The sequence below is a fragment of the Podarcis melisellensis genome (genome assembly GCF_964234715.1).
Source record: "Podarcis melisellensis genome assembly, chromosome: 4".
Classification (NCBI taxonomy): domain Eukaryota; kingdom Metazoa; phylum Chordata; class Lepidosauria; order Squamata; family Lacertidae; genus Podarcis; species Podarcis melisellensis.
This window is the reverse complement of record NC_138531.1, coordinates 21679300-21967657: the sequence shown is the minus strand read 5'-3', so window position 1 is coordinate 21967657 and position 288358 is coordinate 21679300. Positions and strand designations below refer to the sequence as shown.

Genomic DNA, 288358 nt, shown 5'->3' with positions numbered 1-288358 from the left:
GGCACTTCAGTTAAATTAGTGCCTTTCACTGATCCTCTACATATTTAGGTACGAGACGTTGGAATTAACAGGAAATGTGTGTTCTCCAGTCAGTCTCATTAGCTGGTTGTGCCACACACATCTTCACACATATGTTTTCAATGCTTTCCCAAGGAACCAAAAATGCACCCGAGCTTAAAAGGCAGCAGTAGAATATTGGTGCCACCTTGCTTGCGGAAAACGCAAGACAATCCGTTCTCAGGACTTCACAAACTGCACAAACATTTCTACCTCGGATACTGCAATTCTAGTAGTAGTAGTAGTAGTAGTAATTTATTATTTCTACCCCACCCATCTGGCTGGGCTCCCCAGCCACTCTGCGCGGCTTCCAACAAAAGATTAAAAATACATTAAAACATCAATTATTGAAAATTTCCCTAAACAGGGCTGCCTTCAGATGTCTTCTAAACATCAGATAGTTGTTTATTTCTTTGACATTCTAGAACTTTGACACTGGTTTGTATCACTGTCCTTGCATACCTACAAAATCTGTCTTACTCAATATTCAGAGAAAGTGGCAGTTGCACTTATGTATGTGTACTAAATGTATGAACTCTTACTGCATCTTCCTGTAAGCATACTATGGACCCTATGACTGTCCAGCGGTTGTGGGTGTTATGAAAAATCATGTCTTTGTGGTGAATTGGGGGACATGCTATAATAAGGGAGTGGCTGTATTTTTAAGAGACCACTCCCTGATTGTGAGTTCAGCATACCCTCCAACATCTCTCCAATAAAAATAGGGACGTCCTAAGGAAAAGCAGGACATTCCAGAATCAAATCAGAAACCGGGCCAGCTTCTGTAAATCCAGGACAGTCCTTGGAAAATAGAGAGACTTGGAGCATATGCGTTCTGGATATATTAGCTGTGTGGTAGCATGTGGTGAGAGGTGCTGGCTTGCTTGCGGCAAGTATTCTTTGATCTATTTGGGTATTTTTGATTTGTATTTTGGTGGTCTCTAGCTAAAATGAGTCTGAGACCTACAGATTTTGTTGTGTGAATCCTATACACTATAAACTTGATTACTGGTTCCTCAATGAGACCATGGACATGTGTACTTGTTGGAATTCGCATGTGCCTGCACACACATCCTGCAGCCCCTGGATTGGCGGATTGCACTGGCAACCAGTGATCTATCTACTTCCGCTTTCTGCCTTCCAAAACTAGGCAAGCCAAGTGTCTTGTAAAGGTTCAGAAGCAGAGCATGCTGCAAATGTCCACCCCCCGTTGTGAATCGCTGGCATCTGAGACTCACAAGGCATATTGGCTGTGTTCACACCTAATGATAAGCCAAGAAACACTACTTAAACCACACTCTACAGAAGCTATGTACTAGTGCATGTAGCCCAATTGTTCCCACTTTGCTCTTTGGGCACGCAGGTAAGAAAACCAGAAAAGGGGTAGCTTAGTATTGTGTCCAAACCCGGGATCATGGCTTGTTTCTCCTTAACAAAGATTTGTAATGCATAATCAATTGCATATTGTTTGCAGATTGAAAACAACAACAGTATACACCTATCATATTCACTGGATTAATTTCTGTTCTGGACATGAGATAAATAATTTCAGACATCCCTACATGAGGGATGAGTGAAGGAAAAGCCAAGCTCTGAAGTATTTTATTCTTCAGTTGCAATGTAGACCCCTACGAAGTTGTATCCAACACTGTGCATGAGTGGAACAGACCCCCACATATAACAAGATTTACTTCTCCTCTGCCCTGCAACCCTCTGCACAACCTCATACTTCAGAGGGTTGGAAGACTCTCCAGGGCAGATATTGGGCACGGTGTAGGGAGGCTGTAGGGGATGAGCAGAGGAAACTGATGTCGCATTGCGCAAGTAGAAGTTCACTCACGAAACATTAGATTCCAACCTTTCTCTGCAATTCAATTAGCTTCTTTACCTGTACCATCTAGTAAAACATCACCGAAGTCGGCTGAGCTATTCAGATGAATGAAGTCAACTGTGGGAAACCACTTATTATTTTTTCTTGAAGCATTTTTTTATTAAATATTTTCTTGATTTACAAAAGTATATGCAATGTCTCTCTCTCGTGTATATATATATATTTCCCATGTAACATTTTTACAAGTTTGGGAAACCACTTATAAAGTAATAAAGAACAACATACACCATCACTTCTTCCTACGAACAAGGCATAGCTGCAAGTACACACCTAGGCCTGATTCAATCGGATCTTAGCTTAATAAACCAAGATCAGCATTAGCCTTCTACCTGTCCAAACAATTCCTTATCTCCTCTCTTCTCAGCATGTCATAAGAGTTCAGTTAACTATAGTTTCCTCTTACACTCAAACAAGGAGACTATGGTTATCATGTACATATCAAGACAGGACCTTAAATAAACTCTGAACCATAGTTTAAGATCTCAGTTAGTTCCTAACCTAGTAGATATATGTTTTCCAATCTGGATGTAAATGCAAACTATGGTTAACCAAAGACTTACCAGCTTTTCACAGCACACCAAGAAGAAATAAAGATTATTTGTTAATTATCAGGTGATACACAACAGAACAAATAACTTGATCCCACATTTAAGACACAGCAATACGTGACTGATTTTGCTTCCTCTCTCTCAGTCATATAAGACAGAAGACCTACTGTAAAAACCTCATTTGGGAAGAGTTTCCCTAAAGGATTTCTGCACTCCTGGAGGCTGAAGTACAGACTCATCTGTGTTTATAGAATCAAAGAGAGGAAACCAAATAAGAAACGTAATAAGGTGAGATGTGATCATCATAGGTGCAGCAGCATTCTATGAAAGTCAAGTGGTTTAGGTCTACAGGTCTTCACTATGTGGAGTCAGTTGCTTTCCTCTTATAATATTGCACATTAAGGGTGGCAACTCCAAACACCCCCTAGCAGCTCCAAACAGAAGATGGACTAAATGCTAGCTCGGAAGTATCTGCCAGGAAAGATGTGCAAGAAGCCACTCCAGATGTTCTCTGGAAGCGATGAAAGAGGACATGCAAGTCACCTGAGCATCCTCTTTGTAGCATTTCTGGGTAACAACTAAAGCAGCCTTAGGTGTGTGCTGATTTGCACTAATGTAACTGAAAATATATATATCATTTTGTCACGCATGACACCCTGGATCTACTCATTGCTGTACAGTGGTCACTACTCTCTCATGTTATTTACTCATGTTATTTGCTGCTACAACAACCCACAGGATCAGGTCCTAAAATTAGATGTCAACATTGGGAATTAACAACATAAATGTCTCTTGGTTCCTACCCAAGAGCAACGACACTTGTACCTTCAGTGTAAATAAAGTAGTCAAGTTTTATTCTGACAGACTGATAGTGTATAATCAGAAACATATAGTGTATAAGCAGACATTAGTCCAGACGCCCTGAGGCACTAACAGTGAGGCAAGGATCAAAGCAACTCTGGAGAGGAGCTTCAGGGTTCCCTAAACAAAGTTCAGGGACTAAGACAGGGGCCCAGGATCAGAAGCTGCGATCTGAGACTGTACAGGAATGGGAAGATGCTCCAACAATTCAATGCAATGAGGCGGGGCAAGTCCAACTGCTCACCTGTCCTACTGAGAACTCCTGGCTTGAAGCAGGCCACTCCTTGTGGGCTCGGGCCCTTTCCTCCTCCCTAGCAGAGGAGGGGCCTCCCTGGCACTGGAAGGGCCCACCTTCTTCTGAGCTGAGGAAGTGGATATGTGAGACTCCAGAGGGAAAGTCTCAACAGGAAGGCCTAGGTCCAAGTCAGGGGCAGGTTCTCACCCATGACCTCCCCCTAGTTGTCCTCATCAGAGTCCTCAGGGAAGGCTATGACACAACCTTGTAAGTCATTCTTATGACACGCCCATCACATCAGGTACTACTTTTTTGGGGGGTTTTAAGGCTGACATTTTGAGGAGTAGAGAATATTTAAAAACACTTTTAGTACTATTAAATCCACACTGGACGAAAGCAATAATTGCGCTCTCGTGAAGCAAACCAAGTAGAGCTTCAACCTATAATAACAGCTTGTTAGTGTCCTTAGTTTCAAGGCTTTGGAATGGCATCTGTCTTGAATTATATCCAGCTGGGATCATGTTTCAATGACCAATATGGACAGATTACTGGAACTTTAAAACCTTGCCCTCTTTGTAATTGATGTTTAAACTGTTTGAAGTTTCTCATTAAGTCCATTTTACAAATTAGGTGCAGATGTATAAAGCTAAATGTACAGTACTAGGGGAAATTAGGTCACCTGAAAGCTCAATATAAAATGTCTCTGTTAACTGTTTAACTACAATGAGTACATTAAATTTTAGAAAATCGACTCGGCGTGTCCCAAATTCTTCAGAGTTTCATCACTTCCTTTTCATTGCGGAAGAGACTTCACAATGGCCAGCCACTGTGTAATGTCATTACAATAAAAAATATGAAAGCAAAGGCATTTAGTTGTATAATCACCAGCTGAGATGTTCTTTCACTGCAGTATAGTTATACTATAGAAACAGGAAGAAAAGAAGACCTCAATACCATGATAACAAGTAATTCAAATTTACACCTGAGTTCAAGTAGATATAGTCTTGTCATTATATATTTTTTAAGTTCCCCTAGGTTCTATTATACTGCTCCAACTCTGTCTGGGAAAAGAATATCAATACCTAGCATTCATAGGATTCTTCTATTTGAGTCGTTGCAGGAAGAACCAAAAACACTGGTATTACTTGCAACAGAACAGTTTTCAGTGATTTAGATGTTAGGGAAGCTTCCTAGCTATTCGGGGGAAATGCTAAATATATTTTCCATCAATTCTACAAAGTTTATCTGTTTTATGCCAGTTTAGTTATGTTTTCACCACCACAACCAAAACAAATACCATGGGAACTTTGGGTGAGGAATGCTGGAAATTCTGTTACAAATCCTGATCTCTAGCTTTCCACCCTTGAACTACACATCTAATGGTTCCTAGAGAGTAAGGGCTATTAAATCTGTTTTTAAGTCTGTGGCACAGGTTTGTAGCAAGCAAAGACTGCCTTGACTGATATACTTTAGACCCAGTAAATCTTTTCCAGCCCAGCAACCTTAAGCTCCAGTTCTATAGCTTGAGTATCAGCTACACCTGACAACATTACAAGCTGCATATGGGAACTGCACTTATCTGAGACTAGCAGAATCAGAGGGCATGGCACAGCCTCAAAGAACAACTGCTGTTCCTAAGCTACTCTCCCAATTATATTTCATCCTTCTTCTTTAATAATACTTTATTAAATACTTTATCCACCACCAGTGCAGTGACACACACGCCCTTCCTGTTTAGTCCCACATCACAAAACAGCTTGCAAAAACTGTCAAATTTAACACATTTCAGTAGCCAGTCCTGATTCTCAAGAATATCAATGACATAAATCACTGAGAAACAAACTTGTTCAAAACCTGAAAAACGAGCTGGTGCTTTCAAACGAACATTTTCCCAACAAGGTTGTAAACAACGAACTCAACACAATTTCATTTTCATCTCTTTCTGCTGCATAGTAATAAAATGAATTTAAGATTAATTTAAAATGAAACAGCACAACAAAGACATCCAAGGGATTTTACAAAGGCATGGGGAGGACCAGTCTTTGGAGCCAGAATCCTCAAAATGCACCAAAAGCGAAAGAGAGAGAGCTTTCACCCTTACAGAACAACTTTTAACAACTGTATAAAGCAACATTTCAATTGTTAAAGAAACAAAATAATAATAATTCCAGGTAAAAAAAGAGATACCTCATCTTCACAGAGATTTTTTTAAATTTTTATTTCCCTGTCAACGGAAATCTTGTATCTGTTCAAGATTTGTGTCTGCTAAAATGTTGCAAGACAGGGAGAAACTTTTCTGATTAACAAAGAAAACGTGTTTGGCTATATTTCAGCTTTTGTTGCATTAGCACCCTCCAGTGTCCAATTTATGAAAAAACAACAGCCTAAAAGAGCTCTAATTGTGACTTCCTAGTCAAACAGAAGAAGGTAACCGACTATGGAGGTTGAAAGGTTTACCCTGACTTATCAATTCATTGGCATATGCAGTGGCGTAGTGTGGGGGGTGCAGGGGGGGCCGGCCGCACCGGGCGCAACATCTGGGGGTGGGTGCGCTCGCACTCACAGCTCTCTGCCCCCTGCTAAAATCCACGGGTTAGGGGGCGCAAATTACTTGCCTTGCCCGAGGTGCTGACAACCCACGCTACGCCACTGGGCATATGCCACCACTAGGGACAATGATAAGAAGAGGCCACCCAATTAAAGCCGAGTTCTGTTCTTCTGCCCACAATGCTACCATATTATACAACGAAAAGGTTGAGCATGTTAACAAACTGTCCTAATTCCAGCTGCCAAGTCCAACCCACCATACAATGTGGACAGAGTTTCTGTTAAAAGCAGCTGTGTAAAAGGGCTTTGGGTGTTCAGGTAACCAAACCATGATGCTCAATGTAATTGTAAGGAAGCTATGAATCTGTCTTAACTTCTGCAATGCAAATCTAAGCATTCTTACTCAGAAGAAATAAGGCTCACTATACAGGCGATAACCATTTTGCACAGGGGTTCTGTTCCCACCCTCTGAATGTGTTGGCGGAGTGCAATTAAGTGTGCCCCACCATGTTACACCCCACCACATTATGGCCCTGATTTCCCCTCTTCCAGGTCCAAAAGGAACCATGCATTGGCAATCACACATCAACTTGGAGAAAGTCAGGGGAGGAATGTTTCCTTCCCACCCCCCAAAAAATTCATGCTACAGAGTCAGGGGGTCATCCTGAACCAGGTGTTCCTGGGAGAGCGACCAAAACTGGGTGGATCACAACCTGATTTTGGGAAATCTCCCCCTCTTCCAGCAACCCCCATGGTAGGCGGGGGAACAGGAAACTTTATTTTTGTCAGTTTATGATAGGATCCAAGTAGGGATGGGAGAGAGATTCAACAAAAAGTTCATTTTTAAAGGCAAACCTACCAAATCCACACTTCCTGAATCACGATGCAAACCGAAACACAGCCATTGTGCGCAAAATTGCATATTTTAAAGTGTGGGTGGAAATGCACACATTAGTGAAAACCACATACAAAAGTGCATTATATACAAAAGTGCATTAAATTAGGAGAATCTGCTTTACAAAAAAATGTGTATGCGACATATAAAAATGTGTACTTGCAAAAATTTGTACTAAATGCTGACAAATTTTCAGGAGGTATGTGTGTGTGTGTGTATGTGTATATATATATATATATATATATATATATATATATATATATATATATATATATGCAGGTTTTGGTGTCCTCGGGTGTCTTCCCGTGTAAAAGTTGGGGTGTCTAGGCGACGTTTCGACGAGGTCTCACTCGTCATCTTCAGGCTGGTGCTTTCGGCTTCTTGTTACTGGAACAGAGCAGGATCTCAGTGTTTGAGTTCCTATAAATACTGTTGAGGGGGTGTGGTGTATAGCCTTCAATGTTCTGGGCAGAGAGGAAGTTCCCAGGCTAGTGTGCCTTTTCTTCTTTTGTTCCTTAATTACTTGAGGGATATCTTGAGTGATTTCTTGAGTGATATCCTGAGTACCACTTAGGTGGGTCATTAGGTGTGGATTAGTTGCTAAAGTCTTTGTGTCTTGACCTCTTGAACTTTGTGAAGAGTTTTTCTGAGAAGATGGCTGTACTGCACTTAGTTGTGCTCTGGCTTGGCTTCGTGTATAGGGGCGAGCTGTGGTTTTGTGGCCTGTGTCAGCCAGATCTGTGTAGGGATTGCAGGGGGGTGCAGCATCCGGAGGTGCCACCATGGTTTGGCTACTGGATGGTGTCTGTAATTTATCTGTGGAGAGGGTCTGGGTTTGGGTCTGGTGTGGTTGATTGGTGATGGCGTTCTGTGTGCCTCTGGATCTGGTGTCAGTTTTTGTGGGGAGGGCTAATTTCCAGATGTCTGGCAAGCGGGATGTGTCGTCACGCTTGTTCATGTTGTGAGGGTGTTTCTCTATCTCGATGGCTTCCATGATTATTCTCTTGTGGTGATGTTCCATGTTAAAGAGCAATTTGGAATCTGCAAAATTAATTTCGTGTCCTGTTTCTTTCATGTGTTGGAAAAGAATGCCGTCAAAAAAGAAGAAAAAACTTCCTCTCTTTTCCAACACATCCCGCTTGCCAGACATCTGGAAATTAGCCCTCCCCACAAAAACTGACACCAGATCCAGAGGCACACAGAACGCCATCACCAATCAACCACACCAGACCCAAACCCAGACCCTCTCCACAGATAAATTACAGACACCATCCAGTAGCCAAACCATGGTGGCACCTCCGGATGCTGCACCCCCCTGCAATCCCTACACAGATCTGGCTGACACAGGCCACAAAACCACAGCTCGCCCCTATACACGAAGCCAAGCCAGAGCACAACTAAGTGCAGTACAGCCATCTTCTCAGAAAAACTCTTCACAAAGTTCAAGAGGTCAAGACACAAAGACTTTAGCAACTAATCCACACCTAATGACCCACCTAAGTGGTACTCAGGATATCACTCAAGAAATCACTCAAGATATCCCTCAAGTAATTAAGGAACAAAAGAAGAAAAGGCACACTAGCCTGGGAACTTCCTCTCTGCCCAGAACATTGGAGGCTATACACCACACCCCCTCAACAGTATTTATAGGAACTCAAACACTGAGATCCTGCTCTGTTCCAGTAACAAGAAGCCGAAAGCACCAGCCTGAAGATGACGAGTGAGACCTCGTCGAAACGTCGCCTAGACACCCCAACTTTTACACGGGAAGACACCCGAGGACACCAAAACCTGCATTCCTGTACCCGTGAAAATCTACGAAAGCAAATATATATATATATATATATATATCACAGGTTGGTCCAGAAATGTGGAGAATTAAACTTAAAACTGGAAGAAAGAGAAACTGTAAAGGTAAAGGTAAAGGTACCCCTGCCCATACGGGCCAGTCGTGTCCGACTCTAGGGTTGTGCGCCCATCTCGCTTAAGAGGCCGGGGGCCAGCGCTGTCCGCAGACACTTCCAGGTCACGTGGCCAGCGTGACAAGCTGCATCTGGCGAGCCAGCGCAGCACATGGAACGCCGTTTACCTTCCCGCTAGTAAGCGGTCCCTATTTATCTACTTGCACCCGGGGGTGCTTTCGAACTGCTAGGTTGGCAGGCGCTGGGACTGAACGACTGGCGCGCACCCCACCATGGGGATTCGAACCGCCGACCATGCGATCGGCAAGTCCTAGGCGCTGAGGTTTTACCCACAGCGCCACCCGTGTCCCCTGACACGGGAAACTGAGAGAACCTAAATTGACAAAACCACCCACCTTTAGATCCATGCCAGAGTGTTATGCCCTGGCAACCAGTGAGTGCTATTTTTCTAGATAAGGAGGTGCTGGAACTCACTATGAACACCTCCCTCATTCTCACACAATGGCAATGAATGGGGAAAAAAGCCCTACAGGAAACCACATGTGGGATTAAAGCCTTCATTAAGCTTGCTCCACTAGCTCTTTTTCTGTCTTCTGACATTGTAGGTGAAGAATTTGTCAATAATAAGAATCCAGCCTTTACCTTCAACCACATTTCAAAATATTGAATGAATTATAAACCCAAAATTCCAACACAATTTTCTGTCTCATCAAACTCCTCCCTTTTATAAGCATGGAATTCAGAACGGCATCATAGTATGACAATGACCATCTGTACAGGTAAGGCCTACAACGTTACAGGTGCTGGGGGTCAAAGCACTTGTCTCAGTGATACTGGTTTTAATGGACTTCCTTTTATCAGAGTAAGATGTGCTTGTTTTTAATGTTTGGTGTTCGTTAGCACCATTGTCCAACAGGTCAATCGGGATCGACTTGTAGAACATGTAATTGTTTTTCCTCAATCTCTTATCTCTCTCTTTATCTCCAAACAGCCCTTTCTCTTGAGGAGCCAGTATGCAGGGCTTCTCTCTCGCTCTCTCAGAAGGAGAAGCAAACAGGCGCAAGGCGTACACAGATGGAGATGCTGGCGAGAGACAGAAGCGCTGGCTCCTCGACAGAAAGGACCGAATTTAGCTGGAAGACTGAGGGAGCCCCGTTCGCATCCTGAAGTAAACGCAACCCATGTTTGCGCGTCGTGATTCGCCACTTCTGCGCATGCGTGTGACGTCACCTTGACCATCTGCGCATGCGCGAGTGGCGAAACCCAGAAGTAATGCGTTCCACTACTTCCGGGTCACCACGGAGTGCAACCCGAAAGTTCTCAACCTGAAGCAACTTCAACCCGAGGTATGACTGTACTTGGGGATCAAGCTAGTCTGGAGGGGAGAGACTCTTCTGAAGAAAGACGAGACTCCCAAAACCCAGTGAAGGAAGCAGTGTGTGGTGAGCCCTTAAGAAAGTACCTCAGAGGCTGGGATTGTTGAGATGCCGCAACCCCAGAGTCGTCTGCGACTGGACCTAATGGTCAGGGGTACTTTTACCTTTACCTGAAAGAAAGTGCTACCTCAGAAAAGAACCAAACTATCAAGCAAGCCAAAATACCTGATAACTAATTAAAACACAATTAACATTGTCTGTGTGAAGAAACCTAAGTGTGTTATTTGCAACCTTGGTTTTAAAAATAAATTTTGTTATTTATTTAAAGTGAACCTGTTTGAGACTCCAACTTATTGGTTATCCCCTCATAAAGGTCCCCCACAGATTCTCTGGGATAGTTAGCATTTGTTTTCAACCTTTGGGTTTTAATGGACTTCCTTTTATCAGAGTAAGATGTGCTTATTTTTAATGTTTGGTGTTATTCAGGGTAGTTCAGGGAGGTGGGGGCAACATAACTGAGAGCGGGTGTGAGAGTGAAACAGTGACATCGAGCCCGCCGTCACCGCCCCCCCAAAAAACTTGCCCATACTGTATATCAAGATCCTAACCAGAGGTATTCTGCATGTCCCCACACCTACTGAGGCCAAGGGTGCCTTGTGATAGCCTTCAGAACTCACTTCCTAAGGAAGTTGGCCTTTTCAATGCTCACTACAGTAAATACCTTGGTCCTGGACTTTTAATTTGACAAATGAGTTTTTCTGGACGTTGTATTTACCTTTATCACTACTGTTACCAGCTCAACATTTCGTAAACTGCTTTCAGAGGTTACATACTCAAAAGAGTAGCGTAGAAGTCCTCAAAACATACATACTAAATTAAATCCTGTTAATTTAGCACTTTGGGATAAATCCCACTTAAATGGCTATGAAATAATCCCAACAGCCCTACCTTGAAGAAGACTGTAATGTTTTGAACTCTGGTGGATTTACTTAGTAAGCTCAGGCTGCTGTTATTCCTTGCAGGGGTTGACGGTCCTTCTTTGAAAGCAGGGATGAGGAGCCTGTGGCGCTTGCAGATGTTGTTACGGGACTCACGGCGCCCCTTTCCCCTTCAGTGCCCTTAATGAAGGTTGAAGAGAGGGCTGTGGGGGTTTTGTTTTGTTTGTCTGTTTCCCTCTCTAAGAGACAGCCCAACTTTCGAACGCTGACCAGACCACGTAGCTATTCGGAACTTGGCAACACAAGAGACGCGTGTGCGTGTGTGCACGTGTGAATGTGTTTTACAGTAAAAAGCGGGGAGGAGAGCAAGTGCTCTGCGAACTTCTTCCCAACCCCGTCAATTCCCCCCACCCCAATCTTCAGGGAGCAATGCCTCCCCCCCACGCGCGCGAGCGCGTTCCCGCCTCCCTACGTCGCCGTCACTCACATTCCCCGCCTGCTCAGGCTCTGACCAGCCGCCAGGAGACGCCGCAGCCCGAACGCCGCCGCCATCGTCGCCGCACTTCGCCTCTTCCGGGCTCCGCCCACGTCCGCCTCCCATTGGCGGAGGACTTGAGCGGAGGGAAGCCGCTTCTCTGTCGCCTCGCGTTTGGATAAGTTACCCGCGTTCTAAAGGGGCGGGGCGTGGAGCGCTGGGTCGTCGGAAAGCTCTACTCACGTGTTACACGCGCGTGAGGGCCCGTCCCGACATTCGAAAGGGGCGGGGCCTGGGGCGCCTAGTCGTCGGAAAGGTCTTCGGGGGCGGGAAAGGAGTAGCTCAGTTCGGAGGTCGTCTGCTATGCTCCGAGTGGAGGGAGGTCTTGCGAGAACAGCTCCTCCTCGGTTATGGAAATTTGAAAGTGCCTTCAGCATGTAGCAGTTGGTAAAAAGAGGCAATGCGTATCATATGGGCTTCTGAAAACAAATGACTGCGTTCAGGTGGGGAACAAATTGAAATACAGTACAGGTGTATTTGAGGCCATCTACTGAAGCATCTAGTGATGTATGGAAGTGAGAGCTGGACCATAAAGAAGGCTGATCGCCGAAAAATGGATGCTTTTGAATTATGGTGCTGGAGGAGACTCTTGAGAGTCCCATGGATTGCAAGAAGATCAAACCTCTCCATTCTTAAGGAAATCAGCCCTGAGTGCTCACTGGAAGGACAGATCCTGAAGCTGAGGCTCCAATACTTTGGCCACCTCATGAGAAGAGAAGACTCCCTGGAAAAGACCCTGATGTTGGGAAAGATGGAGGGCACAAGGAGAAGGGGACGACAGAGAACGAGATGGTTGGACAGTGTTCTTGAAGCTACCAGCATGAGTTTGACCAAACTGCGGGAGGCAGTGGAAGACAGGAGTTGCTGGCGTGCTCTGGTCCATGGGGTCACGAAGAGTCGGACACAACTAAACGGCTAAACAACAACAACAACAACAACTGAAGCATCAGTACAGATGTGGCAAACCACCAACTTCGAAAAGTACAATATCAAGCTTCCATACTACTACTGCCTGCAGATGTGTAATGGATTTTTAAAAACCTATTTCGTGGATTTTTTCGCTGTATGAGGAAATCCATTTTAAATTGGGGGAGTGGAGTGTAGGCTGCCATTTTTTTATGATACCTGCATAAAAACCTGTGCAGCAATAAACCTCCATCTGGAAACACCACTAGAATCATTGTAAAGTCTTGCATTCCTAACGTAACATCAAGTTTAAGTTGTTTTTGAGCATGTAGAATACAAATAATTTAAGGTACATACTTTTATGTGTCCAAAGGATATCGATTCATAAAATTAACTTCCACTTAGCCCAATGGGACTTATTTTATTAATATTGTTAGCCACCTTTCAACCTGCAGTATTTTCTCAATGTGGCATACAATGTACAGCGAATTAAAAATCAGTTTAAAATATCTAGAACACTCAAATTCAACAATAAAATAACAGTTCTATTTCTGTCAGCCTCTCCACAAAAAGGCCACCTAATCTACCCCCTCAGTTAAAAGAAATCTGAAAGAAAAAACCCTTTTAGAGCCATCCAAACAAACAATAAGGGAGCTGATCATAAGTGAATAGCGGATTGGATCCTTCATGGTTTATACCATTTTAAGCTAAAAGGACTGGTTTACATGTTTGTTTGTAAGAACAATCAGGGGGTCAAGCAATAAAATAATAATCTATTTCCCCGTTATTCAAATGAGATTATCAGGAAGCAAGCAGAGAACTCGTATATACAGTCATACCTCATGTTAAGTTTGCTTCAGGTTGCGCATTTTCAGGTTACGTCCTGAGGCGACCCAGAAGTACCAGAAAGGGTTACTTCCGGGTTTCACCGCTCGCACATGCGCAGACGTGCAAAATGATGTCACGCTCATGCGCAGAAGCGGCAAATCACAACCCATGCGTGCGCAGACGCGGGTTGCGTTATTTTCAGGTTGCGAATGGGCCTCCGGAACGGATCCCATTCACAACCAGAGGTACCACTGTATTCATATTTTTAGAAATGTTTGCAAAATTGCAAATAGATGCAGTTAGTCTTGCATAAACAAAAGAAGAGTGCAGGGAATATTAATAGGGAATTTATTAATGAACCTCGAAGGTAAAGATTAACACAAATCATAACATTGGGCTTTGAATATAATATGAAATGACCTCCTGTTCTGCCTCAGGTTGGCTTAAGACAGCTTCATATTAACATTTCTTTGATGTTTATTAATTCTGAATCATGAAAGAGAAATGAGCATCTTGGCAGTCAAAGAATGACGTACACCTGACTATCTGTAAGTGGATATTTTATTTGGCGGGTTTTTTTGGGGGGGGGGGTTCCAAATCAGGAAACAAACAGCTGCCAAGGTCAATCTTGAAAATATTTTTGACATTTTGAGTTGAAAAGTGACTTTGGAAACAGCTCCAATACAGAACCTTCAAAGGAGAAACATTTTCCTGTTCCTGTCCAGCTTTACCTTGTGCATTGGTAGTACATAGAAGCACCAGTAATATTACCTCAAAACTTAGAAAGTATTTAAAATAATGGAATGGCAAAGCAAGGTGCTTCTGCGCTCACCTTTTTCAACAGTGAATTAGCTGTGTTACAAACATAAAGTCATATTAGCAGCCTGGTGCTTCTTGTTCCGTCAGAACAGACTGATACACAGAAATCAGCAAGCGAAGCTTTTCACACCATGGAGATATTCACCACCTATTGATATCTGGACAAGAAAGGCAGAACAGCCTTTGTAAAAAGTTTGCATGGGATACATAGTTGCAGTCTGATCCTACGCGTGTTTACTGCGAAACAAGTTGCATTTTGTTCAAGGAGGCTTTGTCCCAAGTAAGCATGTGTAGGATTGTGGCAATCAAGTCTAGTACTCTGGGTGAAGTAGTTTGCCGATGGAAACATCAGCATGTAGCTTGAAAGTATTCCTCAACTCGGCACAATTCCTGGAATCCCAGGTAGCAAAGGAGGGCCTGTTTTCAGCTTATTTGAGCTCTAGTTTTGGGATGCGGGTGGCGCTGTGGGTTAAACCACAGAGCCTAGGTCTTTCCGATCAGAAGGTCGGCGGTTCGAATTCCCGCGACGGGGTGAGCTCCTGTTGCTCGGTCCCTGCTCCTGCCAACCTAGCAGTTCAAAAGCACGTCAAAGTGCAAGTAGATAAATAGGTACTGCTTCGCCAGAAGTGGCTTAGTCATGCTGGCAACATGACCCGGAAGCTGTACGCTGGCTCCCTCGGCCAATAAAGCGAAATGAGCGTCACAACCCAGAGTTGGTCACGACTGGACCTAATGGTTAGGGGTCCCTTTACCTTTACTTTAACCTCATGTTTAGATTACTGTAATGCTCTCTGCAAGAGGCTGCTTGTGAAGATAAGCTGAGAGCAGGATGTGGCCAAAAGGGTTGTAAGCAGTGCTTCTCTTGGGGACCATGTTGATGTAATATAGGAATATAAGCAGTTGATGTCATATATGAATATAAGCTGAGTCAGACTATTCACCCATCTAGCTCACTACAGTGAATGGCAGAGGCTCTGCAGAGCTTTAGACATGGGTCTCTCTTGGTCCTACCTGAAGATGCCAGAAATTAAACCTCAGGCTTTCTGCATGCAAAGCCAGATCCTCTAACCGAGCTAAAACGCTTCCCCAAGAATGTTTCTGTTCAGACGGCTACTTACAAAACCCAGAACAACTTGGGTCCCAAATATTTGTAGGGCTGCCTCGCCCATTACTGTATTAATGTACTTACTTGCGGGATTTATTGCATCCCCTTCTTCAAAATGGCCACCAGGTGAGTCACAAGTTTGTAACTGTCCATTCTGTCAGAAAATGGAATACTTGGGCTGCATGCACAACATACAGTTAAAGTACACCTCCCCCTCCTAAGAATCCTGGGGCAGTTTACCCCTCACAGAGCTACAACTTCCAGCATCCTTAAACTACAGCTGGGTGGACTATTTTTAATTTTCTCTCACCCATTCTCAGACTGTTCTTGGTCTTTTTTTGGGGGGGGGCACTTAAAATTCCATTGCACCTCACCTATTTCTATGCCTAACTTAGCTTCCCATACATATTTCAGACTTTCTGTATTATCTGTGTCTAATCACAGAAACCTGCCCTTTGTTGAGTCTGACTCTTCCGTTATTCGTTATTCAAATGGTGTCAGTTTCCTGTACTACAGTATTTTATTATTTGGTATAAAAGCACACATGTAGTGTGCCATTGTAGCAGGAAGATACGGATTCTGTGCAATTTTTTCCAAAATTGTTATCATATTGAAATGTAAGTCACGTCATTTAATCTAAACAAATGCCATAAAAAAACCTCTCAATCCTTGTATTTTTATTTACTATGAAATTATGGAAGGAATAGAAAAGCAGCTGATGCTAATGTTGTTCTCTTTTCTTTGTATATTAAGCTTCCATTTCCCATCTCCAGCTTTTCCATATTATCTATTTATTTTCCCTGGCCAGTGTGTTAATTTTTTTCTGTCTCCTCTCTGCTTTTTGCTGCTCTCTGTGGAACACCATTTTGTTTTGGTCTCATCATTGTGCCCAAGCCTATTTAACTTTTAACCCTTGGGTTTAAAACTACTTTTAAAATCACCCTCTGCTACCTTGATGAAGACCAGGCACCAGGTCCTTCCTCTTGACTGCTAAACATGGGCTCCCACATATCTCATAATGGCAGGAAGGTTTAAGAGCAGCAGGTTGCAGAGCTCCAAAATCAGGGAGCATCTCCCTGCCCTCCCCACTGCATTGCTCTTGTAATATTGTGCTATGTCAAGCTACACGTGCCAAAATTCTCCGCAGCCTTGCGGGTCATCTTCAAGTGAAGAAAAGGCTAAGGAGAAAAGCCTACACAAATGTGGAGTGGAATCCCTAAGACTGTTGTATGTCTCTTTCCGGCAACTCCTGCAGCCAAGCTGGTGTTAAATGTAGTCATACCTCATGTTACGTTTCCTTCAGGTTGAGCGTTTTCAGGTTGCATCCCGCGGTGACCCGGAAGTACCGGAAAGGGTTACTTCTGGGTTTCGTCGCATGCGCAGAGGCACAAAATGACATCGCACACATGCGCAGAAGCGGCAAATCGCAACCCACGCATGTGCAGACGTGGGTTGCGTTCTGCTCATGTACCACTGTATTGCTCTGCTTTCCTCTGAATCACATCAGTGAGGATGGGGGCGAGGGGTCGTCTGGGCAGCCCAGGACCTCCATACTCACTGCCTAGGCTTACGCCCTGGAGAGGTCACTTCGGTGCTACTAATGTAGCAAAAACAACACAGCAAGCAGTAGTTACAAGTTACCGGTCCCTGCAGCCACAGCAGGCACTGTGAGTCTCCAGAGATCTGACCACCCCTTGAGGTGCACTCCATTGTCTCTCGGGCCAGACAGATACCAGGCTGTGTACACATTACCTGCTTAAAATGCAGTTAGGTCATTCTTTTGCTCATTTCAAACTGAAGCTTTGGGGGGGGGGGAGATGCATTTGAGTATAGCATTTTATAAGAAATGACAGGTACAGCAAATGGCTAATATGCATACACCGCTTCCCAAACTTGCGGGAACGCACTGGATGTAAACAGATACACACTTGAAAATAATTTTGGAAATCTGTAATCTTAGAATGCCTGATTAAAAAGAACTATTTTTCTCCTAAGAATTTCTTAGTAAAATATAACATGAACTTTTTGCCTTTTGATTTTCATGCTTGTTCTGGTGGGAACTGCAGAATGCAAAAAATAAGACTGGTAAATGTGACTGACGCAATCTCTATTTTGATGTTGATCTGTAACCAAAATCAGAATCAGGTTTACTGTTCACATATACATGCCACAGATCAGCCTGATGGCTTAGCAGTAAAGTGATTTCCTGATAAGAAAGGCTTTATGTGTCATTTTCACATGAAATACTTTTTCCCCAGCAGACTAAGCACAATTTTGGTATCAAATGTTTTGTTTTCACCTGATGAGTGCTTTTATATATCCTGTCAAATCAACAGGCTGAACACCCAGAAGTAATTGTGCCTATTCCCCTCATGATATTCTTTTTATATGCACATTTCTGAAGTTCCTGAAAATGTTTAATGTATGCTAGGAACATAGCTGTTTTAGATTTAATGCATTTAAGACTCCTTCAAACGTTTCTTTCATTTCCCCCTTGTTACAAAGTCAGTGTTTCACATTGTATTTGATGCAAATAGAATTAAATTAAAAGGCTTTTAGAAGAGGAGGAAAAAAGTAATGTCACACTTTAAGTTTCAGAAACACTTCTAAAATGTCAATCCCTGGTGACAGTTGGTAGGGTGAAAACTTTTCTTTAATTCTTAAAAGCTTTTTCATCAAATATTTTTGTTCAGGCCTCTGATATATATAGCTGGGTTCTTACAACAGAACTTCTGTGGCTGAAAAGATCTCAAAACGATCCGCAGAATTTTCAAAGGTCTCCCCTCATTTCCATCTCTCCTACGAACTCAGGTTATACCTTTTAAAGGAGATGTAACTCACCTCCCAGAGTGCACCTAAGTCATATTCTGGAAAAGAAGAATTTACCTCAGAAAACCTGATTTGTGAAGTACGCAAAGCTTAGTTTCTCACTTGTGACACAGCTCTATCTCCAACTTATAAAACTGGCAACTTGATGGTAATGCTGACTTTACATGACTCTAATGCATATGAGAAAAACATGTTTCCAAGGTTTCCAAGGAAGACACAAGAGGCAAAGGGAGCCCAGGGGTCGGGAGGTTTCTTCAGACAGGATAGGATAAAGACCTGAAATGAAAATGATGGCTGGAACAAGACAAACAGAAGGAGCAGAAGGACAGAAATGGGGAAAGGATGCGGCTATGAAATGGATAGAATTTTAAGTATAGCAAGATATTGATAGAACAGAACAATTGGTTGGGGGCAGCAACAGAGAAGCCTGGTATTCTTTTGGAATACATTCCCTAGGGTAGCCCACCAGGTCTTCTCATTGCATTCATGAACATGGTCAAATTATGTTCGGTTAGGTCAGGCTTCCTCAAACTTGGCCCTCCAGATGTTTTTTGGCCTACAACTCCCATGATCCCTAGCTAGTAGGAGCAGGAGTCAGGGATGATGAGAATTGTAGTCTCAAAACATCTGGAGGGCCGAGTCTGAGGAAGCCTGGATTAGGTTTTAGGACAGACTTTTGGTATTTGACCGAAGTTTGATACTGCTTGGCCAGTGGGATTTTTTGGTGGTTTGAGTTTAACTTGTGTACTATTTTTTACCAGTTTGGTCGAAACCAAAAAGCAAGATAAAAACAAACTGCCACATAGATGCAAAGGGAAACAGCTCCAGTAAGAAGCAGAGAGTGATTCACACTTTCCCCATCAATTAAGACTTAAAGGAAGGGAGGGAACCCTCCACAGCCGTCCTACACTATAGAGCAAAGTATGAGATTGGCTGTTCACTAAACCAGAATATACATTTGCTGCATGTTTTCTTTTTTGCTTTTTGTAACATACCTAGTTTAATTACAGAGTTGTAATGCTAGATTACAAGACCAAATTCAAAAGTTATTAACAAAAGATACTTTTATTGGATTTTAATATTCAAGCATTAGTTTATGATCTTTAGAAAGAATGTATTAGAAAAAACATAGGTTCTTTTCTCCAATCAGAATGTCAGAGCCCAAAACATGCAGTTTAACTTGGTTGCAGATATGCTCTTGTGGGAGACATGCAGGCATTAACGTAAACTCAAACCAACTCAACATGATAAACATGTTTCCATTGCTTTTTTCCAAGGATGCATATGGGTTAATGTCAATTCCACATCTACCAAATTGAACCGTTCTATTAATACAAGACAAATGGCATTTCTGCTTGTGTATGTCCAACCCCCCTAATCCATTCTACATAATATGAATCATTAAAATCTGTTGTGAGCACACTTGACAGTGCGTCTTCCTTCTCTGTATGCAGATCTTCTCAACATATTATCCAGTCTCAATCTAGTTACGCTAGCGGATTAGAACTGACAGTGTAGTGCAGTTATGAACAGTTACATCTATATAGGGTAGAGCAGATTAACAAACAAACAAAAAAGTTAAACCAACCTAGAATTTAACAAATATAATCTACATATTTTTAAAACATATCAATATATCTGTATTTACAAAATTTCATGGGTTTATTTATAATATGTGATGATCCACTGAAAATGTTGATAGTAATTATTACAATTATGAATGGATAGATTCCCAAGACTCAAGAGGCACATGGTTCCAAAGGCCAACAACACTGGAACCTAATGAAGTCACAGAAAAAGTGAGGTGGATTTATGGCCATAACTCCAATATATATAAAAAAAAAAATCAGGAAAAGAAAATCAAAAGCAACACACGAGTCAACTTTCCAAGTCATGATAGAAAGAAGTTATTTCAATGGGGCAGGGGGATAATTAACCCCACTCAACAAGCCTAGAAAACTGTATTTACACCCGTTATTTATTTAGAAGTATCATTAAAAATTCTGTAATGTACTCACTTCTAGCCAGTCATTTAGAATTTAAAAGTTCTACTATAAGCAACATTTACAAACGCATACAATATTTAACTTCAACCTTCAGTAAGAACACCCAAGTGAAAACAAATTGCAAAGTTATAATACAAATGTTTTGGGTGGGCAAAATGTATATTCAGTATCATTCACAAGGTACAGAAGTCAATACTTCAGATAAAGCTTAAATTCTTCTTCAGAAGCGTATCATTATATTAGGATGATGGCTCCTATATTTTACAGTTTCTTCAATCCACTTTTACAACGCTGTATATTTTGGTCACAAACCAGAAGCATGCGAAGAATCCAATTGTTCCTACAAAACAGAACGTGAATTTTAAATTGGCAAAATAAACATCAATGGATCTGTTACAGCAGGGGTCCTCAAACTATGGTACGTGGGCCAGATCCGGTGCACCAGGCTCCTCAATCCGGCCTGCAAGCGGGCGGCAAGGTCTTTGGGCGGGTGCTCCCATTGTTCCCATTCAGCGCCTCAAGCGGCGGCAGCTCTGCCTCAAGCTCCTCCATGCTCCTTTTCCGAGTACCCACCCAAAGACCTTGCCACCTGCTCAGTCAGTCCCGCACGCTGAGGTAAACCAGACACGGCGTAGGAAGGTGGGTGCGTGGGGAGCAGTGCCAGCCTAGGGGCGGGGTGACAAAATGGCGTGCGGCACAGGCTCCACACCATTAAGACATTGAAACAAGAAGCTTCTGTGCCTGAAAGAGAAGGTATTGTGTATTGCAAAATAGGGTTGTGTTGATGCAACACAGCTGTTTATGCAGGAAGCACAAGGATGCAAATGAGCAAAGGATCCACGTGGCCTGGAAAAAGTGTGAAAACCACATATACCAAGGATGAGTTTACATTTCTGTTAGATACTGTAACACAGGGGTCCTCAAACTTTTTAAACGGGGACCAGTTCACTGTCCCTCAGGCACTGTTGGGGGCCGGACTATGGTTCCCCAGAGTTATTGACCTTTCTTACAGAAGGCTGCCCTTTTATGGAAGGTTGCCTTTCAGGACAGGACTGGGTACCAGCACTTGGAGCACGTGGCGCCCGCAAAAAAAAAAGTCGCTAAAAAAACCAAGACGGGACACCAAGGCCCACGAAGGATCCCACTGCTCGCAAAAGGAGCCAGCGCTAAAAAAAAAAAGACGTGTTGTGCATCAACACAACCCTATTTTGCAATACACAATACCTTCTCTTTCAGGGACAGAAGCTTCTTGTTTCAATGTCTTAATGGGTAGCTGTAGAAGCTGGAGTGTCCTGACTTATTTTTAAAAGGAAGTCTGTACCAGTCAGATTTTTATTTTTTTTTAATATCCAGTTAACAACATCCTAAATTACCAGGAGATTAGTGTTAGTTAGCTCCCTCAATTAGCGTATGTTTGAGTCTATATGTAGACTGAATTCAAGACACTGTACCTACTCACAAATTATGATGAAATAGCTTGACCAGTTCTGAGTGAAAGGACATTCCTCTTTATGTCTCCACACAGTGAGAAGGCACACTGTAAAGCCTCCTTCTATATGAATTAGTGGGACAGAATTAAGTCCTACTAAATTCAAGCAAGAACATTTCCAAGGTAATGTATACAGGGTGGTGCAATGCAGCCTGAGTGTATTTTGTTATTTTGGTAAATGTATACATAGTTTTGATGCTGAAAAGCACAACCAAACAGACCATTTGACTTCATAATTTTTGGCTGATTTAGAATCCAGGGTAGCTGAAGGATATTGGAGAATGGAACATTTGATAAGTCTGTTCATGGCTGGGAAATAACCATGTGCTCCAATAAACCAACAGACTACTGCTTTTACAGCCCTTTGAATATTTAAATTCCTGAGCAGTCAAAACCTGCTTGACAATGGCACATTGATTTTATGCACCTGATTATTCACAAAAAGTATGTACAAATAGACTTTTTTTAAAAATGTCACTTGAAGTCTGTGTTTCATGTAACTGAGAATTAATGAGTGTGAATTTTTGCAACTTTAGACGACTGAAGATAGGTATTGTTCCTTTACATGTTGCAAAGCTTTTCTATGTTTATGCGTCAGGTTCTAATTCAAAGTTATGTATGTAATGTGTTTGTAGTAAAGAATGAAGATTTAGCAATGGTTCATTCATGATGGAAAAATTCAACAACTATGAATGATACTGTATTATTTTTTTCCATTGTAGCTAAGCCACTGATGTTTAACTGACTCATTTACTCCGATACAGTATTGTGGGCCCAGCTGTAAGTCAGATTTGTCACATAGCTCCCAGTATTTTGCCTGCTGTGTCTGATCAATGACCTGGAATGCAGTGTGAGAAGCAAGTGCCCCAAGCATGTGCTACACCGTCACAGCAGCAGGGCACCGTCAGAACCCTTCTTGAGGCTGACCATTTTTAACAGATGAGTAAGCAGCAATATAATAGTTTTGATGCAACAATTATGAGTTTCTCTTTTTAGCTTTTATATCATCTTGACACGGGAAGCCAGATGCCTTCGGGGCTTGTGTGTGTAATTTTGATCACTTGCTAGAATGATCTCATCCAAGCTTAATGAAATTTACTATGTACGTATCCCTTAATGCACAGCCTCTTTTTTCTTGTAAACAGCTACGTTTCGGGGGGGGGGAAGGGAGGGAGAAGAATCCCAATGCACAGTTATCGGCATATTAAACTGGAAAACGCTACAAAAAGTATTCCAGAAAGCAACAGGAACTTGTGCAAAAAAATTAAAAAATTGTTTAAGATACTAAAATGGTATCCAATTAACTTCTTATATTTTATAGCCATCAAGGTGTTGACGCCTTTTCTCTAAACCCTTACAAGTGGAGAAGAATGTTCTCCAAATAGTACAGCTCTCTCTGTATGAAACTTCTAACAGTCCTTAATAGGTAAACAAATGCAAGCATGCAACAATACAGATTAAAAAGCGGAAGGGTTTGTATTTTGCATTTTCAATCAAATTCTGAAATGGCCCCTAACTGTGTTTAGGAATTATACAGATGACTGCCAACGTTCAGCAGCCAGAGATGCAGGTAGAAAGCAGAGGAGCAGGGAAATGAACATAAAGATGTCCTGACTACAGTTAAACATCCCACCTTTATGTCACGACAACTTGAGGTCCATAGTCCACATTAAAATAGACAGGCACACAAGTTTGTTTGTTTTTTAAACAAGCAACCATAGGGATGTCCGTCAAACATTAGTATGAAAAAAGTTTGCACATGGCTTTAGAACTCTTAAACTGTATTGTGTGAAGCACCCCAGAAGAACTCTAACATAAAGTCTCAGTACCAAAAAATATATTCATATTTACCTGTGAAAAGGAAGAAGATCAGTACCATTATCATAGTGTAACCAAAGTATAAAATGGTGCTTGCTGTACCCGTAATTTGAAGTTTGGAAAAGAAGTAGTGTACTGCGTATATTAGAAAATAAACAGCGGTAAAGCCACTGGTGAGAAATGAGCGCCACTGCCAGTGATAATCCTAGAACAAAGAGAGAAATGGTTGAAAAACCGCTAAACACTTGTAGACCTTCTGGGCTTCAATCAATCAACTCACGTGCATGAGAATATTTGCAAACCAAAGCAACATAGACTATATATTTCGTATCTAATAATGATGACCCTTTATAAGGTTTTAATAATTTTCTAAGATGAGCTACTGGCAAATGATTGTGTAGAAAGAGACCATTTGCGAATCAATAACTTATTCAAATAAAATACTACAGGGATGCCCTTCCGAAGGGAGCAAACACATTCTAAGCTGACATTTGGAGCACCTGCATTTTGGAGCAGATGCCACAAATGTTCTAGGACAGTGCCAGGCATGTAAAGGTGGGGGTAGAGGATTTCCACCCCCACCTTCCTATCTCTAACACAGCAGGTATGTACTGCAGTCCAAGTACAGATTCACTTGAAATGTAAAATGGGATTAGCATTAAGAAAACCAATTGAAACCATGGAGCCTGTTTTTGGCAATATTCCACAGCTAGGTTCTTTTGGTGATCAGCAGCAAGGCTCCATTTACTGTATCTGTCAATCACACCATGGAAAGTTTTAGTGTCAGAGAGGACAAAGCTGTATTTAAAAAGAAAAAAAGAAGAGGCACTTGACCCCAGCAGCTGATACGATTTTAAAAACAACCTGTTGGGAAATTGATGGAGATCGTCACCTAATCGAGTTAAAACGATTCAAAATATTTGAAGGTACAAACATTTGATTTATTTAAAAAGATGCTTAGGTTGCCTCATAGGATGTCTTCTCTAAACAGCCAGCAATGAAAATGGCAAGTGTAAGCAAGCAATAAATACAGATTAGAATGCACAACCCATCTTAAAAGGGCCATATATTTCACATTTCTCTGCCCCAGCAAGTTTTAGCAGTTATTACACAATCTATTATATTTGAGTCAATACACAAATCTGGAGTATACCCTATGCTGTCCCTAAAACATGAAGTAAAAATTAAGGAACCTAAAAATAAGGTTGAGCAAAAAATGGGGGTGGATGATATGATGATGATGATTCCTATACAGTCGTACGTTGGATCCCAAACGTCTTGCAAGTTAAACGGTTTGGATCCCGAATGCGGCAAACCCGGAAGTGAGTGTTTCAGTTTGCAAACGTTCTTTAGAACCCAAACGTCTGACATGGCTGACCCAGCTTCTGATTGGCTGCAGGAGCTTCCTACAGCCAACAGGAAGCCTTGGCTTCCGAACACTTTAGAAGTCAAATGCACTCCCGGAACGAATTCTGTTCAACGTCCAAGGTACCACTGTATTTATATGGGTACCTACTCAAAGTGTTGGTTTTTTTTGGGGGGGGGGATTTTGGCCTCGCTCCGGGCACCATAATACCAAAGTCTGCCCCTGGTCCTCAATACAAACATAAGTGGACAGAGGCACTTTATGAAATCTCCCTCCACCGTTGTGTAAAAGGAATAGCAACTTAGGAGCCAAGTCATTGATTGAATCCTTTTTCCTAATAATTTAAATCCCCCCAAGACAGGACTGTTGCAAGAAAGAATTCTGTAGGCTTACCTCCGCACACAAGTGGAAATAGCAAAGTAGAATAGTAGCCTCAGAACACGTGATAACCAGAATAATGAACACCAGAAACAAGAAGCCAAACATGTAATACATCTGATGAGACCTAGAAAACAGAAGTTTAAGCATAACCAAAGTAGTCTTGGTGAAGTTTACCTGGCCATTCTAGCATACAAGTGGCAAATATTGTTGAACTCCAGCATCTGACGACTGCTCAACCAAATCCATTAAGAGTTTATGGCATAAAGCTACTCCCATGTTTAATTCATCTCACAGTTCCCCACGGACTTTAGGGCCATAAAGATTCCCCACCAATGAACTGTCTCACCTAAGACTGGTAAGACCTTCTGTGACATAAGAACACTAAAACCAATGTCAGACAGAGGTGTCATGACACTCCAAGACCTGCATCAGGCAACTTTTGGTTGGATGGTTTCAAAAGCCTATGGCCAGACAACTACATACTTGCAAGCGCAACACAGGCTTTATATGACATTAAAGCAGAACAGTCAAAAGCTTTGATAATGGAAGAAAGCAGAGAGAAGTGTAGAAAACAAATACAAGCTCTTTTTTAAAAAAAAAACCAGCAAGTTGAAAAAGTACTTTAGAAGGCATCAAACATTTTTCAAGAAGCATACTGGCTTACCATATGCTATTAAGAATGAAGAAAAGTTGTATGAAGATGCATCCGAAGGGCAGAATGCCTCCCATAATGATACCAGGTAATGGCTGCGTGTAAAATGACTGTTCAGGAATCTGACGAGGAATCTGATTAGTACGAACTGGATGTTCTATGGCCTTTAAAAGATATAAACAAGGGTGGGGAAGAGACTTTCTAAATAATCTAAATTACACTAAACACCACAAACAGAAGGAAGTACTTAGTCAAAAGAATTTACAATCCTATGGCTTTCTAGCACAATAAAGGAAATCCAAGCTAAATCTCATCTAACGAGGTCTACCACATTCAGAATGGTTTTCTTTGCTTTGAATCCTGTTGTTTGACCATGCTTTATATATACACAACTCAATCACTGAAGTCAGGCAAGACCCCAAAATCCACAGCCTTCTAAAGGACTTGACCCACCATTTGTTTTCAGGCAGTTCAAAAGGTACGAGATATGTGTGCAGAGAAGGTGAGTAAAACATCTTAAGATCAGAAAGACAAAGAACTTACATTCTTCTTGAAACCAAAGTAGGCCCCAATGAACGTCAGTGGTACAGATATGCAAAACCAGAGGGCTAGAACGGCAACCAAAGTACCAAATGGAATGGCTGCAGAGGAATGTTCTCCCCAGAGAATCAGATTCATGATGAAAAAATCGGCAAACACAATGCTAAGAGAGAAACGAGATTTAACAATTAACTCACACTTGATTAATTTCAATGTTATTGAAATCATATCACTATATGTCTAGCTTAACGTTGAGCCCAGGTGACATGTAGAAAATATCAGGCAAAGAGGTCAAGCAAGCCTTTCTTCCTTAATCTAACAGGACTGAGCTCCAGCAGGAGTTGACGTTTCAGTTAAATAGCTCCAAATATATGTCTGTCTTAGCTCCACTTCAGGGGATGACTGCTTGCTGTGATTAAGCAGAAAGATTTGACATAGGCATTGTATAGTATATGACACCACAGATGCAGCGTGGTCTGAGAAGCAGCCCAAGGAGTAAAATAAAGAATCAATGAAGAGAACCCCTGTCTTTTTAAAAAGTACTTCTGTCATGCTGGCACTGCTTAATCGACTTTTTTCATGTGGCAGAAGGAAACAAGGTTTACAAAAAAACCAAAAAAGGGCACGAACTGTGCATAGCTCTGACATGCAATGATGTTGCTGTGTTTTACTTATGTTGCTGAAGACTCACCAGTTTTAGCCAAGCTTCTCATATACCTATTTTAATAGTAATCATAGGAATTAACTTACCCAGGGCAAAGGAAGGCTGTCAAAAGAACATTTGTCTTCCATTTTTCACCCCCAAATGCTGTATGAAAAGAAACCCAAACAGCACCAATTAAATGACAGGTACTGTACAAACATAATTCCCTATTTATTAGAACAGTTTAGACAGGCACTTGAACTTAAAGTTCAGTTGTGTTATTTGTTTTTTCATCTTTATTACAACAAAATTTTGAAAAATTAGACTGATTCAACACACCGTACTGCATTATACTAAAAGTGAACACTGATTGAGAAGCTCAGTAAAGCAGTTATAGGTTTAACTTTTGTTTTATCTCCCTTTCAAATACATATAGACCAAAGCAGACAAAAGCTGGATCAAACTTCATATGTCAAACAAAATGCAATTTCAAAAGCCACTGACAGTCTGATTTCCATAACAGTATGTCAGTTACCTCTTCCCCTGCAAGCAGATCCAAGTAAGAACAATTGACGTTAGAGTTAATACAATAAAAGAATATCCAACTTGAAAGTTTGCTAGCTTGAGAACAATCTAAACCTGCATGTAGTCTCTCTTCAGTCTTAAAACATTTTTCCATCTTGCCCAGAGGGCAAACAGGATCAGAGGGGAAATCGCTGCTGTGATGATAATTTAGACTAATGAACTTAAGTGCTGTCACGTTAAATGAACTTTTGTACTTACATTTGTAGAATCTGGCAGCAACGTAACCTGCTGGGGTTCCAAGCAGCACCCACAGGACCACAGCACAGGTCATTAATGCCCCCCGATTTGCAGGTGACAAAAACCCAAGGCAAGCAAAAACTGAAAAAGGAAGTACACAATATTTAGAGGCCTCTTAAAGATATGTGTGCTTCTCATGTAGACTACCTTATTCACATCTGTTGTGCACAGTGCCTAGGAGTGGTGGAACAATAGTATATTTCCCCCTTTTTTCCAGAGGTTTCAGATTTATTACTTTGTGAAATTCAATATATTTAGGATTTGTGCAGACGTAATGCTCCCTGATCTCATCATCTATCCACAGTTCAAGTAGCCTGAAGAATACTGCAAATCACCTCTGTGAACTTCCTGCTGGCTCCTACAACATCCATTTTCACTTTTGGAACCCACTACAATAGCACTATCTGTATACTGGCATAAAATGTGTTAAAATGTGTTAGGGAGGGGGGATTATTGGGTTGTTTTTATTTTTATTTTGTTTTGTTTTGTGTTTTGATATTGTGATTTTATGTTGCAAACTGCCCTAAGACCTGTGGGTATATGGCGGCATTCAAATTTAATTTAATAATAATAATAATAACAACAACAACAACAATAACAACAACAACAATAATAGCAGTAGTAGTTACCAACCAGAATTCTTATTATTTTATTTTTACATTTAGATTCCATGTTTCCTACAAAGAGCTTAAGGTGGTATACGTGGTTTCCTCCACATTTTATTCTCATGTGATATGTATTAGGTCAAAACATGTGACTTGACTGATGGTCGGCCAAAGAGCTTCATAGCTGAGTGGGCATTTGCATGAACCCTAGTCTTCTGAGTCCTGATCAGTTCACCACTCTAGCTCTCAGCATCAAAGCAGTTTGAGAGTCAAATCTCCTATGTGTGTTCATGTATGTTTTGAGGACCTTATGAACATCCAGCACCAGCAAACATGCCTCAAACCAGGAAGGGTGAGGTAGATACATGCAAGGGAAGGACAAGGAGAGAACAAGCACATTGCGTGTTGTTGATCATCTAACCAAGGTTAGGCAGAAGAGCTTTTAGAATTAAGGGGCACTGCTTCACCCATGTATCCTGTATTACTTTATACTTACATAGAGTAACAAAAGTCATAATTAAAATCTGTGTTCCAGAGCCCAGAAACACTGAGAGTAGCATTCCTTTTCTTGGAGGCCTAAATATGTCACCATGAACCAGTTTCCAACCAAATTCTTCCTGAGCATCTTCCTGAAAATTAATAAGCCAGTTGAGGGGTTTATACACACAATTATATATATATCTCTAACTTCATCCCTCCAAATTTACAAACTCTGTGTATGGTTTAGATAAAATACTGAAATATCACACAACACCAAACATTCAAACTTTATAACTCGGAAACCAACGAGTAACATACAAATGAGACCTCAGAACTTTGTTCTTTCAACCTTTTGGGACATAGTAAAGTTGGACACTTAGTGTGAAGGTTCTTGTTGGGGGTGTCTATGATCTACGAGGCTTCTCCCCAGTTCTGTCCCTGGCCAAGCTGAAGCAAGAATGCCCTGAGTCATGCAATCATTTGTAGAAAAGTCACTCCCCAACAGGAAGAAATCCAGTGTGTGCTGGGATGACAATCTGAAAATCTCATTAGTCTTGGCAGGGTAATTCATGGGATACATCAGGCTTCCTCAACCTCAGCCCTCCAGATGTTTTGAGGCTATAATTCCCATCATCCCTGACCACTGGTCCTGCTAGCTAGGGATCATGGGAGTTGTAGGGCAAAAACATTTGGAGGGCCAAGGTTGAGGAAGCCTGGGATACATCATTCATCAAAAGAAGTAAGCAAAATCATGGTAATCACCCACCTCCCCTTGGTCTGTTCGGGGTAACCTTTGGGGGGATAGCATCTGTGCCCATCATTACCTTATGGAAAACATATAAGAAGGCTCACAATTCAGATCCCCTGTGGGCTGCAGTTATTGCAACTGGGAAGGCCTCTTATTAGTTAACTGTCTCAATGGTAAATCCTTCAGGTATTCAAGATGCCTGTGATATCCAAGATTAATCATACTCAGACTAGATCTAATGAAACCAATGGTCTTGTTATTTATGCCCATTGAGTTCAATGGATCTACTCTTGAGTATGACGTAAAAAGCATCCCTATTAATATGTATTATTTTCACAGAACAGACTGTGTTCCACCTTTCCTTTTGACAATATTATACGCTACGATGTCCTAACACAAAATTTTGTCAGTAACTATTGTTGCAAAAGGAGTATGTTTATATCAGTTAATACAGTTGCAAAATCAGCTGGGTTTTTTTTTCTGTAAGCCACAATGAATGGTGTATTTATACTTGAAGGGTAGCATATAAACATTCTAATAAAATGAATATACATAAAAGCTATTTGGGCATCATACAGATAAAGAGTTAGGTTGCCAATGTGCTTATCAGAACATGGCTGAGGCAAAGACATTCACAACATTTCTAAACATGAATATTTAGAAGGCATCACACAAAAATGATGTATTAGAGATCTGAAAAATTTAAAGCATTTATTTTCCAACTTGTTTTAAAAAAACTTATACTTACAGTAGAATCCATCTGATTATATCTTGCAATGTCTTTATGCAAAGTTCTTAGCATGATCATAGCAACCATCCCAGACAGGAAAAGGACAATCACAAGAGAATTCATAATGCTACAAGGAAACATGATGGCCAGTTGTCAAACCATTATCTTTTTTACCAAAAAAAGTGCTCCAATATGTTGAATTACAAAATGAAAACATTTCCCTTACCTAAACCATTGTATATGTGTGTGAGGCATGGATTCTAAAATGTAATCCCACCTGGAGGCCCACCTGATTTCATCATTTTTCTGAAGAGAAAATGGTTAATTTTTAGATGTCATACAACTGAAAGAAAATTATAACAGACTTGCCAAGTTTTTATACTGAGAATGGCAACATAACCACTAATATATATATATACTGCATAAATAATTATTGGGGATCATGAACAACTAATTTTCTTCTGATGTTATTTACATAGATACTAATGAGAATTTTATCACTATTTTCAGTGGAACCGAGAAATAACTAGGATTCCTGGCAACCAACATCGTTATGGTTTTCGTCATAATATTCAATATTTATAGAATACTTTTAAGTCTTCAAAGAGGCTCATAATATGCTCATTATCTTGTTATAATCCTTACAGCAAGCCCTGTAAGTTAAATCAGTATTATGACCCACCACATTGTTGAGGAAGCACAACTAAGGCTTTGAGTGCCTTACTTAAAAGTTTATCTAGTGAGTTCATGACAGACACAATATTTGAATGGTGGATTTCTAACTCACCATGCGACACCTCTCACGTTCAAGATCAGATGTCAAGAATGTCAGCTAAAACATATTCTTTTTGAGCAAGGAATTGCTTCACTAAAATATCAGACCTGATTATGAACAAATAAAAGGTGGCGAGCAGCTACCATTGCCTCTATACTTCTTGAAGGCTATATTCTGCATAGAGACTTCTTACTGAAGCTGCAATCCTCTACATAGAATCATAGAATTGTAGAGATGGAAGGGATCCTAAGGATCATCTAGTCCAAACCCCTGCAGTGCAGGAATATGCAGCTGTCCCATACAGGATTCGAACCTGCAACCTTGGCATTATCAGCAGTGTGTTCTAACCATCTGAGCTATGTGCTTGCCTAGAAGTAAGATTCACTGACCACAGTGGAACTCACTTCTTGAGTAAACATGTATAGCATTAAGCTGTAAGGTAAAGGGATCCCTGACCATTAGGTCCAGTCATGACCGACTCTGGGGTTGTGGCGCTCATCTCGCTTTATTGGCCTGAGGGAGCCGGCGTATAGCTTCCGGGTCATGTGGCCAGCAGGACTAAGCCGCTTCTGGAGACCCAGAGCAGCGCACGGAAACACCGTTTACCTTCCCGCCAGAGTGGTACCTATTTATCTACTTGCACTTGACATGCTTTCGAACTGATAGGTTGGCAGGAGCAGAGACCGAGCAACGGGAGCTCACCCCGTCGCGGGGATTCGAACTGCCGACCTTCTGATCGGCAAGTCCTAGGCTCTGTGGTTTAACCCACAGTGCCACCCGCGTCCCAAATACCATTTTAGTGTAGATCCAATACAGAGCAACCAGGGGCCTGCTCACCCAGTGGGACTTCTTCCTCTCCTACCACTATGGCTCCCTGGCACACTTGCAAAAGCTACTCCGGAAGGCAAGCAGATTTCTGTCGCTCAGGCAAGAGGCCATCATTGGCTGTCTTCCTTTGTTAGGATTCCAAAGAATGTTAACTGAGTAACATCTATGACATTTCCTACAAAAGTTATTTCCCTAGTTAGCCTAGAATAATGCAATAAACAAGTTTAGATGAATCGCCTTTCTTAAGATGTTTACTAGGATTTCATTAGTATTTCATAATGCCACTTTTTAAAATTAACCTAAGACAGCTCAGTCAGTAGAGCACAAGACTCTTAATCTCAGCCCCACGTTGGGAAAAAGATTCTTGCATGGCAGGGAATTGGATAGGATGACCCTCATGGTCCGTTCCAACTCTGCTATGAATTTCTGGTATAAGAATCACCAACAGAGTGTTATTTTAAAACCTCAGAAAGTACCGTATTTTTCGCTCTATAAGACGCACCAGACCACAAGACGCACCTAGTTTTTGGAGGAGGAAAACAAGAAAAAAAATATTCTGAATCTCAGAAGCCAGAACAGCAAGAGAGATCGCTGCACAGTGAAAACAGCAATCCCTCTTGCTGTTCTGGCTTCTGGGATAGCTGTGCAGCCTGCATTCGCTCCATAAGACGTACAGACATTTCCTCTTACTTTTTAGGAGGGAAAAAGTGAAGTCTTGTAGAGCAAAAAATACGGTACTTTCCAAATCATGCCCTCTCCAGGAAAAGAAATGGGAAAAGCCAACAAGAATACCAACCTCAAAAGTAACTGAATATGTGTAGGGAATTTTGACATTTCCAGAAGCAAGCTTGTTACTTAAATCCATAGGTGGTCCCGTGCAGTCTGGACTGTCAGGATTAGTGTGCTTGTAACTGTTTAAAAAACCAAAGACAATAGATTTGAGTGAAAAATGCAGTTGTTCTGGCAGCAGATTTTAAATAACCAAACTAGGAGGAGGGTATTTGGTGGCCTGAAAGGGACTAGCCCCCCTGCTTTAAATCATAGTTTGAATTAAGAAATGGCTTAAAGTGCACATTGCTCAAAGCTCCCCACAGTGCTCCTTCCCCACTTCTTCATTTAACAAATTAGGTCTGTACCAAACCAGAGACTGACTTGATGTTATGTGTGAACCAGCACTCACGGTTTGGCTTTCCCCCCTAACAAACCATGTTGGCAAGGCAAGGTCTGTTTTATAGGAGAGAAACAAACCTCAAGTGCTGGTTTGCACATAATGGCATGGTATCTCTTCTACTAGGAATAAGCAGGGGAGGAGTGACTCGTGAACTTTGGGGCAGCAAAGCCATGATTAAATTGTAACTACGGTGCAGTTTGTGTTATGTGTGAACTGGGCCTATATAAATGGGATCACAATGGTAGCAATGTTTACTAACTAGTATCGTATATACTTGTCCAGTATTATTTTTCCTATTAAGAATGAAAACTCTAAAGTGTTCTCTCCCTCCCACTCCTATATCTTCCACTTAACATGAAGTCCACTGTGAGGAGCATGTTAAATTCCCTTATACAGTGGTGCCCCGCAAGACGAATGCCTCGCAAGACGAAAAACCCGCAAGACGAAAGGGTTTTTCGGTTTTTGCGACGCTTCGCTAGACGATTTTCCCTATGGGCTTGCATCGCAAGACGGAAGCCCATAGGGAAATCTCGGGGACCATTTTTTAAATGCTGGCGGTGGGGAGCAAAGCCTTTTCCCCCCCTCCGGACTTCAGAAGAGGTCCAGGAAGGCCGGCGGGGGCGAAAGGCTTTGCTCCCCACCGCCAGCATTTTAAAAGCGGTCTGGGATAGCAGGGAAGCGCTTCCCGCTATCCCGGACCGCTTTTGAAGGCAGGCGGGGGTAGCAAAGACTTTTGCCCCCCGCCCGCCTTGGGAAGAGGTCCTGGACCTCTTCCCAAGGCGGGCGGGGGGCAAAAGTCTTTGTCCCCCTGCCTGCCTTCCCGGGGGCTTTTAAATCGCCCCGGGACAGCTGAGAATTCCTCCGCTGTTCCGGGGCGATTTTAAAATGCTGGCGGGCGGCAGCGCTGCCGCCCGCCAGCATTTTAAGATCGCCCAGGGACAGCGAAGGACTTTTCCGCTGTCCGTGGGCGATCTTAAAATGCTGGCGGGCGGCAGCGAAGGCTTCGCTGCCGCCCGCCAGCATTTTAAAAGCCCCCGGGACTGTCCCGGGAAGGCAGGCGGGGGGGGGGGGAAGCAAAGACTTTCGCCCCCGCTAGCCTTCAGAAGAGGTTGGGGGACAGACTGTCCCCAGACCTGGTCTGAAGGCGGTTCGGTTTCCATAGGAACGCATTAATTGATATTTAATGCATTCCTATGGGAAACCGTGCTTCGCAAGACGAAAAACTCGCAAGACGAAAAGACTTGCGGAACGAATTAATTTCGTCTTGCGAGGCACCACTGTATCTTTCAAACCAAGTTATAACATTGCCAAGATGCCACGCAGATCTAGTAATAAAACTAAAGGCTCACCTTTTTGGTTCAAGTTTAGCAGCTACTAGTCTTGCGCTGGGAGCTTCATTTTCTACCATGTGGTAGGCTATTTTGATGTCCACATGGTTGAATATGTAGAAGGTGTCATGTTCATGGAACTCAGACTACCGAAAAAAATATGTAGAAAAAACTTAATCAAATAGGTGGATGGAGCAGCGCACAACTGGCTATAATATAACTCCCCTCCCCTTCTTCTTCATCATCATCATCGTTATTATTAAAATTTATATGCCGCTTGTTTCAACAAACCACAGATAAGATTAACCACATTTTATTTTGGTTTGAAAATCACAACAAGCTGCACTTCATCTAAAATGGAAGTAAAAGCTTCCAAACTCCTTTTATAGTTCCACAGAAGGGGGAACACATCAGTCCACTGTTTGCTTCCTGCATTCTCATACTATACATAAAAATGAGGTAACTGTGAAAAGCCATTTCATAAGATTCCATTTTTACACAGTCCAAGCTTTAAAAATTGATCCCATTTCTCAGGTTTAAGAAATCCTTGCAGTACAATAAACAGCATTACAATTTACCATTAATGCTAATTTATGAACTAAGCTGACTTTTGTATACAGAATCATGGATGCTGGGAATATCCCAACAGCCAAACTTTCAGGAACAACAACAACAACTGGGAGCTGAAATCCAATTCCAAAGAAATATATTCTGTCTTTCAGAAACAAATTCTCCTCCACGCAGAGACTGCAAATTAGTTTGAAAATTCAAACTGGTTCACCAGAATCACTAACGGATAACATTACCTGTCATCCAATTTTTCTTTCATGCAACAATTCATTTCTATGTTCTTTTTATGCTGTTCTAACACCAACTGCTTTAATAAAAGGGGAAGGCATAAGGTGTGGAAATTAATGGTTTCATGGAGCAGACTTGGGATATGGGAGGAAGATGTCAGGCTGAGAAGCACAATATAAAGCAGATTAGCTGCCTATTGTTATTAGAAATAGCCTTTGTCCATCTACACCTCCTTCCTTCTACTCCTCCATTATAACTCAGTCATTGCAATGGTGTCAATGCAGGCTCCTCAAAAAAGTATACTTACACTGATAACAGCAAAAAATTAGGGGGAGGGGAATCAAGCAGCATAGTAATCTTGCACGCATTATTTAAAATTTATTTATACATACATTGATAACACAGGCGTCTTTGGGATGTCCATCTTCTGTTAAGTAACAACCAATGGGAAATCCAGGATTGCAGAACCTTTGGTTATCTTCCACATCATAACACCAAGTTACTGGCATATTATCCACAATCCTATAAAATGAATAAGTAATACAGTATTTTCAGATGAAGCCTGTATCATTAAAGATGTACCACAGCTATAAATTTTGAGAAGAACTTTATCTGTCAAGGCAAAATATAGATTCACTAACAATGTTAGTAATAGTAATGTTTGTTGTTGTTTAGTCGTTTAGTTGTGTCCGACTCTTCGTGACCCCCTGGACCAGAGCACGCCAGGCACTCCTGTCTTCCACTGCCTCCCGCAGTTTGGTCAAACTCATGCTGGTAGTAATGTTTAGGTGATAACTAATGGATACTGCTTGGGGAATAGATTCTGTTTCTCCTGAATGCCTCCCCAAATCGGCTCCAGATGATTCGCACTATCACCATTTGCCTCTATAGTTTTTAATGCACAAAAGGATATCTAATTGCTGTTCCAGTAGATCCATACTTTTATTTTTTAAACAGAAATAAGAAATTATAACTATGTTGTATTAAATGGAAGAAAACATTACATTTCTTTCCACGAATGTCCCATATTTCTCATCATAAGCTACCACAATTCTATATTTTCTACTAAAAGTAAGCAATTGGTTAAAAGTTAAACATGAACCTACCAATGATGCTGATAGTTCAGTAGCATACTCTTTTTCAGAAAATCTAGCTTTTGCTTGTGATCTGGGTTTTTCAAATCATATTCTTTTGTACAAACATGCTTGCAAGTCTCTGTTTTCTTAAAGGTAAACTAAAAAAATGAGAAAGAATTTAGACAAGTCTCCTTTTTACACATTGCTCACTCAAATTACTTAAAGATTTAATGGAAAAGTTCCCAAAATAATAACAGCAGAACATCAAAATGCACACATGCAAAGGTTCTCAAATTATTACATACAACAATTCAGTTAACTTACGTGATTTTACCACGTGCCTAATAGCAACTTTTTTCTCCACAACAGCAAACCCAAACTCTCAATCCAATTTTTATTTTGTTAAGAAGTCCAACTATACTGAAAACTATTTCAAACTATTCTCTATTTTACCTTAAACCAAAGGGAATTTTGATCCAAGTCTTTTAACAACCTGAACTGCAAAAAATATTTCAGGTGGCTAATTCAGAAGGATTTAATAAAAAAAAAACCTTACGGGTAGAATAGGCTAAACAACAGAATTTTCTACATGGCAGTAATACCACAAGCACATTTAAAATAATACCTGAGTGAATTTTTATACATACTGATCCTATACTAGGCTTCTCTGTCCTAAACTGCTTTAAGAGACTGCCTAATATGGTTGCGACGGGACGTAGGTGGCGCTGTGGGTTAAACCACAGAGCCTAGGACTTGCCAATCAGAAGGTCGGCGGTTCAAATCCCCGCGACAGGGTGAGCTCCCGTTTCTCAGTCCCTGCTCCTGCCAACCTAGCAGTTCAAAAGCACGTCAAAGTGCAAGTAGATAAATAGGTACCGCTCCGGCGGGAAGGTAAACGGCGTTTCCGTGTGCTGCTCTGGTTTGCCAGAAGCGGCTTAGTCATGCTGGCCACATGACCCAGAAGCTGTACGCCAGCTCCCTCAGCCAATAAAGCGAGATGAGTCCACGACTGGACCTAATGGTCAGGGGTCTCTTTACCTTTTTAATATGGTTGCATGATGTAACTGAAAACTATATAGTAAGATGAGGGTACAAAGAAGCAGGACCCATCTTAGTTTAGATTCTAGCAATACTGTAGCTGCAAACAAAGCATTACATTTGGTGCAAATGAATGAATGTGTGTTGGGACAAATGAAAAATATAGGATACCAAGGTGAGATGTTCCCAGTTTTTTTGGTGTGTTTTTTAAAAAAACAAACACATTCCTAATTTCATCAACTGGCAGCCAACATGTCCACAATTCCAATGCAGCACAACTGTTTCTAAGGTAGGAATATATTATCCAGGCAAGCCCTTTTCTTCTATAGCTTGGGGCCCTTGAATAGCCTAGGAACAGACTAAGGCTGTGTGCTTCTAGGGAGGTCTGGCCAGACATAGGGCATGCCTATGAGGAGCATAGCTAGACATGTTTCTAAGATGGCTAAGCTGACCAAGCTTCTGAAGCCCAACCAGATGGTAGGCGGGGGCTGGGGGAGCGAGCGTCACTCTTGTCAGCACTGCCAGAGCTATGCAACTGGACTCACCAGGTCAGATATTATTTTGCGCAATGCAACACCTGCGATATTGCCCAGTCTCAAATCTTCCATTTGGTGGGAGATTGAGAGGATGGTTGCTGAACAACTCCAAGCACGCCTGGAGGATGCAGACCATTTGGATCCCTTCCAATCAGGATCTAGACCTCATCATGGGACTGAAACTGCCTTGGTTGCACTGGTCGATGATCTCTGGCGGGCTAGGGACAAAGGTGAAAGCTGTTTCCTAGTTCTGCTGGATCTCTCAGCGGTCTATGATACCATCAACCATGACATCCTTCTGGACCGTCTAGAGGAGCTAGGAGCACTATTATACAGTGGTTCCGCTCCTTCCTTCTGGGCCGTGTCCAGAAAGTGGTGTTGGGGGATGAGTGTTCAGACACCTGGGCTCTCACTTGTGGGGGGCCTTGGGGTTCCATATTCTCCCCCATGTCTTTTAATATCCATATGAAGCTGCTCAGAGAGATCATCGGGGGTTTGGGCTGAGTATTCATCAGCATGCAGAAGACACCCAGCTTTACCTCTCTTTTAAATCAGAATCGGTAATGGTCCTGTGTGAGTGTCTGGAAGCAGTTGGAGGATGGATGGTGGCCAACAGACTGAGGCTGAATCCTGACAAGACAGAAGTGCTGTTTTGGGGGGACAGGGGGCAGGTGGGTGTAAGGGACTCCCTGGTCCAGAATGGGACAACTGTGCCCCTGAAGGAGCAGGTGCGCAGCCTGGGAGTCATTTTAGACTCACAGTTATCCATGGAGGTGCAGGTCAGTTCTGTGTCCAGGGGAGGTATCTACCAGCTCCATCTGGTACGCAGGCTGAGACCCTACCTACCCGCAGACTGTCTCACCAGAGTGGTGCATGCTCTAGTTATCTCCCGCTTGGACTACTGCAATGCGCTCTATGTGGGGCTACCTTTGAAGGTGGCCTGGAAACTACAACTAATCCAGAATGCAGTAGCTAGATTGGTGACAGGGAGTGACCGCCAAGACCACATAACAGTGGTCCTGAAAGACCTACACTGGCTCCCAATACGTTTCCGAGCTCAATTCAAAGTGTTGGTGTTGACCTTTAAAGCCCTAAACGGCCTTGGCCCTGTATACATGAAGGAGTGTCTCCACCCCCATCATTCAGCCCGGACACTGAGGTCCAGCAGAGAGGACCTTCTGGCGGTTCCCTCACTGTGAGAAGTAAGGTTACAGGGAACCAGGCAGAGAGCCTTCTCAGTAGCGGCACCTGCCCTGTGGAACACCCTCCCATCAGATGTCAAAGAAATAAACAAGTGACTTTTAGAAGACATTTGAAGGCAGCTCTGTTTATGGAAGATTTTAATGTTTGATGTTTTATCATGTTTTTAGTGTTCTGTTGGGAGCCGCCCAGAGTGGCTGGGGAAACCCAGCCAGATGAGTGTGGTATTATTGTTATTATCATTATTAATCATAACTCAAGCGGTGTGGGGCTGGTGCTCCTGTCAGAGTTGAAGCAGGCTGTCTCCTTGTTGCCAGGCAAACTGTCCAGTAGGCAGCTCAGCAGTAATGGGCCTGTGCAGCAGGACTCAACAATACCCACAATGGAATGCTGATGTTGCAGGAAGTGCAGTGTGGGAAAATGTAAATGGTCTAATTTACCCACTTAGGGCTCGGACCCCTGTGAGGAAAAGGTAAAGCAGGGGGAGCAACACCAGTGAGTCCTCTCCTGATCCTAATATTTCCTCAAGAATGTCATGTGCTAGGGCAGGCTTAACCAAAAGCCTAATGCGGTTTTAAAAACCTTCAGTCCATTTGTACAAATCAAAACATGCCAACAACTGGGATTCACTGCTTAGATTCTGCAAATTCTTTGATTTTTAAAACAATTAAAATACCTTATATGGCGAGGGCTCAATCCGTTCTCCAAACAACACCTGACCAAGATTTTCAGATGGACGTTTCCCTTCAGATGCTTCGCAAAAATCAAACCTAAAATCAAATTCAGCAAAACTTGAAGTCTGTCTTATATTCTATATCTAAAATGCATACCTATATAAAATCCAGGACAATTGAATGAATTTCACAGGAAACTCTTGAATCTTATTTAAGTTGCCTTATTTGAACACACTTCCCTGTTGACAATCATGTTCACTAAGTTGACTTTTAACCAAGTGTGCTTATGTCTGCATCACTGAGCAATATATTTGAGATAATGCTCCACACAAATTATTTGCTTGCTACAACTCCCTTCATTCCTGATCATTGGCCGTGCTTTCTGTAACAGATGAAAGTTGGAGTTCAACAGTACTGGTCTATATTAAGCACCCCCAAAGTAACATCTAATTAAGTTATTTGTGCATGCTATTTAAAGATGATTGACTAAAAACTTTCATTCTTTACAGGGATCCAAAAATGTTAGATTGGCTTAGTAGTGCAAATTGCAAAATTTGGGATTCTACGTTTTGAAACTTCTATAGCCAGCAAAAACCATTAGTTCAAAATTCTTCCCAAGTTTTTTGTTTAAAATATATAATATATAATTGAATGGAAAAACCAACTTCTAAAACAGAGCAAGAGAATCCTATCCTCTTGGCAAATATCAGGAGCAGGATTTAGCAAGCTAAACCTTGGTACAAAGCAACTAAACCAAAGACCAAGTAACACTGACACTGCGGCTTGGACAATCATAACCTTGTCTACGAAATCTATCCTATCCTAAATCAAAGAATAATATTTCATATACTTACGCAGTATATTCATATGGAAGGACTGATTCCACAGAGTCTAGTCTATTCACAAATAGCTCTATCACAGGCTGCAAAAACACAACAAGACATTATTTATAAATTTAACATGTATACACGTCATTGTAATAAAACCTTAAATTCTTTTTGTTACCCGCATCAGTAAATAACAGGTAAGAACAAGTGTTTCGGAATGTTAGTACTGTAGTGTTATACTGTATTAAGATATATACTTAATGTATCAGTCATCAAAGCTATACACACTGCAATTATAGAGTATTTTGACCATTATTCTAAATATGTATGCTCTGCCCTTCCTTACAAAAGATGAATTACATTATGCAATTAGCATTATGTAATCAAGCTTGCCTGTGTGACTTCTACAAGTAGCTATAAAGAATAGTTGTTTTGATTTAAAACCACTGTATATCAGGTCTCTGCATAGTTGCCATCTGCATAGTTGCTCAATCAAACAATAAAAGTAGTAAAAAAGAATTGAGATAGGACAGATTTAATAAACAGAAGACTACATGCATCTAAACTACTTAAAGTGACAGAAAGTCAATGAGGGAAACAGAGTATTTATGATTTTTTTAATTAAAAGAGTTTGTAATACAAATACACTGTAGGAAAACTATATCGGAAATGAAAATGGCAAATAGTGCAAAACAGTCTTCCCAATAGAAAAAATGATGTAAGTTACACTTACAATCCTGACTTGGGGCCAGGAGGAGCAGAGAGGCTGATCAACCACCATACCCCAAGTCCTGATGGCACATGCCAGGGCAAAAAGTGGTGGTAGGGGGCAGGTCTTCCTTCCACTTTGCTATACCAGCCCTAGGCTAAAGCTTCCATTGAAAACTTGCCTTTTCAAAAGGTGAAAGGATGCCAATAGCAAATGTATTAGGAAAGTGTGGCAATTTAAAGTTTTATTCAGGAAACTAAACATGCCAAATCAGCTTATTCTCTAGGACACCAACCTTTCAAGGCAAACTGCCCTAATTTGTGTAGAAAGGTTTTCCCATTGACAAATTTTCTGGGAAACCCACATCACGGACCTCCACAAAACTTAGAAAAATAGCATGAAGCCAATGCCTCTCTCTACCAAACTGCATCCAGTGTTGTGTTTTCCCGGAGGAAATGAATTAGAATTTTTCCCAGGTTTGAAATAGATTATTTTTAGAGGATACTCTCTTTTGGGTTATGTGATGGGACGATGAGCTGCTTGTGCGTAAAATGCAAGTCCCTCAGAGTTTGATCAGGTTTTCAAACCTCTGCCTGTGACGGAGCCCCTCCAGCATGGCTGCGTCAATCACTAGTAGAATCCGAAAGTGGCTGCTTTCGGAAACGTTTCCAACATAAAAGCTCCTTAACGGAAACACGTCGTCTGGCCTCTCGGCGTGACAGTTTCCGTCGAGGTGTGGGTGTCCCTATAGGAGGTCCTGAGACCTCCCCACTGGTTTCGCTTGAAGCATCTCTGAGCCATCCCTCCGACTCACTTTCCCTTGGAGTTCTTGCTCGCCCTCTACTGGTTCCCTCTTCCGCTGCTACTGCTCTCTCAACCTCAGGGAGCCTTTGCACCTGCGGCGCTTTAGATGTCAGTTCCCTGACATCCACCTCCCCTCCAGGGCCCCCTTCACCCCCTCCCGTCTCCTCTCCTACTGGCGGTGAGGAGGTAAAACCCCTGAAAGAACCTCCCTCATCTTCCGACGTCGCGAACACTTCCTTCCACTTGTTGCTGTTCCTACTCTCTAGGTACTCTTCGTCATCAGAGTCCACTCCATCTTCCAACTCCGACTCCGCGAACCCTTCCATTTCCTCTTCCTCATCGGTGGTGCCGAAATACTCCCTCCTAAACCTTGCTATAGGCTGAGGTTTCCTCGGGAACCTTTGGTGGAACGTTTCTGTTAAAACCTCGTCATTGACTTCCTCTGCACTTACCCAGGTGTTTTCTGACTCCGGTTCCCCTTCCCACGCCACCAAATACTCCACCTGATTACCCTTCCACCTGGAATCGAGGATTTCCGCTACATGGTTGCGGCGTTCCCTCTCTTCCAAGGCTGGTCCCCTGACGTGCTCCCCTTCACGTCCCCCCCTGTATGGTGACAGTAACGACCTGTGGAACACTGGGTGCAATTTCATGTGGTTGGGTAATCGGAGTTTGAAAGCTACCGGGTTGACCTGCTGAATCACCTCAAAGGGTCCCAATCTTCTGGGCCTCAGTTTCTTACAACCCCCTTTGAACGGCAACCCTTGGGTTGACAACCACACTTGATTCCCCACCCTTATGGTTTCACCTTCCCTTCTGTTCTTGTCTGCCTGCTTCTTATATTGTGCCTTGGCCCTTTCTAAGTTGAGCTGGAGCTGCTGATGGATGGCTTCCATCTCTTCTACAAAATGTTCAGCCGCTGGAACGCTCCATCTCTCCCCTCCTTCCCCTGGAAATGCCCTGGGGTGACACCCGTAATTAGCCAAAAAGGGACTCATCCCTGTGGACACATTCTCCGCATTATTGTAGGCAAATTCTGCCAACGCCAACTTTTCGACCCAATCGTTCTCTCTGTCATTGACATAACACCTAAGATATTGTTGAAGAATGCCATTTGCCCTTTCCGCCTGCCCGTTGGTTTCAGGGTGCCGGGCAGTTGAAAAATTAACTTCCACGTGTAGCAAGCTCATGAGCTTCCTCCAGAACCTGGAAGTAAATTGTTTGCCTCGATCTGAGATCACCCTCGAGGGAGCCCCGTGCAACCTAAATATATGTTCCACAAACAACTTCGCCGTTTCTTCCGCTGTGACTGCATGTGAGCATGCTACAAAATGGCACATCTTAGTTAACAGGTCTACTACTACCATGATGGCTGTTTTCCCCTTGGACCTTGGCAGATCCGTCATAAAATCTATTGATATCGCTTCCCAAGGCCGTTCTGGTGTGGGTAAAGGTTCTAATAACCCTGCCGGCGCCCTTCTTTCCCCTTTGGCTCGCTGACATTGGTCACACCCTCTTACATACTCCCTTACATCTTCCCTCACCTTAGGCCACCAAAATTCCCTGGTAACCAACCACATGGTTTTGTGTTGCCCAAAATGTCCCGCCGTGGGGCTATCATGCAACTGCTTGAGTACTCTCCCCCTCAATTCACCTTCGGGTATATACAGTGCCCCTTTGTAATACAATGCCCCATTTCTTTCCTCAAAACCTCCGGGGCTCTCGCCCTCCCCCCTGAGACCTCTGAGCTTATCCTGGGCATATTCATCATTTTCCGTTTCCTCCACCAGTTCCCGTTGCCCCACCAGCGCCGCCCCACACACCCAGCGGTCCTCCGGGATGACATGTCTCTCTTCGATCACCTCCTCCCCTTCCCAATATTCTGGTTTGCGTGAGAGCGCATCCGCCCTGACGTTTTCTGGGCCTGGCACATAACAAATCTCAAAGTTAAATTTGGAGAATTCCTGTGCCCATCTCACTTGTCGTTGGTTGAGCACTCGAGCTGTTCTCCAATACTCTAAATTTTTGTGGTCGGTGCACACTTGCACCTTGTGTTGTGCCCCAATTAATAAATGTCTCCACCTCCGGAATGCTTCGTGAATGGCAAGTAGTTCCCTGTCATACACCGTGTAATTCCTCTCGGACTTATTCAGTTTCCGCGAGAAGAATGCACACGGTCTCCACTCCGACGCACTCCTCCCCGGTTGAAGAAGGACCGCCCCTATAGCCCGGTCGGATGCATCTGTTTCCACTCTCATGGGTTTTTGTAAATCCACATGCAGAAGTTGTTCTTCCGAGGCGAAAGCCCTTTTCAGTTCTTCAAAGGCTCGATCCGCCTCCACCGTCCAAACAAATTTCTTCTTGCTGCTGAGGCAGTCGGTGATGGGCGCCGTCAAGTGGGCAAAGTTCTTGATGAACTTCCGATAAAAGTTCCCAAACCCCAAGAATCTTTGCACGTCCTTCTTGGTCTTCGGTGTCTTCCATTCCAGTACCGCTTGAACCTTGCCTGGATCCATGGCCAATCCCTTGTCTGACAAGCGGTACCCCAGGAATTCCACCTCCTTGGTATGAAACTGGCACTTCTCCAGTTTCACCCACAGCTGGTTGGCTTGCAGCCTGCCCAACACTTCTCGAACGTCCCTCACATGCTGTTCCTCATCTTCCGAATACACCAACACGTCGTCTAAAAAGGCCACACAGTTCTTGTAGAGCAAAGGTCCCAGAACGTGGTTTATAAAAGCTTGAAAACAGGCGGAGCCCCCTTGTAGACCGAAGGGCATAACGAGGTATTCAAAGGCTCCCAAAGGGGTAAACATGGTGGTCTTCCATTCATCTCCCTTCCTTATGCGTATCAGATTGTACGCCCCCCGCAGGTCCAGTTTTGTAAAAATCTTTCCCTTCCTTACTCTGGTCAAAATGTCATCAATTCGGGGCATAGGGAAAGCCAGGGGCTCCGACACTGCATTGAGGGCCCTGAAGTCACACACCAGTCTCGGTTTGTCTGTGTTCTTTTTGTCCACAAAGAACACTGGGCTGCCCCCCACCGCTCGGGACTCTCTGATGAAACCTCGCTTCAAGTTTTTGTCAATGAACTCCCTCAGCTCCTGCATCTCCCTGTCTGACATGGCGTACAGCTTGCCTACTGGGAGTTGGGCCCCTGGGAGTAGGTTGATTTGACAGTCAAAGGGTCTATGCGGTGGCAGTTTGTCTGCTTCCCTTTCGCTGAATACGTTGCTCAGATCTGCGTATTGCGGGGGCACCTTCCCTTTGCCCATCACTTCCATCCCCGCTAGGGTGACTCTGTCTCCTCCCGAGACCTTCCCCTCCTTGCAGTGTTCTAGGCAATGCGCTGACCCAAAGGAGACCACCCTCTGATGCCAGCCCACTAGCGGATCGTGTAGCGCCAGCCAGCTCATCCCCAAAATGATGGGCGCTCCTCCCAGGATGGCCACATTAAACGCTATCTGTTCGGTGTGCCTTGCCACTCTCATTATCATCGGGACAGTCTGTTGGCTAACTTCTCCCCCCAACAGCTCTCTGCCGTCAATCGTAGTCACCTGCAAGGGGTTACTTAAAGGGATGGTCTGTATCTGGTGCTCAGCTGCAAACTCCTTACTCATGAAATTACAGGAGCTGCCTGAATCCAAAAGCGCCTTGACCTTTAGTGGGTGTCCGTTTGGCAGTTCTAGTAACACCTCTATCACTAAAGCAGGTCTGGGAGGTTCTGGCATGGGCACTTTCATTGCTCTTTGGCCTGGCTGCTGTGCCCCGACGGTGGCAGCCAGGCGTTGGCTTTTACTTGCTCCTTGCTTTCCTCTTCCTTTCCCCCAACAGCTCCTGCCATCCCTTGCCATTCCTTTCTTTGTGGGCAGACTCTGGCAAAGTGCCCTGGCTGTTGGCAGAGATAACATCTCTTGGCGCTCTTTCCCTCCTTCTTCCGCCCTTCACTGGGATTTGAAACTGCGCGCGCCCGCGCTGTTCCAACTTCCATCGGCTCTGCCGGCGGGAAAGATGGCTCTGGAATGTCTGGAATGCGGAACTCCCTCCAACGGTCTCCTTTCCCTTCCCGCCTTTCCAAAGCCCTCGCCTCCTGGCGCGCTCCTATGGCCAGCGCAGATTTGGTTAATTGGTCCATAGACTCCGCCCTGGGCCCCCGGGAAAGCTCATCTTTGACGGTTGAAGAAAGCCCCTCTTCGAAAAGCATTTGGATGGGCTCCGCCGATAGGTCCCACCCCAATTTATGAATCAGCATAGTAAATTCAGTCCAGTACTCACGGACAGATCTGCTTCCTTGCTGGCAAGCCATTAACTGCCTTCGCACCACCCCCTGCTCAATATCGCTGGAAAACATCAGGTCCATGGCACGAAAAAACTTCCTCGTGTCCTTTAAGATCTCATTATTCGCTGCCATCAGGGGTCTAACCCAATCTTTCGCCCCGGATTCGAGATGGCCAATCACATACGCCACTCGCGATTCCTCGTCGGGGAAGTCATCAAACTGCAAGTTTAGAGCGTATTGCATCTCTGTTCTAAAGGCATGATAGTTCCTGGGATCCCCCCCGAATTTCTGCACCAATCCTGGTACCTTTCTGGCGAGCGGGGTGGTTTTCTCCTTTCCCTTTTCTGCATCCTGAGCCCTCCTCTCCTCAAGCCTCGCCGTTTGCAGCGCCAACTGGATCTCCAACGCTCTGTACCTTTCTTCCAGGCTTGGACCCCCTCCAGCTGCTCCTGCACCCCCGGTTCCGGCTGGGTTGCTCATGATGCTTCTCTCTGCACAAGCTGGCTTTCGGTGACTTTCGGATTGCTGTGATGGGACGATGAGCTGCTTGTGCGTAAAATGCAAGTCCCTCAGAGTTTGATCAGGTTTTCAAACCTCTGCCTGTGACGGAGCCCCTCCAGCATGGCTGCGTCAATCACTAGTAGAATCCGAAAGTGGCTGCTTTCGGAAACGTTTCCAACATAAAAGCTCCTTAACGGAAACACGTCGTCTGGCCTCTCGGCGTGACAGTTTCCGTCGAGGTGTGGGTGTCCCTATAGGAGGTCCTGAGACCTCCCCACTGGTTTCGCTTGAAGCGTCTCTGAGCCATCCCTCCGACTCACTTTCCCTTGGAGTTCTTGCTCGCCCTCTACTGGTTCCCTCTTCCGCTGCTACTGCTCTCTCAACCTCAGGGAGCCTTTGCACCTGCGGCGCTTTAGATGTCAGTTCCCTGACAGGTTACTACCTTGTTTCATCTCATTTGGCAGAGGACTATTTTAAGACACTCAGGGCTGAACTTTATACAGCTTTTGTTGACTTAGTCCAACATAATGAATGAATTTTATTATTTCAGTCACAGACCAATTGCAGCCCACATACAATATCAAGGAAGTCATAAAACACGATAGGGATACATTTGATCCAACATGATCGTTTATAGAAAAAACTGGAGGAGTCTTCAGTGGACAAAAGTCTACTATTTCTGATTAGGGGTTTTACTGGGAGACATCCTCACAACCCAGCTATAGTACAAGAGGTCAGCTCTCAAAATATTGTTGCATCAAGGGAGGAGAGTTAGATATGTACTTTGGCTCCCTTTCTGCTTGATCTATCCTCGTATGATTCATGTTCATGCCCTCAAATTGGAAAGCACGTCCATTAGTATATTACTGTAAGCAGATGGTGCTGTATTGTTATCTTTAACAAAAAGTTTTAGAAGGGCTTTTTCTTCATAGAGAAACAGTGAAAAGATGGTTGTGATAGAACTAAGATCTTGCTGTTGTTGGTTTTCTAGAAGGGGATTGATTTCTAAGTGGTATATGGATGACTATTTGTTGGAGTAATTGAGAGCCTTTTGGTACTTGGTGTTTTTTTGTTTTGTTTTCCATTGCTATGAAAGACCCACATAAAGCAGGCTATAGCAATGGAATCTCTTACCTCTCAGACTTTCGTTTCTAAGGGTGGACAGTTTGTTCCAGCCATCTTCCAGGTCTATAGCAGAGCTTTCCAAACTTTTCATGTTGGTGACAAACTTTTTAGACATGCATCATTTCATGACACAGTAATTCAGTTTTACAAAGAAACTAGAGGTTAAACTAACCCCTTTCCAGCCCCGGGAGGAGCGCAGGGAGTGTTTGCCTGACACACCTATACACTGCAGTTGACACGCTAACATGCCGCAACACATAGTTTGGAAAGCTGAGACCTGCGGGTATAGGGCAGTTAGTTAAATAATTAATTAATTAAGAAAGCTCTGGTCTCTATAGGATCAAGATTACAGCCCAACAATTGTTTGGAGTTATTTTTTGGGCAGAGAACATTGATGGCTGTCTAGAGAGAAGGCACAAGGAAATTTTTTTGAAAATAATTTTTGGAACTCCTAAATGTATAAGGAGAGCATATTGAGGTGGGTTTTAGGTTCCTCCAGGCAGTTGCATGGAACATTGTTTGCAATTATTGGCTTCATATCCATTTTAGGAAATTTACACAGTTGATTGGTTTGATAGTCTGAGATTCTTTCATGAGCGTCTGGGGTGGAATCTGCATTAAATACATCTTTTGGGTTTTTTTGTGGATATCCCCACTACTTTTCATTAGGAAGCTAAGGTGTGCATAGAATTAAGGAGCTGAAGGCCTTTTCTGTCAAACTTGTTCCCCAATATATTTGGGTTTGGATAACTGGAAATGTTATTAGATATAAAAGTATTTTCAGCCCTCTTAACCTTCCTAAAGCTCAAAGAGCTTTTATGCTGGTGTGCTGCAATTCTCTGCCAGGAGCATTAATGGAAAGTAGATTTAACTGAACTTGATTAGAAGAAAGAGTACACCATTGCAATAAGGGTTGTCAGAAATTTATTTGTCATGTTCTGTTTCACTGCAAACACAACAGAGCTAGGAAGCATCTGATTCTCCCATAGTTAAAGCATCAATCTGGTACTGATGTCAGAACTTTATATGAAGGAAAAAGGTTATAAGAACTGTAGCCCTTTTTAAAGTTGGTGATCAAGATAAGGGTTCAGATGATCTCAGAGTGAGTTTGAAATGGATGTAAAGCACTATATCTTTTTCAATTATATTACATTATGTATGTAAATATCCATGATGTTTGGGGTCTGGTACTCCAGTTGTATTTTACAATGGTATATGACTTTATGAATAAATCTGATCTGCAACAAAACTATATTTTTTTTGGCAGTTGTCCTGTTGTTTTTATTCTTATTTCATGGTGTACTTATGAAATAGAACATTTTCTGTGAAAAATAAAGCAGTGAAACATCCCCCAGATGTTTTATACTTGTAAATCACTTTGGCAATTAAGCAGTATATAACAACAACAACAACATACAGTATTTAAGTGCACTTGCAACATTTGCTACTCTTACATCTCTTTCCCCACAACTTCTGCTGTTTTATACTTCTTCTTCTTCTTAATTGAATTTATACACTTTATACTCTTTGCTAACTCTTCCCAATATGCAGCAAAGGTTTCAGGAATCTTAACTTGATTTCCAAACACAAAGTGATCCATTGGAAGGAAAAGACATACAAATGCAAAGAACGTGGTCTGGCCTTTAGCCAATAGACCAGGTTGAAAAGGCATCATCAGACACATGGAGAACATCTTTTCTCCTGAGAACAATGTGGTAGCACCTTTACATGCCTAGGTTCACTGCAGTGCCTTCAATGTATCCATACTGGAGAGAAACCCTATTCTTGCCCATACTGTAGTCTGCCCTTCACAGAATCAGGAACTTTAAGGAGGCATGAATGGGTTAATCAAGTTGTCCAAACATAGTATTCATCACATTGAGATTATTGTTGTTTTAACTTTCTACAAACATTAAAAACTTCCGCATAACACTCCATATGCACAGACTATGGCATGATGAATGTATGCATCACAATGAGATGGTAAAATCCTCAGGTGATAAATGGAGTGCTCCGCTTTAGGTTACAGGTGGCAGTATTGTTTTCCCCTTGCCGAAGAAGCAGCCCCTTGCTGTTGTTTAACTCTTCCAAGCTCTATGTACACTGAAGGTGTTGCATGTAATTATAAATAGGCTATCACCAGTTTAAACCACCAGTTTAAACATACAGTATAATTTCTAATCTAAAGTCTGTGAAGCTGCATGAAATTTAAGGGCAGCTTAAACTGCAAGGAGCATTAATACCATGAACTTATTTATCATCATCACCATCTTACTTACAAGCATGTTTACCCCTCTTTAGCCAAAAGTATTCCAAGAGGAGCTTACAAAAATCAGTATAAGACTGAGGAGCAGGTACTACATAAGAGACATGTCACATAAGGAAAGAGGGATGGGTAAGGAAGAGGGAAAATGCAAGCCCATGTTTCAGTTCCAAAGTTATGATTCCTAAACACATGAATGCAGCAAAAGTGGTAATCATACTCCATTGCCAAATATTATTATTTCAACTTCAGGCATGTCCTTCATCAATTTATGACTCCAGAGAAGGAGAAGGGAAAATAACGGTACTTCAGGATGGAGAGAAGAGGAGCTAATCTTGGGGATATGCAATCTCTTTAGGCAACTCATTAATAAAATAAAATATTCCTCTAAGAGACCCCGAGTCACTAGAACATAGTAAGTTACCTAACACTGGCCTACCCAATCACGTACCCCTACACAACTATTCAATGAAACATTGCTTCCTTACAAAGCAGCACTAACAGTAAAAAACAAAGGAAGAAAAGGAGGGGTCTGAAGGAAACCCAAAGAGAAGATAAGACAGGTTAGGCTGCTGCCAATCCCACCACAGAAGTGCAAGGAAGTGCATTTTACACATACACACACACACACACACACACACAGAGAGAGAGAGAGAGAGAGAGAGAGAGAGAGAGAGAGAGAGAGAGAGAAAAGAGATTGGATGGCCACATGTCCTGTATGATCTAGTTGAGATTCCTGTATAGCAGGAAGTTGAACTAAAAGACCTTTGGGGTCCATTCCAACTCTACAATTCCCCAGAGGTCCCTGCAGAGCATTCTTGAGAGTGGGATGGCTGCTCCCATCTGATGGGGCAGGCAAGGTTCATGAAGATCCTCCTTGTGGGAAAGGCCATCCTGCTCTCCCTGGACAGCCCCAGACAGTTGGGATTTCTGCTTTCTCAGCTACATAGAGCTCAGCTTTAGAGCCTTATTTTAGTTTCGTTTCTACAACTTCAACTTCCAAGCGCCCATCGTAGGAGCTGCTACATCCTAACATAAAGGTCTAAGGCAATGAGCAAGCCGCAGTGGGCCACTAAGCCTGACCAGCTTGTTGGCACTTACACATGCCTGGGCGCAGACCCCTACAAGTGTCCCTATTTTTTAGGGACAGTCCCGGATTTACTGTCCTGGTTTCTTACTTGATCCTGGAATGTCACACTTTTCCTTAGGACATCCGTATTTTCCTGGGAGAAATGTTGGGCAGGTATGGAATAGGATGTCCTTATTTTCCTAGAAAAAAATGTTGGAGGGTATGGAATAAGATGTCCCTATTTTCCTGGGATTATTATTGGAGGATATGGAATAGGATGCCCCTATTTTCCTGGGAGAAATGTTGGAGGATATGGAATAGGATGTCCCTACATGCTAGCCACAGGACCCGGAAGCTGTACGCCGGCTCCCTCGGCCAATAAAGCGAGATGAGCGCCACAACCCCAGAGTCGGTCACAACTGGACCTAATGATCAGGGGTCCCTTTACCTTTATTTCCCTGGGAGACATGTTGGTAGGATATGAAATAGGATGTCCCTATTTTCACCGGACAAATGTTGGAGGGTACGCGGGCACTGACAAAAGCAGAGATTAAAAGATGCAGTTCAGGGCATTCTGGAAGACTTCTTGCCTGCCAGCCAATCCACTCCTCCATCCCAAACACAAGAAAGCCTAAGCAGGCAGGAAAGACTTTTCGATTCCTGTCAATGCACAGCTAGTTAGTATGTATGTATATGGGGGGGGGCTATTATGACATGACATGACACACACACACACACACACCCCACTAACCGACATTACTCGTACTCTGCCACACACCCCTCCGGCATTTGAGGCCTCGCTCTCCGGACTCAACCGCCCTTCCCAACCCGCCCCTACGGACCTTGCAGTCGGATTTGTCCGGGTCGTCGCAGAAGTTGACGGGCGCCAGGCCGGGCAGGTAGAAGGCCGGGCCGGAGGGCGAATTAGCCACCAGGAGCGCGACGGCCAACAGCAGCTGCGCGCCAGTCATGGCGAAGGGAAGGCGGGTGGGGGGGTGAGGGAGACAGAGAGAACGGATACGGGGGGCGGTTTGTTGTTTTTTTTTAAGGGAAGAGGGTGCCCTCCCCCGCGCCCAAGCACGAAACCGAGCCGAGCCTCCTCAGCCGCTACTTCCGGCTTCCTCAGACACGTCAGCTCGCGCACACGGAACTGCGAGGCACGAAGTTCGTGCGTGCGCGCGAGGGAAGGAGCGAGCGCCCGAATCGCTTCCGCCCTCTCTCTCGCCCTTCTCTCCCGGTTGCCATAGAAACGGCAAGATAAGGCGGCTCCCTCACAGGGCAGGCCTTTTGGGCCTAGCGCGGCCTCCCGCGTCCTTTGAAAATACATCATTCGGACGGCAGGACACGTTTAATAGGCGGGCAGCCTGGTGTCCTGACGTTATAGAGTTATCAGGAGGCTGAGGAGAGACCCCGCTTCCAGGCCCCGTGAAGAGTGCTTGGGTGACTTTGGCCCAGCTGCTCTCTCAGCCCAGCCTAGCCTGCCTCGCTTTTAAAGCGAGGTCCACCTTGTCTAGCATAATTTTCAAGAATCTAACAAACAGGCACTCAGTTTCTACCAGAAATTAGCCAACATATGAAGCCAGGTCTGCCTATTACAATACCATCCAGGAAATGCAGGAGGAAGGGATTTTTTTTAAAGATAATAAACTGAAATTACAAAGTACATATGGGTCAAACAATTTTTATGTGTCAATACATTTCATATATTTTTACAGCCGGAAGTTATAAAAACACAATAAGCCAGGTGTTGAAATACATATTCAGCATGGTTTTGATGCTTTTGCTTTGCACAGCATACAAGTACTTCACATAAAATAGCAGAAGACCAGTATCTTTACAGTAAACTGTATAATATTTTTACTTGTAGAAAAGGGAGGCATATTCTGGACATTAGATACTGGTATCCATATCCACTGTGGGCATCACTGCAGAATGTCGTTTCCTACTTCTGCTCAAAAACGAAGGAAACGCACAATTATGACAAGTTATGGAGAAACTGAAAAAAGCAACAAAAATTAAACACACAATTGCTTTGGATCATGTTTAACTACCATATAGCCAAGCCCTTCCCAACATCTAGTAAAATAATCAAGCCCATCCCTAAGAAAGCAATGGTATTCTTTAACATAACAAGTCCTTCTGGTTTTATGTGGGTAAACTAAGCTGATACATAGGATGAGGCTCAAAAAGCAAGAACAGAAGAACTAATATATTCCTCTAAGTATTGACAAATTATGTAAGAGTCAAATCTCCCCACCTAAATAAATAAATAAATAAAGCCCTCAACCCAGGTGAATATGGGGAAAAATAAAAGTGATTAAATAGATTCCTTTGCAGTGGGAAAAACCCACTATCTACTGTATTGTTGCTGGTGTTATGAGTTTTTGGGGTGCCTGGACTCAACTTCTAATTCTTAGGTGCAAGCACTGGATTTAGCAAAGTGTTAAAACACAGGTGAAACCAATTTCCCGTGTTCAGGAGATCGCCTGAGAGATGGGCCATTAACAGAGAACAAAGACAGGGAGGTAGGATATCAGCAAAGCAAAGACTCTGTGCCAGCCAGCAAATGGTGGAAAGTTTAGGATTGCAATTTGGGAATGATGTGAGCTGGAGAGAAAAAAAGTCAGTAAAAATTCAGGAAGCTGTGGAGAATCAGAGCCATGACTGATGTCTATTTGAATCCCAGGCTGCAGCAATGGGAGAAAAGGGGCCCCCTTGGAGTGTTAATGCTGTGAGCCCCTCCATCACAGGCTCAGGTTGTAGATATATATATATATATATATATATATATATATATATATATATATATATATGCTTTCGTAGATTTTCACGGGTACAGGAATGCAGGTTTTGGTGTCCTCGGGTGTCTTCCCGTGTAAAAGTTGGGGTGTCTAGGCGACGTTTCGACGAGGTCTCACTCGTCATCTTCAGGCTGGTGCTTTCGGCTTCTTGTTACTGGAACAGAGCAGGATCTCAGTGTTTGAGTTCCTATAAATACTGTTTATTTATAGGAAAGAAGCAAAACCTATTTATAAAGAAGCAAAACCTACATCCTAATGACCTACTTGTGAGCTTCGATGTTGTATCTCTCTTCACACAAGTGCCCATTAATGAAGCCTTGACAGCCATTCAAAACAAATACAATCCCCCCGAATACATCTTGGACCTGACCAACCACTGCCTAACCAACACGTACTTCATCCACAATGGACAAAGATACAAACAGATAGAAGGAGCACCTATGGGATCACCCCTCTCACCGGTCATCGCAAACCTGTACATGGAACACTTTGAAACCAATGCTTTAGACAAGTCAGAACACAAACCCAAACTTTGGCTCAGATATGTTGACGACACCTTTGTAATTTTGCCACACGGGAAGGAAAAACTGGATAGCTTCCTCACACATCTCAACAGCCTACACCCCAAAATACAATTCACTATGGAAATAGAAGCCAACAACCAACTTCCCTTCCTTGACGTCCTAATCTACAAAAAACCTGATGGCTCCCTAGGACACACTATCTACCGGAAAAAAACACACACCAACCGCTACTTACATGCACAATCACACCACCACCCTGCACAAATAAACTCCGTAGCCAAGACTCTCATCTCCAGAACCAAACGCCTGGCTGACAAAGACCACTTGACAACTGAGTTACAGAATCTCTCAAATGTGTTAATTGCCAATGGATACCAGCAAAACAGGGTTACGAAGCTAATCCAAAAAGAAACACCCCCCAAAAACCAAGACACAGAAGAAAACAATGGCATGGCCCTCCTTCCTTATATCAAGGGCACTACAGATAAAATTAGCAAAATCCTCCATAAACACAATATCAAAACAGCCTTTTGCACCAACCAAAAAATAGCCAATATCCTCAGAAACCCCAAGGATAAAATCCAGTTGGAAAACCAAGGGGTCTATGAAATACCCTGCAAAGTCTGCCCAGCCACGTACATTGGACAAACAAACAGACGAATAAATGCACGTATCGCAGAACACAAGAATGCCGTCAAAAAAGAAGAAAAAACTTCCTCTCTTTTCCAACACATGAAAGAAACAGGACACGAAATTAATTTTGCAGATTCCAAATTGCTCTTTAACATGGAACATCACCACAAGAGAATAATCATGGAAGCCATCGAGATAGAGAAACACCCTCACAACATGAACAAGCGTGACGACACATCCCGCTTGCCAGACATCTGGAAATTAGCCCTCCCCACAAAAACTGACACCAGATCCAGAGGCACACAGAACGCCATCACCAATCAACCACACCAGACCCAAACCCAGACCCTCTCCACAGATAAATTACAGACACCATCCAGTAGCCAAACCATGGTGGCACCTCCGGATGCTGCACCCCCCTGCAATCCCTACACAGATCTGGCTGACACAGGCCACAAAACCACAGCTCGCCCCTATACACGAAGCCAAGCCAGAGCACAACTAAGTGCAGTACAGCCATCTTCTCAGAAAAACTCTTCACAAAGTTCAAGAGGTCAAGACACAAAGACTTTAGCAACTAATCCACACCTAATGACCCACCTAAGTGGTACTCAGGATATCACTCAAGAAATCACTCAAGATATCCCTCAAGTAATTAAGGAACAAAAGAAGAAAAGGCACACTACCTTGGGAACTTCCTCTCTGCCCAGAACATTGGAGGCTATATACCACACCCCCTCAACAGTATTTATAGGAACTCAAACACTGAGATCCTGCTCTGTTCCAGTAACAAGAAGCCGAAAGCACCAGCCTGAAGATGACGAGTGAGACCTCGTCGAAACGTCGCCTAGACACCCCAACTTTTACACGGGAAGACACCCGAGGACACCAAAACCTGCATTCCTGTACCCGTGAAAATCTACGAAAGCATATATATATATATATATATATATGGAAACACAAACCCTAGGTTTGTGTCAGGAACCTCTGAGAATCTTGCAGATCTTGAAGATTAGGGTGGTGTGTAAAATAATATGCAGTCTTTTCATTTTTTTTTACCAAGTTATTTCAAACCACAGTTGTCTCTTAAGTTTTCATGCTGTTTTTAACACATTTTAAATTACTTATTATGAACACAAACATTAGAATACTTGTAGGGAACTGCCATCAGCTCAGAGGCAAGAGATGGAAGGGCAGTTGTGTTATAGGGGGCCTCCGAAAATCTTGCGAAGCAGTTCCTCTTCCGGCGAGGAGGGAAGCCCCACCTCCAGTGAAGAAGAGGTGCAGGGACCAGGGGATGCTAGGGAGAGCCTCAACACCGAGCCTGAGCAAGCCAGAGAGGCAGGAAGGACCCTTGCCAGTGCCCATTCTGCACAGTAGTCTTTGGCGCAGGGAGGGGTGGAAAAGGCTGGGGGTGACGTGACTTTTATGCTGGGGGGGAGGTGTACAAAAACTGACCACTCCCGGATTCTGCTAGTGATTGAGCCAGACATGAACTTACGACGCTCTTCACTGTAAATAGTTTGCAACTGTTACCGGAAAAATCCGAGGGCTCCCTTGGACAAAAAGTAAAGACACCAACCAGGGTAAATTGAAGCAAATCAGCAGCCTGTAGGCTTGGTCTTTATTGAAGAAAGACTGTCGCGACAGGGTGCTCCCCTCACTTGCAGGTGAGAGGAAAGACACAGAAAAATGGTATGCAAGACCTTATAAAAGCTTTTGAAATTCCCATCCTGTAGGTCAAGCCCACCCCCAGAAACATCATGCATACATTACAGAAAGGAGGGGTTGAGGGAGAAGTTGTGGTGGTAACCTGAGTGTCCTGTCACCTGGCTGGTTCCCCCTTTCCCCCCTCCTCATGAGTCATTTTCAGAAGACAAAAGGTAGTCGCAGTTTCCTGCCCCCTGAGGGAAGATCTGATCATTGTCCTTTGTTCCAGTCCATGCTGAATCCACTCCCATATGGAAGTTCTTTGTGATCTTGATTGTCTTCTGTCTAGGACCATCAGGGTTGGCATAGCAACTGGGCAGGGCTCCTGTGGATGTGCTGGGATGATGAATGGATTATGGCTGGCCTGTATCAAACCTTCCCCATTTTGTAGTCCTTCCTTCATGGAGTAAAATAAAAGTGGAACAGTGCAAATCCGGTGTATGGTTGATTTTCTATGAATTTATAACAGAAGTGTAGCGTATGTAGTGTGTGAGTATGAGTGTGTGTGAAGTTTGTATAAACTGAATGATGGGGGTGTGTGTTTCTGCTACACACCAAGAATAAAGCCTGCAAAAGACAGGTTGGAGTCCTGCCTGGTTACTCTCAAGCAACCACCACATCCTTTGACAATACTGATAAATCTCTCTTCCTCCTCAGGGCTTCTTTTGCCTTTTCCCTCCTTGACTATGAGCTCTTCTCCTAACATGCTTCCGCTTCTCGATCTCCTTGTTTGACCAGCCTCTCTCAACCTTAAAATGGGGTTTTTTTGGTAAGAGCTGAAGATAGTATGATGCAGCATTGTTCATGGTATGCACACATCCTGCTACAGTCTCTTTTAACAGGGTTCACAAGGTTTTATAGTATTTCACACAGTGCATGCAAAACCTGCAGGCTCTCCCTATCCCCAGGCATCTGCTGCCCAATGGTAGGGCCGGGCTTACATATACTTTGGCATTCTAACTAGCCTATCTAAATTCTCCCCCATAAACCTCTGGCTTTCTTTCTTTCTTATTAATAGCCCCATGCACACAATCACCTCTTAGCCTAGAAAGAGGTGGAGAAATAGATTGCACAGGGAAAGGATGGATAAGTATCTACATGGTATCTCTCTTTCCTACAAATGCTCCCCAATCTCATGTTTGGAAACACACCTTTCCTGAGCTAATGTGTTGTTTGTGCACTAGACAGCAAGTACATGAGTTTCCAAGGCATTTAGCCTAACAAGAGAGGTGCTTTTTGCAATAGATGCTAAGAAGGGGTGCAATAAAATGGGCTGCAGCAAATGCTTTTAAAATGAGCTAGAACAGATTAATTTGTCCTCAGTTTCCCAACCACTTAAGCAGCTGGCTGGATGCCTTGATTGAGCTCTCAAAAGTATTGTATCGGGAGCAATTAGGTAATTGAGAGGTGGAAAGGTACCAGGAACAGATGCCTTCCTATTGATTTTTCTAATATATTTTCTGATAAATTGTTCCAGTCATCACCACCCCCTTCTCCCTGGCTTTGAAAATGTGTGGCCATTTTGTCCAAAATATTATCGACGATGGAATAAGCACAATTCTCATAACAATTTCCTAACTGCATCCTGAATCTAAATGTTAGGAATGATATAAACGCTATCCCAGAAGGCTGGAAAGTATCTTCATTTTAAATTATTGTACTTGTCTCTATTCAGTACAGTAACTGTGTACCAAATATGCCCTAAAGATTTTCCATATCTAAAACAGTGGTTAATTTTAATTTTCTGTAGTCTCACCATAGCCTTCTGAGATTATTAAAAAAATGATTTACTTGGATCCTTAAGTGGTTTTTAAAATAATTACTCTTGTTACATCAAACATGGTTAAGAGGCTGGTGTACTGGGCCCTGGCAGCTGCCTGAGGATGGCTCTTGCTGACATGGAGGCCTCATCTGAGCCGTGTAATATTGGTGAAATTTACAGAATACATGGCAGCAACTTCTGTGAGATATCCCTGCTTGCAGAAATTGCTACTGCGTCTTCTGCAAGTACTTGTCTCACATTATACTGGTGGGATTGTAAGTAGGCTACAGGATAGCACTGCTGGTGGTGAATAATTGATCTGGGAACCAGACTCTATTTCCTTTCCTTGGGAGTTTTTTTTCTGAATGGCACTCCAGCCTGCAGTGGTGGCTAGCGATCCTTGGATGAGATAGGTCTTCATCTTCCTCCCTTGCGCAAAAATAGTAGGCCATTAAGCACTGCCGTTGTATCTTTCTCCCCAGCAGTATTTTATTCGTCAACCGTGTGTACTTCTAGAGATAATATAGTCTGCCATCCTATATGCGAAGGGTGGGAAACATTTAGCCCCCTTGATAATGTTGTTGTTGTTGTTAATTGAATTTATTTTCCGCCCGATACACGGGGGTCTCAGGGCGGTTCACAGAATAAAATCAAGATATAAAACACCTAATAAAAACAAAAACAACTACAGTTCCCATCAGCTCCAGCAAGCATGGCAGATGGCAATGGATAATAGGAGTTGTAGTTGAGGGCCAAAAATTACTCGCACGCTGTGCTATGCACACGTACCTGGGAGTTAGGTCCATTGAAGAAAAAATGCATATATCAAAAGTAAAAAACCAGAAAATGTCTTATCCCTTCTCTTGCAATTAGAAATAAAGTCTTAAGCTCTTTGCATTGATTGCAACCAAGTATAAAAAGTTATCTGTGGAAATTTAAAGTCTATCCGATCAGTTTAACACGCAACTCCCTCACCCCGCCGTTGTTTCGACATGTCCAGAAAAGCACAAGCCTCTTAAATTCTGCGTCTGACGGTGCATTCCAGGCAGTGGTATAACTTGCTCTGCAAGGTGTAAGGCAGAAGGTGGAAGACTTGGGAGACAAGATTTCAAGTCCCCCACGAACCTTGGTGAGGCAGTCACCTTAGGCAGCAGGCTGGGCCCCCAAGGAATTTGCCACCTGCTGCCTCCTGCCCTTGTCCTCTATCCCCCCTCCACCTCCGCCACAGACACACACCTCCACCTGCTCCTCTCTGGCCTTTTTTCTCCCCTTTTGTCTGGGGCATCTCCAGGCCACTTCCAGTCACGTCAGCTGGTGGTTGCAGCATAAGGGAGCAGGGATGACGATGCATTTTCTATTTTGCCTCAAGCGACAAAACGTCCTGGGCCAGCCCTGCTCAGAGGGTTGTTGTGAGGATAACATGGGAAGAGGAGAACTATGAATGCCACCTTGAGTTCCTTGTAGGAAAGGTGGGATATAAATGCAATAATAAATAAATAGGAATGTTAATAAGAAGTCTATCCCCCAGCCTCTTAAAAAGCAGAGACATCCCCTTGCCGACAAAGGTCCGTATAGTTAAAGCTATGGTTTTCCCAGTGGTGATATATGGAAGTGAGAGCTGGACCATAAAGAAGGCTGATCGCGGAAGAATTGATGCTTTTGAATTCTGGTGCTGGAGGAGACTCTTGAGAGTCCCATGGACTGCAAGAAGATCAAACCTATCCATTCTTAAGGAAATCAGCCCTGAGTGCTCACTGGAAGGACAGATCCTGAAGCTGAGGCTCCAATACTTTGGCCACCTCATGAGAAGAGAAGACTCTCTGGAAGAGACCCTGATGATGGGAAAGATGGAGGGCACAAGGAGAAGGGGACGACAGAGGACGAGATGGTTGGACAGTGTTCTTGAAGCTACCAACATGAGTTTGACTAAACTGCAGGAGGCAGTGGAAGACAGGAGTGCCTGGTGTGCTCTGGTCCATGGGGTCACGAAGGGTCGGACACGACTAAACGAACAAACAACAACAAATCCCCCAGCCTGCCTTGATGTAAGGATTAGAGGGCTGTGGGGTTCTTAACAAACCCAGAACACTTATTTTAATAAAACTTTCAGATTAATTGACAGAGGTTCATATTTGTAAATTAGTATCCGACCTGTAGAACTTTGAAAAAAAGATTAAATTCATTTACTGCTTTCTGCTTTTTTCTGTCTTTCTGTCTGCCCTGGTTCACGGCAGTGTGCCAAAACAAACACTGAGCTATCAGGCATCAAATTGGTGCCTTCTTCAGCTCAGCAAGCCCTAAGGCTGACCCTAATAATGAATCTGCTTTTTAATAATCGTATCTCTCCCTTTCCAGTAGATGTAACTGGCCATTCAACACTGCACACCTGGCAGCATGGATAAAAGAGCAAGTCATCTACCTTCATTGTAAATTACTGTGATGGGAGAAAGAATGAATGGCCATTCTTATTTTGGTGGCCATTTCTGTGGTTCACTGAACAGCTGCCCTGAGATTTTGTCTTCTTGTAATTAATTAATTGTTCTGGACTGGTATCCCATTTCATTCCAATACAGATTTATAAATTATTTGCTGTTAGAAAGTGGTCCTCTTAAAAGTGTGACTTCTGCACACACCCACACTCTATTTTGAAGAGAGAAAATTAAAATATAGAGCCATTTCCCCTGCTCCCTTATTTAAGAAAACCTGGCTAAGCACCACGCAGGGGAAATCATAAATGCCTGCCATTAGAGACAAAGTAAGAAATGGATTTATGAAAGTATGACGGAGCCTCCTGCCAGGAGCACTGATCAGGAAAGCTCTGATGTGCATTATGTTTTCAGTTTGTAAATTAAGTATACTTAACATTTATAGACTCTTGACTGCACATGAGGCCATTTTATGATTCTTAAGGTGGAATGGTTCCTTGCTCTCCCTCCTGCACTTCTCTGATAAACCAAAACACATTTCTAATAAACAGGCAGAGAGATTAAAAATAAAGCCACTACTTTTTTTTGTAAGGTGTGCTCCAGACTCATTATAAAAGTTTATCGCCCAAGTAAAGCTGCACTCTTAAAACATTTAAAACCTGCTATGTAAGAGAAGCAATAATTCTGCCCTGACATGTCTTGCCCATGGTATCAGTCTGTGATGTACACTGAGAGCTTTACTTTAAGGAAATCAGCACATAAAAAGTGCATTTGTTCTGAGAACGTCTGAGAACTTCAGACTGAAACACAAAACAAACAGCCCATGGGGATGCATGCCCATTTAAAAGGCTCATGCATGCAGTTAAAACCTCTTATATCCTATTTATTTCAGTGCAGTTTATAATACAGTCCTTTGCAGAGTTGCCTGGGCGTACGTTTTGCTCAGTTTGTAGGGACTTTCTTCCAAGCGGACATGTATAGACTCGTACTATTGAGCAACCAACCTTAGTCTATGCACCACAGGTATTGGCTTTGTATTGAATTTATGCTAGAGACAACCCCCTTTTTCTGGTACTAGCCCCTAGCAAAATAATGTGCCTATTTTGCAGAAATAGCAGAGGTGCCTTTTTAAAATGCCATACATACTGTGTACCTGTATGTTGCTACCATTTTGAGTTAATAGCAGCTGAGGGAATGACGGGATAACAATGCCTATGAGGAAAACAATACAGGGAACAGTTAGCACCCACCCACACAAATTTCCACCCAGGGTTGGGATGGTGAGCAAACAAATAATAATAATAATAATAATACAGGGCTTTTTTTTCAGCTGGAACTCAGTTCCGGCCATCTCTGGTGGGCACCACTGCCATTATTAGAGAATAAGGGAGGCATTCGTGTTGAGTTCTGGCACCTCTTTTTCTAGAAAAAGAGCACTGTTACTATAGTTCAACTTCTTTTTGGCTAAAGGTCACACAGTAAATTCATGCATAAGATGACTTTTGGGTTTTCCTAGTTCATATTCTCTTATCGGTTGTACCACAGTCTCAGCCTCCAGCCTCATCAGCAAGGGAAAGTACACAAGCCTGCTTGCCTCAGAGGGGTTTTCCACAAAAGCAGTGTGGCAGGAGGAGGGCTATTCCCACAGAGCAGTTTCTCGTGAGCATAGTCAGCCACAGCAGTGAGACAGCACAACAGAGAGGATGAATGACGCCAACTTTGTGAAAAGCAGCACAAGAGACGAGGACGTTTAGCCCTTTTAAGAATTGCTCTCTATAGCCTTTGAGGAAAACGATGCTATGAGAGCGCATGAGGCCAGGGAACGTTGGGTCTTTGGGGGAGAATGTTTTAAGAGAGAGAGCGCAAAGTAATGTCTGTGTGTGAATGTATTGGGAAAAGGGAGAGGGAAAGGGAAAGAGATAAGAGATGCTTTTTAAAAAAAAATGCATCCACAGAGGCTAACGTTTTAACAAAAACTTTAATAGGCAATAATCAATAGGATGAAACTTTTCCTCGCTGGGGAAAGCTGCCTCTGTTGCTTTCTGTGAGCTGCACTAGATACATGTGGCTTTTTAAAACTTAGGAAGCAGCTAACAGTTTCTAAGTGCTGCACAGACATTAAAAGACAAGACAGTCAGGTGCTGTGCTCTTTGTGGTGCTTAGTTAAACTTGTAAGAAGTTCCTCAGGAGACTTAGTTAATCCTACACCACGTGCGAACAATTTTTGGGAACTTGGAAGCTTGTTTCCACTGAAAAATTTGATGACTATATGAAAGAACTTGGTGTGGGCTTTGCCACCAGGAAGGTGGCTGGTGTTGCCAAGCCCAATGTGATCATCAGTTGCAACGGAGATGTTATAACCATCAAAACAAAGAGCAGTTCAAAGAACACTGAGATTTCCTTCAAACTGGGGGAACAGTTTGATGAGACCACAGCAGATGACAGGAAAGTAAAGAGTGTTGTGACATTAGACAATGGGTTGCTCAGTCAGTTGCAGAAATGGGATGGCAAAGAGACCACAATAAAAAGAAAAATAGAAGATGGAAAGCTGGTTGTGGAGTGTGAAATGAACAACGTTATCTGCACCAGAGTGTATGAGAAAGCATGATGATAGACTCCTTCCCCTGTGTGGTTAGTGGGAGACAGAATCAGGGGAGTTAGCTGGTTCGGGTTGCAGAGCCCCACAAGGCAGTTGCTTTCTCCAAAGAACTGATATGTTATTGATAGGACCGTTCCAAAGAACCTGTATACAGTATTCAACCTAAAAGTATGGTGACTATTCAATAAAGTGCTTAATGATAAAAAAAGACAAGACAGTCCCTGCCGCCCCCTGCCCACAGGCTCACCGTTTAATACAAAGTGGGGGATGCAATGCAGAAGGAAAATCAAAACAAGCCCGGGAGCAGCTCCACCTTCACATTGGTCTCCTGCTTGCCATATGATGCAGTTCCTCAGTCTCACAGGGTAACTTGCAGTCCATTGCTATTTACTCCGGTTCAGTGGTAAAATGTGGGGTTTCCCACGGAAAGCATTAGGGGAAGAAAACAAAAAACCCGCTTGGACACAGAGCTTTAACATGCAGCCCTGTGCCAAGGTAACGTAGGAGAGGGGGCCCTGAAATAGGTTGATTTCCGTGAGGCTCACTCCTCCTTCCTTGGGCTTGTCCTCTGCCTCCAAGCCAAATTCTGTATAGCGAATTCCTCCACCACTTCACCACAATACAATACAGTATCGGTAAAATACACGGCACCGTTCTCACCAATAGCCTCTGAATATCTGGGGGTGGAGGGCAAGGTTTCCTAGGCAAATTAAAGCCCCAGCACCTCTCTTTCTTTCTTTCTTTCTTTCTTTCTTTCTTTCTTTCTTTCTTTCTTTCTTTCTTTCTTTCTTTCTTTCTTTCTGGGACACAGGTGGCGCTGTGGGTTAAACCACAGAGCCTAAGACTTGCCAATCAGAAGGTTGGTGGTTCGAATCCCCACGACGGGGTGAGCTCCCGTTGCTCAGTCCCTACTTCTGCCAACCTAGCAGTTTGAAACCATGTCAAAGTGCAAGTAGATAAATGGGTACCACTCTGGCGGGAAGGTAAGCGGCATTTCCGTGCGCTGCTCTGGTTCGCCAGAAGCAGCTTAGTCATGCTGGCCACATGACCCGGAAGCTGCGTCAGCTCCCTCGGCCAGTAAAGCAAGATGAGTCGGCCACAACTGGACCTAATGGTCAGGGGTCCCTTTACCTTTACCTCTTTTTATTATAGAAATTATCCCTGCAATTGTGTCTGTAGACATATGGCCCAGTGAGTCAGTGCATCTGGCTGTTAATAACTAGAAGGCTGTTGGTTCGAGCCCACCTAGGGACAGCTATAGGCAGGATTCCTGTGTTGTTGGATGATGACTAGATGATCCTCGCAGTCCCTTCCAACTGTACAATTCTATGATTTAGCCATTAAATTCAGAAGACTGCTCACTGAAAGACTGGAGCCATACTCCACCAACCAAGGGGAAAAGAAGCCACGAGAAGAGTTATCTAAGCTATATTTAGTTCCTCTCTTTATTTCTTCTAAGGCAGGGCTGAGTCACACAGCACTGGGCTTGTGCTGATATAAGGGCTTTTTGTAACCAAGGCGTAGTTTGTCCACAAGCCTGCAACGAGGTTCATGTGATTTCTTCTGTTTATGTCCAGACTGTGGAGCTCCCTGGGTAACCTTGGGGCAGTCACTAGCTCAAAGGTACCTGATCTCATACGCCGGAGTTGTGAAGAAGAAAAATGCTGTGTGCCTATATGAAACAATACACTACCCTGAGCTCTTTGAGATAAAAATGGGTGGGATATAAATGCAAATCAATCTATCAATCTTGACTTTTCAGTAGGTACTCACATTTGACTATTCCACTCCCTGCCACCCTTTGGGGGCCTCTGTAAAAAATTGTTGGCATGCACTGAAAGAAAACAACACCTAGGATCTATGAAGTTATTACTATTTTAATGCATGTATATAATCAAATGCCATTCTCTCCACAGGTCCTTAAGTTATCCATAGTTGTCCTCAAGGTAAATGAAAAGGTTCTCTTGTGCTGCCGTAGGAATTTGTGAAATGCTGACCTCTAGTGGCATTGAAGGAAATTTGATGTCTTGGTCTCTGGCTTTGTACTGAATCGTAGGCAACGCAGTGGATATTTTTAATTAGTGTACGGTTTGCCCTTTATTATGGGACGCAGGTGGCACTGTGGGTTAAAGCCTCAGCGCCTAGGACTTGCCGATCGAAAGGTCGGCGGTTCGAATCCCTGCGGCGGGGTGCGCTCCCGCTGCTCGGTCCCAGCGCCTGCCAACCTAGCAGTTCGAAAGCACCTCCGGGTGCAAGTAGATAAATAGGGACCGCTTACCAGCGGGAAGGTAAACGGCGTTTCCGTGTGCGGCTCTGGCTCGCCAGATGCAGCTTTGTCACACTGGCCACGTGACCCGGAAGTGTCTCCGAACAGCGCTGGCCCCTGGCCTCTTGAGTGAGATGGGCGCACAACCCCAGAGTCTGTCAAGACTGGCCCGTACGGGCAGGGGTACCTTTACCTTTACCTTTGCCCTTTATTATGCTTTCAGATATTTAAGGACTTGTTATATGCTGAATGGTGGATAAAATCACTTGCATCCTATTGACTCTGCTGTTACAGCAGCTGAATCTCAAGGGCTGTCCACAGAATTCTCTAGTCCTGTTGTGTTGGATGAGTTTCAGTTGGTAAGGCTCGATGATGAAGGTTCTTGGATTGGTCAGGGTGACTACTTGTGCTCTGGGCCATTGTCCCTCATGGCTGATAAAAATTAGCAGGGAGGGGACAGTTGGCTGGGCCAGGGAGGTGATTAATGCCTCCTTGCAAGGAGGAGTGGTCAGTGCCTGCTTAAAGGAGGCAGTGGTAAAACCACTCAAGAAACCCTTCCTGGATTTGTAACTATCTCCCTTTCTTGGACAAGATTCTTGAGTGGGTAGTCATGGACGAGATCTAGGGTTTCTTGTAGGAAACTGATTTTCTACATCTATTTCTATTAGGGTTTTGGCACAGAACTGTTTTGGTCACACTGTACGATGACCTCTGTCTAGGAGAGAGACAGGGGAAATGTGTCCTTGTTAATTCTCCTTGACCTCCTTGACCATGGTACCCTTCTGGAGTGACTGTCCTAGTAAGGGGTGGGTGACATTGCTTTGTGGTGGTTCCGGTCCTACTTGGGACGGTTGTTTTTAGAGGCGATGCTTGGGGGGTGCTCTTGGGCCCTGTACAGCCTTCAATGTGGGTGTGATGGCCTGGGAATCTGATTCAAAGGCTGAACCTGAGGAATCCCAGCCTGCACAGGAATCCCCGCCTCCAGGGCTGGCTGAGCCGGGGCAGGGGCTTGAACCTGAAGGGCCCTCACCTGTGCCGGATCCTCAGGAGCAGACACCAGTTGAGTCTGCTCTGGCTCCTGAGGGGATGGAGGACCCATTGCCTGCAGGTGCTCCTCTCCCAGCCCTGTCAGGGGAAGGTGAGGTTGCCTCTGGGTCCAGTAACCCTCCAGCCTCTCCTGAGCTGCAGAGGCTCAGGGCAGAGAGGCGGAGGGAACTGGTTTCTCCCAGGAGGAGTGCTCGCCTTAAGGCCAGGTGAGGTGGGTCTCCTGGGGGCCGGGACCACCCCTGGCCTCAGAGAAGATAAAGGCCAGTCAGCCCGGTCCCAGGTTGTGGGAGCAACGTCCTTGAAGAGCTGTAGGCACTGGCAGGCACAGGCAATCACTGGCAGGAACTCTGCCAGAGTTCCTGACCACGCCCGACTCCCTGCCTTGGACCCCGCTTCAGCCTCGGACCAGACACGGACCATGCCACACGGTAACACTCCCCCCCCCCCCCCCGGGACCAGCACAGTGAGGTTCCTCAGGGTCTGATTTTATCCCCCATGCTGTTTAACATCTACATGAAACCTCCAAGTGGGGTCATCCAACGTTTTGGAGTATGTTGTCAGCAATATGCTAAAGACACACAGCCCTACTTTACCTTTACATCTACAGGTGTGGCGGTGGAAGTGCTGGACAATTGTCTTGCCTTAGTAAATGACTTAGTAAAAGACAAATAAACTGAAGCTCAACCGAGATGAGCCTGAGACACTGTTGGTGGAAAAGGCCTGCTCTTGATGGGGTTACACACCCTCTGAAGGAGCAGGTACACAGCTTGCGGGGGGCGGGGTTCATTGCTGGAGACTCAGGTGGCCTTAGTGGTGTTCCATCGGTTTTGGGTGGTGGCCCAGCTTTGCCCCTCTCTGGACAGGAATAGCCTAATTTCTGTCATCTATGCTCTGGTAACCTCTAGGTTAGATTACTGCAATGTGTTAAGACGTGGGGCTACCTCTGATGACAGTTTGGAAACTGCAACTGGTACAGAATTCAGCAGCCAGGTTGCTCACCATGAAAATCCCTGAAACGAGAAGTAATTGACTATAGAATAACAAAAATCAAAAAATAAACTAGAATTAAACAAAGACTTTACGAGATGCCGGCTACAAAACTTGTTTCACTTAACTAATCAGTTTCCTCAGAAGGAAATAAAGAAATTATAAGATTTTAAGTGATATCAAACAGGCTCAAGCGCAGGGCTGAAAATGCTTCCTGGAGTTTACAAAAAAGGTATGAAAACTTCAATGACAAGTTTTAAACATAGCCCTATTTAAGAGAATCCAGCAGTAGTGATAAGCAATTGAGGTTTTAAGGTTTCAAACAAACTCAAAAAACGGGGCAGAAACTCAAAAAAGTTTTAAACATAACCCTATTTAAGAGAACCAAGCAGTAGTAATAAGAAATTGAGGTCTGAAGTTTCAAACAAACCTATGAAGCCTTAAATGGATCGCCCCTCCCCATATGAACCGCCCTGGACCCTGCATTTGTCATCTGAGCCCATTTTTCATGTGCCTCCTCCACGAAAGGTCCAGAGGGTGGCAACACGAGAACAGGGCCTCTTCTGTGGTGGCCCCTCGCTTGTGCAATGCTCTCCCCAGGGCGGCTTTGCCTAGCACCTTTGTCATGTATCTTTAGGCACCACCCCTCTTTCCCCAGGTTTTAAACAATCTATGGCCTTTTAAACTGTGTGCGTGCGTGATGGTTTTGAACCGCCGACCTTTTGATCGGCAAGTCCTAGGCCCTGTGGTTTAACCCACAGCGCGTCCTGGGTGGTATATTAATTTAATAAATAAAAACAATAATTATTAGACCAAGATAAGGGAGGGGAGGTTTGGACGAGCTGGGAGGAAATAACAAGGGCGGCAGTGGGGGGGGGGGTTGAAGTGTAAAGACAGGTTTGTCAAGTGTCAAGGGAGGAGGGGTTGGGGGAAGGGGTTTGGCAAAGGAATACAGACTGTATACATACATATGTGTGCACACACAGTAGGTTTGTATTAGCAAGTGCTTCAGTCTTACTTCACATTGGGTTGGTAGGATTTCATGTCAGATTTGTTCTCTCTCCTTTTTTTTTTTGGAAAGTTTTACTTTGTTAGTACACTGTAATATTGGGGGAAACTCACAACTTTTAAAGTACCGTACTTTCCTGTTACCCTGTCATTCTTGTATTTTTTAAAAAAAGCAACAATGACTATTTAAGAGAAAAACTCCAATACCATTTACTTTGACACTTTCAGAGTCAGATCTAGTCCTCAAACACAGTATTTCCCACACCTCCTCATCCTTCAGTCATATATTCTGTATTGCCTTAGAACCTGCCTTCCTTCCTACTTCTTATTTCTTTCACTCTCACACACCTCTTAGGGGCAATCTTGGAGTGAGCGTTACATTTTGAAAAATAAAACAGGATTCTATGCTGTTATTGCAATGCGAGTTCCTTTATGAAATGCTTTATGCTGATGACAGATCAACGTAGCCAAGTGAATGTAAGAATAAGCTCACAGACGAATCAACACAAGGAGAACTTTGACAATCACCATTAGTTAACTCAAACAATATTCTTCCATGGAGATATTCTTCACATTTTCAGCCGTGAGTCTCTAAAATGTACTCTTCATTTTGTGGAATCTCCTGTTGGTACTGCAGTATACATCGTCTCCTTGTGTAATCTTGTTTTCTCATCATTGGTAGTTTATTTAATTTGAATTTAAAAATTAAAGAAACTTAACTGGTGAGAAGACGGGATTCTTTTTTCCATTTACAGCCAGATTGCTCCAATATATAGATAATAGGTTATAAACTTATGGCAGCCGGCAGCTGATTGGCTCCCATCAGTAATACAACTAAAGGCATGAGATCTTCTCATACATGCTCAACGTTCTGTGCTTCACTACTAATCCCTATGAAGATGTGGCCTGGGAAAATAAATAGGTTGCTCCCTGAGACATTCCTAGTTAAATTAGCCAACTTATCCATTTTCTTCCTTGGTTTGTACTGGAAATAATGTTTACATATTAGATACGTATGTATGAACAGGTGATTTGGGCATATGCTTCTAAGTAAACCAAACACAAGTATCTCTGAAAATGCTCAGCAGCTCAGATGATGGGTGAGGAAGAGTTCTATCCAGGAGCATAATTCAGACATCAACAGTAGCTTTGCAATTTGGATGTGTGCCATTGTGGGTCTAGATGAGTCTTCTGCTGCTTTGGCATTTTCCACTTTTGCTCGTGGGCCCATAAATTAGCAATGGAAAAGGCAATCCTAGGGATTTCTGCCTCTTGGAAAAAGGGCAAATTAAAATTTCTGCATCAGACCCAGTTTTGATACTCAAGGCAAAGAAAGAAAATTGCTAAATGTTTACTGCACCCATTAATGACAATTTGAAAAACACATGAAATCCTACTTGTAATGTCCTGTGGCCCAATATTTTCATTCATTAATGCATTCATCTACCACCTTTTAACACAAGCATTTCCCAGGTGGTTCATAGGATTCAAACTTGCCAAAAGCAAGCAGAGATCAGTGGCCTCACAGTCTGCATTATCCCTTTGTCCTTCAGCCTCACTCCAGGTAGCTGGAACTTCCCAAATGGCTCTGTCACTTGCTCAGGTGAGTAGTCCTATTTGCCGAGAGAGTGATTTGGGAGGGCTGTAATTTTCCCCTTTCAATGGACTTCTGGTCCAGCCTAGCAATACATTAATATGGTATTCCTGATAAGTGGAAACAAGTAAGTACCTGCTGTTCAGTATGAAATTCTTACATAGAAATCTGTGGCTGGCTCAGAAGATGGCTAACTCTATAAAGGTACAATTCACTATTCCTGATTTGGCAAAACAAAACCTCCTGTGTACAGTTACTTCAACTATATATGAATGTAGATGTATGTGATCACCATGCTTTTAAACTCTTTTCCCTTGTTGTTTTTCATTAAGCATAAGCATTTCACAGTTATGGAATTTTAATGTGTGTGGTAAGTTAAATGAAAAATATGAAACATTTCTTTGTTTTATTGCAGTCTCTATTTTTCTTCTTCCCAGAAAGAAAACCAGTTCTAGAAAATCTGTGTACAATCTTTTCCTCACTCCCGCAGCAAGTGAGCAATATTATAGATCAGATTTGATTTGATTTCTGCTCATTCAGAAAGAGAATGTAAGCAAATGTGGGTTAAACTGGAAGCAAATGGTTAAAGAAATGAAACATTGCTTTTTGTTCTTATTGCTTATTGTTCTTTGGTAACTGAAAAATCTTCAAATAAAATAATAAAAACATTTTAATCAAGAAATCCCTATAGTGGTCCGTTAAAACCACTTGCCGTACGATAAATTACAAGTAAGATTGTTGAGGGTGTTTTCTGAACAGTTGATTTTTTTTTCTCACTTGCTTTTACAAATGTTACTTTTGCTATAAATCTTTTTCAGCAAAACACACACCCTAAAAAGTGTGATCCTGAAATTAGATATGCCATAACTACACAGGAGACTGCAAGCAGCAGTCATTGAAACCTGAAAGATCACCAAGATAACGATGTACAGTCGACAAACCGCAGAATCTGAAAAACAAGAGAAACACCATGCAGGCTTATTTGAAAGGAGGGGGCACAGGCATTCTTTGCTGCTGCTTTCACAGTTTTCATTCTATGCTAACAATTGTAATATCCATATTTTTGTTTAACTGTGACTGTGACTGGGATACAGAAGGCTTTAATTGGTTAAAAGGCTACCCAGAAATATTAATAAATTATGGCTCAAAGTTCTGCATCCAACCCTGATATGATGTGGCTATTATAGGCATTTTTAAAATTATTGTTTCAAGAAGATTTGAGAAGGGAAGCAGCATTAGTCGCCATGGCATTCAAACAAATTTATTATGGCATAAGCTAGTCTTCAAGGTGGCACGGAACCTTAAAGTCAACAATTTAAAAAGCACTTGTAGATCTAAGCCATGAGTGATCAGTCTCAGGCACAGTGAATGTATTAGGCCACCCAAGCAATTTTTTTTGCCCGCCCCCTCCCCCAAGACTCGACAGATTTTGGAAGTAATGAAGGCAAAAAGAAAAAAAAAGTCGACATAGCACTTGAGTGGGCAGAAAGATTTATAATCAGTCCAGCACCTTGATGGGGATTCAATTTGCCCCTTTCCTCGCAATCAGATCAATTGTTTGTTGAGCATGGAGAGAGCCAAGACTCTCTGCAGGTCTCTGATATGTGCAGGTCAGCCGAGGAAATGGGCGATGTGTTCCTATTTACATGTGAGCACACAGGAACGTGGGGTGGTCACAACTGCTTCTGCCAAGGGTTGGCCAAGGCTGAATGTAGCCCTCGGGTCCATAAAGGAGATCTGATCTGGATCCAGCCCATAGACAGTGTGCATACACGTAGCCTAGGTGTGGACTGATTTGAGCCAAGATTCGCTGCGACTCATACAGAACATACTCTGAATGCCAATACTCAGTCACAGAAAACAAAACAATGCCTTGCAGCATCTACAGAGTTCCTGAGTAACCACAAGTAGCTCACATCTGTCTGGCATTAGGATGCAAAGATGCCACCTAAAATGCATAAAGATTCCACCTAAAATGCATACGCTGTAGGTGGGCTTTAGCCCTGGTACTTCTTTCTTGGTTAAGATATAGAGCAAAGCACATACCAACATGCGTAGCCTTCAACCTTTCAGACAGGGACTCATCTTTAATCCAGTACTTGTCCTCCCTTCTTCTTTCCCTTTTAAAAAGTGACAAGAGGCAACAATAGTTGTGGCTGCTGTGCAACCTATTTTCAGTTAAAACCCACCAGCAGAATACCAATGATACATTATTTCTATCTAGCGCTCTATGCCTGATCCATGTTTTCTTAGAAACCTGAGATATTATGGGGGGGAAATGTGGTGAGTGCAATGTTACCAAACTAGTTCATTTTTATTTCCCCTATTCCCATATTTTGAGTGAATTTATAACCATTTTTATTAGATGTATATGGTCAATCTACTGTGACTTGCCAATATTGCTCTTAATTTTTTTAGTATCCCTGTTTAGCTACATGGATGACTTAAAGGTTGAGAAAGGTAGAGTGGAGATTAACATTTTTCAGAAATGTTAACAGACTCCTCTGAACAAGAACATCACAGTCCTCTCTCCCTTTAATGAAATCACATGGCTAAGTAATTCTTCACATTTCTTAGAGCTGTGATGAAGGAGATGAAAGAAATGTTCAAAAACGTTAAAGATTAGAAAAAGGAAAGTGATGCAAGATTGGAAAACCTGTATTTTTTTGCAAAAAGAGCCATAGTACACACTTTTTTTTGTTTCCTCCTGTTCCTAGTTATTAGGAATGGTGAAATATTTTCTGCTGATTTTGTGTTGTTGTTGGGTGTGGGGGTTTTTTGGGGGGGGAGGGGAGAAACCACAGAATTTGTCAAAATAAATATTGAATACAACCTATTTGTACAATTGAAAGTACTCTTCAAGTGCAATCTGGCCAGTACAAATCACCATTCAAGAGTCAGGTAATTCCAGTGCCATCCATCATTTCTGCTCTGATATGTCACATGTCAGCTTATTCTTCTGGATTTAGACATTCAGAAGTCTATCCAGTCAATGGCTGAAGTCTTCTTCTGGGCAGCACACCAAACGTGAAAAGTCAAGTCCTTCGTGCAGGCACTACTCAGTGCTGGAGCAGAAAGTTGGTGGCTACGTTAAGGTCATTATTTGAAGCCCTCAGAGCTTCCAGAGCATCCAGTCGGGAAAATCCCATTTCCATGAGCCGTGCAACCTTGCAGAAAAGGAAAGAGACAAAAAGAGGTCTTTATCTGGAATTTCGGCTAAGCAGTCAAGATAATTGCATGCTTTAAAAAATGGTTAAGAATAGGTAAAGAGTATAAGATAGGACTTTGGCTGCCTCATGGGAAGAAACCACTCTGTAGCTCCTTGCCCAATGTCCATGCCTGTGTTAAACCAGTTTCTGGAGGCTGATGCTGGGAAAAGGAGGGGTCTTATCTAATGTGATCTGGGGCTTTTCACTGTTAGTAACAAGGGAAGGGAGGCACTGAGGTGGTTACCACACAACCAGAAAAGTGTGAGAACCCAGCCTTAGTTTTCAGGTCTTTTCTCTTAAGTGCTACATTCTGAGGCAGTGAGATTTTCACATGGAGTGGTTGCCCCACCCCACCCTGGTTTAAACTGAAACTATAGTCCAGGGGTCAGCAAACTTTTTCAGCAGGGGGCCAGTCCACCGTCCCTCAGACCATGTGGTGGGCCGGACTATATGTTGAAGAAAAAAATAAAAATAAATGAATTCCTATGCCCCACAATTAACCCAGAGATGCATTTTAAATAAAAGCATACGTTGTACTCATGTTAAAACACCAGGCAGGCCCCACAAATAACCCAGAGATGCATTTGAAATAAAAGGACACATTCTACTCATGTAAAAACATGCTGATTCCTGGACCATCCGTGGGCCAGATTTAGAAGGCGATTGGGCTGTATTCGGCCCCTGGGCCTTAGGTTGCCTACCCCTGCTATAGTCCTATCAGAGAGGTGTATTGCCTCAAAAAGGGAACATGTAAATTTGGTTTCAGAGATGCACTGTACAAAAATCTTGAAACTGGAGGAAACACTGTTTAAAATAAGGTTATCCACAGCTTGGAATCTACTTCCTTATCACAAGAAAGCTGTCATTATCCAAGTTCTCAGTTGGAAGCAAATGTAAAACCATTTTGGACGTTACTATATAAGGACTTGCTGAATGCCTTTTCTCTTTAAAAAAATATGTCATGGGTGTGCTACCTGTATTTCCAAGGAACATTTAATGAGACCCTTAACTAAACCCGCTGTAAACAAAGTTGTGATTTTAACATGCACTCTTCCAGCTCCAATGCTCATAGCAAAAGGAAGAAGGGCCATTGGCTTTTGATGAACCGTGTGCATTTAATCTCAGTTATTCAGGGAGTGCTGTTGCTGTTAAGATCTAGAAAGCCCTTCTGCTTTGCATGGTGGAATGGACATGTTTAAATCAGAAAACAAATTTCTAAATGAATCAACATTTCCAGACTGATGGCATGAGTGCTTTTAAAGAACAGAGAATGATCAGTATTTGCCACAGTCCTGATTTTCATTTTTTCTTACGCAGTTATAGAAATGAATCAGAGAGACAGGTGAGTCAGGGAACCCCCACACCAGCCCATCAACTGCCATTTGGCTCCTGGCCTGCTTTTCTTTCCACCAATGGCCACCTACCAAGCAGTGAGCCCGCCCACCCCACCCCACCCCACCCATGGTCTCCGCTGGGTCCAAGTGCTACTCGGCTCCCACTCCTCCTAAAAATTGTCTCATGCAATTCCAGTCTTTTGTCCTGTACAAGTTCAAGTCTAATGCTTGCAAGAAAGGAAAGAAAGAAAGAAAGGCCATTGTATCTTTTGTTGTTCAGCTGTGTGTGCGCACTTCTGTGTCCTACACCTGCTATGCCAAACCTGCTCCATGTGGCTGACGGGAACCACAGTGGGAACAGACAATGCAAAATTCCCATAATCAACTCTCTATTCTCTGATTGGGGACTACGCTGCTAGGAAGGGAGCATGGAAAGTTATGGAAGTGACCTTAATTAAGCAGAATTGTCTAATATGCCACATAACCATGTTGGCTCTCCCCACCACCAGCACAACCACACATACCCTTACCTGTTCTTCAGAAACTTCAGCTGGAGGTAGAACCTCAGCTTCTGTCTGGTGATTATCCTGATAGTTGGCATTCCGTCGATGGCGTAAAGGAGGAAAGAGACGATTCCAGTTGATCATTCCACCCTGTAAACAAATATCCCCCAATTGCTATTGTTTAAACACAAAACTGGCAAAACGACTGTTATGACTGAAGAGGCAATCAATCTCTGTCACACAAAATGAAGCATTACATGGTTTGAGACCAGGATATTAAAGGACTGCGTATTTCCATATCAACCTGTCTATACCATGTCATCTTCGTTGGAGGCCCCACTATGCATCCCACTAAATCAGGGGTCAGCAAACTTTTTCAGCAGGGGTCCAGTCCACTGTCCCTCAGACCTTGTGGGGGGGCCGGACTACACTGGGGGAGGGAGAATGAATTCCTATGCCCCACAAATAACCCAGAGATGTCTTTTAAATAAAAGGACACATTCTACTCATGTAAAAACACCAGGCAGGCCCCACAAATAACCCAGAGATGCATTTTAAATAAAAGGACACATTCTACTCATGTAAAAACACGCTGATTCCTGGACCATCCGTGGGCCGGATTTAGAAGGCGATTGGGCCGGATCCGGCCCCCGGGCCTTAGTTTGCCTACCCATGCGCTAGATTCAGAAGCATGACTGCGAGGCAGGGTATTTTCTATTGTGGCACCCAGCCTGTGGAACCCTCCCTAGAGAGAGGTTGGCTGGATTCTTGCAGTTAAGCTTCATGTGTATGAGTGGAACTTTATTATTATTATTATTAATTCACAGACCTTTTAGTATGTGGATTAAATCTGTATCCGTCTCTTTTATTGCACTCTTGGTTTTCATGTAGAAAATTGATTTTAATCATTCACAGTGTTTCTATTGTTAACTTGTTATATTTTCTTTTGTAAACCGCTTCGAATTTATTTTACAGTGGTACCTCAGGTTAAGTACTTAATTCGTTCCGGAGGTCCGTACTTAACCTGAAACTGTTCTTAACCTGGAGCACAATTTCTGTTCTCATCCTGAAACAAAGTTCTTAACCTGAAGCACTATTTCTGGGTTAGTGGAGTCTGTAACCTGAAGCGTATGTAACCTGAAGCGTATGTAACCCGAGGTACTACTGTATAATGAAAAATGGGGAAGAATAAATAAATACATGAAGACTGGTCAGAAAACTTGTAAGAATGATGTAAAATGTACCTCAAAATAAACCTTGTGTTCTGAAAGTAGTTTAACATCCCTAACTGCCAATGGTAATTCCCATCCTATGGTTGACTCATGTTTGTACCAGTGTCAAACATTCCATGTTGTTTCAGCTTGTTCGATTCTGGAGAGCTGGCATGCAATATGAGATAAAATTCCCATTGTTTTGACCATTACATGTAAAGTGAGCAGTGTTTGAAAGTGGGATAGAATAACTAGGAGCCAAATGGCTCCTGGGACCTGGGTTGTGGGCACCAAAACAGAATGCCTAGTCACCATTTGGGGGGAGGGGAGGGGGTCAGCAATACTTTTTATTTATAATTTTGATAAGCATGAACTAATACACTGAGGTCCTGCTCCGAGGGCCTTCTGGTGGTTCCCTCACTGCAAGAAGTGAGGTTATAGGGAACCAGGCAGAGGGCCTTCTCAGTAGTGGCATGCCCTCCCATCAGATGTCAAGGAAATAAACAACTATCTGACTTGCACCCAAAGCAACAGTTACTGTATTTGTAAGATAAAGTGACTAACTACTACTACCACCACCACCACTACTACTACTGCTACTACTAATAATAGCAGTCCCTTAGCTCTTCCCTGGTCATTCTGTTGAAGTGCTGTGCTAAGCCACAATTTGACTTAAGTGTGTTGTCCAAACCTAGGGCTCATTTAGCTTCCGCCAGACAAACCATAAGTTGTAACCAAGGTTTGGCCTATGGTTTACAGCTCATGGCTTGTCTAGCAAAGCTAAGCCCTGTCTGGTTCCTTATGCTCCACCTCAATCATTAAAAGACTCTAATGGGGGACTGAGGTTTGGTTGATCATCACCAGGGTCTAAGACTTTATTGTGGTGTGGTAAGCCCTGCCCTGTGAACGCCCCCCTTCCTTCAGACATCTTTTGAAAACTTTTCTTTTCTTTTCACAGGCACTTACAATAGGATTTTTTTAATTTAAAAAAACCAGGTTTTTTTTGATGTTTTACATGTGTTTATGGATATTGTCAGGGGACTGCCATCAGAACAGGGGAAGAAGCCAGGGGGCTACAGAGAGCCTCCGGCGCTCCTGAGGAGCAGCACCTCGTCCAGCGGTAGAGCTCGAAGATGCTACTGAGAGCCCAAGCACCTCACCTAGCCTGGCTGGCCAGGAGGCAGACATGCCGTTTCCGTCGCCCAGCTTACGCAGAGGGATGAAACGTAAGGAGTGAAGGTGGAGATTTGGGGTGTCTAAGTTATTACGTTGGGGGAGAAGCCGGAAGGGGCCACTCCCGGAATCTGCAAACGACTAAGACGGACATGAACTTTGTGTTTCTGCACTGTATATAGTTTGCACCAATAAAACCTGCAAAAGACAGGTCGGAGTCTTGCCTGGTTACTCGCAAGCAACCACCACCAGCACCTGACAGATATCTTTGTTGATTTTTATTGGTGTATATTGTATTCTGTCTTGCTATATTTTTGTGAATGCATGGATTATAAATTCATTCATTCATTCATTCATTCATTCATTCATAAATAAGCAAGCAAGCTCAGGTTCAGATGGCAAGCTAAGGCAAAATCATGGCTTAGATCAGTGCAGCAGCAAAATGACCAAGGAGGAGCAAAATGGTCACAACCTCCTCTCTGAGAGCCTACGCATACGACACCACGATTTTCTTGGGCATTATGTGCAAATAAGGGCACTATGGTTGTTTTAAGAGCCTATTTACTAGAAATAAATCTGAAGCAACTTCTACCTAGGTGGCACCAGCAATTCCTTTCCCTTCCTTAGCAAATCTGACCTAATTAAAAGTTGCTATGTCCAGATTTGCAAGCAAGCAGGCGTATTCGACCCTTTTCTTACCTTAACTCTTCCTGTTATTTTTAGCATCTGCATCACTGAACTGGCACCTGACTTCCACTAGTGGCAAGTTCTGGTCTACATTAGTTAGAAGGTCCTTGAAAAATATTTGATTATTTTAAAGAACTTACGTTTTAATTATTCCCCATGGTGTGCGTATGTATATCTCAGAGGCAGACTGGGTTTATTCTCCCTTCCTCTCAGATTTGTGACAAGATTCCTTCCTTTCCTGTTTCTATAGGAATGTGGTTTCCTTCCTGCTGAGCCTATCAGTCGTGTTTCTCAGCAAGGTTCCTTCTTAAAAGGAATCTATTTTTGTCTACTTTGATTGTTTTTGTTTTCCTTTGGGTGGTGATTTTTCTTCCCTCTGCTGTCTAATGGCTTGTCTGAATTAAAAAGTAACTTCATGTTCCTTTTCAGCCTTTTAAAAAATGGATGGCCTAATCTTAAAACTCGCTTTGCCTCATTTGTAGGCTCACATAATCCTAACTATGGCACATGCCACAGGGGGACAAAACATGGCTGCCATCATGTCAGTATCACCAGGGTTGACAGACATGACAAAATAAAGTTTCAGAGTGCCCACTTTGTCCATCACAGAGTTAATTGCTTACCATTAATGCACCTATCTGGGCTGTTCTGTTCCTTTTTACCAACACGGGGGGGGGGGGGACGACTCACAATTCTCTGCTGCGTGTTCTGTCTCAGCTAGTGATCGTACAGTGGTACCTTGGGTTAAGTACTTAATTCATTCCGGAGGTCCGTTCTAAACCTGAAACTGTTCTTAACCTGAAGCATCACTTTAGCTAATGGGGCCTCTTGCTGCTGCCGTGCCACTGGAACACGATTTCTGTTCTCATCCTGAAGCAAAGTTCTTAACCGGAGGTACTATTTCTGGGTTAGTGGAGTCTGTAACCTGAAGTGTATGTAACCTGAAGTGTATGTAACCCGAGGTACCACTGTACCACTCCGAACAAACCACAACGACAACCCAAAGTTTGTTCTTGGCTCACCATTAATAGTGTGCTTAAAGTGAAACAAACCCTAATCTCTAGTTCAGCTGTGAGTGGCTCATGCATGGTAAACGGTTAACTATGGTTTACTAGGATGTGCAAACACAGCCATTGTCATTTAGTGCTCTCCATCTTTGAAATGGACACGGGTGGCGCTGTGGGTAAAACCTCAGCGCCTAGGGCTTGCCGATCGCATGGTCAGCGGTTCGAATCCCTGCGGCGGGGTGAGCTCCCGTCTTCGGTCCCAGCTCCTGCCCACCTAGCAGTTCGAAAGCACCCCTAAGTGCAAGTAGATAAATAGGTACCGCTTTATAGCGGGAAGGTAAACGGCGTTTCCGTGTGCTGCGCTGGTGCTGGCTCGCCAGAGCAGCTTCGTCACGCTAGCCACGTGACCCGGAAGTGTCTCTGGACAGCGCTGGCCCCTGGCCTCTTAAGTGAGATGGGCGCACAACCCTAGAGTCGGACACGACTGGCCTGTATGGGCAGGGGTACCTTTGCCTTTATCTTTGAAACAGAAATAATAGTGACCTAATGCATAGAGCTTGGACAGGATATGAGCTAAATATTACTGAAGTTGCACTAAAATAATTAGGAATAGTCATGCTAACAGTGTGGTATATTAGCGCCAGGTTACTGGAGGGTGTTACGTACATTACAATTTAATGAACACTCCCTCCCCCCAAAGTAAGAAAGACTTGACACCCCCCCCCCCGTGTTCTTGTGTCTGTCTGTCTCTCTCCACCCCATTCAGATAGCCCGAAAATAACTTGGAAATGAGCAGCACAGAAACCTCTGTTCTCTTAAGTTCAATTAGTGCCTTTCTATTTTCTCTACCGTGAAGAACAGCTGGTTGATTTGGAGCTTTAATAGCCTGCCTCATTTCAAAAATTCCAGCAGCTTTCAGAGATGAGTAAAATTACAAGTCATTAGTAAAGATGAGCAAAATCAGTTCCTATCACTCTCTGCAGCTGTGCGGAATTAACGAAAGACGAATATCCCTCTTCTTTAGCAGTGAGAAAAAGAGACTACATAAAGGCTGCAATCCTACACGCTGCTCTGGGGGAAAAACCCACTGAACACAATGGGTCTTACTTCTGAGGAAAGATGCACAGGTCTGTGCTGTAAATATACTAATTCTGTTCTTACCTCTGTCACCTTTTTCTTTATAGCTCTATGGAGATTTTTATGAGTTGGTAAGCAGGTGATTTTTTAAAATAGTTTTTTTTAAGAGAGAACTGTTAAGAACAGCAGTTGCCTTTCTTTCCAAGGAGATTACTGTCCCCTCATCCTGCGCATTACTGATTTCAGGAACTCTATTAGTTCACCAGGTTTTAACTGCATTGGTTAATTTTATGTATTTCTGCATTGTGGGCTTGTGTTTTCCAAGAAAGCAGGGTAGGAATCAAATGAATTAATCATTAATCTTGATGAAGGGTGGTATATACATTTAATAAATAATAATGAGTAATAAAATTAAAAATATAATATAGGACTAACATATATTAACTTCAATTGTACTGTCTAACCTTCCAAGAGGCAAAAAGCCCCCTAGAATAAAATTTGCTTTACAAATGTCTTAAAAATGAGGAGGGGGGAAGAAGGAGAAAATGGCCATTTGAATTTCTTCAGACAAATAATTCCAAAATGTGTGTGCCCCAGCTATGCTAGTCTTACATCTATGAACATACAATCTTAAATTGCAAAAGAAGAGAAGGCAGGTCATATTATCATTTTAGCAGGTTAAAGGTAAAGGGACCCTGACCATTAGGTCCAGTCGCAGATGACTCTGGGGTTGCGGAGCTCATCTCGCTTTATGGGCCGAGGGAGCCGGCATACAGCTTCCGGGTCATGTGGCCAGCATGACTAAGCCGCTTCTGGCGAACCAGAGCAGGGCACGGAAACAGTTATTTGAGTCTAAAAACAAATAAGGAACAATTTGAACCCAGAAGTTCTAAACTTGCCTCTGCCTTGAACTCTTTGGAAAGCCTCTATCTCTTAGCCTCTTACAGGGTTGGTGTAAGATTTCCTGAGATAATGTATGTCAAGTGCACGCCCTTTACCCAAAGAACATAGGGCAGGTTACATAAAAGATAAAAAAGTATAAGAACTACACAACCTAAAATCACCGGAAAGACAGCAGTGCACCAATACAGTACATCGGGTAGAGTCAACTAAAACCTCAACTCCACGAAAGCCTGGGCAACAAGGTGCATTTGCAGACCTGCTGATTAAAGATGGACCATGTTTGTGCAAGACGCATCTCAGTGCAAGATGTCGTTTAAACAGGATACTATACAAATCCAAACCATTTGTTCTTATTATTGAGACATCAAATGCTCCCCTTCCTGTGCCTGTGAAACAACCTCCAAACTGTGACCTTCATTTACCATCATACGATCAGTTAATATAAAGGAAACAAGAGTAGGAGGAATATTTGAGAAACTGATTTTATCGCTGGCATGCTTAGCTAAGGCACCTCAGGTGACAGAGTTGTCAGCCTGGAGTACTGCTGTTAAAGTCAGACATTAAGAAAAAACACTTCCCACATCTCCCTTGCCCTACAATGGCTTAGCAATGACTCTAGAAAGGGGCATGATATCGATGGGAAAGAAGAACAAAAACGGGATAACGGTGCTAAAGAAAAAAGAACAAACTTGTGGCGATTAACTCGTTCTTGTTATTTTTCTACACATAATAATGAAACAAAAATTGGTCGAATGACTGCTCCAACCGACAGTAAAGGTAAAGGGACCCCTGACCATTAGGTCTAGTCTCGGATGACTCTGGGGTTGCGGTGCTCATCTCGCTTTACTGGCCACATGACCCAGCTTCCGGATCACGTGGCCAGCATGACTAAGCTGCTTCTGGCGAACCAGAGCAGCGCACGGAAACGCCGTTTACCTTCCTGCCGGAGCGGTACCTATTTATCTACTTGCACTTTGACATGCTTTCGAACTGCTAGGTTGGCAGGAGCAGGGACCGAGCAACGGGAGCTCACCCCATCGCAGGGATTCGAACCGCCGACCTTCTGATCGGCAAGCCCTAGGCTCTGTGGTTTAGACCATAGCGCCACCCGCATCCCTCCAACCGACAGTAGGCTGACACAAAAAGATGTTGAGCCAGTTCGCACATCATGATAACTCATAGATAAATAAAGCAATGGTTTGATGCTCTTGCAACTACACTTGTTCACATGTAATGGGTTTAGCATTACATGTGAACAAGTGCTCACAGTTCATTTCCCTCAAACAAACCACAAGTCCTAGGTGAAGAGACACCCTTGGTTTCTGCTCATGCTTTGTTTGGAGGGAAACAAAGCACAAGTGCTTGTTCACACGTAATGCTAAGCCCGTGCTGCAGTTTGTTTCCTCCTGGCTGGGGAAAGGCAGGAGGGGGCAAAGTGGGCATGATTGAGCAGCATGTATTATTTTCAAATATGGTTTAATGTGTCATGTGCCCCAGACCATTACACATCAGTTCCTAAGGAAAGGGTGACGGCTCTCTGAATAAGGCAACAGATATTCATGAACCTCAAGTCTCAAGTCTGTGGAAAGAACTCCTCAAATCTCTTCTTCAGATTAAAGTAGGGAAAAACCCTAATAACAGACTTCCAACCAGGGGCTTTGAACAGCTGTCTGCATATCACTAACCTTTTGTAGAGCCTTCCTAGATCACGAAGCCAACCAGATTTTATTCTTAAGTGTGCTACTCACACTTTCCCAAATTCACCATGAGTAGCATAATGGCCAGTCCCCACATCATAGGCCTGGAATGGGGAAGAGACATTGTGCAACTGGATTTGCTCCTCTATTTGAGAATTTAACAAACGCTCATATGCTTTAGCATTAGATAAGAGCATGGATCCCTTAGCGAACAAAGAAAAAAATAGGGATATACTCAGACAACAATATTCACTTCAGGCACTGATTCAGTGCTTCAGAAAACAGCCCAATTTGGTTTGGACTGATTGGGTCTGAATCCCAGTTTGAAAAATCCAACACTTTACGTTTCCCCATTCACTATTATGAGGAAATAACAAAATGGCTGTAACATTCTTCTGTTAGGCAGAATTGGATGAAACCTACAGATATAATAGTAGCTCTTCTTGGGCAAACTGCAGAAATATAAGTCCAGGAAATCAGAGGAAAAGCTCCTGAATTTTTAATTCCAAACATCTACTTTGTCTCCTCGTCACCACTTGTTATGCCCTCTTTTCAGTTTTCTAAACAAAGAAGCCCCCAAAACAATCTCTTTATCTTTCTGGTTCCCATTTTCTGTGCTTTTTCAAACTCTATGATATACTTTTGAGACTGGATGATACCAAATGCTGCCATGCCATGGATTTATATATTTACAAAGCAACCTGGTAAAGCCAAGATGGAAAGTGTCTGATTCCTGTTTTTATTTTGAACCAAACACAAAGCTTGGGAACAGATTGATCATATGACCTTTGTCTAAAAAACAGACAAACACTGTTGAACCAGCTTTTCCAACCTAACTTAAAGCTTATGTATCTCACAATAGAAATGCAGACAGATTGTTAACCAATAATGGAAGAATACAGACAATGTTTATAGAGGGAGAAAATAAATCAACCAATTTAAACACCCTGCTAGAGTTTCACAAATATTCCTTCATGTTAAAGGGGTTGTGTGCAGTTGCTATGGCAATCTTACTTTTCATATCCCTGCTTTCATTTAGATCTTGGTTCCTACTGGAAAAAACACTGTTGGTCAAGACAGTCAGTGGGAAGGAGAACGTTGGGAAATTGAGCAAATTAAAGAAGAAGGGGCCTCGGGAAATGTATTTGTAAGGGGAAGTGTGTAGGCGGTTTCACCACCTTGATAACAAGCATTGCAGAAGACACTGCCCTCAAAAAAGTTTATGCAAACCTATCAATTCTGGCAGCTTCTCCAGGATATAGACTGACCCACCGAAGGCACAAATTTCCCTCCAAGTTTGGGCTAGTCAAGAAGATGTGGGTCTTGCTCATGCCCCCTCTTTGAATGTCATGCCACTTATATCAAGAGATGACAGACAACAGGAGAGGGTTCTCAGTCCATATTGGCCTAATATCATGCAATGGGGAAAGAAAAATTAAGCACCATCAATGTGAATTGTGCACAATAAAATGGAAATGAAAAACGGAGAGGTCTATTTTATATTACAACTGTGGCATCTGCAGGCCATACTCAATAAAGCTGAACGTATGTTGCTGGTCATGTTTTTGGGTGTACTTATATTTGCATAAGGTATTCAGACCTATTAACTTTTTTATCATATGTTTCTTATATGTTTCAACTAGTCTTAATCCTTCTACCTCTTTGAATGAGGGAAAGGGGGGGGAATCATTAAAGAACTGAGAAAGTCCACTTATGGGGCCCTCTCCACCACTTCCTGCAGGGTCAAGGGCCACTTGGAGAATGCTTGGTGGGGCCCCTAGCTATTCTCCTCCAACAATGCCCCTTGCTACATCATAGGGTGGATTCATTTCAGAGGGACTACTGGGTGTGGGGTGCACAGTATCAACTAGAGGCCAGCCACTGAGAGGAGCTCTGCTATATAGCCCCCTCCCCAAATGTCCACAAACCTTTGCCCCCTGAAATAGTCACCCCTAGTTTCACTACCTCTTTTGGCACCTGGCGTGCCAAATTTCAAATCCAAAGCTTAGAAAAGCAGCCCTTCAGCTCAGCCCTAAATATAGATATATCTAAGTACCTATAAGGGACGTGGGTGGCGCTGTGGGCTAAAGCACAGAGCCTAGGACTTGCTGATCAGAAGGTTGGCGGTTCGAATCCCCGCGACGGGGTGAGCTCCTGTTGCTCGGTCCCTGCTCCTGCCAACCTAGCAGTTCGAAAGCATGTCAAAGTGCAAATAGATAAATAGGTACCACTCCAGCGGGAAAGTAAACGGCGTTTCCATGCACTGCTCTGGTTCGCCAGAAGCGGCTTAGTCATGCTGTCCACATGACCCGGAAGCTGTACGCCGGCTCCCTCAGCCAATAAAGCGAGATGAGCACCGCAACCCCCGAGTCTGCCACAGCTGGACCTAATGGTCAGGGGTCCCTTTAGCTTTTAAGTACCTATAGCCCTGTAGTCCCAAGTCCAGCCTCTAGGAGGAAAAGATGTTCTGCCAAGGACTGGGAGACCCTAACACCGCCACCACCCTCTGCCACATCCCTACAAAACCCACACATTTCTGGGGAGTCGGGCAGGGAAAGGGGACATTGTGAGAGGTACTTCTCAAGTATCCTTGAAGGTTCGCAATGGTTTCAAATGCATAGAAAGCCTTGACTCTTTTGGGGGCTGCTTAGCATCCCTTGATCTAGATAAAACAAATTACGCTCTACAAATAAGCTGAATCCCCCAGGCAATATATTTTCTTTACCTGCTGCTGTCTTTGATGCCTCATCTGGGCAAACTGAGACATCAAGATTTGCCTATCCAATAGCTCCATTCTTTGTTGCCTCTGTATGTCCACAGTTGCTCCCATTCCAACGCTTATCTCACTGGACGGCTCCACAGATGAGAAAATTGGTTCAAGAGTCCAAGCAAATATTCTTGCCACACCACTGGGTACACAAAGTACATGGTACACTTTTAGCACACTGCTGCTGTAGCACATTCCAGAAATCTGAAAGCAAAAATAATCAACAATTCTTAATACGCAGCTTTAAGAATGCCAATTGACTAGCAAAATTTGGATAACAGTTATCTTACCAATTAGCTTTAATGACACATCATTACCTCATAACTGGATATGAATTTCAAAAGGTTATTTTTAATGTGAAAGCAAAACTCCAAAGATGACGAATTGTGTCTAACACATGGTTCCTGATTTTACTGAAGCACAAGTATATCACAAAGAATATGGTTCTGGCAAGTAATACAAAGAAGAAACAACTATTTGAATAACTGTCCAACTAAATGTGGGCAGGCAAGATGAGAAATTAGGAGGGAAGTTAGTTATCTATTCCACAGCAGACTCTACTTGGGAACTTCACAAGGAAAATGTTTACAAATGGCACAAATCACCCATTTCTCTATGCAAACACAAGAAGAGGCCCCACTTGCTCTAGAAAAGGTAATTTTCCTCCATCTATGTCTTAACTGTTTGATCATTACAACATAGCAAAGAAAGAAGTTACATCATCCAACAGGTTAATATTGCTTGTCCAAAATAATAAATTTATGCCTGGTTTTTACGACAATTACATTATTTTATTATCTTAAATCAGACGGATGTTTTTAGAAACTAATACATGCCAAGACAATAATATTTTTGGGGGATGAAAAGGGTATGGGAGATGGCAGATATAGATGGGAAAATTTCAAGTCAGGGTGACAGTTTATTTACCTGCTGAAACTTCAAGCAATTCAGAGATTGGCCCCTCTTTGGCAATATCACTATTGCCTATGTGTCATGGGTATTCAGCATAAGTTTTTTTCTCCTTGGAACTGTAACTAAGCTACCCACTTGGCCAGATGAGTGGATATTTACCTCAAGAAAATTGAAACATTGGTATTGGGGAAAGGGCCAGGATCTTTTGTTAAGCAAGTGCCTTAACTGTTGTGTTTTAGGACAGGAAAGTCTGTTTTCTCCCGGAACAAATACTATAAGAGTAGAGATGAGCAGCCTCTTTCTTCCACACATTTTGTCCATGTGTAAGATGCAACCAGCACAAGAGCAGCATGCATTTTTCTTTTCTTAGAAGAGATACGATCTTACACATATAACACATTGTGGGGAGAGACATAGCTTGTGACTGAGACAGTGTTCATTTCCTCCTTGGAGTCTAATGCGGCATGATGAAGATGCATCACATTCACTCCCAACTCTGCTTTGGTAAAAAGAGAAAATAATCGCAATGTGTGTGTGTGTGTGTGTGTGTCTTGATGTTGCCTAAGATCCACCAGTTAGCTATCCCTGTAGGAAACTAAGAGAGATATTTAACTGTCACATATGCTGATACCGTGCAACATCAGTACTGATGTATCTATACTGGTGTAAAATGTCTTAAAACCACAAAAGGAGATGGTGCTTTATACCTATTTACATTTGCCCTATCAAGCATTTATGCGTATTTAGTGGTGTCTGACTTGCTTTTTTACTTTCTTTGACACTCAGAACTTCCTCTTCTGCTAGTTCATAAGTTATCACCTGAGAAGCTAACACAGGCAAATTCAAGCTGTTTTTCTTTCTATAAAAAACTGTTTTTCTTCTGACTTAAAAATAAGATGGACTGTGTGAGGATCTTTGTACAGTTCAATTGCTTTCTAAATGAACTCTATTACAGCATTATCCCGGAATCTTAATGCACAAACTAAAAAGGTTGCAAGGATATATATTCACGCAAGAGCCTAACCAATTAATTAGTCAGCAAGCTAAATGAGGTGGAGTCATATTTTGTATTCTCTCCAGGGTTTACTTAGGTTTTTAAAGAGTAGCTAAACTGTCCTAGAGCAGAGATCAATATTATTATGGTGTAAGCAGAGGACCCTTCGCATTGTGCATAAAATCTGGCACATGATTTTAACAAGCTTCTTCGTTTTCCCTTGGATTAGCATTGTCAAATGTCCTCATTTGAAATACACATCGCTGTCTAGTGGTCTGCACCCTCCCATCGCAACACTAAACCACAAAGAAAAAAAGGAAGTGGCTGTGGCTTTGTTTTCACTTCCGATAAATCAAACAGACATTCTGTGCTGACATGCTATAGGACAGAGATGCCCATTTGCACTCCTTTTGCTTAAATGGAAGATTTAACAATTCAGCTAGAATCATCCACATTCCACTGAGCATGAAAAAGGGAAGAAGTAATGAATGACAGCCAAAACCCGTTGCCAGGCATGTGAAACAAGACTGTCCCATCATTTTGTTCAGCCTTCTTCCCTTTGCCTTCTGTGAGTAAACGTCAGGAAGCCAAGGGACAATTTCATTACTCTAAGTTTCCAGCACATTCATCATGACTCACAAACACTTTCCAGTTTAGGATAGTACTTAAGCAACACCATATTGGCCCCAAACAAAAGTTCTGCAGTACAGCTAATTTGAAAACAAGTGCTGTTTTGAAATACTGACGACCGATGTGAAATCAAAGGCCGGCATATGGCTCAAGAGGCAGGTGGAGTCCAGATGTTTTGGGACTACAACTCCCATCATTCCTAGCTAACAGAACCAGCAGTCAGGGATGATGGGAATTGTAGTCCCAAAACATCTGGAGGGCTGAGGTTGCCTCTGCCTGCTCCAGAACAAAACCTCCTCACACTTTACATTTCAACCCGACTCCCTACCTAACTCCCAACCTCTCCAACCAACACCACCCACTCAACTCGACTTAACTCACTCTCTCCATCCAAAGCCTCTCCTTTTAAACTCTCCCTCCTGGAACCACAGCCAATCAGAGGCTGCCGTTCTTTAACCATTTGCTGGCAGGAGATAAAAGTAAAAAAGCCCTATGCCTGGGCTAAGGGTACAGGTCCTCTTATGAATCTGTAGCTGAACAGGAAACAGAGAGCAGGAATAAATCAGCAGTAGTCACAATGGAAACATGCAAAAATGATTTGTATTGGGACTGGCCAGTTTAACTTGCTTATAAAATGGTGTTGAGTTACGCAGGGGTGAGCAGTGTGGTTTGCTGATGACCTCAAATGATTCAAGGTGGAAAGAAAAAGGAGACTGCTGAGATTCCCAAAATGATTTCTCCGAACTTGGGGAGTAGGCAATAAAATGACAAACACAGTTCAAAGTAAGAGTACAACGAAATACAGTGGGGCAAATATCCTAACTTCGTATGTACAGTAATGGAGTCTGCGCTGATGGTGACCAACAAGGAAACCGACCTTGGTTGTCCTGGGTGGGTAGCCAATAAAATCAAATTGCAGCAGCTGCGAAAAATGTGAATCCCACCCTAGCATTAGCAAAGCGACTGAAAATGAAACTCCCAATACCACAATGCCTTTATACCAGGAGTGGCAAACCTCTGGCCTAAGGGCCAGATGTATCCTGCAGCCCCGCCCAACATCTGGCTTGTAGTCTCTTCCCCTTGCCCCCTCCCCACAACTAAATTAAGCTTAAAAAAAAAAAAGCTTCCATTGGTGCCAGTGGCAGGATTATTAAAAGTCTCACTGCAGTTGGGGTGGATCTTTCAGGGGTGGTGGTGTCACAGGTAGGGAGGGGAGTCTTAACCCTCCACCCGGTGCACCATCAGTTTGTCAGTCATATTTTTATTGATTGCAGTACAATATCACTCCCCACTCTTCAAAACCCCCGGACAATTCAAGAGCAAGTTAAATATAAATGTTCAGAAAAGGCAAGTTCTCAGAACTTCAAAATGTCAAGTTCCCCAAATCATTTAGGTTAAAAAGTCCCATGGCAGTTGACACTGTTTAAGAGTTTAGAAGTAGTTCATAACTATCTTGATGCAGCTAGTGCATAGAAAGTGAGCCTTGTCTATGTCATCCAGCAGCTATTTAATTCCCAAAGCATCTGACCTCCTAAATCATTATGAAATGGACAGATCAATTGATCCATAGTTGATTACAGGAAGAGTAATGCAGAATATATTACACAATATCTACAGAAAGGTGGTCACATCAGGTATTTTGTGGGCATAGTTTGAAATATAAGCTGAGTAAATATATGCCCTAACAAGGGGTGGCAAGGGGAGATAATTCCTGCAGATAAACAGTCCATTTATGGCCAGATTTAATTTTAATATTCCAAACTGAAGGCTAAGAATCTTTCATATAGTCAAAGCTCATTTTGGAAACTTCAGCAAAAATTACATCACAGATCCTATGGTCAGAAATGTCGAAAGATTACATTTGAAATGGAATAATTTGACAACAAATGATCACGATGCCTACAAAACACAGTTTTTCTAAATATTGCTAAATTAGCAAGATTTTTTAATGGAGAATAAGGAAATCAATGGCTACTAGTTATGATTGCTATAGTCTAGCTCCAGGACCAGAATCAGTATGTCTCTGAATACCAGTCACTCAAGCACAACATTAGAAGGCAATTACCAGATCAAAAGTTTCCCCCACAGTCACCAGTTTGACCACTGTAGGAAACAGAATGGTGAACTAGATAGGCTTTGGTCTGATCTGGCAGCATTTCTGAAATCTAGATCTCAATGTTGGACAAAAGACTAATCTTTCCTCTACCCAGTAATCTTTGCACAGAACAGAGCACAATCAAAAATGCAATCCGACTTTCTTTTTTTAAACTTTTTATTTTAGAATACATTACATACACACATGCAACAAAATAATGAGGAAATGGAAACATAAAGGGAGTGGAGTAAAGGACATCATTCATGCAATAATTCATGTCATCATTAACATGCAATAAATAATGAATTGAAGTCCACAATACAACTTGTCCCTCCTATTTCAGAAGCTGCATGTGTCACATTTTTCAAGCTCAGGACAGGTAAAAAACCCCCCAAAATTAAAAAAACCCCAACCTATTTTGTAGATAGTTCTTGTGGCTTAAAACATGAGGAAAACTTTTACTCTATGACAGTAAACCGCTGTAGTCACTAACAGAAGCTGCCAAGGGTAGCTTGAAAAAGGAGTACAGAATGGCAAATAGATTCATTTTTTCCCATATCCTATGGTTTTGTCAAAGGAATGCCATGTGCATAACAATGTCAACATTAACATCGACATGGTATTCATTCATTCATTCATTCATTCACTCACTCAATTTGCATCCCACCTTCCCCCCAGGTGGGAGAAAAGCCCAGAGCATCAGACACAGCAATGATAAAACATTAAAAACACAACAGGTAAAAACTGTTTAAACATTATAAAAATTATCTGAAGAAGTGTGCATGCACATGAAAGCTCATACCAAGAACTAACTTAGTTGGTCTTTAAGGTGCTACTGGAAGGAATTTTTTTATTATAAAAATGGTTACAGTGTATTTCTGACTTAGTAAAATGCCTTAGTAAAAGGAATATTTTTAAATTTCTCTTGAAAGTTAATCATGAGGGAGACAGATGCACCTTATTAGGGAGGATATTCCACAAATGGGGAGCCACCACTGAAAAAGTCCTTCGCAGCTCATCGTCAACCAGGCAGCCAGCTTATTTGAAGGCAGCTTTCCAGTTTTTGTAAATATAATGAGTTGGATCCAAAGGTCCCTCAGTCAAAAGGAGGGAACCTTTGTATCCAATACGACGTATTTTTGGAATTGGTAATAAACACTGAAAGGAAGCACAGCTGGACTTCAACTTAAAACTTGCCAAGTCTGCACCAAATGAAAGTTTCATAAACATTTGAAAATAAATGAAAATTCTCCAATGAAGTTACCCACTCTCTAACAAAAGTAAGACTGCACACTGAGGCCAAAAGTCCTTTAGCAATGACAGACCTCCCAAGATAGCTCATTCAGAAGAGTATGAGACACTACAATCTCAAGGTTGTTGGTTAGAGCCCCACATTGGGCAAAAGATTCCTGCCTTGCAGTGGTTTGGACTGGATGGCTCTCACAGTCCCTTCCAACTCTACAATTCTATGATTCCAAGACCTTCAAGCTTCAAACACAGTTCTTAAAAGGCTATCCTGTGGCTTACAGCAACTAGGTTCATCCTTCCTCAGCCTCCCAAGGGTGACCCTATATAGGGAAGCTCATTCAAATATCAATGGATGACATTTTACCCATGGATGCATTCCTCCAAACTCAAGAAAGTTGCGTATTACGTCACCAGCCTAAGCTTATGGGATGGAGCACGGAACAAATGTTACAGAATCCACTGAATCCACCTGGGATTCAGATTTTATGTTGTAGTACATTTTCTGCATTGGCAGGATGTTTGACTGGTTGACCTCTGAGATCTCCTTCAGCTCTATGAGTAGCACAGGCAATGATTCACTTAAGGATTACGCAGTATTAGCTTTTTGCAAGTTTACAAGTAGGGTACACTATCAATTTGAGGTCCAAGAATTTTCAAACGATGACGAATTATCCTTTGAAAATGCAAATCACACAATGCGTTTTGGAAATGAGTGTCAGGTCTGTCGAAGTCTGCCATTCTAACTGCAGAAACAGCAACTTGAATGTCTAGGCCAGTGTTTCCCAAACGTTTTTGGGCAACGGCACACCTGTTTACTGAAAAAAAATCTCGCGGCACACCACCATTAAAGCCCCGCCCCGTGACGTCAGCGCGCAGCGTCACGCCGGGAGGGACGCACAAAAGTGAAAGTTTTTTCCCTCCCCCTTGCTGGGGAACCTCCAAGCTTTGGGGGTGGGAGGAGGCAGCAGAGCGAGGGACTGAGGGACGGCGGCAACTGAGGCGGCGGCGGCTGAGGCAGAGCTGGGAAGGGGGTTTCCAGGGGACACGGCAGCTCCTCGAAAGGCTTCTCTCAGCTGCGCTCAATCCGCCTCGGAGAGGATTTCCCCTCCGGTCCCATGCGTTCGTTTGGGGCATCGCTCCGGCTGCTCCCTCTCCCGCCGCGCAGGAGCGATGCCTCTCTCTGGCTCTCCCTCCGCGCAGGCTGAGGGAGGGAGGGAGGGGCGCGTGTGACCCGTCTCTGCTGGGAGACCAAACCCAGCGAGGCAGAGTCGCGCGGAGGCGCCCAGGCAGCGCTGCCGGCTGCGAGGAGGAGCGCCAGGCAGCAGCAGGAGGCGCGGCCTCTCCTCGCCGCCGCCGCCCCGCCTCTCGCCGCCCGACTCGCCCGCCTCCCTCCAGGCATCTCGCGGCACACGAGGCAACGTCTCACGGCACACTCGTGTGCCGCGGAACACCGGTTGGGAAACACTGGTCTAGGCAACTGATAAAGCAATCACTACCTTACGTACCTCTGATTGCTGGTACTTCTTGTTCTGTGGTTTGATGACAAAACATGAGAACAAGAGTCAAACAGACTTCCAACTAAATGAATGTGACAGACAAGAGATACTGAAAGAAAAACCCGTCAGGGAAGTTGGAGGTAAGTATTTAAATTCCACTTTAAATATTTGGAGGTTTTGTAAGAACCCAAAGAATGCCAACTTTTATTTTAAAATATTTCTATTCATCATGCTACATTTTCACATGGTAAAAAGTAACACGGGATCATCTAATAAAGGACAGCTCTAAGACCACTTTGCACCTGTTGGATCTGTGTGGCAATGTAGGCAGCTCAGAACATTGAAAAGTCCACTTCTTCTGTTATCCACAACTGAAATGCCCTTTTGCTGCATATTTATGCTACATAAAAATGTCCCTACAGCTGTGACTTGGGGCAGCCTGGGACTGATTTCCACTATGAGAAAATAACCATTATCAGAAGCAACCTTAAAAAACCTGACCCCAAGAAGCATTTCTCAAATGCAGCCACTTTTATAAAGAGAGCGTGTTGAATCTAGAGCAGCCTGAAAATGAATACACAGGATAGGGCAAACAGGTGAGCATTTAGAGTATTCTGTAGCATTGGTGATTAGCAAGGACAAGTATTTTAGAAAAGGCATTTTTCATTCTCTTGCAAAGATTTTAGGAAATATATCAGTACAAGAAGGGAGACTGTCAAGCATCTAACTACTTATGTACTCTTGCCAAAGTGTACATTAGAGTATAGCTTGAAGTCATGCCAAAGGCATAGTGCAATTCAATTCATGTGCTTTTGTCTTCCACATACAGGAAGCTACATCTGTCAAAGGATGTCAAGGAAGACTGTTTCCCCTCATCTGTCCAAATAATCAGTGTAAGCATTTCTTTGTTTCGAAAACAGAAATGAAAGCCTCAGTTTTCCTGCCCATTATTCCAAAAATATCAGCTATCAACCAGCCACACAAAGAAAAACAAGTCTTGGCCTAATATGGGCTAAACGACTAAATTATAAAAGACTAAAAATAAGCTTCTTAAAGCATAAGCTTTATTTGTAGTCTAATGCAGAGATGAATACAAATGCTAAATTAAACAAAGGAAACTGTATTAAATGTTACGTCTGAAAAGCTAAGTCTGAAAAGCTAAACGACAACCCTGTTACCACTGGCTTGCGTTCATGCCTGTGAACCACGATTTGCCCGCATTGTGTGCGTAAGTCTACTTCCCAGTCCCAGTCCAGTAAACAAGATGAAAGAGATGGAGTAGCATTCACAGGTCCTATCCACTAACGTCAGCCATCAACTTTTACAATATTGTGACCTGAAGTAATGTGAATTTAGTATGACCTTAGAGGCAGAATGTTGCAAATCATACACACTTCAGGGTTGGTAAAGTCAACTTCAGGGTTTTGTATTTGCTTTTAATGGAAATGAGGAATGATAAAAGTTTTATGTATAGCAGAACCAAGCTAGCAGCTGGCTAGGCTAAATTCAGCTTGCTAAGAGGTGTTTTCCCCACAGATGCAAGTTCACTGGAAAACGAGGAACATGGAGGAATGACACCTGCGGCAATGGGACTTGGGAGCAGGAATCATCTGGCAAAGCTAGGTGTTAACCAGAACTCTTAACTTCTAAATTTACAAACTGTGGCGCACGCCACATGGATGCATGTGTTTGGGACAAGACAAAGTATGTGCAAGGTTTCTGAGAGGAAGAGGATCTCCTTAATCAAGGTTAGGCATTGCTGTCTCTAAGGGAGACAGACAGATGGGGTTAGGGTGATGAGGTTTCAAGGAGAGGATCATACCTTAACTTTTTCTCTAACCCCTAGCAACTGAGGCTTGACATTGCAGCTATCACTTCCTCCAGGCATAGGCAAACTCAGCCCTCCAAATGTTTTTCAGACTACAATTCCCATCATCCCTGACCACTGGTCCTGTTAGCTAGGGATGATGGGAGTTGTAGTCCCAAAAAAACTGGAGGGCCATGTTTGCCTATCATACATCTAGCAGCTAACTAGCACTGAGCTATGGGGTCCAGAAAGGGCTGCTGGTTAGAAGAAGGCTTTGTATTCAAAATGTCTGATAAACAGAGCTTCAGCTACAATATCCCAAATTGAAAATTTGTAGAAATTATAGATGGAACATCCCTTACCAGCTTTTTGGATGTTAAGATCTGCAAAGGGCTTCTCTCTACTTTCAGAAGTGCAGGGAATGGCACCCCAGACAAAGGCTTTCTCCATTGAAGCTAACTTGTGGAACTCCCTCTCCAAAGAGGTGCACATAGCAGCCTCATTGTACCACCTCTGTCGCATGTTGAAGATGTACCTCTTAACACTAGCCTTTCTTTGACAGCAGAGGTCCCAATTTGGCCTGTGAGGCAATTTCCCTCAAACTCACCCACCCACCTGCCCCACAAGTGGTGTGGGGAATCAGTTGACGAATGGCGACTTCAACCCTGCTAGATTGGCTGTGTGACTGAGTTCCTTGAGCCCTGCAGAAAGCAGCTTTGCTAGCCCTATGCTCAGTGTTTTTTGCCAAGCGTGAGGTAGGCCCTGCCTAATCTCTAAAATTCGTTTTATGGGCAAGATGTTCAAGGGCATTCTGGCAGCTTGATCCAGTATTCCTGGAGGAAACCATTTATCTTGATCCTTTTTCAATCTGATTTCCACCCTGGTTTATAGACGGAAATTGCCTTGGTATCCTAGTGGATAACCTGCACCAAAAGATGGATGGTAAGAGTCTGAATCTGTTGATTGACCTGTATCTCTAATCAACATTCAATACCACCAGCCACAGTATTTGTCTGAGCCAACTATGCAGTGTGACTTTATTCCTGGAGGGCAGACTCTAGAAAGCAGAGTTGGAGGACTGCTATTGGACTATGGGTCCATCTCATCCCCAGTGCTTTCTAAGATCTACATGTGGGGTGGAGGACTTCTGAACCTACAAATACTGCTGGACTCCAACTCACTTCAGGTCCCACCAGCATAGCTAATGTTTGGAGATGATGTGAGTTATGGAGGACCGAAAGAGAGCCACCCCTGATCTATGTAAACATTTGGAGCTTGGGTGATCATCAATATTGCTTTCACTTTTTCATTCAGGTTGTAGGGAGTCAGTGGAAAGTCTCAACCAGTATTCATTATGGTGCATCAAGGTGCATACATTGAAACATAACCCAGACAAAAGAAATGCTGGACAGCAAATCAGTCTATCCAGAGACAGGTGTACATTTTGTTTCAGGCGATGACTCCCATTTCCTTTCAAAGAAGTTAGTGCTGATCACTTTGAAAGGAAAAAGATCTGATAATTACAAACACTGAAACACAGTGCAGTTTGCAAAGTGGAAGTGTTTTACTACAGGTGTGAGGCAACTGCCCCCACTCCACTCCCACAGAAATAAAATTAAAAAATAAAAATACCTGCTGCAAGATTTCAATGAAGACATGTGAGCTGAAACCCAAATATAGATTCTATTTTTGGACAGTTTGCATTTAGTGATGCATGCAACTTACATATATTATTTTAAAGAACACTTTATATAGCTTGAAAGGGGAAGTAAAGAGTAGAAGAAATTAAATCTAGTTCCAAGGTAATGATGACAGAGCTGGAGAATGACTAAAGTATAAGCCCACCCATTTTGTTAAAAGCTTGCATTTTACTAGGAATCGTGCCCTTGTAGACCACTTTTCACCATACTGGTTCCCATTCACTTCAACAGGGAACAGGGAAAAAAATGTGAGTATTTGCAGCAAAACTGCCCTCTGCACCAACACTAAATGATCTGATTCACCTTCAAATTATCAAGATATTCCAGGGGGAGCAATGTGTCTCAGTGCGCCAAGTGCACAGAAACTCACCGCATCCCAACCCCATGTCCTGCAGTGGGAAGACTCCATGAGTACACAAAGGTCCATGTTGAAGAAGTTCACTTTAATCCAGAAAGAGGCTTGGAGGACTCACACACCTTAAGGCTCCCTTCTTAAGGCAGAACTGCACTACCTGGTGTGAAATGCAAGTGCATATTGTAGCTTACCAATTGTTTGTGGTTGTCGTGTGTTGGCTGGATCCTTCCTTGTTTACTGACTTGCCTGTGCATATTTTGTGGATACAAGCAGCACTTTTTGCTCGTGTACAATATGCGCAAATGATGCCCTGTGGTTGTGTGTTTAGGAATAAAATGTGCATAAAATGCAGTATTTGAGGTAATGGTGGAGATTTGAACCCAAGTTCTAATTAAATAATCTATGGCCATTTAAACTGTGTGTTGGGAGTGGTGCTATTGTTTTTGTTTGTTACTATGTTATGTATTTTTGTGTATTTATATTGTAAATCACCCTGAGGTCCTCGGATGGCCGCAATCATGAACTTACGTAACTAAATGTTTATGTATAGATTTAAAAATCTGAGCATACAGTGCACTGACTTAGAAATGGCCACTATAACTATTATATGATACAGCTTACAGATCTATCACCCTCCATCTTCATGCAACCCTGTATTGTCCAATTAAAAAGTAGGTAAGTATAACTTCAGTCATTGCCATCTTTGGCAATGACTGTTCTGTTTTGATTCAAACCTGGCGGGGGTGGGGAACAACTTTCATTTTGAAAATAAGTGTTATAAATAGAGAACAGAGCATCAGAAATGCTGTGGAAAAAACAAGTATGTGAAAATTATTTTGCCTGGTTTTATTTTTTTCTATGGGATTTTAGGCTGCTCTTATGTCTTTCGTTTTCATTAGTGGTTTAAATATTCAGTATCCTCCTGTTTTAATTTATCTCACAGCTGTATGGCAACCATACAATTGTAGAGTTTGAAGGGACCATCAAAGCCAACTACCTGCATTGCGGGAATATGCAGCTGTTCCGTATGGGGACCGAACCAACAACCTTGGCATTATCAGCACCATGCTCTAACAACTGAGCTATCCAGTGGTGCCAGCAAATTCTAAATTGTGCACAGCGCTGGCCCCCGGCCTCTTAAGTGAGATGGGCGCACAACCCTAGAGTCGGACACGACTGGCCCGTACGGGCAGGGGTACCTTTACCTTTTTAAAAAAATTGTGTACTTGATTATGTTAGCTGCCTGGAAACCCCAATGAAGGGTGGGATATAATTACTCAAATAAAAATCCGCAAACCTCCCATATTATCGCTTCTTCTGTTGTGATTATTAGACTTCTCTTATCAAAAAGGAAGCAACTGGCTACAGAATTTAAAATACAATACAAAACACTGAACTTATGATCCAATCTTTACTGGTCACAAAAAACCCTCACTCATGTGATACGGAAAAATATAAACGAGATAGAAAAGGTTTCCTACCACTACAGTCTAAGGGACTTTCCGGATTATTCTATTTCTGCTGACTGAACCTGAATGGTCAAATCCCAATCCTATGCAGCTTACTTAGAAGCATTCAGTGGAACTTCCATTGTAATTTACTTCATTTCCATGTATCAAGCCAACATCCACACAAGGGAAAATTGTGCCCCCCCCGAAACCAAAGCAAAATGCTCAAATGCTGACATCAAAGGTACTGTACCTAGTTACTCTCGATTAGAGTTTCCTATGGTCATCTAATGGGCACTGCCCATGACACAACTGGTAGTAAGTGAAGCAAGCCATTTTTGCCACATTCGGACGTAGCGCTAACCCAGCCTTCCCAAGTCTGGTACCCTTCCGATGTTTTGGACTGTAATTCCTATCAACACCAGCCAGCATGGCCAGCCAGCAACATCTGGAGGTTACCAAGTCTGGAAAGCGCTGCGCTAAGTCTTAGTTTCTTTTAACCGTGGTTTATTGAACAAGCCAGCATCAAACACACAGCTGTTCAAACAACCCAGTTTGTTGCCCCAGCTTCCTCTGTGAATATCCAACAACTGCACTTAACCTTTTGTGTTGCCTAAAAAGGCATCACTCCATGCCCAGTTCTCTTATCACTGGCCAGCTGTAGAATTGGTGCAGGGAACACAAACCCTCTCCTTCTGGGAAATCTTCCGCAGGTCTTGGCAAACCCTGAAGAAGAAACCCCCCTAAAGCATTCCTCCCTTCTATCATTCCTATCATGACAGTCCTCTTTGTAATGGATAAGTACTGACAATGTATAGATTTATAAACTGTATCAAAGGCTCTATTAGTTACCACTGGGATTTCTTTTAATTAAATGGAGTGTAGAGTACATGTAATGTAGCAGCCATCTTTCTGTGAAAGCTAGCCTATGTACTGAGCCACGGAGAAAACTGGAAGGGAAATAACAGGCAAAGTTTATGTGCTGAACCATTTTGGCCACATTTTTTTGTGGTTATTGTTGTTAAGAACTTCAGCTGAATTGAATTTGGTAAAGGCTGTAAATATTAAAACAGAAAAGTGCATGTGAGTGCTGGAAACTGTTAACTTGTTGTAAAGAAAACAGTAATGAAATACACTTACCAGCCCACTTAAAGCTACAATCCAGATGTAAGACCCAGAAGTTAAAAGCTACAAGACAAAAACGCACAGTTTAAAAACGCAACTTTTATTACACAATGCTTTGGTTGACTATTGCTATCAATAAATAATGTAGCAGATATCACAGTAAATCTGTGTGAGTAGGAAAGTGATTGAAACCAAAGGGGAGAGAACAAGAAACAAAGCTAGATCACAACCAATGAAAACACCTTGGTGGAAACAATTTGCCAATTAAATCTTTTGGAATATGGTGTTTCAGTAATGGTGCCTGGTTGGTGGTGGTGGTGGGGTGAGGGGTTGAGTCCAATTGCGTATATAAAAAGGAGAGGGAGAATACAGTTGAAAAACCATGCACCAATCTGCTGACGATTGTTGTGCAGCAAAGTGCAACTGGATCTGACCCTTTCCCCCCAGAATTTACTTCTACAGGCAAATATGAACTTAATGACTTTTCTTCATTAGACTCCCCATTTCTACTATTTAAAAACAATGGGTAAAATACTTTAAACGGAGAGAAGGGTTGGAAAGGAGATATGAAGTTACAGAAAGATGAGACACAAGAAGATGCTGAAGCCAGAGAAAGAAGTATTTAAAAGGAAACGGTTGTGTACATAGTGCAGGAGAAGCAGAAATGAGTAATAACCTGACAGTGGCATATTCATTCCCCCTCTTCTGCAAAATGTTAATAAAAAAAACCAACCCCAAAATGAACATGGAACAGATGAATAAAAAACTGGCAATTTCCGCTGGCCATTGTATTTATTTTATAAATTATGCTATTGTTATGTGCAGCTCTTCAACCTTTTTAGAACTTTCGGTATGTAGCTCTTTCTGGATCAATAATATTTTTTTAACAAGTCTTGCCACTGAATTCTGACAAACTGCTTGAATGTGTGCCATATGTTGGACAGGCATTTAGTCGGCACGAGAAAAGCACATTCAAATGACAAAACCACATAATCAAGCAAAATCTCTGTTGCACATGGTGAAGTTTTTAACGGCACACCTACCAGTTTGTCATGATAAGAAAGGAAAGCACACCAAGAATAACTGAAGCTGAGATAAACATCTAGACTAGATGCTAGCAGTTATCGCCTTACTTGTAAGATAAAAATGATCAAAATAACAGACTTTGCAGAGCATGTACTTTATTTTCCTCTGTTATTAGGAATAACGAATGGCTCTGTCAGCAGAGCAAGGTTTGAGGCTATACTCAAGGGATGCATTTCCACTTTAAGATTCCAAACATCAGCATCTGAGCTGAAGTTATTATTATATTAAGCAGAATGCACTGCTCTGTTAACTATTCAGAAGACAGAGACTTTGCATCATATACCAGGTCTGGCCGACCTAGGTCCCTAAGACTCCCAGTTCAAGGCCCAGGGGCTCCAGTAGCCTCCTGTTTTCTTAACTTGTTTAAAACACACATTTTTAAACTCCAAGGAGAACCATCTCACCCTACCTAATCAATAATTTTTTTGTCAATGGGAAATACTTGACATGCAGAAAGTGTTCTCCACTAACAGCTATGGAAAAGGGAGAAACTATGGACACTCACTGAATTCCATTTTCCACAAGGTGTTTGGATTACTGTCACTAACATTTGCAAAATTAGCAAGCACTTCAGGTTCATCATGCAACTCCATGCACTGCAGCATTAATTGAAAAGTTCCCAATTCAAACAATTCTATTGTGTCTTTGGACTAAATATTTGGAAACAGAGTATATAATACGGGGGAGTTCTGGAAAACACTGCAAGGAAATGAAAGTTGCTGCACTGCTAAGTAAATGAAAAGCAAGCAAATCAATACATACTGTACCTGCAAACCCAATATATAGACCAGTGTCTTGTTTGTGATGGAAAACTGGCCTAGAATTTGTGTCACTTGCACTCTTGGAATGGAGCAATAAAATGGTACAAAAAGAGCAAATACAGGGCCCAAGCTGTTGAGACAAAATACAGTGCAAAAATGGGGGGTCAATAGAATCTGTACAAAAAGGCTTCAGCCTCTCTCCCGTGACTGATTTTGAAGTCAAAACATGTCTCTCAGTCTATTTAAAATGTTAAATGCTGTGCCTATCTTATTTAGAGCAAAAATTCTACGAATGACCAGAGGTTTTCCCCTCCCCAGATTAGAATATGATGACAACAACCCAGAAAGCTGAGAGAAAGACCCTTGCCTGCTTCCCATCTACACAACCCTGTAGTCCATCATTAAAACTGCTATTGCTGGATGAAGAATGATGAACCAGGCCCACTCTCATCTTAGCACCTATCTAGCACGTCAGAGGTGAGGGATTTCACCTGTCTCTTTTCTGCATGATCCATTTTTCTTCATCATACTTGGTTATTTTGAAGAACAACCAAGAGACAGAAAGTAGGAACTGGCTTTCATAGAAAGACTTGCTTAGAAAACTGTGCTCTATAAAAGCAGTAGGAATATATTTCAGTATAACGATGGTAGCTTATCTTGAGTAGCTACTTTTACTTAAAGAGCAAACAGCAAAAGAGCATTATACACATAATATTTCCGGGGGGTGGGGAGGGTGCAGTTTATCAAATTCAAGTAGAAGAAAAGCAAGAAAACAGGAATCTCAAAACTCTGATTCACAGCCCTCTTCAAGACACATCACCACCTATTTAGTGTCTCTGTGAATAATAACATGAAACCATGTGCTTAGAGGTGCAAGACCAAAACACAGAAGTTTTTTATTGCAGCAAGGTCACACCCAGTTATTTTTTTCCGTAGCGTTTCTTTGGCTCTCCCACTTTGTTGCACACACACAAGTTACTTTGAGCTACTTTGAGTTATTTTGTTCTCTATTAAGCACATTCTCCCACAATGACCAAATGTTCTCTTGCCTCATACATTCTCTTAGCATCATTTCCCTCAAAGGATAGAGAGCAATACTGAGGAGGAAACTGCAGCTGGGTGAGCAAGGAGCCAAATGTCATTGTTTCTTGTGCTGCTTTTCACAAACCTGGCGACATGCATTTTCTCCTCGGCTGTGCTGCCTCACTTTTATCTTTAGTGGCTGACCATGCTTGGGAGCAATGGCTCTGTGAGAATAGTGCTACTGCCATACTGGTTTTGCGGGAAACTTCTTTGAGACAGGCAGCCATGCTTGTGTACGTTCCTTTGCTGATGGGGCTTGAGGCCAAGACTGTGGTGCAACGCATAAAAGAATGTGATCCAGGAAACTGCAGTGCTCATGAACATTTTGTGTGGTCTTAGGCAAGTCACTATTTACAGAAGTATTACTAGCTTTCTAAATGTAAACAAACAAAGAAACAAACCATTAAATAGAACACCAACATTTCCTCAAAAGCCAGTAAAGGATGGCTTGAGGCATCCCTCATCTTGGCTTCCTCCTTCAGTTACAACAAGAACCCTCAGAGAGCTGCTACCTCATTTGAAAGTGGTAGCCAGTGGTCTTCTAAAGTCAGCATCAAGTCTCAGGAACTAAAGCCCCCAACAGATGTGCATTACTGGTAATCTGTTTTGCTATAAATCAACAGAGCATTGGCCTGGGGAGGCATAAGATCCTCACATCAGAAAATTGTTGGGGAGCTATATTTCTAAGGGCATTAAAAAATATTAACATTCTGACACGTGTAATGCAAGTCAGTGTGATGCCCTTGCATGTAAACAGGTTTTTAATATGGAAAATACCAGTATAAACTGAAAATGCAGTCCTATCTAATATGTTTGAAAAAGATAAGAGAGCCCAGTATGTATTCTGTCTGTAACATGGCAACAACTAATCGCAACCAAGCATAGGCGCCGACTCCATGGGGCTTGAGGGGGCCTAAGCCCCCTCAAAAATTCGTTTGGGGGGGCTCCGCCCCCCCCAATAATCTCCGGCGCCCCTCCAGCAGAGCGCCATCGCCGCCCCTCCCCCAGCCCAAAATGCACAGGGAGGGGCGGGCTGCATGCCTCCTGCCCTCCCTCCCAAGCAAAAGCTCCACCCAATTTCCTTTGGAGCTGATTAATAGGCGCAGCACGCTCTCCCCTATTCGCTCACGAGGAGGCGACGCCACTTTATTTGCATATTCATGAGCTTATTTATTATTCATGAGCTTTCCCGGGCCCCCCCCAATATTTTTTATAAGTCCGCGTCCCTGCAACCAAGGTTCTGGTAGTGCAGGGGTTCTCGTATGGCAGACAAGAAATCGAATGCCAGTTGTATCCCCTCCCCCTATAATTCCATCTATATAAAGCCATGTGTGGTCAGGTCTTTGATAATGAAGATGCACAGGCAAAAAATTATCCAGAAGCATCCTAACCATGTAGTTCCTTATTCTCTGTGCTTTTGAGGTTTTGCAACTCTCTATCACAATGCCCATTTCTTGTTAAGTAATATGTTTACTTACAGAAGAGGTTTCACGAGACTGAAAAAACCTAGTCAAAGTGCTTGATGCTGTCTATAATAAAAGTTCAGCCTTGTCTCCACGTGCACCAAAATAAGACTATCAGGTTCTGCTGGATCAGATTAATGGTCTATCTCACCTAGCATCCTGTTTTACAGTGGCAGCTTCAAGCATCTGGGAAGTCTACAAGCAAGCATGAAGGCAACAGCTACTCCCTGTTGTTTGCCTCTTCCTTCAGTCATTAGTATTAACAACTGCATTACCTCTGAACAAAGAGCCTATATTTACAAGTCATGGTGAATAACCACTGATAGATCTATTATCCCATGAAGCATCTAATGGCAGCAAATTCCTGAGGTTATTTATGCACTGTATGAATAAGCACTTTCTTTGGTCTGTCCTGATCTTACTGTGAAAAGCTGAGTTGTAGTACAATGCTCTAGTACTGAGTTCAGCAAAGAAGAATCTCTCTCTATCCCCTTTCTCCATACTATAAATCTCTATAAACCTCTGTCATGGGTGTAGGACGGGGGGGCGGGCGGTTCGCCCCAGGTTTTCGTCCCTGGGGGTGGGGGTGTGACAAAATCCCGGCTGGGCGTGAGCTCTGAAATGTCAGGACTTTGCACATAACTTGTGACTCTTTGCGGCATTGACAGTACCCCAGCCTAAATAAACGTATGTCTTTTCCAGAGGGTTAATGACAGGCTGATGGCTGAATCTTAAGCTACTGTACATTGCATTTACCATCTCTGTGCAATGGAAGGGACATTGCTGGACAGTAATAGTAATATCTGAAAGTACCTGCAATGAAATATAAAGAGTCTGTCTGCACCAACTAATTTTCATGCCCGTTGTATTTGCAGATACTTAAGTAGCTTGTCCCATTACCCACACCTCTCATGATCCTTGATAGCTGGCACTTCTACTTATAGTGTCTCAGCAGGAAAGATAATAACTCACCAGATACTAACTGCAGAAAGTTTGGTGCCTGGTTTCTCTTGCTTAAAAGGACAGAATTCGGTATTATCCTTAGCATGAGCCACCAAGGACATTGCAAAAGGTGGAGAAGAGCTTGTGTCGTGTAGTAATAAAGAGGGTGGGGTGACAAAACCCCGGCTGGGCGTGAGCGCGGCTGTGACGATTGCACCCCCTAACCTGGCGTGATTGCCACTGTGTCAGATTGCACCCCACGGGCGTGATCACCCTGGGCGGATCGCCCCAACCCCGGGTGCACGCCGCTACTCTGGGTGCCCCAAGCGGCTAGCTCCACCACTGGTCCACCACTGGAGGGAGAAAGGTTGTTTTCTGCTGCTCCAGAGAAGCGGACATGGAGCAATGGATCCAAACTACAAGAAAGAAGATTCCACCTAAACATTAGGAAGAACTTCCTGACAGTAAGAGCTGTTGGACAGTGGAATTTGCTGCCAAGGAGTGTGGTGGAGTCTCCTTCTTTGGAGGTCTTTAAGCAGAGGCTTGACAACCATATGTCAGGAGTGCTCTGATGGTGTTTCCTGCTTGGCAGGGGGTTGGACTCGATGGCCCTTGTGGTCTCTTCCAACTCTATGATTCTATGATTCTATGGTCACAGGCAGAGGCATACCTAGACTCCCTTGTGCCCTTTGCAAGGAGCCCCTTGCCCCATCCCTTGTATTCTTCTGCTGAGGTGCTCAGAAGAGTCTGCATGCCTTGCACAGCCACAAAGAGCAGTGGAGGAGCATTCGACTGAGTAAACAGATGGGCTGAGGCCAACCTGGTCAACCCCTGGGTACGTCCCTGGTCACAGGGATGGATAATCTTTTTTCAGCCCAAGGGCCACCCCGTTTCATGGCCAAAGTGCCAGCAACCAGAGGCCAGTGATGGGAGAGTAAGAGGCAAAGGAGGGCATAGCAATGGATGCAATTCTTCCCTTTGTACAGTAGGCGACATTCCAGTCATAGAAAAATCAGAGGTCTCTAAATCATTCATTCTGCCATCCACACAAGCAAGCGACGTTGTCACAGTTTAAAGACACATGCCAGCCAGGCAAAAACAGTCAAGCGCAGAGCCAAGTCAGTAAGAGACACTGTTTTGGGGCAGAGTACCAGGACTAGTAACAGAGATCTGGAGGGCAACATTTTGCGCCTGGGCCTGATGTTTCTAACCCTGGCACTAGTATGTGTCCTTTGCTGCCAATTTTCTCTGAACTAAAAAGCATTAGTGTTTGGTCTTTTATTTTCTCTGAACTAAAAAGCATTAGTGTTTGGTCTTTTATTGTTTTTAAAACCTAGAGCTGCTTATATGAGGTTGGAGCAGAGACTTCATAATGAGGAGATGGGGATATTTGACAATAGGGTGCCGCATCTGTAGTCAAATTGTACAATCTATCAACTTTGAACTCTGTAACATCATTCTGCTGCATAAGTACTACTGTGCTAGAAGTTGATGGAGGGGGAAAGGAGTTACTTCAGTCCTGTCTGGAGTTTTGAGACTATAATTCTTTCCAACAGACAGTGCAAAGGAGACTTTCCCATGATTAGCAGACTTCCCCATCATCCCTGATCACATGGTATATGTATCAATGGTAGGGAGTCAAATGTTGAATGCACGTCAAAACTGAACATATCAGGGGAAAGGGTAAAACTGTATGGAAAAGCATTCAGATATTTGGCATTTGACAGAATTCAGCTGCAAATAAATGCCATGGTACTGTGGATTACGTAACTTGAATTTAAAAGCAGCTTCCTCCATATATTTAACCAAATTTGCAATTGTCTGCATGTGTGATGCTCAGGCCTGGCTGAAGACATCTTGCAGCCTGGAATGAAAGTAATTTCAGGCACAGAAACTGAGTGGACTCACAATGGAACAACATCTTCTGCTGTACCTGAGGGTAGATTAGGAGTAGAGATGGATTTGGGGAGAGCAACTGGTTCAGTCGCACTGGGTGCAGAGTCTCAGTGGCACCACAGGGGGCTCTGCAACTATTATGTAGAATGTAAGGTGAGGGGCCGGGCGGGGGGCACCAAATTTTGGTATTGCACAGGGCTAAAATTTGAGACCCCAAGTTACAACACTGTTGTTAGCAAGCTAGCTTCAGGGGCTGTTGCAGCCACAACCTGAGGCAGCTGCCATATTGCTTAATGGCAGTGAACTTTGGAAACATGTTTCTTAAGTGCAAACAAGAACACCACAAATCACATAATCCATAAATGGAATCATGTTTACTGCATCACTGAAGTCGCACAAAGTACTACAGTGGTACCTCAGGTTAAGAACTTAATTCGTTCTGGAGGTCCGTTCTTAACCTGAAACTGTTCTTAACCTGAGGTACCACTTTAGCTAATGGGGCCTCCCACTGCCACCGCGCCACCACTGCACGATTTCTGTTCTCATCCTGAAGCAAAGTTCTTAACCCGAGGTACTATTTCTGGGTTAGTGGAGTCTGTAACCTGAAGCATCTGTAACCTCAAGCATTTGTAAGCCGAGGTACCACTGTATTTTGATCACATGCCTACATTAAAAAACAAACACACACCTGAGCATTTCATTGCTTTTTGGAAAGACTACACTATAAAATACTAAGCAGGTGACAGCTTATTAAAAATGGCACATCACACAGCATATTAATAGCTTGCCTCTTAACACCAGTTAACTGCCAGTAACTGAACAAATATGACTGCAAACTTGATTACATTTACAACTCATGGACTGATTTGCATTAACTGGTGTGGAATTTACTTGTACAAAATCCCCCACACTAAAATCAAGAGATGCTTCAGGGAATTGACATACATAGATACCCCAGGTAATTTCCTATGGAATGAGTGCTTTTTAGTTTAGGCTTGTATCATCCCATTCATTATGTAACACAACTTCTTTTTTAAGTCGGGGAGGTCCTGAAAACCCCACAAAACAGACGATACAGAATACAGCACCATGGCCCTTTCAAAACATTTTCCATTTTTTTGTCATAGAAACCCACGAGATGCTTTAAGTTCTTTTAGTCAGACCATGATATACAAAACCTATCTACCCCACAAAACCTCACTTTTCACCAAAACCTGATACTTGTTTCTAGGTAAACAAAACATTGGCTAAATGTCAAGTAGACGTCACAGTTCTTCCCTTTTTAGTGTGGCAGGTTCTGTTTTGAGTTGGCTTTCTTGTCTAGCTAATTCGATTTTATTTGTGGATGTGTGGCCTTGCTTGCCCTAGGTGTTCTCTTACTGCTAAAGGAAGATCACACTCTCATTCCTATTTTATATTTGAATGAGAACACGCCCCCATGTATTTTGGGGGACTCAACATTTAGAAAACGGGGGGAGATTGTCCAGAGTTTTTGAGCTTTTTTTGAGGGGAGAATCACTTACACAACAAAGAAACCACCAAACGGCTGTCCGTTCACCGCCAGCTACTGCCTATCGCCTGCCCAAATGCCGCTGCAACACCCAATCAAAAAAAGGCCTTGCCGCAGTAAAAAAAAAAATCCTCGTCTTATACCCGGAAAAGTACGATACCTTGCTGCCATCATGATATGAAGTCTGGACCTTGGTTTCAAGAGCCACTTGTGCTGAGATTATGATATCTGCAACAACGCTGAGCATCCACACCACCATAGCCCATCAGGCTAAAATCTAAACACCTTCATCTTACGGTAGATATCATATCTAGCAATTTTAACTTTCCCCTCTGCTTTTCGGAGTTTCTTTTTTTTTGGGGGGGGGACTGATGAAGTAAGGTTTGGTCTATGAAAGCCATGATCTGTTGGTTTCTTTTTTAAATGCACTCTGGGGGGGGGGGGAACGAAGCATGAAAAACATGAGGTGAATAGATGCTGTCACTTCCCATACTGTTTTTTTTAGGTATACTTCAGCCACAGGGAGGGGAAATGCCATCAAGTCCTTAAAAGGGTAGTCTGACCTAATCACTCGTAAGAACAACACGCAAAGGGGAAACAGTTGCATCTGAAATGTGTAGCAAGTGCAAGCACCACACAGAGGACTTAACAGAGGACTTAACAAACTACTGATAAAGTGAGTAGAGAACTATGTTCTGTTCTTTTCAAAACAAGGCATTTAAACTGCTGTGGGAGTCAAATTTTCTGATGTGACTATGAAGCGGGCACTTCTTTAGACAGGAGAGAGAAGCAATTTGTGGAGAATATTTATGATACAGCAATGTTCATAAGAAGCATGCAGCAGGGCAAATTGGCAATTAAACTTAAGGGAATATGCAGGGATGGAGAAGCTCACTGGAAGAATAAGAAATCAAGAAGAGAGACTTTTTACGATGGAAGGGGGAAAATTTATTGATTATTTCAGGACATATTGTAAACAAATTTAAACATTAGTGGGATGGACATAAACACGTGCAGTAAGAGATAACTAAGGGGGGGGATAAAGGAAAATTTATAAATATATTTGAATTAGATATGCAGCAACAAAAAGATATGAAAGTAATAACTGCAGAAGGGAGGGGAGGGAAGTTAAGTTAAGGGGAAGGTAAATTAGATTTGTAAAGAGTTTGCTTTTCTGGCTAAAATATTTCTGTAAGTTGAAAAATAAGAAGCATGTAATAGGACTGTAGTTAACATCTGTTGCAGGAATACAAATAACTTTAATTTCAATTGCAACATTGCTAATGTTTCTAATTGAGGTGGGAGTTAGAACCAGAAATTAAGCCTTATATTAAAAGAGTACTGGGGGGAAAAACTGGATCAGTACAAGTTTTTAAAGAATAAAGGATAGATAATTATAGGATATGAAGTAATATTAAGCTGTTATTTACAAACTAGTTTAATCACTATCCATGTTTAAAGAATGTGATAATGACTTTACAGTTCCCTTTTAAAAATGATTTTTTTCTTTAAAACTTTTTATTTCTGGGATGCATTAAAATGTCTTCCCACTTGTTCTAAAGTAGTCCAGCCCTATGCATGTTTTACAATATCTGGTGCTTTTTAGTTTAGAAAAAAAGGCAATCAAGAGGGGACATACAGAGGCGTGAAAAATACCACACAGTGTGGAGAAAGTAGGCAGAGAGACTTTTTCCTCGTTCTCTTCTAATACTAGAACTCAGAGTCACCCAATGAAGCTGCCAATTTCAGGAGACACAAAAAGAAGTGTTTCTTCACACAGCAAATGAGAAAACAGAATTTGCTGACATGTTGCGATGGGCGCCACACAATGACTTTAGAAGGGGCTTAGACAAATTGGTGGAAGATAAGGCTAGCCTATTCATGATGGTGGGGGTGCTACCTCACGTAATGGAAATGGTATACCTGGGGTATACCTGTAAATACCAGTTGCAGGTGAACATAAATGGAGAAAGTGCTGTTGGACTCGTGCCCTGCTTTTGGGCTTCCTATAAACATCTGCTTGGCCACTATGAGAAAAGGATGCCAAACAAGATTGGCTTTGTTCTGATCACAGAGGGGTGCGCATGGCACTGTGATCTAAACCACTGAGCCTCTTGGGCTTGCTAACCAGAAGGTTGGCGATTCGAATCTGCACAACAGGGTGAGCTCCCACCATTGCTCTGTCCCCGCTTCGGCCAACCTAGCAGTTTGAAAGCATGCCAGCGCGAGTAGATAAATAGCTGCGGCTGGGAAGGTAAACGGCGTTTCTGTGCGCTCTGGCACTCGTCATGGTGTCCCGTTGCGCCAGAAGCAGTTTAGTCATGCTGGCTACGCGACCCTGGAAAGTTGTTTGTGGACAAACGCCAGCTCCCTCGGCCTGAAAAGCGAGATGAGCACCACAACTCCATAGTCGCCTTTGACTGGACTTAATATAATAATAATAATTTATTATTTATACCCTGCCTATTTGGCTGAGTTTCCCCAGCCACTCTGGGCGGTTCCCAATCAAGTGTTAAAAACAATAGAGCATTAACTATTAAAAACTTCCCTAAACAGGGCTGCCTTCAGATGTCTTTTAAAGATAGGATAGCTGCTTATTTCCTTCACATCTGGTGGGAGGGTGTTCCACAGGGTGGGTGCCACTACAGAGAAGGCCCTCTGTCTGGTTCCCTGTAGCCTCACTTCTCGCAATGAGGGAACCGCCAGAAGGCCCTCAGCGCTGGATCTCAGTGTCCGGGCTGAACGATGGGGGTGGAGACGCTCCTTCAGGTATACTGGACCGAGGCCGTTTAGGGCTTTAAAGGTCAGCACCAACACTTTGAATTGTGCTCGGAAACGTACTGGGAGCCAATGCAGATCTCTGGCATACACAGTGGACTACAGGGGGAAGGGAAGGAAAGAGAAGCCCTGCTATGTGTGTGAACACTCACACAACATTGGATCTCACTCCTTACACAACATTGGATCTCACTCCACACACAACATTGGATCTCACTCCATACACAACATTGGATCTCACTCCAAGTGGTGTATGAATAGGTTTCACAATGTTTTGTTGTTTATGTTAAATGAACAGTGACCTTGTAATATACTTTGGCTTTTTAAGTGGGGCAGAAAAGTAATATTCACAATGCATTTTCTCATATCTATTTTATCCCACAGTAAGTTTGAACCCCCCCCCCAAAAAAAAATAACAGTACACTCTTATATTTATATTCAAAACTCAGTTCCACTGTATTCAGCAGCACTCATTAAGATAAACGTACATACGATTGCAGCCTCAGACTTTTTATTTAAGAACTGCAAATCATACACTTTCAAAAAGTTTTGTCATTGCTTTCAGTGTGATAATGATCATTGCACTTTATGTATATTTGACAGTTAAATCTTATTTTAATGTACCCAATCTGACAAGTTGTGGGTTATGGTTGTGTATCTTTTAACCACTTCATTACAGTGAAAGGTTATATACATGCTGGTCTGTATCACTGCAGAATGTATGTTTAATGCATTCAGCAACTCATTTTGACATCTCTAGGGTTCTCTGCCAATTCAAGACATTAATAGATATGACCCTAAGAGTTTTTCACTTTTCACAGGCAATCACATTTCAAAACTGCACACAACTATATTCATATGCTATGTTCTCATTTAGATATGGTCATCCTAACCTCACATTGGCAATAATTCAATATCATTTTGTGTTTACTTCACTCATCCTCTCTTGATATTTTGACAGGCTTTCTGCTTTATGAACTAGATAAATTTACAAAGCTGATTTTTTATCTATCGCAATTTTTCCCCGGACAGAAAAATCTGGAAAAGGACATATGATTAATGTATTGAGTTTGAACAGAATATGGAACGGAACCGGTATACTTAAGCATAAAAACATACAAAAAAGTTACAAAATCTTCTTTATTTTTCAGTTGTGAGGTCTGATTTGACATTGTGTGTGTGCAACAACCCTTAAAGGAGGCTAGAATTGCACCAATCAGCCACAGAGTGAGAAGAGGGATAGAGGGGGACACAGTTTAACTTTGTCCTGTTCAAATAACCAAGCCTATTTGTGGAGTTCTCACTGTCCAATACATCTTCCATACACAACTATAACCATGCAGAAATTATTGAAATGGAGGAGCATTTCAGCCCACCAATTCCCACAGCCCATCAAAACAGATAATGAGGATTCCAGCTTCCCTTAAAGAGCTGTGCAAATGCTTTGCTGGCTGTGAGATAGGGGCATTACATCTATAGCTCCTATTTCATGCATTTCTGTCGAGGGATACAAATACAGATGCTAGCTTCTCAGCACATAAAGCCCCTGGTTAGTTCAGGGCACTGCTATATAAGCACAACAAATTCAAAAACACTTGAAGCAAACTGCTGTTAACATTGCAACTACTGGAAACCCCAAAATTAGGAATCACATATAAATAATATTGTGAAATACACAGAAATTGGGAGGAGCAGCTCTATCTATTCATGTCTCCTATTAAAAGCTCCCTTGCACTTGAAACAAAAAATCATTATGAGTTGTGCCAGCAAAGTCTCTTCCTTCCTCTTTTCTGCATCTGTTGTCTCCACCCCGCCCTCCTAAACTAGGTTAGTGTTTGTACTTGCACAAAACATAATTCTCAATAAACACACTATGGACTGAGCTCTAAGTTGCTGCTGCTGCAGATATACTACAAATGGAAGAATATACCCTCATCATCCAAGACAGCTAGTGAGGTGCAGAAATAATGTTACTACAAACTGAACTAATATCCTGTTTTTATTAACTGTGCCACAAGACAGCTTTGTAAGACAGTCGTGAAGCAATCTGTGTGGCTGAGGGTTGCTAACTATACAACACACTGGACCAAGCAGAGTGAAACTCCATGTAAGTTTGGGAGCTGAAAGCCACACAACCACTTCTGCTGCCGCAACCAACCACTGTAAGCTTTCTAACCACTGTGGAGTGTAGATGAATGAACCTAGACTTCATTTCTTCCCCCCCCCCCCATACAACCATAGCCATGCAGGATGGAAAAATTGTTGGACTAGTGAAAAGGTTTATGAAGTAGTATGTACGTGCAAAGTTTTATTTGGTAAATAAGGAGTTACTGTGCTGAAAGTGAGAGGTGGGTTTGTGCACCGGGTCGGGGGGAGGGTTCTTAATGGGCGTGCAATCCTAAAATAATATCACAAACTTATTTCCCCCTTCGACACACCATAAAACAAAGGGTGTGCATGTGTGTGAAGAAGTGAGTCTGAGCATGTTGGAGGTGTTTGGGGAGAGGATAGAACCTCTTTAAACAATGCAAAGGCTCAATTCACATGAAAGAAGTTCACACACAAAATACTGTACTCGTTTTTGGCAAAGTAAATCTTCAGGACCTACTGCTAGAGAGCTGTAGTCAAAGCTTTGACTGCTTTTGTTTTTAAAAATAAATAAATGAATAAATATATTATTGGCTGCTTCCCTGGCCTTTAAGCTCCCACCTCTGTTTGCTTACCACTTTCCCTTTAACAGCACACAATTGCTTCCGTTCTTAAGACTGACGTGAGGATTACAGACAGAAGTTAGTCAGGTAGTTACCAGAGAGAGCAGGCCACTGGGATAGGTGGGCTTTGGAATTTCCATTCCCAGGGAGACTGCATGGGCAATATTTCACAGGGTGAAAAAAAATAGCCACATCAGAAGATTTGACAGTGTATTTTGCATCATTGCAAGGATTAAGTATTTCTGATCTGGTCTGCCAACGATCCTTTCAGACAGAAAGTTCGTTCTGTCATACTGTTCCAAGTCTAGTGTCATGGTGTCAGTTTCAGAAAGCAGGTTTCTCCATTTATTAATACTGCCAGTGAGCAGTTAGGTTAATCCCGAAGAAACCAGAGGCATGGCTTTTGGCCCTTCCTTTCCAAGTTATTAAGTTGCTTTATCTCATTTCAAACTTCTGATCTTCTATAGACTGCTGTTTTGAAATCCAAACTTAAAGAGTTGGAATTATATTTTTTAAAAGAAGAAGAAATAATTTAACTACTAATTTAACTACTTGGTTTTTACACAAGGCTAACCTATTGACCACTTGCAATGAAAAATATGACTGCCTATATTAAACACAACACACACCCCTGCCCCTTCTGTTTTTCTAGGTCTCCTAAACTTCCTGGATAGATCAGCTATGGCAACAGCCTGGGCCACCGCTGCCTCAACAGCCCATCAGACTAATAATTCAACTTGTGACCTATACGAGCACAGCGATACGGCACATATCCTGTTGCCCATGTTCTACAGTGTTATTTTCTTAATCGGAATGCTTGGAAACGCACTTGCTTTGGCTGTAATCATTAAGAACAGAAAGAAGATGAATTCTACTACTATTTACTCAACGAATCTTGTTGTATCAGACATTCTTTTCACTACGGCGTTGCCTGGAAGAATAGCATACTACGCACTGGGCTTTCACTGGCCACTTGGAGAAGCACTCTGCAGACTCTCAGCACTTGTCTTTTACATCAACATTTATGCCGCTGTGAACTTCATGACATGCCTGAGCATTGACAGGTTTGTCGCCGTGGTTCATCCTTTACGCACAAAGATCAGAAGAGTTAAATGTGCCACGTACATCTGTTGCTTTGTGTGGTTTCTTGTACTTGCCCAAACCATTCCATTGCTTTTACAGCAAATGTCATACGAGGAAGGAGAAAGAATAACATGCATGGAATACCCAAACTTTGAACGAATTGCAAATCTCCCTTGGATACTTCTTGGAGCCTGCCTTCTGGGATACGCATTCCCCCTTGGGATTATATTAGTCTGTTACTCTAAAATTAGTTGCAAACTCTGCCATATTGCAAGAGAAAACCCACTAGCTGAAAAGTCCGGAACCAACAAGAAGGCTTTTAATACAATTATTTTTATCATCGTTGTCTTTGTCATCTGTCTTAGTCCGTATCATGTTGCCATTATTGTATACATGATTAAGAAGATTGTGCTTAAAGATATCATTCCATGCAGCAGTCGGCAAATCTTCCAAAAGACCCTCCATTACACTGTTTTCCTGATGAATTTAAACTGCTGCTTGGATCCTTTTATCTATTTCTTTGCATGTAGAGGATACAAAAGAACAATCATGAAAATATTGAGACGTCAAGGAAGCATATCACTATCGAGCGCTGTCAAAACAGCTCCTGAGGAAAGCTCTCGTGATATAGGAGACACACAGCTGTCTCCCCTTTCAACATCTCTAAATGGAAAAAGGTGAACACAAATTAACATTTGAAACGTGCTTCCAGAGTTTCTATTTCAGAAAACATTGGTAACAGTAAAAACCACGAACTATTTCTTTTTTTAAAGGAGCTAATATTTTTATTCTTCCAGGAGTGGCGTGGATTGGAGTGGCGTTGTAGCACATGTAGCCACAAGAAAGAGAAAAACTGGCATTGTATTTGCTTTTAAAATTTGGTTTCATGTCTTTGTTTGTCCATGTTGCTTTATCATGGGGTGCAGTTATGTATATTTCTATTTCTGAATCTCAAGAGCCCAGGCAGGAGAGTGAATCACTTTGTGATTTAGGACTTAGACAGAGAAGCAAGCTAAAATTAAGCTGAATGTTTAACTCCAGTTCATTCACCCTTAACACCTATGACTGGCACAAGGGATATACCTGGAAGGAAGCATGTAATCATCTTTGCTTTTTCATAAGTAATGAACTATATAAATTCATCGTTTATATATAAAAGCCTCCTGTCACAAGAAGGGGGTGATTTGCCTAATCTACCAGTGTGACTTTCCAATCTACCATGTGGCTCACATAATACATCTCCAAGAATATGCAGTATGCTGGCAAACAGTAGAGTATGAAACTACCCCAGCTGGGCAGATGGTAAGCAACCAAGATAGGGAGGAGGTCAGAAGCAGGGTGTGGCTAAGAATGGCACTTCTTTCAGTAGGAAGCCAGTCACTGATTTAAGCAAAAAAACACCCTGTCTCTTAGCTTCTAAAAAACAAAGAAGAAAATAGCATGCTGTACAAGAGGAAGGAGGGAGGGGTTGCTATCCACCATCAGCAACATCTGCATCCTAAAAACCCTTTGTTGCAATTCTTCTGGTTTACTTTTCATACTGTTTTGTTTTCCATTAGTGAGTTCTTTTGCATCCTGATCCTGGGACTTTTTGTTTGTGTTCTTTTACCTACGTGCTTTCCTTTCTCAGAATCAGGGGGCCATTGGATCACGATGGGCCTGCTTTTTTTAAATCCCAAGCATACATATAGGCAACTGTGTTTTGGCAGAAACCAATAACCTTGCTCAGTCCCTGCTCCTGCCAACCTAGCAGTTCGAAAGCACGTCAAAGTGCAAGTAGATAAATAGGTACCGCTCCGGCGGGAAGGTAAACGGCGTTTCCATGCACTGCTCTGGTTCACCAGAAGCGGCTTAGTCATGCTGGCCACATGACCCGGAAGCTGTACGCCGGCTCCCTCAGCCAATAAAGCGAGATGAGCGCCGCAACTCCAGAGTCGGCCATGACTGGACCTAATGGTCAGGGGTCCCTTTACCTTTATCTTTAATAACCTTGCTTGGATTAAGGGTGAACTATGATAAATTAGTAAGCATGCAAGGGAAGTCATTCATGGAATAAGAGACTGAAGAATGGGTAGATATGTACAAAAACATATATTTTATAAATTCAGCTAAAAAAACTCTCCAGCAGGAAAAGTAAAGCAGCAGAACAATAGCTTAAAAACTGGCTATTACGAAAGATGTGTCAATAAAATTAGAGATATTGTGGTAAAGGGCAGTACCTAGTTTTATAAGGCAATAACCCTCCCAAGTATGAAACCCAGAAGCAGGAACAGTGATTGGAACTTGAGGTTTGGATGGCACAAGCTACTTGTAGTATTTTTAGAGACATATCAAGTGAAAATTAGGTGGTATGTTTCATTGTGGGAGTTCTGATACCTCCTGATGTTATAAATAGCTGTGGACTGGTACCTAAAAGAAGTTGCTCTGTAGTAAAACAAGCAGTGAACACGTGGCATGTGACAGCTGCCCGTGCAGGTGCGGAACCGTGGCAGAGCTCAGGCTAGCAAAAGAACAGGAGTTAACACCACTACCAGTTCTCATGCAGTGTCCTTCCTTCCATTTAAGGATTGATAGATTTTAAAACATCAGAAATGAGTTAGAGGAGCATTCCCATGTGAGCCTGGTACTAGGTAGCATGAAGTGACAGATGAAAAACAGCCTGATTTTTAGACTTTTAAGGGTGGTATTTTTTTCTTCTAAAAATCACGTGTTTGGCATGTTAATTGGTTTGAGACTCATGGCAATCAGCGACTTCGTTATTTGTCTGAAGAAGAAATGTAACACAATATCTATTCTTTAGGAACATATACAAATATAGTCAAAGCAAATTAAAACCATCTACTTGCAATATCCAACCTATGTTCATTTCACTTATTTATATTCCTGCTATTTTCCTGGATGCTTTATTTTTAGTCTAAGAGCAAGAAAAGTTGGGTCTACAAAAAGGTGCCAATGCCACATATGCCTATTATAAGCATTGTTGTAATAGCAAACTTGAAGTCAAGCCGAAAAAAGTAAGAGTTTTGCACGATAAAGGCTTAAAGCACTGGCTCATATTAACTCAACACCCTTTAATGTAAAGCTAGTGAGGAATGGTGCCCTCATGTTGGGCTGAGATGGAGCAGTTAGCCTGGAGCCACTTTCAGGTGGGCCTCCTTGCAGCTGCCTGCCTAGGACCTTCTCGCTTTGCTGTCTCACCCACTAGCCATACCATAGCCTTTTGGTTGGACCAACTCCTTGCATGCTGAACAAAGGTGGTCATGAGATGGAGAAACTGGGGGAAGAAGGAGGTGGGAAATAACGTCTTCCCTCAATGCCAGAAGTTTCGCCATCATAAACCCAATACAACATGTATTAAACCAGGGATGGGGAAACTATGGCCCTTGCGATGCTGTTGGACTGCAACTCCCATCATCCTTGACCACCTTCCCATGCTTGCTGGGGGTTAAGAGAGTTAGAGTCTAACAGCATCTGGTGGGCCACTAGTGCCCCATCTGTGCATTAAACAATACATAATAGTCAACATAAAAACTTGTACAAACATACACACACGTGCACACAGAGCAGAGAGTATATAATATTAAAAAAAACCCCAAACAAACCTGGATGATAACACAGTTCTATTACTTCTGTATTACTGTTGATGGTGAGACAGTGTCTTGACTGAAGCCATTACAGTGGTACCTCGGGTTACATACGCTTCAGGTTACATACGTTTCAAATTACAGACTCCACTAACCCAGAAATAGTAGCTCGGGTTAAGAACTCTGCTTCAGGATGAGAACAGAAATCATGCTCCGGTGGCGTGGCGGCAGCAGGAGGCCCCATTAGCTAAAGTGGTGCTTCAGGTTAAGAACAGTTTCAGGTTAAGAACGGACCTCCAGAACGAATTAAGTACTTAACCCAAGGTACCACTGTTATGAGTTGGGATTTGGACCATCAATTGTATCCCACCCTCTTTATCACTACACGACACAAGCTCTTCTCCACCTTTTGCAATGTCCTTGGTGGCTCATGCTAAAGGATAATACAGAATTCTGTCCTTTTAAGCAAGAGAAACCAGGCACCTAACTTTCTGCAGTTAATATCTGGTGAGTTACTAACTTTCCTGCTGAGACACTATAAGTAGAAGTGCCAGCTATCAAGGATCATGAGAGGTGTGGGTAATGGGACAAGCTACTTAAGTATCTGCAAATATAAAGGACATGAAAATTACTTGGTGCAGACAAACTCTTTATATTACATTGCAGGTACTTTCAGATATTACTATTACTGTCCAGCAATGTCCCTTCCATTGCACAGAGATGGTAAATGCAATGTACAGTGGCGTAAGATTCAGCCATCAGGCTGTCATTAACCCTCTGTAAAAGACATACGTTTATTTAGGCTGGGGTACTGTCAATGCCGCAAAGAGTCACAAGTTATCTGCAAAGTCCTGACATTTCAGAGCAGTATCTCATGATCTCCCATTGCGGCTTCATCCTTGGCAATGAAGAGGAAGGAAGTCTGGTGACTTAAGTCTGGCCAAAGGCACTCTTCCCTTTATAAATGTGGCCTCACAAGGCAAAAAGATATTGACAGTATTTTCAAATGTGATTAATGAGCAAAACGCTGCAGACAAGCTGGTAATTAGCAATGGTAATTATCAGTGTTGTCACTAGTTAATCCTTTGAATTGTAGAAAAATTCATGTATGGAATCTGAATATATCTGGCTACGACGAAGAAGGTAGTACCCAGACATAGAGGTAACACACTCACTGAAATCAATGGAGGTTAATTATGACTGACTAAGTGAGATGAACACCGCAACCCCAGAGTCGGCCACGACTGGACCTAATGGTCAGGGGTGCCTTTACCTTTACCTTTATAAAATCTGATTGATTTCATTGGGTGTACCTGAATCTTTAGGTGCTGCAGATATCTTCTTAGAAGAGGGATCTTCCCTTCGCTTTTATACTGGAGGGAATACCTGTTCTAAGTGTGCCGTTGCCACATGCAGCTTTTATTTGTATAAAAATAAAGCATTTTTTTAAAAAATCTGCCATCTAGTTGAAAATGTCATAGCCCTAGTAATTACTGGTATGTTATCCCCTGAATCAAGTTCTCTCATACAGGAGATGAGAAACCAGCACAGGAACACCATCACTCCTGCTTCTCTTCTAAAAAAACTATGGTTCTCATATCTTCCATGACCAGACATGATATTAGTGTCAGCAGCAAAAGAGCCAATTGTGCTACTCTTGGTCCCTGACACTGACAATGGCAGAGATAGTGGCAGAATTCCATACAGGCCCCTTGTACTGCATCCTACAGGTCTTTTCAGTCTTTTTCTGAGCCCTAAAGAACAATGTGTAAACACATATTAGTTCTAGCTTTAGCTGTGTTATACATAACACTACATTTGGGATTTATAAAAGTGAGTAGGCAGAACTCACATATTGTGAAATACAATTTCACAATGTAGTCTGTGACCTCAATGGAACCTATTGTTTAGTTTGACTTTTTTTCTAAGTATCAAAAACATTTTGAGACATGGAATCGTGTTTAGGAAGAAGGGAAAAAATGCAAGTCCTCACTTTTTGGAGTCAACCTATTATCTTGAAATACATTTAAGAATAACCTGCAATACAAACTCCAACCCAAGCAGCACACTTTTGGAAAAGTTATTTGTATATATATTTCTCACTCGGATAAAAACAAACCAATGTTTCAATTGCAAAGCTGATGAAATTTCTATACCTTCCTCTAAGCAAACTTTTTGAGAAAACTAATAGATTAAGGTCAACACACATCTGTATGTGCTTATACAAGTTACCAAGGCAGAGACACAACATGTGGTTTATGTTTTGAAATGCTTTCTCAGAATAGCCCGAAAACTTCCTCCCAAGAATCTTTCGCAACATGATATCCATCAGTAACAAACAAGAAAAGGAAGCGAAGGTACTGCTGGCAAGACACCTTTCTCATTTGATTTGCCACCTCATTATACCTTGCCGCTTCTAACCGCATTAAGCACTTTTTGTGTGGTGACAATATTGACTGGAAGTGAAATTGAGGTTTTTCAAGGTGCTGAACCAATCCTGCCATGCAGCTACTTGCTGCAATTGCCAAATTTTGTGCACACTTTTTCATTTTGAAAAGCATTTCTCCCAAGACAATGGCAAGAAAACACACCACCAAGTATGAAACGAAATTTTAAAAAGAAAATGAAGTCAAAGCTTTTCTAAGACAAAAAACCTCCCTTATTTCCGTGAGCAGCTGTCATGGTTTTACGTCTACAACGAATTCAAGAAAGCCATTCTCTGCACAAAGAAAAGGGGAAATAATCATAGTTTTACTGCAAAAAATAGGCAGGACTCACACAAGTGCCTTTCAAAAGAGCCGTGCAGTTAAGAGGAAGTTTGCCCTTATCTTCCTTGATGTTGCTGCTTGGAGTGGAAAAACAAACAAACGTAAGTGGGCTTGCTCAGAAGCTGGGGCTCTGGCAATTGCCCTAGGATGCAAGGTGATCTTATTGGTTTTATTCATTTATTTAATAAACTGTATACACTGCTTGATTGTAAAAACAACAACACACCACAAAGCAGTTTACAAAAGGATAAAACAAATCAATAAAAAAATGCAACAATAGTTTAAAACATGCAAAAAGTTGAAATACTAATGATGCACACATGCCCTCTTCAAATCTGCTCACTGGAACGGGGCCTGTATCAATGCTATGTTGGATGGCACTAGCAAAAGTGTTTTACTCATTATGGCAAAGAGAAGACTAGATACTGTGAAGCAGCCTTGGGAGATAATAAACTGTCACATACTGGTCTGTTTCTCTCCAAACAAACCACAAACGGAAGCCAAGGTCCGTTCCAGTATGCTGCTCATTCACTGTAAGTCATAAACCATAAGCTGCTGTGACATGTGAACCAGTCCACAAAATCCAGGGTTCAAATGGTATTTGAACCTGGGTTCCCATGTCTAAGCTCCAAGTTTTGTCTAGCTGATGAAATATCACTTTCTTGAAGCCCTACCATATCAGAGTAAGGCAAGATATTCCATCATCCATGTAGACATTTGCAAGGGTGGTGGAAAGAAAAGAACTTGTGATTTTTAAAAAGAAAAGGCTTTTGTAAGCCTACAGCTAGGAGTAGTTTTATGAATAGTTTCATGGATATCAACAGTTTCAACAGCTATGCCAAAGTCACACAACAGTTTGCAACCCATAAAGTCGAATGCAGGTCAACAGCTGTGTAGACAGTCAACCAAGTGGTTGATAAAGTTTTGGGGTGTGTTGTCAGCAGTATGCTGATGACACACAGCTCTATTCTCCTTTACATCTGCAGGCGTAGCTGTGGATGTGCTGGACCGGTATCTTGCCTCGGTAATGGACTGGATGAGAGCCAATAAACTGAAGCTCAATCCAGATAAGACAGAGGCACTGTTAGTGGGTGGTTTCCTAGACCAGATGGATGGGAGACTGCCTGCACTTGAGGGATTGACAATCCTTCTTAAGAAGCAGGTATGTAGCTTTGGGGTGCTCCTGGATCCACTGCTGTTGCTTGAGGCCCAGGTGGTGCTGTGTGCCTTCTGCCAGCTTCAACTCATGGCCCAGCTACGCCCCTATCTGGACAAGGGTAGCCTAACTTCCGTGGCCTATGCTTTGGTCACCTGTAGGTGGATTATTGCAATGCGTCATACATGGGGCTGCCTCTGAAGATGGTTCAGAAACTTCAGCTGCTGCAAAATTTGATGGCCAGGTTGCTCACTGGACCAAGACGGTTTGAGCATATAACATCAATCCTGGCCCAACTACACCGTGTGCCAATTAGTTTCCAAGCCCAATTCAAAGTGCTGGTGCTGACCTTTGTAGTCTTACATGGTTGAAGACCTCAATACTTTAAGGACTGCCTCTTCCCATACAAACTGACCTGGACCCCGTGCTTGTCATTTGAGGCCCTTCTCTATGTCCCTGCCCATAGTGATGGTTCCCCGTCTGTGGAGTGCTCTCTCCAGAGAGGCTTGCCTGGCAACTACATGTTTTCTGGCACCAGGCGAAACATTTCCTCTTTACTCAGGCCTTTGGCCATTAAATAATCTATGGCCTGTTCAATGTTGGGAGGGGGGCTGTTATTATGATAATTTTAAAAATGATGCTGTGTATTATTATGCTCTCTCTATATTTTTTAAATTATGCTGCGTAAATTATGTTCCTAATGTTGTGCATCGCCCTGGGATATTTGGCTAAAGGGTGATAGATAAATCAAATAAATAAATCTCCTGTATTTACTATCTGTGCAAGGCTGCAAAAACAAAGAGGATTTTCAAGGATCTGACATACCACAATATTCAGGGGTATAGGCTGGATCTGGTTTTGTGGGTCACAAGTTGTGCAGGCTATGTAAAAACAAGTTAGTCCCTGGATATAGTAGGAAGCCTGCACAACTTATGGCTGAACAAGCCAAACACAAGCCACCAGCTATTTCTTTGGCATGCCAGGAGGTTGACACTCACACATGACCATGGCAGTTTTTACAATCCTAAGCATGCAGCAAAAACCAATATGTTAATGAAGTTTGTGGGCTGCATTTGGCTTGATGGATCACACATTGTAAGGTCTGATCTCTTATGTCAGAGTTAAGACAGTCACATATGCCACCAGCAAGTCAAACTACTGTATTCCATGACTGCTCTGTAGCAATAATAGATACTGAACAGTAGAGGGCAATACAGTTACATCAATAACTCTAGCCTTTTGAAGGCAAGGCGAATAAATACAACTAAGATAAAGCATGGGCATACAGAACGATATTTAAGGAAATAGACTAAATATAATGGAATGAATCATTCGGAGTGTTGCTAATATCCAAAGATAACAACAGCACATGAATGCTATACTCATGGTCTCTCACAAAGATGGCCTAGTGTTCTATATAGAATCAGCAATTTCACATGGAATTATTAGGGACTTGCCACGTCCACCATAAATACTTTCAGTCTCAAACCAATACTAAGCATTGCCCAAGCACTAACAATAATGCAGCTTCTTGATTTCTTAATTTTAAGAAAAGCCCCCAAGATCTCTCGGCTTTGTAAGTACCGATTGTCATCTTTCTGAATTCTCAGCAGCCTAAAAAAGTATGCATTTGTGTCACACTGGAGCCAAAGTCCAAACCTCTACACTAGTGCTTAGTGCTTGAGGAGATGTATTTGGGCTTTGTGTTGTTTTCCCCTCAATTATTACTTCCTTGTCCTTTGAAAGTTCCAGAAACCTGAAGTCTGTTGTGGACATGTGTACAGTGGTACCTTGGGTTAAGAACTTAATTCGTTCTGGAGGTCTGTTCTTAACTTGAAACTGTTCTCAACCTGAGGTACCACTTTAGCTAATGGGGCCTCCCTCTGCCGCCACGCTGCCTCCGTGCGATTTCTGTTCTCATCCTGAGGTAAAGTTCTTAACCCAAGGTACTATTTCTGGGTTAGTGGAGTCTGTAACCTGAAGCGTCTGTAACCTGAGTGTCAGGGGCAAGAGGGGAAAAGGCGGATGGATTACAGAGAGCCCCCAAAGATCGTGGGAAGCAGAACTTCCTCAGCGGAGGAAGGAAACCATGCCTCTAGTGGGGAAGAGCTGCAGGGCTCGGAGGATGCAAGGCGATGCCAGGACACCTTGCCTGAGCAAAGCGGGGAGGAAGGAGGTCCCCCATTACCCAAGTCTTCCTTGGGCAGTAGGCTTTCGCGCAAAGAGGGGAGGCGCAGACTGGGGGTCAAGAAACTACTCTGCTGGGGAAGATTTAAGGACCGCCCACTCTAAGATTCTGCCAGTGAATGAGCAAGACATGGAATAGAGGCGCTCTGCGTTGTAAAGGTTTTTTTTAGCACTAATAAGAAAGCTTTAGAACAGACTAGTGAGGAATCTTGCCTGATTGCTCTCGAGCAACCACCTGATACCCTTAACACTGAGGTACCACTGTACTCATGTATTTATTCACCTATGCATGCAAAAAAAAAATTAAAAGGCTATCTTGGAACAGTGCCATAATGAACCTTTACCAAAGACAATTTTCTCTCCTCTCCTTCTCACCCACTCTCCAGCACCCACTACCCAAGGGAGGAGGGTGGCGGCAGCAGCCATGGAGAGACCATGGAGAGGCAACAGGTTGCTCTGTCACAGTCTCCACCGCTGTGGCAGCTGCTCAGGACAAGCACTGGCTTTTCCTCCTTCCCGAGATCAGCACTGGCGGTGCTGGGGGGGACGGGACTGGGACATTCTGGGATCATATCAGAAGCCGGTTTTTGTAATTCCGGGACTGTCCTGGGAAATAGGGACATTTGAGGGTATGCCACACATGAGTGCTTGCATGAAAATTCTAATTGAGCCCAAAGCACAGGACAGCCGAGTACAAAAAGTTCATATACCAATTTATCTGCAGGATTTCTAAAATCTGCCTGCTCTTACTTGCTACTCCCCCCCCCCCCACTCCATAATCTCTGGTAATAACCTCAATTTCCTGAGCAGCTACAGCCTGGTTCCCAATGGAGTACTGCTTATAAAGCAAATAAGGTAAAGGTAAACGGACCCCTGACCATTAGGTCCAGTTGTGACTGACTCTGGGGTTGCGGCGCTCATCTCGCTTTATTGGCCGAGAGAGCCGGCTACAGCTTCCAGGTCATGTGGCCAGCAGGACTAAGCCGCTTCTGGCGAACCAGAGCAGTGCACGGAAACGCCGTTTACCTTCCCACCGGAGAGGTACCTATTTATCTACTTGCACTTTGAGGTGCTTTTGAACTGCTAGGTTGGCAGGAGCAGGGACAGTGCAATGGGAGCTCACCCCGTGGCAGGGATTTGAACCGCCAACCTTCTGATCAGCAAGTCCTAGGCTCTGTGGTTTAACCCACCGTGCCACCCACGTCCCTATAAAGCAAATGAGGCATCAGTCACCAGCATGCTGAAAAGTGTACATCGTTCTGCAGACAAACTGCTAATAGGTGGTAGAATGCGCCTGAAACAGGGCTGTAGCTCAGTATTTTACATAGATAAGGTCGGAGGTGTAATTCCTGGTGTCTCCAGGTAGGACTCAGGAGACTGCTGCCAAAAATCTGGAGAGCTGCTGCCATTCAGTGTCAGCCATGCTAAGCTAGATAAGCCAATAGCCTAGCAGTCAACGATTTCCAACCTTTTTGAGTCCAAGGCTCCCCTGACCAAGTACATTCTTTCTGCGACACCCCTGGCCATCGCTCAAGGCAGATTTCTAATGACAACTAGGGCATTTCGGGAAATGTCGTTTCAAGATGCTGGGAAAACAGCAACTTATTTTACAGTAATTTACAACTGGGAGTGATTGTGTCAACCTCCCATTTCATACCACTGTTCTATAGCGGAACTAGGGCTTTGAAAGAGTGGCTGGGGAAGTCCAGACAGATGGGCGGGGTACAAATTATTATTATTATTATTATTATTATTATTATTATTATTACAAAAGGATTGTATTCTTTCTCCGCTGGAAAATTCCCCAGAATACACAGGACCACATCAGGTTCCATCCATCTCTGAGGGTGGGACATCTGAATGCCATTAATAATTCTCCCTCATTTTCTCTCAACCAACGCTGTGCAGCCCATGGCATTCTCTTTCCTTCTTTCATATACAGTCATACCTCGGGTTACAGACGCTTCAGGTTGCGTTTTTTTGGATTACGGACTGCCGAAACCCAGAAGTACCGGAATGGGTTAGTTCCGGGTTTCAGCGGTCACACATGCGCAGAAGCGCTAACTCACTCTTTGCGCATGCACAGAAGCGCTGAATCGCAACACGCGCGTGCACAGATGCGCCCCGGCGGGTTGCGAACATGCATCCCGCACGGATCACGTTCACAACCCGAGTGTCCACTGTATATGTGCCATGCATTTCACTGTACAGTGGTACCTCGGGTTACATACGCTTCAGGTTACAGACTCCGCTAACCCAGAAATAGTACCTCGGGTTAAGAACTTTGCTTCAGGATGAGAACAGAAATCGTGCTCCGGTGGCGCGGCGGCAGCAGGAGGCCCCATTAGCTAAAGTGGTGCTTCAGGTTAAGAACAGTTTCAGGTTAAGTACGGACCTCGGGAACAAATTAAGTATTTAACCCGAGGTACCACTGTATTGTATTAGGTCAACTGACAGCAAATCTTCATGAGGAGTTTAATGTTGCTATTATGTGATGAAATGTAGTCCTCCATCCTGTTAGTTACAATTTTCATAGTAATCACCAGTAGGAGAATTAGTTATCATTAGGATTTACTAGGAATGAAAGGGAAGTGCGAAAAACCTAACCTCTGCATTCACAACGTGCTTTTGATTTTGAAAAGAAAGGTTACAAATGACATGCGCAGGGGGATTTCCACAGGAGCACAGAGTTAAAGCATAATGATTTATCAGAAACTCCCTGCCCTATAAAAATAAACAAAATGTATGCTTATAATATACAGCCATTACAACAATAAATGTGAACATGTTTATTTCTTTACAGTACTTCAGCCATATGAATGCTTTATGTTTATGCCATGATTTAATTTAATTTAAATTAAATTAAATTTAAGGGTAGGAAAGCAGAAAAACCACACTCTAGCAGACAGGAGGAAATATTTGGTCAGCTGACATAAATAACAAGAACGAAACATGCCTTGTTTATGCACCTATAGATTATTCACAATATTTTTTTATTGGAGAAAATCTATATAACCAATCAGGGAACTAGTTGCATTATTTCATTTCCTGACTGTAAATGAGGGCTTCTATTTTAGTAAACGGAAGTTATTACAGAGACAAGAGCTCCAAATCTTTTGCAGATCAGAGAGTACAAAGAAGGCATCTCTAAAAGAACAGCAAAGTGCAACCAGGTAGGAAATGTGATTAATTGTCCATCTCCGTTTGTGCTATCAACCATTTTAAAATATCTACATATACAAATATACAGGTTCTAAAGCAGCAAAATAAAATTGAATGCCACCACTGTTTAAAGCTTTTAACACTAATACTTCAGTATTGTAATGTAAGTGATTTTTAACTTTCTGAACTACATGCAATTTTTCAAAATCCCTGCAGTTTTTTATCAAATAACTAGAATGAAAGACTGACAACATAAAGACCATCTCTATAACAAAGGGAGAACTGTTCCCACATTTCTGAAATAATGAATACGCTATACTTACAATATCCTCAGTTAATTTAAATTCAGAGGCATTGAGAAATACAAAGAATTGCTGAAAAATTGAGTTTTTCCTGTAGAATTAAGCAAACGAAAGGATAAACCAAAGCAAACTCAGGATATATATATGCCATATTTATGATCCAAAGACTTGCTTTAGGCACACCTAAGGCACTGTACACACTCTGTGGGGTTTCTACTTTCTTATTTTTGGACAGATTTCCATGTAATGCTGCAATCTCCTTTGAAAGTCAACTCAGCTCCAAACATTACCAGCCACATTTCACAGGGGCATGCTACTTTAAAAAATATATAAGCCTCGCACCCTCTGTTGCAAGGTTCTTTAGATCCAAACCCATGTTGTGTTGTGTTATGTTGTATTATAACAGAATTGTTACTAAAAGTACTTATACCAGCCTTATTTTAAACTGCTAAACATTAATGTTGTGACCATTTTCACATTATCTTTAAGGTTAGGTTTATTAATAAGCAAATTAAAATAAGCCGCTGGGAAAGAGGTTTTTTGATGGAGCTAATTATTCAGTTACAGCAGCTAAATGTTTTTACCACTAAACATAGCAAATGGGTCCAAATTCTGAGGTCCTCTGTGCCCAAAATACAATTCTAAATGTGCAGCCTTTTCAGAGTGGGTTAAAGTCACTTGCCTGGTAGCCCTCATAAACAAGATCTGCCTGATGAGAAATCCATTTTTTTGTTGTCGTTCAGTCAACCAGTGTGCCACAAACCTCCCCATGTATCTCCGATCAAGTAGATCACCAAAAATGTTAAATTTGCCCAACAGCTGCCCTTTCCATACTTCTTCCTTACATTTTCTCGACTTCACGCACCAAAATGGTGACAAATGGACCAGCCAAGAATAAACCTTGGCTACAATTCTGTTGGTGAACCACAAACTTGGGTTTGGATGATACTCAAAGCCAAACCTCAGCTTGGCTCAGTGTGGGATGGGAACAAAAGGAACCAAGAGCAAAGCAGCTGGGAGCACTTTTCTGGGAGCCCACACATTCACACGGCCCAGTAAACCATGGTTTGGCTTACTATGCGTTGCAAATCTGGCCAGACTGTGCTAGATGATCTATCTAAAATTCCAGAGGTATGGTACACATACAAAGGTAAAGTACTGAGAGATAAGCAGCAGTAGTTCATGGCTGGCAAAGTCTTCTCTTACTAAAGTGAACAGGTTTAGCTATAGTTCAGTGGCAGAGCACATGCTCTGGTTGCCGAATTCCTTCAACGTTCTAGGTTCAATTTCTGGCATCTCCAGGTAGGGCTGGGAGACACTCCTCTCTGAATCCCTAGAGGGCCATTGCCACATGGTATAGATGCTATTGAGCATGTTGTGCCAATGGTCTGACTCCCATGGATGGGGAACCTGTGGCTCTCTAGATTTTAATGGGCGACCAATGGTCAGGGATGAGGGAAACTGTAGTCCAACAATGCCTTCAGGGCCACAGTTTAGCCACTCCTTCGTTAAATTTAAGTTTTATACTGAAAAACAAGGATGTGGTCTCCTCCAACATGAAAGCAATGTTTCTGAGGTTGGAAGCCAGTGTTGCTTTCTAACTACATCTGCGCTAAGCAATCAGTTCTGAGCGTGTACTTGTAACATGTTGTGGTAACAAATATATTCCAAATTTCATCTAAGCAAACTAGTCATGTTTTTTCTTTCATTTCTAACACACTCAGTATTTAAGCCTTTCTTCCTATTCGTATAAATAACTAGATGACAAAATGTTATATCATTTCCCAGCTTGCTTTTCTCACAAATTTACAACACCATCGTGAAAATGTTCATTCAGAAGTTCATTGGTGTTCAATAGGGCTTGTTTCAAGCTAAGCGCATAGAAGACTCCAACCCTAAATTACCAAAACTACTTCTGTTGTTTAGTCTACACTAAGGCTCATAGGCTAAAGGGCCTTAACACACAGCTGCAAACTTTAGTTTGCTTTCATTTCCAAGGTTTCTATTGATCTAGGAAACCTAAATAATCCAGTGGACAATGGCAAGATAAATTGGTTATCATGTGTCCTAGTCTACACATGCCACCGATTACAGATGCACAAGAGGAACATGTGTTTGGGTCTTTAACCAAGGATTTTGGTGTACTAGGGTAAACTAGGTCTCTTGGTGATGGGTCTTAGGGATGAAATATTAGTCATGTAAGGGGGAAAGGGGCTGTGGATCAAGAGGTTCTCTCGAACTTGGGGAAAACAATGTCCTTCAAGGGCCCTTGAGCCTTGCATGTTATGAGGCTTGGGGTGAAGACTTGGGGGAGGAACACGAGGCTGTGGATTCTCTTGGAACCCTGACTAAAATCAAGTACAAATTATAAAGATGGAGGGGAGGAGGAGCAGAACCTGACTATATTCCTGAAGAACCAAGAACAATTTTTCCATCTGGATCCCCTCTTAAGGGTTTGGTCATATGAAAGAGGGATTTTCCTAGACTGAAAAATGGGAAGGGTATCTAAAGCAGTCATGAGTAGGTCGTCTGTGGGGTGCAGTATTATGTTAGCATAAATTGGGTGATGGTCTCTAACCTTGATGGGTACTGATGTGTTTACCAGTTCCTGGCATAATGCTTCATGCATGGCGCTTTTCCTAGGCATGCCTCTAAAACCAATCAAGAGCTGTTCTGTAATGGTTTGATCGCTGTAGGAACCAGGCTGGGAGGAAGACACGTGCATATTCCGGAGGTCTCACACACTTCTTTGCATAACAAGTGAGAGTCATTCCGGTTGCTAAAGAATGATTTTATCCTGGTTCTCTTAGCCAAAGCTAAGTTTAGTTTCTCAAACAAAAATTGAGATTTCTAAAGTCATGGTGCGAATGAACATTCAAAATGGTAGTGGGACCTCAGTAACAAATTTCAATCTAGAATCCATGTTAGATATGATGTGTTAACGCTAATTAGCTACATTCCCTGCTTTCTGATCTAAGTTGAAGATCCCATCCAAACTGTACTAAACAAATAATAAGCTTCTTGACAGTAATATGTGGTCTCCATGTCAGCTACTCGCGGTAGCTTAAGCCAACGTCACTGCAACAGCCTCATGTATGTGATGCTAAGGAAGCTGACTGGTGATCTAAATTCCATTATAGCAGGTTTGTAAATAATCAATTGCTCATTCACCTGTGATGAGTAAGAATCTCCTCCAGCGTACTAGGCAGGAATCTTAACAAAATGTCACCTTTTAAAGGGTAGCACAAGTTACTTTCATAGGTGGGGGGAGGGTAGGAACGTTAGTAAAAGCTGAGTAGGTTGGTAACTTGCAGACGTATTTGCAAGACTGCATTGCAGCAAGCTACTACAAAATACCTAGTGGTTAGGACTGCATTGCCATAACTAGCTTTGTGGTAGCTAAAGGCTCCTTAAGAGACTAGGCTGCGGCATGCAATTATGTCCCCAACCCATCTTATCTCGCTGTCCTATGTATGCTGTATGCTTTTGCATACAGTTGTTGTGCTTCATTTGGATTTTCTGGAACCACAGATTTCAATGCTAACAATGATCAGCCGCTGCAGTAGTAGCAAAGACTGCAATCTTTGCGAGAAATGAGCAAGTGTCAAAACCGGTGGCACTTGTGCACATGAAAAAACACACACAGCAGAGGCAGATCAAAAGCACAGCTGCTCAGAAGACGAAGCGAGACCAAAGGTTTTCTCATTCAGCCACAAAAAAGGGAGGGTGTGGGGAGCTGCAAATCAACAGGCGCTGGCAACCCACCCAAGAGACTGAAAGAAAGTAAAAAGACTTGCTTCTACCATGTTCAGAACTTCCTCTTTCAAATTATCTGCTGCCAAAAGACTGCAGAGTTTTTCAATCTACTTCCCTCTACTTTCACCACATCTTCTTATTTCAGATATGAGCATACTGGAGGAGGAGGGAGATATGGTCGTTCTTTGACACGAGTAACGATGCATAAATACGTTGTTCAGACTTTGCCACTTGCAGCAAATAAAATGAGTTTGCATTAACACATTGCGTATGAGAAAATCCACTGAATATTCAGGAAATATTTTTGTCTGTTGCTAATTCTGCAATATTAGTAAATACCAAACAATTGCTCTTGCACAACAACCTACTCTTTATGGCAACAACAACACAGTCAATAATTTGTGAAATGCTCAGCATTTCTCTGTAACAAGGGTTGGGGATCATGGACTATTGATGAACCCTTGGCCAGTTTCTAGTGAACCACCTGTTGGTGCTTGGAATTTCTGCAAATAATAGTAGTAGTAGTAGTAGTAGTAGTAGTAATAATAATAATAATAAACCAGGCAAGTCCTGGTGTGATTCAAGTCAATGCATTCTTAAGAATGCTTAGACTCACCACAGGACTCACTATGTCAGAGCCAGTACAGAAACCATGAAAATGCATTCCTGCTTTGTAGATTCCAGCATGCACTGGAAGATTCTAGTAAGATTCAAGCAGAGTCTACAAAACTGAAGTTAGTCCACCCTTCCTCTAGTCCCCTTCCTCAGCAAAATTTATCAGCAGGGGGCCAGTCCACTGTCCCTCAGACCTTGTGGGGGGCCGGACTATATTTTTTGGGGGGGAGGTGGGAAATGAACAAATTCCTATGCCCCACAAATAACCCAGAGATGCATTTTAAATAAAAGCACACATTCTACTGATGTAAAAACACGCTGAATCTCAAACCATCCGCAGGCCACATTTAGAGGGCAACTGGGCCGAATCCGGCCCCCAGGCTTTAGTTTGCCTACCCATGCTCTACAATATAGTTATTATAAAGTTGCTTCTCTAAAAGCTTGTTTGTGGTTTTTTTCTAAACAATATTCACTGGCATGATTTGCACATCACTTTAAACCATAGTTTAAACTATGGTTTAAGTGTGGACACACAGCTGATGCACATGGCTAAAACTGCAGATGCTTCACTCCTCTCCCACTCCTGTTGCACTACCAGGAATGAAGTTATGATCTGCCTTTTCAGCATGTTCTGGTCCCACTGATCTCTAGGTAAAAGCCAAACCCTGAAGAAAATTATGTGTATACATAAAATGCGCAAAAGGATGGTTAGATAAATAACTGTTCTCCACTGGGCTCCCTTGTAGAGGCTCAACATAGCACGTTCATGTTTATTTTTTCAAAGATATATATATTTAGTTCTCTAAATCACTTTATAACTATTTTAAAAAAGAATGAGCTACCTTCTGATATGAAATTATGTGCTAATTCTTCAGGCTAACAATCATGAATTTCTGTGCAAACCTTGCACAGATCATGGAGGGGAGAAAATAACATTTTATTTTTTTAAAAATAAAAGCAGTTAACCTAGAGTTGCTGAATGGAGGTAGAAACTTACTACAGACCATGTTCCTTCTCTCAAACCTTCTACATTTCAGGGGGATGGACTCGATGACCCTCGGGATCCCTCCCAACCCTGCAATTCTATGAAGAACTGCTTTGCTGTGGCTGATTTTCTGCCACGCTCCACCCACCTCCCCATTTTGCATTAGCATCAGCGTTTTACAGAACTTCAGGGGGTCATTTGTAACTTATAAAGATCTCATGGGTCTATAAACTAAGCTAGCACATCAGAGGTTATGTTCAGCTGAAGTTTAACATGCAGCATTTTAAGAGAAACCACTTTCTCCCCAGTGAAATTCAAGCATGGGATTGCCCGGTTCCAAATGCTTCTTCCCCATTGCAAACTGACCTGACTGATTGTGCGACTTAATTTATCATTGATCCGTTTTGTTTTTAGGTATCATGTTGTAAGTTGTGAATAACTACAATCAAAATCTAATTGCAATGTCTGGAAGCGACCATCCTGAAGAGTACAGAATTTCATCGCTTGTCTTTTACAGCTTTATTTTCGCAATTGGCTTATTTGTTAACGTCACGGCTCTCTGGGTCTTCAGCTGTACCACCAAGAAGAGAACAACGATAACTATATACATGATGAACGTTGCGTTGCTTGACTTGCTTTTTATATTTTCCTTGCCTTTTCGGATGCTTTACTATGGCAAACGGTCTTGGATCTTTGGAGATGTCTTCTGCCAGGTTCTTAGTGCATTAACAATTTTTTACCCCAGCATCGCTCTATGGCTGCTAGCTTTTATAAGCGTGGATAGATATCTGGCTGTTGTGCAGCCCAAACATGCTAAGGGACTCAAGAACACAACCAAAGCTCTGATAGCCTGCATAGGCCTTTGGATAACGACTCTAGCGACATCTTCTCCACTGTTGTTCTTAGATTCTGATCCAGACAGAACGGCAAACTTCACCACTTGCATTAAGATGATGGATATTATCTACCTAAAGGAAGCAAATGTATTAAATTTTTCTCGACTGATTCTTTTCTTCTTGATCCCTCTATTTATCATGATTGGTTGTTACCTAGTCATCATTCACAGTCTCGTTCGTGGAAGAACTTCCAAGCTGAAACCAAAGGCTAAAGAGAGGTCCATCAGAATTATTGTGACACTGATCGTCCAAGTGCTTGTGTGTTTTGTGCCTTTTCACATCTGTTTTGCATTTCTGATGCTCCAGCATGGACCTGTAAGTTACAACCCATGGGGAGCATTTACCACCTTTCTCATGAATCTCAGCACATGTCTAGACGTAATTTTGTACTATCTTGTTTCTAAACAATTTCAGGCCCGAGTGATCAGTGTCATGCTTTATCGTAATTATCTTCGAAGCGTACGAAGGAAAAGTACACGATCTGGAAGCATGAGGTCATTAAGTAATATCAACAGTGAGATGATATAAAAAACTGTCAATAAATATTTGAATAGTATTCACCAGAGCACAAGAAAGCATAGCAAAACTTAAGAACAAATGGAAAATGTCAAAGAAGAAAGAAATAGCTATTATTCCTCTCTCAAATGGTTTCCACTCTGAAGAAAGAGGTTAGCCTATTTTGACATGCATTGAGATTCCTGCTTATTTAATAAATTCAATTTTATACCTGTTTCCTTATAATTTTATTATCTTTGCTGCTTGGGTGTAAAGATTATGTTACCTTTCTGGAAATTCAAAATTTGAAACTTGGTTGAAAACTGTATTATTTCAGTGTTTATAGGATTGCCACACACATGCAAGAGGGGGGAGGCGTGGAAAGGGGGAAACTGTAGAATTCCTTATTTTGAAATAAAAGCCTGTAGAGTTCTGTATTTCGAAATCAAGTTTTCACCTGCAATAAACATTTAAGTAATAACAACTGATACTGCCTAATCTGTTATTTGCGCCTGCCAAAATAAGAGCAAGCTGCAAAGACTTCCACACAAGCAAACAAGCATGGAAGCCAGCACTGTGCCCCTGGCTGTAACAAAGTTTGTAATGGTAAAGGTAAAGGGACCCCTGACCATTAGGTCCAGTCATGGCCGACTCTGGGGTTGCGGTGCTCATCTTGCTTTATTGGCCAAGGGAGCCAGCGTACAGCTTCCGGGTCATGTGGCCAGCATCACTAAGCCGCTTCTGGCAAACCAGAGCAGTGCACGGAAATGCTGTTTACCTTCCCGCCAAAGCGGTACCTATTTATCTACTTGCACTTTGACTTACTTTTGAACTGCTAGGTTGGCAGGAACAGGGACCGAGCAATGGGAGCTCACCCCGTCATGGGGATTCGAACTGCCAACCTTCTGATCGGCAAGTCCTAGGCTCTGTGGTTTAACCCACAGCGCCACCCGTGTCCCATTAGTTTGTAATGCTGAAGGCTTAATTCCTGCAATGCATTGAGAAGAACCTTAAACAGCTCAGGACTACAACAATTCAAGGTCCACCTCTCCCCATATGAATCAACTTGGAACTGCGATCAATATCTGAGGCCCTTCTGTGTGTGCCTCCTCCATGTGAGATCCAGAGGGTGGAAACACGAGAACGGGCCTTTTCTGCAGTGGCTCCCCATTTGTGGAATGCTCTCCCCAGGGAGGCTCGCCTGGTGCCTTCATTATACACCTTTAGGTTCCTGGTGAAAACATTCCATTCCAACCATGCCTTTAGCTGATTCACATTCTATGTCTTTATAGATGTGTTTGTTTAAATTGTTTTGGTTTTGTTTTCACTGTGTATTTTGTGTTTTATTTTGTATTTGCATGCTGTGAACTGCCCTGAGATCTTCGGCTGAAGGGCAGTATACAAATTTATTTAACAACAACAACCTTGGACAAAAAGCATTTTGTTTCTGCAGCAGTTCTGATATGGACATGGTGGAACCCTCCCAAACGGAAACGAAAATAGTCCAGCCTGTCAAATTGAAGGGCCTTTTGCTAATTATAAAAATAACAACAAAGTATAGTAACATGATAGTATCTGAATTTAAAATACAAATCTTTACGACAAACCTGAAAGGAACTTTTAAGTACCATAACAAATCTTTGAGGCTTTCTATTGCTTTCTGTTAGTGCAATGTAATAGCCTTTACTTCCAAATCTGGTATAAGTATTATCAGTTTATCATCAAAAAGGAAGATTTTGCTGCTAAAAGTAAAGGTATCCCTGACCGTTAGGTCCAGTCATGGACGACTCTGGGATTGCGGTGCTTATCTCGCTCTATAGGCCGAGGGAACCAGTGTTTTGTCTGCAGATAGCTTCCGGGTCATGTGGCCAACATGACTAAGCCACTTCTGGTGAAGCAGAGCAGCGCATGGAAACGCTGTTTACCTTCTCGCCGGAGTGGTACCTATTTATCTACTTGCACTTTGACGTGCTTTCGAACTGCTAGGTTGGCAGGAGCAGGGGCCGAGCAACAGGAGCTCACCCCGTCGCAGGAATTTGAACTGCCGACCTTCTGATTGGCAAGCCCTAGGCTCTGTGGTTTAGACCACAGCACCACCCGCGTCCCAGATTTTGCTGCTACTACTACACAAAACATGTCAGTGCTCTCTTTGAACCTACTGCACTTTACAGCTCATTGGCAAAAAAAATTAGAAGGGTTCTGCTGTTTTACATTCCTGATGCAGCACTTATCAGCCCTCCCAACCCCCCAAGTTGTGGCCTTCTGAGAAATAGAAAATTCAGTATACAGTCAAACCTCGGAACTCAAATGGCTCTGTTCTCGAACATTTTGCTCCTGAACACCGAAAACCCAGAAGCAAGTGCTCCGGTTTTCAAATGTTCCTCAGAAGTCGAACGGCTTCCGAGGCATATTTTTCATTCCCCCCCCCATTGACTTCGCAGCCAGCCCAGTGATCCTTGGTTTTTGAACATTTTGGAAGCTGAACAGTCTTCCAGAACGGATTATGTTTGAAAACCGAGGTTCCACTGTACTTAATATGTGTAGTTTATACTTCCAGCTGTTTTTAAATTGAATAAAAGAACAGTGGTACCTCAGGTTAAGAACTTAATTCGTTCTGTAGATCTGTTCTTAACCTGAAACTGTTCTTAACCTGAGGTACCACTTTACATAATGGGGCCTCCCGCTGCTGCCGCACCGCCGGAGCACGATTTCTGTTCTCATCCTGAAGCAAAGTTCTTAACCCAAGGTACTATTTCTGGGTTAGCGGAGTCTGTAGCCTGAAGCATCTGTAACCTGAAGCGTCTGTTACCCGAGGTTCCACTGTACTTACAAACTTACACAAAATAAGGCACATGCTATCAATTTTATGTGTCTAAAGTCATACACACATACACACAAATAAAGAAAGACAGCTTTTCAAGAAACTTTGAATGGACTTTTTGATGAAATTTGATTTCCATTTCAAAAGGGGCCATGTTCATGAAAACAATTCCTCTTTTTTATATATGTTAGCAGCAATTATCCCTCACTTGCTGCCGCCTAGGCTTCCTTCTCTCTTTTTTTCCAACTCAAAATAATTTATTCAATGACCCCAATTTATTCAGTGCAGGATCCCAGCCAATTGGGTGCTGTATAATACAAGTTATGGCAACAAAGTGACATATAGCCAATAAAATTTGGCTATACGAGGGTATCACTGAGGGCAAACGAGGCATTCCCATTGCTTCACTCTTAATAGCAAGAGGAAAGCAAACACACCCCCAGTGCCCAGATGACCAAGCTAACACTTCTTATCTTACAATACAAGGTTTTCCCCTCAAAACAATTTCAGTTGTAAGTAGCAAAGTTTATTGCTCATTGGCCAATCAGGCCTTATGTGTACACACAAACATACATACCAGTATATATAGCTCATGATCAACAAGAACATCAGAACAAGTATCTGTGATGGTGGGCTAGTTATAAACTTTCCCTCACAAAATATTAATACATATAATCTTAACAAGTTTCAGTTTTGTAGGTATGCATGCTCAGTTAGTAGAGTGTGGATCAGGATGCTGAGAAGTAACAAATAAAAGAAATGCATTTCCTTATAAGACTTAAAACTGTACTAACTACATCCCTTAAAACCATATTTAAGGTACCCAGAGTTCAGCAAACCCCTTAACAAGCTGCGGTACTTACAATCCCGACGGCAAACTATTGATGGTGAGGCCAAAAGAATATTCAACAGCTTCTACAAGGAGAAGATCAAACAATACTGACAGCATCCAGGAGCCCAGCAAAAATGACTGAAAAAGAGGAACACAAATGCTCAGAATCACAAACTTAATACATCTTCCCACAGGCTTGAGATGCACACCGTCTTTCAAAGACTTTTCTAAGGTCTAAAGAGGATTTTTAGTTTTCTGGATTTTAGACAGACGAGAGGAAAGTGGCGAAAGAGATCATAATCCGGAGAGCAAATACCTCAGCTCCCAACTTTGGTCTACCCAAACCCAGTGATACAATTCCCAGCACCCTTAACACGTTTTGCACTAAGTATGCCGACAGGGAGGAAGATGTAAAAATGTGAGAGGAAACAGAACTGGAACTTACAGAAAATTTTCTGCTGCCATATCTTCTTTCAAATATCCTGAAGTTGTAGATGAGCAAGCTGCTACAGAATGTGTCTTTGAGATCAAGACATACTGTTCTCCCACATACAAGTCTCCAAACCTGAAAGTAGCAAAAAACACATGAATATGCATGAATATGTCCCAAATGCCAATTGTTCTTTTGGTAAGATAATTTAAAAGAACAAGTTGCTTATATGAACAAGTTTTCAACTTTCGTCTTATAAACTGCATGTCAACTCAAGGCACACTAGATACAATTCCAGTGCACGTACCTAACGTAGCTTGCTCTGTACTTTGAGAACCAATGGTCCATAGCACTATAAAGCCGTAATACGTACAAGGCCATAAAATGTTAATAGAGAGCAAAAGAAAACCTTCTAGCAAGGACACTGCTATTGTTGGAACAAGTTATTATCCTGGATCCCCTTTTAAAGACAAACCACAAAAGGAAATAAATGACTGTGTCCGCACTCTGTACCCACAGGGGATTGCTACAGATATTTCTATCCATAGAACACTGGTCCTGAAAGATCTTCATTGGTTCCCAGTACGTTTCCGAGCACAATTCAAAGTTTTGGTGCTGACCTTTAAAGCCCTAAACGGCCTCGGCCCAGTATACCTGAAAGAGCGTCTCCACCCCCATCATCCAGCCTGGACACTGAGGTCCAGCTCCGAGGGCCTTCTGGTGGTTCCCTCGCTGTGAGAAGTGAGGTTACAGGGAACCAGGCAGAGGGCCTTCTCAGTAGTTGCACCTGCCCTGTGGAACATCCTCCCACCAGATGTCAAGGCAATAAACAACTATTTTACTTTTAAAAGACAACTGAAGGCGGCCCTGTTTAGGGATGTTTTTAATGTTTGACGCTGTATTGTTTTTAATATTCGGTTGGAAGCCGCCCAGAGTGGCTGGGGAAACCCAGCCAGATGGGCGGGGTATAAATAAAGAATTATTATTATTATTATTATTACATCATCATCAACTCTTTTTTCCCCCAACAAGATTAAACATCATATACCCATTTCAGATTATGGTCCACATGACACGGTACAGCTGCAAGGCTGTGTCTTGTGGTTCTGTAGCGGGTGGGGATTAGCGTCTTATTTAAAGAGCAAAAATGTCATACTGGTAGAGAAACACTTCCCTCCACCTGCCTGGTGCTCATCTCTCTGCATTCTTCCCCCAAACGTTACTTTCCTTTCTCCAGACTCAGATACTAGGATGCATACTGACAGTGGCCTGGTTAGCATATCATGGAAAGTCAAGCACTGGCTTACTGGGAGCGTCCAAATGTAGCTCAACTGAAATGTAGCTAAGAAGGAGAGAGCTTAACCATAATCTTGTGTTCAGATGGCACATTAAGACAAACCTTGGTTTAGCTGTCCTGCCATAAGGAGAGGAGAAAAGTGGCTGTAATTCCTCCCTGGAAGCCAGCATTTTCATCCTAAATTATGGTTTGGTGTTATGTAAGAATGTGGACGGTAGAAGACTGTGCATGCCCACATGTACCAAGAGGATTTTCTGGGCTGAATATGCTGTGGATTGCATCCTTCACCCCATTCATTTTAAAAAGGACAATTTCCATCAAATTTGTATGCATTGTGTGCCATGTGCAAATATGTATCCTCTTTCAAAGGTGCGATGGAGGGCCCCAAAAGAAATCAGGCTCACACACAAGCAAGAAGATGCCCAGGAGGCAGAAGTCAACAGGTGAATTTTCCTATAAATTATTTCTATAGTAGGAAACCCCTCACCTGTTGAATTTCTGCTTGCCACACAGCTGTTAAAAGTACAAGAATCCTCTTTTACTCAGTGACAATCCTAAACCATGCAAAGAATTCAAGTTTCATGAGCTGTAAACCAATCGTCTCAATATAGGTCTTTTGTCAAATTGATTTAGACTGGCAATAATACACTGAGTGCAAAATCAGGCATGGCATTTCAAATTTAGGGGTGTGTGTCAAAAGATATTTTAGATTTATAGTGATCAGGGTTCAGAGACTCATGATTGGAGTATTTTTTTAAAAAAGCAAGCAATGTATTCCAGTAACATTTATTGTGGTTACTCAAGTCGTTGATCATACCTCCCAATAATAGCAACGCTATCAGCACAGAACAAACAGCCATCATTTCCTCTCCCTCTCTCTTTCTCTTTGAGCAAAAAGGATCTGAGATTTTGACATTCAAGTGTTCCAGCAGCAACAATCCGCCCCCAATAACTCTCTCTTTTCCCCTCGCGGGTGAGAAAGCAATTAATCACCTCCCACATTGCTGCTGCGGTCAACAGCCCCCATAACTGCGTTTTCATAAAAATATGCATGAGAAGCAGAGATATGCATACATACATACATACATACATACATACATACATGATCAGTATGTATGCACCCACCCAAGTAAGTCAGAGCAACTGGAGTTCTCAGCAGCTGGGCTCTAGGACTTTACCTCCTCTACTCAGTTTTTGCAGCAAGCCTGGCAGACTGTGTTCAGTGTTTTGAGGCTGCACTCACTTTGCCTTGATACTAGCCAGTATCCCTACAGCAGGCCAAAAGCATCCTCTGGAATGCATGCTTGAGGCAACACGGGGATTCCCTCCACCCCAGTGACATAATCCCCCAGCAACAAAGCTATTGCTGCATCTCTAATTTAATATGACCTTTGGACCTTTAAACTGAGACTTAGAGGACTGGATTGACATCACTGAAGGAAGAACAATTACGCGAGAAGGCACTTAACTCATGGATGAATGAAATAGGAAGAAAAAAGCCTTTCCCCCAATGTGGGTCCTCTGTTGCAGCCGCTGCTAACTTCCTACATTTGACATGAGAGACTTGCTTTCCTATTAGTTATGTTTCCCAAATGTTGTGTGTTAAGATTCCATTTGGCTTAGAATCCATATCTATCTATCTATCTGTCTGTCTGTCTGTCTGTCTGTCTGTCTGTCTGTCTGTCTATCTATCTATCATCTCCAGGTTGCAGAATTCCTGACCTTTAAAGTTATACATATGAATTCTTACAAATGACTTATGGCTTACCTGAAATTCCTCTTTTACTGCTTGCAGATTGTATGTGAAGAACTTCTGATAATGTTGAAAGAGCAGAGCCAAAAGAAGTGAGAGAGTGCTCGGTATTATTAAGAGGCCTTTTGACAGAGGTGCTTTATCTTTAAAAAAAAAAAACAAAAATAGATAATAAAATGTTCCAGTTACAATAATATTTCTGAAGAAAGATTAAAGAACAAGAATGCTTCCCAATCCAAATTAAATGATATTAATTCCTGTTACTTATAAGACTGATTTATGATTCAAATGAAACAGAATCACCTTATTTCATCCAAGTTCGGTCCAAGACCGTAATACTCATCTTCAATCTTTTCCCCACTTTGAGTCTGTAGGAATGTGACTCTCTTATGAAAACTTACGTGAAGAAACCAACTAAACAGAAACATACGCAGTAGTTTAATTTTATTGAGTTCTTAGAATCATAGAACTGTAGAGTTGGAAGGGGTCCCAAAGGTCATTTAGTCCAACCCCCTGCAATGCAGGAATCTCAACTAAAGCATCCATGACAGATGGCCACCCAACCTCTGCTTAAAAACTCCCAATGAAGGAGAGTCCACCACCTCCCAAGGAAGTCCGTTCCACTGTCTAACAGCTCTTACTTATTTCATGACCATGCTATTCTTTATTCATAATATAGCATTTGTACAGGCTCTTCGGCCAAAAGGACTACCAGAACAGCTTAAAGGTAAAGGGACCCCTGACCATTAGGTCCAGTCGTGACCGACACGGGGGTTGCGGCACTCATCTCGCTTTATTGGCCGAGGAAGCTGGCGTACAACTTCCGGGCCACGTGACCAGCATGACTAAGCCGCTTCTGGAGAACCAGAGCAGCACACGGAAACGCCATTTACCTTCCCGCCGGAGCGGTACCTATTGATCTACTTGCACTTTGACGTGCTTTCGAACTGCTAGGTTGGCAGGAGCAGGGACCGAGCAATGGGAGCTCACCCCATCACGGGGATTCGAACCGCCGACCTTCTGATAGGCTCTGTGGTTTAACCCACAGCGCCACCCGCATCCCTACAAGAGCAGCTTACATACAATCAAATTACATACAATAGAGCATAGCAGATGGTTGTTGGTTCGAGCCCATCCAGGGCAGCATCGCAGGGAGTTGGACTAGATGACCCAACTCTACAATTCTATGATTCTAATCAAAACAAGAGGAGTCCTTGTCTGCAGGCTTACAATCACATCAGGGAAGAGGGACCGGGAGAAGGGGAAAAGCAAATGCAGGCACCAATTCCTTAATTCTTTTGACCAGCTAGAACAGAGAAGATTCAGGAACAGGAGGTGCTGATGGGGCTTGTCTTCAGCAGAGCTGATGGAATAAGCTTTGTTTCTCACATGTTCCCGAGGCAGACAACTGTTGAATCAGATGATGGGTGAGGGAGCGGAGACCCAATGGAGCTCTAGCATGTTATGCTATGTGTGCTTATACTACTTTTTGAAGATTTTACCAATAGGCTCTTACTTCACTCTGTATACTTTATGTGTTGAAACATATCCCAAGATCTGCTGGCTGTGGGGAAGGCAATATGTGGTATAAGGCTGCCACCACCGAGTGTGTTAATGCACACTCATTTACCTACATGTGCATTAGATCCAGGGTTGCCAATGTGGTACCCGTGGGAACAGCAGTGCGCTTCCTTGAGGACTTCCCCTGGTGCCCAAGAGCCTCTGAGCGCCCTCGCTTCTTGCTCGTTGCTCCCTTTGTGATCAGATAGTGAGAGTGCTTACCTCCACACTCCCTCCCCCCCCAAAAAAATATGTACAGCTGATGGAAGAAGTTGGAAGAGCAATGCTTTTTCCTACTTCTTCTTTCATTTCTAGGTGCTTTCCAAGGCTCCGAACAACTAAAGAGAAAGTGACTGAAAGGGTAGGAGGGAAAGGGGAATGATATGGGAGATGGGAGCAGAGAAATGGTGCACCTGGGGGAGAAAATGTTGGGCCACAGGAATCGGGGGGGGGGGAATGGGGTGCTACAGAAGGTGTGCATGTACACATGTACACACGCACACACGAAAAATACAGTAAACTAGACCCTTTTAAAATTGCAGAGTTTTCTCTCATCCTGCCCCTTCACCGCTATCACATCACAGACTACATCTGTCTTCACTGACCAAAGACATAAAAATTGCAGCTCTGGTGCATTCCAACAATACCATGGCACAAAAACATACACCCAAGACACAGATCCTTATGTAGTCTCATAATTTTATTTTACAAGGTATTCCCTCAAAACCACCACCAAATCATAGGTCATCTCCATGTCCATAGATGCATTCTGTGATTTGTTAACAGCTTGTTGTAATCCAATGTAAAAATTGTGACTACGACCTGGATCAATGTGTTTGTGGTGCTGGTGCGCCAGGATCTGTTATTTTGATTGAGAGGACTACAAATATAAGCTTTAATTTGATTGAGTTTATCTTTGTTTTTAATTGTGGCTTTATGTATGCTTGTTTTTAATTTGTTTGTGGATTGGGGTGGATGGAGTGCGGGAGGGATAGTAACTTTGGTGGGGGACACATTGTGCTCCTTCTGGGGTCGTTTGTACAACTTTGGTCCCTACCCTGCACCCAGCTCTCACCAGTGGCTCCTAGAAGTTGTCAGCATGCGACAGCAGCCACACCCTGGAAAACAGTTTCAACTGACTGGATAAACCAGGTGAAGGTTGCCGATGGGTCTCAAACCCTCAGTGAGTTAGGGACTTCCCCTGCATGTGAAGACAGACTCTGGCACATTGACAAGACCAATATTGGGTCCAATGGTCCAGAAGACGGCTTCTGCACATGCTGTAGAGAGAAACGATGGGCAGGTGGGGCTTGTCAACCTGAGAAGGAAAACTAGGAGAAGGAAAACTCTGATCTTAAAGCTTCGCTGCCTTGTGTCGGGAGAAGAAAAGGCTAAAGAGTAAACCCTACACAAATGCAGAGTGGATTCTATAAGGTGGTTGGACAGAGGCTTGTAAGTTCCTTCTGGCAACTCCTGTAAGCAAGCTGCTGCCAAACATATTTCTCTGCTTTCTTTTGGGCCATATCAGCAAGGCCAAGAGGAGACTCGTGTTATCTGGGCCGCACAGGGCTGCCATACACATTGATCAGGCTTGCGCCCCAAGATCTCATTATACAGACTCAGACCCTGCAGTATACAGTATATAGATGCAAACCTTTCACCCGTACTTGGTAATCTGTGTTTCTTTTAGACATCTAAAACTTTAGCATACAGGAAGTGAGTATTTGGCTATTTTTACTTTTATCACAAGGTAGAGTAGCCACAGCTGTAACCAACACCTAAACGTGACAGTTACCCACAGTGGAAAGTACAGCTGTCTGTTCAATCATCAGATGTCTTTGCAAGCAAAATGTCGTCAGGAAAATGTTTTAAAATAAGAATGCATGTCAGTTTTAAAGGTATAATAAAGTTGTGTGGCGCTATGAAATTGTTCGGTAGATCAGTATAAAACCTTTACTTATCAGCAGCAAAAATACTACTGCTAAAAGTGCCTGTTCACGTTACCTGGATTTTAAAAATATTCAAATTGCCTAATAAGTTTATAAAATCCTGAACTCATTTATAGCAGCAATGATTTGGCATTAGGAGTCCACAACTCAAGAAAAGCAAGCATTCAAGTATTCTTAAAAAGGACCTTCCTAAGAATACTAGGGGTCAATGGAGATTTTTTGACAGCATAAATTGTCAGCTCATTCTCCCTTCACTACCAAAAATATGTTTGGGAGAGGGAGAAATTAGTCCTCAAAGCCCAAAAATTCACATTATAATCACATTATAAGCATCAGGCAGGAGGCATGGTTGCCATGAAACTAACTGGCGACCTAATTTAGTGTCTCCTATACCCTCAGAGCATTTTTAAAGCCAAATGACTGTAAAATTTACTTTAATAAAGCATCAGGTAGACACCGCCCCCCCCCCCGAAGGCCCTGGTTTTGGTCACTCAATATATTTTGGTTACAAGTCCCATCAGCCCCAGCCAGCATGACTAATGGTCAAGGATGATAGGTATTGTAGTCCAACAACATCTGGCTAACCTTGATTTAAGGCATCTGTCTTTTTCAATTCCTTCAGAAAAACTGGCTAAATTAAGAGATACTGCAAGTACTGTGACACATATGATACACTTAAAAAAAAAGTTCAAAGATTGGTCTTGCCTGCCATCTATCTGTTAATGGATATATTTATTTTGAAGTCTGAGGTTTTCTGCATGCTGAACAAAATGCAGGAATTAAAACAAAGGCTGTAATCTTGAAAACACCTGTATGCACTGCCCTATTCACCTACTTCCCCTCTAGCAACTCACTGCATTCCTATGCTAGGTGGGGAAGAGGGGGCTTGCCTCCTGCAATAGCCCTCTTTCTATGTTGGGTACAGAAGAGAAACAGAGAACTCCACCTCTACTAGCCTGAAAGAGTTCAGCACTCCACGCTTCACTCGAATGAAAAGGATTAAAGGGGGGGATCCTAATTTGAACAAATAGCAACTATTTTAAATCTACTTTCTAATCAGAATCTTCTTTTTAAAACAACAAACAATATTGAGTATATGGCACTCTTTCCAAATTATCTAAACAAGGGGTGGGAAAACTGTGGCCCTCCACATAATATTGCAATGCAACTCAACATAATATTGCACAGCTATTGGCCAAGATGGCTCAACATAATATTGCATGACTATTGGCCAAGTTGGCTGGGGTTATGGGAGCTAGAGTTCAACAATATCATGAAGCCCATAGCTCCCCACCTGATTTAAACTCAGGGGTTCAGAGACTGGACAATAACTGCTCTGGAACAATACTTGGTCTTGCTCTAACTAGCTGATGCAGTCTCGACCACAGGCGCTACCGTATTTAACGTGCATTATCTGTGTATCCTACTGGTAAAGGGGTGGAATTTAAACTCATGCAACAGGAGGCAGAGGAGAATGTTAAGGGAAAGTTTGTGTTAAGGTTTAATGCTCTTCCCACATTCTTACAAGCCATTCGATCACTGGGTAAAACATCCAACTTAACTATATTAAGTTGGCCAACACAGCTCATTCTTACACAGTCCAGACTCCAGTTGTGCCATAACCACAACGGAAGAACAAAAATGTGTAACTCAACTAGCTGAGTGCAGCTAGAAACAGCCGTCCTGGATAAGACCAAAGCTTCCTTTTAATCTAGCATGCTGTTTTCGACAGCAGCTGGCCAGATGCCTATGAGAAGTCCACAGACAGGACATGAGGGCAACAGCCATTTCTCACTGTTGTTCCTCAGCAGATGATATCCAGGGGCACATTGCTTCTGATCCTGGAAGTAGGGTAGTATACAGTGGTACCTCAGGTTAAGTACTTAATTTGTTCCAGAGGTCCGTACTTAACCTGAAACTGTTCTTAACCTGAAGCACCACTTTAGCTAATGGGGCCTGCTGCTGCTGTCGTGCCCCCGGAACACAATATCTGTTCTCATCCTGAAGCAAAGTTGTTAACCTGAAGCACTATTCCTGGGTTAGCGTAGTCTGTAACCTGAAGCGTATGTAACCTGAGGTACCACTGTACACTTATCATGACCAGCAGCTATTGATAGCATTATCCAATCTCACTTTAAAGGCATCTAAATTGTTGGCCATCACGTCTTGTTGAAGTGAATTCTACAGTTTCACTCTGCGCTGTCGTTTACATGCAGTCAGATATATAAAACACACAGATTTACAACGTATTATTAACATGAACACATGGTGGAAAACAATTTCCCTGCTAAGGCCATTGTGAGTCAAGGGTGAGGAGGGAGTGCACTGTGATGGTTATATTATTGCAACACAATCCTAACCCTGTCTATTCAGAAGTTAAGTGCTAGAGGTTTCAGGATTGCAGCTTTAGGTGCTGGAAGGTTCAGGTTCAATTCCCTGAACTATGACACTGACTGAATGACTTCAGACCAATCTCTGTGTCCCAGCCCAACCTATTGCACAGGACTGCTATTGAAGGTAAGACGGAAGAAACCATGAGCGTTGCCTTGGAGGAAATGTGGAACACACTTTTTTACCCCTGGCTTTTAACACTTGAAGTGTATGTATTTAGGACCCACCTCATATTTATTTTTATAGCAGTTGTAAGTTGTTGTTATTAATGCTGTAACCTGCCCTGGGACCTTATGTTGAAACGTGGGCAATCAATCAATCATGTGTTGCTGCCACCCTGTGCACACTTATTTGGAAGTATGTCTCTCTGAACTTAGCTTAATTTGGGAATCTATGACCTTTTAAACTGTGGGGAGTTATTGTTTTCATTTGTTACTATGTTATATATTTTTGTGTTTTGTTTTGTGTTTTTTGATACTGTAAACCTCCCTGCGTTTCTCGAATGAAGGCCAGTATAGCCTTTTAATAAATAAAATAAATAATAGTAATATGCTCCTTCCAGAGGGTTAAGCCCGTTGCAGCAAAAACCAAAGAGTTGCATCTTTCAACGACAAGATCTTTCTTTTAGAACTTTGAGAAGACATGTGAAGGCAGCCCTGTATCGGGAAGTTTTTTTTTATGTTTGACGGTGTTATATGTGTTGGAAATCCATCCCAACGGGCAGGGTATAAATAATAAAAGTATATCATCATCGCTCTTTCCCCCAGTGGATACTCAAGGGTATGCAGTACCGGCACCTCTTTTTGTTGTTGTTAAAAAAGTGTGACACTTTTTTGGTTAAAAATTGTGACACTTACTGTAACAACTTCATGGTGAGTACAGGCCCCTCTCTTTCTTTGGTTAAAAATGGTGACACTTTTTTGGCTAAAAATTGTCACACTTACTATAACAACTTCATGGTGAGTACCTGCACCTATTTTTCTAGAAAAAAGTTCTTCTTCTATTATTATTATTATTATTTCTGCAATGCGAACTTCCTGGGACTTAGATAACCCACTAAGGGCGGACTCGCGATCCGGCTAACGCGCGTTCCGAGCGGGCGCCGTGCACACGCGCAAAAACTGCGACACGGCTGGGGGGGGGGGAGCGATCCTTTCTTGTGAACGAAGCGTCGGGCCGGGCCTGCGCGGCTCTTGGAAACGTCCCCCCGCCGGGTGGCGGCCAGCGGGTTTCGGGGTTGGGGAGGGCCGAGGAGAGCGGAAGAGGGAGGAGACTCCGCGCGGGCGCCCGGGGAGCGGAGCCGGGGAAGGGGAAAGGGAGAGCCGGGTTCCGGAGGGCGGCCGCCTGCCTTGCCCCTTCCCTCCGTCCCCCAACCCAGGGCAGCGGTACTTACACAGCCCGCTGGAGCCGGTGCTGGTGAACATGGTCCCGGGCCGCAGGCCTCGCCGCCGTTCGCTCGCTCCCCGCCGCGACGCCTTCGCTGGCCCGCTGCTCCCTCAGGAGGCCCAGGAGCCTCCAGCGGCGGCCGGGCCCGGAGCCTGAGGAGAGCTAAGGCGGCCGGGATGGGTCAGAGGCGGCCGGGAAAGGCCCCATGGTAGCGCCCCCTGCCGGAGCCGCGGCGGCATCCGGGCCGCAGAAAGCAGCCGGGCCGAGGGGAAGCGCCCTGGCCTGAGGCACGGCGGGCAGGCGGCCTCTCGGCTCCCCACCACACACACTGTTTTTAGGGGGGGTTTTCTACGCTACCCCGGCCCTAGTTCGGTAAATGTCCCACAGAGTTTGGGGGGGGGGGGAGTTAGGGGACGCTGTGGTTTGCTCAGGAGTGGGCTTAGCCTTATAATCCCAACCCAAAACTGGGATGTCCGCACGGTCATTTTGGACTCTGGACACGCGTTAGGTGTCGAAGGATATTGCCACGCTTCACCTCAGAATGAGCACGCTTCACCTCCATGAGCACCTGCCAGGAAGAAAAAAGTCTTGCGTTTGATATAAAAGGCTTTTTAAACTGGTGATCCAGTCATGTTTACTTTGGCTATTAAGGCTGCGTTTGTAGGAAGTTTCAGTGGGGTGGTCTTCAACCAACTTTTCCATTTGGAATCATGGACCCTAACTTAAGTCAATGGGTCTCCCAGTGAGTAAAGGTTAGCCGAATACTGTGTAGTCCGTTGCAGTCAGTGATACTTGCTTCTGAATCTTCAATTGTTTGGGCTGTGAGTTCAGCTGAGTTAAAAGTATAATATAGGACAAATGGGGCCTGCAACAAAGTGTTGCAGTGCAGAGTGCTCCTGTGCAAGGTGCCGGGCAGCCATGCCTTTTTTCACAATACTCCACTCTATTTCCCTCCCCCTCCTTCAGCCAGCATGCCATGGCAGCTGAGTATACTTATTCCTTGTTGGTCTGTTTTGTGGGATCTATCCCTGTCAGATTTCCCCCCAGCCGACTGCAAGAGTTTTTGTACTTCTGCAAATCTTTGGGTTCCTCCAAACTTGCTGATAAAAGGATTCACATGCAAAGAATGAGTTCAGTATCGAGCATATAGGATTCCAGCCACAGAGCTTTTATAGTGAACAAATCTTCAGTTGTCACGTATATTTGTTCTACACAGTCTCTTTCTCTCCTGATAATTACCTGTTCTACATACCAAACACTAACACTAACACACTGGAGCATGCTAAAGATCTCTTTAAATGCCTTAATATCTTTAACCAACCTGTTGCATTGACAGGCTACATAGTTAAGGAATGGTAAAGCAAAAAATAATAAATAAATAAATCCCCTCCACTCTTCTGATGTTTGCTTATAGCTGAAGTATGGATTCTGATTTGCATTTATGAACAATAGATTTGGATGAATTATACTGTGAAGGTGTAGCTAAGCTTGCATCTCAGGACTGAGGCCAAATACCATGTAATAATTAAAATGGGGTTAATGATACTGACCACTTTGCAGGGTGGTTGTAAGGGTTACCTACTTCAGAAATGTGCCGTATAAATGCAGAGTGTGTATTATAGTAGCAATTTACTTTTTGGACTGAGTAAAATAACAAAAGCAGTGATCCTATGCACATTTAATTGGAAGTAAGCACATTAAGCTCTTAAATATTTTCTTCTAGGTACGCATTAAGAGGCTATGGCTGCATTTATTTGTCAAAGCAGTAACCTTTGGACCTGGGTGGAGGTAGGTACCATATTTTCAAAAGATCTAAAAAATAATAATAATGGTGCTTAGTAACCTCCAAACGTATTTCCCACACAATTCCATCGTATTTCTACTCCCACACAATAAGGCCATGGGTTGGAGTGTAATAGCTAGTTTATCATAAATAACAGTAAGGATATACTTGGGTTTTGATGGGTGTTTTAACAGTGGGAGAGCATATTCTGAGCTAATAATCGTCCTGAATGTTCTAAACCTAACTCGTCATACCTTCCCTCCAGCTCCCATAATCCACTGCCTCCTACTGCTTTCCCTTAAAGCCTTAAAACATGGAGCTGTTGAGTAAATGAGGCCCTGTCATTAGCCATAATAGCAACAAAGTGCTGAATGTTTTCTGAACTTCCTGGAACTAGTGTGAAGAAGCCTTTTTATTTTATTTCAATCATGATGAATGGGAATTCATGCTTGGGGGCATCCCATAGGCATCTGGTTAGCCACTGATAAGAGGATGCTGAGCTAGGTGAGACTTTGGTGTTACTCAGCAGGGTTTTTCTTATGTCCTTGGATCTAGTTAAATTATGGAATTCCCTCCACGTGGACAGCAGGACAAAGTACAGAAAGATGCTTTTCAATATAAGTGTTTCCAGATTAACTACTCTTGAAATTTGTGGCTCATACTTTGTAGGAGGTATACAAAGAATTGCAGTCTTAACCCAGAAGTGCTTCTAAAGAGGTGAGCTGGGCATACTTCCAATAAAATATAATATTGAAATATTGTAGCTGGGTGATCAGGCGAAAAAGAGTATAATAGCTGTGTAGAAAAATGTCAGCAGGTGTAGCTTGTCATGCAAGCCACACCTCAAATTCCTCTTCTGCACAACTATTAACATACCCTCCAACATTTCTCTGATGAAAATAGGGACGTCCCATTCCATAACAATAATTTTACTATTTATATCCCACACATCTTACTGGGTTGCCCCAGCCACTCTGGGCAGCTTCCAACATATATAAAAACACAATAAAACATTTTAAAAACTTCCCTGTGCAGGATTGCCTTCAGACGGCTTGGGGGTCGGATAACGTCATACCCTTTTCCCAATTTAAATAGGGACAGCCTAAGAAAAAGTGGGACATTCAAAGATCAAATCAGAAACCAGGACGGCTTCTCTAAATCAGGGACATCCCTGGAAAATAAGTACACTTGGAGGGTCTGATTTAAAAGTGCTGAGCCTTGACTTTTATCTTGCCACCCTGCTTTACGGCATACTCCAGTTACAGGCAGCCACATTATTCCATACATATGACAGTGATCCAGTTTATGAAAACAACTTTTACTGATCAACAAGGGAGAAGCCAACTCTGTCTGTTACAATCACATGCCCTGCCTCCAAAATAACTCCTCACCAGCCCATGATCCCCTGGCTTCCAGAACACACTCCAGTATCACAAATATCTCCCTCTAGAGGCTGTTCTTGGAGGTGCATAAGGCATACAAAAGTTTTTGTTTATTGTTGGGATACCAAAGGGAAGCAGCCCTAAGCTTTAATGCAATTATTGTTAACAATTGATGTCTGCTGCTGAGTATAGCATCAAAACAATTCCCCGGTCCAGTGACACAATCAACTGGCAGTTTCATGACACGGCTGCAGATGTTCGTGAATAGCTGTTCAGAGGCATCCTGGAAACAAAAGCTGGTACTTCTCAGTACAATGGACCAAGCGGATGAGGCTTCACAGTGGCCTCTTGCCCTGCTTTTGACACTTGTATAATTGCAGCAGTGAATATCTTGTTCTGCTCATGGTAATTGTGTTACACAGAGAGTCAAGAAGCAAATTTCACTCCTTAAAGACTTTTGTTATTTATGGGCAGGACATAACATAATAAAATTATTATTATTATATTATTATTATCTTAAGAACATAAAATACAAAACAAAACAAGAGTTAACCAACAATAAAGTTTCTGGTACTGGTTTTTAGGAGCCTGGTTCAGAAGGGAGGGATAGATGATATACAGCTGGCTCCCACATCTCTCCAGAGAAAGCTGACAACAGAAAAAGGTAAATGTTTGGGAAGGCAATGATGGTAAGGCTGTTCAGCCTCCTGGAATTGTCAACTGCTGGTCCAGGTCTTAGAGAAGAGGAGTTTGGATTTGATATCCCGCTTTATCACTACCCGAAGGAGTCTCAAAGCGGCTAACATTCTCCTTTCCCTTCCTCCCCCACAACAAACACTGTGAGGTGATTGGGGCTGAGAGACTTCAGAGAAGTGTGACTAGCCCAAGGTCACCCAGCAGCTGCATGTGGAAGAGCGGAGACGCAAACCTGGTTCCCCAGATTACAAGAGTACCGCTCTTAACCACTCCACCACGCACTCTCTCTTACTGCACTATTGGAATGGGTGGCTTGTTTCTAACAGGGTTGCATAATGCCACCATGTGATAGTAGCTACTACAGTCCTTGAATCATTTAGTCTGGGATAGCACTGCTGATTCTGAAAGGCTGTTTTGGACAGTGCCGGATTTATGTATAGGCTAAGTGGGTGGCGCTGTGGTCTAAACCACAGAGCCTAGGGCTTGCCAATCAGAAGGTTGGCGGTTTGAATCCCCACGACGGGGTGAGCTCCTGTTGTTCAGTCCCAGCTCCTGCCCACCTAGCAGTTCGAAAGCACCCCCGGGTGCAAGTAGATAAATAGGGACCGCTTACCAGCGGGAAGGTAAATGGAGTTCCGTGTGCTGCGCTGGCTCGCCAGATGCATCTTGTCACGCTGGCCACGTGACCCGGAAGTGTCTGTGGACAGTGCTGGCTCCCGGCCTATAGAGTGAGATGAGCGCACAACCCTAGAGTCTGTCAAGACTGGCCCGTACGGGCAGGGGTACCTTTACCTTTAAAAGAGCAGAGACCTAAACACAATATATGTATGACACAGTTGAACTTGGCAGCAGAGCCCAGTCTTCTTTTTATACACAACATAGCATACTTTTTAATACGTTCCCTTGAGAACCAGTCAGCCCTCAGGGGAGTGTTCCTGTCAGCTTTCTCCTCCTTAGACTTCTGGAACTCAGCTGGAAGAGAATGGGAACAAAGGTGGAATTAGTTGACTCTGGCGCCACCTACTGTTGACTTCCCTGTCTTCCACTCTACCAATGGGCTCTAGCCACTGCCACTAACGAGAATGTATTTTATCTCATTCGTGAGGTAGGATACTGCTAACCTGCTGAACTGACCTAGAAGCCAAGTTACCAACAGCTTTTAGGATATGGAAACTGAAATTACACATAAATAAATCTATGCTACTTAGCTCTTGATGTCTTAAAAGATAATCCTGCTTCCCAATCCTATTATGCTTGTGGAGCAATTAACAAGTCCCAGTGGGGCTTACCGGTACTCTCAAGTAAATGTGTTTGGTATTCCTTTAATAGTAAAGGTAAAGGGACGCCTAACCATTAGGTCCAGTCGTGGCCGACTCTGGGCTTGCGGCGCTCATCTCGCTTTATTGGCCAAGGGAACCGTCGTACAGCTTCCGGGTCGTGGCCAGCATGACTAAGCCGCTTCTGGCGAACCAGAGCAGCGCACAGAAATACCGTTTACCTTCCCGCTGGAGTGGTACCTATTTATCTACTTGCACTTTTATGTGTTTTCAAACTGCTAGGTTGGCAGGAGCAACGGGAGCTCACCCCGTCACGGGGATTCGAACCACCGACCTTCTGATCAGCAAGTCCTAGGCTCTGTGGTTCAACCCACAGCGCCACCCGCGTCCCCTAATAGTCCTTTAATAGTACGTGTATGCAGAAGTAGCTGCTCCCTTTCTGCCTTCAGGGGCTATGGCTAGGCAAACTACCATACTTGGAATAAAAAGGACCCGCACCGTTTTTTTTGGAACAGGTAGTTTTCAAGTTGCATCCTAATAGGAACATTCCAATTACCTTAAGGGTGCATACAGATGTGCAGGAAGGGGAAGGCACACTCAGTTTGTTGTCACTCGGAGATCTATACTTTTCTGGGGGCTGAGCTCTGGTAAAACCAGTTTTGCTGTGTGGGCCTAAGAGGAAATTCCTGGTTGTTATTAAATGTCTGCTACTTTAAATTCTGGGCGCAGGTGCTCAGACGAAGTAGACCCATTTATGCACTGCATGGTGTACGCAATGATTGTTCCTAGGAACTAGCAAATCCTTACTTAGTTTGGAGTGAGGCATTGCTTATTTTTATTTTTGGACTTCTCTTTTGTGCAAGCATTGTATATAACCAAAAGTGTATGTGCACATTTAAACAAATACTCATAGATCTCAACTTTCCTGGCTTGGAGCAATACACACACACACAAAATCACACGCGGCTGCTGTTTTGTGCAAATCTGGTAGATTGAGAAAGTTGTATTAAAAAAAAATTTAAAGTGTGTGCTTACAGGTAAGCAGATTCCAGTGTGCATGCCCATAATGACCTCAGGCAAGGCCATCCCATCCATGAAGTGGTGTGAAATGGCTGCCTCAGGAGGTGTGTAATTCCTCAGCTGGAGTAGGCTCAGGTGAAGGTCAGGTGCCTCATTGAGCCCAGAAGGTATAAGAGGAAAGCCATTCTGGCCAGGCCTACATCGATAGCTGGAGCAGAATGCTGTGGCCAGGCTGCTGAGCAGAACACCTGGAAACAGATTGTACCTGTGCTGAGGGAACTGCACTGGCTTCCAATCAGCTATTGGGCTATGTGCAAGGTCTTGTTGTGTAAACACATAAAGCCATGAGCAACTTGGGACCACGTTACCTGGAGGAGTACCTTCCACTCTGTAGATCTGCAAGTTCACTTAGATCATCTGCGGAATAGTCTCCTCATGATTCTGCACTCTCCAGAATGTCATTGGGCGATGGCCCTGAAAACAGGCCTTTCCAGCTATTGCGCTTGTACAGTGGTACTAGGGTTAAGTACTTCATTCGTTCCGGAGGTCCGTTCTTAACCTGGAACTGTTCTTAACCTGAAGCACCACTTTAGCTAATGGGGCCTCCTGCTGCCACTGCGCCGCCGGAGCACGATTTCTGTTCTCATCCTGAAGCAAAGTTCTTAACCTGAAGCACTATTTCTGGGTTAGTGGAGTCTGTAACCTGAAGCATATGTAAACTGAGGTACCACTGTACTGTGGAATGCTCTCCCCTCTGCCATACATGAAGCAGCAACCATCAATTGCTTCAGGTGTATGTAAAGATGTATCATTTTTCCATCTAAAGGGTAAGACCATTAAGTCCACATTGAGCCTGGCCACCATGTTTTGTGAGACTCCCTTTGAAACTATCCTGCAGGCTCAAGCACCGTACAAGGGGGAAGTGCTAAAAAAGCAAATGGCATCAAATGAAGAGATTCAAGATGCCTGCACTGTTTTTGTATTGGATATTTATCTGCATGCAAAATTACTACACTGCTTGTCAAACTCAGTTGAGAGATGGCTTATTATAACTGGCATATGATTCATGGACCAGATGCTTATTTAGCAGGACTTTTTTCCAATGAAGGGGGAAATGATATTTAGTGATTATGAAAGCTGTTGTGCTTGTGCTGAAGCGGTTAAATGAAATGATGCATGAGGCAAAGAATGGGAAAAGAGACAAAGGGCGTAATCATGAGAAACTTAGGGTGATGGCATGTAGAGAGTTGGCAAGGTGTGAGGGAGAGTGTAGGAGGAGATGAGGGGAGAGATATTGCCAAGTCTGAAGTTACGCAAATTGCTGTGCCTTAAATCAGACTGAAAAAACAGAAGAAAGCTAGGCTGGTTTACAAAAAAATGTGTGGGTGAAGATCACTGTGATAAGCTGGTGCCAATTATACTATGCACACAGAATGAATATTTATATCTTACTGGAGAGAGAGAGATTATTTCCTCACATTTAAGCTAAACACTGATGCAATTTATACGGAAGGAATTCCTTTGATTCCAGTAGGGTGACTGGCCTTCAATCACTGAGTATGAAATCAGAAGGCAATGTACAAAGTTGGGAAAACCTGCTGTTCAAGATAGGCATGACGTTTAGAATAAAGTACTCAAAGCAGTAGACTTTCTGTTTGCTGAGTGTGGCAGCCCTGCCCTTGAAAAGAGCCAAGGCTGAGGTGGAGAAAGAGGAGTTTGTGGTCACTGTACAATCATCTGAAAAATACAGCTGGGTTACTGATACCAAGCCTTAGGCTGATGGCCATGAGCCCTGTGGATTCTGCCACAGACACTCCCCAGATGTGATTCACCCAAAGAGCCAAGCACCTTCTGCTCCACAACAGCTGTCCAGAAACACAAGGAGCATACTAGGCAAGAAGCCAGCGAGACTACGAAGTGCTCTTCTGCAAGGCAGGGAGTTGCCCCTTTAAGAAACTATGCTCTAAAGGTGGAGCCTAGGAGGACTAATCTGGGCTGAGGGATTGAGGGAATTATGAAGCCTCAGGCAATTTCTACCTTTATTGGAGCTATGAATGGTGCCAAAGCTCCAGCTGCCTTGCTTTCTTGAAGTGTTGCCATCTTGCCCTATGGATTCCTGCTGCAAACAGAACCAGATAGCTTGCTCCACCCAATTTTTGCAGGCTGGTGGATCTCCAGAAGTAGCTTACCAGCTAGCAGCCAATAATGTCAAACTGCAAGTGTGCCTGGAAGTCGTAACCACACTGGGTGGGGCCTATTCATTTAAACAACCTTAAAATATCAGTGACTTCCTTTCTTCTCTTTCCATGGTTCATTTTGCATAGCATAAATCCCTGCATATTTTATATAAACTAAACCATTATTACTTCCATCAAAACTTATTTACACTGTTGAATTTATCTTAATGCTGCCAATGTTTTCAAGTGTACACAATTTCCCACCATATATTCAATAAACATTTTCCAATCTTCTTTAAATGAATGTTCTTCTTGTTTTCCTATTCTATAAGTTAGATCCACAAGCTGCGCATATTCCATCAGTTTGAGTTTCTTTGGTTGGAACCTCACTCCTTTTCCATTTTGGGCCAACAAAACATGGGCCGCCGTAGTGGCATACATAAATAACCTTTTTTGACACCTGGGAATTCCCATCTGAATTATCTCCAGAGAAAAGGACTCTGGGTTTATTTGGAAAAGTACTTTTAAACATTTCCCCCCCTATTCATTATAAATTATTTCCCAATACTCTTTTACCCTTTTACAGGTCCATAACATATGAAAGAACATACACTCGACCTCATTGCATCTCCAGCATTTATCTGATTCAGTCTTATACTGTACATTTTAGCAAGCCTACTTGGATAGCTGAATCATAGCTTGTTACGCTTAGGTCTCCGACATCAGGATCTGTAGCAGGCTTAGGAAATCTCAGTTGCTTATAAAGCAGTTAGAGAGGAACAGTAATCTTAAGTAAATAGATCTCTGTAACTTTTTTGTTTTTGCTTTCACATTTTACTACATAGTCTAGGTGTATATGCTTGTACCTACAGAGCTAATCTAATCTAATCAATGCTTGGGACGCGGGTGGCGCTGTGGGTTAAAGCCTCAGCGCCTAGGGCTTGCCGATCGAAAGGTCAGCGGTTCGAATCCCCGCGGCGGGGTGCGCTCCCGCTGCTCGGTCCCAGCGCCTGCCAACCTAGCAGTTCGAAAGCACCCCCGGGTGCAAGTAGATAAATAGGGACCGCTTTCTAGCGGGAAGGTAAACGGCGTTTTCGTGTGCAGCTCTGGCTCGCCAGAGCAGCGATGTCACGCTGGCCATGTGACCCGGAAGTGTCTTCGGACAGCGCTGGCCCCTGGCCTCTTGAGTGAGATGGGCGCACAACCCCAGAGTCTGGCAAGACTGGCCCGTACGGGCAGGGGTACCTTTACCTTTACCTTTACCTAATCAATGCTTATTAATGAACAGCTCAAGGCCAGGATGACATATCAAATCCCAAGTGTTTTCCCACAGATTGTGTTCAACCTATTGACAGAAAAGGAAAGAGAAAATAAAATAATCAGAATGGCAAACCAAATTTAGTTACAATAGAAATGACATTAAACTCACTCCGAAACTTCAAAACTGCATAATGATAACATGTTTCAGGGTGCTCAGTTCATTTAAAGTGGCATCACTTCTTAATTAGAGCTGAACTAATTTAAATAAGCTCAGAAATCTGGGCCTGCTTCCAAGTCCAAACCTATAAATACTTACCCCTTTATATAAATGGATCCTTTTTTATAATAGGTGTGAGTTCGTTGCCGTTGTGTTGAACTATATTTATTATTCTTGGCTCAGATAATGAATAATGTGTACAAGTTTATCCATGTTAATAATTATGGCCATATTTCAAATTATTTCTCCATTGTACTTGTCCACTGGAGCAAGCACGCTTCTATTAATATCACTCGATTCTTCTGCTGTTTTAGTTTAGTGGAATGAATGAGAGCCTTTCTGGGAGCAACCTTTCAGGAATGCATGGATGGAAAGCTCCCCTGTGGACTTGGTGGTAAAACATAGCTAGTATATTATTAAAGTGACAGGACAAAACAGGCCGCACGAGAAGAATTTTTGAAGGACTACAGAACTCTTTGGCTGCATTCCTAGGCCAATTTAATTGAATTCATTGGATCCTACTTCTGAGTAAATGGGTGTGATCACATGGGTTTATGGGTAACAGAAGGCGTGGGGAACCTCTGACCCTCCAGGTGTTGCTGAACTACAATTCCCTTCATCCCCTGGGTTAAGGAAAGAGCCATAGTTCAGTGGTAGAGCATCTGCTTTGCATGCAGAAAGTCCTAGATTCAATCTTCGGCATATCCAGGTAGAGCTAGGACTGTTTCCTGGAAAGCCGCTGCCAGCCACTATAGACAAAGCCTCTCCTCCTTCCGGAGGGAAGGGGTTGTGAGCGGGAGCCGATTCCCGCTTCATGCAGGGGGCTCAGCCCCCTGCCCTTCCATCATCGCTGGCGCGCCACGCCTCCCGGTTGGGCACCCAATCGGGTGACACCGCAGGGGGCGTGGTCTAGCCGCTCAAATGTGGCTGCGCCAGCTCTCCCCGCCATTGCACCGCCGATTTCCATGAGTCTCCAACCCACCACTCCCTTTAGAGCGTAGCTTGTCGCCGGACCTTGCTATGGACCCATGGTTGGTCACCCTGGTTGCCCAGGGGGCCTGGTAGGAGTTTATTCTAATTGGCAAATTGGCACCGGCCTCTTGGTTTTTTCCGCTTGCCTCGTAGGAATCGTCACAACTTTCTTTGGTATTTGGTGGTTAGGCACTGGAATGTGTTGTTGGTGTATGGAAGGGCAAGGTGTGGCCATCGCCTACCCCTTCACTTATGGCTATTCCGTAAAGGAATCCGGCGGTCATGGATCCTGTCCGATGCCCTGTGTGGCGGGGGGCCATGGCACGACCCTCGGTGACATCAGCGGAGAGTTTATAGTTGTATTTGCATCAACAGGCTCCCCTACTGGTGGTTAACCCTTCGACAGACTCACCCATCTCCGAGTGGGTGGAGTCAGATTTGCTGTTGTCCAAGGCCTAAGCCAATACCTTCTCACATGCTGTAATCAATAAAGTTGTGGCCTTTTCTAGCCCGTTAACCTTATATCCTGTGTCCACGTGTCATTATTATTCCCAAGCGGGGGACGGGTCTTCGAATCACAACACTGAGCTTGGTGGACCAATGGTCTAAGTACAAGATTGCATCCTATATTCCCATATGTTAAGAAGCATAGTATACAGAAAAGGTCACAAACTTTCTGAAAACTGTCATCTCCATGTTATTTGTAGGAGAAACGTGATTTTAATATGATTTATCTGTAAGAGAGACATGGTTTTAATATGAGTTGTTATCAAACATATTTTCAGCTACATTCACTTCATAATTCTCAGGCAAGAAGTAAACGTTCTGACGTACATAGGAAGCTGCCTTATACCAATTCAGAGTACAGTACTGGTCCATTTAGCTCAGGCAGGGGTCTTTGCCAGCCCTACCTCAAGAAGTCGAGAATTGAAGTTGGGATCTTTGGCACCTGATGCCACAACATTGCTGAAGCAAAGCAGGCGTGGATATGTTCAGAAATTGGGAGAGGAGACTGCTGGGAGCCCTATGCGGGATTACATGTAAGGTATAGCTTGCTGTGGCAGGAACTTGAGTAAATAGATGTCTCCTGCTACCTATTGGAAAGCAATGGATGATTGGAATAGAGCAGTAGGACAAAGAGATCATAAGCAGTTCAGCTTAAGTGCCAAGGAGCCTTGGCATTGGGCAACTTCCTTTGTATGAGCAATGCCCTGCAGAAATTCTGGCCCTAGTCCAGTCATGCCTTGCAAATCTCCAATTGATTTCCTATGTTCATTTTTCTGAACGCAATATTGCACTTGTAATATTGCTGATTTGAATACTGTAATTATCAAAGGTGTGACTATGTATAATTGAGCAATTGGGAGGATGCTTGATATGGAAGAATGTGCACGGAGCTGAGGAATCAGGAAATCCTGTGACACAAGAAAGGCCTTGCCAATTAGTCACTCTGTCTCCATCCATAAATATAAATAAGAACACCTGAGCTTCATTTTCTATTTGTGTGCCAAGAGGACTGCAGTATTTTATTTCTTTTAATGTGATGGTTGGTTTATTAAATGCATGTACATCAGTCATGCAGTAAATGATGCTTATAACTTCTCTACCCAGTGTAGCCCAAAATAGAAATATATTTACATATAGTTAACTATAGAAACTTTTTATGAGACAATCAGGAGTCCTTTGTGTCAGACTCTGGTGGTGGCCAGGCAGGATTCAAAGTCTGAGCTGTGTGAACCTGTTATCAGTTTATATAAAAAGGTAAAGGGACCCCTGACCATTAGGTCCAGTCGTGACCAACTCTGGGGTTGCGGCGCTCATCTCGCTTTATTGGCCGAGGGAGCCAGCGTACAGCTTCCGGGTCATGTGGCTAGCATGACTAAGCCGCTTCTGGCGAACCAGAGCAGCGCACGGAAACGCCGTTTACCTTCCCGCCGGAGCGGTACCTATTTATCTACTTGCATTTTGACGTGCTTTTGAACTGCTAGGTTGGCAGGAGCAGGGACCGATCAATGGGAGCTCACCCCATCGCGGGGATTTGAACCGCCGACCTTCTGATCGGCAAGTCCTAGGCTCTGTGGTTTAACCCACAGCACCACCCGCGTCCCTCTATCAGTTTATATAACAGGGACTAAAAGGAGCAGCATAATCCAGTTCCTTCAGCACGGTTTACACATTTATATGGAGTGACTATTAAAATATATATGATCTAAACATTTTGAATTACAAGCAAAAAGGCCATATTATTTTCATCCAACCCAAACCCACTAAAATAAGGATTTATTATTATTATATGCTAAAATTCCCAGATGCATTAAGCTATCTCAGTAATTCAGCTGCTGGTGAATTATGAGAAAGATACATCATTCCTAAGAGTCAGATGGGACTGAATTGCTGCAAAAGTTACTAACATTCCTGGGAATGTCATCATGGCACATTATTTGTCATATGATCTAGTTCACATAACATTTGCCCCTGAAAGATGGAAGAAGATTTAGTCTAAAATGACACGCTCCCAAAGAATAAAAAAGTTTTTTTTCCTTGAAGATGATACATTTAGGCTGCACAACACATATGATGCAATATATGCTAGGCAGTAAATAGGCTCAAATACATAACATCAGAATAACTGCAAAGATGTGGAATCTGTTTAACCACATGGACTACAAGAAACTGAGGACAAGCTCTCACATGCCGGAGGAATGCTACACAACAAAGGTTTTAAAGCGAGGTTGGGGAGAAAAACAAATAAAAGATTATTCATCGGCTGTGGAACCACAATTGGTGAGTGAGTAGGACCAGCTGTGGGATGCTCCTTCCCAACAAAGAAAATTTTGGCTAGTACCACAATAACAATCAGGGATGTGGGTGGCGCTGTGGGTTAAACCACAGAGCCTAGGACTTGCTGATCAGAAGGTCGGCGGTTCAAATCCCCGCGATGGGGTGAGCTCCCATTGATCGGTCCCTGCTCCTGCCAACCTAGCAGTTCGAAAGCACAAAGTGCAAGTAGATAAATAGGTACCGCTTCGGCGGGAAGGTAAACGGCGTTTCCGTGCACTGCTCTGGTTCGCCAGAAGTGGCTTAGTCATGCTAGCCACATGACCCGGAAGCTGTACGCTGGCTCCCTCGGCCAATAAAGCGAGATGAGCGCCGCAACCCCAGAGTCGATCACGACTGGACCTAATGGTCAGGGGTCCCTTTACCTTTTTACAAAAGCAATCAGTTTTTTCTCATTAACACAATGTTAAAAGTCTTGAGCAGAAAGCTTGAGCAGCCTCTGGGTCTGACGTACCTCCCCAAGCGAATTTTTCTGCCTCCACCCCCACACCATCCATTTTGGCAGCAGGGGAGAAACGTGGGGGAAATATTGAAGTAGACCCAGCACTGGGGTGGACAGAGTGTTTTAAACCTGTCTGGCCAATCCTGATGAGGATGCAAATTGTTTCCTTCCTTCTCATCAGATGGATCATTTGAGAAGTGGAAAGAAGGCAATTATCCTGTATCTTAATTGATCTGTATGGATCAGCGAGGCGGGGATCAGCGAGGCTGTGTGCACAATTCCTCTCTGTGTGTGCTTGTGCAAGTGAGGTGGAGTGCCCACATCCTGCATAGGAATGTGGCCCCTGGAGGGTTGGCCAAGAGTGAATGTGGCCCTTAGGCCAATAAAAGTTAGTTGCACCCAGTTGAGAAGATGTAGTAGTGGCTCCCATATCTGTTACTCAGACTTGCTTTGGAGGTGATTTTTAGCATTCATGTCAGGAAAAGCCAGCTTTCACACTGAAACCTAATTCAGGTTGCTGCTACCATGCCATTCCTTAAGCTACCCCAAGTTTAAATGTATGTAGGTCTATCTGCACATTTCTGTTTTAGCTAAGTTGTCTTTCCAACTTGCCATTTACCGTATTTTTCGCTCTATAAGATGCACCAGACCACAAGACGCACCTAGTTTTTGGAGGAGGAAAACAAGAAAATAAATATTCTGAATCTCAGAAGCCAGAACAGCAAGAGGGATCACTGCGCAGTGAAAGCAGCAATCCCTCTTGCTGTTCTGGCTTCTGGGATAGCTGCACAGCCTGCATTCGCTCCATAAGACACACACACATTTCCCCTTACTTTTTAGGAGGGAAAAAGTGAGTCTTATAGCGCAAAAAATATGGTACCTCCTTTCTGTATTATAATTTATGAATGCAGCCTCTGATCCTATATCATAAGTATAAGCATGATATGTTATACTGTGAATATGGAGTTGACCTGAATATTACTTATCAAGTTATGTTTTCTATATACAGGGCTGCTTCTGTTGCGAAAGAAAATACCACAGTTTTTGCTACCAGGTCCTTCTACTGCTTTTTTCTATTTAGCAAGTGGTGTTATTGGGCATGCATGAAGAGCAGGCTCATCTCCTCTGTAATGCAATTTTATCCATCATTGCTTTTAAACTGTTACCACATGCTGTATATTTCCATTTCTCATGCCCTATTGGCCTTGGCATCAAGTTTAAATTGAATGAATTTTTCCTCCTAAAATTGACTGCTTATGCTATTTACCCAGCATCCCAATAGATTTCTATTTTTGTATGACTGCATTCCTAATGACTTCCCCAAATAAATATTTTTAATCAGTATTCTATTCTCAGGAGGTAAGGCAATGAATGTTCAGGCCTTCAGATTGTTAGTATACTAATTGTTGAGGGAAAGAAAAATGGAAGTTTAAAAGTTTATGAATTATAATGCTAATTTTAAAACACAAGGAAGAGAGAATAAGTAGAAGCTAATATATTTATTTATTTATGCACCTTAGAATTAAATCTAAAGCAAATTAAGAAATGAGATACTTCCTTTGAAATAGGGCTGCCATATTCTCCCATATTGGAAGTGTTGATTTTTTTGCGACCCCCCCCCCAAAAAAGGGAGAAAATATCAACCTTTTGGTGAAAAAAGCTCAACAAAGTTTTTAAAAATAAAAAAAACCCACCCCCTCTAATGTTCTCACTTTTTTGAAATATTGCAACCCTACTTTGAAATCCATGGTCCCCCAAGCTCAATTGCGCAGGCAATAATTTCTGTGTTTCCAAGAGATACTAATCTTCCTTGGCACTGTGCTTTGGTATTCTTTAAAATCCTCAATGAATTTAAATATTATTTGGGCTGGGGATGAGTGGCACTTAAAGGCTTAGCAGTATCACATGGTTTTAAGCATCTGTATTGACTGCCAGTTCATTTGTGGGCCAAAATTTAAAAGGCTGGTTCTGATATTTAAAGCCCTAAAAGTCTTTGATGCATAGTTTCTCAGGTAATGCCTTCTGTATAATAATTTATATTTATATAATTTATATTGTATGACCCCGCCACAGCATTTAAGTTTGTCTGATGTGGTCCTGCTCTGAATTTCATTTTATAAGGAGCAGAGGCATAGGAAGTGGGGTGTGGTGGGTGCGGACAGCCCCGGGTCTCATCACTGAGGGGGGTGACAAAATGTCACAAAGTGAGGAGACACCCCCCCAGCAGGCTCTGGAATGGCCGCTTCAGTTCCTGTGGGAAAAGAGAGAAGAGAGGTTGAGTGCTGGGTTAAATCTTGCAAGGGTGTGAGAAGAAGAAAGAGCTGTGCAAAGGGAAGTCAAAGCAGAGGACCTACCTCTTTGTCCTCCTCCTTTTCGGCGCCCCCAAGAACAGCTGTCATTGTCCTATGCTGGATAGCACTGACCATAGCGCAGCTGAAATGGGGTCTCATGAAACTGGAGAGAGAAGGGGAAGGGGTTAGATGCCGCCTTCTCCAAGTCTCCTTTGCCCCCTTTTCCCTCCTGCCTGCTCTTGCCCACCCGGAGCTCCCACTGGAGTTCTGCTCCTCACCCACCCCCTGCCCACCCCAAAGACCATACTCACATCAGCTGGAGGAGGGCCTCAAAGGTCAGGGCCAGGCTCAGGAGGCGATCCCTGAAGTGCTCCAAGTGGCCACGGATGTCCTGGAAGAGAGCAGAGGAGGAAAGTCAGCTGCTTCTGGGAGGACCTGGGAGAGGAGGGTTCGAATCCCCACTCAGCCATGAAGCTCCCTGGTGGATCTTGGGCCAGCCTAGCCTACTTTGCTGGGCTGTTGTGAAGATAACAATTGGTGGCAGGGAGAACCATTGAGGCCACCTTGAGCTCCTGGGAGGAAAGTGAGCTAGGAATGTCTTAGTAAATGTAAATGATGAGAGGGGAGAGAAAAGGGGAAGGCAGGGAAAGAGTGGAGGAGCTGAGCTCTCTGGGGAAGACTGGCCGGGTCGATTTCCAGAGAGCTAAGCCTGTGCAGCGGACCCCAGGACTCACACCCCGCCCCCAGGAGACCAAGAGAAAGCAAAGGAATGCTACATACAGTCTGCACATTTTGTTTACAAAAAATTCCCACCCTCCTCACTAAACTAGCTATCTAAAATGCCCACCCAAGCCTAACTCTGGCCCCAAACCCAGCCCTAAGCCTAACCCTAACCCCTGCCCTAACCCTACACTTACCCCTAACTACTCCTCTATGAACAAAATTAATATATAAAAATATGTGCATAAATGTGCACAAAATAAAAATGTAAAATAAAAAATATGAAAATAAAGAACAAAAAAGTGTTAAAATAAAAAAGTAAAATAATAAATAAAACAAAAATTAATAAAATCAAATGAATCAAATAAAAGTAATAAATCAAATGAACACCTCTCCTTCTCTTCTCCAACCACCACCAACTCCTCTCCTCCACTTGACTCACTGCTAACCCACAATGACCGCCTGCAAGTCAGTGGCTTTTAAGGGAGAAGCAAGAGATGTCACAAAGGAGGGCAGGTCCTTGTCACCGTGGCAACCCCCCCCAACTGATAATGAGACCAAGCTTTCACTGGAAGCAAGGCCTTAGAAGCCCCTAAGTTCTGGAACTCTCTCCTAAGGATCAACACCACTCCTTCCTGCAAATTTTATGAGACTTAGCAAAAACATTTTCCTTTCACTTGTTAACTGGTTCTTTTTCTGGCCCTTATACAGATTATGTTGCTGCTTCTTTGCAGTTTTTATAATTTGGCTTACAGTGGTACCTCGGGTTAAGAACTTAATTTGTTCTGGAGGTCCGTTCTTAACCTGAAACTGTTCTTAACCTGAGGTACCACTTTAGCTAATGGGGCATCCCGCTGCCGCCATGCGATTTCTGTTCTCATCCTGAAGCAAAGTTCTTAACCCGAGGTACTATTTCTGGGTTAGCGGAGTCTGTAACCTGAAGCATCTGTAACCTGAAGCGTCTGTAACCCGAGGTACCAGTGTATTTTGATTGTATTATTGAGGTTTGTTTCTAAGTTTGTGGACTTTTTTTTACAGCTAAAATGATAAAGTGGTTGTAATAAATTAAATTACTCACTTAATTTGAATTTTAAAAGTACAAATGAGGGCAGTTGTTGAGCTTTCTTTCTTTTTTACAATAACGCGCCAAAAAACCCCTGCAATTTTTCAATAAGATCCAGAACAAAGTGCCACCTTTCAGAAATTCCTCCTGGATGTCAATTCTGCCTTTGAAATCCCAGTCATGTACGGCAGAAAAGCTGGACGTATGGCCAGTGGCGTAGCATGTGTTGTCAGCACCCGGGGCAAGGCAAGTAATTTGCGCCCCCTAACCCCCAGGTGTTGCGCCCGGTGCAGCGGGCCCCCCTGCACCCCCCACGCTACGCCACTGCGTATGGCAGCCCTATTTTAAAAAGCAGTAAACGACAGACAGATAATTTTGGAAGGAACGGGAATCAAACAAGGACAGCCCAGTTCTCCTGGAGTAATCCAGTACTGTACATAAAAATGCTACTCAACCTGAAAAAGTTAAAGCTAGTTTGGGATAATATTTTAGGCAATATTTAGAGCCAAACATTAAAGCATAAATGGCAGAGTTTCTGGAAGTGGCTTTCTCAATTTAACACACACACCCCAAATCAGAGGAACTGAAAGCTGAGGTAAACAGAGGCTTAGTCTTTGAAACATTTATGGCCGTGGATTGCGAGAGCTGTCTTCAGCTGATTGATGGGAACTCCGCTTACTATTGTCTCAGCCACTGAGGTGTTGTGAAATGTTTATATGCATTTTAGCTTCTCATAAGTTAATAAAACAAACAAAAAAAACCTGTCAGCACACAAAGCCTAGAGACGGACACAATTAAAATCTCACCCACTCACAAATATGCACTTACAGAGATCTTGTTCTCTTATGTTGCAGTGGAATGCACCACAGCTTCATCGGATAAAAGGGGTGATAGTCACCTAAATTTTACTCAGAGTAGACTTATTGAAATGAAATAACTTGACTAATCCAGGTCCATTACTTTTAATGGATCTGAGTAAAACTTAGCTGAATACCACCCAAGCATTATAGATGGCTTGTCATATGTGTACATAGTCTCCTGGAGCTAAAATATTATGGAACGGCAATCTACACAGATCCTGCCGGTTCTCAGTTATTCCAACAAGTGCAGAACTCTTGCAATTTGTTGGGAAACTGAGCACACAAACATATAAAAGAGCAAATATACCAAGGACAGGGCCTGTTAACAGAGGCTGCACAGTGGCTTTAATAATGCTGGACTTTACCCCGATCATAACAGTTTCTGTTTATAATTTCCATTTATTTCAGTGGGGATCACTGCCAAGTTAGCATCCATAGGACTGCACTTTTGTAACTTACTTTTATTCAGTTACCCTCTTCCCATTTCCCTGAGCAGTGAGAAATTTAAGGGGCAGAGCATACTTGCCTTCGGTTATCTTTAGAAGGGTTGGTCCCCAAAGGCTTGTTGTTGTTTAGTCGTTTAGTCGTGGCCGACTCTTCGTGACCCCATGGACCAGAGCACGCCAGGCTTATAAACTTTATAATTAGATTTATTTACATTTACATATTTATTTATTTATTTACATTTATATACATTGACCAAAGCTGGAGCCAGACAGCATAACTCTACTGCCTTTGCAGAATTGAGAGCTAACTCTATTCCTGTTTCTCTAAAGACTACACCTTTTGTAGTTCTTTTTCACAGTGAACTCTTACTCATCGCTTCCCTTATCTAGGGAGAAGAGAATGAATCATCTTCACCAAAATGGCTCTGACCTTCCAGAGCTACCTCCAGCTATTTCCTAGCCATTCTGGGTCATTTACCTGTAATTCTCCTAAGAATCCTGTGGCTGCCAGCTTATCTGCTGACTACAGATGGAAGAGAAATTAAATTCAGTTCACATTTTAAAGGGAACTTAGCTAATCTGAAACAAGATGCAAAGCAAAATGCAGCTGTCTTTCAAAAGCCAAACTTTTCTGAATTTTGCAATGCTGTTCTCCAGTCAAGATATTGGCATCCATCTGTGCTGAGAGACAATGGAGTGCCCCTCCAGGGGTGAAGCCAAGACACTGCAATGTGTATGGGGAGCAAGCCTGTGCAGTGTGTATGGAGGTCCTGGGCTGCTCATATGACAAGGCCTTGCCAATGTGGTCCAAAGGAAAGCAGAGCAAAAGATCTGGCACCTTCTTGGCTGCAGGAGTTGCTAGAAGGAGGCGTACAAGGCACCATCCAACCGACTTAGGGACTCCACTCTGAATTTATGTAGGGTTTGCTCCTTAGTCTTCACTTCTCCTGAATATATCCCCTAAGGCAGTGGAGGTTTAGGACCAGAGTTTTCCTTCTCCTAGATGGGCTACTTTTCCAGGTTGATGAGCCCCACCTGCTCCTCACTTTCCTCTACAGCACATGCACCTTCATGATTGTTGGACCCACTATTGGTCTCGTCCGCTCAATCTGCCGGAGTCTGTCTTTGCATAGGGGGAAGTTCCTAACACAGAGGGTTTGCGACCTATCGGCTGCCCTCACTTGGTTTAGCTGGGCAGTCGAAACTGTTTCCCGGGGCGTGGCCACTGTTGCATGCTTACAGTTTCTGGGAGCCACAGGTGAGAGCTGAGTGCAGGATGGGCACCAAAGCACTGGCGGAGTAAGAGGGGGGCGGGGGGAGTGCACAGCCCCCAGCACCACGATCCCGGTGGGGTGCTATCGCGGCTGCCCCACATGCTGGGTGCCACGCCCCCAGGATGCGTGCCATGCCCCTGCGGGTGGTGTACCATGCTCCCAGTATGCACACCACGCCCCCAGGACCCATGCCACGCCCCTGGGACGTGTGCCATGCCCCCGGGACACGTGCCAGCCATGCCCCCACCTGCTCTCTGTCCCCGGTGCTGGAGCATGAAGCTCCGCCATTGCACCAAAGGTGGACAAACTACCCCAGATGGAGCACAATGTGTCCCCCACCAGAGTTACTACCCCTCCCCTAACACCTCATACAAATAATGTGTAGAAAAATGTATGCCCTAGGGGGAAACTGTGTATATGAATGCATATATTAGTGAAAACAACATATGAAAATGCAATATATTTGAGAAACCGCTTTGCAAATGTGTATATTGGGCAACATTCTCACCAGAATTCTGATGAATTTTCACAAGGGCTTTTTATTAATAAATCACATGCTGGTGTGGAAATGTGGGGAACTGAACTTAAGATAGGAAAAATGAGAAATTGAGAGAGGCCAAAGCTGTCAGATCTGCCCATCCCTACTGTTGACTGTTAAGGAACTTCAAGCAATCTGTCTCACCCCATAAACCCTCTCCTATCAAAGCTCTCAAAGTAAGATGGGACTTGCATGTCACACAAAAAAGAAACACGTCATCAAAAGACATACTTGCATGAAATGTGCATAAAAACCCATATCTGTATACATGCAACTTTACAAGAAGAAAAAATTACTATAATAGAAATGCAATATAGCTAACCTTAGACTGGGTAAGACTGTGACAAGGTGCCTAGTGCTAACTGTTGGCTGGGCAACTTCAAAGCCTTCTTATAGTTCTTTATCTTTAAACTAGAGTTAAATCAAATAGAGGACACCTTCAAACGGAGGGTTGTTCCCTGTAAGGTAGGATTCTTATCCAGCTTATCACATGCTGCAATACGTCAACTGTTTAAAGATGGTGAATAAAGGCAATTGTAATAACACCTTGGTGAGAGAAGCAATAAGAGAGGATTATGTTTCTTTTTTCAGATGCTCGGTTACACTCATCGTACAGACTTTGAATCTCTGTCATTGGCTGAGATGTTGTTTAAGACACACAGACAGCAGTGTGGTATCGTGGTTAGAGTATTGGACTAGGACCTGTGGGACAGGGTTTAAATCTCCACTGGGTGGCCTTGGGCCAGTAACCACCTCTCAGCCTAACCTACCTGATAGGGTTTTTGTGAGGATAAAAAGGGAGGGCGAGAACCATGTACACTATCTAGAGCACCATGCGGCGATCACACAGGGTCCCCGGACATTTGATGGTCTATTGATCCCTGTGCCACCACCACTGTGATCGCTTCCCCGCTGCCACCAACCCATTTCTTTTGGGTACACACTGAGTCCAGACAGTTGTTAACATTAAACCAAATAAACAAGTTCATTTTATAAGCATGAACAAGTTTATGGTTTCAGATAATTTTCCTTGTCAGTTTCTTAATCTTAGTTTCTTTACCGGCCTACACCTTCCTAATACCTTCTAACTGATTACCCCAACTGTTTAACCAACTCCTCTTAACAGATTCTCTCACTTTCTCATGTCAAACTAGCCCAACCCACAGACTTATCCTCCCTCTCCCTTCTCTAACTCCAGACTCACTTCTTAACAACTCTAACTCCTCCCCTTGGGTTCCTATTGGTTAATCATTTTACACTTAGTTAACCCTTTCCTTATGACCCAGTATGATGTCACACACCTAGAAGGGCAAACGCCACACACCATGTCAGAGGAAAAGTGGTAGAGAAATGTAGTAGTAGTAGTAGTAGTAGTAGTACAGTGGTACCTCAGGTTAAGTACTTAATTCGTTCTGGAGGTCCGTTCTTAACCTAAAACTGTTCTTAACCTGAAGCACCACTTTAGCTAATGGGGCCTCATGCTGCCGCTGCACCGCCGGTGCCCAATTTCTGTTCTCATCCTGAAGCAAAGTTCTTAACCTGAAGCACTATTTCTGTGTTAGTGGAGTCTGTAACCTGAAGCGTATGTAACCTGAAGCGTATGTAACCCGACGTACCACTGTAGTAGTAATACATTAATAACTATAATAAAAATTAATTAATTAATAGTAAAACAATTAAGTGAACATCAGTAACCTGAATGAAGAGAGAGATACATGCAATTATAATTGCATCAGGAAGCGTACTTGGAAACAAAAAACTTTATCCAGGGCTGATAGAACAAATTTTGAGGATGTGAGGCGCATTTGAACCAACCAGCCAGTTCTCTGTCTATAAACCTCTTGTACATGGCAGTTCCGATCATTTTTTACGGATTAATTCATTTGCTTTTTTCCATGAGCTTCAGAAATAACCCCTGTATACGTTTGCTTTGGTTCACCGCAACTCTGTCCTTTTAAGACTAAGCACAAAGGGGTTAAAGCCTTCATACTTCAGGTTTGCCTGGCTGCAAATTCAGATGTTTGACTTACAGTTATTGGCTCTAGGGAAGTTGGATTTGTTTCTGTATATTTATGTTGCCAAGAAACAAAGAAATGACTATTGTAAGAATTTTTCCTGGTGCTGGTTGTACACAAGAATTTCCTTGTGTAGCCTGAACTATAAGTAATCATAACTGTCTTCAGCAGTGGGGTTTTTTTAATATAAAAAGGGGGTACTCAAGGGTACGCAGTACCGACACCTTTTTTTTGTTTTGTTTTGTTAAAAAGAGTGACACTTACGGCAGATAGCCAATGCATATCACAAACTGCTTAAGGCAGAATATTGGAATTTTAGCTGAATGTAGTATTATACCGCGGGGTGTTCAAATTTTATTTGAACTTATTGATGCTGTAATAAGGTAGTTTTCTTATCAATAGTACAAAACCACCTTATTTATTTAAGTCATTTATACCCCAACATTCAGATAAAAAGACTGTCAGAGAAACTTACAAAAACGAGTACAATAGTCCTTGTCTTTCATTTTACAGTGACATGATACACGAGGAAAAGTGAAGAGGACAAAGAAGGGGGGGAAACAAGCTCAGGCCCCGGTTCTTATAACACATTTATGTAGATCTGTGAAGATCCTGGCTGTCTAGGAGAGCAGAAAAATATCCACCCTGATCAGAGGACAATGTCTAGGCTAGGAGGCCATGGCTGTTCCTGCAAAACAGTTCTGTTCCCAGATAGCTGACTTGATGGCAGCTAGAATTCTCATAAGATCACACGTAGGCACAGATGAAGCTGTCAGTTTCTGTTTCTCTCAGTTTCTAATTTTTCCAGTCACATTACTGCATCAGTTTGTGATTCTTGTTTACATAGAAAATGTCATCATGAAAATCCATCAGTACTTTTGTATGCAGTTTTGCCTAATATGCACATTTTTGCTAGCAATTTTGTAGGTTATTTTCATGAATATATGCATCTTTGAATACAAAACTGTATGTTTTTTGCACACATTTACTTACAAAAATGCATTGCAAAATTCTGAGAAGTGAGAATTTCAAAGGATAGCCATGTTTCAGCGCACATAGTGTTTTGGAAACTGCAATTAGGTAAGGATGCATCAAACTGTTAAATTAACCAAATTTTCTTCCCTGTCACTACTACTCACAGCAGGGGTTTGATGGCCAACGCTAGCGGAATTTCTGGCTGACTTGGCACTGGCAAAGAGCGACCCCTTCGCAGAAGTACTCTTCCTCACCCCAAGCTGATCCTTGACCAGAGCAGATGACAATGTCCTGGCCAGAAGGGCAGGGCTGCTCTAGCCACCCAGTTCTTTTCTCAGACAGATCATCTATGATTAATTATATTGAGGATATACTTATTTAAAATGGATTGGACCCTTATCTTTTCTGCATTCAATAATTCTTGTTTGAGTGTCTCTTAAGTACAATTAAATTAAAAAGATATCCACAAGACAGTGAAAGAACACTGTTCTGGAAATAACAGAGAATACATGCTCATCAGATGTTAGATCCTCAGAAGGATAAAAATTAAAGCAGGTGGATGGATTAAATCAAATGAAGCGGCTAGGCTTAGGCCATAATAAACTATGTGCTATTAGAGGATATTAAGATAATTATCATTTGGGTTAACCTACAGCCTAATAAGAATTCTGGAATTGTAAATAACCCTTGATGGGTACAGTAGAGTTCATGACTTCTTTGTTGTGAGAGAGCACCAGCTCATCTTCATTTTGGGAGCCAAAAGTCTCTATCTGGAAATGTTAGTGTTAAGTTGTGGGTGAACATATCAGACGGCGCAGCGATTCTTCAGACAGCTCTTGTTTATTCACAGGCCAGAACAGAACTGAACTGAACTGCTTATATAGAGCTCCACTACAAAGCAACAGTAACAACTTTCTGTAACTATCCAATCACTGAACGTCACTTTCAATTCCTTATTTGCATATGTGGACCTGAGTGAAAACTATCTACAGTATCCCCCTGCTGGCCCAGGGTGAGAACTTCAGTACATAACAGTTAGCCTTGGTTTCCCACTCATATCCTTTATTGCAAGAGGGAGAAAATGTTTTCATCTCAAGGAGCGCATTCCCCTTTCCCGAAATTGTGGAACATCCATTGGCATGGTATTGCATCGTTCCCTCTCTACCTCTCCCTTCTCAGATGTCTGTGAAAACATGTCCTAAACTATGTGTTAACACCCCCACTTTTCCTCCCAGAGATTAAAACAATGTTTCAGTCTCCCTGCTGACGGGAACAAACTGCTTGCTTTGATTAAAAGTTCTGCTCCACCCCTGCTGTACCAAGTCCTGAGATTTGGGGGAGACAAAATTCCCCATGCTATGACTCCCATAAGCTCTGATGCAATAGGATTTATTAATTTAAGGAACTTATACCCCACTTTCCTGCATAAGTCGCAGGTTAATTCTGTGTCCAGGGCAGCTGTCTACCAGTTCCACCTGGTACGCAGGCTAAGACCCTACCTCCCCGCGGACTGTCTCGCCAGAGTGGTGCATGCTCAAGTTATCTCCTGCTTGGACTACTGCAACGCGCTCTACGTGGGGCTACCTTTGAAGGTGACCCGGAAACTGCAATTAATCCAGAATGTGGCAGCTAGACTGGTGACTGGGACTGGCCGCCGGGACCACATAACACCGGTTCTGAGAGATCTGCATTGGCTCCTAGTACGTTTCCGAGCACAATTCAAAGTGCTGGTGCTGACCTTTAAAGCCCTAAATGGCCTTGGTCCTGTATACCTGAAGGAGCGTCTCCACCCCCATCGTTCAGCCCAGACACTGAGGTCCAGCTCTGAGGGCCTTCTGGCGGTTCCCTCATTGTGTGAAGTAAGGTTACAGGGAACCAGACAGAGGGCCTTCTCGGTAGTGGCACCCACCCTGTGGAACACCCTCCCTTCAGATGTGAAGGAAATAAGCAGCTGTCCTATCTTTAAAAGACATCAGAAGGCAGCCCTGTTCAGGGAAGTTTTTAATATTTAACGCTGTACTGTTTTTAACACTTGATTGGAAGCCGCCCAGAGGGGCTGGGGAAACTCAGCCAGATGGGCAGGGTATAAATAATAAATTATTATTATTATTATTATTAGTCTCAAAGTGACTTACAGTAAAAAACAAACCACATACAAAATTTAAAATGCATATTAAAACATCAGAAATAGAAATATTAGAACAGCACTCAATGTGCAAAGGCCTCCGGGGTGGGGGAATGTTTTCACGTGGTATCTGAAAATTAGCAGGCATGGTACCTACCTGATTTTGAATAGGAAGGAGTTTTACAAAGTTGGGCCCTCTGCAATTGAAGGCCTAAGTTGTGGTTGACACAAGTTGTGCTTCTGGTCCATCTTGGTGTTGTCACGGCCTGCTTCAGTCCTTCTGGTAGGAACTGGAAAGAGGAAATTATCATAGGTGATGCCTACATTAAGGAACAGCAGCCCCTGCCCACAATCCGGTGAGCATTTTCAGTGATGTGTTTCCCCCCAACATTTAACATCATTTTTTATTTACCCAAGTGTATATGAATGAAATGTTACTGTGGTTGATGTTATTGTTGTGCTGTGTTTTGATACTCGTGTGAAAAGCAGTATATAGGTCTTTGAATAAACAGGGCTTCTTTGGGAGGAAGGGCGGGATACAAATTGAGTAAATTAATAAATTTAACAAAGAAAAATAAAGAAAAAGTGGGAAGCCCACACAGCAGGACATGAACACAATACTGTCTTCTTATGTTGTCCCACAATGACTGATATTCAGAGGCATAATGCCTCTAACTCTGGAGATAACTATTTTTTTTAGTTTTTATTCATATTTATTATTTAAATTTGTATACCACCCTTCATCTGAAGATCTCAGGGTGGTACACAGCATAAAAATACAAAATAAAAACACAAAATACATAACAAGAACAATAAAAAAACCAAACCCATAATCACCCTCCCACGAAAACATTTTTAAAAACCCATAGAACGTTAATCAGCCAAAGGCCTGGTTGAAAAGGAACTAGAAGCAATTTATGGCTTAATCCTCCATGAACTTGTCTAATCCCCTTTTAAAGCGATCCAAATTGGTGGCTATCAACATTTTTTATGGTAGCAAAGTCCATATTTGAATTACGTTCTGTATGAAGAAGTACCTCCCTTTGGTTTTCCTGAACCTGCTGTGTGTTCTAGTGTTGTGAACTTATGAGAAAACCACTTTACATTTACCGTGCATAATTGTATAAACCTCTCTCATATCTACTAAACCGCCCCCTAAACTAAGAAGTGTCATCCCTTTGTTTCAAGGGATGAATAAAGAAACAACTCTTCCTGAAGAAGAAGCAGAGCCTCCACAGATTTAGCAGAATTGTACAGAACAAGCTGGCACCATCTGGTCAAAAGACAGCCGCTTCCCTCCTGCATCTCTGCGACATGCATAATTGACACATTGATTTTTATTTTTTAAAGAGGAATGTATTTTACAACCTTCTGCCATTACACCATTGTGCCAGTCAGACTAAGATTTTGTCTGCATCTCTGCCAAGTCACTTAAGCACAGGATGTTGCCAAATTGCTTTTTAAGCTCACCAGAGAGTTTGGTAGCAAGGATTGGGTGGAGGCTGTTGTGGCAAAATTTAATGAAAAGCACTGGACCTCTGCCATCATTCCAGTCATGTGTCAGTCATAACTAGCATGGTTTAGTTAAATAGGCAGGGTTTTGTTAAGTGGGGTATGTTGGGTCTATAGGTTGCTATCACTCAAGGTTAAAGGTAAAGGTACCCCTGCCCGTATGGGCCAGTCTTGCCAGACTCTAGGGTTGTGCGCTCATCTCACTCTATAGGCCAGGAGCCAGCGCTGTCCGCAGACACTTCCGGGTCACGTGGCCAGCGTGACAAGCTGCATCTGGCGAGCCAGCGCAGCACACGGAACGCCGTTTACCTTCCCGCTGGTAAGCGGTCCATATTTATCTACTTGCACCCGGGGGTGCTTTCGAACTGCTAGGTTGGCAGGTGCTGGGACCGAACAATGGGAGCGCACCCCGCCGCGGGGATTCGAGCCACCGACCATGCGATCGGCAAGTCCTAGGCGCTGAGGTTTTACCCACAGCGCCACCCGCGTCCCTTCGCCACCCGCGTCCACTCAAGGTTAGGTCACTGCAAACCTTAAAACACTTTCTCACACAGAGAGACACATTCATATGCACACTCTTGCCTTAAAGGAACTGTCAAGCTCTTAATCCTGCAAATTATCTGAGTAAATCCTATTGTTTCTGCAAAGAGATTTATTGGGGGGTGGGGCTTACATTTCCACCAGAAGGTAAACAACAAGCTTCCAAAAGAATATTTCCAGTGCTTGCCTCAAATTAGATGTCTGTTGAAACCTTTAAAACTACCAACTGAAGTATCTTATCTCATGACAGCAAATTAAGAAACCTAATATCTATTCATGATTATAGTTTGAAACCCAGTTTTAGCAGTTCTTTTCTGCCATAAACAGGGCAGGGGTTGGGGGTTTTTTTAGGTCAGCTACCCAGTAAAATCGACAGCCAGCTGAGTCTGTCTGGTGAGTTTTGTTTTATAAGCAAACACGTACCTGCAAACTGATATTAATACCTTTTAATTAACAGCTCCCATTATTCCTGCAACAGGTTATGAGTCAACTGTACCTATATACTACTAGGTGTCAGGATAATACGACAGCCAATGCATGAGCCACTTCCTTAAAAAAGAAACAGGGTTTGGATGGAAAAGGTGAAAGAGAAATCTGCTTGCTGGCAGGGATTTAAGCTTACTCAGCTGTTCTGCCATGAAGCACTTTTATGGAGATATATTTATGCTATGCAAACTGCAAGATTTTTACAGCTGAATACCACCCTAACTTGCTCCATCTTGCTTTTCTCTGAAGTCAAAGGTGCTGACGCACAGAGAGAAGCACAACTGAACATGGGCAGGCATAATGGAAAGGAAGATGTTAGCACTGAGAACTAGCAGAATCAAAATCATCTGCTCAGTTTAACTTCCCTGGCATTAAAGACTCTGCTTATCTAAGCTGGTTTGTGTGGTCTGGAAACATTTGACCTTGATAAGTACTGTTGTGCACACCCCAATCTCTGAGCAGTGAGAGACTTTAGGGGTTCCAGCACATATCCAGGGTGCTGTTTTCTTGGAATGAAGGTCAATGGAGGCTCTGACGTCTTTAGGATATATGGTTTTTATAACATATATAACCATACCCTACCCTACTTATGCTGATCTATGACCATAATAAAGATTTGATTGATTGACATATATAACCTGGGCATAAGCTGGAAATGCTCGCAGCATTAACACTCCAACAGATCTTGTTTTCCTATAAGGCAGGGGTGCCCAAACTTTTTTCAAAGAGGGCCAGATTTCATTAAGTGAACATGTGTGAAGGCCGACCAAAAGGCCAACCATAGTTGTTGAACTTTTAGGATTGAAGTTGTTGAACCTTTTTCTTAGGATTTCCCCCCGAAGTTGTTGGGCTTTTTTAAGGATTTTACCCAGGACATATATTGACATGGGAGGGGATGCGGGTGGTGCTGTGGGTTAAACCACAGAGCCTAAGACTTGCCAATCAGAAGGTCGTTGGTTCGAATCCCCGCAATGGGATGAGCTCCCGTTGCTCAGTCCCAGCTCCTGCCAACCTAGCAGTTCGAAAGCACGTCAAGGTGCAAGTAGATAAATAGGTATCGCTCCAGCGGGAAGGTAAACGACGTTTCCGTGTGCTGCTCTGGTTCACCAGAAGCGGCTTAGTCATGCTAGCCACATGACCCGGAAGCTGTACGCCGGCTCCCTCGGCCAATAAAGCGAGGTGAGCTCCGCTACCCCAGAGTCGGTCACGACTGGACCTAATGGTCAGGGGTCCCTTTACTTTTACTATAATGACACAGGGGCCAGATTAAATCGACCAGCAGGCCCCTGAAACGGACTTTGGACATGCCTGCTATAAGGTATCTAGTTGTGTCCCCAAACCCAGAGCTTTGGATTCAGCACAGATGGCAACTCAAGCCTCTGTGACCTTCCAGCTTTCGCACATGGCCCCATACTAAACCAAAAGACTAGCTCCTGGCCTACTGTTGTCCTACCTATAAGATGATGTGGCCTCTAGCCAGTAGGGAGGAAAGTCTACCTCCTCTAGAAAAAGCATCAGTACCCAGTTGTCAACACGTGTTCTTCACCACCTTGTCAGACATGCAAATGGAGGGTGACAAGCCAGGTTAGGGCAATTAACAGGGGAAAAACAAAAAACAAACCTGGTCTGATCGGTTCTACTACAAACTACAACCTTACAGTTATGAAATCACAGGCTTGGTTGGGATCCATGGACACCACCCAAACAAATCCTCCAATACTGTACTATAGTACTATGCAAGGGATACTAGACAGCACACCTAGGCAATTGCAGGGGTGTGTAACCTCTTTCAGACCAAGGTCCACGTTCTTTTTGTGGTCAACCTTCCAGGGACACACCAGTGATGGATGGGACCAGAGGCTAAAGTTTGCAGAGCGATAGACACAGTTAGGTCACGTGGGTAGAACCTGTCAGAACCTAGGATTTACTGTATTTTTAGTACTGATTACTAGTTAGTCCCATATAGACATACTCTTTAAATATCCTCTCAGCTGCGTGGGTGGGCAGCTCCTACCCAGCTGAGAGAATTGCAAACACTGTAATATCCTATGCTGTACATGTTTACCAAGAGGTAAATTCCACTGAGCAAAATGCAGCTTATCCCTAAAGCAACAGTCAGGATGACTCAACTAGAGTTGTGTGGGTCAACTGCTTGGTGCTGTAGCAAAAAGATCCAGCTGATCCACGTTCACATGAATGGCTCATTTAAATGTTCTCCCAGTCTCACGGAAGCTGCTTATGGAGAATAGCTCCCACACAATATGTCTAGGTGCACCTAGCAAAACGTGATTTTACTGGTTGGACTAGTATGTGTACTGGGTGGTTTGCAAATTCTTAAATACACTCTAAGCCTTTAGAGGCCAAAAACTACTGTGATTCCAAACTGTACACAAAGCAGCCTTTGGGCTACTCTAAAATAACATCACTAGCAGGAGAGCCAACAGGAGGCTTTGTTCTCCTGGCAAAGAGATAGGAGTTCACATACTACACCTTTTACTTATATGTAATATTTGAACCTTCTACAATGTACAGCAGGGATGGGGAACTGTTTTGCAGCCCAAGGGCCACATTTCTTTCTGGACAGCTTTCTGAGGGCCACATGGCAGTAGTGGTCAGAGCATGTTGGCAGGCTGCTAAATACAAGAGCCTAGGAGACAAGTCTACCCCTGGATTTGCATTTATTATTTTAAAAGTGGCTTCAGTATGGTTTCCTGCACAGAAAAAGCATGGAGGCTTCTGGAGGCCTGCCTGATGGGAAAAGTTGCTGAAGGGATCAAATTGGTCACCTCAGTGTAGGTGATGTTATATATCTTGTGAGCAGGACATAGCTTGAGCGATCCAATCCAATCTACCCACCTTACACGAAGATTTCCCTCTGGAGATGGGTCAATTTTTCAGCAGTACAAATTTAATAATGTTAACAAAGGAGTGAATAACACTACTGTTCTCCACAAAATAAACAAAGAATATCCTGGCAGTGTAGGGACTTGCCTCATCTTGCCACAAATAGAGTTTTACTATGCTGTAGAGAACAAAAGGATGCCCAGGAATTCGTACCTTCCTATAGCCAATCAGTTTTGGAAGTGCTCTGAAGTTTTTATTTAGGAGGGTATATTCACTCTGGGCTCCACAGCCAAATTGCAAAATCACTCTTGCTGCCAACACATAGCCCGGGTCTGACTCTGTTTCTCCCCTGGCTTTTCCTTCACTGCTTCCAGTCAGCTGCCTCCATGGATTGGGGCTTGATGAAGCAGATATTATTGCCCTAGCTGTTCAAAAGCCCTTTTTAGGGATCTACATACTGCTGCCAGTGTGACTATCTCGCTTCTGTTTTCAGTGTGCGACGAGTGTTTTGTGAATAAACTTGACACACTGAGAGGGGGAGCCACCCCTGTCTTTGTCAGTTGATGATGTCAAACACGAGGAATCCTGTTCAGGTGATGAAGTGGAGAAACTCCAAAACAAAAGGGGAAGGGTCTGCTGAACACACCCCAGAAGCACTGCCACCTGATGACACCATGGAAGAGTCAGAGTAGCCAGAAACTCCCTTTCTCTACTGCAGTCAGATACTAAAGCAAAGCAGCAGCTTCCAGTACTGGAAGGGCTCACAATTAGGAGGCAACTGTGTTGACCCTATATAGGGCTGAGCCTCAGTTCGTTCCTTGATGAAGCAACATGGGAGCTATGTGTTCTGTGTGGGGTAGAGCACATCATGAAACCTTCCCTAACTAGTCTTGCCTCATCCGGTGTTCCACTTCAGTCAGCTCCAGAGTATGACAGATGAGTCTAAAGATGGTACTGTAACAAAAAACCCCACTTCTTCCTCAACATACAACTTGCAAACATGCCTTAGTAAATTTTATTCCGTATCTCTAGCCATGGTTTATGAAGTCACCCAGTTCATCCTACACACTCTACCCAATTCAGTGGTACCTTGGTTCTCAGATGCCGAAAACCCGGAAATAAGTGTTCTGGTTTGGAACTTTTTTTGGAAGTTGAACGTCCGATGTGGTTGTTGGCTATTGTTTCTGGGGCGCCTGCACCAATCAGAAGCTGTGCCTTGGTTTTTGAACATTTTGGAAGTCAAAACGGACTTCCAGAATGGATTAAGTTTGGCGCTTTTGTTTTTGCTATTTATTTTGCATTTTTGTTTTTGAGGCTTTTTCGGTTAAATTGTTATTGTGACTGTGTGAAGCCCAGTTCAGCAACTGATTGATTGAATGTGTGACTGTGGAAATGGATAAAAGCCCTCCATCCAAACAATGGCTATCATCAGTGCCGGTTAGAAAATTATTTATTTTTTAATTTTTAACAGCTACAATACTGTCTTATGTATTTTATAGTACAGTACATTAATTATTGCTTTCATTTTATGGATCAATGGTCTCGTTAGATAGTAAAATTCATGTTAAATTGCTGTTTTAGGGGTTGTTTGGAATAAATTAATCCCTTTTGCATTACTTTCTATGGGAAAACGTACCTTGGTTTTGGAACGGACTTCTGGAACGGATTAAGTTTGAGAACCAATGTACCACTGTATTAAAATATGTGCCCTAAGTTACTTTGCTCCACCATATTACTCATTATAAACCCTCAGAGTTCCGTTGTTACTCATGAAATTAGGACTGACGTGTAAAGAGGTGTCTAGGATTGTTCTAGCCCCTTACGCAGTACCTTTTCCCTTTGAAATTTCCTTATTCTTGTGAATATAATTTTTTGGGGATTTTTTAAGAATCTAACATAAAATGTATATTTGAATCAATAACACAGTAGATTCCAGTAGCTTGAATGTCAATTAGGGCTAGCCCTACTGACAGCCATTCTCTTGGACAGAGTTTCAGAGAATGTGAAACCTATCTGATGTGTCTGGTGGCAATAGTTTCTGGACTGGAGAAGCAGGTTGTCCCCCTCTACTTTTCCAGGTTCTCAGCCGTTTCACTTTCTCCTATACAACTCAGCTGAGAACCACCTGCATAGCCCTGAGCTGGGTCTGTCATGCCAGGCTAGAATATGAGGAACTGGCAGGTTGCCAGATGTTGCTTTTTCAAGGCAATCTCCTGCTCATGGGCATAAAACAATAAAAATACTTAACTAACCAATTACATTGGTTCTGCCCCCCCCCAATCCTGGCTACACCCACATGCTCCTGCTGTAACATTAAAGGATAAAAACAGTGACGTAACTTAAAAAATGAAAAACGTTAAAAAGGCTACCTTTCCCCTTGCCTTTGATTATTCTTTGCAGCATTGTGTCATACTTGACAAATAAAAGGCTGTGCGGCCTTGATAAATAAATTCTAATTCTAAATGAAAGTACTGCTGTACCCCCGACCCCTGTAGAAACGCTACCAAATCTACTTCCATAATATGGAGACAGGAATTTGGCAGTATGTAGTTGGAATATTTAAAAAATTGTGGGTGAAATCTGGAAGAGTGCTTATGGACTTGGAACAGAATGGGGTGGCGGCCTTTTAAATAAGCAGAGCCTGAGCCATTATGGATTGAAGCCAGCAACTGGCCTCGTTCCTGGAGTGTTTTAAGGAGCCAGCACAGATGCTAGAGCTCTCTAGCAACATGCATCACTTACGGTAAAGAGCTTCCTTTGAAGCTGCATCAGGGGAAAGTACTCACAACGCAAAGGTGATCGGAATACAAAAAAACCGCTAATGCTTTAAAAGTAATAAATCTTATTTATAGAACGTGCAAATCGTATTTATATACACACACATCCTCACCGCCGCCCATTGGTTGGGAGTTATATGTATTGCACTTCAGGAAAAAGACCAGCAGGCACAGCGCTCTGCCAAGGGCACCCCTTCCACAGCCGCCCGCCGCCATCCACTGGACTGGCCTGTGGCCCTCAGTGCCGCGCTAGAGAAAGCCAGGAGAGAATAAACGCCGCTCTGGGATGGGATTTCCGCTCCCTCTCAGCCACGCCCCCACCTCCCAGGCAGAGCCAATAAGGGGGCCGGGGCCAGGGTGGTGCAGGAAAGCAAGCCGGGCAGGTAACGCGAGGCCCAATCAGGAACCTCGCAGGTTGGGGAGGCGGCTGGGAACTTCGCTCCTGGCGGGGCGAGGAGGGAGCAGCCGGGCCACGCCCCTCCGGCGGCGCCCGCGCCAATCAGCTCAAGCGAACCCGCCTCCGCTTCGCTCTCTTCACCCTCGACCGCCCACCCTCTCCCGCGTGCCAGTGTTTGGGGGCTGGCGCGAGCGGGCGCCGTTGGTGTGTGTGTGCGCGCGTCGCCCGGAGGGAGGGGCCGCCTGACAGGAGCGGCGCCGCCGCGAGCCAAGACCAGCTGCGACACTGACTGGCCGGCCGGCAGCTCGCTCTCTCGCTCGCGCGGCGTTGTTCAGGGGATGGTGGGGGCGGCGACGGCGACGGGACGCCGCCTGAGGAGCCTCCAGGCAGCGCCCTGAGAGGGCCGGGGATTCCGCCAGGGCCGCCGGGAGGAGCGAGGGCCATGGCAACGATGCCCTTCCAGCCGGCGCTGGGGCCCCCGGAGACTCGCAAGTTCACGCGGGCGCTCAGCAAGCCCGGCACGGCCGCCGAGTTGCGGCAGAGCGTCTCTGAGGTGGTGAGAGGCTCCGTCCTTGTGGTGAGTTGACGGCGACGCGGGTGGGAAACGCGCACACCTGACAGGGATATCCACTTCTTGCCCTGCCATTACTTCTCGCGTGGGGGGGGGGGCGTCGTCGTTGAACCTGGCGCCCTGTTCCCTCCTGCCTCCCCCCCCACCCTCGGATGGACCTGGCCGAGATGGACACGCCTCCTGGGGCACTTCATCCTCCTCGCCATCCCCCCACCTGGCCTGACAACACCCCCCCCCCCGCCATCCTCCGCCGGGCATGTCTCTTCTCGGAAGCCTCACTCGCTCCGCATCCCCCCCCCCAGTGGGGGTTTCCTCCTCTTACGAGTCAGGGCGTATCCAGGGGCCGGATCCTGGCCTCGTTTCCTCGGGAAGGAAACCCTTTCCCTAAAAAAAGGGGGGGAAACTGTACTTCCCTCCCAGGAAAGCGTGCGTGAAGGCGCAGCCCAAGGCAGAAGAAGCAAAAAGAGGAGAGGACGCCTTGGGGAGATTTCTCTCTTTCTCTATCCCCTCTTGCCTCTCTTTTCTCTCCTAATCCGCATGTCGGAATTTGCATGGCTCAGCTTAACCTAATCAGCTGGGGGGTAAGGAGCGCTTGGGTGGGTGAAGAGAAGGGGGACGCAGCCTGCTTCCGGCCGGCCTTTCCTCCTTTCGTTTTCCATTCCAACCTGCGTATATCATACTTAGACCCCATTTCCCGTCGCTCAAACCCTTCTGTTTCCCGTTCCTTGCATCGGGATGCTGAGCGCACAGGAACGGGAAGGAGAGGGTGGTCCTTTCTAGCTGCGGCGTCTGTCTCCAGACGTGCGCTTCTCTCTCTCCCACCCCTCCTTTCTTTCTATCCCTGTGAAAACTTCCGTCCATTCACATTGAGTCCCGCCCTTGCTTCCTTCCCCGCGATCTCTATGAATGAATGAGTGGCTGAAAAACTTTGGAGGGGGATTTCATATTGCCTGCCCTTACACGAATAAAGGCTGGGAAACATTTCTGGGTAATTCGCAGATTTGTTCAGTCCCACCCCACATCAAATCACAAAACCCAACACTCAAAGTTGTGGCTGTACATTCATACACTGATATCAGGGTGAATGTTTGATGTAATGTTTACATAGTTTTACCCATCCCCAGTTATGTTTGAAAGTTCTATGATTTTTTTATGATCTGCAGTCTCTTGGTGTATTGTTTGGAATGGCAAATGGAGCACATTCATTGTGTTTCTATTTGTGTTTAGTTTGGCAGCTTAATTGTTGCTTCCCTGCCTCCTTTTACACTGGGTATAGTACTGTAGCTATATAGTAAGCTAAACTGAAGATTCACAACAAGGATATAATTTATTTCAAACAAAATATGTGTTATAAAATCTTTCATAATCTACACAGAATAGAATTTATATTTTGGCAGCCTTTATTTTAATTCCTACTGCATTATTATTCACATTGAATTTGTTGCAAGGTTTTAGTGTGATGATATTACTATTCTAAGACATTTGCTATTAACAATAACTTGGTATAGTCATTCACAATTAATTGTCTTAAGAATTTGATGCTGCTATCTAATCCTGTTTCTACCTTTTGACAGGACTGGCACTTAAACATATTTTTAGTATCCTAGAATTTTTCAGATAGTTCTTGGCCATGGATGTGTTTATTAATTTATAAGAACAAAGTGCTGTACAGTAAAACAAAAGTTAGACCAGTCTTGCCTGCAAATAGGTAAAAAGAGGGAGAAAGGGAGCTTTAGCATTTCATTCAGTGATGTATATTCACTTTGCTAAGGCACTTGAATTTGTGATGAGGACTAGTATGTATCACATGACTATCCTGCTGATGGGAAACTTTTTGTGCTTGATTGCTTGATTGTCATAATCATGTTACTTTTATTGTCACAAGCAGAAATGCCATTGCATTAACATATTGAGAAGATTGTTGTAGCTGGCGAAGTTTCAGATTCTAAAAACATGTTCACTATACATCTGCAATGTGCTGTGGAAAATATGGCCACCATGAGCTGGACATATGTCAAGAAATGTTTTTAAATTCTTGCTCTCAGCATTGTTGACTACTTCATTCTCAGTGACTTGAAGGTTCTTCTGACATACTAACTTGCTCTCCAGTTTATCAGAAATAAAATGTGATTAAACAAAGAAACATAGATGTACGAAAATGTACAGCCTTTAAAAACTGCTGAAGCTAGATTCTATCTGGTTACAAGCTGTTCCATCACCACATAACTCTTAGCTGTTAAAGGCTGAACCATAAGAAGTGTACTGGTCAGGTTTTAAAGGAATTGCTTTACTATGCAATGCAATATGACAGACCACTGCTTCACAGATCTCTTAGCTGCCTTTCTACCTTCTCTCCCCTCTATGTAAATTTCATTGTATATTTTTCCGTTGTACTGTCAAAACTCTGTATAGTGCATTTTCTTTGCTATGTGAGGTATTCCTCCCTCTGTACTATTCTATATATTTCTTAGAGTTAATGTTGCTTAATATGTTGGAAATACTATGGACGTGTTGGCAAATAATACCACATGTAGTTAATATGTTCTAAAATCTTGCTGTTCTGGGGTTGAGTTCTTCTGTTTATTGTATATCACTGGCTACCATAGTGAAATTGTTTCCCAGCAGAGGTACTAGTCAACTTGGATCTGGGAAATATCCTCTGTGTTAGAAAATACTTTTTTTTTTCATGCTGGTGCCCACCTAATCTAGTTGAAGCCTGGTGAAAAAATTAAATCACTGTCACTCAATCTGGTTCTACTAAAGTCTTCAGTTTGCTTTTTTGGAAACATTCAAATCATTTATTTCACATCTGTTTTTGATCTTCCTTGGATATAGTGCTATCATCTGGATCCTTGTTATCATCTTTTGTCTCTCATGTTTGTACATAATTGTTCTGCTTGGTCAGTTGGCAAAATATTGCCTACTGAAAAATAATTGGTTCCCCTGATATTGGTTGCAATACTGGTAGTATCTTCTTGTTTGTCTTCCTCAAAGTCCTTGAAAAATGAATCTCTTCCTCAACAAGGCCCTTGAAAAGAATCTTAACAGTGCATAGGTTCAGAAATACTGTAACAAACTCTTAACAGACACATGAGAGCTGGCACGAACCTCTGGCTTGTACAACTATATTCCCCTGTATAATGGAGGGGAGGAGATTTATAGTTTCTGCCATCATTAGGAACCAACAGTGGTTTGTTTCTTCTTAAAGGTAAAGGTACCCCTGCCCGTTCGGGTCAGTCTTGCCAGATTCTAGGGTTGTGCGCTCATCTCACTCTATAGGCCGGGAGCCAGCGCTGTCCGCAGACACTTCCGGGTCACGTGGCCAGCGTGACAAGCTGCATCTGGCGAGCCAGCGCAGCACACGGAGCGCCGTTTACCTTCCCGCTGGAAAGCGGTCCCTATTTATCTACTTGCACCCGGAGGTGCTTTCGAACTGCTAGGTTGGCAGGCGCTGGGACCGAACAACGGGAGCGCACCCCACCCTTGTTTCTTCTTACAAACACTGTAAACAGTGGTTTTTGCAGACCAGATTTTTTTTTTTTTTTTTTTACAATCCAGGATATAAAATCTAGATCTCATCCTGAGTCATGGTTTGTTATACCTGAACTGCATCAGTGAATTAAGTAAATTCCTTTATTAGATCACTTGGAAGCTTTGGGTGTGTTGTGATGCCTCATTCCAGGGTTTCCTAACCTAACAGCATTGTATCACCAGGTGCTCAATGGGGCCTTGGGGAAACCTGAAGCACTATGCTGAGAGCCCTGGAAGTGTTTTCTGGCAATAAGGTCATACATATATGATAATGAGCACTATATTAGTGAGGGAAAGCTCTTTGCTTTCAGTTACGATTTGTTCTGGTCTCTTATCCATTCACTAACATTATTTTAGTTATTTATTCATACTAATATTCCCTCTCACCTCTATCTTCCAAAGCTGATCCCTTTACAGTACTACTACTACTACTACTACTACCACCACTACTACTAAATGTAGATTCCATCCTTGCTCCTGAAGGGCACAGGGCAGCAAACAACAGAGTAGTTAAACAATACAATTAAAAGTTTTTAGAAAATTAGGGGGGGGAATTAAAGTCATAAAGCCTCACATCTATTGATGTGAGTCACTCATGTTTTCTTTATCTAGCGTTGGGCAACCTCAGCGCACTGGCCTAAGTTCCCTGTTTGCTGCTTTTGCTAAACAGTGCTCACTGGCCCCATACCTGTGGCAAAGCAAAATTTGCAGGCATTGTCAATCGGTCCTGTTCCTTTGCAAGTACCAACAATCAGCAAATTGTCAGTGCTTACAAAACCCTTGCCTTCAGTGGCGGAGAAAGGCTCTCGGGCACCAGGGGCAGTGTGCCCAGAGGCCAGGCGCAGCGCCCATAGGGACGAGACGGCGCGCAGCGGGCCCTCAGCCGCCCTACAGCTGGGGGGGAGGAAGCGGGCAGACAGCAGAGAGCCTGCGGGCTCCGAGATGTGTGGCTCGTGCATCCCGCAGGCCTCACGGTGACAGGTGTTACCCACCATTTTGTCACACACACACCCCGTCAGGATGACACCTGGGGCGGACCACACCCTCCGCATCCCCCTCCGTACGCCCCTGCATGCCTGACAGCCTTTTTTCAAAGTCCATATGCTTATATTAACTAATAATAACCGCATTGAAAAAACTTTGTGAACTGGTAGAGGCATTCATTATGGAACTACAGTGGTACCTTGGGTTAAGTACTTAATTCGTTCCGGAGGTCCGTTCTTAACCTGAAACTGTTCTTAACCTGAAGCACCACTTTAGCTAATGGGGCCTCATGCTGCCGCTGCACCGCCGGAGCCCAATTTCTGTTCTTATCCTGAAGCAAAGTTCTTAACCTGAATCACTATTTCTGGGTTAGCAGAGTGTGTAACCGGAAGCGTATGTAACCCGAGGTACCACTGTATAGTGAGTCCATAGTTTTAAGGGGACTTGCTTTTTAAACATTCAGTCATTATAAACTCCAAAAACTTTGTTGTGAAGATAAGATGGTTTATCCTATCAATATGACATTTGACATGGGAATTTACTTTCATTAGTAGCGTAATTTGGGCAAATTGCAGAAAAATTCTATAAAAAATTGTTGAGTTAAGCAGTTTTAGAAAGTTTGCTTTTTAAAGCTACAGGTGCTTCAAATGTTAAGTGTTTTCTGGTCATCAAATACGCATTCAAATTTTCATTTTTGTCTTTTAGATTATATAAGATAATCAGAGATATTGTGGGAGTCTGCCCTTCAGTGGAAATGCATTGTGTATTTCTAAAACTATCAAGTTTCTAAGACCCCATTTTAAATGGGAAACAATGCATGTCAGGAATTCTGTGGGTGCAAAGAAGTGAAGGAAGTCCTGGCAAATGCAGCACATGCCTGATTTGGCAGATGGAGTTGCCAGGGTAGAGCTGCATCCTAGCTGCCATCATATCAAGCAGAAGGTGGGGATAGTGGTATCTAGAGATGTGAATGCCTGAAAAAAGAGGGGGGAAATGAAGGACTTCCCCAATTTCCCTATCCTTCCCCATTTGTTTTTGAAAAGCTCACCAGATGCTTAGGCAAAACTTGCATAGGAAGGTACCTAGCACTGTGTCAGACCATTGGTTTGTCTAAGTAAGTATTGTCTACACTGACAGGCAGTGGTTTCCAGGATTTCAGACAGGCTTATCTTCTGCCCCTACCTGAAGATGCCAACCTGGGACTTTCTGTATGCAAAACTGACTTTTTACCAATGGCTAGAGGCTTGGCAAGCCACTTGATGGATCTGATCAACCCCACAGACTGTTGGCTTGCCACTTTGGCTATAAAAAGTAAACATGTACTTCAGTCTGTCATAATGATCACATAGAACTTTGTCTCCTTTTGCTCACACTTACCCTTGGTCTGTGAGCCCAATCCTTTTAAGCTCTTGTTTGGAGTTTTTGGGGCATCGCTTGCTGAAATTTGTGGTATGTCAAATTTTAACATATGCTTTGAAATGCTAAACCATTAATTCTGACAATCAACCTCTGGCAAAGTTTATTTTAAGTTGAGCACAATCTTTAACCAAAAGTTAAACCAGCAGAGTACCTAATAATAATTAAAGCATTCTCCTTGTAGATATGCTCTGCTTAAAAAAATCTAAATATTTAATAATATTAAAATAGAACCATCCTGTAGCAGAGCCTAGTCCTGTGCAGTTTAATTCATAAATATTGGGTTTACCACCTCTTATTTCTTTTGTGTATCACTAAATAGTGATTTGCCCCACTGCCTGTTTGCCTCCAGTTTTGTGTCCTTTTCTTCATCCTTGGTCTATCATCTTTATTCTCTCTCCTTTGTATATAGGTGGAATCTAGACACTTATAAAAAATGTTGTGAAAAATGCTATTTTTTAATGTTTTGAAAAACATTGAGTTTGCCATCACTCATCATTGCCATCTAGTGTCCCATTTGTATAATGCACTTTACAGCACACTTAAAATGTTTTATTTGCAGCTGTGGTGTAGTGGTTAAGAGTGATAGACTCATAATCTGGGGAACTGGGTTCGTGTCCCTGCTCCTCCACATGCAGCTGCTGGGTGAACTTGGGCCAGTCACACTTCTCTGAAGTCTCTCAGTCCCACTCACCTCACAAGAGTGTTAGTTGTGGGGGAGGAAGGGAAAGGAGAGTGTTAGCCGCTTTGAGACTCCTTCGGGTGGTGATAAAGCGGGATATCAAATCCCAACTCCTCCTCTTTTCTGTGTAGCTGAGTCCTTAGTATGAGTTTTTACTAATGCCTTTCTCTAACTCAAATGAAATAATGTAGGGGAAGCAGGGGAGATTCATTATTTCCCTCACCTGGAAATAGGAAGATTGGAACTGTAAAGCCTAAGATATGAGGATACAATATGTAGGATCAGAGAACATGTTTATTGCTTATTAGAACAACTTGTCTCTTAAATGAAAGGCACTCATTCTAGGGGAAGTATGTAGCTTCAAATTATAAGACATATTTAAAACTATTGTTTTTGTTTTTTAAATACACACTTAAAATATGCTTTGAGAGCCAGAGCTATGATACACCCTAATCTATTTGTGTTCATACATATTTTTTTCCTTTTGAATTCCAGAGGATTATTCTGTAATCTAGGAGCGGCAGGATAAAATGCCATTATAATCCTGGGGCTGTCAGTTTGGTTCATGAGATTTATCACTAGCTACTTTACCTCAGTGAATCTCCTGTGAATACTCTTTGGATTTTTACAGCCCATGTGCAGTGATGAGAATTTAATAAAATGGAACTATTTGAACATATATTTCATTCAAAAATTGTTTTAGTTTATGGACGTATCTAAGAACCTTCTCTTAATCAGACTCCTGATTCAGTTCTATGGCTCAGGCCAGACAATACAAAAGATGATTTGGTGCTATGGGAATTAACCTTGTGCTCACATGTGCTTTCCCTTGCTTCAATAAATTGCTTTGTGGTTTGATCAGACCACAGTTTCCTATGCCTAGAGAGGTTTGCCATGTACCAACCTGATTGTCCTTTTGGCACCAATCAGAGACTGATATGGTTTTAATCCTGCTGTTTTATGCTGTTCTTATATTTTATGCTTTTGGGGGGCACTTTTTGTAAATTGTTCCAGGAATACAATTGAATGGCAAAGTAAACAGACTTATTGCTTGTTTGTGCTTGCCCTTTAAACCACAAATGGAATCAGTTCCATGTATGTGGATTGAGTAGATAAACTCTAACTTTTCTGTAGTGTTAACTCGTAAAATGTTTGGGAAATGGATTAAGAATTAGTCAGCAAACTTGTTGGATTATTTATATATATACACACACAATTTAACCTAATTCTTATAGAGAGCACCCATCGCTGGAATATATGAACTGATAGCATGGCTAAATGAGACTTGAAGTTAGGCTTGAAATTTTTGATGATTAAGTCCCCCATCAGATTTTATTCGATAATTCCACTAGAGCTATGTCTGTTTTTCAGCCACTGCAGGGGTATTCTGCTTCAAGTCCTTTACCTGTAGATTCACTAAACATTTTTTCAGTATACCTTGGTGCCCACTTCATTGGTAAAATTTGATGAGGAATTCTGCATTCCTTATTCCAGTAGAAACTTGTTGAACATTTTTTTTCAGAAGTTGTTTGGTTTTACCTACAGTTTAATGCCTTTCGGCAAGATCAGCAGCAGAAAAAATTGAGAGAGCATGCCTGCAAATTTGAATTCCACCCTACTGACTTAAACCAGTTACACATCGTTTGTCTTGTCATTAGTTGAGGATTAATTAGAGCTCATGAAAATTCACAGAATACTGAGTAGGAATTTGAGCTTTCAGAAGCATGTTTCTCTTCTTCCCTCAAATCTTTTGGTGGTAAAAAGGTACTCCTCTCACTCACCAAATGATCCTTAGAGGAGCCCCATTGGCCACTCCAGCCCCCTTCTCCCAGTCCAAGATTGAACGGAAACTAGTGATGGGCTGCTTATTTCCTTTAAGCTTCCAGTCCTGGTTGATTGAGGGCTAGTGCCTGCCCAGTAGTTAATAGGAATTCCTGTCAACTTGAGAGCAGTGTCCAGGCTTGTATGTCCAGGCTTCACAGAGTAGTAAATTTAGAGTTAAATGTATTCATAGGTATCTATCCTTGATACATCTATGTTGCCATCTAACCGTAGAACATAGATTGGTTGCAATAGACAAAAATATATGGCTGCTTTCATCTACACATTGTAATTTACCAAGTCCCTAAAATACCGGTAACTTTTATCTAAATTGAAAATATGCTTTATATGAATAATGTACCTCTTCTCATGAGAAGACTCCCTGGAAAAGACCCTGATGTTGGGAAACATTGAGGGCACAAGGAGAAGGGGATGACAGAGGATGAGATGGTTGGATAGTGTTTTCGAAGCTACCAGCATGAGTTTGACCAAGCTGCGGGAGGCAGTGGAAGACAGGAGTGCCTGGCATGCTCTGGTCCATGGGGTCACGAAGAGTCGGACACGACTAAACAATAACAACCTCTTTACTATTAGCTCATTTTAATTAACCTAAGATTTCCCCAACCATTGAAATTTGGGGCAACAGTGTACTTTATAATGAGAGAAAAGGAACAATATCCTTAAATGAAAGATTTATAGTCAATTTGCACTTGAACATTTTAGTAGCTGAACCACTGAAGATTTATTTTGTATTGTGTGAATTCACTTCCATGTTCCTGACCAGTACAGCTTGTTGATTTTTAAAATACTGTATTTTTAATATAGTGCTGAGAAAATGCCCCATTGGACTGAGCAACAGTGAATTCACTGTAATGTTTTGAAGTAATATGCATAGAATAGTACTGCACATGACTTTAAATGTATGTACTCCAACCACTAGATGGAGTAATATGAAAGCATTTTAAATAAGATGCATCATACTTCAAGAAACTATACTTGAAGACAAATTGTATTCTTTTGGGTTTTATATGAAATATTTGTTTATCACCAGTGAGAAACATATTTTTCAAGTCATATCTGTAACATTTTTAAGCTTGTGGATAATAAACCAAAATATTTCTAGTAGAAGGTAGTATTCAAATCAAAGAAGCTGCTTGTTGTTGTTTAGTCGTTTAGTCATGTCCGACTCTTCGTGACTCCATGGCCAGAGCACGCCAGGCACTCCTGTCTTCAACTGCCTCCCGCAGTTTGGTCAAACTCATGCTGGTAGCTTCGAGAACATTGTCCAACCATCTCATCCTCTGTCGTCCCCTTCTCCTTGTGTCCTCAATCTTTCCCAACATCAGGGTCTTTTCCAGGGAGTCTTCTCATGAGGTGGCCAAAGTATTGGAGCCTCAGCTTCAGGATCTGTCCTTCCAGTGAGCACCCAGGGCTGATTTCCTTAAGAATGGATAGGTTTGATCTTCTTGCAGTCCATGGGACTCTCAAGAGTCTCCCCCAGCACCATAATTCAAAAGCATCAATTCTTCTGTGATCAGCCTTTATGGTCCAGCTCTCAATTCCATACATGACTACTGGGAAAACCATAGCTTTAACTATACGGACCTTTGTCGGTAAGGTGGTGTCTCTGCTTTTTAAGATACTGTCTAGGTTTGTCATCACTTTTTCTTGGAATCCAAGAAAGTAAAATCTCTCACTGCCTCCATTTCTTCCCCTTCCTATTTGCCAGGAGGTGATGGGACCACTGGCCATGATCTTAGGTTTTTTGATGTTGAGCTTCAGACCATATTTTGCGCTCTCTTCTTTTACCCTCATTAAAAGGTTCTTTAAATCCTCCTCACTTTCTGCCATCAAGGTTGTTTCATCTGCATATCTGAGGTTGTTGATATTTATTCCGGCAATCTTAATTCCGGCTTGGGATTCATCCAGCCCAGCCTTTCGCATGATGAATTCTGCATATAAGTTAAATAAGCAGGGAGAAAATATACAGCCTTGTCATACTCCTTTCCCAAATTTGAACCAATCAGTTCTTCCATATCCAGTTCTAACTGTAGCTTCTTGTCCACACAGAGATTTCTCAGGAGACAGATGAGGTGATCAGGCACTGCCATTTCTTTAAGAAGTTGCCATAGTTTGCTGTGGTCAACACAATCAAATGCTTTTGTGTAGTCAATGAAGCAGAAGTAGATGTTTTTCTGGAACTCTCTAGCTTTCTCCATAATCCAGTCCATGTTTGCAATTTGGTCTCTGGTTCCTCTGCCCCTTTGAAATCCAGCTTGCACTTCTGGGAGTTCTCGGTCCATATACTGCTTTAGCCTGCCTTGTAGAATTTTAAGCATAACCTTGCTAGCGTGTGAAATGAGTGCAATTGTGAGGTAGTTGGAGCATTCTTTGGCACTGCCCTTCTTTGGGATTGGGATGAAGACTGATCTTCTCCAATCCTCTGGCCACTGCTGAGTTTTCCAAACTTGTTGGCATATTGAGTGTAGCACCTTAACAGCATCATCTTTTAAAATTTTAAATAGTTCAGCTGGAATATCATCACTTCCACTGGCTTTGTTATTAGCAGTGCTTTCTAAGGCCCATTTGACTTCACTCTCCAGGATGTCTGGCTCAAGGTCAGCAACCACACTTACCTTTGCTTTAAAATAAACTTTCTAACAGCATAGCTTATACACTATAGAAGAAAAATGCTTATCCTTGATCTTATGTACTCCTTGATCTTATGTACAAACAAATTAAGATCAATTGAGTATAAGCAGTTGTCTCTAGTGCTTACTCTAAAGGCTGGAAAAAATATTTCCAATTTCTAGGCTCTTATCAAGCATTGTAAGAAGAAACGCCTGCTTGGAGTGGCTGTAATAATTAATAGACAGAGAAGGGAATACAAACTGATGTTCTGGATAGGGTTGCACTTGCTCTGAACGAACAGGTTTGTTGTTTGGGAGTGCTGCAGGCTCCATCTCTCTCACTTGAGGCTCAAGTAGCCTCAGAGGCTAGGAGTGCCTTTGACCAGCTATGGCTGGTATGCCAACTACAGTCATACCTCAGGATAAATACGCTTCAGGTTGACCGCTTTCGGGTTGCGCTCTGCGGCGACCCGGAAGTACCGGAGTGTGTTATTTCCGGGTTTCGCCGCTCGCGCATGCGCAGACGGTCAAAATGACGTCACACCCATGTGCAGAAGCGGCGAAACGCAACTCGCGCACGCGCAGACACACTGTTGCGTCTTAGGTTCTGTTCAGGATGTGAACGGGGCTCCTGAACAGATCCCGTTTGCATCCCGAGGTACCACTGTATAGCTGTTCTTGGAGAGGGATAGCTTGACCACAGTGATTTATCTATCTATGAATTGGTAAGCTCTAACAGAGATTCCCCCATCACAAAAGCTCAATTATTAAGCAGGAATGTGAGGAATTCGGCAGTCCTTAAGGTATTTGGGCCCAAGTTGTCAAGGGTATTGTAAATTAATACAAGAAACTTGAACTTTGCCAAGTAGGTAAAAAGGTAAAGTCTAAGGATGGACAGTTAAGTCCAGTCAAAGGCAACTAGGGGGTGCGGCACTCATCTCACTTCAGGCTGAGGGAGCCAATGTTTGTCCACAGACATTTTTCCAGGTCATGTGGCCAGCATGACTAGGCTACTTCTAGGGCAACGGGACACTGTGACGAGTGCCAAAGCGCACAGAAACACCACTTACCTTCCTGCTGCAGCAATACCTATTTATCTACTTGCACTGGTATGCTTCTGAACTGCTAGGTTGACAGAGGCTGGGACAGAGCAACAGGAGCTCACCCCATTGTGTGGATTTGAACTGCTGACCTTCTGATTGGCAAGTTCAAGAGGCTCAGTGGTTTAGACCACAGTGCCACCCGCTCCCCTTACTTTGCCAAGTAACACAGGTGCAGCCAGTGCAAACGTTTAGGCACCAGAGTTATGTGCTGGTGGTAGTCTGTCCACTGGCATGGGGGGGGCATTGCCCCAGGTGCACAACGGAGAGGGATGCCTGAACCCTGCAGAGATCCTTGGTGTGCAGCTGGGTGAGTGCAGAGAGTGAAGACCACCCTCTGTGCCTCATGCCTGCCCACAGTCTTAACCCTCTATTTACCGTAACCCAGCCCTCATTCCCGACGAGCAGTTGATCTGCAGCTGGCAACTCCACTCCTGGATCAAACTGCTGCCCCTCTCGGCTGGGTGACACCGAGTGAGGATGCTTCCAAGCAGCATTCTTGCAGCTGGGCTGGGTGCAGTGGCCTCCCAGCACATCATTAATGGGTAGAAGTCAATAGCTGCTTCACCAATTTTAATGCATATGCTAACAAATTTTAAAAGGCTCTCTCAAAGACAAAACAAAGAAATTGGGGACAGGAAGCTAGAAAATGATACTGCATGGGCCAGGTACCAAAAAATAAGTACAGGTGCAACATACATGAATATAAGAAACAGGAAATATCTTTTTCAAAAAAATGGTTTTTTTATTAAGGATTTTCATAATACAAGCAGAACAAGTGGAATACTGAGTTCTCTCCTAAAGGCAATTCTCAGCCCCACAAGCTACAGAAGGTAGCAGCCCATCCCAGCTCTCACCTGGGATCCCTCCTTTTCCTTCCTGCCTCTCATTTGGGGGAACCAACATAACCCTGTCTCCAACCCTGGAAACAGAAAAAATATCTGTTTTGATATCAGGGAGGGGAACCTCAAGCCCAGAGGCTGAATGTGGCCCTCCAAACCTCTCTCTGGTCCTCAGAACTCTCCCCAGGTCAGTTCTCTCTTCCCAAGGCCATAGCCCTCATCAACCCTTATTATACAGTGGTAACTCCGGTTACGAACTTAATTCATTCTGGAGGTCCATTCTTAACCCGAAACCGTTCTTAATCTGAGGTGCGCTTTCGCTAATGGGGTCTCCCGCTGCTGGCGCGCGACTTCTACAATAATATTTTAAATTTAAATTCAGACTTCAATTCTGATATTAAACATATGGGATTGGATTCGGCTAACTGGTCTTGCTAGCAGAAGCCCTCATAATAATGTACGCTAGTGCAGTGTTTCTTCGCCATCCCTCTCCCTGCTACACCCTGTTGGCTTGGGGGTGTTGGTAGAAGCCTGAAAACAGTGCATGAGAAGAGTAGAGTGAAGATTGCTCCATTACGCAAGTAGCAATGTGCGCTAACAGAATGTTTGTTTCAGCATGATGATGAATTCCTCCCATAGGGTGGTATTCAATTAAGTTTTAATTAGAGTAGATCCATTGAACTTAATGGCACTAATGTGGACATGCTCATTTGTATAAATGGGTCTTAGTTGAACACACCTCATAGTCTTGTTTTCTGTATTCACTGTGAGTTACTTTCAAATACAGTTTTATTCAGAAGTGTTAAATATGTTTGTTCCATTCTGAGTGGACATAGGATTACAAGTTTACAGCACATTCCTATACTTCTCTACCTTAAGTCACATGGAATTCAGTAGGGCTTATGACCAGAAAATAGAGTTTAGTATATATTTTTTGTTTGTGTGTGCCCCCAGTTAAAATAACAAGGTGTGTCCTCTTTGTTTGGACAAGGGGAAAAGCCAAAAACGACAGAACAAAATCTTATGCTCCCTGGTGGTTTTCTACTCACAGTACAAGCGTGTAATAAAGTGATTTGAAATAGGCTTGCACATTAATATGTGTTAAAGTGTTTCCATAGCAGCAGTAGGTGGGACAATTCTCCTGAATTTTGATTTTTATGAAAGAGATATGGTTCCCTGTCAGTTCCCCCACCCAATGCAGTACTCCCCCACCCTGCAATATTTAGGTCAAGCAAAGAAACGTTGAATTTGAAGCTAAGCATTCTGGGCTAGCCTTTTCTTGCAGCAGATGAGAATTCTTTGTGCCTGACAGTAGAAGCCGCAGCAGCATCTTTGCTTTAATAAGATTTGAGGATATTTGACAAATGGAAATGAGGCAATTTCTTTAACAATATTATGTTTCAGTCTATTGTATTAATAGCATTTGAGAGAGCATTCTCTTTGAGAGAGGGTTATATTGTGAGGTGTGGCTCTTGCTGAAACCACAGGATTTTTAGCACTCAGCTAAGCAAGCTTACAATACGGTCACTGATGGTATTTAATCTGAATAGCTACTAGCTGGACTTGGTAAAGAAGACTGTGCCTGTGAAGCAAAGGAATTAGTCTCTGAAGAGATCATTTAGCAAGAAATGCAAGCCAAATTGTTTCTGGAATGGGTTGCACTACTAGCGTAATTTTATTTAAAGGCATTCGTACAGTTATTGAGAGAAACTGTTCATATATTTGCAAACATCAAGGAGAAAACAATGCTCTGGAATATGCAGCAAATAGTTTGACAAAAGAAGATTCTGGACTATTGAGCCATTCATTACTGGTAAATGTTCACTTGTTTCATTAAGATTTTTTTAAAACTGACTTAATATGATTTTTTTTTTTATATCTGGTGTTTCAGAAATGGTCCAACTACTGAACACAATGCTGTTGAGTCTTTATTGGCACTATAAAAGCTATTTGGAATGGGATTTTAATACTGCTCTTATTTTGTGAAAAGCAACATATCTTGCATAGATATGCTTATTCATAATTATAGGAAGCTCTCTGTTGTTGTACAAATGTCCAAATCATACATTTGGATAAACCATGATTGGGGTAGATGGGAAAGTTATTTATCTTTCCTGTACAATATATGTGGTTTAATGTGGTTGATTGAAAGGATGAACTGAATGCACAGAAGACAAAAATAAGTCATAGCCTCTAAGGCAGGTTTTTATTTCTTATAGCCAGGTGTTTTGTAGGTAAGTGTTGATAACCTAAAGAGGGCTGCTTAGGAAATAGGCATCACTCATTTACTGATGCTTCTTGGCATAACAGTGCATGAACTAGTACTTGGTGGTGGTGGCTGGTAGGTACCACTCGCCTAACTATACACTGTAAAAGCTCATTTGAATGGTTTTTGGAATTACGTAAGGCTGATTCTTGTTCCTTTGTGTTTAGCACGGCTGTTTTGGGAATATGCAATCCTGTACAAGTCCCATTGAACACAATATGGATTGTACTTTTATGTTTTGTTGTAGATAGCAGGAGACAGTAATTTCATTAGTTTTTGTGGAATTGATCTGTGTCTAACATTTTCTAATAAAATCAGAAATGTTGAAGAGAAAATAATATAGTGCAGTGGTTCCTAGTTATCTATGCACTGCAGATCCCCTGTTTTTAAAAGCCAAGCCATGGACCCCCCTACTTTTGAAAATTTAGGTGTCTGGTAGTTTTTTTGTGTGAATGGTGCCATGGACCTCCTGCGTGGGTTACTGATACAGTGCAAGCAATTTTACTGAAGAAGTTCTGGAAATTAGGTAGCTAATGAGCCTGATTCATATAACCATCCAGTGTCAAAAGAAAATCTAGATATAGAATCATCTTAATTCACCTTTTTAAAATAGCATTGTGCTAGTATTAATATATTAAAGTAGCTAGATGCCTGCAGACTTGTGGAGGTAAGTGTCAATCCTAAGTCTGACACATTGATATTTTATGGAAGGTGTGTTCATTTGAATATGCTTAAGCAAAAAAACAAAAATCTCATTGCCTTAACTAGGAAGACACTTTGGTTTGAAAAGGCTGTATAAGAACTAGGTTACACTACTGAATTTCTTTAATCTTTACCACATCAATGGATGTAATTTCTCCTTGAAAAGTTTGAAAGGAAATATTGGTTAGAAAAAGTTGCATATTTAGACATGAAGGTTATTTGGTGCTGTTCTGAGGACACTGAAAAATTCCAAATTATCTCTTAAATGTAAGCAAATATAAAATTTGCCTAGGAGCAGATCAGAAGACTGAATCATGACTTTGTCCTAAAAGAAACTCCTTACTCTTCATATATGCTCTTGGGAATACATTACCAGGATGAATATTAAAGCTAGTTTCTAATATAAATTTACACTCAGTAGTCTTGTGCCTTCTTCTTCCAAACTACTCCATTCCATTTTATTTTGCCCTCTCCTCGTTTTCTATGTCTCTCTATTTTAAGCAGACACTCTGTGACCATTGAGCCTGCTCATTCCTAACTTACCTGTTTTGGGAATATACTTCGTTCAAGGCACTATAGTATGCCCTGCCTTGTATGATGCAGAAGATAGGTGTGTGCCGTTTGGCTTTCTCAATAAAAGCACATAGATTATATACTTGTTAGGGGTTGCTGTATTCAACTTTACTTGTGTGACTAGGTGACAGGTCAAAATGTTTTTATTTCAGCAGTCTCCCCTAATATTTTGTGTTGTGAAGGAATAGAATGCCTGGCAATTTGGATTATGCAGATTTATATGTGCCGTGTATGGAGTTGGTGGTGATTGGAACAGCATTTAGTGCCGGAGTGTATTTAATATTCAAGTGCATGCACTTCAGCATTCTGGGCTATTTTATTTTTGAAAAATGTGAATTATTCTGGATCAGTGTGTTTCAGCATATGATGCAATTTTGAGGATAGCATTACCTAGAAGAGATTTTGTTGCAAGGCCTCCAATCATTTCCCCAGTTACTGGGAAAGAACCACCCACTTGCTGATGGAAATAATAATTGGTTTAAAACAGCCTCCTGCAGCCTGGTTCTCTCCAAATGTTGTTGGATGTGACTCCCAACAAGCCCGGCCAGCATGGCCAATGCTCGTGAATGGTGAGAATTGTAGCCCAGCAACCTCTGGAGGGCAAACGGTTGGGGAAGCCTTTAAACAAGTGAGTTTTGACATAATTTCTGACAGTGGCCTGGCTACAGGTTCCTGGGACTTTGCAAACATGCAGGCTGCTGCGAGAGAGGCACTCACAGCTGCTTTCCTCTTCAATTGTCATCAAGCTCTCTCATCCCTAAGCACATGCTGTAATCAAGAGCTTGTTTGTGTTGTCCTGATAAACTATAGTTTGGCTTATTGTGATTTGCAAACCAGGCCAAGATATGTGATTATGCATAAAATAAATTAGTAGAAATAATACCTGTGGTTGGTTGAAAAACATGTGCTTGGTTATCCTGTTTACTTGGCTTGTCCTATATTCATCTTTTGGGAATACAGGTAGAAATGATGTCTTGTCATTAATTTCATTATATCTACAGGGAAAGGTAGATTAATTAAAGTCATCAATATTAATAACTTTCTGCATTTAATATTTTAATTATCATTGTTCCACAAAACTCTTTAAGATTGCCCAAATGGAACTACAAGCTTTATAAAAATTTACAATTGAAAAGGCCACTGTCATTGTGATTTAAAGACCAGTTTATGGCTAAACTAGTTTGTTTACAAATAATATTTTCTTTATAGAGATTTTAATAAGCAGATAAGAACAAAGTTTCTGTTAAGTACAATAATACACGTTTCTATATTTTAGTTATGTTAATGCTAATTACATATCACCCAGTACAATGCCTCAGTGTTTACAAGTGGAGACTAGTGAAAATTTCTTTTGTATATTCTGTACCTTCTGTATCCATTCTCTATTTACACAGTAGTAACACACACTGCAAATGCCACCCATTCATAACACTTATTCACACACAGTCTTAACAGCTGAATATCCATTGTAATAATGGTCCATGTTCTTTTTCTGTAGCTCTTCTCATCAGGTGTAGCATCTGTTTTTAGTAGGGCCGTGCACCAGATTTGGCTTCTGCCTCAGTCTCAGGCCAAATCAGATCAGAAGGATTTGGGCCTCAGTCAAAGTGAGTTGAGACAGCCACAGACTGCTTAAGTTGGGTTGGGTGGCCCAAAGGATCTGGGGCTGTTATGGGGTAGGGCATCAGGCAGGAAGAAGAGGCATGCACTGGGTTTCCCATGAAGAGGTGGGGTCCTACCAGATGCATTGCTGGTTGTGTCTTCCCAGGAGAACTGAATTCAGCGTGATTTACTTCTGAGTTGAATTGTATAGAGTTGCACTCTCAGGCTGCAATATTATGCTTTCACACTTGTTTGGAAGTAAGATGACAGTTGCACAAAAATGATTTCTAGATGGGTAGGGTTGAAATGATGGAAGCTTCATGAAAAGGAGATGAGAATGGGTTGAAAGGGCAGGGAAACCAACCAGGCAATTCATATCAGGCAAAGACATCCTCACTCCCTCTTCACCCTCTGGTGTGGACAGACAGCAGGAGATGCGGAAACACATCAAAGCAGAGGATCTGTAAAACAACATGCAAATTTTGAATTTAAACAGTGTGGTAATGTGAACACAGCATTGGACCTACTGGTTTGGGATAATTGTTCTATCTTGGACAAAATATTGGAACATATGCTGGCTGTTCAACTCCAAACAGTGTTGGAGGATGCAGAATCTGGTTTCTGGCCTGGTTTTAGGATAGATGCAGTCTTGGTTACCTTGGTGAATGACTCACACTGGGGAAATGGATACAGGAAATGCAAGCCAGTTGATTTTCTTGAACTTCTCAACAGTTTTCGATACCACTGCCCATAGAACCTTTTGGAGCCTAAGAGGCATGAGCTACCTTGTGTTGCTTTTTTTCTAATATTTGGGGTATAAATCCACTAAATAAGTTACTTATTAGCATCCTATTATCTCCTGAACATTTCTTTGTTTCAGTAGGTTGTCACTTCTTTAATTCTGCTAACTCTTCTGTCTTTTGTTTTGCAGTTTTTATCAACTGATTATTAATCATGTTTTATGTTTCTGTGTTTAATTTATTTTAGCTGCCTTCATTGGTTCAAAGCTTTAACTGGAGAGTTGGAATATAAGTACTTTAATTGTATAATCCTTCAGCTTTCTATTTAAGGCTAAACATTGTTTCTAAGTCACTATGTTTGCTTTTTTTTATAAATCAACATTGACAGTAGTGTTAGGCAGTCAGATCTCCTTTATCTACAAAATGATGCTATTCATTCCAATAATCCTTATATAGAAATATGACATCACATTTTATCTTGAACTCTTTTCTGCACCTTACTGTGGCTTATTGTTGTTAAAATAATCAGTGATAAATTTAACCCATTTCTGTGACTAAATACATTCGTTTATCTTTTAAACGTCAAAACATAAATTCACTAGCATACATTTTAAATAATGTTTAATGTTACATCTGTGTTTTATCATGATGAGATCCACTTCATATGTAGGTTTATGCAGAGCTCTGCAGAGGAAGCATCAGGCTGTTGTCCAGATCTTAATCCCTAATGACTGGGCTTTTTTAAACAAATGGAAATTCTGACAGTTTGTGCAGATACATGTTTATACAAAGAAGTGGCTGACAGCCAAATGTTAAACCCATCAGTAATATCAGAATCTCCTCAGTGTGGTACATAGGTCTTCGATTTATAACTGAAAAATGGCTATCTTTACTAGCAAAGTACCTGTAAATTTCATGACTGTAAAGGGAAGCCAGGCCTCGCTATCCCCAATTACAGATCAGCTTGTTTCTGTCAGATAGTTTTGGCAGCTATACAGGTGAAAGGTGAAAGGGAACCCACATGGGTAGAGGAGTTATCAAATAGTTTTTGTTTTAAAGTTTTCCAGATCAGCGGTACTCCGTGAAAACACCTTTTAAAACAAGTTAGAAAGCAAGATCAGGAGAATGTGGTAGATTGTGTTGTTCATCACTACCATCATCACTAAGATGTGCAGCAAGTATCCCCTTCTTTCTGTCTCACACACATGCATACACATGTGTCACATTCCACAAGGTAAACAGAATAGCAGTGGAAGTACTGTTTGGGAGACAGTACTATATTGGTAGCATTGCTAAATATATTTATTTAAATGGGCAATAAATATATTAACATCTATTTATTGCCTGTTTAACTTCACTCTTGAAAGAGAATATATTATTTTTAACTTTGAGCTTCCTCCAAGTGCTGAATGCTGGAACAGTTAGGTGCAGAAAATGAGGTTCTGGTCTCATACCTGGTCCACCTGACTTACTGCAGCACCAAGCTAAGCAGGGCTATCTACATTTCAAAAACTGATGCTAGGCTGCAACAGGGTTGAGTCCTTGAAGCTTTGCTCTCAGGTTGTGTCCAGAAAACTAGCACTGGGTCATTAACTTCTGGGGTGAACCAAGGCTGAGAGTTAGAAGAGCTGCTGAGAAGGCCTAGGCTAACAGTGCTGCTGAACCAGTATGAAACCATTCCTATATCAGCTTCAATAGAGGTATATGACCCTGAATAAGAAGAAAATGAATGGGTATGAGAGGGAGGAGAGAGCAAGCAGGTAGTGGTAGGGTTATCTGTGACATCCTTCTTCTTCCTGTTGAATGAATTCTGCTTCTGAAGCAAGGTAAGGAGGATATGAAGTAAACTCATAATTTTCGATATCTGAAACTAACATGTCAACACAATCCCTATTCCTAGTAACATATGTCAAATGTTTATTGAATACATAATTTGTTCAGACTGTGGCAGAAATCCGCCCAATATTCATGGGAGAATGTGGTATGATCTTTTAGAGCAGTCAAATGAAACTTTATTACATAGCATGACAAAGGTATGTAATTTTATCAGGACAAGTTATTTGTTGTTTACTGGGTTGGGGCACAGTAGAAGCTATTGGTAATTGCGGCTCTGCCAGTGGGCACACGCTTGCAGAACTCTCCTGACCTGACCACCTTGTCCCTCCCCATCCTGATGAGTGCGACACCCCACCACAAGCCACTACTGCATCCTACTGTAATCTTGTGGCTGCCCTGAACCTTTTGTGATAGGTATATATTGCCCACATCCTCTTTAAAATTTGACCACACTGTTTCTTCTCTCCACAGTAGCCACAATACTTTACTCTGCAAAATATTGTAGAAAGAGACATATTTGGGTGGCTTGGTTCAGTAATATCAGTGCAGAGGTGCCACATTAAAGGTTCAGACAATTTTCTTTGCATGCTCCTGAGAAAAGTTGGCTATTTCATATCAACAGCAGTGTTAACTGAGAGAACTTTGACTTGAGTTAGTAATTAATTTCATGGTTTAAGTTAATAATTTTGAAAATCTACTGAAATGACAATACTGAACTGTAAGATTTGCTAGCTTTATTTCATGGGAAAATTTGCTTTCTGTTCCTAACACTGAAAAGGATCCGCCTTCTCTTCTCCCACACTCTTTTTCTCCCCCTCCCAAGGGGTTGGCCTTCATATGTCATGCATTCCCACCCTAACTTGTCTCAGACTGCTGCAGAGTAGCACAAATACTTGGTTTTCTTTCTAGCTTGAGGGTGGAAGAAGCTTTCATTTCCTTGAGATCACTGGTATGCTGCTGTTGGAAGAGAAAATTGCTGAATTTTACAATTGTGTTAAACCTTTTGGTTAAGAATGCTGGCAAGAACAAATAGTAAAAATATGAAAAAGGAACTGGTTATAGAATCTCCACAAAAGTGCCCAAACGCAGCAAGTTCTGAGGCAGAAGTGGACAGTCCAGTTGAAGTTTTGGTAAGGTGATCTCTCTCTCTCTCTCTCTCTCTCTCTCTCTTTCTCTCTCTCTTTGTGTGTGTGTGTAAAAGGGAGAGAGGCTATGCAGAAACATTTCTATTTAGAAATCCTTGAAGGCTTGTAAAGTTTCTTAATTTTCTTTGTGATAAACAATTGCATCTTCTACTGTTCACTGTTCTGTTGTAATCTGCTAGTGTGACTTTCAGCGACTAATTTCTATATGAAACATTTGGTCTCTCTTTATACACTTTCTAATTTCTTTTCTAAACGGCCGCCTAATATTAAATTAATATACACAATCTAAAGTGGAAACTCTTAATCCTTTGATATTTTAAATAATATGATGAAGCAAATGTTCTGCTGTCCTCAGTTTAATTTTCAGGGTAGGGTGCATTTAAAATACTTGAGTGTTTGAAATGTACAGTACAGATATTGTTGCCTTTGCTATCTTGCAGTACACTTCTTAAGGGAAACATTTTTTGTATGTGCAGACTGAGAATTCTAGTCCTCTTGTTGAGCTTGATTATAATCAGGGGTGCGGAAACAAGGCATGCAATGCACTTCTGAGGAATCATTGAAAATATTATGCTCTTTGTGACTGATGAGCTTCTATGTTCCACGGGCGACCTGTATAGTTGTACAAGTTGTACAAGAAGTTTCTGGTTGCGTACTCTTTTTGTAAAATCTGCATTAATTTTGATATGTATTGTTTTCATTTGTTTTGGGGGTTTTTTGGGGGGTGAGAATGTTATGACTTAATAGCTCATGAGTTGTGACACCAAAGGAAGTATGGTTGGACCTTATTGTGTGCGAGGTCCACCAACACACTGCACTCAGATAATTAGTTCTTTCAGCTGTTTGGCAAGACATTAACTAGAACATTGTGTTAAAACAAAACAGCTGCAAGTGAGCAATTGTTCCAATTGGCAGGCACTCTTCATTAGACCTAGGTGTATTGTTTGTTAATATATAAATGGCTAATATCTACTAGACAGTTTTCAAACATGCATGTTCTCCATGGAGAAATAAAATAAACACGGCAAATGTTTTGCCAGAAAGAGATGCATTTTAAGGAGAAAGCAATGAGCAGTGTGCTAGATTCCTGCTTGCTTCTGTTTTTGAATATCCTTCCTGTAAAATCCTTGTGGATTTTATATTTGGATGCATTGTACTTTCTTAAGTATTTGGGAAGGGCAGTGGGGATGGAAAAGGAGACATGTTATGTCTTAATAGCTCATGAGTGGACCCCAAAGGAAGTGCACACTGCTAACAAAATTGAATGGAGAAGTGAGCCACATCCCTTGTTTTGAGAAACTAGTAATCAGTGGGTGTATATTCTAAATAACATCCAGGTTTTCATCAGAGATATTCTAAGCAAGTTTTCTTTCTCTCAGCCCTTCTTTTGCAATGCTTCTTTATTTAGACACATTGCATTTTCACCCTTATGTTATAAACAAATTAAATGTTAAAAGTGAAGTTATTCTGCATGCTCGTTATTGAAATTATTTTGTACACTTCAAATGAGTTAAAGTGGGAGACGAAACATTCATAACTTCATTTTTGTTGTGTAACACTGAAGTGGGAACTATGTAGAGAGATCTGCAAGTTACGTATTATGCTTGTGCATCTAGCTCATGGGAAAGATACCAATTACGGTTGTAAAAAGAAGTGCTTTCTGTTTCCCACCTGGGGAAACAATCATGGCTGTTGCCTTTCACATGTAATTTCAGAATGTATTGTAATGGTTAAAGGTAGATCACAAATGAAACCATATCGCAAGGTGGATTTCTATTAACTATAGAAATAATATCCTTGTTCAACATAATAGTAAGCCATTGCTTCACTCTATGTACATAAGTTAGAACCAACCCAAGCAAAGCCTTGGGACTATCCTGTCCCCGTGTGACTGGGTGAAGGACTGCTGCAGCATTATGTATGAACCAAAAATGGTTGTTTAAAACACACTCACACAATTTCTAAACAAACCAACTTCAGAACATAGGTTCATTGTGCATGTAGTGCTAAACTATAAACAGTAACATGAAAAGTCAGTCCATTATGGTTAACAAAAAAAAGTGAGTTTAATGTGGAAAGTTGAGTAGTGTTATTTCTTTGTGTATTTTCTTAGAAAAATTATAGGGCAGGATTCAACTCATTGGACCTGCTAGCAAAAGCCCACACAACTACTTATACTTAAATCCTACCAAATGAAAGTAAGCTTGATAAGGATAAGTCATGTACGGATGAAATACTTCATTTTTTCCTACCTCTTCGCCATTCATGCTTTTCATGAAGGGAGAGAGGAATGCTCCAGATACTTTGCTCATAGCTTACCATGTTTTTGCAGTAGGGTGGGGAAGTCATGGTGGTGAGGCAGAACAGACTGGTCTTTAATTGTGTACCTAAAGGGAATATATATGCTGCTTTCCTACATCTTGCTTCCCTCACTCCTTTCTTCAAGTTCCACAGCTCCTTTACTAGATCACCTTCTTGCTGTAATCCATGTTAGAGTAAAAGGTAAAGGTAAAGGACCAGTTAAGTCCAGTTGGGAACAACTCTGGGGTTGCGACACTCATGTCACTTTACTGGCCGAGGGAGCCGACGTTTGTCTGCAGTTTTTTCGGGTCATGTGGCCAGCATGACTAAGCCGCTTCTGGCAAACCAGAGCAGTGCACGGAAATGCCGTTTACCTTCCCGCCGGAGCGGTACCTATTTATCTACTTGCACTTTGATGTGCTTTCGAACTGCTAGGTTGGCAGGAGCTGGGACTGAACAATGGGATCTCACTCCGTTGCGGGGATTCGAAATTCTGACCTTCTGATCGGCAAGCCCAAGGCTCAGTTGTTTACACCACAGTGCCATCTGCGTCCCTACCCACCCACGTCCCATGTTAGAGTAGTAATGTTTAATGCTTTTACCACATTGGACACACAATTATTTTAACCAATACCCTTTTGAGTCCTTAATTATATAACTTCTCTTGTATGGTTTGTACAAAACAAAGTAGTGAGGAAGGAGCAGAAATGCAGACTTTACTTCACATGAATGGGTCTCAGATTCCAAATTCAGCCACATGTATACAGAGTAAGATTGTAAGGATGAGGACAGAAGAAAATGAAATATAGAAAAATACAAATGGTGATCACAAATGGTGATCATTACCTTGTTAAGAATGGCCATTCACAAAGTAGTTGATAATACAGAAATTATGGCATTGATAAGCCAATTAGCACGTGCAGTGTGGAAAAAAATACCAATTGTGCTGATTTAGATGTAGTCTGAATGTAGTATGTCAGATGTAGTATGCGTCTGAATACCAGTTAATAGAAACTGTAGAAGGGCAGAGTATGTCTGAGCTCAGGTGATGCTTGCAGGTTTCCCATAAGCATCTGGTTGTCTACTGCAAGAACAGGATGTTAAACTAGATAGGTCACTGGCTTGTCTTATGTTCTTATGATAGTACAAGTGCTGAACTGCAGCCTTACAGACCCATGTAGCTGTCCAGGCAGGGGGTGGGAGTTGCCCCACACCTGCTGCATGGTTCATTACTTTTCAGCAGGCCCTTTTCTTGTGCTACAAATACCTCTGTTCACTACTTACCCCTAAAGGTCACAACATGTAGTTCTGAATATATTTAAAGAGTGGAGTAACTACAGTGAAACTTGTGTTTCCAAATGTGTGTGTTTTACAGGGGTGAAGCTATTTCCTAGCATCTTGAGGCCCAAAAATAACCGCTTTAGAGGTAGTATTGTATGTAGCCTATAACTTTTTCCCTGTTAGACAATGGTTTATAGAATGGAAAATATCTGTAAGAGGGAGCACAGGGGAGAATCTACTTTCCTGGAAAGTGTGTCACTGTAAGTAGTGCCAAAGTCAATATGTTGTCCTCTATTCTTTTGTTGAGAATGATGAAATATCCTTCCTCTTACTGAGGATGTGAACTCTAGAAAACATATCAGAATATTCTCTTAAATGAGATGATTATTGTTAGGGTTATGCATAGGTGTGTAAGGCATTAGTTTCAAGAATAGCATGCAGTCTTAACGAGGCCCCTGCGGCTAAGGTTAGTAGATTTCCATATGTTTCAGTAGGGTAGAAAGGATAGGATCTTGTCCATTAGAGCCAAATGTAATCCATGCTATTCAAAAGAAGATAAGAGCAGGTTCACTGGATCAGGCCAAAAGACCATCTGGTCTAGCATCTTGCTCTTACAGGACCAGCCAGACGACAAGCAGCACCTGAGTGTATGAACACTTCCCACTGAAGACGGTGGAAATACAACATAGCCATCATAGCTAGTAGGCATTATATGCTTGTTTTATTTATATTTATAAACTGCTAAACCTTACAAAACACCACAGTGGTTTTTACAACAATTTCTATTGTTTGTTTTAAGGTCATACCCTGCTTTCCACCATGAAGGTTTCAAAGCAGCTTACAACAACAAATAAAGTACAACAAATAAAGCAGTTATCCCAAGAGAAATCAGTTACTGCCCATGAGTCAGCTCATCCTTCCTGTAAAGCCTGTAGAAATAGGAGAATTTCTGGCACCTGACAAAATATGTACAATCTCATAGCTGGGTTAACTTCAATGGGCGATGTATTCCACAAGGCAGGTATTATGTACCACATGTAACTCATTGCATTAATTCAGTTGTGATTTTACCAATGTTACCAGTGTCTAGGAATATCTGTAGTTGGCACACCAGCCAAAACTTACAGTAACTACTCCCGGCCATTGAGGCCACTTGAGCCTCCAGTGACAATTACAGATCAAGAGGTACTCCTAGACTATATAAATATTCCTTCAGAGGTAGTATAACCCCATGCTGAAAAGGTAACTGACCTATATCCAGAACAGCACAGACATTCACCCACAGAGCCTCCATTTTACCAGGATTTGGCTTCAGTTTATTGCTTTATTAATATTCTGGAACAATAGGCTTTGAAATACATTCTTTATTTTATTGTGTACCTACATGTGGTTGCAAGATGAAAGGGGGAAATAATCCTATTTTTTGGATCAACATGTGTCAGTACAAACAACAAATAATCTCCCAGTTATTCATAAACCTTAGCTTTTTCTTCAGTAGATTAACTACTTTGCTAGAACATAGAAGTAAATATGTACGGTGCCTTAAATCTTAAAACATTGTCATGATAGGGAAGAATAACTTTTACTTGTATTCAAACAACAAATTTTATAGTAAAGTAAATGAGGAAAGGAGTTTAAAACTGGTTGTGGGTAGAGATCTGGAATATAAGTGTCCACACTGAGGAAGAAAGAAGGAGGTTGTAACTTTTTCCAGGCTTGGCTTTAACGGTAATATTTCTAGCTGCTTTAATTGGTTATTTTTCTATTGGAAATGTGTATTTATTGGGGCTTGAACCTCTCATTTACATTGTGTGCATATACTTTGCTTGAACTTTTCGTGCTATTATCAGTATCTTGTAATCTCACCAGATGCCTTTTTCATAGGAAACTTTCCATGATATGCTTTATTTTGAAGCTTTCAGGAAATAGCATTTCAGGAAGCATATTTAAAAACAATAGTCTGAGCTGTGTTTGTAGGAGATATTTCCACCTGATACCATAAAACCAGTGTTCTTTCTTAGTGTTGCCAATAGACCTGGGCCCTTGTCCAGAGAACCACAAAAGCAAGAGAACATTGCATAGATGGGCTTGTTCTCTTACAGTGCCAACTGGAATTGAAGCAGGAGCTTAACACAGTGCTGATCCACAGTTGAAGGAGTATAAACAGGGGAAGGGTGTGCCTCTAGTTGTGTTTCTCCTATTGCAGATTGGGATTATGAAGCTTTAGAGTGAAGACTCTCGCATGTTTACCTATTAGACTGGTGAGGAGAGCACAAAGATGGCACTTGTTCAAGTGTGCACATACAGGCAGCTGTGTCTGAGACACAGCACTAACTGGTTCACCCATAGCCCTCTCCACAGTTGGCTTCTGCACCTGTAGTATGGCTGATCTGGAAGATGTCTGCATACGTGAATTGCATTCTCTGGATGTATGCAACTGGAAACTCTTTCACTAGCTGTGAAAGAGGTTCAGTATCATTCTGATTCCCAGTGGTAAGAACTGGGTATTTGATCATGGATTAATAGTCATTATTTCCCCACCCCATAGTATCATTAATCTAAACAGTGGTGTGAAAAGTACAAATTACAGGATCTAGCTCTTCCATTTGTTCGTGTATATTTTCTTTGGTGGAGGAAATAACTGTTATGGTTAGCAGTTCATGCACAGGGGTAACAGATTCTTTAGGTAGCTTGTTTCCATTTTGAGATTAACGAAGAACTAGTATTTGTTAATAGCACCAAATGGAACTAATTGACATGAAGGGGTGTGATTGGATCTCAGCTAGAAGAGAGATGCTATCATTGATCTCTATGTAGTGTCCTTTCCAAGGGGCGGAGGAAGGTGGGGGCGGTTGCCCTGGGTGTCACCACTGAGGGGGGTGACATAATGCCAGGTGGCACTCGGGGGGCCTGCAGCGCGCCCGAGCCACCGTCTCTCCTGGGAGAGATGCGGTGGCTTGAGCGTAAACAGGCTCCGCGCTGCCCAAACGGTCCACCTGCCTACAGCCGCGCTGTAGGGCGGCTGAGTGGGAGGAGGCAGGTAGACCCTGGAGGCCCCGCAGAGTGTCCTGCCCCGGCTGACCTTGCCCCATGGGCGGTTGGCCCCACTCACGGGCGCAGGGCACACAAACCACCCCCAGGCGCCTGATCGGCTTGCTCTGCTTCTGCCCTTTCTGCCATTTATAAGGCAGGCTAATCATTTAACACCAGAAACAAATTTAGCAGCAATACTGTTGAATTGAGAAACAATTTCCTTTGAAAAAGATTCTGAATTAAATTTAGATTAGGAGTAAACAAAAATAGCTCATCCACAGATTTATTGGCTTATATTGGCTCAAAAACTCAAGTCAAAGTTGATCTGTTTCCTAATACTAGAATGTTCAAATTGCTTCTATTGTGTTTTACTCCTTTGTGCCATGCTGTTGCTGTTTCAAACACTGAGAGAAAAATGAAGATACTAAGTAAACTTGTGTCTACAATACTCTTTTGGGAAAATGTCTCTGGAGTCCTTCATGGTTCTGTCTTAGAAGCAAGGCAGAAAATTTGCTGCAACTCTTAACTGTACACATTCCAGCATTTAAAATCTGCTACCTGGCTTATGCAGGCAATTAAGAAAATTGATGGTCACTGATTTTAAATGTGTATGTGTTGTATTATATATAGATTTTATTGTAAACTGCTTTCATGTTTTTTATGATACAGTGGTATAGAAATACAGTGGTACCTCGCAAGACGAAATTAATTCGTTCTGCGAGTTTCTTTGTCTTGCGAATTTTTCGTCTTGCGAAGCACGGATGCACCCTGGTATTAACAATTTTAAGAAAAAGGAAACAAACTCACAAGATGTTTCCGTCTTGCGAAGCAAGCCCATAGGAAAATTTGTCTTGCGAAGCAACTCAAAAAACGAAAAACTCTTTCGTCTTGCGAGTTTTTCGTCTTACGAGGCATTCGTCTTGCGAGGTACCACTGTATTTAAATAAATAAATAAATAAATAATACACGTAAAAGTTATTTATTCCTATATAGCATAATAAAAACATTTCTGGTTTGCTATGAAATGTGGTTATTGCTTTCACATACAGTTGTGTGAAATACCTATGTCACGGCAATCTGTTTCTAATAGAACCTAGATGGATAGCTATATCGTGTCTGTTAAAGTTTTGATACTTTTCTGCAGTACTCCTTTCTCAGAGTAGGGTCAGTTACCTTTATGTTCTTTTTAATCAGTGTTCCTTGATTAAAGGAATTTATCTTTCACATTCATTGGCAGTGGTCCACTGCTTTTAATAAGTCTCATGCTGATTTGTTTATTTGCAGAAATCATTAGATTTTGCAGGTGGTTTCGGCGAAAATATGTATAACTAGAGATGTAATGATTTAGTTATCTCTCTGTTGAGTAACAAGTGGGATATTAACAAGTGGGATATTATGGTCAAGTTGTATTTCAGCCAGAAAAATGCTGTGTGTGTGCGCCTTGTCATATTTCTTTAGGGTTTGGTCTATTTTATTATGTCGACAGTTTCCACGTTTACTTTTGAAGTTAAGTTTGCCTATTCTTTTGCATGTGGGTGTTCTTATTATTCTTTGAACTAAGTATGCTCCGCTATACAAACAATTAAAGCATACTTTTCTTTTCTGTGATAATGTATTGTGTTCTCTGTAAAAAAACAAAAACTAAAACTTAGTTGCACACTCCCAGTTCTCTAGCCTCTCCTTTGATAGTGTTTCTTTCCAAATATAACATTTTGTTCTTTTGAACTCCATCCAATATGACGTTTTATTTAACAGGAATGTTCCCATGTGGTAGATATTAGAAAATCTGAATTAAATTTGACTAACCTGTGTGCAGTGTGTCTCCAAAGAAGCCTTTTTCAAATAAAATCTTAACATATGCTGTATCTTCCTCTGAATCCTGAGATAGGAAAAAATTATCTTTGATAGAAAGTCTTCTGATTTGCCTTGACTTACTTCATATAATTGTTAAATATTGGAACTTAAATTCCCACATATTGTTGCTGATGCAGAGAAATTTTACATATTTTCCAGTAAAAGGAGCATTCAGGAGAAAAATACGGTACTTTATGGAAATTCAAGCAGAAAAGTGAACTTAAACCATTCTCGTACTATTTTCTGCAAGCTTCCTTCCATGGTATTTACACAACTAAAGCTTTTCTAGATAGCAATAAAAACCTTATCAAGACATGTAAAGTGTCCTATTGCAGCATAATTAGTATTCACAGTTTCAGCTAGAGGTTTACCTGGATCCATGATCCAAAAGTATTTTTGTTGTTGTTCAGGGATTCTACAGAAGATAATCAGTTGCTCACTTGTAGTTGGGCAATAATTGGCATAGTTTTTTTATGTTACGTGGAGTATTTTTGCTTAAATTGTATGTATGTATAATGGATAGATAGATAGATTAGATAGTGGTATTACAGTTATTTCCAAGCAATTAGAATCAGATTGCTTAATTGCAGCAAAAGATATTAGAGGTGTTTGCCTTGTGTTAAGAAGGACTGCACAATATTCAGTGATAAGAGTAAAATATTTCATTTGTAAACTAGGAGAATACTTGAGAATAAAGCAGCTATTAGATAAAAAATGAAGCATCAGCTTAATGACATAATACTGTGCTGATTAAAAGGAATGGATTACTTTATATACATAAACCTGCATAATTTCTTAAGCATTTTGAACTTAAGTAAAACTTGAGTTGTGTCTCCATTATGTACAGCCATTTCTCCACACATGTTGGCTATATTGTTTTTTATACAAACACTTGGTTATCTGTAGTTCAGTTCAAACTCTGTTTCTATGGTATTCTAACTTTATTAAGTCTGCAATCCTATACACACTTTAAATGGAGCTTAATGTGTAGAATTGTGCTGCAGTAGCCCATGGGCATAAATCCACATAAGTATATTTATAAATATGTGTTATCTAATAACTTAAATATTTCTATTTCTTTTTAGGCAAAACCAAAGCTCATTGAACCAATAGACTATGAAAATGTCATTGTTCAAAAGAAAACTCAAATCCTCAATGATGCCTTGCGTGAGATGCTGCTTTTCCCTTACGATGACTTCCAGGTAGCGTCATTAATTCCAACACTAACAGGTTTTTTTAAAGTTATTGTATATTACCTTGTTAGCTATAACGCATCAAATGCTATTTCCTTTAAACTTATATTCAGCCTATAACCTAACTGATTTTACTGGTTACTATTGCTTCCCCTCCCTCTAGGTGTATATATATATATATGTGTGTGTGTGTGTGTGTGTGTGTGTGTGTGTGTATTAGTACTTTTAAATTAGAAATATGGTAAACTCATGATTTACCATTATGAAGAAACAAGGCTATTGTTTCTTCTGTGCTGCTTACTTGCTTGTCTCCAGACTCTGTTCAATATCTTGGTCCTAATCTTTAAAAAAAAATTGTTTTTATTTGAGTGACTCCTTGTACATTTGTGTCTGCATGCTCAGATCAACATCTGAGGTTTTGTGTCTTGCTCTGTGTGTCTGATGTGCAGACAGGTACAGATTCTCAGTCATGGAATCTAGCTGCCCTTAGGGGTGCTGATGTAACTCCCATCACTATGTGGTTTTGCCATATAGTGACACCTTGGCTGTTAAGACAGGGTCTTTGGGATTGCACAACTTGGCTTTTGGCAAATGGCTGTGTAGCTGATTTCCCCACTGTCTTTTTTTTTTTGTCTTTCATTTTTGTTTGCTTCTGTGGCTTTGATCATATTCATTTTTTTGTTATAAAACTCTTATTGATTTTATTGTATTTTGTATTGGTTATTAATTTGATTAACTTATCAATTTTGGAGTTCTTTTTTGAAAGAAAAATAGAATACAATTTTTAAATAAAAAAGGGAAAGTGTACTATGAAATTTAATATGTTTAATCACCTCAGTGTAGCTATAGGAGCTATTTTCCCCCAAGACAGTTCTTTATTTAAAAATATAAACAAATATTCTGCTTCCAGAATAAGCTTAATTGTGTGCATTTCTTCAGTGACTTCTTCTTCCTTCACCTCACCACAAAAGATCGTATGTGGAGCAGAGGCGGGGATCCTTTTTTTAGTCTGAGGGCCACATGTCCTTCTCAGCAATTTTCTAGGGGCCACATACACCAGTGATGCACACAGAGGCAAAAGTATGTGGAGCAAAAAATGAATTTCCCCCCTTTATATAGTAGGCTGTTCTCTACACAAACTTATGCGTCCATCTCTGTCCCCAGTCAAGGCAAGCAAAATGCATCATCAGAGTTCAACGACATATTTCAGCCAGTCAAAAACACTCAAGGAGGTTGCAATGCAGGACTAGAGGGCAGAGTCAGAGGTGGTTAGAGAGTGTAGTTTGGGAAGAATCCCAAGGGCCAGATAGAGAGGCTTGGACAACTGCTTTTGTCGCTTGGGCCAGAGGTTCCCACCCCTGATATAGAGACCTGGTTGTACAGCTAGCATAAAAAAAACAACCAGCGGTGTTAGTTTGTCTCACAAGAAGACTTGGATTTTTTACTGCAGCCATGTGAAAGTATTTTAACTGCTCTGGGATTGACCACTATAACTGGCTGTGGCATGGTGACATTGTTTTAAAAAACACACAGCAAAAACTATTCTGAAGGCTCTCCAGCTATCATGGAAGTAACTTAAACTGGTATGTAACCATTTTGACAGAGATGGTGCAAAAAAATGAACATGTAACATAGCATGGCAGACCTGCTTCATGTGTTTGCTGTATCTTCTTGAGACTTGCAGGATCTTCTGGGGTTTTACTATTCATTAAACTCCTTTAAGAAAATGAGCGCAGTTCTAGCTGTGAGATTTCTCTGTTTCTTGTTTAAGCCCCATGTATCCTGATGCAAAGTAAAATGTGTGATTTTTTTTGTTGATATTTGCCTGAAATGTTTGGTATAAATACTGGATTTAATTCATGGAATGCTGATATTTTTTCTGGATATGAGCATGTTACTTTTTTTCCTTTTTTCTTTTTCTTTTTGGTAAATGGCCTTTGTTTTAAAGAAGGATGCCCTCCTTCTTTAAAGGGTTTGAACTATGTTTATCTGTATGTTTGGATAATACTATTTTTAGCAGAACAAAGGAAGAAGTATGTTGAGCATCCATGGAAAGACCAGTATTGAATGCAGGAAGCAGGTGTTGACTGCAAACAATAGCAAATGTATATGTGGCTCAAAGAAAGTTAAACATCTTGGGATTTGTTAGCAATCCAGTAAGACTCCAAATAAGTTTAAAACCATCCTAGAGTGTAGGCCATAATCTTGATAAGAATTATTGGAAAGACATCAAAGTTAATACGCATAATGTACTTTACAAAACAAATTAAACTACCAGTTCTGCCACAGAACTGACTTTCTAATGCACAATTTGATTTGTAATACAGTAGTAACCATGGTGTGTTACTGTACTCCATATAATATGTAATGTAATACTCCATTGCTAATAGCTATGGAGAGAGTCAGAGGACTATTACATCAAAAGAGGCAAATCACTTGGGGATCCTTTGTTTGACTGAAGTTATGTATATGAAGATTTGTAGATGAGGGATTATTGTGGTGTAGAAGGATAGGAGAGGCATGAGTCTCATAGTTCAGGCATACACTGATGAGAGGAGGGGGAAATAGGACATACCAGGGGAGGTTTGATTTAGGGGAGGAAAGAATTATTTTGACTAAAAGTAGAGCTGAGACAAAAAGTTCTCTCAGTTTGAATTTGGGATAGGCAAAAGTGGGGGCTGATTTTCCCTTACAGAATATTTTTGGGGTAACTCCCCATAATTTTGGGAGGGAGGGGGCCTCTCAGTAGCAACTAGAGCTTTCTCTTTCTTTAAATTGCTTTTCTGTCAGCAGCTATTCCCTCTTCCATTGCTATGTCATAACATAGTTCTGTAACAGTCCACCACATCTTGTGAAGGCAAAGTAAGATTGGTTTTGTGGTTTTTTTCTTTTTCTTTTTAAAGCAAATGAAGAAAGCTCCCTGAAATTTAAATACAAATTAACCTTCACTCCCAGGAATAGTTCCAAAATATTTCCCCAAATTTGCTGCCCCCAAATGGGGTGATGAATTAGGGGGAGGGCATTTTTCATCTGCGCTCAGTGAAAGAAAATGAAGGCCACCCCTCTGTTGATCCCAACAGACAAAACATAGGTTTGTGGAATTGAAGAGGAGAAGCTGCTACAAGAGAAGTGAGGAGAAACAGCATCAGCGGCGGGTTCTAGTGAGCTCTTGCTGCTGCCATCGCTTCTCTGATGGGAGAGGGCTTCAGCAGGCACAAGCAGTGGCAGTAGTGGTAGTGGCTGGGTGAAGCAAAACACTTTCCCATTTTGTCTCAGGCAGCGAATCAGGATGAGCTGCCCCTGAGGTTCCTTGTCTCTCTGGTCAGCTAAACTTCCAGCCAGCCTACACTCTTGTGAAAATTAGTCTTCAGCTTTGTTAACTCATACACAGCCTTAACAACTGTAGAAAAAAGATGCTTAAAAAGTTGAATCTGAGATAAGAGAGGTGGAAAGAAACTGGGACAATTTCTCTTGGCTTTTTTTCGTATTTCAAAAACAGGATTGTGAGCACTAAGGGACAGAGCCCTCTCTCAGAATGATATGTATGATGATTAGACTAACAAAATCCAGGCTACAATAGAAATGTGTTAGTTATGAAGTGTGGTGTAGTGGTTGGACGAGGACTTGGGAGACCATGGTTCAAATCTCCCCTTGGCGTTGAAGCTCATTAGGTGACCTTGGATCAGTTGTGCCTCTCAGCCTAACCTACCTTACTGCATTTTTGTGGGTATTAAATGAGGAGGGGAGTGTACACCACCATGACCTCCTTGGAGAAAAAGGTGGGATAGAAATGTAATTTATAATAATACTGTAATGACCATTTATTTCCATAGTGTGTATTTTGATATTTTACATATAGTTCCAAAAAAATATGAATTAACAAATTGAAGAAGAACAAACCTTTCCTTATGAGCTATTTGATTTTAGAAATCATTTTAGTTGAGTTTTATATTCATTTCAGCTGCAGTCCTTGCCATATTTATTTGGGAGTAAGCCGCATGGAACTCAGTGATGCTTGGTCTGAATAGACCTTGATAGAATTGCATTGGAGAATGTAATTAGCACTTATAAATACAAGTGAAACTATTTGCAATTAATTATACTTTGATCTCTCACTAAAGACAGCAGTACTGAAACGACAGCATCGATATGTATGTTCTACAATTCCTGATAATGCAGAGAAAGAAGCTCAGAGTTTATTTGTTAAGGAGGTAATGCTTCTAGTGTATTTGCTATTTGATTTCCATGCTTTGTATTTTTAATTTTATGTTGTAGCAAGTAGAACATGCAGCAAAATGTTGTTACATAGTTATCAACCCTAAAAGGAATGATCCTGTTCAGGGCTTCAGCTAGCTGGAACAGAAGACACGTAGTTCTGTTGATGCCTCTTGGAGTTTTAAGAAGAGTTTTAAAAAGCTCTCACTTTTTAGTGTGTTCTGTGAAGTGGTAAAGACATTCTGACTGTCCTGCTTTAAACCACCCATTCTAACATGTGTTATTTTTACAGTTGTGAATGTCAGTACTTTTTACAAGTTAAGAATTGTATGGTTTATCTAGCTGTATCATTTCACTATAGGACTTTCAAGGGCAGCTACTAAATTAACTTTTATGAAAAATTAGTTGCTAGCATAGCTGTAGTTCTTATAACGAGTTTGACCAACATGCAAGATAAGCTAGTGTTGAAGCGAAAATAAATGAGAATTGTTATGTTAGCAGAACATGGGTGGAGTAAAAATGTACTTCCTCTGATTGAGGGTTGAAAAGGCTTTGCTGCAATTTTAGCCAGATTAGCAGCAGAACAAGCTAGTTGTCATATTCAGATGGATATTCAGTAATATTAATTGTGATAAATTTTATACAGTATATGGTGAATTTTTATTTTTATACTTTTTCTTACTACAGTATCCTTATTTAATGGGGAGAAATGCTTTTTCACTAATAACAAATCTCATCAAAAATTTAACTGACAGTTTTAAAGGCAACAATTTAAACAAAAAGAAGCTCTCGCACTGCTTAGAAAATCACACTGTTCTATAAAGAATCTCATTCAAAGTTATCATATTTTTCCTCCTTATTTGCAGTGCATTAAAACATATAACTCGGACTGGCATGTTGTCAATTATAAATATGAAGATTACTCAGGAGAGTTTCGACAGCTTCCAAAGTGAGTAGGATTTTCTAGGATTATACTACCTCTGTACTTGCAAAAAGATGTTTGTAAACTTTGGATAACTAATCTGAGGCTATGTGGGTGATTTGGTGAGTGACAATTCCTTATCTTTGTGCTGCTTATGTAATGTTTGAAATAGTTTTGCCTCCCTTCCTTGCCCCCTTCGGATATTCAAGAGGTCCTTCAATGAACACAGAGGGCAGCACTGTAGCAGTAGGCTGTATCCATGTGCTTCCTTATATGCTCACAATGTCCCAAACATACTTTGAGACTGGGAACCCTGTTTCTTCAAGATTTTCCATCTGAGTGAGATTTATAGGCCTGTTGAAAGAAAAATCCTGCATGCCCTAAACATGTTTGGTACGTCTTCTTTGGAACTACTGAAAGGGGCTTAAGATCCCTGAGTTCCAGATGTAGGTACAACTTACATATTTCATAGGAAACATTGCAGGACACAGGAGTCATTGGGCTCTTATGCTACTTGTACCACCCTATGTTGTATCTGAAGTTGCTATGGGTGGGAACGCTATAAGGAATGTTAATTTTAAATGTCTTAGTTTCATTTTTACCTTTACAGTGCACCTCTGAAAATGGCAACTTGTTACTTGAGAGGTACTACAAAATGGGAATGATTGGAGAGGCAAACATTTTTTAGAAGACAACAAATTCTCCTTTGAGAGGACATCCTTGTTGCTAACTCCATTTTATTAAAGAGCATAGAATGTGCTAAATAATGCAAAAACCCCAGTAAACATGGGGTGAATGTGATCTCTGTGTTAGTACTGGCAGAAATAAAGCGAGTGTGCCCCAAAGACCTTGTCTTTTCTGCCGTAATTAGGATCATTGCAGCTTGAAGAAAAGTTCCTTTTAATGGTTTCTTGGCAAATAGGAACTTTGTTTTTTATATTTTTGAAGAGAAATAGAATACCATTTTCTAGTAAGATACAATTGTGCTGAACCTGAAAGGGTAATGCCATGCACAGTGTCTCACCTGCCACTGCCCCCACAAAAAGCTCTACTACTTTTACTTCCATTTAGGAAAACTAATAATATACGTTCTTTCAAGTATACATCTGTATTTTACTGGTGGTGGGGGATGAGTGTTCAGACCCCTGGGCTCTCACTTGTGGGGTGCCTCAGGGTTCTGTCCTCTCCCCCATGCTTTTCAACATTTACATGCAGCCGCTGGGAGAGATCATCAGGAGGTTTGGGCTGGATGTTCATCAGTATGCGGATGATACCCAGCTCTACCTCTCTTTTAAATCAGAACCAGTGAGGGCGGTGAAGGTCCTGTGTGAGTGTCTGGAGGCGTTTGGAGGATGGATGGCGGCTAACAGATTGAGGTTGAATCCTGACAAGACAGAAGTACTGTTTTTGGGGGACAGGAGGCGGGCAGGTGTGGAGGATTCCCTGGTCCTGAATGGGGTAACTGTGCCCCTGAAGTACCAGGTGCGCAGCCTGGGAGTCATTTTGGACTCACAGCTGTCCATGGAGGCACAGGTCAAATCTGTGTCCAGGGCAGCTGTTTACCAGCTCCATCTGGTACGTAGGCTGAGACCCTATCTGCCTGCGGACTGTCTCGCCAGAGTGGTGCATGCTCTGGTTATCTCCCGCTTGGACTACTGCAATGCACTCTGCGTGGGGCTACCTTTGAAGGTGACTCAGAAACTACAACTAATCCAGAATGCGGCAGCTAGACTGGTGACTGGGGGCGGCCGCCGAGACCATATAACACCGGTCTTGAAAGACCTACATTGGCTCCCAGTACGTTTCCGAGCACAATTCAAAGTGTTGGTGCTGACCTTTAAAGCCCTAAACGGCCTCGGTCCAGTATACCTGAAGGAGCGTCTCCACCCCCATCATTCTGCCCGGATGCTGAGGTCCAGCGCCGAGGGCCTTCTGGCGGTTCCCTCATTGCGAGAAGCAAAGCTACAGGGAACCAGGCAGAGGGCCTTCTCGGTAGTGGCGCCCGCCCTGTGGAACGCCCTTCCAGCAGATGTCAAAGCGATAAACAACTACCTGACATTCAGAAGACATCTTAAGGCAGGGAAGTTTTTAACGTGTGAAAGTTTACTGTATTTTTGGTTTCTATGGAAGCCGCCCAGAGTGGCTGGGGAGGCCCAGCCAGATGGGCGGGGTATAAATAATATATTATTATTATTATTATTATTATTATTATTATTATTATTATTATTATTACTGTGCATATATGCATTGATCATTCATTACCCTAGTGATCCTGAACTGATTATTGTGGGATGTGCTATTCTTTTTTTCTTAGCAAAGGGACCAAATTAGATAAACTTCCAGTTCATGTTTATGAAGTTGATGAAGAAGCAGATAAGGATGAGGTAAGCATATGACTTCTGCTTTCAACTTGTCAGTTCAAATTCTTGTAATGTAAAAATTATTCACATATTCTAGCATGGTAGAGTGTCAGATGTTTATCAGAGATGTGTAAAATCTCCATTTAAACACAGTTTTTAGTTTGTGGTGCATATCTGGTCCCAGAGTTGGCAGCTTAATAATCCTAGCGCTATTGTCAGCTCCTGCTGACTTCACTTTAACTCTGGTGGAAATTCTCTCAGGCCATGTCTCTCTAACTCAAAACTAGAGAAAGTGTCATTAAATCTCAGTAGTTAAATGTGAAACAAACAAAATTTTAAATAATAATATAATATGGCCATTGGCACAACCTATCATCATTAAGTAGTTTTTGTTTGATTCAAAAGACATTTGAAAACATGACCTGTGTGCAACTTTGATGGGGAAATGACCTGACCTACAGGAACCAGAAAGTCACTTTCTGTTATAAAATTATTGTGTAATTAGTTAGGACATTGTCTTCTTGATTTAACAGATGGCGTGATATTCAGAGTTTGTAAATTAATTCTTTATTCTCATATCCTGCCTTATTCCCTCAAGGAAACATATGTTAAAGCTGATGCAATCTTGATCTACGACAGTAACATCAAACTGTTGACTACAATTGGCAGACAAGTTAATAGGGCCCTCAAAGATGTAGAAATGTGAATTGAATTTAAGGTTGGAAAAATGAGAAACGGAAAGAAACTGAAATGGACTTATTTATCGATCTCTAGTACAGTTGTGCCTTGTATCCCGAACGCCTTGTGAGTCGAACATTTTGGCTCCCGAACACTGCAAACCCGGAAGTGAGTGTTACGGTTTGCGAATGTTCTTTGGAACCCAAACGTCCTCTGCGGCTTCCGATTGGCAGCAGGAGCTTCCTGCAGCCAATTGGAAGCCATGCCTTGGTTTCCAAATGTTTTGGAAGTCAAACGGACTTCCAGAACAGATTCCATTTGACTTCCGAGGTACCATTGTATATATAGAACTAGGAGCTCATGTTAAATGACCCAAATATGTATCACTGTCTTATTGTAGCCTTTTCTTTTTAAAAAACAAACAAACCCCAGGATGCAGCCTCTCTAGGATCTCAGAAGGGAGGAATTACAAAACAAGGATGGCTATACAAAGGCAACATGAACAGTGCTATCAGTGTTACTATGCGGGTAGGTTTTCTCTTCTGCTAGACTTTCAGTGCACACAGTTGCACATTGTCAATATTATAGATTTCAACAGCATTTCAGCGTGTGTAATGCATTGTAGCATTGGGGTTGAAATCCAAAGAACTCCCTACTAAAGATCTGTGAAAGTGCATTTTCACTTTCTCCTCTGACAACCACTCTTCACAATGCTACAAGATGTTTCTGAAGCTGCTTTTGGGCCAGGCAATATGACCGTTCCTGTTTGGGGGTTTGCAAGCCCTTGCATGTTCCTAATAGGGTCTTTGGATTATGGTGTATGGAAATTGAGTGCTTTTGTATGTGTGTTGTTAGTTTCATATTTTTAATGTGACTACTTTTTCATAACTAGTCATTCAAAAGAAGATTTTTTCATCTACTCCAACTTGGTGATGGATCATATAACCTAAATTTCTACAAAGATGAGAAAATATCGAAAGAACCAAAAGGGTCAATATTTTTGGATTCCTGCATGGGAGTGGTCCAGGTAAGTAGAGAATTATACTGTTTAATATGTTGTTTAAGTATTGTACAAACTTAAATCTATATGTTCCTTTTGTCTCTCTTCAGTACTTTTGGAGTGGATAAATAGGTTTAGGTGGCAGTCATAAATATAGTAGGATGTTTACCTCGTTAAACACACTGTCTTACTTTTGAATATACACGATTGCTCCCTCAGTGCATATTGAACAATAGGGATGATTTAGATAAACATAGTGTTTCTGTGCTTTTAGTGAGCAAATAGTCTAAAATAATGTGTGCATTTTTTATTTTAAAAAATCAGTAATGGTAGCACAGTTCATATCAAGATTTTCAAAGAGTGATCTGTTTTTATATAAAACAATCAAGAAATATTGCCACTAAGTGTTATGTTGGTTGCTGCTGTCAACTGATTATTTGTGATTATCTGCTGACTTAAGTTTTATGTCTCTGGAGTTAAGAATGGAAAAATAAATAAATCACAGAATGGAATTTAAGATTGCATGAAGATCTAATAGAAGCACAAACAGTGCTGCAATATGACTGTAAAATGTTTTGCATAACTTCTTGTGTGGGATTTCAGTTGTAGGAGCTTCATCACATTCATAGCTGTACTCCCAAATGTTTTCACTTGACCTTTCTGATATTAACTTCTTTTTATAAAAAAACCCCAACCCTTTGAAGCAAAACATAACGTAAACTCCAAGTCTAAATCTTGCCAGTAACAAATGCCAAAAATGGGTTGTTTGCATCTGTGTTCTGCTCAAAGAACACTATGGACTTGTTCTGATGGAACAAACTTGGAAACAATTGGGTTCTTGGATCTCTCCTAATGATTATTGCATCTCAGTCTTAATGGCAATCATACATTCTTACAAATTGCTTTGCAGCAATAAACATCTTTTGCTTATATTTTGTAGTATTCTAGTTTACAGATTTTGTAGACCTGCATCAGAATGTGTGAAATCGATATTTATGTATGTATGCATGCATGCATGCATGCATGCATTTATAAATGGTCCCGTGTGTTAAATTTTATCTTAGGGTTAAAAGAAAATAGTCGTAAGTATTCCTCCCCATATGATAAAGTTGGTTACTAGTTCCAATTCTTTATGTGTGTGAAAGTTTGAAACGTAGCTCAATCACAAAACTTTAAAAAGAGCTGACATTTACACCTTTGAATCCCAAAAAGTAGTTGTGGTTCTCTAGGAGTTGTTTGACTACATCTCCCAATATTCCTAATGGCTGGTCCTGCTGGCAGGGGTTGGTGCACCTGAAGGGCACCATGATGGCTACTCCATATCATAAATTTCAGTGTCTGGGGATTTGCCTCTTTGGGATCCACAATAATTTTCTCCACTCCAGACAGTTGCTAGGTCCCTTCACTGCTTACATAGTTGATTCATAGTCCATAATTCTCCTACTTCCTGTATTTAAAGTCCCTTCTCCACAGTACAATATGGGCTATAGCCGCACATTTGGGAAATGTTGCCAATGGCCCACAATTCATTAAATTTACTCTTAATCACGGGTGTCCACAGTGCAGTAATTTTTATTGAGCTGTAAGGAATAGAAAAGTTAAGATTTTCAAATGAAGCCTATCACTTGCTTGAAGAAAATAGCTGCTTCCCTTCTTCTTTTCTTCCCCATTCCCTTCCAAAATGTTCAGAGGCATGCACACAGATATTATATATATTAAATAAATTAGTTATTTATCTTACTATTATAAAACAATTCATACAATAATTTAACCTAAAAGCAATTCTTATATTGGCTCTACATCATCCTATATCTACACATTTTGTATTTGTTTTGATTGTTATATGTTTAGAGCTACACATCAAAAATTACACAGTGCCTAAAACATTTGCTTAGATTTAATTCTGTGAATGTGAAGCTAGAATCTCTTTCCCACTTGCCAAGAAAAAGCAATAAAAAAGGGCTTCAAAAAGTTAACAAGTTCTGCAAGCTCCAGGGATTTAGGTTGAACATGTTTATGCACGATACTTTTCTCCACTTCAAACAGTTACATTTGCCCAATGCTTATATATGTGTGATGACCTCAGATGAAATAAATAAATAAATAAATAAATAAATAAATAAATAAATAAATAAATCCATTGCAGGTAACATGTTAATATCCTTTATTATATTGCAGAACAACAAAGTCCGGCGTTTTGCCTTTGAGCTTAAAATGCAAGACAAGAGTAGCTATCTTCTTGCAGCAGACAGTGAAGTAGAAATGGAAGAATGGATTGCAACTCTAAATAAAATTCTCCAGTTAAACTTTGAAGCTGCCATGCAAGAAAAAAGAAATGGAGACTCCCATGAGGGTAAATGCGAGTTACGTTTGCTCAGTAATTTAGAAAATGTGATGCACTAAAATAAAGATTTGTAAGGATTTGTGGCTACTAAATACAATATAGTAACTACACACTTCACTTTATTCAGCCACTGCATGAAATACTTTGTTTCTTTGTGCAGCTGCTAGCTAACATCAACATTCTTGAAGGGATTACCCCTTCCGCTAAAGCCCCAGTTGTCTTCTTGCATTTGCAGGGGTGGCAGGTTTCTTAGGTTGGACCATTTCCCCTTTAGATTTGGGATCATGTTGTCAACCTTATGAAGGGAAGGGGAAGGGGTCAGATTATATCTGCATCTTGTTCAGCATTCAGTTTCCAACAATGGCCAGGCAGATGCCTTTCAGAGGGCTGAAAGCAGCAGCCCTCCCTTGTTGCTTCTCCCCAGTATCTGGTACTCAGAGTTATAATGTGAACATGGAGATTTTATCTACCTGTGATTACTAATACCTGTTAATACATCTATCTACCATGACTGTGTCTAGTCCTTTTAAGATTTATGCCTGCCATCATCTGAAATAGCCTTAAAGAATTATCTGAATGATTTGGTGATGACTAAACTGTGAACCATTTTATATAGGGAGTGCTTAGAGTTATCATGGTAAAAAGCAGCTGGTCCATTAGATGGTACCAAGGATAGAAAAAAGTATTGAGGGAATTGCTGATTACAGCAAAAACATCTCAAGTTAGAATTTGCCTTCTCCATATTTCAAGTTAATCCTTACAACAATTTGGTTATAGCACTTTCTTAAGTCATCAGTGAATTTTTATAATTTCACTTTTTAAAATTTCCAGATGATGAGCAAAGCAAGATGGACAACTCCTCATCCAGTATAGATAGCTATTTTCCTGAAAGTGCCAAGGTAATGTTGTGCTTTTTAAAATTTTAAAGTATGCTATGTCAATAAAGGAATTACAAAATCTAATCCTAATTATGGGAGCACTGCTGACTGTGTTGCAATTTGATTTATGATACCTTCACACCATAAATGTTCTTTTGCTGAATGTATATCAGACGAGTATTTTTGAAATAGTTATTTAATAGTCTCTAAATATTACAAAGAAGTTAATGTAGTTTTCCCCTCCATTGATAACCAAAACCACCCCAACATGAAGTTGCTTTTTTGCACGTTTATACCACTTACACTGAAGAATGTAATGGGTGGACTAGTCTGTCCAGTTTAACTAAAGCAATCTATGGAGGCTCAACTGTAAGACTGATGATAGTTTCCAGTATCAGATCTGTGATTCATCAACTAAAGCCTCTATGCTCTGCCATCTTCTTTTTTTGCTGCTTCAAATTATTCACTTATTTTTAAAAGGTAGCATTCCCTGCTGAAAAACAGATTTCTTGTTCTGTCTGGGCAATGGAAAGACTGAGCTTTTAAGAGAAGCTTCTCTGTGCCATCATGAGTGTGCCTAGATAACAATATGCTGGCCTTGAACTTCCTAAAATAAGACAAATAAAAGTTACTTATCTAACAGTGCTTGGTGATTCCAGACACTGGGTAGCAAGATCAGTGAGAAAGAGAGGGAGTAGAGCCACATTAGTAGCTTTCTTCATAGAAGTGCACTTCCTTGGAGTTCCTCCAACTACAGAAAGTTGCTCCCTTCATCCAGTACCCAGTGATGCTGAATGAATTTAACAAGCATAAACTAATCATCTGTCTGTGATAGATTGGACTACATTTTGTTAATTTATTGAAGTTAAACTGGATATAAAACTTCAAGTGTGAAGAATTCTAAAATTTGTACTTTTTAAAGCACATATACTGTGAAATAGGAAATGTTTTGGTTTATAGGCAATAATTGAGATTTGGCTCCTCCTTGAAAGTCTGAACACCTGCTTATTATATCTAATCTTGGTGCCACAAATGCAGCTTCCTGTTTCCGTGAATGCTAGAATCTATTTTGGCATCTTATGTTTTTCTTGTATGCTGTGTTCCCCTGCCTTCCAGGGGCCGTGTACTTTTTGTTGCTCTTTACAATCAGCTTATTTTGCTTTGTTTTGGAACCTCTCCAGAAAATTCCTGAGTGCTGTGAACTAGGCTTTAATGCTCACCATCAATCTGTTAGCTATCTTTTTCTATACAGAAACAAATTTACATTTTACATAGGCATGGAGAACCTGTAACCGTCCAGATGTTGTTGAGCTCAAACTCCTATCCTCTTCTGTTGGCTATACAGAGGATTTAATGGAGTCCAACAGCATTTGGAGAGCATGTACAGGTGTCCCATCCATGTCTTAAGCATTCTCAAAAGTGACAGAATGTGTGCCCGATATATTTTGGATGCTTTCTTGTTTTGTTTTGTTTTTAATAAACTTTGTGGCAGAATTTCCAATTGTAATATGCTACTTATCATACGTTCTTCTCTTAATTTTCACAAAGTATCATTGCAGAGGTTTTGTTTTGTTTTGCAGAATTCACTGTGCCATCCTAATTCTTAGTGTAGTGCCAAAATCTCCTGTCACAGTCGTCTTCTTCTTTAGTTTCGAACCAAAATAATTCTAGACAGGATGTATGTTGGTCAGGAAGGTTGTGTTTTAGTACAAAAATAACTGAAAAGTAGTTCTTGCAAAAATAAACTTTATTCCTGGAGAACTGTGCAGAACTGAATATGTTGCCAAATGTGAAAGTTTGCCCCATTGTTACACTATAAACTTTGTCTCAATGACTTAATACTTCCTCTTCATTTTATTAGTTTTTCTTCTCATAAGAACAGGCAGTCTTTCTGCACTACTTCCTTAACCTTGGCACTTGTTACAGTGATTCCTTTTCAACTTTTTGTTTTTCAACTGCTCACACTCTTGATATACCTGATATACCTTTCCATACTTTGCAATGTAAGCAAATATGTATGCTTCAGGGTTACAAATTCTCTGAGGATGTACTTTTGGAAGCCCCCACTTGGATTGTGTCTGGGTAATAATAATAATAATAATAATAATAATTTATTTATACCCTGGCCACTTTGGGTGGCTTCCAACAAAATACTGAAACTACAAACATCAAGCATTAAATACTTCCCTAAACAGGGTTGCCTTCAGATGTCTTCTAAAAGTCAGATAGTTCTTTATTTCCTTGACATCTGATGGGAGGGCATTCCACAGGGCAGGTGCCACTACCGAGAAGGCCCTCTGCCTGGTTCCCCAAGAAGGGCATTCTCTGTGGCATTCCCTAAGGTTTGGAACTCCCTCCCCACAGAGATGCCTATGGCGCCTTCATTATACAGCTTCCAGTGAATGCTGAAGATGCACCTCTTTACTTTGGTTTTTGACGCTTGAGATGTACATTTTTAGGATCCACTTTGCTTCTGTGATTTTATGTTGTTTTAATCTGTTATATTTGTGAGAACTCTGTGAAATGGTACCAATTATTCACTTTTCTCTAGAAATATTTCATAAGTAAACTACTGCAAAGAAAAATCGTAACATATGTTTACAGTTAAAGAAACAACTTTTTGTGTTTGTAGTAAAAATCCTGTTTTAAAATATTAACTTCTTATTTTGCAGAGTTCCAGAGATTCTGAAATCAAATTCAAAAGTGAAAGCAGAGTTAAACTCTTTGCATTGGATCCGGATGCACAGGTTAGATAATTTGGTAGGAAAATTGAAAATTTTAAAGAAATAATTATTCTTTTTTGGCAAGTGAGACATTGCTTTCTCTCTTCTATTTATCTTAAAGAAACTTGACTTCTCTGGTATTGAGCCAGAAGTAAAACCATTTGAAGAGAAGTTTGGGAAGAAGATTCTGGTGAAGTGCAATGATTTATCTTTCAATCTGCAAAGCTGTGTGGCTGAAAATGAGGAAGGACCAACAACAAATGTAAATACTTCTGAGAGTTCTCAAGTCCCTTAATGTTGGAATGATGAATCAATATCATGCCTAAATCTCCCCTTCATTTACCCCCTTGATATATTAATGGATGTTTAGAGAAAACAAAGCAATGAGGGACATAACTGCACCTGTAGATGTTTGTCAAGATTTTTATGAACCAGCCCAGAAGCAAAATGAGTGGCTTTTGCCAGCAGAAAGAGAGAAAACAGGAAAGGCATAAGTTGTGCGGAACTTCATGAGTAATTGTTAGTTGTTGGTTACATAGCAAACATTGTAGTGTCATGTTATAGTGTGTGGATTTTTGTTGTTGAATAAAATACATTTTCCTAAAAGAGAGCATAAAATCTTTACATATTCAGTGGTATAAGGTATTTGGCTCTCTAAATTATAGAGGTTCTAAAATACAATTCCAACACACTGAATTTATAAAGTAAAAGTCACTGTATAATATAATAACTGCTCTATGTTCCAATTATCAACTATCCATTATTTCTTTGCCTGATGGCCATGTTTACTGTTTTGTTTTTTTAAATGCCCAGGTAGAGCCATTTTTCATAACGCTGTCACTTTTTGATATAAAAGAGAACCGGAAGATTTCATCAGATTTCCATGTGGATTTGAATCATAGCACAGTGAGGAATATGCTAGGTAGTACATCTCAACAGGTATTAAATGACAGCAGTGATTGCTTACATCGGATTCAGGATATTATTCCAGAGATAATGTTACAATATCCCAAACAGGTAAGGAATAAAGGAAGTCACCATTTCCACTTCTTTGCAAAATAAAGACCTCTATTTTCATTTCAGTGTCAATAAACCATGCATCTATTTTCAGGGAATATTCTCAGTGACGTGTCCACATCCTGATATATTTCTAGTGGCCAGAATAGAGAAAGTCCTGCAAGGGAGCATTACCCACTGTGCTGAACCATATATGAAAAGTTCTGATTCTTCTAAGGTATACTCTTGACTGTTTGACATCCCATTTGTAAGTCTCAGTTTGTTTGTTTGCAATGCCATAAACACTGGAGTATTCAAATGTAGTACATATATTCAAGGCAAATGAACTTTTCAGGGCCAAAGATCAGATCAGATTCTGAATCCTTTGTTAAACATGAAAGTTCAAAATGTGGTGCAATATCTCTCTTGAATGTTATGGCTCAGTGCAGACATCACAAACCAGGTCTTCTGAGCTGTGGTTTGGCGATACACTAGGGGCTTTCAGCTTCTGTTCCTTCTCCCTCTTTTCTCCCTGATTTCTTGAAAGTTCAGTCTTTCACTTCCTGGCTTTTTCTAACTGTAATTTGCTATGACATCAGAGCTGGAGAAGGCATGTGGGTGGCGCTGTGGGTTAAACCACAGAGCCTAGGACTTGCCGATCAGAAGGTTGGCAGTTCGAATCCCCATGATGGGGTGAGCTCCCGTTGCTCAGTCCCTGCTCCTGCCAACCTAGCAGTTTGAAGCACGTCAAAGTGCAAGTAGATAAATAGGTACGTCTCTGGCGGGAAGGTAAACAGCGTTTCCGTCTGCTGCTCTGGTTCACCAGAAGTGGCTTAGTCATGCTGGTCACGTGACCCGGAAGCTGTACACTGGCTCCCTCGGCCAATAACGCGAGACAAGCGCCGCAACCCCAGAGTCCGTCATGACTGGACCTAATGGTCAGGGGTCCCTCTTTACCAGAGCTGAAGAACTGTTGTTAGTGCCTTGCTTTCAAGCCATCATTTTCTGACCCACTTCAAACCTGCCATAGTCAAAGGCACCAACATAACAAAAGTATTCATAAACAAGAAATAAATCATTAAAAAATACACAACCAAGCCGAACAATTTCCAAATAAATCACAAGATCTAAAACCTTCCAATCCAAAATTCCCAGTCTGGGAAAGAGACCCTTCTTGAGTTCCTGTCAAGAAGAATACAGTGGTACCTCTGGTTGTGAACTTAATTTGTTCCAGAGGTCCGTTTTTAACCCAAATGGGGCCTCCCACTACCGCCAACATGCAATTTCCGTTCTTATCCTGGGGAAGAGTTCTTAACCCTAGGTACTACTTCCGGATTAGCAGAGTCTGTAACCTGAAGTGTTTGTAACCCAAGGTACCACTGTATCATGAAGGATGAGTATTTGAGATAAGTCATTCTCAGTGGAAGTGAGGTTAAATAAATAAATAAACCAAATGTTATTTGATCAAACACATGTATTTCTATTATCACTTACAGGTTGCTCAAAAAGTTCTGAAAAATGCAAAGCAGGCATGTCAGCGGCTAGGACAGTACAGAATGCCATTTGCATGGGCAGCTAGGTAAAGACGGGCTTCTTTTCTTCAAAGTGTATTAATTTGTGTGCCTTTTTATTTTAGTCAAAACTCAGTTTAGTATTTGGGACAGAATTCCTTGCATTTAGTGGGCAAGGCTAAAGTCACTCTCAAGCTATTGTATTTAAACCACAGGACTTGGAAAAAACCAGATACTATTTTAGAAAAATACATTGTGTAGGCTAGGAGTTCCCAAACTGTCCTCTGTTAACCACCTGTGAGCTTTATTTATTCTGGGGGTCTGTGGTGTTTGTGAATTTGTGGCTGAGAACACAAATTCACTGTATTAAATATTCATGCTGATTTTTAATTGTGTTTTTATTGCTTCTTGTTGTATTTTATTTCATTACAATCTGCATTCTACGGCATTCAAATTATAATCAATAAAATGCATTATATAAGAAATAAAAGAAGCACTAAAAGTACAATTTTAAAACATCATGCTGCTTCTTGCTCATTGCATTACAGTTGCTGCAACATGCAGAAAAATCATTAAGTAGTCTGCCAAGACCCTCAGCAATTTTCAAATGCTCCACAGGGAAAGATGTTTGGAAACCACTGGTGTAGGTAGTAATATGTATTGTTACACAATAAATTTTGGCTTCTTTTCTTGTGAGCATTTATGCATATGTCAGTGGATTAGAGTTTGCCAATCTAATTTCAGGATGTCAAGCGTTCACTTTTACTTTTTTCTCTGTTTCATTTTGTAATGAGATTCTTATATAAGAGTTCATGTTTCAGGACACTGTTTAAGGATGCATCTGGGACACTAGACAAAAATGCACGATTTTCAGCACTCTACAAACAAGACAGTAACAAGCTCTCAAATGAAGACATGCTTAAATTGTTAGCTGATTTCAAAAAGTGAGTACTGTACATATTTATTATTTAAAATACTTACATCCTGCATTGTTTTCCTTAAGGGCTCTTAAAGCAGCACCTGTTACTTTAGTTATATATCTTTAGGCGCCAGGTAGAAGCATTCCTCTTCTCCCAAGCCTTTGGCTAATTAAACAATCTATGGCCTATGTTGTGTATTTTTGTAGTTTTATATTGTAAATTATAAAATTTCTATACAGGGTGGTATAGAAATTTAATAAATAATAATAATGTGACTAAGACTAATTCAAACAAATAAAGTAATATCTCTTGAACTGAGTCTGCAGCAAGCTTCTTTCCATAAAGAAAACAATCTGAGTATGAGTGGAAGTGCTTTCTACTCATGCAAGTACAACTTCAGAGCCAAATCTGTTTTCATATACATGTATCAAGTGCTTGCTGTTTATTATGGAGGGCGGAGGCACCAAAGAAGGCCTTATTGAATGCCATCATACCATAGGCTCAGGGTTGGCCTCTCCTGTTTTAAGGTTTCAGTTAAATGGGTGCTGTGGAAGAATGATATTATTTTTTTTACAAACAGATTATAGGTGAAAAGTCTGGACTGGAGACAGTGGTCAGCACAGCTGTTCTCATCATAAGGCTTAAAAAGTCCAGTCTGTGAGGATCAAATCGTCAAGGGAAGTTGCTAAATTGGACTTGATGTGGTTTCAGTAAAAAGCTGCACAAATTTAGGAGATCTAAGTATTGCCAAGGAATGTAGTGTTTACCTATCTTTCTGGGGAAAAAGACTTTGTCATGCTTTCCAAGCCTTTTGGGGTGTTTCCTTTCCTATCTGTATTCTGCTGTATTATCCATCCCTAGTGATTTTTCTGTTGAGTCACTTTGTTTTTTCCTTCTTCCATAGACCTGAAAAGATGGCCAAGCTACCAGTTATTTTAGGAAATCTAGATATAACAATTGATAATATTTCTCCAGACATCCCAAGTAAGTATAGAAAAGTACTTTTAAATAGCTGGAAAGCATTTTTTCTTCAATTTTTTTATTGGTTTTTAATATATTTTCAGATTTTGTTAGCTCATCATACATTCCCATGAAACAGTTTGAAAACAGTACCAAGACAGTAGTAACGTTTGAAGTAGAGGAGTTTGTTCCCTGTATACCAAAACACACTCAGCCTTTCACCATCTACAACAATCACCTTTATGTTTATCCAAAGCACTTGAAATATGACAGTCAAAAGTCATTTGCAAAGGTGAGTTAATGGGCCATTAATAACATTCAGATTCAAGACCAAATTGAATCTGAATTGAATTTGGCGTTCTTTCTTGGAAGTTTTGGTTGCTTGTCTGGCACTTCTTAAGAAAAACAAAAATCTCTGTATGTGTTCTTTTTAGGCAAGAAATATTGCAGTTTGCATTGAATTCAAGGATTCAGATGATGAAGATTCCATACCTCTAAAGGTTTGTTGATCTGACTTACAGATATTTATTCAAAAACTCACTGCTTATTATTCTGTGCAGGTAAGGTGTCCTCAAGTAGGAACTCAACCTCCCCCTTGTAGTTGAAGGCAAGAATCAGTTTGCTTCAAAATACGTTTATGGCCTTTTCAATTAGATTGAGTAACATTTCTTTTAGTAGGGCTTTTTGTACTTGGTAGACAAGTATTGAACAGGCTTCCTCAACCTCGGCCCTCGAGATGTTTTGAGACTACAATTCCCATCATTCCTGACCACTGGTCCTGCTAGCTAGGGATCATGGGAGTTGTAGGGCAAAAACATCTGGAGGGCCGAGGTTGAGGAAGCCTGGTATTGAGTGTGTGATCTTTCTGATGATTTCAGTGAAAAAATAGAGTACTGATTATTCAGACATGCTTTTCTCAGTAAAGTTATATGAAGAGTATGCTTTAATCACAGCTGCTACCTAATTTTGGTTTATGTGTCCCTTACATTTGAATATAGTTTTTAGGTGATGCAGTGCCATCACATATATGTGAATTTATATAATAGGCAAAAAGACAGGTTCCTGCCCCCAGGAGCTTATGGTCTAAAATCATAGACATCAGTCCAGTTGCATAAAACAACTATAGTTCTTGTGTAGTTGACATACATTGAGTGGGAGCATTGGTTTATCTAGGCCCAGGACTATATACTTTGACTAAAATCAGTTCTCTAAGGCAGGGGTGGGAAACTTTGGGTCCAGGGGGCAATGCACTTCAGTATGCCTCTCAGGACTCTTCCCTACATATCCTCAGGCCTTCTCTACATCCTCCTCATATGCTTTTGCCTGGTTGGAATGTGACCTTGAAACATAACACTTCTTGTTTACCTAATGGAGACTGGTGTTGTGTGTGTGTGTGTGTGTGTGTGTGTGTGTGTGTGAGAGAGAGAGAGAGAGAGAGAGAGAGAGAGAGAGAGAGAGAGAGAGACTGAGACTTTTGTATGGCTGGAATGTGGCCCACCTTAAAATATAAGAGTCAGATCAGTTAATCCCATAGGCAGACCCTGGAGGCTTTCCCGAGAGGGAATCTGACTCTTGGCTGAGAAAGTTTCTCATGCTATATAAGGTATCAGGCGGATAAATTTTCCAGCCCTGCTACCTGAGATCCTTTCACTAGGCTGTATTTTGGCATGTTGCTGCAAGTGTTGTGTTTATGTAATGTAATTGGAAGTTCTCTTTGGATTTTTTAACAGCACATCAAAAAATGTTTCATTCATGTTCTTGACCTAAAATAAAATAGATTAAGTCTTTCTTTTGTTATTTGATTTTTAGTGCATCTATGGCAGACCCGGTGGATCAGTATTTACAAGACAAGCATTTGCTACAGTTCTGCATCATCACCAAAACCCAGAGTTTTATGATGAGGTAACCCATTGTACACTTGCCAGTTTCCAAAAACATAGTGAGATGAGAGTGGAACTCATTCCTTGAATTAGAGTGCAACTGTCTTAATCAATTTATCAGGTAGCCGTAGGCAAGCTAGTATATCTGTCTGCCTCAGTTTCCATCTTACAGTCCTGTTGTAAGCATACCTGGAATAATGCATATTAACTGCTTTGAGTGTTTAGGAAAGTATAGTAAAATCGTAACTAGTAATAAGTGGTGGATCTGAATGCTTTCTTGACAACTTTGGAGAAATTGCTTGCTGCCTTAAATGACAGTCCTGTCAGAAGCCGTGGATGATCTCTGGAACAGAAAAATGTACAGAGAAACATTTTGGAAGATAGTAGGATGAGATGGTATAATTTCTCTCAGATTACCTCTCTTATCTACAAAAACCAGAGCTCTATAGTTTTCTGAAGAATTGGGCTGGGGGACAGGATACAGCTCATTTTAGGGATTATTCTATGGATGTATGAGTGGAAAAGAGATCTTACTTGCTTATCACCATTACATAAATTCCATGTTGGCTTGTGACGCTTTTCTGCATACTAAGGGGGTTAGTACATCTAAATCGTTTAGGAGGAGAAGAGGAACCCTTTGTGGTCTGTTATGAATAGTTTGTGGAAAACTTTACTGATAAAACAGCTAGAATCCATTTTGATTTTGACTTCTCATTTAAAGAAGGTCACTGATAGTGCCCGTGGTATCTGCTTGAGGTTTGAAGCCGATTGTAGTTGCTGAAAGCTGCCAGAGGAGGTCTGTTCAGTTGGGTAGCAAAGTTAATGCCTATCTTGAAGAGGGTATAGTACCAGCAATTCTGAAAAATGCTATAGAGAGACCGCTGCTGAAAATGAGTTGTATCCTGCACTTTTGACAATCCTAAACAAGTCTTTAGCAACGCGGGTGGCGCTGTGGGTTAAACCACAGAGCCTAGGTGTGCTGGTCCCAGGGGGAAGGTTACTGCTACCGTAGTCAAGGTTCAGTCCTGAGTCACTAGCCTGGAAATAGTCCACAAGGTGCAAGGCGAGGTTCGTAGCAGGGAGCCGGGCAGGGACAGGAACACTCGAAGATCAGAAGCAGGAAGCCGGGCGGGGAACAGGAACACTGGAGGAACAGGACTGGATGCTGGCCGAAACAGCTCTTCAATGATGACGTTGCTCCCGCAACCTGGGACCGGGCTAACTGGCCTTTATCTTCTCTGAGTCCCGGCCCCCAGGAGCCCCGCCTCCCTTGGCCTTAAGGCGAGCACTCCTCCTGGGAGAAACCAGTTCCCTTCGCCTCTCTGCCCTAAGCCTCTGCAGTTCAGGAGAGGCCGAAGGGTTACTGGGCCCCGGAGGAGGCTCACCTGTAGACACTGAGTCCTCAAGCACCTCTGGGGCCAGAATGGATTCACCTGGTGACTGCTCCTGAGGATCCGGCACAGGTGCAGGCTCCTCAGAATCAAGGCCCTACCTCAGTTCAGCTGGCCCTGGAGGCGGGGACTCCTGCGCCAGCTGGGATTCCTCCGGTTCACTCTCAGACTCGGAATCCCAGGCCATCAGACTAGGGCTTGGTGATCAGAAGGTCGGCAGTTCAAATCCCCGTGATGGGGTGAGCTCCCGTTGCTCGGTCCCTGCTCCTGCCAACCTAGCAGTTCGAAAGCACGTCAATGTGCAAGTAGATAAATAGGTACCGCTCCGGCGGGAAGGTAAATGGCATTTCCATGCGCTGCTCTGGTTCACCAGAAGCGGCTTAGTCATGCTGGCCACATGACTCAGAAGCTGTACGCTGGCTCCCTCGGCCAATAAAGCGAGATGAGCGCCGCAACCCCAGAGTCGGTCACGACTGGACCCATTTTTGAGGCTGGTGTTGCACCTGCAGCCACTGGGAGAAATCTCCTAGAGATTTAAGGTTGCATGTCCCTCTCCTTTCCCTGCATGTTTCCTAAATCTACCCCAGGGGTTCCCCTAACTATCCAGAGCAAATTTAGGGTGTGCAATAAAAGCCACTCCATTAGTGTAACTGTTGAATGATGTCCAATTTTTTAAAAAAGGAATTTTATTGGGTTTTTGTGTCTTTATTGTGAGCGTCTTTTTGAGCCCTTTTTAGAGCCAAAAATCAAGGTGAAATCTACACACATATAAAAACCGTTCTGAAAGTGCTTTTTTAAAAAAGTGTTTTTAAAAATACATTGAATTTTCCATAAGGCTCACCATCGCCATCTAGTGTCACATTGTATATTGCACACTTAAAACATTTTATTTGCAGCTGTGTAGCTGAGTCCCAAGGTAAATAGGTCTCAAAACTGCCTCAGATATACATATCGAAAAACATTGTCATTGATACGTCTCATGTTAAAATTCTTCTACACATATGAAGCTAGAATTCTGTTGGGTATAATTGTTCTAGTCCAGCCATGTTGCTTATTCAAACTCATATATTCACTTTTGTAATTTAATTAGAACTTTTAAGGGTAGCACTTTACTACTGTATTTTAATACTGTACACAAGATTATATTAAGCTGAAATCATGCAAGCTAGTCAAAATCTGTATATGCTACCCATTCCATTTTAGATAGCCCCCACCTAATTCATTTGATCATGCAGTGCACTCCACTATATTGGAGGGTAAGTTCACTGTGTGTATTCCTTTGCATGATCACAGCTGCCACCTCCATTGAAATGATTCTAGAGTTTCACATATATCTGTCTTTTTTAAGTGCATATAATCCACTTTTCACCAGTTGCTCCCAATGTTTGATCTCTTGTTCTAAATCTTGCTTTAATTGCATTGAAAATTATTTCCTTTATGTACTTTTTATGAGGCATACCACAACAATATTGGGAATATTCTCTGAAGCCAAACTTATATGTTTCTTCTTCTTAGATTAAAATAGAGTTGCCCACACAGTTACACGAAAAACATCATTTGTTGTTTACCTTCTACCATGTCAGCTGTGATAGTTCAAGCAAAGGGACTACCAAAAAGAAGGACATAATTGAAGCACAAGGTATGATTGACTTGGATTTTCTGTGTTGAATTCAAAGTCTGACACTCATTTCATAGCTTCTGAAGATTTATCATTAAATCAATCATTTTCTTGTTGCTGGTTACATTAAAGAGAGTCCAATGCTAAATATATTTACTAACTTCAATAGCATTTTTAGAAAAATAAGCTGACTGTCAATTGCTTTTTAAGATTGAAATTGCACTCTAACTGCTGTAGATAAAAATGGGTGCTTTGTTCCATTGGGTAGAACCCTTCTAACATGTTTAACAGGATTTTAGCGGAGGAAGTAAAAGACTCACCAAGTCTTGCTAGATGAGGGTGGGTTGTGTTATATTATATACTTAAGGTGTGAATATTTAAAATGTTTTTTCTTTGCATTTTTTGTAGTTGGGTATTCTTGGCTTCAGCTGTTGAAAGATGGAAGAGTAGTGACAAATGAACAACATATCCCAGTAGCTGCATACCTTCCATGTGGATATCTCAACAATCAAGAACCTGGCATGATCAAAGTAAAAAAACCAACAGCACAATAATGATTGATTATTTTTCATAGAACTTGATAGGGCAGAGTTGTTAAAACACACACACAAAAGCAAACATCAGTTTTTGTATCTAAATATGCAAGATGTTCAAAGTGCATTACTAAATTTTTGTCATTTTCAAATTTTAAAGTGTCAAGCCTGCTCACTGTCATGTGTCCCTGACTGGCTGTGAAATATTTTTTCCTTGCAAATAAATGAAAGCATCAGTTTATTATGGTTCTTGCTACAGAAAGTACACCATGCATTTCGAATCCTTGGTTTACCAAACAAGCCATGGTTTAGTGTTATATTTAAACCAGGCCATTTATATCCATATTTGGCATTTGTTAACTCAAGAGTAGATGGGAAATCTTTCATTTGTGCTAAAGAAACAAACCATTATTGGACAACATATGGTTAATTCATGGTTTGCTTTTAAAAAGCATGGCTTTTCTGCATGTGCAGACCAGGCCAACATGTCCATATTTGGTGTAATAACAATACTTATGTAATATCAACAGTATTTTAACTGTCTTCTCTATATACAGCATTCTGGTTCTGAAATTAAATGGGTAGATGGAGGCAAACCACTGTTAAAGATTTCAACCCATCTGGTTTCCACTGTATATACACAGGTAGGCTATTCCACTAGAGCTTTTTACCACATTTTTTGAGTTGAATGTGCTGTTAGATTGTACATAACTGGAGGGCAGGATGACTAAAGTCCATGTTCAGGCTGAATTGGATTAGGTAGGGGGGAGAGAAGCGAAAAATAATTTTTGGTCTTCTGGTGCATATTATAAAATCTTTGCTGTTATAGCACACCAAGCAAGCAAAAGCAAACTTCATAAGCTTTGGCTGTGAGATTAATGTAGCTCCAAGAATCAGGAGTTATGCAAAGTTTAAATTGCTGAGAATTCCGTCACATTGCTTTATTCTTCTCAAGCTTAATTTTGATGGATGCTTGAAAGGAGGAACATTTTGGTCCTATTTACAGTGGATTTCTTTTATCTAGAGGTAGTGACACATTTAGGGACACAGGTGGCGCTGTGGGTTAAAGCCTCAGCGCCTAGGACTTGCCGATCGAAAGGTCGGCGGTTTGAATCCCTGCTGCGGGGTGCGCTCCCGCTGCTCAGTCCCAGCGCCTGCCAACCTAGCAGTTCGAAAGCACCTCCGGGTGCAAGTAGATAAATAGGGACCGCTTACCAGCGGGAAGGTAAACGGCGTTTCCGTGTGCAGCGATGTCACGCTGGCCACGTGACCCGGAAGTGTCTCCGGACAGCGCTGGCCCCTAGCCTCTTGAGTGAGATGGGCGCACAACCCCAGAGTCTGTCAAGACTGGCCCGTACGGGCAGGGGTACCTTTACCTTTACCTAGTGACACATTTGATCAAATCAATTTGGATTATGTGTTAATTGACTTAACCTGTTTTTGCCTTTCTTTTCCTAGGACCAGCACTTAAACAATTTCTTCCATTATTGTCAAAAAACTGAGTCTGGAGCTCAAGCCTTAGGAGTTGATCTTGTGAAGTATCTTAAGGTATATAATTTATACCATGGGTAGGCAAACTAAGGCCCAGGAGCCGGATCCGGCCCAATTGCCTTCTAAATCCGGGAAATCTGGGAATCAGCGGGTTTTTACATGAGTAGAATGTGTCCTTTTATTTAAAATGCATCTCCGGGTTATTTGTGGGGCATAGGAATTTGTTCTCCCCCCCAAAAAAAAAAAGTCCAGCCCCCTACAAGGTCTGAGGGACAGTGGACTGGCCCCCTGCTGAAAAGGTTTGCTGACCCCTGATATATACCTGATATATGGCTTGCTAGTGTAGACTGTCATACTAAATTATAGTTAATCTTCCTTAATTGTGGCTTGAAATGTAGCCTGAATTTGAGTCTTCCTGTGGTATGCCACAACGCAACGTGCGGGGAGGAAGTGCTTATGTGTAACTAGCACATATTTTAGACTTCCTTTATATTTTAGCCATACTGTTATATTTTGCCATGCAAAATATGCACATTGCAATGTAGCGGCTGCGAAATATTTTCAACATTTAATCAACTTTTATTTCACAAATGTCTTGACAAGTATTTTAACAAGGCAGCATTAGCCACTATCATATTAAACACATGTCATCTTATCCCACAGCATGATGCTTTTGTGCTGATTTCAGTATTCTCTGCTGAATTGCTATTTAATAATGTATCCTGTATATGTATACCTTCAACTCCCAGTGCACTCTCTCATTTACCCCATCTGCTTGAAATCTGACAGGCTATGGAATAGCATCAGATGTTGCATAGGAAACCATTTACTTATATTCTTAGATTTCCACATTTCCTCCTAGAATAAGTTACGCATAAGTCCTGTTATTTCAATAGAACTTGCTTCCAAGTAAAGTTTCTGAAGATTGTTAGCTTTACACTTCTGATTTATTTTTTTTTAAGTACGTTTTGATTCTCATACAATTCTGATTTCATTTTATTATTTTCTTAATTTAGAGTCTTCATGCTATGGAGGGCCATGTGATGATAGCTTTCCTGCCTACTATTTTAAACCAATTGTTTAGAGTCCTTACTAGAGCAACCCAAGAAGAAGTTGCAGTGAACGTGACAAGGTAAACATTTTGATGCAACAGTCCTGGTACATTTCATCACCTAAAAAGCAATTTTGGGGTATTAGTTTGCCAAGGTTGTTCTAATTTTTGTCAAAGTACTTTGCAATGATATTTTATGGTCACTTCATTTTATTTAGGGTTATTATCCATGTAGTTGCCCAGTGTCACGAAGAAGGGCTGGATAGCTACTTGAGGTCCTATGTCAAGGTAGGATTCATACAAAGATGCTTTATCAAAAATTGTACCATTAACATCTGTAATAATTGCTTCTGCATTATGCTAATCTAATTTCGCTTTTTGTCTTGCCAAGTATGCTTACAAAGCAGAGCCTTACATTGCTACTGAATATAAGACCGTACATGAAGAACTTGCCAAATCCATGACAACAATCTTGAAGCCATCTGCTGACTTTCTCACAAGCAACAAGCTGTTAAAGGTATTATTGAAAAAAACTTTGATTGCTGCTTTTCTTGGTATTACCTATTTAACTGTGCGGGGTTGTTCTATAACCAGATTGAAGTCTTAAGTGCTGCTGAAGCATTGCTTTTCCATAAAGTGGAATTTAAGTGGAGATTCCACACTGCACTTAATATACAGATATATTATCCGGGATCTGCCCTTCTTCATGGCTATGAACCTTCTATAATGTTCGCTCACAAGTAAATTCTGTTCAGCAAAGCCCCTTTCCAGTGTTTATAAGTGTCTTGTTTGCAGGACCTACATCTTTTTTTCTTTTCTGATGATTATGACTAGGGAATTACTGTCTGTTGGTTGCCCCAGTTTTGGTTTCTTTTCTTGCGAGGAAGAACTTTAATTATCCATTTCTTTACATTGCTTTTCTTATATCCTTTCAGTTTAAGCAAAACTTTTTGAATGGCAGTTAAGTTACTATTCACTGCTATTCCGTCAGCCACAATTGACAGGAAGCAATCAACTGAGCAGGGTCTGCAAAGAATAAACTTTTAATTAAAAGCTTAGAAGACCTAAAAAGTCTCAAAAGCACTTTGGTTGTACTGCAACTGCATGCTATTGCAAAAGATAAAAATGGTGGCAAATCAGATATTTAAAAAAGCATGAGGAGACCAGACAGAAAAAACTGGATTGCAACAATTTGACAAAGTTATCTACATTTTTTATTTTAAAAAATGAGTAAACAAAGAGTAGTAATTCCAGTGGAAACCATTTAACAATAATCCCATTAACAATAAACATTTTATGCATTACAGATATAAATGGACTGCTTGTATAATGTATTGATTTTATTTTGTTTTAATAGTACTCCTGGTTTTTCTTTGAAATTCTAATCAAATCAATGGCCCAGCACCTGCTAGAAAATGCTAAAGTAAAGGTACGTATAATATTCTGAAGAGGCTTCATAAACAGCTAGTCCCCTTAATTCTAGGCACTTCCAGTTTTTTGTTGTATGAAAATGGAACAATGCATAAGTCCAATTATTTCTTTAGTACAGCCTTCCACAACCTCCCAACCTGGTGCCCATCAGCCCCAGCCTGGCCAGTTTATTTTTATATTTTAGTAACATATGAAGGAGTATCAAACAGAATTATATCAAAGATGTTCCTGCTCTAAATAATCCATTTTATTAGAGCCAACGTGGAATAGTTGTGCTTGACATAGTCCAGAGGACAGAAGTCCAATGCCACACTCACCTGTGAAGCTCGCTGGATGACCTTGGGTTGGTCACTATCTCTTAGTTTAACATACTTCACAGGATTGTTGAGAGGATAAAATGAGAGGGGGGAAAGAGAACCACATTGGCTGGAGAAAGGGCAGGATATAAGTCTAGTTAATAATAAACAGATGCCAGTGATATTCAGAAACTTTTTTTGTCTTTTCCTCTTGGTTTGAATTTTTAACTACCAATTCTCAAACACCTGGTAAGGGTAAAAGGATAATTTTGTCAATATCTGTTGGTTAATTTTTTCCCTAGTTGTTACGAAATCAGAGATTTCCAGCATCTTATCATCACGCTGTAGAAACTGTAGTAAACATGTTGATGCCACACATTACTCAGAAGTATAAAGATAACCCAGAAGCTTCAAAAAATGCAAACCATAGCCTTGCTGTCTTCATAAAAGTGAGTATGGTTCTTTGTTGGCCTTTCTTGAAGGAGGCTTCACTTAGTCACCATAACAATACCTGAAGTGTTACGAAAATTTCTCTTTGGCCCACAAGCCAAATTTGGCCTGGCAGGAGGTCCAATTTGCCCCAAACCATGCCCCTGGGTGGATGGGAGCACATTGTTAAATCCAGTGGGGAACAGCTGCATGCAGCCAAGGCACGGCTGGGGCTTTTAACTCCCCTGCTGTCATGAGTTAATGACTAGGGGTTAAATCCTGTTCAGTTTGACAGGATTCCATGGAAACTACTTCCTCATTCAGGAGGAGGGTTGTATTGGACTCTTGCTAAACAGCAGCAGCCATCTCAGAAACAAAACTTTGCAAGCTCTTGCATTGTGTTTGTGAGAGGAGTGCTTTTTCTCAGCTGATCTGCAAAATGCAGGGGGAAGAAACCTGCTTTTGGCAAATTGGCATTGGGAGGGACCTCTCTTGCACATGTTGATGCCTGCAAAATGCCAGCTTCTGTGCCCCCACCTCCCCATGGGGAGGGGAGAAAGAACCACTTTGCTTGTCCTGTGTTTGATGCTTTGGGAATTGTTGAACACAGGGCTAGCAACCTCCTATGTGCAGTTTTCCCAAGCACCCAACAGCCACCAGGTTTGGGAACCCTAAGCAAGGGATTTTGACAGGTAGTTGGGTGTGCCCCACCACTGTCATAGCAATTGCTCATGCAGAACTCAAACTGTTCTTAAGCTTTTCTTTCCTCTCATGGTCAACATGATGCAGCAGGTTTAGAAAGCAATAGCTGTCAATCTCTCTCCCACCCCCACCCCAATAAATTGGCATATGAAAGAAAAGTATGTGTCAAGAAAATAGATAATGTAAATCTTTGATTAAAGCTGATTTTGAATGTTCTGCTATTAATTATAGATAGTACTGAGATGATAGAAGTGCAGCACTTTTGAAATAAGAATCCTGCAGTTCTGGGGTTTTTTGCCAGTTATCATTGATCCTGGATTGATAGTGAAGACTATGAATTCATAGTCTCTCATCATAAGTGGTTATGTACAATAAAAACTTGTTTGAAATGTGGTGTACAATAAGAAGTTCATATGAGATTATTAAATCTTTGATTTAATTTAGAAATATATAATTTATGAGTCATGTATTAAGCATCTGATGCTTGGCACCCGAATGCTGCTTTAGGCTAGTTTAGTTTTTATAGATTTTTTTTTTCTTGGAAGTAGCTATAAAAATATAACCTACTAGCTACCATGCCTTTAGAATGCTCTTGTGACTTTTTCTGCTTTTGCAGAGATGTTTCACCTTTATGGACAGAGGATTTGTGTTCAAGCAAATTAATAACTATATCAGCTTCTTTGCTCCAGGAGATCCAAAGGTACTGTATAGCTTTGTTGTAAGAAATTGTGTTGCCATTGCCATTTTGGTTTTTTTTTGGGGGGGGGGTTTGTCCCAGGTCCCCAGCTTACCTAGAGAACCCCATTTGGCTCCCTTTGTGGGCAGAGTGGGTGGAAAAGGCTTGTCCTGGATGCGATCCCCTCTGCAGTGTTGACTGACTCATAGCACAGACAGGTCTTCCACAGGGAACTAATGTGAGCTTCCATTTGGTTGATTGAGGACCAGAGCCTGGCAGTTTAACCCTACTTGCCACTGAGCAGCTCTCCTTAAGGGATCTTGGGCTGTTGCTTTCTACCTAAAACAGAGCTCACGGGTGGCATGAATTCTAGTTTGCCTGAGAGGCCCACTAGACTTGCCCACACCCAGATTGCCCTGTACTCATGCCAGCTCCTCATTTCTAGTTGAGTTCTGCAGATGGGGCTATACGATGGATAGTTCCTTGTCCTCATGCTAGACCAAACCCAGTTTGCTGTAACCAGTAAAAGTTGTGTCCTTGTTACACCCATGAAAGGTCTGTGTTCGTAAATTTGTGTCCTGTAACTGCAGCCTTCATGCATGTAGCATTCTGATACATACATTTTATGGGCAGTGGTTTTTTCTTAGTTGCAATATTAAATACATTTCCAAAGCAGAGCTTGGTTGCTTTTTAGTTTCCAAGAATATCTTCATCTTATCTCACAAAGCAGGCAAGATTTCACCATGTGTAAGCTGGAAATTGGTTAAACAAAAAGATCTGCTATATTTCATATTTCTAATAAAATTAGAAAAAATATAATGAGCCCTCATGTTATCAGAATATGTGTGTCCTTGTATGAAAACATTGTATGGAAATCAGACAGTGTGCTGTTTGTTTATTGGGTCTTCTTAGCCATCCTTTCAAAGAACTGAAACCAGACATTAAAAATCTTTTGCTTGCTTATTGAATTTAAATATGCTAATTTTGTTAAACAACCAATTTTATGACTTCAACATATTTTTGCAGACCCTCTTTGAATTCAAATTTGAATTTCTCCGGGTAGTATGTAATCATGAACACTACATTCCTTTGAATCTGCCTATGCCTTTTGGAAAAGGCAGGATTCAGCGATATCAAGGTAAATTTACATTTGAAAAGATAATTTGACATTGTTGTCTTGTAAGAAAAATCTTGAAATCTATTGTGACTTGATACATGTATATTGGGGTTCTTTAATTGTGAGATGGAGATTTTATTTCTGTCTCCTCTAATTTTCACCAGTTTCTATAATAAAGTGATAGAGTGAAAGCAGATAGGTAAGTAATTTAGTTCTGGTGTAACACACACACACACACACACACACACACTGTCTCATTAGTATTGTTTCTTTGTGTTGTCTCAAACCAGAAAAGCTATTTGTTACTTATTGGTTTTGTCCTACTTTGCTTCTTTTTTTCCTTTGAATTAGCTTTTCTTTCACCAACAGTGGAATCCTATGACACTCCTATAGGTAGGTGTGGAGTGTGCTGTTTGATCCTACACTGACTTTCTAATTTAAAAACCATGGTGACTTGTGTAAAAAGGAAGAATGTGCAGTAATTCCATTTGTGAGTCATGCTACACTGCTATAGATAAAATAAAGCTTTTAAAATAAATTTGACGTGCTTATTTGGAAACAAATTGAATGCATGAACATGTCACTATAAATTGATTGAAAACATTCCAGAGCTTTCATCTTGCTAGTACAAGCCAGAGTATCAAGGAACACTTATTTTCTTTCAGTTGTCCTGTGCTTGCATGGATGCTTCAAGCTTGTGTGTATTGAATAGCAGCTCCCCTGCACTTCATTGCAGAATCCTTGATACAGAAAGGGTTTTCAAAAAGTATTTTGTGATGTGGCCTGCTACTCAAAGGGAATAAATTCCCTCTGGGTATGCTCATGCTCTCTTTGGAACCTGTTTTGTGTCAGCAAGCTTTGCTGATGCTAATTGTGGAGCAGCAGGGGTGGGATTAGTTGTGAATCATTTTTGAGTGACTCAGATTCAATGAAGACTATGGGGTACTTTGCAATGAATCACATACCTAACTTTCTCCAGCAGTCATAAATATTAAATTATCCTTTAAAGTGAAATTTCAAGTTCTCAAAATTCAAAAGGACTCATTCTGTCTTTCCACCTGCTGGACCTGTCATTGGACCAACAGAATGGAATTATTACGCATGAAGCCAGGCACACAAATATAAAGGCCCAACCTTTTAAGGATATATTAATTATGGGGTCTCCAAAAGCTGCCTCATCAGCCTCTTGTTGTCTACAACATGCTGACACAGATGGTAGACGCTCACTACAGCTGGAGTCATGGGGCATGTTTTCTTCCTGCTTTTCTTCTGTTTCACAGTGCGTAAGCAAAATAAGGCCTTTCCCACCATTTCCCAAGTTCTGTTTACATTTCTTTAGATGTATTTCCTGGAAATATTTGTGTCCAATGCATCACATTCTAGGTGCTTGCCTTTTTTCCAACCAAGAAAAGGAAGGCTAGCTAGCTGTGTGTCCAGTTCTTGGGCTAAATAAAAAAGTAATATTAAAAACAAGAAGTTTGATAATACAAGTGCCACTGAATTACTAGTTACGCCATTGGTTGTTTTCTTTTTAAAAAATGCATGTTCAGTTTTGTCACAGATATCTGACCTTTTGCTTGTAGTCACCCACACTTGCTTGGTTTTAGCAGAACATATTTGTGCGAAAGTGTGGTTGTCTGAAAATTATTTATAATGCACAAATGTTGCTCTGTAGCCACATAAAGCATGAAAGAGATTGACTTGGACCACAGCAGACCACTAATTTAGTTCTTTTCCAAGAGTTCATATTTAGTCAGTAAGCCACTATGTACTCAAGAGAGTAAATTACTGAATTACTCTCAGTACCGGTGACTCTCCATTTACATGGGGCTTCCATTTTGGGGCCCCATGCTCATATGCGAAATCATGTAAAATAGAGAGCACCCTGCAAGTCCTCCTGGCTCAGCAGGTGGAGAGCTACTCCAGAGCCCAAAGAGGAAGGGTCTCCTCGTGAACTGGAGGGGCTGCAGGGCTTTTTTGAGATGCTCAGCCTTCCCATCTCATCCTCTTTGGGCTCTGGGAAGGGTCTCCTCATGAGCCAGAGGCTTGTTGAGGCTGCTCAACAAAGCCCTCCTACCCCTTTGGCTTGTGGGAGCCGGAGGGATGGCAGGGCTTGGTTGACCAACCTAGCTGACGTGCCTGGGGAAGCTTCTTCCCCACTCGTGTCAGCTGTGGAAGCTCTGCCATCCCTCCAACTCAGTTGACCAGGTGATTCCCATTTCCTGGTACCTCTTCTGGGTATCTGGCACTGTGTGCCCATAGTAGTGCGCAAATAGAATGTACGTAAACTGGGAATTGCCTGTAATTCATTACTACTTAGATATTTTCATTTTTTCGTCTTGGCTCTGCTTATAAAAAGCAAAAGAACAATCTATAGATACACTATTGTTTTTCTAATAAATAAGAGGACATGGAATGTAGTGAACATTGTGGTGCTTCCAAATGGCAATGGATTGCATCTTTCTGTATTAGAATATACCCTTTCTTAACTGTGGTGTTTGCTTTCAGACCTTCAGCTTGACTATTCCTTATCAGATGAGTTCTGCAAGCATCACTTCTTGGTAGGACTGCTGTTGAGGGAGGTGGGAAATGCCCTGCAAGAGTTCAGAGACATCCGTCAAATTGCAATCAGTGTTTTGAAGAATTTGATGATAAAGCATTCTTTGGATGACAGATATGCTTCCAGGGTAAGTGTATTTTCAGAAGCTTTTTTAGTTACATTAAGTGCGGAGGTTTTTGTGACTTGGGTCCTAAGAAAAGTTGATTTAAGGAAACGAACTGAAGAAATGTTTTATATCCCTTCTTCCTTATTGTAACCGCCTGTGCCCCATGAGAATCCTCTGCGTGGGAGGTTGAGGGGCTCTCCTGAACAAAGTTGGATGTGGGTATATGGGACTATTGGGAATCCCATATTAGGCTGCAATTTACAGATAAATTGAAGTTCATGAAATGAAAGATCACCTTTCCATTCTTCTCCCAACAGGCCTCCATGCTCTGTCCCCACATTGTTCAGGAGGGGGCACCACCTCTCTGGAGAAGCTTTGTGGAGGTTGTAGGTAGTTGCAGGAGGGAGGAGGGGATTGAAATATTTCCCTCTATGAACTTCACAAAGCTAGCCTGTGTATGTTACAAAATACCTGCAGTGCTTATTTACTGAAGTTTCACAAATAAAGTCAGTCTAATCCCAGGGCTTCTCTACTCATGCTTTAATAGTAGATGCAGAGATCATAGCCAATAGAGGATTCTAAACTTACTGCACTTCTCTGAATAGGGGGAGCCTGTCTGTGCACCAGAACTCTTTTTTCTTTGTAAGCAGAGATCCTCTGAGGTGAGGTTCGAGAACACTGCCTCTATTACCAGCTCAAGCAAGAGTGAATCATTGGGCAAAGATAGACTTGCTCACCTGGCAAAATATGCTTCTTGCACTATGAAATCTATTATTTATTCTCACCTTGCCATACTTGTTGAGCTTTTTTCTTAATTGCTAACATTGTGATTAGCAAATTTAGATTCAGTAAACTTATGACTCCCACCTGACTGCAAAAAGGATATGTTTGAGGGCTTTCAGCTTAACATCTGTTCCTTTTAAATGTGCAAGAACCAAAAATCAGGCTATAAGTCTAGCTCCACAACAGCGAATATCTGAAATGTGAGTGTGTGTATATTCCTATTGAATAATGAGAACTAAAATGTTTTGGTACAGAGCCATCAAGCGAGAATAGCTACGTTGTATTTGCCAACCTTTGGGGTGCTGATAGAAAATGCCCATCGAATTGATGTCAAGGATATTTCACCTTTCCCTATTAATGCTTCCAGCAGTGTGAGTGGATATTTTTATTTCTGAAACTTTAAAGCTTGAAAAAATTCTAGTGTAAAAATAGACCACTTTTAGGCATATTAAAGGAAGTGAAATTATTTCTTTTTTAACAGAGTACAAAAGATGAATCCCTTAGCTTGCCAGCTGCAAATCCACTGATGACTCCTCAAAAATCTGTGAATACTCTTGATAGCAACCTCCACAAGGACGTGTTTGGTGCTATATCAGGCATTGGTAACCATTTAAAAATATTTTTTACACTTATTTTAATTCTTCTAAGAAATGAAATTTGATACTTTACATGTAGATCTTTTATTGGTGAAAATGATCTTTTGAGGGATGTGATGTTGATGTGGCATAGTGGATGGTGTTTGAACTTAGGTCACTGAGACATGGGTTCAAAATGTGAGTCTGTTGTTGATGCTGTGAATGGGTGGGGTATTATCTTGTCATGTGATGGAGGCAGGAGAGCAAAGAACTCTGGGAGGCAGGTGTGGTCACTCCTCAGTTTTTTCTCTCCTGCCTGACAGAGCAGTTCATTTTCCTGCTCTCGCTGATCTCTCTTTTCAGTTAGGTTTTTAAATTAATTTTCTATCTAATTTTGATAACTTTCCCATATACTTCTTCATCCTTTACCTTACGGTTTCTCCTTCTTTCCATTTCTGTGTTCTATTTCTAACTTCACGTCCCTTTAAGCCCTTATATTACTTAAAAATAACGAATTTCCACACAGTTACAGAGCTTGTTCCCATGAAACTCTCTCAGCCAAATCTACTTTATCAGTTGGTTACAGTATAAGGAAAAAATGGGGTACTCATTAGTTTCTTGAATGGGATATAAAATAATGAAGTCATATATATGTATATGCATATCCTATAACTAAATACCGTATTTTTCCATCTATAAGACACCCCATGTATAAGATACTCCCTGTTTTGGGGGACTCAGATTTAAGAAAATGGGGAGAATATGTATCTGTGTGTAAGACGCCCCCTAATTTTTGACATTTTAAAGGGAAAAAACCCTAGTCTTATACACAGGAAAATACGGTAAGTCTGTATTTCTTCGCATTCACATATCTCCTACTGATAAATCCAGATGTTGAATTCTGTCAGCTGAAATATGCACCCAGCTGGCAACCCCTTTACAAGCCAGTTTCTGGCATCTACCTAGCATATAGATACTGGAAGGGTCATTTGAATAAAAGAGGGGCAGTTGAATGCAGGTGGAATCTCACACTAGCAGAGCCTCTAATGTATCGCTTTTCTACCATCTTATTATTCAGCATCCACATATACCTCTTCGACTCCAAATGTTAATTGTGTAAGAAATGCAGACTCAAGAGGTTCTCTTATAAGTACAGATTCAGGAAACAGTCTCCCAGAAAGACATAGTGAAAAGAGCAATTCCCTTGACAAGGTAAGGGTACTTTTATATATTTGTGCCTGTAATATAATAATAATAATAATAATAATAATAATAATAATAATAATAATAATAATAATTTATTATTTGTACCCCACCCATCTGGCTGGGTTTCCCCAGCCACTCTGGGCGGCTTCCAACAGAAAAGAAAAATACACTAAAATGTCACATATTAAAAACTTCCCTGAACAGGGCTGCCTTCAGATGTCTTCTGAATGTCAGGTAGTTGTCCATCGCCTTGACATCCGGTGGGAGGGCATTCCACAGGGCGGGTGCCACCACCGAGAAGGCCCTCTGCCTGGTTCCCTGCAACTTGGCCTCTCGCAGGGAGGGAACCGCCAGAAGGCCCTCGGAGCTGGACCTCAGTGTCCGGGCAGAACGATGGGGGAGGAGACGCTCCTTCAGATATACTGGACCGAGGCCATTTAAGGCTTTAAAGGTCAGCACCAACACTTTGAATTGTGCTCGGAAACGTACTGGGAGCCAATGTAGGTCTTTCAAGACCGGTGTTATATGGTCTCGGCGGCCACTCCCAGTCACCAGTCTAGCTGCCGCATTCTGGATTAGTTGTAGTTTCCGGGTCACCTTCAAAGGTAGCCCCACGTAGAGCGCATTGCAGTAGTCCAAGCGGGAGATAACCAGAGCATGTACCACTCTGGCAAGACAGTCCGCAGGCAGATAGGGTCTCAGCCTACGTACCAGATGGAGCTGGTAAACAGCTGCCCTGGATACAGATTTGACCTGTGCCTCCATGGACAGCTGTGAGTCCAAAATGACTCCCAGGCTGCGCACCTGGTCCTTCAGGGGCACAGTTACCCCATTCAGGACCAGGGAATCCTCCACACCTGCCCGCCTCCTGTCCCCCAAAAACAGTACTTCTGTCTTGTCAGGATTCAACCTCAATCTGTTAGCCGCCATCCATCCTCCAACCGCTTCCAGACACTCACACAGGACCTTTACCGCCTTCACTGGTTCTGATTTAAAAGAGAGGTAGAGCTGGGTATCATCTGCATACTGATGAACACCCAGCCCAAACCTCCTGATGATCCCTCCCAGCGGCTGCATGTAGATGTTGAAAAGCATGGGGGAGAGGACAGAACCCTGAGGCACCCCACAAGTGAGCGGCCAGGGGTCTGAACACTCATCCCCCACCACCACTTTCTGAACACGGCCCAGGAGGAAGGAGCGGAACCACTGTATGACAGTGCCCCCAGCTCCCAGCCCCCCAAGACGGTCCAGAAGGATGTCATGGTCGATGGTATCAAACGCCGCTGAGAGATCCAGCAGAACTAGGAAACAGCTCTCACCTTTGTCCCTAGCCCGCCGGAGATCATCAACCAGTGCGACCAAGGCAGTTTCAGTCCCATGATGAGGCCTGAATCCCGACTGGAAGGGATCCAAATGGTCCGCTTCTTCCAGGCGTGCCTGGAGTTGTTCAGCAACCACTCGCTCAATCACCTTGCCCAAGAATGGAAGGTTTGAGACTGGGCGATAATTGGCCATCGTGGCCGCATCTAAAGATGGTTTTTTAAGAAGCGGTTTGATAACCGCCTCTTTCAGCGGGTCTGGGAAGGCTCCCTCACGGAGGGAAGCATTCACCACCCCACGAAGCCCATCGCCCAGTCCTTCCCGGCTAGCTTTTATAAGCCAGGATGGGCAAGGATCCAGGAGACAGGTGGTTGGCTTCACTCGTCCAAGCAGCCTGTCCACATCCTCGGAGGTAACAGATTGAAATTGATCCCACACAACTTGACCAGACAGGACTCTACCACTCTCCCGCCCCGGCCCTGCTCCCACGGTGGAGTCTACTTCTTCCCGAATCTGAGCGATTTTATCTGCAAAAAAATTTGCAAAATCATTGCAGGAGAACATGTGGCCCGTACTGGGCCCCGATGTTACAGGTGGTTCCGCTAGATTGTGAACCACCTGAAAGAGTCTCCTGCTGCTGTTTTCTGCAGATGCAATAGAGGCGGTGAAGAAAGTCTTCTTCGCCGTCGCTATCGCCACTTGGTAGGCTCGACGTTGAGCTCTAACCCGTGTCCGGTCAGATTCAGAATGAGTTATCCGCCACCGGCGCTCTAGCCGTCTCAACGATTGTTTCATTGCCCTCAGATCTGTGGAAAACCACGGGGCTCTCTGGGCTTCATGCAATCGGAGAGGGCGCTTCGGAGCCAAACAGTCAATAGCCCTGGTTAACTCCACATTCCAGCGGGCCACCAGGGAATCGGCTGAAAGGCCATCAACATGGGATAAAGCATCCCCTACCACTCTCTGGAAACCATTTGGATCCATTAAGTGGCGGGGGCGGACCATCCGAATCGGTCCCACCTCCCTGCAGAGGGGATGGGTCGCACTCTAATCTTGCTTTTTTGCTACTAATGTATAACTTGCTCCGCTAAGGGAAAACGAGTAGCCATTTCTAGTTCTTCTCTTATTCTACATTAAATAAAATGTGTCTAGCTGTAAGGGGAGGACCCTATTGAGTGAAAATTAATTTCTAGAGAAAACCATGCCACTGTCTCAATAAATATGGTATATGTGTATTACCTATGTGTATATATAAAGGTAAAGGGACCCCGTAATTTTTCCTGCATTCATGCAGTCAAAAAAATAGCCAAAATAAGTTGGTATTATATACGTGTATATGATACCAACTTATTTTGACTGTTTTTTAGTCTGCATGAATGCAGGAAAATTTACAATAAATTAATATTTTTAGAAAATATAGTACCATTCTTTGAAGGACACTCTTAATTCACCAAGGCCTGTCTCCAATAGTAGCCATACTCAGTGTAAAGCCATTAAAATTAAGGGGGATAACTTAGGTTCATTAATTTCAGTGGATTTGCTTAGAGTGTGACTACCATTGGATATAGCCCTACTTGTCTTAGCTCACTGGTATAAATCCACATGGTTGCTTTCAGTGAAAGAGTTTTAATAATTAAGCATATTTAGCCTCTCACGTTCAGTTGCATTTGCCTTTTACCTGTCATACTTCTAACATTTTGAGGTTGGATCTTGTGGCAGTCACACCATGGTTTAATGTTTTCTTCTTGACCCTGACATGCCGCCTTGTGGCAGAGGGAGAAACTTCTCAGAAGGCATTCTGCTCATACATTATTTACTAGTGGAGAGGAACGAGAACACTACCATTCATCCAAGAAAAAGCGTGTTACAGTGGATTTTTCACTATTGACAGTTCCGTCTTTACCAGAGAGAGATTTCCATGCTGTTGTGTCTCCTCCATTACAAGAAGTATTCATTTTTGTGTGGTTTATTTGGTTAAGTTTCTGAGTGCAGCTTGTTGCCAATTTTGCCCTGAGCATTGAAGAAGCTTCTATTGGAAAGGAAACAGTATCTTAATTGTTTGAAAGTATCATGGCATACTGAAATGTAAAAAACCACACCATCAGATTTGTTAATGATCTGCACACTGTAAGGCTGCTTCTGCTAAATGGCAAAATTGTCATTAATTATTTTTTTTCTTCACGGTAATGGCTTGATTTGCAGTGTGAAGCAATTGACAGTAGTACTGAAATTTTAAAACTTGGTGAGCCTTTTTGAATATCATATGTTCAGGTTATACTCATTTCTTGCCTGACATAGCTGCTATTTTATTATACATTTCATGATGGTACTTATCCTAGCTGACTTACTTCTAAGCTTTTCTCCTGGCTGATAATATTTTATTTGGGCTGATTGATTTCAAAGCAAGTTGCCTTTTGAGGCTACAGTGTTGGGTGTAGAGCTTTCCTGCAGCAACAAATATTGCAGAAAGTCTTTACAACTCAGGAATGGAAGTCAGAAGACCTGAGTTGATCTTAATAGGATTGAAAGACTACTCTGCATATGTAATTGTATATTTTTTTCCTCAAAATTAGTATGCCTGGGGGAAGGCATGCAGGCAAACATAGGCCTGAAACATCTGTAAGGCTTATTTAATTAATTAATGCAAGTTTAAGCATTTACTGTCAAATTGTCTTTGGCTTTTGTGTGATATTCCTGTTTCCTGTGTGTCAGATGATCATGCATGCCTACCAGATATTCTGAAACTTCCATATAGTTTCTATTCCATTTTTGGCAGTTATGATGATGCATTATTTCTGTTGGCTCTTTTTATTGTTCAAAGTTATACCATGACACTTCATTCCTTGCTCATAGTCTTCTCTAATTCCACATTAGCTTAAGCTGTTTGTGCGTGTTTGCAGTGTAGTACTTTTGCTATTGTAGTTTGAGGCTCAGAAGTAATTGCTTTATGGTTTGGCATTTCCACATACAAATCACATATTGAAGCATGACTGTATCATACACGTTTAGATACTGACCAGTTGCCCTAAAGAAGATATGCATTTACTTTAACTCTCATCCTTAAGTAGTTTTTCTTGTTTACAAATTGAAGGCTTGAGAAAGGTAGCCATGGAATGTGTACAAAAAAGGAATTGGATCTGGGCACAATGTACAAACTTAGATCGGTCTATATGCTGGTGTGTCTATCAACTTGTGAGTGTTCCTCTCCTCACAAAAGGATCTGGTTTGTGATTTAGGAGTGTTCCACCTTTGTCCTTGGATAACCAACTCTCTCTCTCAATCGGTTTTGAGATGCTGTGTTTGTGCCTTAATGCATTAAGATGAGCCTCTTGTCCCACTGTATTCCTGTATTTTTCAGAACCAACAGATCTGCCCTTTGGGAAGTTCTGTAGTTCGATGTGACAAGCTTGATCAAGCTGAAATCAGGAGTCTACTGATGTGTTTCCTTCATATTTTAAAAAGCATGTCAGATGGTAAGCAAAAGCTTTTCACTTCTTAAATTCTGACAGTGAGTTAACACAATAACTTGGTGTTTTAAACCCCTGTTCAGTAACAGCTGTAACATGTCATGTGTAACTTGGAATGTAATAGCCTCTGTTTGTTTCTCTTCTGATTTGTATTCCTCGTGCTTAATTCTGCAAAAAGTTTTCTGGTTCTGCTGTTATTTATCAGGGCCTGAAGACTTGATTACTTCAGTGCTTCCTGCTTCCCTGCCCCAGAACTCATCTCTGAATTTGGCATTCTACCAACCAAATACTTTCTAGGGGATGTAAACTTATATAAATGAGCAGAAAATGCCCACAAGATGATTATTGCTTAATCCAGACAAGACAAAGGTACCATTGGTGGGTAGTTTATCCCTCTACAGAAGTGGAGTTCAGCCTGCTCTGGATGGGATTCCTCTCCCCACAAAAGGATCAGGTTTGTGGTTTAGGAGTGCTACAACTTTGTCCCTGGATACCCGACGTGTGTTAGTGGCACAGAGCATCTTCCACCAGCTGATGCTCCTTCCGGTCTGAAATGGAGAATCTGGCTCGGTTATCCATGCTCTGCTAAACCTCCATATTAGAATATGGCTATGCATTGTATAAGGGAAACTCCTGGCAATTGCCAAGCACAACTCAAAGCTCTGGCATACATTTACATGGCTGGGGACCTGAGGGAATGCTTCCTTCTATATCATCCAGTTTACACACTTAGGTGATATCTCATACTTGTTCCCCTGCAAACCTACTTAATCCTTCCCGAATCGGTATCTCCCAAAATATCCTTTGAATTTCACATTTCTACAAATGTTGTAATCCAGTTCTTCAATCAAAAAAATGAGCAAAAGGTAAAAATATAATACAGAAATGCTTCATATTAGGGGTTATTGCTTGCATATCACGAGAAATGTGCACTGAAATGCAGAGCAATATTCCTGAGTAGTTTTTTTTAAATCACAAGCTAATGTGGAAATGTGGTGAACTGAGCTTAAGAGTAGAAAAATTAGAAACTGAGAGAAATTGATAGATTGGCCCATTTCTAGTTCAACCTATGTAATCTTGAATAGTATAGAATAGAGAGCCTATACAGAAGAGATGTGGAGTAATAAGCTGTGCACTTGTACCTCAAATGCATATTTAGAAGGCTGTCTGCTGTTAGATGTGTAGTCTCAAACCAGGTTTTGCTTTGTGTAACATACTAGCATTCCTGCTTCCTCTCCTTAAAAGTATTCACATCAGTGATACTCACATTTTATTAATTGCTTTATCCAATACTTTTTAGATGCCCTTTTCACATACTGGAACAAGGCCTCAACATCAGAACTTATGGATTTTTTCACAATTGCAGAGTGAGTTGGCTTGGCTATTACAATAATTCTTTGTACAGTATGGTTATTGCATTTCAAACATGAACTTAAAGTCCGTGGTAAATATTGTATATTCTATATAGCATTGCAACTTTTCAAAATGTCCTGGTAATGGAGAAATCTGCAATACATCTCACAAGCTCCCACATGCACACATTTATCTCCACACATTCAACATTAATACCATGTTGGCAATTAGAAGTAAATCAGCTTGCAGTTTTTTCCAACAAGATGTAAGCAAAGTTGTGTGTGTATTCTGTTACACTGTTACAGCTCTTTGAGAAGAAGAAGAAGATGATGATGTTGATGATTATTATGATAATAATAAAATAATAATAATTTATTATTTATACCCCGCCCATCTGGCTGAGTTTCCCCAGCCACTCTGGGCAGCTTCCAATCAAGTGTTAAAAACAATACAGCATTAAATATTAAAAACTTCCCTAAACAGGGCTGCCTTCAGAAGATGCTCAAGATAGTGAACTTTTATGGAAAGGTTGCTCCACAGGGCAACAACATGTTCTATGATGCCCCCATCACACAGTATCTCTGTGTGGGAGATGTTCTGTAGACTGCCTTCTATAATTAGAGGTTACTATCATGACCTCTCTAGCATAAGTAGAGCCCAAAACAGATCCTGGTAAGAATGCATTTTGACCCTAAAGAAGACCACATGCCTGTAGGCTTTTCATTCATTACTACTTGACTGATGCTGCTGCCATAGCCTTGGCATAAATATTTTTGTGAAGAAAGCAGATTGGCTGTGAACTGTTTCTTCACTGTTGGTGGTTCAGGAATTTAAATGTACTAGAGATCATTGAAGACACAGGTACAATCCTAACAACTTACTTTTCATTAGACATGGTTTGGATTGCACTACAGTACTAAAGAAAGTGGGGGAAATTGTCAGTGATAATTGCTATACTGTTTTAATAAACAAGACAGGCATAGCAACTACTGCATCTTGGCTTCACTCTGCATGAGAGCAGAAAGTGTTGAACATAACTTGTTTGGCAGAAAGGTGACAGGTGTAACCTGGGATTGAGGTAGAGACTCTGGTTTGGGGATGGGAATTAAGCCAAGTGATCATTAAAATCGTGGACATTCATTATTTTATCATATCATGAGCTGGCTCCAGTTAAGTTTTTACTAAAATTATGTCTTAGTTTTAAAACTAACCCTCACTGTGTTCTTTACAGAGTGTGCTTGCATCAGTTTCAATACATGGGAAAACGATACATCGCCAGGTACTGTGTATAACCTAATGGTGTAACTTTGTTGTGACAGAATGCCTTAAATTCTTGTCAATTGAATAATGTTCAGTTAATACTGGAAAGAGATGTCTTTGTATTAGAAGGTAAGTAAATGGCCTTTGTAGTGCTTGACACATGTTACCTGTGTTGCCTTACTAGCGCTGAAAACTCATCCCAAATTGCTGCACCACATAGTTAGGGATTTTTGTGTTGGCTATTAAAACTGGGGAGGTTTGCCCAAACTGCCTTGTGACATTCTCAAAACTGTGCATAGTACCTGAATGATAGCCTGTGAATTATTCCTACCTCCTGTGCACTCTCCACTCAGACTAAACAAGACTTTGTAACACCACATGTATCTTTTCATCCTATCCAATGCTGGCCACACTAGTCTTAGTTCCATTAGCTGCTTGTATGGAAATTTACCTCGTTTGTTGCAATATTTTGATGTCAGAGACAGCCTCCACATGGACTTTTGGCACAAGCCTGTTACTTGCCAGCTGATGTTATTGTGACTTACACCAGACACAAATACAGGAAATTATGACTTGGATATATGAAAGCGAAAAATACAACATTCATTGCCTTTCTTTCTCCCCCCCAAAAATATTATCCTATTGCCATTAGTTGATTTTGCTTTTAATCTTTGACAGTGTCTTGAAAGGGGGCATGGAAAAATAAAAAAAAGGATGCTGTTCTGTGAATCAAACTGAATATGTATTTGAACTCACCTAAAAGTGTTGCAACACTTATATGGCTATTTATCCCCCTTCACCCCAGCCTGCTCCCAGGGGAAAATGCCATTTGCGGTTCTTTGAACCTTGGATTTCCCCCCAGCTTTAGATTTGTTCTGCCTGCTTCCTAATGTTTGCACCTAGTTCTCATAAAGCAGCTGAGGTGGTAAAGCAGTGTATGATCTGTAAATCACTTCAGATAGCAGGTATGGGCTCTTCTGACCAAATGATCCCTCCACACAATAAATTAGATGTCAGGGAGAAGGATGCTAGCCTAGCCTTCTTATCTTCAAGACACTGTTGAACTATAGCATCCATTATCCTGATTATTGGCTATGTTGACTGGGCTAATGAGAATTAAAGTTCAGCATCCGGAGGGCATTGTGCTGGTTACTCTTGAGTAAGACCTCACATGCAGACTGAAGTGATACAGCACATACATGGTTTTGCCATCCAGAATTAAGCCACACATTTCTAACGTGGCACTGGTACTTGTGTTATTTCTTTGGGCTGGAGTAAAATATCCTTTATTTCTTTATTGTTGCATTTTTCTTAATGTACTACATGATGTTTAACTATTTTATTTAAGAATAATACATATTGTTGCTCCTGAAATTACAGTTTGAACTTTTGCCCACTTGATATAGTTGTATAAGTAGGAATATTCATAATGCATGAAAATGCATTAAATATCTCTTGATGAATTTGTCAAGAGACTATTTCACCAATAACATACCACTTGGTTGTGTTGCATGTGAAAACATTGAACTGAAAACTATGCACGTTTCTGATGTAAATTGTGATTATTGAAGTGATTCACAAATATTTCACACTGAGATGCACCAAATGAATGTGCTAGCAAAAAAATAGTGCATGCAATCTTTACACACCCTATGGTTGAGGAAACAGGGATGTGTGTAATTCTGGTATTGGTTTTCATTTCTTGTCAGCTCTGGTGGTGGTACACACTAGGAGGTTAGTCTGTACTGATTGCTAACACAGATCACTTTTCTATTTCCTTCGCTTGATTGCTGGCAAGTTTAACAAAGTATGTGGCTCTACTCCCTTCCTGCCTCGGTAAGATACAGGCGTTAGTATATCACGTAATTTTGCTCTTACTGCATGTGTGCTTACTAAATACTCTCTCAGATCCTCCTTAAACTTTCTATAACAAATTCACATCACACAAAGCTCTCTTAAAAATTATTTGTATACACGGTAGCACATTTACTATTCTGAACTAAATGTTTCTAAAGCAAGTTGTGTGCTGCTGCTTTCAAACATTTTTGAAGCTTTTGGACTGAGAAGGTACTTGCTGTGATGCTTTCGGAATTCTGCCTATTTTAAGCTAATGTAAAATGACCAAAGTACAGTGGTCAGGTAGAGGTAGTCTTCCTGACTGAGTCTGTCTTCCTAAGACTCTCACTATAGCTGACCTACCTCCAGTCTGTCCAACTGTAAATAGTCCATTGTGGTCAAGAAGTAAATACTATAGTCCACATCCTTTATGTACTGCCTTGGCTGACTGGATAAATTTGCCAAAACTTTAACTAAAATAGATAATAGGCTGCATTGTATTTTCATCTTCTAGTAGAGTTTTTGCTTGGCCTGCTTAACTAACTCACCCTCTCTTGCTGCAGTGCAACATGTTTAACTTTTGCTTCTGTCCCATTTCACCCATCTTGCAGGAACCAGGAGGGGTTGGGACCCATAGTTCATGATCGAAAATCTCAGACATTGCCTGTTTCCCGTAACAGAACAGGGATGATGCATGCCAGATTACAGCAGCTGAGCAGCCTGGATAACTCTCTCACATTTAGCCACAGTAAGTTCCATGACATAACACCTGAAATCTCATCCAGTACCACAACACCAGAGGCAGGTCGAAACCCACACCAGAGCATGTCATGGACTTTATTTTTCAAGGTCAAGCACCTACATGAATTCTGTTCACAGCTGAGTGGAAGTACCAAATGATGACACAATATGGAACATGGTTAACTACAGCATTTTAACATGCTATACTCAAAATTTTGTATACGCTGGTATTTGATGTATGCTACTTCAAATTTATGCACTCTGTGGTGTTCATCTTGAACAACGTTTTCAACTGCCATTGAGAACTTTCGTTATACTATTTCTCAAGAACATTTTGAAAACGGTGAAATGTGCTTGGTTGATCATGTGACCATGTTTTGGCATAAAGTTTTTAAGGGGAAGTAGCATAAAAGTACTGTGAAAGTCCATGATTTAGTTTGGATGTGAAGAAGCACCCAGTAATGAAGTGACTTTTTCTGTGTTTTCAGTGTGAGAAAAATATCAAGTTTGCTTGGAATTTCTGTAGACAATGGTAAGACAATCAGGTTGAAGTCAGCTTCTGTTGGAATTCTTGAAATGAAATCTAGATTTAAGTAATCTTTGGAAATATTTCAGCTGCATCATTAAGAATATCACTTGACTTTTGTGAAGCTTCACAGTATTCAAGAATGGGAAGCTTGCTGAAATAATAAAGCCCACATTAACTGTGTACTGCCTCAATACTTTTAACAAATGCATCTATCTTTCTGGAAATTATGAGTGAGCCGGTTTAAGTCTTGGATACTCTTTCTTCATTCTAGCCTGTTTTTAAGGCTATAATCTAGCAGTGTATTCCCCATTTTTTAAATTTTCCAAAACGGAAAGCTCACTCAGACCAGACACAGAAAAGATTGACAGATCTTTCTCAAAAATACCTCACAGAATCCCCAGAATTATTCTCCAGAAGACTTCTATCCCTGAGTTCAATTTTTTTTAGGTGGGGGTGAAGAGATTTTCCAATACACTTTTTAAATATGGACATGGCACTGCTGCATGCAGATTGATTTGACTGAACACTGTCTTTGTGAAATCGGAAGTAATTTCCACTCAAGCAAAGTGGGGGGGGGGGGATTTCCGCCTCCATCTGGAATTCCCACACCACCTGCTTTGGAGGGCCCCAGGAGCAGCAGACGGAAGGCAGAAAACCCCTATTCCACAAGTGGAACTTAGGACCAAAATCATCATTTTTGTTCTATTTTAAAACCCTCATGTCAAATCCCATTTTGAACACAGACATTTAAAGAGCACTTCAGGATTTGGTTGGGACAATTTTTGAGAAGGAAGGTATTCAGGGGGAAAATGGGTGCATGCAAATCCCGCTGTGTCTCTGCTTGAGCCTTAGGAGATCCTTAGATTTCTTCTTCTTGTAGCCATATTTCTCAGTTTGCCAAAATTCCTTTGCCATTCACCTGATGTTTCAATGACGGTTCTTCTCTGCTGCTTCCTTTAATGTACAGCAGGGCTGTGGAACCTTTGGCATTCCAGATGTTTATGAACTACCCGTCAGCCCTAGCAAACATTCCCAAATGGGATCTGTAGTTCAGCAACATCTGGAGGGGCAAAGGTATTAAAGGGTCAACTTATTCCTAAGCGTAGGTTGATCAATGCTTCATATTTCTGGGAATAAAATTTGATTTTAAATTTTGCTCATTGGTATTTTCTTCCCTTTAAAATGACTATACCTATTTCTTAGCATCTTATTTACTGATATTATGCTCCCCTGGAGTAATATGTCATTAAATATTTAAACAAATAACTCGTTTCAATAGTGCTTTTATGAAGGTAGGAAATAATGGTATTCAGTTAGGGAAATACAAGAGATATGTACATTTCTAACATATCTAGTCTAGCTTTTTATTGGTTTTGCAATACAGTTTTAGTGCAAATTCAGTTAACTGTATATGAGCAAAAAATCCAGAAATTAAGTGTTCTAACAAAGTGGAGATAGATACAGGAATGAAAAGTAGTTAACTTAAAAAAGGGTTAGCTGCACTAAGTTGCTTGAGTTTGCAGTGATATTAGATGCTGCTTTGTGAGGTGTCTAATGCAACATCAAGCCCAGTGTTGCTGGATCAGTTTCAGTTAATGCAGTCTGATGATATGGACAGGATACTTGCAATGATGTGCCTAACTACCTATTTATTAGATCCTTAGCCATCCTGGCTTATTAAAACTAGCTGGGGTGAGCTGACTGAATGGGTCAGAGGTGCAGTAAATGCATCTTTGTGTGATAGGGTGGTGCCCACTCCCTTTAAAGAGGTGGTGGTGTATCCACTCCTCAAAAAGCCCAATGGAGTGCAATAACTGTAAACCAGCCATCAGCACTCCTTTCTTGGCAAAGGTGGTAGAGAAGGTGGTTGTGGAGCAACTGCAGGTGTTCCTGGATGAGCCTGATCATCTAGATCCAATCCGGTTCAGACCTGGTTTCAGAACTGAATCAGCCTTGGTTGTCCTGATGGATGCCCTTCATCACAAAAGGGGACAGGAGAGTTCAACTCTTTTACTTCTGCTTGATCTCTCAGCAGCCTTTGATACCATTGGCCATGTTATTCTCCTGGATTGACTTAGTGAGATGAGCATCCGTGGCATAGTATTAGAATGGTTCCGTTTATATATTCAGATAAGAAGGAAAGTAAATGCACTTGTGAGCCCATTGTATGCAACCATGAAGGAGATTGCCCACTGCATCTCTCAGAGATGCATGCTGGGGACTTCTTTCCTTCTGTCTGTGTTGCAAATGATTAGAGCATTTAAAGACTCCTGATGCAGCAGAATTATCTGCCTTTAGAGGAGGCTAACAGTTGTCTGTCTGCATGAGTCTGCTCAGGACTTGTCACCTTCCAACAAGCAGGCATATCCTAGAATGAGGACTCATTAAGAAACACATGGATTGTGTTTTTTGAAGGTGGGTAATTCTTAATCTTACATTCTTAGTATGAGAGTAAAACTTTTTGATATGCTTTCAATTTAAAATCATGAAAAAAATGTGCTTCAGCTATCAGAAGTCTGGAAAAGAACTGTCCTAGACCAAACTGAATGGGTCTCAGAATTTTTGAAAATTATTTTTCAGTTGTCACTTACCTAGGCTAATTCCGCCTATGTGTAGGCCACAGGTCTGGGATACAATTGGAATATTACTGTAACCCATTTGTTATTTATGTACTCTCAGCCCTTACTTTTTGCTTCAAGCTATCTGAAACATATAGCAATCATTTACACGACCCAAGCTTGCAAATATGTGCACATGTTATATACCTGCAACTGCAGCATTCCTGTAAGACACGTAAGAATTCCACCTTTGCTACTATTCGATTAGTAGTGTTGGTATTCAAAGGTTGGAGTTTTGTCAAAGTCTGGTCCAGAGTTCAAAGTAACAACTGCCTCAAATTTCCACAGGTTATGGCCATTCCGAAGCAGATGTCCTTCACCAATCTTTACTTGAAGCCAACATTGCCACTGAAGTTTGCCTTACAATTCTGGACACTTTATCTTTATTCACAATGGCATTCAAGGTATGTGCTACCTGTATAGTTAGGCCTAGCCATAGTTTTTATCCAGAGGTAGCCAACATAGTGCTCTCCAGATGCTGTTGGACTCCAACTCCCATCAGCCCCAGCCAGCAATACTGATGATCAGGGATGACAACATCTGGAGTACAGGCAGCAACCAATTTGTGCGAAGGTTACATCCCAATGCACCACACACTTATTTGAAATCATGTATAATCAGAACGCCCATTGAAAAACTCTTCAAACAACCCCTGTTTGTGATGTTTCCAGGTCACCTCTGAGTTTGACACAATGTGTATAGTCACGCTTGTGCTCGTTCATCAAGCACTTAAGCATCACCACTGCGGTTGGGTCCCACCCAGTTGGGAATCACTGTGGTATGTCCCAATCCAGTGGGCTTCACCGTCCACTGCAATAAATAGAACGATTGGTCTTACCTGAAGAGTAGATTTGTAAGGTGACAAAGAGATGAAAACACCAGAGCCCTCCCTGCTGTGGTCTGCACTTGTGCTAATTTCAGACTGCTGTCAAGGCTTTACTTAAGGGTTCCCTTTGTTCCTATGTTTAGAGGTTATGTTATTTATTTTGGCGGCATGTCATCAGCTGGGGGGAGGTAGGCAGGTACATTCAGATTTCTTTTCTATGTACATACATCGATTACTGCTGCTTGGTGAGCCTGAAAAACTGAGGAGATTAAGCCTGCCTCCCACAAGTCTGTGCTCCTGCCTCCATCACTTGATTACCCAATCAAGTGTCTTCATTGTCCATGTTACCAGTCTGCAATTCAAGTAAGACCAATAATTCTTTCCCAGATGTTTGTGTGCAGATAGCCAAAAGGGAAGCATTCCATTAACAAGTCTATAAGGTTTATAATGGCTTTTGAGGCCTTAAAGTAATTCATCTGTGTAGGTATGAAAATATTAATAATTTTAATCTTAATTTTAAGAATCAGCTCCTGATGGATCATGGGCATAATCCTCTAATGAAAAAAGTATTCGATGTGTACCTTTGCTTTCTGCAAAAAAATCAGTCAGAAACTGCATTAAAAAATGTCTTCAATGCCTTAAGATCACTAATTTTTAAGGTAAGTAGTCTTCAATTTATAACTTCTTCTCTCTGTATGTTATATTGATTGAGGGTGGTGGTTTTATTTTGTTACTTATATGCTGCCTCTAAATGTAGAGAGCCCAGGGCAGGGTATTGCTTTTCTCCAGACAGCATATCTCTTTGTTCAGTCAGAGTATATATTTCTGAAACTGAGTGAAGGAGGACTCTGTTGTGTTCATGGAGCTTTAGCTTGGGAACTAGATGCCAGGTTAATTGCTTTTTTGAATTTGGACAAGTCATTGTCTTGTTGAGTAGACTGACATTCCAGTCCAGCCAGTGTGAAGAAGCAGGGTCCCGAATCCCTTGATAGAACAGGTGGACCCATTAACTGAACAGGCCACTGTATGTTCAGAACCCAGAAGTGGATTACCAACAAGTGCTAGTCCGGTATGTAAACATAGTGTTCGGCCATTCAGTTTTACAGTGGTTACTTCCGGGGGTCATGGGAGAGATTAGAATGTGGGCCATATGGTCCACCCTTTAAAACAGGTGACAAAGTCACAATTGCTTTCTTTTTGGGAAATGGAGCTGCAGATCTGAAATCTGACAGCCCCGAAACACTGAAATCCTGCCGAAGCTTTGGTCTTATTTTGAGACAACTACCTTCTGTCAGGCTGTCAATATATATTTTCTAGTCACTTTAAGGGTGAAGCTTTACAAAGTTGCAAATTTCTGCACAGACCACGAATAACTGGATTTGTGAGGTAGGCAAGCTAGCAATCTCTTTGTACACTTATTTGCAAAGCTGATTTTGGGACCTGTAAACAAACGGATGCACATATCTATATCAAGGGTGTTTGTTTTCAGTGACCCTTTCTAGTGTGTTACAAATTAAACAGCCAACTCCCATCTGACTTTTTTTGAACACTTTGCTATTTGAAACTTGTTACCTGATGGTTTCATTTTATCCTACCTTTTAAAGAGTAAATGTTTCTGTGTGTTCTACAGTTTCCTTCTACATTTTATGAAGGAAGGGCTGACATGTGTTCTTCACTGTGCTATGAAATTTTGAAGTGCTGCAACTCCAAACTGAGCTCAATACGAACAGAAGCATCACAGCTCCTTTATTTCTTGATGAGGAATAATTTTGATTACACAGGAAAGAGATCGTTTGTGAGGACACACCTACAGGTCAGTACAGTTTGTTTTTATGTATTTAAGGGGTTTTAAGGAGATGAAATGCTGACCTTTTCTGGTACCATGTCTTAAAGACTGGATTGTGTGTACTTAGCAACATAATCTTACAACAGACTGCAGCTACATAGTGTGTCAAGCAGCACAGACACACTGTAAGTTATGTGTGATAATAAATGCTGCATGCCCAGCAGCTATGTGAAAAGGTCACCCTTGGTGCTGCACTCTCTATGTGTACTTCCTATACACAAATTTTGGAACAAGTAGCTGATGTTTCTAGATATTCAAACTCATGCCCTATTGTATCACTGCAGTTTTAATGCAAATTATTCACATACAGGTTTGCATTTCCCCCAGAAGTGTCTACAAATCTAAAAAAAATTGTATTTGTTTACTTACACAAAGTTACAGGCTGCTTTATATTTAGGAAAGTTCCAAAACTGTATACAGAATTTATAATACATACAATATAAATCCCAACCTGAAATCTTCAAGATTTATGTTTCTGCCTCTTTACAAGGTTATCATTTCTGTGAGTCAGCTGATTGCAGATGTTGTCGGAATTGGTGGAACCAGATTTCAGCAGTCTCTTTCCATCATCAATAACTGTGCTAACAGTGACAGACTTACTAAGGTTTGTAGTAGGCTTTTTCCATTTCATTTTGAAATTATAAAGAAGGGTCTGGATCATCAGTTTCATTCCCATGGCATTGATGCTAAAACCTCAACATGTAAACAGCCCGTATGGATCAACCATAAGAAGGTTATAGTCATGTATAAGCAGAGAACAAAATGTACAGAAATGCTGTAGAATGAAAAATACAGAAGCAGTCACAAAAGGGACCTTGATGAAGTCTTATTTGAAAGTGCCAAAAATGCCAAGTTGTTCTTGATGCTTGAGAGAAAAAGGAAAATCTCTGTAAAATCTTTTCAGATCACAATAGTCCATGTTTGAGACACTAGTTTAAATATTCATTGTATAATATAAGTACATACAAAATTAGCTTTTAAAATAGTTCCATTTAAGAGTTGTTTTACTTTGAAGGAAACAATGTAACATTAACAGGAGTAGATGCAACTAATAGCCAAGACCATGTTCATGCGGTTAGGATTCTGAGGAACAGTCCACACAACTTTACTCTTCTTTCATACTACTTGATTTTTTTCTAAAGGAATTTCAAGCAATAGGTCACTAAGTGGATAGGTACAGTTTAGCTTCCCCTTGTTGAGCTCATTTTGCATATCTTGCCGCTGTTTTCACATTACAGCACACGACATTTCCTTCCGATGTCAAGGATTTGACAAAACGCATCCGTACAGTCCTAATGGCTACAGCACAAATGAAGGAGCATGAGAATGATCCAGAAATGCTTGTGGATCTTCAGTACAGTTTGGCAAAGTCTTATGCCAGTACACCTGAACTCAGGAAGACATGGTTGGATAGCATGGCAAGAATTCATGTTAAAAATGGAGATCTTTCAGAGGTAAGCAAGACAGAAAGTACTCCACTGGTTTTTGATGATCTGGCAATACTGTTCTTAAAGTTCAAAATAATTCTATAAATCTATCACACACATATTGAAGAGGTTGGAGAAAAATGTGCCAACAGAAATTAGAAAGAATTGCTGTGCTGCTCCAACGTTTTTAGTTTTATTCAAGATATACAGTAAGCCCACAACTTATGCAGGGGTTACATTCCAGGGATTGTGCCTAAAGCCAAAATTGCATATAGTCAAAATATAATGGGTACAATGGTAGATGGGATTGCCAAAGTTGTGTTTCTTTTTAAATTGCCAAGCATGTAAAGCTGAATGTTGCAGGCTTGCTGTATACAGAACCTAGTCACAACAAAAATTGTGCAGTAATGGTTGCTATTGTTTGTATTTTAGGCGGCAATGTGTTATGTCCACGTAACAGCTCTGGTGGCAGAGTACCTTCTCCGAAAAGGTATGTATCATGCACCTACTCCATTGTTGTTGGGATATTTTAAACTGCTGCTTAAGTGGTTATATACCAATCTGCTTTATAGTGTGTGCATTTATGTTTTGTCTAGCCAATTGTAGTTATGCATATTATGTATTGCCCTCGCATCCATGTGGATAAAGGTCCAAAAATAGTTTAATAAATAACAATTAAATTAATATTCTTTCTATTTAAAAAATAGCAATAAAACATTTAAAGAAATATCTTCAGAAAAGACTGTTACAGAAAGGAAAATCCAATGTAATCTCATCACACTCCATCTGTTAAACTGTCATTCAGAATGTTTGTATCCTATAGTTTTATCATTGCCTTCCTCCAAAAAGCTTAGGGTTCTCTTCTCCTCCCTCCTCCTTTTATTCTCACAACAATCTTGTCCGTGCAGTGATTGCATGGTAATAGTTGATCAGTGGACCGCTCTATTGCACTGGTGAGCCTTTTAAACATATCAGCATCACAGGATGTACCATCAGAAAAACAGCTTCTTTACTTATCTATATTGTCTAAAGAGCCCCATACAGTTTTTCTGTTTGCTATGAAGGTACCTCACTTCTATTTTGCCACACTGGGTTACTGAAGATAATTATATCTAATGCCAGCCCTGAATAGTCATTAGTAACCATGTGTAAGAGGCCCTCCTGTTACCCAAGTTTCCATCTTAGGCTTTGAAGCAACCAAGGTTGTGAAAATAGACATGCTTACTATTAACTTGCAATCAGTAGAATTTTGTCCTATGGTTCAGAAACCCAAGAGCATGGTTTCTGATTATTCAAGTCTTTACTAAAACACTAAAACCTGCTGCTGCTGACCCCCTGCATAGTGGTGCTACTGCCGCAACTGCAGCCTAGGCAGTGGCAATGGCAGCAGAAGATTTGCAGTGGGGCAGAGGGTGGATCAGGACTTTGGGACTGGCTGTAAGAGCAGCTTGGGATCCAACAGATTCCAGGCTGGCTCAGGCCTGCCCTTGAATGCCCCATTTGGGGACTGTATGCTGGCAAGGATACTGCCAGTTTGCCTTGGCAGGCAGAAGGGGGGGCTGCTCCAGCATAGTGGCACAAGCACTACTCAGTTGGCAAGAGGAAACCAGCTGAGAGTGCAGAAGTTAGTGAAGGGATGCCATTACTCAATCCAGTTCCCCCCCCCCCCAACCAAGTGTAACTTGAAATTAGATCTATTCACTGCAACTTTAAGATAGTTAATTTCTTTCATGCCTTTGTGGGTTTTGCTGTTCCTCTCTTCCGTTGATCTACTTCAAGAGTATTGTCTGTATTTTTCCCATCCAATATAAATAGGAATGTTTAAACAAGGCTGTATAAGCTTCAGAGTAATCACTCCAAATATAGATGAAGAGGCTTCTATGATGGAAGATGTTGGGATGCAAGATGTGCACTTTAATGAAGTATGTAAACTTAATTAATATTTATTTCTGTATCATCATAATACTAATTTATTTTTTATTGAATTCTAAAATGTCTTGCTTGCTGTCTAACCCGAAGAGTTCATAACACATTGAAAATATTTTTAACCCATGGAAACACAACTAAATAATAAATAGCATACACCATTACTCACTTTATAGCATGTTAAGACAAAGAGGCTAAGTTATGCTGGAGATGCTATAAAAGCAAGGCATAACTTCAGGGGAGAGCCTGGGGAGAGAGCATTGAGGAACCTTGGACCTGGCAATTAAATGTTAACCAGACGGGATTTCCACAGAACCCTTTAGAATAGTGTGACACTGCAGACTGTAGGAAGAAGGGAGAATTGGTGAAAATTGCCTCTCCCCTTCCACTGTCAGGAGCCTTTACTGGGTCAGAAACATACTGTACTGGAAATTAATCCTTTTTTATGCATCTTGAGAAAAATAAAATTAGATTGCTCTAGATTAGTCTCTATCCACATGTGTGTGCTTTTCCTTCTGTAAATAGGATGTACTGATGGAGTTGTTAGAACAGTGTGCAGATGGGCTGTGGAAGGCTGAACGTTATGAACTGATTGCTGACATCTATAAACTTATAATTCCTATTTATGAAAAGCGGAGAGATTTTGAGGTATTTGATACAAATCTATTTATGCTATAATGATTTCATTTTATACCTGTGGGATGTTGAATAGGTAATGTTCAGCTAAAGTTACAGCAAAGTCTCATTGAAAGTTGTGAGGATTCATTTGATTGCAACTAACTTCAAAGTGCTGGGGTTTTTTTACCAATAGAACTTTATAAGACTTGGAACCCCATTACCTTTTGGAGCCTCTTTTCCCCTATGAATCTGGCCAGCTCTTCAGATCAGCTTTGGAGTCCCTTCTCCAAGTACCTCTTCTAAGGCAGGTGCAGAGAGTGGCTACATAAGAAAGATCCTTTTCTGAAGTGGTTCCCATTTTTGGAATGCTGTTCACAAGGAGATGCAGCAAGCCCTTAGTCCACCATCTTTTTGGAACCAAGCTAAGACTTCTTTAGATTCCAAGGCACTGGAAATTTTGATATCTGCATCCTGCTCATTCAATGGATGTTTACTGTTTTACAGTGATAATAATGTTATGGGACACAGGTGGCGCTGTGGGTTAAAGCCTCAGCGCCTAGGACTTGCCGATCGAAAGGTCGGCGGTTCGAATCCCTGCTGCGGGGTGCGCTCTCGCTGCTCGGTCCCAGCGCCTGCCAACCTAGCAGTTCGAAAGCACCTCCGGGTGCAAGTAGATAAATAGGGACCGCTTACCAGCGGGAAGGTAAACGGCGTTTCCGTGTGCAGCTCTGGCTCACCAGAGCAGCGATGTCACACTGGCCACGTGACCCGGAAGTGTCTCCGGACAGCGCTGGCCCCTGGCCTCTTAAGTGAGATGGGCGCACAACCCCAGAGTCTGTCAAGACTGGCCCGCACGGGCAGGGGTACCTTTACCTTTACCTTTAGGATATGTGTATACTTGGGGGAAGGTTCACTTTTAGTTACCATTCTTGCATGTTTTTAATATATATTTACTACTAAAGTCAACTTCAAAAATAAGGTGACACCTGAAAAAGTAATCATAACCTGTTCCATTGCTTTCAGTGGTACTTAGTTATCCTCAATTTCAGCTAAGTTGAGACAATTGGGTTTTCCAAGCCGTTAAGTACTGTATTATTTTGATACAGTTTGCTAACGATATATAAAAGCTTGTATGTTTTTTATTCTGTTTTGTGTTGTTCAGAATATACTAAATATCTCAGTGCCACCATTTACCCAAACACATTTTCCCTTCTTTTTTTTTTAGAGGCTAGCTCATTTGTATGACACATTGCATCGGGCGTACAGCAAAGTTACAGAAGTTATGCATACAGGAAAAAGATTGTTGGGAACCTATTTCAGAGTTGCATTTTTTGGACAGGTGAGCATTGTCCAGTGCCTTTCCTGAACTTTAACTTAGCATATGAAAAATTGCAAATTTTTTGCAATGTATTCTTTTTTACAGCATGCGTTAACTGCATTATATATTTCTACTTGCATGTATTTGAAACTAATGAACTATTGAACTAATAACAGTTTTCTGAATGAGATATTTCTTCAGTAAACTTTCTTCTTTTCCTTTTTTCCTTTTTCTATTACTTTCTTAAGGCAGCGGTAAGTTTTTCAATAATAGCCATTCATAGCTATTACTTAAACACTGCCTTTGGTGTTTTTATATATTATGTTGGTTCACTTTCTGATCTATATTATCTTGCTTTAAAATATTAATATATTTAGTTCCACTTGCAGAAGAAAACTGCACATGTTCAATCTTTGTTCTGCATGCTTATACAAAGAATCAAACTTTTCCACTTTTATATGTTATTCTATAGTGGCAAAATACAGTGACTGCAGGATGTGTGTGTGTGTGTGTGTGTGTGTGACATGAGCATGTGTATTCAATGGAGGAAACACAGCTTTATATAGAAATAGTTGATTAAAAAAAAATCAGTCAGGGCACTGAATTGTACAATTTGAGTGATATAACATTCCATTTATTCTATTGTCTCTTATGACTGTAGCAATACCAGTTTACAGACAGTGAAACAGATGTGGAGGTAATTACAGAAACTGCTGTCCAAAACAAGCAATGCAGTAAAAACTACTGCATATAAGCTTAGTTTGTTGTGGATATTTTTGTCAAGTCTAGTTTGCGTTTATACATGCTATGTTGTGATCCTTGCACTACATTGTCCATTTCATCTTCAGATAGGAATATTTATTTTTGCAACTTAAAACATTAACTCAGATCTGACATTCTGTATGAAAGCAGACACCTGTTTCACCTACCATGGGACCTATTTTGGTTGTGTTTTGGGCTTCAAAGTTAATTATAAAATAGGATTATATTAAAATTTATCTAGATAAGATTGGTTTATTTGTATAGAACACTTGGGCATATTTTGTTCAAAATAACACGGCATTCTCAGAGGACTGCCATATTGGCATGTGAAACAGGCATGTGAACAATGAGTATGGAAATAGAGTGCTGTACCCTCAAAACATTAAAGTTGACATATCATGTAATTTACAGCATTCCCTCAATAATATTGTAATAATTTTCAATGCATCCATACTATAATAGCTGTTTTGCTCTCCTTATCTTGATTTTTCAATATCACTTTTTTCTTTTTCTTTTTGCTTGCAACCTTTGTGTTATACATTGACCTTGCTTTAATTATTAGGAGTCATTCTTTTTTGGACCTTTGTTTGTTTAGAACTTAACTGTTGTTATTGGTTTTTCTTTTCTAAAGGGATTTTTTGAAGATGAAGATGGAAAAGAATATATATACAAAGAGCCTAAACTCACATGCCTTTCAGAGATTTCCCAGAGGCTACAAAAACTCTACTCAGATAAGTTTGGATCTGAAAATGTCAGGATGATCCAGGACTCTGGAAAAGTAGGACTTAACTAATAATATACAACTGATTTATATATAAATTAACATGAGCTCAAATCAAAATTTTCTTTCTAGCCTGCCAGTTCTTAAGCATAGTAAAATGTGTTTCCACTAAGGATGATCATCTACTTGTTCAGTACAAAAAATACCAAATGAATGAAGCAAGAAAGGCCTTGGTGGCATACATTGATAATTTTTATATTGAAGGCACCATAAGAGTTTTAAAATTTTATTAATGATGATCAGCATATTAGCTTGTAACCTTTTAATAATGTAACTTTTAAATAATATTTTCATAGTTGAGATTTTAATTCTCTCAAATTCTTTTTAAGGTAAATCCTAAGGATTTGGATTCAAAATATGCCTATATTCAAGTTACTCATGTAGTTCCATACTTTGAGGAAAAGGAACTACAAGAGAGAAAAACAGAATTTGAAAGAAATCACAACATCCGTCGCTTTATGTTTGAGATGCCTTTTACTCAGATGGGCAAAAGAAGAGGGGGAGTGGAGGAACAATGTAAACGACGCACCATTCTTACAGGTACTAGGTCAAAATTTGCAGTTCTTTGGAACAGTACTTTGATTTCTAAAAACCAAAAACCAAAAGAGAGCACTTGACACCTTTCATTGGTGTTTTTTGCCTATAGCACCTGTAACGTGCTTCCATTTAATCCAAAAAAGCCACAGAGAAATCTGAGTCTTTGCTAAATCCTGCATGTTTTGGGTCCTAATAACCTATCGGAGCCTAACTGTTCAGCAGGAAACTAACCTATAACTAACAACTAACCAAGTTAAAGCTATTTCATGCAGTACACTCACATTTTGTACACGTAAAGTGTTAATAAAATTAATGTTTTGCAGCCACGTGAACTATACTGCTATACTTTCTGGGGAGCTGGAATTGACATAAGGGTACACTCTGACAAATATGGGCTACCACAATATAATGTGTGAAACAAAGACACACAGATTGATGCTCTATCAGTACCTTGGATGTTACTGATGCAGTTTCTCTGGTCTGCCAGGAAGCTGTTTAACAGCAAGGTCACGTTTTAGAAACATTTGTAACTGTGATCCAACTCAAAGAGAAAGGTCTCGGGTGTATTTTAAAAGCTGTGTAGAAAGGGAGATATTTTATGTTCAGGGCAGTCGGCTGTAAAATTAGAGAGAGGTATTCACCTCTGGCAGCAGGTGCTCAGAAACAGGAGCCTCCCCATTCATTCCTCCTGAGCCATTCCCTTCTATTGAAGATCAGAGCTATGTGCGCCACAGGCTTGCCATACAACTAGTCTACTACCCTTAGGCTCACTGGAGTATGCTACCCCATTTTGCTTCATTCCTAAACTGGCCTAGTATGTACTGTTGCAGTCCCGTGAATAGCTAATAGATAGGTAGGTAGATATTTAAGTTGACTCAAACATTTATTGCCTCTCAATTGCCTTATGTTCATGCGCCAATATGTCAAGGCCAGGGTCCAGTTATTTTGCATGCTGACTCATGGCTACTCTTTGCACCAGGATTACTGGTAGCTTAAAGACTGACACTGCATGTGAACAACTGTTATTGCTAATAGCTAATCTCCTGGCAAAGAACCAAGTGGAAACAGTAGTGTTGTCATCCTTCTTTAGATAACAAAATGTGAATTACATAAACTAAACAAATAGAAAAGCATAGAAAGACCCATGCTTAATATTTTTCTAAGTTTTCCCCACCTGTTGGTTTATCCAGTTGATACTTAATCATTAGTCCTTTCTGGATAGAACAGCATGTAACTTTCATGGGCTAGCAGACAGTATTATGTATGTCCCACATAATGAGAAGATACAGGCTAGTCTTCTTCTGCAGATCAGAATTTTTCCAGGGGCAAACAAAACAAAAGAAGCACAGTCTGCAGAGCAGGGGTAGCCAATGTAGTGCCTTCCAGATGTTTTGCACTAAACTCTTAGTATCCCAGTCTACTTGTTCCCAAAATAAAAAGCATTGACTTGCAAGTTTCTTAATATTTCAAGATAGCATGAGTATAGTCGTGTAAACATAATTTCATTCTTTTCTTTCCCTAGCTATACATTGTTTTCCATATGTAAAGAAGCGGATTCCCATAATGTATCAACACCATACAGATTTAAACCCAATTGAAGTCGCTATTGATGAAATGAGTAAGAAGGTTGCTGAGCTCCGGCAACTTTGTTCATCAGCTGAAGTAGATATGATCAAACTTCAGTTGAAGCTGCAGGGTAGTGTTAGCGTTCAGGTATGTTGATTAAATTGATTAAGGTGTGGAGTTTTCCTTTACCTTAAAATCTGCTAATAAGCTTCTTCCCGCTTTAGAATTCTGTTTGTGTTTTTGTGTCACTCTGATAAAATAATATGCAGTGCCAACAATGTCCATTGAATAAGAGTGGTAGACTTTGAATTTGAGACTAAGTTTTACTCAGAATAGACCTATTGAAATTAATAGGCCTAACCTATTCATATCCATTTATTTCTGTAGGTCTATTCTGAGTAAAATGTAGTTGAATACTACCACTGGTTCAACACTGCGATCACTTGAGCAACTCATTAATTCTCAACCTTATTTCACAGGAAGCCCCTTCATTTGTAGCTCTGTTTGGGTGTTATCCCTCATGAGATGAATGCATAAGCTTATAAATCACCTGAAGCAGGGCTTTGCTTGTAGAGCAAGCTGCTTACTACAGGTGTGCCCTCTGGCAAGCCCATGCACAGGGGAGAGCAGCCAGGTACACTTGCCCCAGGCCTTGGAGGGCTAAGGCTACGGGGGGGGGGGGCAGGGGCCTGCAATACCTACAGTCATGCCAGGAATGCCCTGTGCCTCCCAGCTGACCAGGAACTTAATGGGTGAAACACATATCTGTCCGTATGCACTGCAAGGCTTCGATAGTAAAATCTAGACCTGCATACAAGTGTGTAGCATCAGATCAAATTAGGTTTCAGCGCTGTGGTGACACATCTCATGGATAAGGCTCAGACAATCTCCTGCATGGATATGCCCTCCCACGCAGGGTTGGTGCCAGCAGGCACAACCCCACTCTTCCCTCATGGAGTAGTTAATCATATGAAGGGTAATGCCTGTGCAGAGCTTCTGTCTAGTTAGTTACTTGTGTGCAACTTGTTCCTTTCATGGGTATGAACTCAGTAGTGTTTTTGCACCAGAAGGGCAGGATAGGTAAAGGTTAAGGGACCCCTGACCATTAGGTCCAGTCGTGACTGACTCTGGGGCTGCGGCGCTCATCTCGCTTTACTGGCCGAGGGAGCCAGCATACAGCTTCCGGGTCATGTGGCCAGCATCTGGCAAACCAGAGCAGTGCATGGAAATGCCGTTTACCTTCCTGCTGGAGTGGTACCTATTGATCTACTTGCACTTTGACGTGCTAGGTTGGCAGGAGCAGGGACCGAGCAACGGGAGCTCACCCTGCCCTGTCACAGGGATTCGAACCGCCAGCCTTCTGATCGGCAAGTCCTAGGTTCTATGGTTTAACCCACAGCGCCACCCGCGTCCCTTATAAATGTTTTAATAAATACAGGCTATTTTTCAGAAATGTATTTGACTTGTGTATAGCCCTATTCAGAGGGATGAGCAAAACTGGTTTTAATATTATTGTGGGGGGTGGGAACATAATTTTAACTGTTTATATATTTTTAGGTTAATGCTGGGCCATTGGCATACGCCAGAGCTTTTCTGGATGATACAAGCACCAAACGGTATCCAGACAATAAACTAAAGTTACTCAAGGAAGTTTTCAGGTAAAAAAATATGAAAGTTTATTAAGTTTCTTTTTGGAACTTTGAGATTAGAACCATTCTCAATATATTTCATTTTATTAAATTTCTTTCAGACAATTTGTTGAAGCTTGTGGGCAGGCCTTAGAAGTAAATGAGCGGCTTATAAAAGAAGATCAGATAGAATATCAAGAAGGAATGAAGGCTAATTACAGAGAAATGGCAAAAGAACTCTCTGAAATCATGCATGAACAAGTATGTACTGAACATTAAGTATTTGATTCAGGTCATCCTGTTTTGGTTGAGAAGAACCAAATCTTTTTCTTGGAATTCTTTATTATTTAAGTATTTAATTCAGAGGATCCAATTCTTTAGTATATTCCTAACTGTAAATTGCCAATAACAATTTACTGCTTTGAGGGTGGTGGTTGTTTTTTACACTCAAGTTTCTTTCTGTAAGCCACCTTAGGGGAAAGACAAGGTATAAATAAATGTGAAACAATTATAATATGTATTTTTATGACATTAAATAATATAATGATGCTGAAGGAAATGGGTTAAGACTTCCACCCTGGAATGTTTTATCTAAAGTTAATATTTATAGTAGATGTTAATGGATAATGCCCTTGAAGCATATGCTATGATTTATTAACTGCTGTAACAGAGTTATCTAACAATAAATTGTTTCATTTCTTCCATTCTGGTTGGTACAATGCAGACAATTTCATGAATTCAGTTGTATGGGGGATTTTAAAATAACAGAATTACAAAGAAAATCAGTTTGGTTGGTACATGAATCAGACTTAAATGCAGTAGCCTAACTTGCCTTAAGCCTGCTAGTTCTAATATGAAAAATGAGCACTTTTCTCTCCCTTTTTTCCATTCTTGTCCCCTAATAAAACAGCTTAATTGATTATTATACTATACATGGCGATATAACACTAGAATATGTTCAGTCCACAAGTACACCATAATTTGCTTTGCTAAAAGAATGACTTCTGCTGTGACTGTGTTCCAACATTGCATGATGTGGGTGAATGTTCAAGAAGTAATAGATTTCTAACCATTCCTCTACTCAAGGAGTGGGGAACCTCAGGCTCAGGGGCTGCATGCCTCTGTATTTAACAGTTTGAACTCTCCCCAGGCTACTTAATTCTCTGAGCCTAAATATGCCCTAAATATTTTTGCCCGGCTAGAATGTGCCCTTGAACTCGGACAGTGCCTCTTGTTTGTCTGGACACAGTGTAGAGAAAGAGGGGTGGGCAAATGCGAGTAGAAATTAGCCTACCACACCAAGATAAAATTAACATCAATTGTTCCACCCACTTTTGCCTCTGACTGCCCACCACAGGCTACTTTCCCTTGCCTAGAAGGCCCTTGAGCTAAAAAGGTTCCCCTTTCCTGTTTTACGGATTTAATTTCGATTTGAAGGTCATGTATTTTTCCATTGGAAAATGTAATCATAATGGAAGCAGCTCTTAAATACCAAGGAAACAGTCCTTTTATGGAAATATAAGTGCATGGCTTGCATGTAAATTTGGTTGTACTACCTATTCTGCAAACATTGGAATGTCCATTTTGCTTTCTTAAATAAATGTTTCAGAGATATTTTTTTCCTGTTTAATACATTTTATAGAAATCTTAATGGGCATCTCTCTCTCTTCCTTCCCTTTTCCCCTATGCTGCTTTGAAAATGTGATCAGCTGGGATGGTAATACATTTTTAGTTTCTCTTTCGAGTTCTGAGTTTTGTTTAACTTCCTTTACACAATATATAATGTGGAATTTGTAGTGCAGAACTGAGGGGAGACTTAGGCTTTATTTCATTTTAATGTTGAATAGTCAATCATTATGCATATCACTATTGCTTAACAGAATGTTTATCAGTCAAGTAATAATGCTTTGCTACACTGCTTCTTACAAAACTAATAGGGCAATCAGATTTTTTTAAGAGAAGAAGATGATCTAGTTTCTTGACGGAAGTCGTTAGAGAGGGGTGAATTTTAGCTAAACATCTTTCTTTGCTATTTTCAGAACTAGTCACAAAATTAAACATATATTAATTAAGAAGGTCATCTGACCTATATCTAACTTTTGTGTCACTATAGACTTGCTCCCTGTCATAATTCCAATGATCTAGAAATACATTCCATTTAAATCAAGTTGGACTTTGCTTCCAAGTAGAGATGGGGGAGAAATTTAATCCTGATTGCATTTAAAACTGAATCTACCTAATTCCCACTTTTTGAAACAGTATGCAAACCAGAAAACAGCCATCCTTGGAAATTCGCAGGCTTCCCAATTTTGTAATGCAGTTCTCCTGCCAAGCAGTATGTAGAAAAATGCTTATTTGGTGAAAATAATATACAAAACTGCATTATATTAGAGAAAATATGCTTTGCAAGGATATATGTGCTAGGCAGAGGTGCATACTAAAATGTGTCCCCGCACTTGCTGTATCTGAAGTTAGGTCCCCGTTCACATTTTAGCTAGAAGCCAAAGGACAAGCCCATGGTTACCCCACTCTTTTGAAAAACCTTCTCCTCCCTCTACCATGTCTAAGGCATGTGTTTTTCTCTCTTTAAGATTACCGCTATGGAAGAAAAAGCCAGTGTAATGCCCAACTCGCTACACATTTTCAATGCCATTAGTGGGACACCAACAAGCACAACAGTTCATGGGATGCCCAGCTCTTCTTCGGTTGCATAAGAATTTTGTGACGGAAAGCGCTGCTTACCTTGGAACACAAGTGGATCTTTGAACATTTGCAAACTCAGGATGAAATCCAAATCTGAAAGAGGACTGTGAAGATACTAACAATTGAGCATGCTTAAATCTTTGGGTCAGTCAGGGATAAGGAAATAGTAAGAGGTAGATTTCTAAAACATATACTGATGGTGCACATATTTTTTATATTCTGCTGGCAATATTACAACACCCAACACAGAATTGTTCTGGGGAACTTAACTGGTTCTTCTGCTCTTATAATGGTATTCTAAAATAAATGGCACATTATAGGCAAGTGTTATGGAATGTAAGTTTGCAGACATAAACCATAAAAGTGTTTTTTGATATATGCACATACAAACTGATATAAAGTACAAACACCATTAGACTTAATAGGCACTAATTTGAGGGGTTAATGTAGGTAGAAGTAGTTTTTTGTACTGTTGACTATAACAGTTGTGCACCATTTTATACCTTGTTGGCATTTTGGAGAGCATATGAGCTTAAAATTGATCAAGCAGTTGCATCCAACCAAAGGTTACCATATGTTACCAACTAACTATATATTAAGCAAGACATGTACATATTTGTTAATACAACTCATAAACCCTGTACATAAATGAAATGCATTTCTAAACATTTTTAATATTCATACCAGCTTTCATCCTTCTACAATTGTGATAAATTCATGTTCATTCCAAGTAAATGCTCTATTTTCTTTTACAGTTATTGTATATAAATACAGTAAGTGCAATATGAGGTTGTATACAGTTTCTATAACGTTATGCACTGTTTTTAAAAAGAATACATAATTTTTGCCAAAGTGATGGAGTATATAAGTGGTGATAAACTACTGTGGCTAAATGGTGATGTAATTTAAAGCTTTTGCTATATTGTTTTAAGACATGAATTAGTAATTTTATATTTGAGAAAGATAAAGGGTTTTAATTTTATTTAACTGGAATCACTGGCCTGCTGTAATTAAACATTATGTACTTCATCTATATTAAAAAGGAATTAATTTATGTAGAGTGTGGTTGGATCATTTTATTTTGCTGCTGTAAAGGAACACTGTGTATTAAATCAATTTATGGAGGGTGTCGCTGGGCTATCAGGTTGGTCTTAGGATGACAAGGCAGGAGCAAAATTCTTCAGGGATGTGATTGGCTCCCCATCACTTTTCCGCTCCTGCCTGCAATGAGCAGGTCACTTCTGTTTTTTCTGTCAGGTTTACTCACTTTTCTTCGCTATCTTTTCTTTATTTGCCTTCTCCAAATCTCTTCTTGGCTCCGCTGATATCAGTTGCCCTTAATCTCCTTTCCTTTACTAGGGGAAAAAAAGGATATATACGATATACGATATCTTTATTGTCATTGTCCCATGCAGAACAATGAAATTGAAAAACTACATGAAACATTCAAAAACCCCTAAAAACTCTGAAACTCCATTTTAAAATACACTATACTATAGAGACCCCTATGCTGCGTTTAGAACCAGAATTGCATTTGTTTAGAAACTGTTTCTACACAAGGAAGGAAGACAAAAATTATTTACCTCAGATTCCCTCTGTGTTCTGTTTTCCCGCCTTTTTTTGTTCCAATGCGCATGCACGTGCGCACACACACCCTTGCTTTGTTTGCTGGTGGATGTGGTTTTTTTGCCTGCTTTTTTGGGTCAGAAAGAGAGGAAGGCATATTGGGTGAGACAACCTTTGAAGCAAAAGCAAAAGGGAAGCTCCTTTGCTTGGACTGAGGCCTCAGCCCCAGTCGCTCTGGAGCGCCATTTCTCCCAGTTTGTGGCCTCAGGGTTTGTCGATCCAGTGAGTCTCCTCATGACCTGCTGAGCTCTGTCTCCTCATGGTATTCTGAGCTCTGTTCCTTCCTCCTGATTTACAGTGGTGCCTTGGGTTACATACGCTTCAGGTTACATATGCTTCAGGTTACAGACTCTGCTAACCCAGAAATAGTACCTCGGGTTAAGAACTTTGCTTCAGGATGAGAACAGAAATTGTGCTCCGGCGGCGCGGCGGCAGCAGGAGGCCCCATTAGCTAAAGTGGTGCTTCAGGTTAAGAACGGACCTCTGGAACGAATTAAGTACTTAACCTGAGGTACCACCGTACTGAGCTTGGTAAGCTTTTCTCTTCCCGGGCTCCCTAGCCTTAAGCTCTTTTCCATGACAAGAGGTCCAACAGGCCTAGTTAGCCATGACCCTCACTGCCCTGGGAAGCCTCTCGGGGCAAAGAAGGAGGAGGAGGAGGAGGAGGAGGAGGAGGAGGAGGAGGATGAAACCTTGGAGGCAGTGGCAGCATTCCAGTGGGAGACAGGCCAGACAAATGGAGTTTGAATCGAGAAAGAGGCAACTGTTACAGGAGAGGTGAAGATCTTCCTCCCTTGCCCACATGTGGACTTCCTCTTCCCCAGAGGCTTTTCATTTCTCCCAGCTCAGGGGAGGGATGGTTTAAATTCACAGGATCCCTCCCAGCTTTTTTGCTTTTTCCTCATCTTCGGATGAAGACGGTTTAAGGGGCTTCCTGAGGCAGTTTCTCCAATTTATGGCCAAAAAAAGAACAGCGGCCTACCAACTCCAATCCCATCCTAATAATAATAATAATAATAATAATAATAATAATAATAATAATCAGGTTTGCAGTTGACTCCCCACTTAATTGCTCTGTTGAAGGAGACTTTGATTGCATCCATTGCCTCTGAGGGAGGAGAGTGAAGTGAAAGTGAGGTTACTGAGGAACTGCAATCTCACTGTCTGTTTCAGGATGTGAATCATATGTGGCTACTGTGCAGAGCCTCTAGGTTTGAATTCCTCTCCTCAAGAAGCCCCCACCCCACCCCAGCTCATCTTGAAAGATTACTCTGCATTGCTTTGCCAAGTTCTCCTGGCTTAAACATACACTGTGCAGTAAGGGAAAAAATAAGTATGAAAATTTGTATTGACTGACAGAGCACCACACCTCTCCTGCTGCCCTGCTCTGAAATAGCTGGGTTTGAGCAAAATGCTTCCATACTTCCCTCCTTTGCTAAGGGGACAAATGAAATTCTGCTATCTGGGCTGCCCTTGATTCACAGGACAAAGGCGGCTCTTAATTTGCAAAACAAAGAGAAAGCCCAAGTCCCAGTCAACATTTTATCCTCAGCAAACAGGAAAAAGCTCTTTATTGGATATTTATTTCTATTGGATCCTAGAACTATAGGCAGATAGGATCCTAGAATGCAACAACCTGATTGGCCAGCAGGAGCAGCCCAATCAGACCCCAGGGGGAATTTAGTCAGCCTGTTAGGCTGGTAGGATACTAGGATGCAACAACTGATTGGCCTGCAGCAGGAAACATAATCAACCAATCAGTACTTATTGTGTAAATAATGTATATAAAGCCTGAGGTTTGGGGTGAGGGATTCAATCCCTGTTCCTATGAGCTGAAAGAAAGAGCATGAAATTAATATTTGACTGAGTATATTGAGAGCCTCAACTCATTTGCAACAAAACTGAAAGGAGAAAGAATTTAGATCCACCCCTTTCCTATAGACTGTTTGGGTGTGTTGTATCTCCCAGTCATCCCTAATCAATGACTGAAACCTCTTCTGCAGTGCCCACTAGAGTTACAGTTCATCTCGTCGTGTGCAAAGCCTCATCCCCGCCCCCCCCAAAGGCACCTGGATCCTGCTGGAGGAAATCAGGATCAGACGCAGAAAAAGTGTATGTCCCCACAGGGCATGATCAATCGAGGGAGACTAGGAGGACTAGATAGCTGGGGGGGGGGGAGTAAAGTACCATCTCCCTCCCTTGAGGCAGATCCCAATTTAAACTTTATTCTCAATAACTGCACAACTGTGTCTACACTGTGGCTACCATTGAAATACGTGTAAGGCTTAAATAGTTATGTAAAAGACATGCCCAGTCTATTAAACAGCAACAAAGATACATCAGTGATGAGTTGTACCCTTCACATGGTTTGCCGTAGCCCCTAGCCTCATTTACACCCCAAAGTGAGCCTGCTGAGGCATGTTCTACGGTTTCCATAGAAAGTGGTGCCGAGTTCAGAAGAAATGGAATGGACTGTGCAGGGGCGCCGACTTATAAAAAATATTGGGGGGGCCCATACCGACTTATAAAAAATATTGGGGGGGCCAAGACTTCCAAACCGCTGCTGCTGGGGGAACGAAAGGGGCGAGCCCCGGGCTGCCCCGACCTTAAGTGAACCTGTGAGGGCCCGCCCTTTGCGGCAGCCGATTGGCTGCCGCCGTGGGCAGTGAATATTAATGAGCTAGGGGGAATCCCCGCTTCTCGCGGGGCTGACGCCAGCCCCGCGAGATTGTTGATGGGTCGAGAGCCCGCAACCCCACCCCCTCTCTAGATCGGGAGTGGCTTTGTTTTAACTCATTACTGAATGTATTTTAAAAGGTAACTATTGTCAAACAAGGAAAATAAAAAATACCAACATAATTTTGTGATTTTACAAAGCATAATATAACTAATAATTTTCTTAAATTATTGGGGGGGCGGAGCCCCCCCAAACGAATTTTTGAGGGGGCTCGGGCCCCCTCAGGCCCCATGGAGTCGGCGCCTATGGGACTGTGCGCACTTCAAATTGCAAGAGAGGCAATAACACATTTAAATATGGGGCCCCAGGAACAGAAGAAGAGGAAAAGGTACCCACTCCTCAGTGATTTCCAGCAGCTGGCCTTGTGGCAAGACATCTGAGTGGAGAGATTTAAAAAAGATAGCTGGGTTGATACTGCTGACTTCTGGGTTTTGGAGTTGGGGGAGAGTCATTGAATCTTGCCCAGAAATAATGGGGGGACGGGACTTTGTGCAAGCTCTAGAAAACGAGCACAACAGGGAAAAGGCTGAGCTAGAATCTTTCTCTCTATTGTACTTGTGGTTTTTTTACTTAGAGGAACCTTTTTACATGGTTTTTTAATTGTA

General features: G+C 41.8%; 6 protein-coding genes, 3 long non-coding RNA genes and 1 pseudogene across 29 annotated transcripts in view; 5 read left to right on the top strand and 5 right to left on the bottom strand.

Annotated features, from left to right (window-relative positions):
- The window catches only part of CLYBL (citramalyl-CoA lyase), a 183172-nt gene extending 171277 nt beyond the window's left edge, over positions 1-11895 (bottom strand). The window contains exon 1 of one of the 2 annotated variants that reach the window (XM_081908259.1): positions 11758-11895. In XM_081908259.1, the coding sequence (XP_081764385.1) occupies positions 11758-11822 (65 nt within the window). In that variant the 5' untranslated portion in view covers positions 11823-11895. The remainder of the gene's footprint in view (positions 1-11757) is intronic. The other variant, XM_081908260.1, reaches the window with a different exon arrangement.
- Positions 11896-19338: 7443 nt separating this feature from the next.
- On the bottom strand, positions 19339-52689 carry TM9SF2 (transmembrane 9 superfamily member 2). 2 transcript variants are annotated; one of them, XM_081908212.1, is made up of 17 exons: positions 52416-52689; positions 40851-40918; positions 39999-40092; positions 36579-36706; positions 35865-35994; positions 34696-34820; positions 32972-33086; positions 30799-30878; positions 30591-30699; positions 29111-29243; positions 27971-28090; positions 27295-27352; positions 26548-26707; positions 26017-26168; positions 25365-25476; positions 23639-23810; positions 19339-20638 (listed from the first exon to the last, which is right to left on the bottom strand). In XM_081908212.1, exons 1-17 carry the CDS (start codon positions 52542-52544, stop codon positions 20571-20573), a joined length of 1953 nt encoding a protein of 650 aa, XP_081764338.1. In that variant the 5' UTR covers positions 52545-52689; the 3' UTR covers positions 19339-20570. The 2 variants fall into 2 exon arrangements, with proteins under 2 accessions (XP_081764338.1, XP_081764339.1); XM_081908213.1 differs by lacking the exon at positions 52416-52689 and adding an exon at positions 52022-52145.
- LOC309368356 lies at positions 40950-49493 on the top strand. The gene is made up of 2 exons (XR_014167725.1): positions 40950-42047; positions 47551-49493. It is a non-coding gene; the product is annotated as an uncharacterized lncRNA (long non-coding RNA).
- A 10940-nt stretch (positions 52690-63629) lies between the features above and the next one.
- On the top strand, positions 63630-64241 carry LOC309368762 (fatty acid-binding protein, adipocyte pseudogene; annotated as a pseudogene). Its single transcript has one exon. The product of its transcript is annotated as a fatty acid-binding protein, adipocyte pseudogene (transcript).
- Positions 64242-71319: 7078 nt separating this feature from the next.
- Positions 71320-150110, bottom strand: UBAC2 (UBA domain containing 2). Its single transcript, XM_081908258.1, has 9 exons — positions 149954-150110; positions 142676-142803; positions 139626-139745; positions 139212-139318; positions 102162-102285; positions 100324-100371; positions 86457-86702; positions 76004-76126; positions 71320-74097 (listed from the first exon to the last, which is right to left on the bottom strand). The coding sequence occupies exons 1-9, from the start codon at positions 149982-149984 to the stop codon at positions 73990-73992; spliced, it is 1035 nt and encodes a 344-aa protein (XP_081764384.1). The 5' UTR covers positions 149985-150110; the 3' UTR covers positions 71320-73989.
- GPR183 (G protein-coupled receptor 183) lies at positions 109167-118476 on the top strand. Its single transcript, XM_081908830.1, has 3 exons — positions 109167-109346; positions 109555-109725; positions 115191-118476. The coding sequence occupies exon 3, from the start codon at positions 115220-115222 to the stop codon at positions 116300-116302; it is 1083 nt and encodes a 360-aa protein (XP_081764956.1). The 5' UTR covers positions 109167-109346; positions 109555-109725; positions 115191-115219; the 3' UTR covers positions 116303-118476.
- GPR18 (G protein-coupled receptor 18) lies at positions 128105-136015 on the top strand. Its single transcript, XM_081908265.1, has 2 exons — positions 128105-128489; positions 134551-136015. Exon 2 carries the CDS (start codon positions 134598-134600, stop codon positions 135558-135560), a length of 963 nt encoding a protein of 320 aa, XP_081764391.1. The 5' UTR covers positions 128105-128489; positions 134551-134597; the 3' UTR covers positions 135561-136015.
- A 113-nt stretch (positions 150111-150223) lies between the features above and the next one.
- On the top strand, positions 150224-284444 carry DOCK9 (dedicator of cytokinesis 9). 18 transcript variants are annotated; one of them, XM_081908111.1, is made up of 57 exons: positions 150224-150318; positions 151670-151734; positions 153696-153775; positions 216869-216985; positions 221098-221187; positions 222058-222140; positions 224428-224497; positions 225584-225679; positions 226044-226178; positions 228330-228504; positions 229327-229394; positions 232046-232120; positions 232218-232358; positions 232910-233113; positions 233208-233330; positions 234589-234671; positions 235425-235547; positions 236428-236507; positions 236588-236775; positions 236918-236983; positions 238293-238385; positions 241270-241393; positions 241781-241902; positions 242463-242549; positions 243364-243453; positions 244413-244528; positions 244666-244735; positions 244839-244964; positions 245805-245876; positions 246477-246623; positions 247922-248005; positions 249008-249119; positions 249450-249491; positions 251607-251785; positions 252802-252918; positions 253029-253149; positions 254201-254334; positions 259007-259121; positions 260416-260482; positions 261700-261747; positions 264176-264312; positions 267741-267856; positions 268800-268937; positions 269909-270091; positions 270615-270728; positions 271363-271578; positions 271984-272041; positions 273367-273473; positions 274003-274125; positions 275321-275434; positions 276075-276110; positions 276807-276953; positions 277286-277496; positions 279016-279206; positions 280617-280717; positions 280810-280948; positions 283279-284444. In XM_081908111.1, exons 4-57 carry the CDS (start codon positions 216956-216958, stop codon positions 283399-283401), a joined length of 6150 nt encoding a protein of 2049 aa, XP_081764237.1. In that variant the 5' UTR covers positions 150224-150318; positions 151670-151734; positions 153696-153775; positions 216869-216955; the 3' UTR covers positions 283402-284444. The 18 variants fall into 18 exon arrangements, with proteins under 18 accessions (XP_081764237.1, XP_081764236.1, XP_081764240.1 ...); XM_081908110.1 differs by lacking the exon at positions 150224-150318 and having other exon boundaries at positions 151422-151734; XM_081908114.1 differs by lacking the exons at positions 150224-150318; positions 151670-151734; positions 153696-153775 and adding an exon at positions 185134-185450.
- LOC309368357 lies at positions 165770-169488 on the bottom strand. The gene is made up of 3 exons (XR_014167726.1): positions 168913-169488; positions 166613-166692; positions 165770-166464 (listed from the first exon to the last, which is right to left on the bottom strand). It is a non-coding gene; the product is annotated as an uncharacterized lncRNA (long non-coding RNA).
- On the bottom strand, positions 171413-172566 carry LOC309368373. The gene is made up of 2 exons (XR_014167747.1): positions 172014-172566; positions 171413-171938 (listed from the first exon to the last, which is right to left on the bottom strand). It is a non-coding gene; the product is annotated as an uncharacterized lncRNA (long non-coding RNA).
- Positions 284445-288358: the final 3914 nt, after the last annotated feature.

What these genes read in the sequence shown, in the direction of transcription:
- DOCK9 (XM_081908112.1), top strand. Translation starts at nt 200,102, where the DNA reads ATGGGTTGCACTACTAGCGTAATTTTATTTAAAGGCATTCGTACAGTT. An exon ending in AAATGGAGACTCCCATGAGG is followed by an intron (nt 228,505 to 229,326) that starts GTAAATGCGAGT and finishes TAAAATTTCCAG; the next exon opens with ATGATGAGCAAAGCAAGATG. An exon ending in TTACTCAAGGAAGTTTTCAG is followed by an intron (nt 280,718 to 280,809) that starts GTAAAAAAATAT and finishes AATTTCTTTCAG; the next exon opens with ACAATTTGTTGAAGCTTGTG.
- UBAC2 (XM_081908258.1), bottom strand. Translation starts at nt 149,984, where the DNA reads ATGTTCACCAGCACCGGCTCCAGCGGGCTGT. An exon ending in GGCATCAAAGACAGCAGCAG is followed by an intron (nt 76,127 to 86,456) that starts GTAAAGAAAATA and finishes ATTTGTTTACAG; the next exon opens with GGTGGAATGATCAACTGGAA. An exon ending in CTGAAGTTTCTGAAGAACAG is followed by an intron (nt 74,098 to 76,003) that starts GTAAGGGTATGT and finishes CTTTTCTGCAAG; the next exon opens with GTTGCACGGCTCATGGAAAT.
- GPR18 (XM_081908265.1), top strand. Translation starts at nt 134,598, where the DNA reads ATGTCTGGAAGCGACCATCCTGAAGAGTACAGAATTTCATCGCTTGTC.
- TM9SF2 (XM_081908212.1), bottom strand. Translation starts at nt 52,544, where the DNA reads ATGACTGGCGCGCAGCTGCTGTTGGCCGTCGCGCTCCTGGTGGCTAAT. An exon ending in CGGACAAATCCGACTGCAAG is followed by an intron (nt 40,919 to 52,415) that starts GTCCGTAGGGGC and finishes GTGTTTTTGCAG; the next exon opens with CCTGTGATAGAGCTATTTGT. An exon ending in GCTAAACTTGAACCAAAAAG is followed by an intron (nt 33,087 to 34,695) that starts GTGAGCCTTTAG and finishes TTTTTTAAACAG; the next exon opens with TTACAAGCACACTAATCCTG.
- GPR183 (XM_081908830.1), top strand. Translation starts at nt 115,220, where the DNA reads ATGGCAACAGCCTGGGCCACCGCTGCCTCAACAGCCCATCAGACTAAT.